At 39.0% G+C, this 288,358-nt stretch overlaps 4 protein-coding genes and 1 pseudogene across 6 annotated transcripts; 4 read left to right on the top strand and 1 right to left on the bottom strand.

Moving 5' to 3' along the window:
* LOC108714965 overlaps positions 1-39,222 on the top strand; it is a 41,117-nt pseudogene extending 1,895 nt beyond the window's left edge.
* A 10,793-nt stretch (positions 39,223-50,015) lies between these two features.
* LOC108708941 lies at positions 50,016-55,107 on the bottom strand. The gene is made up of 2 exons (XM_041561130.1): positions 54,109-55,107; positions 50,016-51,205 (listed from the first exon to the last, which is right to left on the bottom strand). The coding sequence occupies exons 1-2, from the start codon at positions 54,113-54,115 to the stop codon at positions 50,610-50,612; spliced, it is 603 nt and encodes a 200-aa protein (XP_041417064.1). The 5' UTR covers positions 54,116-55,107; the 3' UTR covers positions 50,016-50,609.
* A 447-nt stretch (positions 55,108-55,554) lies between these two features.
* On the top strand, positions 55,555-95,710 carry gan.S (gigaxonin S homeolog). Its single transcript, XM_018260464.2, has 11 exons — positions 55,555-55,965; positions 65,957-66,071; positions 68,330-68,680; positions 71,894-72,111; positions 73,711-73,832; positions 75,352-75,464; positions 79,655-79,804; positions 80,278-80,414; positions 80,528-80,659; positions 91,684-91,793; positions 94,189-95,710. Exons 1-11 carry the CDS (start codon positions 55,781-55,783, stop codon positions 94,368-94,370), a joined length of 1,815 nt encoding a protein of 604 aa, XP_018115953.1. The 5' UTR covers positions 55,555-55,780; the 3' UTR covers positions 94,371-95,710.
* A 20,809-nt stretch (positions 95,711-116,519) lies between these two features.
* On the top strand, positions 116,520-238,396 carry cmip.S (c-Maf inducing protein S homeolog). Of its 3 annotated transcripts, XR_005960862.1 has the most exons (22): positions 116,520-117,301; positions 160,407-160,532; positions 166,192-166,242; positions 185,330-185,491; positions 186,042-186,083; positions 189,492-189,554; positions 190,095-190,175; positions 192,754-192,857; positions 196,048-196,152; positions 200,451-200,804; positions 210,801-210,866; positions 212,951-212,977; positions 213,594-213,642; positions 218,515-218,640; positions 225,169-225,285; positions 226,468-226,608; positions 227,972-228,019; positions 228,197-228,343; positions 229,837-229,942; positions 230,948-231,018; positions 237,594-237,766; positions 237,801-238,396. XR_005960862.1 is itself a non-coding variant. In XM_018260462.2 (21 exons), exons 1-21 carry the CDS (start codon positions 117,005-117,007, stop codon positions 237,645-237,647), a joined length of 2,337 nt encoding a protein of 778 aa, XP_018115951.1. In that variant the 5' UTR covers positions 116,521-117,004; the 3' UTR covers positions 237,648-238,396. The 3 variants fall into 3 exon arrangements, 2 of the variants coding, with proteins under 2 accessions (XP_018115951.1, XP_018115952.1); XM_018260462.2 differs by having other exon boundaries at positions 116,521-117,301; positions 237,594-238,396; XM_018260463.2 differs by having other exon boundaries at positions 116,522-117,301; positions 218,515-218,622; positions 237,594-238,396.
* A 20,957-nt stretch (positions 238,397-259,353) lies between these two features.
* LOC108715076 (carbohydrate sulfotransferase 6) lies at positions 259,354-265,417 on the top strand. The gene is made up of 2 exons (XM_018259920.2): positions 259,354-259,624; positions 263,174-265,417. The coding sequence occupies exon 2, from the start codon at positions 263,192-263,194 to the stop codon at positions 264,317-264,319; it is 1,128 nt and encodes a 375-aa protein (XP_018115409.1). The 5' UTR covers positions 259,354-259,624; positions 263,174-263,191; the 3' UTR covers positions 264,320-265,417.
* Positions 265,418-288,358: the final 22,941 nt, after the last annotated feature.

Here is a 288,358-nt window from a genome sequence, read left to right as displayed (position 1 = left end):
ACTGGAAAACCAAACCCGCCCAATTTTCATGTATGGCCACCTTAAGCTAGGTGTGTGGGCAACCTGGGATGTCCATCCTTCAGTCCATTTCCTATTGAATGAATGCACAAATAAATAGTTCAGCAACAACTTGCATATACTTCATGGCTGAAGCACCAGTATAAGTACACTACACTCAGGGCCGCCATCAGGGGGGGACAGGGGGCACTGTTGTCTCGGGCCCGGATGGTTTGGGGAGCTAAGGGGGGGGGACCTGGCCATGCTGCACTTACTTGCATAGCCGGGCCCCTGCCATCAGTGAGCTGCAGATTTCGGAATAGAGGGCTGGGTGGAGCTCCGATGACTGCTTCTTGCTTCATTTGCTCTAATTTGCCATGAAGTGTAAGTCCCGGTAAAGGATTGGATGTGTGAAGTTTGAACCTCCCCTCTACATTATCCAATCGCCATGTGGCTTTACCGGGACTTACATTGCACTGGCGAATCAGAGCACAGGAAACTGAAGATGCCGGAATCTGATCTGACCTAACTTGTTGGGACCCTGGCCAATAGTTTTTCTTAAATAACTTGTTGGGGCCCTGGCCAAATTTTTTTCTTAACTTGTAGGGGTCCTGGCCAAATGTTTTTTCTTAACTTGTAGGGGGCACTGGCCAAATGTTTTTTTTTTTTTAATAACTTGTAGGGGCCCTGGCCAAATGTTTTTTCTAATAACTTGTAGGGGCCTTGGCCAAATGTTTTTTAATAACTTGTAGGGGCCCTGGCCACTAATGCTTTTTTAAAATAACTTGTAAGGGGTCCTTGGCCACCAATTTTTTTTCTTTACCTTGTAGGGGGGCCTGACCACCAAAACTTGTAGGGGGGCCCTAAATGTTTTAACGCTTGTGTCTTGTGTGGCCCTTTTTTGTGCAGGGCCCCGTGATTTCTGATGGCAGCCCTGGCTACATTACCCTGACAACATTGGTGGTGATGTGTGTCCATGAATAAGTGATTGGTGCACCTGTGCTTGGGTTTGTGCATGCACCGGAGGAAGTCAGTTGGTGCAGTAAGTATCCTTACATGTAGTGGAATTGTAGGGACCCATAGGTATTGCATGTCCCTATGGCTTTAAGGCCCTACCCTTTTCCCTAGTTATTAGGCAAAAGCCTATGTAATTAGTTTTTCTACTGTACGATGAGTTGTCAAATGGGAACATGGGACCCATAGGTTAAAGGAAATTAAAAAAAAACATACCCATGTTATTCAGCTTCTTGCCAACTTCTGGAAGACTACAATACACTACATCACCTAAAGAATCCTGAAATTACAAAATGCACAGTGTATATAATCAGTGCGATATGAGCAATTGATCTGTATGAATCCCTTTCCTCAAAGTGAAGGTATATACTAATAAAGAAAATGTAATTAATGTAAAAACCTTGAGCTAATTTTTCATGTTTGTATAGAAAGCAAAATATGTATGTACATTGGAAGTAAAAAACATATAAACTGTTATACTTTTACCTCTACATATCAATGCAAAGAGACAAGATGTACTGCTATGTATTAGTTATCTGACAGACATGCTCCTTGCTTTATTCATAACCATATCAGAAAATACACCTAACACATGCCCATGACAACAGTAATTTGGACACCCACGTATGTGAGCTGAATACTAATTCAAGAGATGGGAAAAAAGAAACACAGGGCAAAGTCATATAGTAAGTAATAATAGCCACTATATTGCCCAGGGATGCTGAAGAATTCATTATCTTATTAAGTGGATTCTGCAGCATCACTGGACTGTTTACAAGTCTCAAAGATCATGGCCAGTCCCTATCCAAACAGATCAATACCTGGGCTAACTTGCTGATTCCCAATGTTTCAATTCCATTGTCAACTGATATCCATTTGTGTTTATTTGTAAATTTCAAGGCTACAACAAAATACACATTTGCAGGTTATATAAAAGAAAGAATGAAAAGCTCAACCACAACATAAGTTTCAGGGAGGGGCAAATATGTTGGGCACATCTGCCAAGTTCAATTTTTCTTTCAAAGTTTTTTCGCTGGCAGCAGGACTGGGGGAAATAGTGCTGCATTGCCATATTACTTACCTTTCCCAGGCATCCTTAGGGCACATGTAGATTTACATACACAGTACAGCAAAAGCCAAAAATGGCACTTTACTATGCTGTGTGAGTATAAAGGTGGCCATAAAGGTGGGAGACAAGCCGACAGATATCGGCAGAAGACTTGGATATCAGTTGGCTCGTCGATCGGCCCAGGGGAAAATTTTTGATTGGGAGCCTTTGAAGGCACCAGAACATCTACCACTGTTAGTGCTGAATCGTCAGATACAGTCATAATTCTATTGTTTCTACTTGCATACTGTATCTGACAATTCAGCTCTTTCTTGGAAAGAGCTTTTCCGAGAAAGATCATAATTGTAACATCTATGACCACCTTTAGTCTATCAATGGGCCACTGGGAAAGTTAAGATTGTAGCAAGCTGCTATTTTTTTCCCATGATTAGAAAGGAAAGATAAAAGTTAAGATTGTAGCAAGCTGCTATTTTTTTCCATAATTAGAAAGGAAATAGGAAAGAACTGACCCATATTGTTGCACCCTCGCATCCCTTACATCTGAAGACTCATGTATGAAGGATAACTAAAACATAACTTTTAATAAATAATTAATTAATACGAATGGTCTAATGTGCGTCAATTTAAATTTGGCTACTAGCAGGGTTGGTTAAATAAATATGCGGTTATATTGTGTCCAAATTACCAGACTGGGTAATACATATAGACCTAATGGAGTCACCTAATGTATCCCACTTCAGGCACTAATCCCCTTCACCCACACAAAGTCCCAGTGAGGCAATTAGGTAGTTGCACTGATATACAGTAAGACGGTGAGATTCTGCAAAAATCTAGGCTGCCTGACTCACAACTAATCCTGAGCCTCAGGCACGAGCCGGCAGTTAGAAGTACAGCTTAAAGGACCATAACCATCGGATATGATTGCCAACCCCTTCACCCACATCGAGTACCCTCCCGATTCGTGTAGGAATAACTGCCCAATGTTATTATCCGGTGCCCTGCATAACCATCAGCTAAAATTGCGCCTGACGCGCGTTTCACCCACCACTTGCAGAGAGAGCCGGGTGCTCACTCCTATTAATAGCCGCGGGGCTAACGGTAATTAGCTCCTATTAGCTAGCAAAGGGAGAGTGTCCCCGAAACGTTGCACCATGCATTGAATAAAATTGCAAGTGCTTGCCCTGCTGAATGATATCTTTGTGTGCCGGTGACCTTCTTCAATTAGCATTATCAATGCTAGAAATATTTTCCAATAGTATTTTTTTAAACACACGGTTAGTTTTACCAATATAGATCTTGTCACAAGGGCAAACGAGCATGTAAATAATATTGGTAGTAGTGCATGTGAAGCTGTGCCTGATTTGGCTTCTTCTACTGAACCTATCAGTGACATAGTTCTGAATGTACATGTATTTGCAGGCTTTGCATTTATCACATGCCGAGGTACCAATTCTTGTAGATTTCAAATTTAGCAAGGTGACTTTTCACCAGTCGGTCTCTCAAATTGGGTGCTCGTCGACAACATGTAAGTCCTTCCTGACTCCATGATGGCAATCAGACTAATCCCTGAATCAACTTGTACTATGAGCTATCTTCCATAACTCTGAATTCCCTCACTTGCTAAAAAGCCATCCAACCCCTTCTTAAAGCTACCTAATGTATCAGCCTGTACAACTGATTCAGGGAGAGAATTCAAAATCTTCAAAGCTCTCATTATAAAGGTATGGAGGTTGAAATTACAGAAAGACCCCTTATCTGCAAAGCCCCTGGTCCCTAGCACTCTGGTTATCAGGTCCCATACCTGTATCAGCTTTTGACTCTTTTCAAAATATGAGGGTTTTAGGAGTGCACCCTCAAAGGGTTTAGTTCAGAATTTGGTTAATCCAAATCCTTAAAATGATGTGATTTTTTCCACCTTTCCTTAACCTTAATTGAATAAGCAAATTAGGCTTTGGATTCAGTTCAAGATCAGCCAAGTCCACAAAAGATTTGGGATTTGGCTGAATCAGAAAACAGTGTATCTGGTGCATCTAGTATGTTTGTTTTATCCTATTTTTCCATGTCAGTCATTGATGTCTGGTGCAATCACACCAAACCTGATTTTAAAAATTGCTTGCACACACAAATCATTATTTATACTATAAGGGGCCTATTTATGAAGCCTTGAATGTTCCTGGTCAAGTTTAAAGGGTCAAATATCCAAATTTTTAGAGGAAAATAAAAACTTGAATTGTTCAAGATCTATTATAGCTGCTTAAAATTTGAATCTGAAAATACTCCAGCTAAAACCTGTCAAAGTCATGTAAAAGTCAATGGCAGATTGACAATTTAACAATTGGAACATGTTTTTGTCTTTGTGATTGTCGAAACTTTCAAGCTGTTTGACGCTGGTTTTTGTTTGATAATCCGATAAATTTGAGTTTTCAGTTCAATAACCCGAATAGTTTGAGTTTTTTCAAACGACAACTGACAATTTTCGATTTGAATTGTTAGTACATTAGGCCTGATCGTGTTGGGAGTTTGGTTGAATTTTTATTATTGAAATTATTGGGAAAAATTGAGTTTTAAAAATAGCCCCCTAAATTATGAAATAATTGGCTCTTGAGTAGATATTGTTAAATGTATTTGCATTATTTTTTTCATGCATTTGCCCAAGGAGTTTTTAAGTCCAGTATGAATGATAGATTTATCAAGAACATATCAAACGTCATTTATATTCATAAGCCAATAGAATTAGAACTGTCTGTACCTGGTGATGTTTCTGTTCTTCACTGAATGCAACAGGGATGATTGAAATTAACAGATTCAATACAACAAATGTCATAAATATGATACATGATCCAACTAGAAACGAGCCCAATATTGGATTGTAGTCCAATACCTAAACAAGAAGAAAGCCAATATGAGTATATAGTACTTTGTTTTCTGTGTCATGCTCTATATTTTTTAATTGCTTTACCCTAAGATCACTCAGAAATCTTACATTCTATTAGATGTTAGATATACAGGTATAGGATCTGTTATCCAGAAACCCATTATCCAGAAAGCTCCAAATTACAGAAAGACTGTCTCTCATAGACTTCATTATAATTATATAATCGAAATTTTAAAAATGATTTCCTTTTTCTCTGTAATATTAAAACAGTACCTTGTTCTTGATCCAAACTAAGATATAATTAATCCTTACTGGAAGCAAAACAAGCCTATTGGGTTTATTTAATATTTACATTTTCTAGTAGGCAATCCAATTTACAGAAATATCCATTATCCAGAAAACCCCAGGTCCCGAGCATCCTGGATAACAGGTCCCATACCTGTATTTTATTTGGCAGCTTAAGATCCTTATCTATCCCCTCCGCCTATATGGCAATATATAGTTAAAGATTCTCTGGATGTTTTTATAAACCCTTTAGCAGTAATGCTTTTTACTAATACTGTATTATAGGCAGTTGCCATACTGATGGTTTATGCAAGCACTGACAACAGTGGATTAAATGTGGGGTGTGACCATATATTATTGTCTTATTTAGTGCAACTAATAAGGTAAAAAACAATTTTATAACAACTTTTTACACACACATTTTAATTAGGTGAAAGAATTTGTTTTGGAGAGAAAAATAGATAACTAAATATATAACCCCTATACATTTCTCTAAAATTTGTACAACATACATGTTATATAAAGATCCAAAAAATATTAATACTGTACCTCTTCATAGTTAAATATACCCTGCCGACCATTGTCTGCTGAAGCAAAAACTGTTTTATAAGAATTAAGCTTCAAACCAAATATCAGCTTACACTGTAATGAAAAAAATATTATAATAATTATTATTATAATGCATTTATATATCACATATTCTGTACTGCTTTTAGATTATAAATTAGAAATCATTCTCTGACCCACTCTAAGGTGCCTATCACATTTACACACACCATGGCCAATTTTATCAGGAGCCAGTTAACCTGCCTGTATGTTTTTGGACTGTGGAAGGAAATACCACATATTTATTGTGAGAACATACAAACTCCTTACAGATAGTGGCTGAAATCAAGCCTAGGATTCCAGTTCTGCAAGGTGCTAATTGAGCTAACCACTGCACCATTTTTCAATGAAAAGATTGCAGTCAGTTAGTCAGTCCTATGGACATGAGCCTAATGAAGAATAATGAAATGGATCACTAAAAGGATATGGTCAAAACTATGTGGCCGCCTTTCTAATTATTGGAACTGGTTATTTAAAGTGCTATGAGGGAGACCCGGTAACCCAATATCAGTGCAAACATCTTATGGAATGTAAGAAGCAAACCTTATGAGCAATGTTCTAAAATTTACTGGCAAGCATTCCCAGAATAATAAAGGCTGTTTTAGCAGCACAGAGATGAATAACAACATTTTTATTAATCATGGTTTTTAAATTAGATTTTAGTGAAACAGTTGTCTGAATACTCTAGGTCAGTGCTGTCCAATTTATATGGTACAGAGGGCCGGAATTTTTTCTAATCTACATGGTGGAGGGCCAATAACGGAAGCCAGTGTTAGCCACTCCCTGTTTTTAGACCACACCCACTTTAAACTACACCCATGTTACCGCAAGACCATGCCCACATTTATAGCACACCAAGAAACCAAATGGTTGGTGCTCACTGCAGGGATCAGGGCCGGAACTTGTGGTAGACAGAGTAGGCGGCTGTCTAGGACGCCATCATTGAGGGGGCACTTTTAATGGGTTTTTTTCTCTCTTTTTTTCAAGCGTTTATTTAATAATTTGTTTCAGTTATCATGGTCACTCAGTCGGGTGGAATCCCCCTCCTTCACCTTCTCTTCTTGCCAGCAAATAATAGCGTCAATGACGTCACTGATGCAGTTGGGTGGCAGAGAGAGGCAGAGAGCTGGCAGCCTGCTTGGTGTGGCTCACGCTTGCTGCTCTCAGTCTTGCACAGTTGCACTGAACTTAAGACATTCTTTATATTACTGTGAAAGTGCAGGGGTGCTTCGCCAATGAGGCAAGTTGAGGCTGTTGCCTCAGGCGGCACCGCACCACTAGGTACCAGGGGGCAGCAAAAATGCTGCTCCTGTACTTTAAGAGCGAATTTCCGGGGGGGGGGGGGGTAGCAGCAACTGCTGCCTCAGGAGGCGGAGGGGCTAGGATCGCCCCTGTGAAAGTGTGAAGCTTCCTGCTGGCACAAACAATTCTTCGATTCAGTGCTTCTAATAAAATTTACGCAGTCAATCAATTACAAGGCACAGGGATTTTAACTCTCTCAGGGAACTTGTAACCACCCTTGGCGTCGCTCACGCTCACCATTTAAGGCTAGTGGCCCGGGTGCTAATAGCCCCGGACCCTGCACTGAAGTTCTACAAAAACGTACGTCCCATCGGGCTCCCCATCAAAAAACATCAAGTTACTAGTAGGTGAAGTATATTTGCAGAGTCTTACCCTGTCCACGTGGTGACCTGGGTGCAGCCGCCCCGAGTCCGTCACAGAGGAGACGTTTTCACAGCACACTAGGTTTTGTGGCAGCGCACACCGGCATCAGAAGGAATCGCCCACATGAGGTTATGGTTAAAAAGGTATAACTTTATTTTCACATCCGATCAAACATCTAGCGTCTGAGGTCTGACGCGTTTCGTGGCTACGCACTTCCTCAGAGACCTCCATTCTCATTAGCATGTTTGTCTTTTATACACATCTCCTTCATTAACATATTAACTATTTACATACATTTAAGAGAATTTATTCATCAATTCATTTAAAACCAATTTGATTGATCAGACTTCATATACATATAAATACAATTCCATATAAGTTTCAATATAATAAATACACAAATTTCATGCTCCATGAGTTCATATAAAACGAATTATAATTATTCATTATTCCATGACCTTCTATGTCTATATTGCTATATCATTTATTGTTACATCCTGCTCAATGGCATTTATGAAACTATGTTGCGATCTCATTATTAGTTTGGTGTATGTAATTTAAAAGTAGCAACTTATGTCAAATCTTGAATTTAATCCTTTCGGTTGTCTAGTATGTAATTTAAATATCCACTTAACTTCCGCTCTCAACAGTTTAGCCTGCAGATCCCCTACTACTACATTCATTAAAGTGTCTCGAGACAGGAGTATTTTTATTATCCGATTTAATGGCATTAAGATGCTCCCTTATTCTATTTTTAAGACCCCTAATGGTACATCCCACATATTGCTTGTGGCATTTCAAACAGGTTATAAAATAGACCACAGCCTTGGTGTTACAATTTATATAATTCCTAATCTGAAATGTCTCATGCGTCCTACTACATGTAAAGGTTTCTGCTTCTACAGCCAGGTACAGATTGGGCTGGGCGCTGGCACAGGTACATAAATACTTGGGGGCAATATGATGTGATCAGATTTTTGGCTGCTGCTGGCACAGGTAAAGATTGGGGGCAATATGATGGCTGCTGGAGGGCTGTATGATGGATGGCTGCTGGGCTTGCTGGTACAGGTATGGAGGGGCAGTAATAAAAATGAAAAAGTGTTGTACATTTTCTTGCTTTCTTTATTTAAAAACCATTATGGTAAGGCGGGAAATGGTAATGCAGGACAGGGGGCGCTGATTGAAGCTCTTGCCTAGGGTGCCAAACTACCTTGGCCCAGCACTGGCAGGGATGTTACTCATATGTGAAAAGTTGTCATTTTAAGACATACCCTTAAATACATATGCCTCCTCCTCCCCTGTGTATAATACAGTACCCCAGCATATGATTAAACACCTTAGGGGCCCCTAACAATAATTTTCAAATGCTAACAAACCCCCAGAACAAATACAAGACTTAAGTTCCATAGGGATCATAGGTCAGGCAGAGTATGACACACTCAGGGAGCATAGGGAAGGCAGAGCAGGAGACAGGAATCAGGACCAGTCTAAGATGTTATACATACAGTGACACAGTGCTGGTGCCCTATTAGCATTTTGTATAAAGTGTGAACAGGTGAACAATGGGCAGTTTCAGTCTGGGTTTTAGGTGTGAACAGTACAGGGCTTTAGGATATAAACAATAGAGGTGTCACAAGTGTGAACAATGCAGGAGGATCACAGGTGTGAAAAATACAGGGGATTAGTCTGAATTTGAGGTTTAAACAATGCAGGGGCCAGTTACTCTCTGTAGTGATACCTTTTAAAGCTTACATATGGTAAACAGACACAGCAGGCAGACTTTGATATGAAGGGGGTCAGTTGAACAGCCCTGCTCTAGGTCATAAAGTGTGAATATTACAATGACAATATACAATCACATTCCAGGAATTGTTTGCCACAAATGGATCTTTGTAATTTACTTGGATATATTAAGCATAGTATTTGTGCATTGCCCACAGGTATTTCTAGGTGGCCACCAACTTACATTTTAATTAAATAATTTTGCAGCTGTCACCTTAATAATACCAACTTTGCCGCAGAGACTGGATAACAGTCAGCACCAGACAGCTCCAGGTAAATAATAGGGCACTAGAATATTTACAGTTATAGAATAGGCCAAGAACATGATGACAATGAAGGTAATGAATCCAGATATGTCTCCCCAGGCCCTGCGTAGAGTTGCTGTAATCATGTTGAGTTTTGGGTTCAGTCTCAAGAGATGGCACAACTTAATGGTTGATAACAGCACTAAAAAGGCAATCAGAAAGCCCACGGCAGCATTTGCAGCTGTTGTTTCATTGAAACTTATAAACCTAACTACAAAAAAACATACTTTACTGCAAACCAAAAAATAAAAATATTTTTTGTGTGACCAAAGTTTCTGAAATATCCCCTTATTTTCCGACCCGACAGTCCTCGTTTCTCCTCGAGTGAAACAACAGCAGTCCAAATTTCAAATAGGTCAGCGCTAATCAGAGCTCAGGGGAAAATATGAAGAAAAAGAGAAAAAAAGTGTAATATAGGGCAGTACTTAGTTAGAGAGTTGTAGTTCCACAACACCATATGGTTTTACTTAACCTTTAGTGCAATTAACTCTTTATACTCCACCACGTGCAAATTATTTTGTGCTTATCAGACTTTGTAGGTTGCAAAAATTTTTGTTGATCCTTCTTGCTAGGGGAAGTTTTAAAAAGCGCAGATAGTGTAAAAAACGTCTTTATTTTTTCTTGAAACTAGATGGCGCAGTTCTGGGTAAACAAGGATGTCCGCAGACTTGTCTGTGCTTGGCGTCCTCAATGGATTACAAAAAAACAAAGGTTAAATTTTTAATTTATAACAATGTACCCGTCACTGCAGAAACATGCAGAAACAATATTTAATTTTTTTGCTTGAACAAAATCTGTAAGAAGATATATATTCATTAAATCAGTTCTTAATTGCAAATGTGAGTGTCAGATTGGGGAGCTGTCCCCTCTATGGGAGGAACTTTTGTTCTAAAAGTTGGCAACCCTAACCCCAAAACATACTGCATTTCTACTTTGTTAAAATTTAGTTCTCGGGATGTGTTGTAAGATGACTCAAGAATGAGTAATGGTCATGTCGGTTTTAAAAACTCTTATATTTATCAGCTACATTTTGTATTAATAGATGCCCAGTGTTCTATAAGAAGATTATTAATAAAAATTCACATTGGCATATTTAATATCATGGGCATATGTTCCTGACATTTGCTTTGATTAGTCGAACTTTTGTAGAAAATAGTGGTGATTGGATTGATGCCAAAAAAAGTCAGATATCTCTTGACTTTGCCTCTCCCTTGTACTTGTAGTCTAGTTGTTCAAAAGATCACATTGTAAAATGTTTAAAACAACTAAGATATTCCAAAACCCACAGCTGATACAATCTAGAGCACTTCAGGTACATCCTGGGCCATTAGATAAGAAAACACTTATATATACACATACAGTGATATAACATTATGGAATACATTGCTCATTACAATCTATAGGTGGTACTTCATTGAGAAAATTCTCAAAAGTTATTGTCGATATGACCTCAAGTTAAAGGGCCGAGGCCAGGTTCTGTCAGCTACTAACTCATTTCAAGCTCAGATGTCCTTTTTGTTCACACAGTCTATTATCATGCATTGTTAAACTTGCTTGCTTCAAAGCCATGTAAAGTCTTTTCTCTTCAACCAATTACATTTTTTAAATGCATCTCTTAAAACCTAGATGTTCTAGGAGGAGTTCTGTCATTTTTTGGTAGTAATGCATGTCACATAATGATCCCTGAAGGAAACCAGAGCAGGATACCACTTCAGTGGAAAACATAGATGCACCTACTATGTATTAGAAGGATTATGAAACTTCCTACTTTATCAATGTTCAGAAAAACAGACTGATTTCCCTCCCTGTGACTTAGTTCCCACCATGCTTCAAAGCTTAATCATATGTTGAAAAATGTTGGGTGGCTGAGGGCCAGCAACATCTGGCTAACAACCCAATTCTAGCATCAATCATATGGAAGCCGCCAAACAGCATTGTTGAATTATTTTTATCAGCAATAAAATGTAACAGATACTTGTGTAGCAATGGAAAAGTTTGCTATTTTTGCCTATATGTGTGTGTGATGCAATTACTAGCACTCTTAATAAATGTATACAAATTATATATATGTATAATAAATGTATACAAACAAAAATATTTTACATGCAGTGTGGTTGCCCAGTAGGAAGTGTTTCTGCCTTGGAGCCCTGGGGTTCTGGACACTATCTGCAAGGTGTTTGTATGTTCTCCCTGTGTCTGCCAGGGTTTACTCTCACGCCAAAAACATACAGCCAGGTTTATCTGAACTTCTTACATCCATTGAAGTATGCCCAAGTACCTTACCCTAACCTACGGTATATAATTTACCTGTCACTCTGTTTCCATTTTTTGTTACACTTGATAAAGAGCGTGAGTGGCCGAAACATGTTGTGTTTGTAGTTGCAAATAAATCACACTGTAGCAGGTATTCTGCTGTTTGGATTGCTCTCCTCATTCATCTGATTGAACCATTTATGTTGAAGACGTGCTGTGAAGTCTTTTGAGGAAAGAAGCACCAATCTATTTTAAAGTTTGGCAGTGCGCTGAAGTAATTCACAAATATGCTATATAATTTACCATCCCATCACAATAACCTGAGTATTTCACAAAGTGTTCCATAGCTATGACTTTAGGAATTTATCATCTAGGTGGAGACCTCAAGGTCTAACATTATGGACTGTATTTGTTATATTAAGCAAGTTATAGTTACTTGAAATCACATCACATTATGCAGCCCAAAGATGCACTAGTAGCAATAATCTTACCCAATGCATTTGTTTAGAACATAAGAATGATAATGCAAAAGAGATTCATTTAACAGTGAATTCTACAAAGACAGCTCAGGAATGAGAGTCCAGCCAGATATTGCTGAATAATGCATGCAGAACCCTGTAAAGATGTAAACAAGTTGTACTTAAAGTGAGTGAAGTATTTATACTTTTTGGTGCAATCCACAAATGTTCTATTATTCATTGAACTACTATTTGTTTTTTTTATTCACAGTTATTTTTTGTAGCCCTGTTTGTCCTTTTACAGTTATATCTCAGATGTTTAACTGTCTCATCCATGTACAAAGAGCCCACAAACTTTTATTGCTAGCACTTTCCCCGTAGCATCCTCCCACCCCTTTTAATTGTCCGATTGATGCAGTGCCAGGCTTTCAGGTGCCACATGGGGACTTGTCAGCCATGGACTAAAATCTCAGCCCATACAATGTGGTCTCTAACATTCTGTCAATGTTGCTTGGTATATGAACAAACCCAATGAAAGATTGATCAGGTAAGCAATCAGGTAAGCAAAAATTTGCCCATCCCTAATCCCGAGAAAGAATGGGAGCAGAACCATTTTTTTAAAGATATGTCCTATCCAGTTTCCTTCACCTGCAAGGCACAAATATCTTTTATGTTCCTCTTGTAGTTAAATTGATTGATCCCATTCAGCTTTGACATTTTATGCACATTACCTGCAGCATTAAACGCTTTATATTGTGCTCATGTTTGGACACTTGCCACCGTGACCACCATATGGGCAACAAGTTCAGAGTGACTTAGTCTGTTGTACTGGCACTTTAGGTGGTCACGTTATTAGGGATGGGCACATTTTTCCTCCTTGTTTTGCCGCGGAAATGACGCCCATAGACTTGCATTGCTCCGTGCGTCAAAAAAAAAAGACGCGTGGCAAAAAAAATTTCGCTATACGTCAACATTTTTTTGACGCCCGTAGACTTTAATGGGCGTCAGCGACATTTCGCCTACTCGAGATTAAAAAGAAATCTACAGTGAAACCTCAATTTCAAGTACCCTGATTTTAAGTTTTCCCGCATTTTACATTTTTTATTTGTGGTCCCACCAATTTTTAATGCATTTCATTGGGTGAATTTCCCTGATTTTAAGTAATGTTTTCCCAGATTTTACATTAACATTTTGTCATGATGTACCCAAAAACTGCTTTTTTCCTCTATGAATGTTATTATTTGTGAAATAAAGAGGTTTACAATACTAACCAGATGTATATTTTGCCATGGTTCTGCCTGTAAATGGTCAATTACAATTAATCTGCCCCTTATACAGTCCTGCACCAATCACTTATTGCTTTAGGTTGTGTATGTGACTGATAGTGAGGCCTTGCACATGCCCCCCATAGTGTAACATTAATGCTGTAATGCTTAACCCTTGTTATTAACACAGTAAATATTGTATCTCAAAGTAAAATTAACTCCTGTGCTTATATCTTTTCAGTACTTGAAGAAAAGGTGATACATCTCCCTGATTTTACATTTTCACAGATTTTACATAATTTTTTCCTGGTCACCTGAAAAACATAAAATGGGGGTTCTACTGTATAAGCACAAACGTGACTGATTTGCTTTATATATTTGTAGGTTTTCTGAAATTACCTGTGTGCCTGTTTCCAGTTATTTCCTAAATCTGCTACATCTCCACCTCTTCGGTATGTAGCCAGTTTTCCCCATGTTGGGTGGCCCCAAAGTTTGGAATGGTTTTGATAATACAATGTCAAGTTTACATCTGTTGGAGCTACTGGACAAGAATCCTTCTTGACCTTGAACTGATGCATTCTTGTGCCACCAACAATCTTAGAATTGCCATCAGTTACAAATATACTATATAAATTGAATATTTTATTGAGGTAATAAGTATTTGGGTTCCTCTGTCCATAGGCCACTAGCAAGAGCATCCATAGGCACTCCAAAATGTTAGGCCAAACAGGCAAGATCATCCGTCAGCTGAAAAATGGACCGTGTGCCATAAGCGAGCACAGGAGAGATCTTTGCACCAAAAACTAAGTTTCCTCCCACCAACTCCAAGGCACGTGGAAAGGAAAGCTGAAGAGCATAGGCCTCCATAGGAATAGCCTTCCTTACTTAAATAGTATAAGGTTATTTTTCTGAAAATCTTATCTTATCTAATAGCTCAATAAGCAACTATCAGACAACAATCCTCTGTGTCCACAGAATTGTTCCAACAGGCACATATCACAAATTACTTTACTTAGCCAAAAATGTCCTTATCTCAGTCTGAATCCAATATGTTTCATTACCACCAGATGGTGCTATATCCATATTTAATTTCAAGAGCAGCGTAGGGTTTGCCTATGTATTAAGCTTTCTTTCTAGAAAGGATTTTGTGATATTTGTAGGCAGAAATCAACTTAAAGAGGCTGTCTAAACAAATGCTGTATTTTCTTTTGCATAATAAACTAAATGTGTTGTCCTAAGGAACTGGGTACTAAGAGCACACATTGAGGGTCCATTATCCCTATTATCTGAAAACCTGTTATGCAGAAAATTCTTAAAAAAACAGAAAGCCATTTCCCATACAATACATTTTAAGCAAACATCTTAATTTAATTTAAAGGGTGTTTTGTATTTTAGAATTACCACTTTAGCTTTCCACTTAATAAAATGGACTTTGTAAAATTGGATTGCATAATTTTTAAGGGTCAGGGCACACAGGCAGATTCGGGGAGATTAATCACCCGGCTAAAATGTAAATCGCCAGTGTGATGGCACTCATTGCCATTCGTTTTCTGAAATCGCCTGAAGTTGTCTCAAGAGGAAACTTAGTGCAATGAATCATGCCGAGTGCCATCCCGCCGGCGTTTTATATTTTAGCCGACGGGAAGGCAGGGGAGACATTTCGGGGAGATTAGTCGCCCCAGAGAAGAGGAGATTTAACGCCGGGTGACTAATCTCCCGAATCTGCCTGTGTGCCCTGACCCTTACAAGTGAGTTCTTAACTACATGCATTTCAAAGTGAAGATACACAGACCTACTAGAAGCATCTATTTGTCATGGCTACAAAATAGACCATCGTAATAATCGGCTTTGCTAAGACACTACGTGTGTTTTAGCAGAGGCAATTCTCAAAATGGTCTATGGCATTTTTTTTGCAATAGTTTCAGTGAAGGAGAAGCTGCAATATATCATTTTAAAATACATATAACAAGAAAGTATCCATAAAAAATGAAGTAGAAGCCTTAGGGGATAAAGACAGTAGTGACAGCATCTTATTATTGGATAAAGACACATTTACCCCATTTTACATTTACATGTATAGTAGAACCCAGTGAACACAATTTCAAGTGATTTTGCCAGTTTGACCCAAGTAACATCTTTTACCTGTGATGATCCATAGCTTCTGCAAGTGGAAGGCATTGTCAGGGTACTTGCACAGTACTACAGATTAAAGGGATTCTATCATGGTTTTTATGGTGTAGTTTTTATTTCTAAATTACACTATTTACACTGCAAATAATTCACTCTACTGTGTAAAAAACAGGTTTTCCCTTGACATTATCCCTTTAATCACAGCTAACAAATTTCCTTGTGTGCCAGCACCCTACTCAAACAAAGGAGCAAAAAACAGCCACTCAGGTAGCCAAGCACAGGCTTCTGGAAAGTTAGCATGGACACTGCAATCAATGAATAAATTAAGATAACGACAGGGTGGTGTTGTAATTCGCACTTCCACCTGGCAGAGCGAGGATCCTGGGTTTAATTTCATGGATTGTCTATATGCTTCTGGATGCTTTGGTTTCAAATTCATGCAGGAGGTCATATATTTATCCCAGGAACGCAAGTGTAGTTTGTGTTAGTGTGTGTGTGTGTTTGCACTATACAGTATATGCTTAGCTTTCTATGCTAACTCCGGTATGCTAAGATGAGAAATTCCTTGCTACCTACCAATACCAAACAGGATGTTCTTACTTGTATTTCTGCCCCTCAGTGGAGGCCAGGCAGTTAATATTTGTTATCTATGCATGCTTGAGTATCAGGGCAAACACTGCAACACACTGTATCACTGCTCCCTCTACAATAAATAGCAGACAAAATATATTGCACCCAACAAACATGCAGGCAAATTTGACCCATACATAGGTAGTTATTTATCATGAGATTTGCATTGAGAAGCACTCACACGGGCTGCAGTTTGTTAAGTAAAATAATTGTAATCTTTGCAAATGTATTAAGATGACAAGACCTGCAACAAACTTTGCACCTTTTATAACCAACCATTTATAATAAAAGGCACAAAGCTTTCACATGTGCAGTAACCCATAGCAACCAATAAGATGTTTGCCTTTGAACAGGTGACTAGTAAATGCTATCAGCGGATGTGTTGCTATTGGCTACACCACCTGTTGTAAATGATTTACTACAACTTGTATGTGCTCAGGTATGGAATATAAAAAAAATGAAATGGTTCCTGAAGTGATAATGTTTTTGGTGAAATATTAGGGATAAGCTTATAAACAAAATGTGTTCACAGTGTTAGGAAAAAGCATCATCCATGATACAAACTCATCCAAAGTAGTTCTTTTTGAACAAACAGCTAGGCAGGAGTAATGATAATGTTTTATTATTAACATGTATTTATAGAGCGCCAACATATTGCACAGCGCTGGTTTTACAGTAAATTATTTATTTCAGCTTTGTCGTACATGTGGCTTGTTTTGGGGTGCATTATAATATTACTGCACAAGGACATTTTTTTAATGTGTCCATCAGGGTCTCTCACTCCGCTCTAACTACACTACCCACTCAACACTTTATAGGGCTCATTTATGACTGTAATCAGGCGCTCTTCTCTTTGGCTTTTTTTGCTTACGTTCACTTGTGATGGATCTTTTATGTGTTCCACCATAGGAAATGCAGGAATAAATGTAGCCCAACTATTCAGTTAGTTTGTACTTACTAGGGTGCAGGCAATTGCTGAATGCAGCAGGTGGGTTGCAACTTGATTAGATAGAGGCCTGCATTTTTTCCTGTCAAATCCCTTGTCTAACTATTAATCCACATAATAAGACTAAAGATGCACACACACAATAATTTACAAGTGTATCTAAGACACTTCTGCTGAATTAAGCAATTGTGTGGAAATGAGAAAAAGTGCAATTCAAAACAAAGATGCACACAGACACACCATCATAGATCTACAACTATTATTCACTCTTTAGGTTCCAAACTAGTTTTTATTAGTGAAATAGCATTACACTCCATTATAAATACAAATTTGATTTAATTCACAAAAACATCACCCTTAACATAATCTGTCTGCAAATTATAGGGGGTTCCCAAAGCACAGAGTATTGTAATAACCAGTTGTACTAGAAGTGGTAGGCAGGTAGGTTTCTATTGGAGCTATGGCACACTGGGCACTTTATCTGTCAGTGATCCGCAACAAATTAATTGTCACTATTACTATGCCTGATAATACACACATGGAACATGGAAAGTTGGACCTCCACCTGTCACTGTTCCAAGTTCATGAGCTATGGTGCTTTTTCATTTGATATTATCAGAACCTATGAAAGGTAGATAGGGGCATAATTCCTGACAGCGGATAGCCTATCATAATTTACATGGAACAGAGTTCTCCACCAACATGTGCTATTACAGAGATGCTATTGGTTTTAGGAGGGTTATGATATTACTCCAACTTGCAGGGTTGCAGTTATAGAGACAGAAGCCTATTAGCACCAGTGGTGTGAATATAGAGGAATTAGTAGACCCTAGGTTCTGGGTGGGGGGTCGGGGAACAAAACCAATTTAGGGTTTTCCCCAATATGAAGTCTCATGTGTGCTGATGCATTTCCTATTTATGTATATATTTTTTTAAGCTCAAATAAACTATGAACTATGTATCCATATTCATATATTATCCTTATTGGATAATTAAGTAGGAATAAAGATACAATACTGCAATGATCCTTTATTGCTACCACGGAGTTTCTGTGCTCTCTTTTAAAATACCACAGTAAAATCTTATTTCCATGACAGCAGGGTGCAATATGGTTTCGAAAAGTAAGTATGTTCATGTGAACTCCTCAATCATGTGTGTTTGCTAAACCATACTGGAAGAAAAGGCATGTAAACAAATATAATAGCAGAGGCAATTTGAAGGGAAATTCTCTCTAATGCTTTATTTACCAGTAGGCCTTTCCAGCTGATGTGAGGTCACTCATTCTAATTAGAAGAAAGGAGGTTCTGTCTAAATATTCGGAAGGACGTATTTACAGTGAGAGCTGTGAAGATGTGGAATTCTCTCCCTGAATACTGATACATCAGATAGCTTTAAGAAGGGGTTGGATGACTTTTTAGCAAGTGAGGGAATACATGGTTAAGGAAGATAGCTCATAGTACAAGTTGATCCAGGGACTAGTCCGAATGCCATTTTGGAGTCAGGAAGGAATTTATCAACCTCTGTGGTAAATTGGTAAAAATGAGGCCTCAAATTGTCTTCCTCTGTATCAACTAGCAGTTAGGCAGGTTAAAAATATTTGAAAGGTTGAACTTGATGGATGCGTATCTTTTTTCAACCTAACTTACTACGTTACTATGTAGAGTGGCCTACAACAGTGGCATAACTAGATGTTTTTAGCATATCCAGAGGTTACCCTGTTTTACCAATATATGTTGAAACTGCATTTAAGACCTTATGGGGCCTCCTATACCTCCTGTGGCCCCTTGCAGTCACAGGGTCTGCACAGGGTTACGCCCCTGAGCCCAAATATGTTGTCTCATCATACGGTTAAGTAAATATTATGTACAGTACAAATACATTTCTATGTCTTCCCTTTTCTATGTGTTTGCAGATGTTGCTGCCTGTGTGGTAACCATTTACCTAAGTGCTGGGAGGAGGCACTAATGAGACAGAGAGGTAACCAGTTCAATTTATCCTGGCAGTGCTATTGAAGACAGAAGGGAATTACACACCACCCTGTCAATTTTCTATTTTCCCATCACACAATAAAATAGAGCAGAGAGAATCTCCTAGGTTCAACACTCGCCAGAGCTGCACTTTGACCAAGACATCTCTATAAATAACCGAGAGGAGAACACTGGAAGGGAGGAAGCCAGTCAGCTCCAGTAGCAGCCATAGCCATTCAGAACATCAATACAGTGACGTCTGTGCTAGATGTTCTCATCTCCTCTAACCGCAAGGACTGCCCTGAGCCCATCAAGGCTGAGGTGAGAGGTAAGAAAAAGAATATGTGTTGCACTGCCCCTAGTGCTCTGGGCTACTGAAGGGTTTTCGGCAACATTTACATAGTGGTCCAGGAGATGACAGGGTGTGAATTGGGGTTCTGCCAACCAGATGTATTTGTATAATACTTGGGGGGGTGTTGCTGAGTGAGCCATTCTGACACAGAGCCCATACCTTACTCACATAGCTGTAGACAAACATATACAGGGAATCAATCCATTCTGTGGTGTTTGTGTTGTAAATAGATTCACTTTATTTAACACCCCATTTAAAAATAAAAAAGCACCTCGCTGCAAAACTAAGATGTATTTATGTAACACTTTGCACCTCACGGGAGAAACCACTACATAGTTGCATGAAATGAGTGTCCACCACCAGCTTCAAGTACAAATTTACATTTTTTTTGGCCAAAAGAGATTTCTTACAGTGTGAAGAAAATGTGTGAAACTTGTTATTTGGATTGTATCTGTACTTGTGTCTGTGGATAATGAATAAGTTGGAAACATACATTTGGACCAGAAGAGATTGATTCATTGACAGTAGCAGAAAAATGAGCTGACAGAGTAAGTAAGGAAATAATAGAGTACTGTACAGAACATAGAAGTCTTAGATCACTGCTACAAGAACATGTGTCATAGAAGCCATGGGAAGCCAGCTACTCAGCACACTGATATGTCAATGGATAGAATTGCACACTAACGCTGTACAGTATATAAGAATGAGATCTGTTATCTGAAAATTCATAATCCAGGAGCTCTCAAATACAGGAATGCAATGTTTCATAACGTTTCAGCACAGAATTATTATATCCCAACTGATTTCCTTATTTTGTCTAATAATAAAGCAGTATCTTGTTAACTAAGCTAATATGGGGCAAATTTACTAAAGGGCGAAGTGACTAATTACGGTACTTCTCCGATTTACTAATGGGCGCAGGCATAACTTTGCTAGTGAAAGAGACTAACACTGGTGCTCATTCGCACTCAATCACCAGGTGTAGTTGCGCACTGGTGAAGGGACGTAACTGCGCAAAGTCATGCATCAGACTGGCCTTCGCCACCTCAGACCAGGCAAAGTGCAATAGAGTAGATAGAAAAAAAGTCCCAGTCTTTTCCTTTTTTTCAGGGTGATAGACTGCAAAAGAGCATACATTTTATTTGGGGTAACCGGCTTCCCCCCTACATTTCCAACATATGGCACATAAACTATACACTGGGCTCATGTGTAGGGCATTATAACAACTCTATTGTATTTTATTAAGGTTCCCTGGGCTTGTGTAATGTAGTGTATTTGCTGCAACATATACGTCCATTCAACTTTTACTTCCCACCGTATTCAAATTAGCCAACGATAGTGCAACTTCACTCTGCTTGCCGAATAACGCTTTGCATGTTAGAGAATTAGTGTTGCCTAAGCGAACTTTCACCTGAGGAAGTGTTGAACTGCCTGTGAAGCCGTCGCTGGCGAATTTTTGCCGCTTAGTAAATTTGCCCCTATAAATCCATACTGGAAGCAAAGCAATCCTATTGGGTTGTTTTATGTTTCGGTGTTTTTGTGCTCCAAATTACAGAAACTCCATATAATAGATACATGCAGCTTTACCACAAGATACTGCACGTGCATTAGTGATGTGTGGGTCGACTCGATACCTGCAGGTGGGTTCGAGTCAACCTCTGTGCAGGCTTCCGAATTCCAGTTTTATAGGTACACCTGCTCTGGCCCACCCCTTTTGTGACATCATCGGCAGGGCAGAATGGTGCTGGTCTATAAATGGAGGACAGAAGTCAGGCCCAGGTTGGGTCGGGTTCATCTCGAATTTTTCTCGACCCGCACCTATGCATCTAGATTGCATTATCATGTGGGGCCAGATTAGGGCTTCATACCTTCTGTACAAACCACTGGTTTGATGGACTCGCTTTATTGCACAGCTTCACCTTTCACAATGGTAAGTGTTTATATGGGATGTTTCAGAGCAAATGACAATGGAAAATCATTCCACCAAGTTTTTGAAGACACTGTGTACTAATTAAATGCAAATCAAGCTTCTATAATAACAAAACTGCAACAATTCAGCTGTGCAGATAATTTCCTGATGATTGATTTGCATGAATAATTATATGTATTAGAACAACAAATTAGCCAGTTTGACCAGTTTCTGAAATGGACAATACCTACTAGTGTGTTTGTGTTCAAACTGAACTTTTAACAATTATAGAATAGGCGACCTATAGGTATATATCGATCCTTCATTAGTTTAGTTGCATGCCCTATAGTAGTAGTATTATTTCAGTTTTTTTAGAGAACACTTTTAAGCCATTGTAAGGCATATTTAAGTATGGTAAATGTGATAAGGCACATGTGAACGCTTCAGAGGCTACATACACGGGCACATTAGTGTTCATTCAGCAAATACTTCTTAAATTGGTCTGACTGATTTCTGCACCCCACACTGAGATACATGATGCACAAGCTAAGGGATGGGGACATCCACATACTTTCACCTAGCCCTGATAAATATGACATTGCTCAATGCAAGCTGTTTTGTATTCAAGGGTGTAGCAGCAGGTCTCTGTGCTTCAAAACAGAGTGCAGAGTCCTGTTGCAATTGTACACAAGAGGAATGCAGTTTACACTTCATGTTTTTTTGCACTTTAGATGCTAACTTAAAAGTTGTACACGACCCATAGAATATTTCCTAGTATATGTAGGAAATGATATGCACCATATTCTGCATTTGTTGTTTTTGAAAGGTTTGTTTATATGTAATTGCACTAGTTTATTATTAGTAGTATTAATCTGTTCTTTCTATTCTCTGCAATGCTGGTTGAGACATTTGAGAAAAATTAGAAGAAGCCAGCTGATTAACAGACCTGGAGGAGTACAGTCTTCTATATGTTTCAGCAGAACTGAAAAGGAATAAATGAAAACTCAGATTTTGATAACAGTTCCATTTATATTTAACTGTAAAACCACTGAAAGTGCAAGATAATTTTATATGTAATGTAATGTTATATGATATATGTAAACACAAATTATATTTTTCAGGTGAAGTTTACTACAGGAGTAAATACCTCAAGAGCGACACATACAACGCCAATATGGAGGCCAATCGAATAGTAGTATCAGAATTTGGGACAATGGCATATCCAGATTCATGCAAGAATATCTTCTCCAAGTAAGTTGTCTTTCTTAAAGGGGAACTTCGGCTTCCAAACCAAAATTTGATAAAGAGGCCCACATAACACAGAAACCCCTAATATATCTATCACAGTTACCTGTTTCTTCAAATATAAATGAATAAATGCCATTTTGTATACTGCAATCCGGCTGTTTAACAGTTCTTCTCTTTCTGCATCATTTGAAATCCTGGCAGGGAAGGAGGGACAAAACACTGATGTTACAAATTGTAACAACTTCTCCACAGCTTACATGCAACATACAGGAACTACATAACACACAATGCATTGCACTGTGATGTTTGTTTGCTTATTGAAATCACTTGTGCAGGGAATTGTGGGGTTTGGAGGAGGCAGGCTAACTGCTGGAGACAGCTGGCTGCTGATACAAAGTAACAGTAGTCAGCCAGCTCAGCAAAGTAGTCAGAAAGATCAGCAGAAGAGCAGGGGGCTAGGCTTAGGGAACTGTAAGAAACCATTAAAAATCATGACGTCTACATATTTTTTAATTGATATAATTTGCAAAGTTGGTTGAAATTATGTTTACTTTTCAAAAAGCTTAAATTATGTTTTTGTGGAGTTCCCCTTTAATCTCCTGAATGCTTATTTTTTCCGATTTAGTATACTTTCCTATATATTTACCAGTTTAAACATTGGTAATATATTTTGCAACTACTGCAGCATTAAGTTAATGTCACAAGAGGCTGTTGCAGGGCCGAGCAAAGCCAACAGGCTGCCCTAGGTCGACTACCCTCGCCCCAGTGTCCGTTTGTGCGCAAGCGTGCGCGTGTCCACATGCCTACAAGTGCGCAATAATAGAAGAGGAGAGAGAGGAGAGCAAAGAAGGGGAATGGCAGTGGAGGGAGGAAGGTAGGGGCAAGTGACAGAGGGAGGGAAGTGTGATAGAGAGGAGGGGAGAAGGGAGATGAGAAAAGTTAGGGAGAGAAATCAGACAAGGGGTAAGCAGAAGACCTTTGAAAAGGTACCTGTCCAGCGCCCCCACATCATTGCACCCTAGGCAGGTGCTTCTTCGGCCTACCCCTAGTTCCGGCCCTGGGCTGTGGTACAGATAATTTTTGTTTTTTTTTTATCCAGCAGCCACCTAAACCTACACCAGTGCTGTCCAACTGGCAGCCTGCACAATCACCCCCTTGTGTGGCCCCCCACATGAAAGTCTGCCTGATGTGTCTGCTTACCATGTGTAAACTTTAAAAAATATCACTACATTGTTTAAACCTCAAATCCAGACAGTTATCCCCTGTATTGTTCACACATGTAATCCTCCCTGCATTTTTCACACTTGTAACACCTCTATTGTTCACACCCTAAGGCTATGGACACACAGGCTGTTTTCAGCGGCTGATCAGTGGCTGTTTTCAGCCTGAGTAATTTTGCAGGCTGAGAGAAGCAGATCTGCTCAGTGCCCCTGCTCCACTGATTTGAATCTGGTCAGCCTGCGGTCACACACAGGCTATCAGCCCAAATACACAGGCTGAAAACAGCCTGTACTGTTCACACCTGAGACCCAGACTGAAACTGCCCACATAGTTCACCTGTTCACACCTCATACAAACTGCTGAAGGGGCACCAGCACTGTGTCTCAGTGGTACTGTCAGGACTTACCCTGGTGGTCTAGTGGGCAGCGGGGTCCACCGCCGCTCCTTCGGCGTGGACACCCGCTGCGCAGCTCCCTCTTCCTCCTATGCCGGTTCCTCTAGGTCGCGCGTGCATTATTTAAAGGCGCAGTCGCACTGGCATGATGACGCCAGCGCAATTGGCGCAAATTTCAAATGTATTTAAGGGGAATTTAGGTTTCAGCAAGTTGCCCGTTGTTAGGTTCAATTAGTTTGTTCCTGGGTGTTTGTTTTGTGTAATTCCTGTTTGATCTACTGTGTCTTGACCCTTGCTTGCCTGCTGACTACTCTGACCTCTCCAATCCTGACCTTTGCCTGCCTGAAACTACGTTGTTCTCTCCAATCCTGACCTTGCCTGCTTTCCGACTATTCTACGATCTCTAATCCTGATTCTGGCCTGTCTGACTATTCTAACTGCTCGTGCTGGCCCGGCCTGCCTGTTCCTGGTGGCTTCCTATCTTCCAGCATCCTTGTAAAACAGTCGTGCCCCATTGCCTGCCAGAACTTATGCCTTGCATCTCTCGTTAAGTCCAGGTGGCATCTGACTACGCAGAGAGCTCCTCCCGAGGCCAAAGGCGGTCACTTAACTGGTGAAGTCGAGCCGAGACCAGGGTGCTTGGCATCTGTTCTGGTGTAGGGTGCCAACCGTGACAGGTACATCTTAGAGTGGTCTTGATAGGTTTCCCTGTCTCCAGCTCTGTTCTCCCTTCCCTATGCTCCTTTTGTGTGTGCCATATTCTGTCTGTTCTATACTCTCTGTGTGTCCTGTACTCTGCCTGCCATATGCTCCCTGTGTGTCCCCTATGCTGCCTGCCCTATGCTCCCTGTGTGTGCTATACTCTGTCTTCCCTATGCTCCATATGTGTCCCATACTCTGTCTTCTCTATGCTCCCTGTGTGTGTGCCATACTCTGCCTTGCCTATGCTCCACGTGTGTGCCTATGCTCCCTGTGTGTGCTATACTCTGTCTGCCCCATGCTCCCTGTGTGTCCGGTACTCTGCCTTCCCTATGCTCCCTGTGTGTGCCATACTCTGCCTGTGGAACATAAGCCTGGTAGGGGTTTTTTCTGGGGGTTTGTTAGGATTTGAAATATGTCATTAGAGGCCCCTAATGTGTTTAATCATGTATTGGGGGGTGCTGTGTTATTCACAGAGGAGGATGAGGCATATGGATTTAAGGGTATGTCTTAATATGACAACTGAGTGATAAGTGATATCCCTGCAGTGGTTCATCATTTCATCATTTGGTTTTTTGGTGTTCTACCACAATTAATGTGGACATGGTCTTGTGGTAACATGGGTGTGGTTTAAAAACAGGTAGTAGTCAACTCTGGCTTTGATTATTGGCCCTCTGCTATGTAGGCCAGAAAAATTCTGTCTCTCTGTACCACAGAAGTAAGACAGCATTGACCTACACTATCAGTAGAAATGACATATATTTTTTGAGTTTTCCAGCCTTGTTAAATGAAGCCATCAGCCAAAAAACAACATTAATGGCATCTGCTTGTCGGTGCTCTCTATAGTAATCTATAGGGGATAAGGTACACAAAGCACACATAGCAGTGATGAGGGAATTTGCATGTACTGTATTGTAACTGTGTGTGCGTCAGTTACCTTATTTCCAATAGATTACTATAAAAAGCGGCGATAGGCGGATACAGATGTTTTGACTTCTGTATTCTGTCAGATTATGGCTGTGGACAAAGTGCACATGTTAAATCTGCCATAGCCTTATTGTTTGGTTCTTTACAGGTAATAATGTACTGTAAATGAACAACAGCAGGAAAGAGTATCTCACTCCCTGCATGTTACATAGACATTTCCATTGCAAGAAGATAAACTATTTTTACTAGAAGATGTGATCTCTTTTCTACAGAGGGCGACCTTCATATGCTGGAGGCTACTTATGTCCAGCCCAAACTGACAAAGTATAACTTATCTATACAGACTTGGTTGATAAACAAAAACCTGACCAAAGATGCATAATAGATTTCCCTAAATGGTATCTGAGAGTGATCCTATTAAGGGTATGGAAATACAAATCTTAAATCATTTATTTTATATGTGACAACTCAGTGACTGACCAGGGCTTAAACTAGGGGTAGAGGTTGCTGCCTTATCTGCTAACCTCAGCAAGTATGGGGGTGCATTGTTCCCATACTGGCTTACTAGAAAAGCATTCTTGTTTTATTTTTCTATTCACATTTACAAATATCGACAGGTACAAGAAACGTAAGGTTGAAACTAATGGACAGACGTTTTTATTACAGAGCATTTACCTACCTGTCACATGTGGTGCCCGAGTTCACAGATAACTGTCTAATCAATATCATAAAGCTTGGTGATCATTTTTATGCATCTACTGAAACCAACTTCATCAGGAAAATAGATCCACAGAGTTTGGAAACTTTGGAAAAAGTAAGTTACCTTCTACAAGAACAGCTGGTGACATAGAAAATCATATTATTTCCAAGGACTGTTTCTAACTATAATATCTATTGACTACTACTGAAATTGGTCACAATTGATAACACCATGTCTAGGTCTAAAAGGATGGCTGCCTAACTGATATCTTTCAGAACTTGAACAGATAATGATTGGGCAGCCTGGAACAAGAGCCATGGTATTGTTCTGTGGCTAGTGGGATTTGTCAGCCAAATGGAACCCTATGTGATCTATTATGTAGCCAAAGCCTAAACAAATGGATCAGCCTGATATTGCCAACAATTGTGGCACAAGTCCTAGTCATTTGAATTAAACATCCCCTCGAAATGCTAGACCCTTTGTTTTAATCAGCTGGAGTAGCACTACCACATGCTATTTTCACTTACTTTTTTAGAAAATCGAACCTCACCCCCAACTTATTCCCATTGAACACGCAGAGACTTGCAGGCAAGGTAACTTTAATATGTTCTTGGTGCTAGAAAACAAACACACAATGCACAGAATGGATGAATGCAATAAAATGCTTTTTATTGTTAAGGGTTCAATTGGTTAATTGGGGGGGGTCCAGTAATAATATCAAATGTTCTTTAAAAAAATACTGATTCAGAAAGTAAGATTAAGTATATCTGTTATCCAGAATGCTCATGACCTGGAGGTTTTTGGATAATGGATCTTTCCATAATTTGGATCCTTATAGATTAAGTCTACTAGAAAATCATGTAAACATTAATAGGCTGGTTTTGCTTTCAATAAGGATTAATTATATCTTGGTTTGAATGAAGTACAAGGTACTGTTTTACTACTACTACATGTGCAGTGTAACGAAATAGGAGACTTTTTAGTTAAAGTTCAGCTTTTCGTTCTACTGCACTTGCGCAACCGCGCGAAGAAAGAGGAAGCAGGAAGAAGATCTCTCTGTAGTGCTCACCGGTATAATCCTGGGCCAGTGTAGTTTTCTACTGATAGAAGCACCGGCAGGTAAGTCAATACAATCACTTGGGGGTGCCTAACATTTGGCACCCGCAAGTGCAAACAGACTTTCCTTCTCTTTTAATAGGCTGCAGCATCCACTTAATCACTTAGGACTTCTTCTCCTCCTGTAACCCATTCAGGAATTTGCTTTAGCTGTTGGTTACTAGTGATGTGCAGGCTGACCCAAAGCCTTCAGGACCAGTGGGTTTGGGGCCAACTTCCGAACAAGGTTGCAGGCTGTGGGTGGGCGCAGGCTAATTTTTAATCTGCATCCACCCCACCCATTACCTTCTAGTTCTAGATAAATTCCTTTTTATATATTCACACCGTTGTGCCCTGCCATCTTCCGTGACATCATAGTGGGCGGGTTGGGCATGGGTTTATAAATAGGAGTGGGCAGCTGGTTGGGGTCGGGTGCAGGTTCTCTAGGATCGGGTTGGGGTTGAATTTTTCTTAACCCGCACATCACTATTGGCAACTGAGCATGCTCAGTTCTTCTCAACTGAAATTACTAAACATATTCTCCAGTCTAGTACACAATGAAGAGATGGCATTACTGGTTACCATAGAAACTCTGCTCTAGCCATCCACACCAATTTTCTTCTTCTAACCTCCTCTCCTGAGGTTAGCTTAGCCATTGCTCAGTCCAAGCAGCACTCATTATAAGAGTAAGTTTTTGTGTAAGTCTGGAAGCATGATTGCATAAACTTTACAGCACATATTGTTTGCTCATGTATACAGGGATGATCCTGGCCCTTCCGCTGCCTGAGGCAGCAGCAGTTGCTGCTGCCCCCCTCCCCTGGAAATTCACTCTTAAAGTACCAGGAGCAGCCCTTGGTACCCAGTATGGTGCTGCTGCCTGAGGCGACAGCCTCAACTTGCCTCATTGGCGGAGCACCCCTGAATGTATATGTCACTGATGATGTGTCAGAGGGAAAATGGCCATTGAGTGAAGGCTGCTACTTGATTTAGGAAAATGTGATGGCATTGGCAAATGGAGGGGGTATATGCTGTACAAATAATGCAACTTGGGAGGGATGTGCCTAATTTTTACACATGGTAGGAAAATTTAGGGTTTAGATGTCCTTTAAATTGGTTGTTCACTTTTAAATTAACTTTAAGTATGATGTAGAGATTGATATTCTAAAACAATTTGTTATTGCTTCACATCTTTATTATTCGTGTTTTCGAGTTATTTAGCCTTTTATTCAGCTGCTCTCCAGTTTGCAATTTCAGCAATCCAGTTGCTAGGGTCCAAATAACCCTAGCAGCCATGAACTGATTTGAATAAGAGACTGCCTAAATATCTTTCACGTCACTTCCCGACCTTCTACCGCAGCTCAGGCCCGGATAAGACTAAGGGAGTCCTAATAGCTATACGGAAAAATTTACCACTGACAATCACCCAACAAATACTTGATGACCAAGGCCGTTTTATTATCTTAACAGGGGAGATATTTGACAGCCCAATAACTCTGGTCACCTACTACACCCCAAACACTCATCAGGAAGCCTTTCTAGACCACTTACTCAGTAAAATCTTGCACCATTACTCGGGTCCCATCATCATGGCAGGAGACACAAATGTCCCCTTCGACTCACTCTGGGATAAATCGCACCCTAACACCAACCCCTCGACATCCTATTCCCCAGCCCGGATAAAATCATTGTTTAACCGTATGACTTTAATTGATACCTGGAGGGAACTACACCCGCACACTAAGGACTTCACCTTCTATTCCAACCCGCACGGTACATATTCTAGGATAGACCACATATTAGTTTCTCAAACATTAATTCCTAACGCATGTCAGGCTCGAATTCTGACTACCCCCTGGTCTGACCATTCACCCACCACTCTTACATTGACGGGTCTGTGGCAGAGACCATCCAAATTCAATTGGAGACTTAACGACTCCCTACTAAAAAATTCTACAACATTCACGCCACTTAAGCTATCGGTCGAAAATTATTTTAAGGAGAACCTCAGCTCAGTCTCCTCTCCTATCACTTTATGGGAAGCCCACAAGGCAGTTATCAGGGGCGAGATAATTAAATTAGCTTCCGTCACGAAAAAGCAAACCCAACGGAAAATCACGGAGTTAGAACTAAAATTACATCAATTAGTCCAACAAGATCAATCCTCTCCATCATACACCCTTAAAGCATCTATACGTCAGGCTCGGACTGACCTAGATGTTTTTTTATCCCACATTACAGAAAAAAAACTACAATGGACCAGACAAAGGTTCTATGCCCATAGTAATAAGATTGGGACGATGTTGGCCAGGAAACTTAATCAACCCACTATCCACAAATCGCCGCCCACCACGATACGTACTAAAACGGGAACTTTAACTAGTAATCCCCATAAAATATTGCAGGAATTCTCCGCCTGCTATTCTAAGATATATGCAAAACCGGCAACCTTCCCATCTGCATTAGCTAATAGACTCATTACTTCTCTACATCTTCCCAAATTAACAACAACCCAATCTGACCATATTGATTCACCCATCATGAATGAAGAGGTTTCGAAAGCCATCAAAAATTTAAAGATAGCTAAATCCCCCGGACCAGATGGCTTCACTGGCCTATACTATAAGAAACTGACAACCTTACTAAGTCCACACCTCACCGAAATGTTCAATTCGATCAGATCAGGGGAATCCTGTAACGAAGAGTCGCTGAAAGCTCAGCTTTCATTTATCCCCAAACCAAGAAAGGATCATTTAGATTGCTCAAATTACCGACCCATTTCGGTTATGAATATCGACATCAAACTCCTTACAAAAATTCTAGCAGACAGGCTTAACCGGCTCCTCCCTGATCTGATCGAACAAGATCAAACGGGTTTTACCCCTAACAGACAAGCCACAGACAACATTAGGAAAACCCTACAGCTCATAGATATATTACATAAAACTAACCAACAGGGGATGCTACTATCTATAGACATACATAAGGCCTTCGACTCTATTTCGTGGGACTATTTGTATTTTATACTAAATAAATGGGGCATCGGACCCTACTTCATTAGGATTATACAGACTCTGTACCATTCCCCCAAGGCAATCTCCAAGTGGGGGTCGTACACAGCTGAACCCATTCACATCGAGCGAGGGACGAGACAGGGGTGCCCTCTATCCCCTATACTATTAATTTTGGCCATAGAGCCCTTGGCGGAACTCATCCGACAAGACAAAAATATCTCAGGGATCTCTCAACAAGATCATACTCATAAATTGGGTCTATATGCCGACGACATTCTAATGACCATAACAAGACCTCTTACTTCCTTACCCAACTTAATCCATTTATTAGACACATTTGGGAAGATTTCCGGACTCACAATAAACCATACTAAATCAGAGGCCCTTAATATCTCATTACCCCATCATACAGTTAAGTTACTACAGCTTAACTTCGATTTCAAATGGCAAGACGTAGCCATCCATTACCTAGGAGTAGATATCCCTCGAGACACCAGCAGGTTGTACAGCCAGAACTACCCTAGATTATGGACAATGACAGAGGAAACCTTACAAAGATGGTCGAAAATGGACCTCTCATGGTTCGGTCGGATCCAGGCATTTAAAATGACACTTTTACCTAAAATTCTCTACTACTTTAGGGCACTACCCGTTCCCGTACCAGAAAATGTCCTTCGAACTATACAAAAGAAGTTTTTCCAATTTATCTGGGCAGACAAACACCCCAGGATTCCTCGACGAACCATGTACAGCCCCAAAACTCAAGGAGGCCTAAATGTCCCCAATCTGCGCTATTATTATGCAGCCGCTCAACTGGTGCCACTCATCCATATGCATGCTACCATACCACCCAAATGGGCTACAATGTTGAAACATCAATTAAACCCGGTCACCCCACAGGCGTTGGTATGGTGTCCCCCTGTATTACGTCCTGACGCCATTGACCCTTCCTTGGCCCACTCCCTCAAAGTTTGGGATAGATATAAACATCCAGCTAAACTTATTTCATCTACACTCCCAGCAGCCCCTATATTGGGGAATCCATCCTTCCCCCCTGGCTTATCGGCTAAACCATTCCACAGGTGGTCATCCAACGGCTTCCGATATATATATCATTTCTATTCCATCTCGGGACTCAAAAGTTGGTCCTCTATACAAGAATCTTTCCATTTCCCATTGTCTGAACAGTTCAGATACCAGCAGATATGCCATTTTCTCCATTCGCACAACAAAGAAAAAATATCCTTGACTACTACCTACTTTGAAAATGCCTGTATTAAATATCCATACTCACGAGGATTAATTTCCTATCTATATCGTCTCCTGCTAGATATGGACTCCCAGGTCCCCTTGTCATATACGACGGCTTGGGATAAAGATCTCAATGTTACCATTGACAAGGAAACCTGGGACAAGATATGGGAAACTACAGCCCACTGTTCCAGAAATGTCTCGTTACTAGAAACTGCCTATAAAGTCCTTACTCGATGGTACATGGTCCCAACTCGTTTACATAAAATTAATCCTCAACTTAGCCAGGATTGTTTTAGGGGCTGTGGACAGAGTGGGACCGTCATGCATATTTGGTGGACCTGTCCACATGTTCATAGATTCTGGATTCGGATCTATACTATTATATATTCAGTGACACGGGTTAATCTTAAGAAAGATCCGATTCAGGCTTTATTGAACCAGAAGATCTCCAATGTTCATAGTAATACAAAGTCCCTAATTACTTTTATGTTCCTTGCTGCGAAAATTACAATAGCCAAACATTGGAAATCGTCTCAGATCCCAATACTGCATTTTAAAGAGAAACTAAATTGGATCATGGTCAATGAAAGGTTAACTAGCATACTTGTGGACAAATATCAAAAATTCAAGGAAATCTGGGAACCATGGTACAGATATTCCTTTCCATTGGCAGACACCCCTTCTATTCTCTGGTAATCCCCTCTGAATGTATCGTGTTTATAATCATTGGACAGTACCTGGTGTGACCTGAGGTAATGGGCACTTGATACTATTGTTTGGATAAGCATTGGTTATTTTCCTGAGCCGTGAGCCAACGAAAATGAATCCATCTCATCGAGATATTCTACATAGTCAAGGGACCCCGCTGAAGTCGCCAACATCTCTGCTTCACATATACAGTTAAACATACGTCAACTGTACCATGTCATCTAAAGTTAGTACTATCATTGTTGTAGCTCGTCTCTCTCCCACTTCTGACAGAGTGTCTGGAGGGGGGGAGGATGAGCTTGTTTCATTATCTTTCTCTCTTCTCTGTTTTCCTCTGTTTGAAAATACCTGACGACACTGCTTGATTGTAAAACCTTTTTCTTTTCTTGGAAAATCAATAAAAAACTATTGAAAGAATAAGAGACTGCAATATGAGTAGGAAGGGACCTGAATAGCAAAATGAGTAACTCAAAGTAGCAATAACTTTAAATTTGTAGCCTTAGAGAGCATTTGTTTTTAGATGGGGGTCGGTGAGCCCCATTTGAAAGCTGGAAAGAGCCAGTCTGGCAGTTTAGTAATCCAAGTGCAGATTCTGAACTGTTACAATTTGCTACATTTAGCTGATACAATTATTTCATGTAAAATTCGCTGGCGAAAATGCGCCGGCCACCAATAAAACGGGTGCTGGATTCGCGAATTTGCACCTGCCAAATAAATTCGCCCATCACTAGCTATTGTCACCCTTAGGGAGCCATGCAAAAAAGGGTGTAAAGTTTGGTACTATTTAGTAACCCATAGCAAATAATGAGAAAGTAGTATTGACTGGTCAGCTGTTGAACACAAAAATCTCAAAGACTTACAAAACCATGACCAGCACCCTTTTTTGCACCCCAATAACACTTTTCCCATAAACTGTAATATCAAAACTGACATTGGTACATAATCTGTATGATTTGTACATTTCTTCTATTGAGTGTTCTGTAGAACAGTAGTATTGTTAGTTAATTTATTAACATAAATTATGTTGCCAGTAGTATCCAATCAGCAATTCGTATTCAACACAGTGAAGTAACTATAGGACGCAGGGCCCCCAGGCAAAAATTATTGGAGGGGCCTGGGCAAACCTGTATGCCTACCTGCCGCACTCCCCCCACCTGCTGACACCCCTACTTTCAGCCCGGCCACTCGAGAGGAGGAAGGGAAGGTAGATTTCTCTACTGGCACAGAAGAAGCGGACCCTGATTCCCTTTTTACTGGGCCCCCCTGTGAACGCAGGGCCTGCTTCATCCAAAGTTACGCCAAGACTACAGTATAAAAAAGGAAAGTAAAGGTCTGATTGGTAACTGCACTGGTGCAATTTAGCACCTGTATAAGTAAATCGGGCCTAGATTGTTAATGTTGCTGTAAGTGTTCCTGTAATATAGAGCATAGTGGCATCCTTTAAGATGTTATAACCCTTTTTGTCCTTTGTTTTTAAGAATGCGGGAGTTAATTTAGTAAGAATTCCAATGACTACGGCAAAAGCAAGGAAGGATGACAATGGTGATATATACTGTCAGCCAGAGACCATGTGTGAAGGTAACAATCTGACGCTAATTTCATGATATTATCATTCAGAAAATGTTAGTTATTATAGACTGTGGGCCTGATTTAGAAACGCCTGTTTCTAAATTTCAATTTCTGATAGCACCTAAAAAGCTCTGAACAGACTTCTACGAGTTATTTAATGAAAGGAAAGATCTATTTTGAATTTGAAATTAACTCTTATTGGTAGAAAATATTCAGCTAATTGGCTTATTGACAACCTTCTAGACCTTTCAGGTATCCAGATGATGCTATTTTAGTACAGTGTCATTTATTATTGTTACTAAGTAGCTCTATGAAAACTTTCTTTATCTGTAGTTTAAAAACATAATGGACTGTGGCTAATATAAAGATTTTTCTCCCAGGAGTTAAAGGGGTTGTACACCTTCCAACACTTTTTTCAGTTGGTTTCAGATAGTTCTCCAGAAATAAAGACTTTTTCCAAGTACTTTCTATTTGTGAGTTTTTAATATTAAATATTAAAGTGTAAAGTTTCATTTTTCAACTTCTAAAGCAACTCTGGAAGGGGGGTTGTCGACTAAATTGATATATTTAGTTGATACATTTCTTATATTTGTCCCTGCTGAGCAGAATCCCTGAGTTTCATTAAAGGCAGCTGTTATAATTGATACAATACTTGCTAATATTCTACAGATGTTGCTGAGAAATGTATTAACTAATGCAGCACATAGTTCAGAGTCTGCGCCTGGATCACTGAGCTGCCAGACTGAAACACCAGACAGGAACATTAAACTTTAAACTTATTATTATTATTTGGGAAAAAATAAATATGGAAAAAAATTGGAAAAAGTCTTTATTTCTGGTGAACAATCTGAAAACAACTGAACTGAAAAAGTGTTTGGAAGGTGAACATTGCTTTAAAATTGGCATAGCATTACCCCCATCATGTTGCCAACAGCTGTAGTACATGTGCCTTTGTGTGCTGTGTGCTTTCTTTGTGCTGTGTGCTAAAATTGCCTGTTACACCCTCTTTTGGTTTACAAACACAGTGCAGCATGCTGAGACAAATAGCAGCATTGTCACTTATACCTTCACTAATAAAGCAATAAATACTGGTCTCACTTCATGATGCTTCAGAACACCTACATTGCCATCAATGTAAATCTCATTTACAAAACATTCAACTTTTCTGCAAGGACTGATACATCAGAGCAAGTAACACAGGACACACACTTTGCTGTACTTGTGATTAAGCTGGGTAAGAATGTAGCAGTGTAGGAAAAACATGGTTTGATACCATTCATTTAGTAAATGGGCCTTAGAGTCTTTGAAATAATCATAATTAACAATAATTCGTTATGGGCCGTTTAAGGCCAAGTGTACATAATGGTTTTAAATCAATGTGACAGATGAAAGGTTTAAGTGGAATTTTATGCTCCCAGGCATTGAACTTCCACGGATTAACTATGATTATAATGGCAAAAAGTACAGATATGTACATGTATATGTATATGCAACTTATGTGGAATGGCGACCAATTCCCACCAAGGTAATGCCTTTTTAACCTACTGTATTCCATAATGATGCTTACCACTGTAACCTTTTGTTATTCTGGGTTGTAAAGAAGTCATATAGGAAAGTTTATTAACAAATCTGACATTTGAGCAAGGGCCTTTCATATGTTTGTAACATCTTGAATGTGGATCTCAGTATTACAAACATAATTCCCCTATCTCTTGTGATTCATTTCTCACCTGTTCAGCTGGGGAACAAGGTCTCTGTTGATTCTAAGATGTGAGCCTTACAATATACTACTACATCTCAAATCCTTTGTTGACATCGTACATATAATGAGGCTGGTTGTGCAAATTATAAGTGTACTATTACATAGCTGTATTTTACTTTTATTTGGAGCAATTTACTGTCCACAGGAATGCCTTGCCTTAGGGCTCTTACGACGAGCATTTTTAACTGCTCTCCCCTGTGTTCCGGTTTCATGCGTTCAGCCGCAGAGAGTGCGCAGGAGTAGACACACTGAATTCTTTTCAATGGGGCTGTACTCACACAGACGCATGGACTTTTTAAAAGTTTTATTGGGTTTTACAAAAACAAGCAAGATATAACATTGGTCCATTGAAGGACTATAACACAAACTTATACAGCTTATAGAGTGCAGAGAGTTAGGTGTCCTAGAAGAATTTGATGATGGAGAATACACCTAAGCTGTCATTAGAGCTAAGTAAGAAAACTAAAGTAAAACAAAACATATTAATGTAATAATGCTCAGCTAATCTTGAAAGTAGAATAAGAAAGATATTATGAAGGCTATGCCGGAATAAATAAACATTTTGAAATGAGTTACAAACTGCAATTATAAATGTAGCAGTCCAAGTGAACGGAGTTTGTTAGTAGAGTCAAAAAAATCCCAATATAATGACCAATTGTTAATGAAATCTTGTTTAAGGTGAGGATCATCAGTCTTAATCCTTATCGCTAGCATAAGTGATTTAAGAGGGACAAGATATCCTTTATTAAAGGTGTAGATACAGATATCCAGTTTAAGAATAACAATTTCTTTGTAGCTGCTGTCAACAATGTGCATGTAAGCGCCAAACGCAGGAAAAATGCAACATGCTTACATGCATCTATGTGAGTACAGCCCCATTGAAAAGAATTCAGTGTGTCTACTCCTGCGCTCCCCTGCGGCTGAATGCATGAAACCGGAACGCAGTGGAGCGCAGCTAAAAACGCTTGTCTGTAAGAGCCCTAAGGCAATGTAATTAAATCTCACCTCATGGCAGGATCACTGCAGAAGTACTGTAGCAACTCAAGCGTAGACAATCTGTAATCAGGTGTAGTATAGAGTTTGTGATAAGACGCAGACAACTTTGCTTTAATGTATAATAACTTTTTTAACAACTGACATCTGGGTTTCTGCCAATGGTAAAGAACACCTTATTAAAACAAAGAATATTTATTTATCTTATAAAATGATTGTAACAGAATAAGCTTTACATTTTTTTGTTTGATGGACAGTGAAAATTTATTTTTTTAATGTTCCAGATAGTGAAGTTCGACATTGTCACAAAACATATGCTGTCTTGGACTGAAGAAATGTCCTCGCCTGCAGAACCTATGTTCATTCCACATCCAGAAGCTAAAGAAGAGGATGAAGGTAACTAATTAAAATATAAGGACGTATAGATGATATATATTTGACAATCTGATAAAGACAGCATAGTTAATGTCAGGCATAGGCTGCATTATCTAGCTATTGCTAACAAAGGTTTCACTTTTGAGCTGTGGACATACTTCAGAAACTTGGGGTGGTGAGTTTGTGTGTCCAGATTAGATGTTGAGACTTCAGCATGACAACAGTAAATGGCATGAGATAGGGGCATGGAGGGTTGTCTTATGCTCTAATTATGTAAAATGTTTGGGGTTATTGGTGTAAAGTGTTCATGTGCACATTTATCATGGAACAAAAAGCATTTAATTCGATTTCTGTACATAAAAATGTTGTCCCGAGTGTACAAATGGATTATGCTGATCCTGTGCCGTGTTGGGCTATTTACAATATATTCAGTACTTTCTCTCTCTATGTGCTTGTTGTATTGTCAGAGGGCTTAGAGCTATTTGGCCAGTGGCATAACTAGAAATCACTGAAACCAAAATAATTTAGTGCCCTCCCTTAAACTTTGTCTGTATGTACGTATATACATATATATTCATATACTTACACAGACAGGGTCGGACTGGGCCAGATCCAATCCCTGCGTGAAGCCGCTAGTGAGGCTTTCAAACTCCATCCTTTGTCCTCCACGTGCCTGCAAGAAAGAGATGTTAGATATGGTGTTGCCAGAAGGGGTTACAGCTAGGGCAGCAAAAGATCTAGTTCTGTTGAGCTTTAAGATATTGTACCACACAAATATGTAAAAACCATTATGCAAAATACCCTAGGTCCCAAGCATTTTTATATAAGCAGATTGCTAATATTTACCTAATAATAGCAGGTCCTCTGCTCATAAATTTTGTTGCACAATAAAAGAAATGTGTCATCTATTATGTTCCAATATGGATAATTAAATTGTTCAGAGGTTTTAAAATTATTAGTAAATGTAATTGCATACAAATGCAGTGTTTGTTCATCTATTTCACAACATATTTGAAGGTGAATGTTGTTGATTGTATAATTTTGTAGTATTGCTTATGCAACAATCCTTTTAATACTGAGAGGAAATGTAAAAAAAGCAGCACCAGTCATTTACCCACACTGATATAGAGTAGAAGAGAAAGTCTATATTTATGATGGCAAATCTTGAACACCAGCTTGTGCCTAAGTGCAAGTGAGAAATGCATAGTTCACTGGTACACAACCTTTGCTACTATAGTTGTTATAGAACCACAATTTTCAGGAGAGCTGAAAAATTGTTGCAAAAGCTACAATGCTCTTCTGATTGTCCAACCCTGGTCACAGTATCTTTACCTCACACTTATTCTGTTTTCTTACAGGGGTCATACTGTCCTCTGTTGTGTCTTCAGATCCTAATTAAGCTCCATTTCTGCTTATACTGGATGCAAAAACATTTCAAGAGCTGGGACGGGCCAGTATCAATGCAGACCTCCATTTGGACCTGCAAGGAATCTTCATACCAGAGAAGAATTAACAAAATGACCTAATGATATATTTGTCAAGCTGACATACATCAGGGCATTTGGTTAGCTCTTTTCACTGGGATAATCGGTATCAGGATACATGCAAAATGTGGTCAATAAAGCCATAACGTCTCATGTCACATCACAAGGACACTGCTGTGCTGCTATGGGTTACTGCAAACGCGGTGAAAACCTAGTCTCTTTTATTACATAATCCCATAAAAGTGTTACTGTAATCTGAAGCCAATGTTCATATTATATATATATATATATATATATATATATATATATATATATATATATATATATATATATATATATATATAATATTTTTTTTTTAAATAAGTAATGTTTTCTTTTCTTTCCTCTACCAATATACAGTTACCCTGTTTGGCCCTTAGAGATGGGCACCGTGCTAGGCCTAGCTATATTATGATCTCATAAAACCAGTGGTAATAAAGAAATCTCTCTTTGTTATAGAACTTTATATTTAGTCACAGTTTATACCCTAGAAAAACAGGGACAGTGAATTGGTAACACAATGGGGTATATTTATCAAAGAGTGAAGTTAGAGATCACCACAGTGCGCTAGCGTGAATTACCACCTCTCTCCATTCATTTCTATGGGATTTTTAAAGGCGTATTTATCTAAGGGTGAACTTTTTCTTTCACCCATTGATAAAAACAAAATAAAAATCCCATAGAAATTCACTGTAGAGAGGCAGTATTTCACACTAGTGGACTGTGGTGATCTCTAACTTCACTCTTTGATAATTATACCCCAAAATATCTGTTTTTGATCTGGCTCTAAGCAGACGGCATCTGTTTGAGGATTTTTTGGAGCGGAATATCAGGAGCAGGTAGGCATGCCACACCACTTCTGCCATCACTGCTTTTCAAGAGGTTTCAGCAAGATTTATTGCCCTTTTGCATGAGAGGTGGCTAAGGATAAGCTTTGTATTTCCTGCCAAGATCTGTCTCTAGCAGTAATAGCTGCAGTGTAAAAGAGACCTGTATCCCATTTATTTGTGATGCATGCTCCTCCCCAGATATCTCAGCAGTTAGAATGTAGATCATGCAAACTTCATATATTATGGTGAAGAGAGAAAACTAATAAAATAAGCCTGTCAGTGAGTAATATTAACCCTGTAAACTAGTTGTTATGTACAACAGCCAGAACAATGTGTTCTGCTACTGCTTTGAACTAGAACTTGCAGCTTATCATTCATTAAATGCAAAGTGTAAAGTGCAAAATACCATGTTTTTTGCACTGGTTCATGCCGCCCTCTATTTTGGACAACAGATGCAGATCGATGCAGAGCTGAATTATAAGGAGCAGGTAGAGGCATGCAGTGCTTTCTGAATCAGCATTATGGGCAGCTTTTGTACTCCTTAGTGCACTTGCGTCCTGGGTACTGAATGCAGCATGTTCTTACTTCTCAACATAAAAAAGCATGCTTGTTTTATACAGTAACGATAAAAAGGACCACTATACATATTGAAATGATGCCTCATTTAAAACAAACCGTTATTAAAGCGACAATATACCAACTTTTTTAACATTGGTTTAATGAATAAGTATTGTGCTTAGCATACTGTAAATATTTCCCAACAGACAAAACAATAGACACAAATTATGTTCAGCACAAGCCCCATTCATTGAACTAATTGATAAAAGGGATATAGTGGCCCATTAAAATAAATTTTACCTTGGAAACGTATACCTCAGTGCATCTTTTGTATATATTTTTGAAGCAGAATGGTGTCAAACACAGAATATAATTTTTATATAGATAAAAACTGTAGCTGCTCCTCTCAAAGTGAATTATGATTTGTTCTTGTTGTGTCATTGTAATTTAAAAAATGTAAACACTATGGAACCAAATACTAACTGTGATGGTCACTAACTACAGAGAATCTCGAGGCCAGTCAGATACTGATTATTTGTACAGTGAGCTAATGTTTGTCATTTTTATGTCAATAAGTGAGTTTCTATTGGTTTTAAATTAGATAAATTAACAAATTGTATATGTTCATTTTCCTGTTGTGAAATACCTGTGTTCTTACATCAATGGCTGGTTAAGCATGCTAGCGCATATTAGCATACTAATGATATATGACACTGCCTTCTACACCTGTACTTATAAGATCATAGTTCATATCAGTGCACACACTTTTAGAAGAGATCAAAATGTAAACATTTTATACACATCAAACTTAGTTTGATCTTCATTATGCAGATCACGCAGAAAAACCTCACTTAAACAAGAGCAAGAGCTATTTTTGTAATTAATTCTCATCTCCTTTTCTGTCACATGATGTATTAGGAAGATAGCTACATCTAATATACTCACTACATAAAAAAATTTAAATAACAGAGTGACATATGCAATATAGATAGGCTTATCAATAATGTAACAAAATTTTATCACAGTGTCCATGTAAGCAAGTATTTTTAGCAAACCAGTCCAATAGGAATACTGGGTTATCTCATACAGACATACATCGGCATTTGGCTCCAATGCTAATTCTTTAGAAATATGCAATTGATCAAGTGGGGAGATGCTCAGGAGGGAGGGGGAATGGTGGTACTTTTTGCGTAACACAGGTAATGTCGGACAGATCCTTATGGAATGAAAATCACACTAAATACAGACTAGGGGGCAGATTTATCAAGGGTCGAATTTCGAAGTGAAAAAACGAATGAAAGGAACGATTTAATCGATCGATCTTCAAAAAAAAAAACTTTGACTTCTAAAAACGTAGCCAAATGTTCGGCAGGTTTAAAGTGGCGAAGTGGCGAAGTCGACGTTTTTTAAAGAGACAGTACTTAGATTTTCGAATGGTGGAATATTCGAAGTATTTTCAATTCGAATCGAAGTCTAAGTCGAATTTGGCCTATTCGATGGTCGAAGTACCCAAAAATTATTTTGAAATTCGAAAATTCACTTCTAATTCATTTCGACCCTTAGTAAATGTGCCCCTAGATGTATGGGCACTTGCTTATGCGGCAGAACAAGTGATAGGGAATAGGCCACTTCACATTTAGGACAGAGTGGTAGATAACCAATTGTTTGCACACCGTATTGGACTTAATGTCTGTAATGATGTTTCACTAAAGGAAATGTTACCATATCAGCGGTCTGTCCACCGTTCCCATTCAGGCTATCAATCACCATATACACTACTCCGCATGCATATTCTCCTGATCCCCACAGCATATGTTACAACTATTTAGAGGGCACATATGTCTGATGTAAGATCTAAGTGGAACCAGCATATGTAAGAAACATATATGCTGTAATCCCTGAAACTTTGATGCCAGATCGATACACATTTTTTTTTTAAATGGTTTAAATTTATGAACTCCCCTCAAATTTTTAATGGAGCTATTAAATGTTATGTTTAAATTGGGTTTTCCTGATATATTAGTGGATTGTGAACTGCTTATGACACATTTGGCACTTAATGCACTACTAGCACTTATGAATTATTAATTTATTTCTCTATAATCACACTGAATATTGGTTTTTCACAAAATGAACTTAGTTCATTTAGTGGTGGTAGGTAGGTGAAGGTGAGGAAAACACACAATTTATAGAATATCTCATACATATATCCTCTTGTCAAAAAGCAGGGGGCCTATGTAGTAGTAGTTATAACCTGTATGTCATGTTTTAGTTCTATGCCAGTGATGCCCAAACAGTGGCTTGTGAGCATCAGGTTGCTCCCCAACCCCTTGGATGTTACTCCCAGTGGCCCAAAGCAGGTGCTTATTTTTGGGTGATAAAAACCAGATGTACTACCATACAGAGTCTTCCGTAGGTTGTCCTCATAGGGACTAACAAACTGCCAATCACAGCACTTATTTGGCACCCCTATTACGTTTTTTATGCTTGTGTTGCTCCCCAACTCTTTTAACATTTAGAGGAACATTTATGAAAGGTCGAATTTCGAATTCATGTGAGTTTTTAAAAACTCCCCTAAACTTCCATAAATTTGAAATTTGACCAATCTGAATTTATTAAAATAATCTTATTTTTTAAACTCTGATGAATTAAATCAACATGAACCCTCAAATCGAATTCAATTTGAGTTTAAAAAACTTGATTCAAGTTTTTTCTCCAAAAAAAACTTGAATGTCGGAAAGGCTGCAAACAACAACAAATTGATCCCTGAATGTCTCTCATAGACTTAAACAGCAATTCTGCAGGTTTTAGGATGAATTTGAGTTCTTAAAGGGCCAGAGTATGATAAACCTCGATAATCAAATTAAAATCAATTTATTTCAGAAAAAAAGTAAATGGCATTTCTCAAATACATAATGTCACTTAGTCCAGCATTGGGGTCCGGCTGGAGGTTAAGACAGTCAACTGGAGTCTCTCTCTCTGTTCCTACCTGGTTCTTCCTCTGTCAATGTCACACTCAGACAATAATGGAGCCATCCATAACAGGCTTTTAATATCCTGCATTATCATACTGCATGAGGTTAGTTAACTTGGTGATTGTGCTTCAAATCAAAACACAATTGCAGTAAAAAAAAACATGATATTCGTCCTACTATTCCAAATGCAACAACAGCTGTTCAGAATGCATGAGCCTGACCCACCAGCAGAGGCCAAACGCACAGGCAGAAAACATTTTTTTTTAGCAATCATATTCAAACAAGCAAGATACATTGTAAATGATATGATAAATACATGCCTTTGCTTAAACATCACAATAAAGTATTTCAGCCTTACATGTTTTATGTGTTGAACACACTTTTGTAAAAGCATTACATCTGCTACACCACCCCCTACTGGGTATTTAAGAAAATGACACCTACTAAATTTGGTTTTATTGCAGAATACTTTTTGCATTATTTACATCACACCAATATATTTTATGATATGACTAATACCAACAAAGGACAATAAGATCCTTGTTTTGTGCATTTAGAAAGTGTTCTGGTACAACGGGGGCCTTTTATCAATATTGGCAAAATCTGCACCTGGGCAGTAACCCATGGGAACTTTAAATAAAAAAGGAATAAAACAAGATTTTACTATTCTACCTGCAGCTGGCTGAAAAAAAGAATATCTATTTGTTGCTATGGGTTACTGCCTAGGTGCAAATTTGCCCACTGCTGCCACACTATGTTTCAAAACACATTATTTTCAAATGCAGTATATCCTGAATCACACAAAGAAATTACAAACACTAGACATTATCTTTCTTTTGCAGTTGATGGGTTGTTTAATGGTATATTCCTTTCCCATATGGTTAAATTAAAAGTTGAAATAAATAAATTGGTATTGCACACTATATAGCCGATACAATTTGAAAATTCAACTGACTAGCCATGACCTGACTTTAAGCTTTCAATTTAACAAGGCACTTGATATTGCCTAAAATATTTGGTCCTACTGTTAACTATAGTCTACCTGCACAATAGACTTTTGCTTATCTGTACACAATCTAATTTGGTTACCTTACAAGGACCAAACATGGAGGAAGCTTCAGTAGGTTCCTGTTTGCCTTGTTTAGCTCAAGGAATAAAAAAAAAAAACACAGATTTTTCAAGATCAAAACAATAGACAAAATGTATTACAAAGGCAGTATACTAACCTTTAAGTCAGTTATTATAATGCCATTTTGTATGGGGGATGAAACCATTGGTATTCATGGGTTAGATGTACACCTTTATCGCCATAGAATAAACAAACTGAATAAACTGTTAGATCCAAAAAAATCTTCTTCATTGCTATAAAGGAGATGAGTGTAATATTCCATTTGTTATTATTTCCATCTACTTTTCGCTAGTAAATGTTTAGGAGCAGAGAAAGAGGAAAAGAATAGTGCAGTCCTCCCTAACTAGTGATACTTAGGTACACAGTGGGAGCCTAGGTGCTCTATGCATGGCTCAAGTCTTGGTGTAGGAATGAAACGTTTGGGTTCCTAGAGTACTGGGCTGATTTTTCCTTGGGGTACAACCTATTTAGTAGCGAGGGCTTGAGCCTCAATGGAAGGAGGGGGTGGGCCAAAGAATTATGGGGAAGCTAGGGTAAAAATTTAAATATAATTGGTATCACTAAGACCTGGTGGGATAAAACATGAGACTGGGCTGTGAATTTAAATGGTTACACCCTTTTTAGGAGGGACAGAGGGATAAAAAAGGGTGGAGGAGTATTTATGTATGTAAAGCCTAAATTGAAGCCATGCAATAAAGAAATATCCATTGATGGCACCAGTGTCGGACTGGGACACCAGGGGCCCACCGAAAGACTTAGACCAGGGGCCCATTCTCAGTACTATTATTCTTCCTCTCCTCATTCAACCTCTATTCTCCTATTCTCTTTTCTTTACATATTATAATCTATTAATCCATCTATTTATCCTCTTTATTCTCATAGAAATAGGCAATGACCATGAAATAGGCCAAATGTTTAGAGGCAGGAGAGCCCACTGACACCTTGGCCCACCGGGAATCCCTATGGATAGAGATATCAACTGGGCAAAAGGTTACAAAGAAAATGATCATTGGTGTATGCTACAAACCACCTTGTATAAGTGATGAGAATGAAGCCCAGCTTCTTTTACAAATAGAACAAGGTCAAGTTATTATTATGGGTGACTTTAATTGTCCAGACATTTACTGGGGTAATGGGGTTGCCAAGTCACAAAAAGCAAGCATTTGTAAATATGCTGAATGACAACTTTTTATTCCAGCTCGTTCAAGAACCAACAGTGTCTTTTGGATCTTGTAATAACTAATAATAGCGAATTTATCTCTACCATTTGTGTGGGTGAGCACTTAGGGAGATTCTGTTGCAGAGGCAATTCTAAAACACAAAATTTTAGACAGTACAAGGGCATCTCTGCAACATATTAAGTGAGAAATACTTTTCAGAGTGTTAAACGCAGAACAAAAATGGGACGTTTTTAAAATGATGCTTAGTAAGTATACAGTACATGCCAGTATATACCTTGTAAGCAAGGAACAAGACCGTTGTGGTTCAGTAGAAGTGTTGGTGTTGAGGTGGGTAAGAAAATGTGTTCTTATAAGGCTTTCAAGTTAGCTGGGACAGCTGAAACTTTATCAGGTACAAGGAAGCCAATAAATAATGCAAAAAAGCTAAAGACAAGCTAAAATCGATATGGAAAATGGTATTGCAGCAAGCAGTAAAAATAATCCAAAATTATTTTTTAAATATGTAAATAAATAAAGCAGGAAGGGGTGGGACCCTTAATATCAGAGGAAGGTCAGCTGGTTGAGGAGAACAGAAAAAAGCAGAGATTCTGAAATGTAATTTTTCATCTATCTACACAAATGAGGAACCAGTTAATCTAGGTCTCCTTCTTAATAGTCCCAATCCTAGTAATACAACTAATGATGCATGGTTCACACATGAAGAAATTCAAAAGAGACTAGAACATGTTAAGATAAACCAAGGTCTAGGATTCATTGAGGTCTGGCACGTGCCGAGAGACTGGCATATTGCTAATGTGGTGCCACTATTCAAAAAGGGATCCCATTCTCAGCCTCAAAACTATAGGCCAGTTAGTCTGACATCAGTGGTAGGAAAGCTTTTCAAAGGGGTATTAAATTATAAGATACTGGACTTCATTGCAAATCATAACACTATGAGTTTCTGCCAGCATGGTTTTATGTGTAATAGATCTTGCCAGACTAATATAATTTTCATTTATGAGAAGGTGTGCAGGGACCTTGATTCTGGAATGGCAGTGGATGTTATCTACTTAGACTTTGCTAAAGCATTTGATAGTGCCGCAAAAAAGGTTACTGGTTATATTAAGGAATGTTGGCCTGAAACATAGTATGTGGTAAATGGAACATTCTTTAATTAGACCAGTGTTGTTAATGGAGTACCACAGGGCTCTATAAATGCAAAAATGAGGTTTTGTCCAAACGATCTCCACCTGTGTAGCTCACTTTCCTACTCAGGCCACACCAGCCAGGCCAAACTTGTACTCATGCAACAATTGTAGGATAGGAAGGAGCATTACAATCCGCAGACTTGGCTGCAAAATTCCTTTATTGTCACCACATGTTTCGGATCATCATGGATCCTTTTTCACTTGAAAAAGGATCCATGATGATCCGAAACATGTGGTGACAATAAAGGAATTTTGCTTGAAAAAGGATCCATGATGATCCGAAACATGTGGTGACAATAAAGGAATTTTGCAGCCAAGTCTGCGGATTGTAATGCTCCTTCCTATCCTACAATTGTTGCATGACCACAGGGCTCTGTACTTGGTCCTTTGCTTTTCAACTGCAGTTATTAATGACCTGGAGGTGGGCATTGAAAGCACTTTTTCTATTTTTGCTGATGATACCAAATTGTGCTTAATATAGGTTTCCATTCAGGATGCTGACACTTTGCAGAGTGATTTGACTAAATTGGAAAACTGGGCAGCAAACTGGAAAATTAGGTTTTGCACTTTGGCAAAAATAATATAAATACAAGTTATACACTAAATGGCAGTGTGTAGGGAGTTTACTTAACTTAGAAGGATCTACGTTTTTTTTTGTGGATAACAAGTTGTCTAATTCTGGGCAGTGTCATTATGTGGCCACTAAAGCAAACAAAGAACTGTCTTGCATACGAAAGGACATAAACTCAAGGGATGAAAACATAATTTTGCCTCTTTATAGGTCACTTGTAAAGCCTCACCTGGAGTATGTGGTGCAGTTTTGGGCTCCAATCCTTAAGAGTGATATAAATGAGCTGGAGAGAGTGCAGAGATGTGCAACTAAACTGGTTCAGAGGGATGGAAGAATTAAATTATGAGGGTAGACTGTCAAGGTTGGGATTGTTTTCTCTGGAAAAAAAGATGCTTGAGAGGGGACATGATTACACTTTACAATGCATTAGAGAGCATTATAGACAAATATCAGGGGACCTTTTTATCCATAAAGAGGATCACCGCACCAGAGGCCACCCATTCAGACTAGAGTTAAAGAACTTTCATTTTAAGCAATGTAGGAGGTTCTTCACAGTGAGGACAGTGAGGTTGTGGAATGCACTGCTGGATGATGTTGTGATGGCTGTTTCTGTTAATGCCTTTAAGAGTGGCTTGGATGATTTCTTGGACAAGCATAATATCCAATGCTATTGTGATACTAAAATCTACAGTTAGGGGCAGATTTACATATGGTAGAATATCGAGGGTTAATTCGAAGGATTTTAATCCATCGATCAAACAATTTTTCTTCAACCAAAAAAAGCTAAGAAAGCCTATGGGGACCTTTCCCATAGGTTAACATTGAGGTTCGGTAGGTTTTAGGTGGCGAAGTAGGGGGTCTAAGTTTTTTTTAAAGAGACAGTACTTCGACTATCGAATGGTCGAATAGTCAAACGATTTTTAGTTCGAATCGTTCGATTCAAAGTTGAAGTCGTAGTCGAAGGTCGAAGTAGCCAATTCGATGGTCGAAGTAGCCAAAAAAAACATTCGGAATTCGAAGTTTTTTTTATTCTATTTCTTCGCTCGAGCTAAGTAAATGTGCCCCTTAGTGTATGAGTATATATAGTTTTTGTGAGTGTATGGAGGGGTCAGTGTGTGTGTGTGTGTGTGTATGGATGCTGAGTTTCATTTGGAGGGGTTGAACTTGATGGACTTTGGTCTTTTTTCAACCCGATCTAACTGTAACTATATGTTTTCCATCAATTTCAGGAATGTGTCGATACAACAGTACATTTGGCAATTACTCGAGGAGCTATTGGCCTGCTATTGCATTCTTAGTTGTGGTCCAAAGGGAAGTCATGAGTTTCTCCCTGTAGAATTTAAACATCCTGTGCACCAAGGGATAAGATGATCACACTAATTACTTTATTGTTTAGTTTTTTTTAACTTGCAGGCAGCACAACAACATATAATCCAAAACTTGATTCCTTACTTATCTGGCTAACACAAAGCCTGCCTTGCCTTCCTTTGTACTAGACTACCGCCCAACATTTTGTAAATAAAAAGAGGGACAAAAAAGATATTTTGACCACACCCATTTTTGTGACCACACCCCCTAATCACTATGTTCATTTTACAAAATTTGGCAGGTTATGAAAGTTTGAACACATTTCTGTGTTTTCTTTATCAGTCATTACAGTTTTGCTAATGAAGGTGAATTGCCCTTTAGGGCAAGGCCAGACTTGGCGTTTTTAAAAAAGCTCCGCCAGGCGTAAATACGTATAAACTGCACTACCACTGAAACTAATGGAAAACACACTATGGCAATTCACACAGGGCGCTTGCAAACCGAAATCCGCCACAGGACGCCAGTATTGGCGTTTTTCAGCAGAAACGCCAATACGTCAAGAAACTACCAAATCAATAGAGTCTATGGGATCTGCATGTTTGAAACCACACTTTGCGTAAATAAGCAGCGTATTTTAAATATGGTGTCCAAATTCTCAATGAGAATGAGAAGTGCATGTTGGAAAAAGAAACCTACGTGCTGAAAAATGCATGAAAAAACGCATATTGACGTCACGTGCGGTTTCTTTTTTAAAAATGCAACGTAAAATGCCACGTCTGGCTTTGCCTTTAAGCTGTGAGTCACAGTTTCCCCAAGAGACCCGTTTAACCCGGGCAGCGTTAAGGCCGTCGTCTTACCTGTATCCCATTTGACCACTCCCACACCCCCCTTTATCATAAAGATCCCAATAAAGACACTTGAGGCTCAGGATGGAATTCATAGGCCGCAGCTTTTATTAAACTTTAATATATATGTATGTATTAATGACACATAACTGTAACATAACAGTAATTCCCACGGGAATGCTTGCCTAACTGGTTACTCCATAGAGTGACCGGGCCACTGCCATGCCGGCCACCCGGGCGCTGCCCTGGATGGGCAAGTAGTAGCAGATGGCCTCACTCGACTTTACCTCCCGGGGCCCTTACCCGGAGAGGCACCAACACACGCCACAAATAGGGGACTACAGCCCCATTACCCACACTGGCAAGCATTCCCCCGCCTGCCATAACTAAATACATGCAAATACAATTCCTTCTAAACATAAGGGATGGGAGGGCGGGATGCTGCTTACACCTCACTGCTAGCTGTAAGATGGATGCCACTGCTTTCCTGCTGGATTCTACTCTGCCTGGTAACCCCACCTTTACTCTCTCCCACCAATCATAACCTTTCTAAGACTAAGGCCTGCCTAACCCAGTCAAAGCTTCCCTCCTTCCACTGTGTTTATCTGGGAAGCCCTATGACCCGGGCAGCGTTAAGGCCGCCGTCTTACCTGTATCCCATTTGACCACTCCCACACCCCCCTTTATCATAAAGATCCCAATAAAGACACTTGAGGCTCAGGATGGAATTCATAGGCCGCAGCTTTTATTAAACTTTAATATATATGTATGTATTAATCACACATAACTGTAACATAACAGTAATTCCCACGGGAATGCTTGCCTAACTGGTTACTCCATAGAGTGACCGGGCCACTGCCATGCCGGCCACCCGGGCGCTGCCCTGGATGGGCAAGTAGTAGCAGATGGCCTCACTCGACTTTACCTCCCGGGGCCCTTACCCGGAGAGGCACCAACACACGCCACAAATAGGGGACTACAGCCCCATTACCCACACTGGCAAGCATTCCCCCGCCACGGCTCGGGCCGCTTGACCCCTTAAGCTGGCCGGGCTCCACCCACACACTCGCCCAGCGCCCTTTCAATTCCATCCTGCAACCCCAGCACAAAAATGTCCAAACCCACCTGGCTTAAGTGCACCCCATCCTTCAAGTAATACCCCGGGTCCCCCGTTACCACGTACTTGTGTCGTACAATAAAGCCGCCCATCTTCCTAACGATACCGGCCGACTGTTTATTAATCACCTTGCGACTCCTCTCAATAGCTTCCCATGTGTTGACAAACCTCCAGTGGATCCTACTCACCATTTCTGAAAAAACTATCTTTACATTGGGCGCTAACTGCATGATCCTCTCTAAATCACACCGCATAACCCGTATAAGTTCCCTTTGGGATACCCTGCCCAGGTCATTACCCCCACAGTGCACCACCAGTATGTCTGGTGGCATAGCAATTCTCATTTGTGCTGCAAACTTTAGCAATACCTGCTCCCATCGCATGCCCCCAACTCCAAACCATTGAATCACTACTTGAGTTGGAAGGAAGCTTAAAAGTGTTCCTGGTGGATATATTTGCAACCGCTGATGTGCCCGGGCAATGCATGAGTCACCCACAATCCAAATCACCGATGAACCTGAAAGAAATAATAACAAGAAAGAACCACACGAAAGGGAGGGAGGGGTGGTAGTTAAAGGTACACACTCACAGCTTATTCAACCGAACATAGGATCGAAAACTAGCTGACTCCCATCTACCTATGCGCTTGATGGAACTACTGGACAAGCCTAATCGCGCCGCTTCCGTGGCTGCCCCTATACGAAAGGAGTGAGTGCCAAATTCTTCAGGGTTGACCCCCAACTCTCTCAGGGCTTTGCGCAACACAAAGGCAAACTGATAGCGTGTAAGCAGGGTGCCGTTCCCATGCTGGAAAAAGGGGCCAGGAGACACCCCCCGTATCCTTATGAATTGTCGTGTGAGCTGCACTGGGCAGAGCTCCCCCCCACTGCCTCCAAGGGCACCAGCACCCCTTTTCCCTCCTGATCCGTTTTTGATCTCCTCAACCAGATCTCAACCCTATTCTCAAACGTATGTACATCACTTAACATGAGGCCCCCCTGGCGTGCCTTGCTGGCACTAACCAGTTCCCCAACCCGAAAGGCCCCAAAAAACGCCAGCGCAAATGCAACTCTAAATAGGAGTACCTCGTCCCCTGATGAACAAACCTTGTCAAGTCTTTTCGAAACCTGACTTAATAACTCGAAGGACAATGGCCTGCGCCCCTCTTTTTCACCTTTTTTTTTCTGCGAATGCCCCTGTTAACCAACTGAACCACAAAGTGTTTAGTCACATCACGAACACCCTGAAATTTAAACAGGAATGATAAAGCAGATAGGTCCCTGCCTATTGTTGCCCCAGAACATCCCTGGTGAGCCCTCCTGCAAAGGAACCACAACAGCACCTCCAATCGCGACTCGTCATGGACCAATGGGCCTGAGTTCCCGCACAACTGCTCCCAGTCTTTCCACACCTTACGGTAAGCCACCCAAGTTGTCGGGGCAAGGGACCTGGAAATCACCGCCCCCAGTATTTCTGGCCAATGGTCCAGAGCCAACCCGGGCAAGGGCTGCCGACATCCTCTGCTGTGGGGGCCACTGTTCGAAACCGGTCCCACTGAAAACGAGACAAAGAGTCCGCTATCACATTCCTGCAACCCTCTACGTGTGCCGCTCTAAAGCATATGTTAAGTTCTAAGCAGCGCCGTACCAGCCAGCGCAGCAGCGCCAAGACTGGCAACGAGGAGGCAGACAGATTGTCGATAGCGGACACCACTGCCATGTTGTCTGAATTAAAACGAACTTTCCGATTGGCAAATTCTTTACCCCACAACTCCACCGACACCAATATTGGGAACAATTCCAGGAATGCCACATTCCTTACCAGCCGGATTCCACCCAGCTGTAGGGCCACTCCTCCGCGCACCACTTTCCAGCCCAATATGCGCCGAAGCCTGTACTGCCCGCCGCGTCCGTGAACAATTGTAAGGAGTCCGCCGGTACTTCCTTCTCCTGAATAAATTGGCGCCCATTAAATGAGTCCAGTAACTGGCCCCACACTTTCAAATCCTCCCGCATCCCGCCAGTTACCCGTATGTGGTGATAAGGCTTTGTCACCCCCGACGAGCTCAGGGAAAGGCGCCTGCTGAAGGCCCTTCCCATCGGGAGAATCCTACATGCGAAATTTAATTTCCCCAAAAGTGACTGCAACTCCTTTGGGGATATACGAAGGTTCTGCAAGGACAACGCCTCAAAGGGCCCCAGTGACACCTCTTTGCCAATTTTTTCCCTGACCACAACGGGGTATTCATTCACCGACCGCAAGTTTTTGCCACAATCCACCCCAGGTGCATCCTGAAAAGGAATCCAGAACCCACGTGTAAAACCTTCCCTTAACAGGATGGCATCCCTTTGACAACTATAACTGCTTAGCCACCGCTCCATCCCTTCTATCCTCACGGGGGTACTCCCCTTTTCCCCCCGCATCCCCAGGCTTGTTGCCTTGTTTGCCTTTCTTGAAGCATTTTGAGAAAGGGTGCCCCCCACCGCAACCGGAGCATTCATGCCAGAATCTGCAGGTATTACACTGTCCCTCATTGAACTGAAAGAAAACTGGCTTCCCGCTGCTTGCCAGCGAGCCGGACTGTTGCTGCCCGCTGGCGCCCCCCTGAAAGGGCGACCCTTTTTGAGGACTCATCAATTTTAGCCATAAATTGATATCCTTATAATCCCAGCGCATATTGGGGTGCGCTGCTTTGCTCGTCATATTTCCACCACGCTTAAACCCCCAAAGTCTCTGCTTGCCGACCAAATTTCATCAACATAACAAAAGAGGGATGAACATAGCTGTGGTTGTTTTTCCCCCAACACACTAGCATATATGCAAAAGGCCCTCAGCCACGTGCCAAATGATTTAGGAATTTTCCTATATCGCCTTTTTTCCTCCTCCTCACGCTTTTTTGCTTTTTCCTTATCTTTTTCCTCATCCACATCTACAAAGTCCTCTCTGGGAAGTAGCGAGAACAGCTCCAAAAATTCCCCCTTCCATATCTTTTTCCTTTATTTCAGGTTTCAGATGCACCCCCAAGGGGCCAGCACAACAAAAGTATGACCCCCCTAAGGCCGTGTCTGCCACCTGTACTCCAACACCCGCAGTGCCCCCAGCCACCACCAAAGTGGCCTGCTGAGCTGGAGGCTCCGCCGTCTAAACCCCCGTGCTGGGCTGACTAGTCCCCGCGACAGGAGGAGGAGTGGGGTTCGCTACCGGGCTATGCCTCTCTGCCCCCAATGACCCCAATGCCCCTTGTACCGGTGCCCCCATCCCCTGTTTCCCAGGATGATACCATATCCCTAAGCCCCGTCAGCAAGCCTAACAGTGACCCATGTACCCCCCCAGGTCTCGCCTGCGCCAAAACCACCTGCTGCAACTGCATTATTGGTAAAGCATGCTGCGACTGCATTATTGGTAAAGCATGGTACTCACCACCCATAACGACTTGAGGAGTCCTGAATTTCCTGGCACCGCCGTGCGTTCGGCCTCCCCTGATACACCACTGCTTCTGACCTCGCCTTGGTCCGCATTAGTGGTAGGTCGTGAGTGACGCCAGCTGCGGCGAGTGGTCCGGTCCTGAGATCCATCTGACTCCGAGCCATGGGGGCTGTAAGACCGGTCCCTGTTCTGATTGCGCAGGGGGGGTATCCCCCCCGGGCTGTCTGGTCCTGCCTCTGGTCTGGAAGCCCTGGTAGGGGCTGTGCCTCTCCTGTGCTGCCCTTCTCCATCTGAAGAACTGCCCTGCTCCCTTTCAGAAGCCCTGTCCTGGGCTGTTACAGTCCCGCGACTCCAAGCTGCAGCTGCTGGACTGTTGTAAGCAGCCTCCCCTGGGCTGTGAGACGAAGTTGCTGTACCCCTACTCTGCCTGTGTAGGCTTGGAGGGGTATTACTGCTGCTGACAGGTACAGTGGGAGTGTCTCTGGTGCCTCTCTGCTTGGCTGCGCCTCCGCGTGCACCCTTTCTACTCCCCTGTGTGTCTGGCGTGTGCAGGGGGGAAGACGCGCCATTCTGCCTGTCTCCCCGCGCTGAGCTGCGGCTCGCGCGTAAGCTCCACCCACTTCTTTGCCCTGATGTCGGCTGCAGCGCCAAGCATCCTCCGGATCTCCCATGCTCATTATTCCCTCCTCAAGGCACTGCGGGAGTGCTGGTCCTGCTACTCCTGGGACCCCTAGTAACCCCCGGACTCGGACTGACCGCCCGCCTTCTCTTTCCCCCAAGTTCTGGGCTGAGGCGCGCTGGGGGCCTGCTCCTCCATTGGGGCCTACTGGGGGGGGGTACTATCGCCACCTGGGGGGGCCATTAATCCTATCCAGCTGGTCCTGTAACCATGAAGGACCGTGGCTCTGAGCCTGCTGTCTCAAAGATTCCAGCATAGCTGTGATATCCCGACTCACCATGACACTGATGCTGCTAATGCTGCTTACACCTCACTGCTAGCTGTAAGATGGATGCCACTGCTTTCCTGCTGGATTCTACTCTGCCTGGTAACCCCACCTTTACTCTCTCCCACCAATCATAACCTTTCTAAGACTAAGGCCTGCCTAACCCGGTCAAAGCTTCCCTCCTTCCACTGTGTTTATCTGGGAAGCCCTAACCTTATATTGTTACAATTACTTATTTAAAAACTGGACTTTCCAGTACAAATGAGGGACTGCAGGTTGTGCTGTCAAAAGAGGGACTGTCCATCTAAAAACAGTTGGGAGGTATTGCTAGTGACCGTGGGTGGGCAGATTATTGCTTGTCACTGTTCTGTAACAATCAGCCACACTCCCAGTCCCGCTGCTTATCACACGTGTGCATGGGGAGGGGGAATGTTTTGACATGAGGGCTGGCGCGCTGTGATGACGTCACGCTGGAATGCAAGGCAGAGAGAGGTGGAAGCCACTGGGCGTGTTTTAGCTGAGCTTGTGCAGAGCTGCCTGATGTCTGCGAGTCTCTGACACTTCCTGAATTTCTTAGGCACAGATTTCCCTGAAGAGTCTTTCCCTGTTGCCGGTTTTCTGTGGTCCCTATACATGGCTATGCACCCCTCACCTTCTGTGTGACACAGTTCTGTCTCCTTTATTTACCTGTCTTTGTACATAAACACAGTCGCATCAGCTACATGTCTGAATCCGAGCCCCAGTGCACAATGACCGAGGTCTGCGACCCACAACATGCTGCAAAGCTACTCCGGGCTCTCGGTTCGTTCAGGGGGGAGTCCGGCTTCTGCGATGCACTTCTGGTTCTGGAGGGGCAGGAGATCCCCGCACAAAGGAATATACTGGCAGCAGCCAGTCCGTACATTCGGTGAGTAGCTTTAAATTTCCACTGATTTGTAATGCCTGCCATTGTATTATTCTTCATCTAAAACAAACGAGCTGCGAGTTGTAGCCTAAAGCACAAGGGCGTCAGTCTTTGCAAAGCTTTCTGCATAAATATCTTTGTAAATTCAATCTGCGTATCAATGTAATGAAGGGCCTTTTAAAATATACTATTGATGCTAGTGATTATTTTCTTTGAGTGCTCCCACTTTGTAACCCAAGTATTTGCATTAGAGAGTAGGAACTAGAATGTCTCTGTGTGACTCTATATGTAAGCTATAAAGCAGGGGTGTCCAACCTTTTGGCTTCTCTGGGCCACTTTGGAAAAAGTAAAATGGTCTGGGGCCACACATGAAATACACACTCACTTTTGATTTGTAAAAGTAAAGAAAATACACAGAAAAGAACTACAATACCAGCTGGATAACCAGACGGAGCTATACACTGGAATATGGGACACCTGGATATTAAATAGACTTCTTATAATTACTAACTGGGCAATGGGCAGAGTCCCCCCTACTCCATACGTCACCACATTATTACAACCTGGCATACTAAGCCTGTTCCTAACAAGATGACAGACTGAGGGGGTTAATTGTGTCCGGACTTAGAGAGCACAAAGTTTTATTTCACTATTTTTTTCTCCTATTTCCATACCTTTAGGGCTATTCCACACGGGGAGATAGCCTTGCGTTTGCGGTCGCGGCGACAAAGCGCCGCGCCAGTCGCCGCGACCGGCGCAGGCGACAGTTTTGTATGGGCGCCTATGTAAAAACGCCTGTGCTAACCACACGAGGCGATGCGCTTTTCAACAGTCGCCTGAAAATGCCTCGCCAGGCTTTTTCAGGCGACTGTTGAAAAGCGCATCGCCTCGTGTGGTTAGCACAGGCGTTTTTACATAGGCGCCCATACAAAACTGTCGCCTGCGCCGGTCGCGGCGACTGGCGCGGCGCTTTGTCGCCGCAAACGCAGGGCTATCTCCCCGTGTGGACTAGCCCTTATTTCTTCTTTTTTTCCCACTTCTCTTCCTTCACTGGAACCCCCCCCCCACGATTGGATCAAAGTCTACCAAAAGGCCCCAGATCCGCTCACCACACTACCCCCCCCCCCCTGTTTGTTTTTTTACCAAAGTTGTAGCAGGCAGGCAGATCTAATGTTGTGTGCTAAAGTGTTGCAGAGATGAGAACGTGCAGCAGTTTAGGGGGAATACAGTGCTCCAACTGGGTGAAGCACTTAGCACAAGTAGCCAGAAACCACACTGATTTTGCTTCACAGCCTCTCCCTTCACCAACACGCCTCTCTCTGATTCTCCTGCACAAGTCAGACACAACAGGAGCGTAGTAGGAACAACAAGCTGAATTGCCAATGCCAGGTACCAAGTAGTGGCAGCAGGTGGGCCCATTAGGTCCAGGGGGGGGCATATTTTTTGCGACATGATGTTTCCTCGGGAAGCGAGTGTTTCAAGCTGGGCCACATTCATATCCATCCTGGGCCGCATGCAGCCCTGAGGCCACAGGTTGGACACCCCTGCTATAAAGTGTCTGTAAATGGATATTATATGTAGCTTTTGGTGCCCACACAAAGACACTATACTGCAGGCATTAAATAGGTAATATGGAACTCCAATGTGACTCACAAATTTATTATATTTAACCAAATTGCAGCAATGCTGGGGAATGTGTTACCTTCCCTTTATAATTTTGTTTAGTTATTAAGTGTCTGGTCTTTTCCAATCCCCTCCCCTACTATAGTCTTTCCCCTAATAACATAGTAGAAGAGATTGAAAAAAAGACACCTGCCCATCAAGTTCAACCTGTGAAACCCACCTAACTACTTGCCGATTCATAGAAATGCAAAAAAAAAAAAACTGTGTTCCGTAATTATATTAACATACTCTGCTAGCAGTGTTGTGCTTTTATGTACCCAAATGTTTCCATTACAGAGTAGGAAGTCCGTGTTTATGTGGCTATATATTGGGCGGGGGGGGCACACTTAAGGTATTAGCAACACAATAAAGGTGGCCATGGACATTATTATTTTTCTTTCCATGACAACCAATTTTAGTGTGATCTGACATCTGTCATATTATCGTGAGGTTAGTGCGCCACGAATGAACGATTTTTCGTCCTATTGATCGTCAGGTTAGAAAATTTTCATTGTTCACAGTGAAATTTATCCATTGTCCATTAGTTTGCAGGGCCAAGCAGGCAGCTACCCACAGTTTTCCTGCGCTCAACTAGATGGTATCGCGTGAAATGGTCCTTTTAGTTGATGTACAAATCATACATTTCAACGATTGTTTCAGGATAAGCTTGGCCCTACGATGAAAAGATCTTTTAAAATTTTAACGTCTATGGCCATTTTAAGGGACATGTACACAATGTTTCCAACTGAACTTTGTCTGTGTTAATTTGTTAACGTAGCAGTTTAGACAAGAAATTAAAGTATATACATGTCAATGAGGTAAATAAGTAACAGTTTGCTAAAATGAACTGTCCTTTTCACAGACCCTCAACCTCACTTGGGGGAAATTAATCCTACACATCAACGAAATATCTGATTGTTTGCCGAGGTGGCTGGTTTGGTGACGTCGCCAAATGAGCGGATCTTATAGTGTATGGCCGCCTTTAGCCTGAGGAAATCTATTCCCAAAGAGGTGACAAGTAAATGCAACATACACGTACAGCCGTTTGCAGAATTCCTGTGCTCTCTCAGTAGCAGCAGCAGCACTTCACCCCCCAAGTATTTACCGCAGCTTATAGTTGCCTGTCCTTGCTACAATGGAATTCACCTCTTTGGGAATAGATTTCCTCAGGCTAAAGGCGGCCATACACTATAAGATCCGCTCATTTGGCGAGGTCGCCAAACCAGCCACCTTGGCAAACAATCAGATATTTCGTTGATATGCCCACCAAAGGCAGGGAGATATCCGGCTAATCCAAATCCGATATTTCGGCCATATATACTAGGGATCCTCAATGAATTAAATTGCATATATTGCCTAGGCCAGCTTTCCTCTTCAGAAAAAAGAAACTGGTCTATGCAGTTCTAAAACAGGACCACCCCCACAATTTTACCTGTACAGGAATGGGAACCCGTAATCCGGAAACCGAAAGGCTGTCTCCCATAAACTCCATTTTATCCAAATAATCCACATTTTAAAAAATGTCCTTTTTCTCTGTAATATGGAAACGGTACCTTGCACTTGATCCAAACTAAGATATAATTAATCCTTATTGGAAGAAAAAAACGCATATTGGGTTTATTTAATGTTTACATGATTTTCTAGCAGACTCAAGATATGAAGATCTAAATTACGGAAAGATCCATTTTTCAGAATGCCCCGGGTCCTGAGCATTCTGGATAACAGGTCCTATACTTGTACTTCCAAGGCATCTGCCACACAGAAGTTAGAACTGGATGTGTACAGCATTTAGATTTAAATTTTTTTGTATAAAGTGCATTTAGAAATATAAATGAAGCAAGAACTACAGGTAAGATGTCTGGGAACTACAGGTAACATGGTAGGTCATGTACATTATTTTCGCACAGAGTGTCGCTAGCAAAAGTAAGCAACTAAATTCACTGGGAGCTTGCCAGACATATTCGTGTTCCCCTCCCCCAGTAAATTCAGCTTTCTTTGCCCATTAAGCTCTAAATTGTGCCTGGTAATTAAGATCACTTAAGGTCACTGTTCTGAAGTCCTAGATCTAATTAACAGACTGAATAAATGGCACCTTATTGATTTTTGATCCAAATCATTTTGCATCACAGGAAATATACTACAGTACTTTCCAAGATATGGTTTACAAAGCTTGATTAACCAACAATATACGGTTATGTTAGTAACATAGGAAAGCCATGCTGTGTAGTCATGATGCTGTAGATCTGCAGCCTGTATTGCAGAACATAGAATCAATGATGCAGAGAGATACTGAGACCACAGTGTCTAATGCTAAAATATCCTATGACTCAGGAGTGAATGACTTTTTTTTTCCTTGACTCATTGTACAGCCCATAGACTGCACACTCTTGTCAGAAGTGAAAAGTAACAAATATGCAGACCCTTCCTTGCTGGGAAGGTTGCACATCATCTTCTGTAATTTCAACCTGTCTGTAACCTAATTTGGTTTGGTTATTTGGTTTATGAGCTATAATTTATCAATGCAGAGGATATGCAGTGCCCACTATGAACAGATACTTCTGATCAGAGAGATGTCTAAAAAATATATATATATTTTTTGCACTTTAACAGATTTACTTTAAAGGGGCAGTGTAGTGTGCCCTATTGCTCAACATAAGATTAAATTATTGGGACCACAGACCTGGGCCTTGTATGACAAAATTTTCAGGGCCCCGTCTGCCTCAAGCTGGCCCCAAACCCCACCCACAGTAATAAGGCCAAGACAACACTTTTGTTAACTGATTGTTAAGTCAGCTGCTTCTCCAATTTGTCTGCATTTCTAATGTACAAATGAAAGCCACTTCGTTTCGGTCAAAAAAAAAAAACACTGGTTGGCCAGACCCCTCCCCTAAGATAAAACATACATTTTGGTGGCCAGCCCCCCCCCCCCACACACACAAGTTAAAAAAAATTAAACTTCCAGCCCCCCCCCCCAAGTTATAAAAATGTGGTGGCCAGCCCCACAAGTTAAAAAAAACCCATTGGTGGCCACAACCCCCCAAGTTATAAAAGTTTGGTGGCCAGCCCCCAAGTAAAAAAAAATAAAACATTGGTGGCCAGCCCCACACCCCACAAGTTATAAATAGCTATTGGTGGCCACCCAGGGTCCCCCATAAAAGTTTTAAAAAAACATTGGTGGCCAGGGTTATAAAAAAGACCATTGGTGTTCAGTGGAACTTACCTTTAAAGTCCTTATTCTTCTCTTCTTCAGTTTTTCAATCGGCAGATTTCAGCTCCATTCAGTAGCTTTTTCCTCCTTGCGGTGGCTTTCAGCTCCTTTCGTGAATTTCAGCACCGCTGGGCCACCCTTAAAGATAAAAAAACAATGGGCTTGTTCTAAACATTCTTCACATCTTCTTGTGTTTTTTCCAAGCAGTTGTGAGTGGATGAGAAGTTAGTGAATCTAATTACAATGATTTGGGATTCGGGTGAATCCTAAAGTAGTGGATTCTATGCATCCCTATCTGAAGCAACTTTGTGTGGCTGCAGCAATAGCTAAAGAGGCCCCGGGGGTCACATCTTTTTGCAACATATCTGACTAAAAGGACGAGCAAAGGGGTCTGCAGCAAAGAAATTGATTGTTATATATGTGGGTAATTGAATTTATACTTGACAACCTGATTAGTGTTTCATATATCCAAATTGCAGATTGAACTGGTCACTCTAGAAAGCATACTAGAAGGTTTTCTCCTGCCTGCTTTCTCTTCCCTTGGCAGGTTTGAACTCGAGCAATAGCTTGTCATTTGTACAGCTTACTGTGAATTCAAGCAAATTCAATTTATTGGATTAGTGCCTATTTCCCAAGAATCGAAGAGGCACTTCTGGTTTATACAGAGGTTTTCTATGCACCTACTAATTTATTTAATAAAAGTTCTAGCTGACTTTTTTTATTATAGGAGTTTAGCACAGAAAGCGTCCTAATGCTCCAACAAGATTCCACAGGCAGGGCGTGCCTACATCTCGTACATTGCAATATGTCCTGAGGCACACAGTAATCTTAATACAATTATAATGTGCAATCAGAATGCTACTTGCACATAATGTACTTTTATTACCCTTTAGTTTCCATGTGGAACAGGTATTGCATTAGAAAAATGCTTAGTGTGCCAATGTGTTGGGATCATACCTTGCTATACTATTTATTTGTTTCCCAGTCAGCACTTTTTTAACATCAATAAAAGTTGCCCTGTCAAAACAGGTTGTACAGAAAGTTGTACAAAAACAGGTTGAACTACAGTATTTATTTCTATTGCCCATGTTCCTTGATGTGTTAGTATTATTATCCTTTATTTATATTGTGCCAATATATTCTGCAGTACTTTCCCAAGATTATACATCATTCACATCAATCCCTTCCCCAGTGGAGTCTACAAACTAAGAACTTTTCACATTCACTGTTCCGGATTTCAAATCAAAGCGCCACTAAGCTGGCCTGCAATCGCTCCCCTAGGCTAGCCTGCGATCTTGCCCCCCCATACACGCACATGCTCTAGGAGTGCAAAGGATAAGTGGTCACTAGAGAAAAGCGTAATTGTCGCCAGGTTTGACAGCGAAAAATATGCCCATAGACCGGGTGAAAAAAATGCAATTGGTGACTGTTTTCTTGTTTCGAGAATTTTTGGTAAAGCGAAATGGATCAGATTCGCCCATCACCAGTGCCCACCTCTTACACCCATCAACCTGCCCATGTGCCTTATTGCCCTCTACCCAAGGAAATAGGAGCCGCATACAGGAAATTCTAAAGCTGGCAAAGTCCCCAGTGCAGTTCTATCAATGTGGCAACTGGCCAATTTTATCAGGAGCCAGTTAACCTTCTTGTATATTTTTGAAGTTGCGGATGGAAACTGTAGTCCCTGGAGGAGTAGCCATGTTGCTGAGCTGAGATTGTATTAGAGAGGGTGCAGAGAAGGGCAACTAAGCTGGTAAAAGGTATGGAAAATCTTAGCTATGAGGAAAGACTGGCCAAATTGGGGATGTTCATGCTGGAGAAGAGGCACTGAAGGGGTGCTTTAATAACTATGTATAAATATGTAAGTGGATCATATAATCTCTCTAATGCTTTATTTACCAGTAGGTCTTTCCAGCTGACACAAGGTCACTCATTCTGATTAGAAGAAAGGAGGTTCCACCTAAATATTCGGAAGGGTTTTTTTACAGTGAGAGCTGTGAGGATGCGGAATTCTCTCCCTGAACCAGTTGTACAGGCTGATACAATAGCTCTAAGAAGGGGTTGGATGGTGTTTAGCAAGTGAGGGAATACAGGGTTATGGAAGACAGCTCATAGTACAAGTTGATCCAGGGACTAGTCTGATTGCCTTTGTGGAGTCCGGAAGGAATTTTTTCCTCCTCTGAGGCAAATAGAAGAAGCTTCAGATGGGTTTCAACTGGCACATAGGCAGGTTAAAAAAAGTAAAAAGGTTGAACTTGATGGACGTGTCTTTTTTCAACCTAACTTACTATGTTACTATGTAGATACATCTGGACTTAAGTCACACACAGTCTGCTAGGATCTCAGCAGTTTTCTCCAATGGTCAGTCCTAGGATATACGTATCAGAGTTACAGCTGTAGCCAAGAGCTAGTCATCAGGAAATAAAATGGGCAGTTGCAATCCAATACGAATACGAATGATATATTAGATAATGCATCACCCCACACATACAAATACTGTGTATATTTTGTAATATTTTAACATTTCCCCTCAAAGCTTTACTAAATATGCAATGTTTATAATTGGGTTTAGAAACAAGTAAACCAGTTTTTTCTGCCTTGAACTGCCATAATGTATAATTTGTTTGCTGCTCTTGGGGTACTTGACTAGAGAGCAGGATTAACATCTTTATATCTAATAGTGATATTATTTTTTAGACGCTAACAGTGATATAAACCCATTTGGTTATGTGGATTCGGTCTCATGAGTTTCTTTTGTACTGTACTTTGTGTCTCAATTGTTAAGTCATATTTGTTATATATATATTTGTTATCTTAAAACATGTTATCCAGAAAACTCTTGAATTACGGATCACATGGACTCCACTCTAATTCTAATTTTTTTCTCTGTAATAATAAAACAGTACCGTGTACTTGATCCCAACTTAGATATAATTAATCCCCTTTGAAGTAAAAACAATCCTATTGGCTTTATTTATTATTATTTTTAGTGGACTTACAGTAGGGTGATCCAAATTATGGAAAGATCACTTACCCAGAAAATGCCAGGTCCTAAACATTCTGGAAAACAGGTCACACATTTCATTCCATTTATCATCTACTATTTGTGACCTCAGCTGGGTTGGCAGGGTTAATACAAATACAGCACTGTTTGTCTTTCCAAACCACCTTTACAACAAAACTGTATTAATATAAAAGTTATTTTCTGCTGTACATCAATAGCCCTATAGATGGCCCTTTATAATGTACATCCTTCCTGCTTTATGCATGTGATATCGATTTTAAATGTTAGACTAAAGCAAATCATTGCTTGTGTGTGTGTAACGCATTTTATATAAACAAGCCAGTAGCATCTCTTTACAGGGAAATCAAGGTCCATATTTTAAGAAACATGCACCATGTAACAATTTGCTTAACCTTTGCATCCATTCTTATCCATCATTAGTTAGTTTCTGACTGGCTGAGATTCCTTCTACAATACAGGTATGGGACCTGTTATCCAGAATGCCCAGGACCTGGGCTTTTCCAGATAATCTTTCCATAATTTAGTTATTCATACCTTAAGTCTACTAGAAAACTATTTAAACATTACATTAACCCAATAGGATGGGTTTGCTTTCAATAAGGACTAATTATATCTTAGTTGGGATCAAGTACAAGGTACTCTTTTATTACAGTGAAAAAGAAAATAATTTCTAAAAATTTGGATAAAATGGAGTCTATGGGAGATTGCCTTTCTGTAATTTGGAGCTTTCTGGATAACGGGTTTCTGGATAACGGATCCCATACCTGTATTCTGTTATAAAGCTGTGTATAAAAGAGCAGTGCAGAAATACATTTGTGCTATTTGAAATATATGAAATAAGCTATGTAATGAGATGACAATGACACAAGTACAAACTTGCTCAAACAGGTGTGCAACTGTAAAACTTTCTTAGAAGCCAGGGTTGTTCTCTGATTTTTATGTAAAAGAATTTTCTGTAAAATTGCTATAAATTGTTTTTAATAGACTTTACCAGATCCAGAGTGGTTGTAAGGTGACAGGCCAAAACTCACTTGTTATATGGCATTCCCTCAGTATGGAATGCAAAATATATGCACAGTGTAAACTTTTTTTCAATACCAGCTCTTGTACTCTGATAATTGTGCATTAGCTCTTAAAGTGATTTAGATCATAGAACCCACATTCTGGAATAAAGATCAAAGCGCCAATGGTCGTAGGTACTATAAGCTGTAGCACTTCCAGGTCAAAGAGCAGAGTGCTGCATTTTAAAGCTGCTCCTTTGCTCCCCACAGTTTCCCTTGCCCCAGGGAAATAGCAGATGTGGGGAATAAAGCCATTTGTCTGCTGTATGTAGTCCATGTGTCTGCTGTAGTCCATGGTTCCACAGCCCTGCAACTGGGGCATTTATTCTAGCCCTGTTTGAGGGTTGCAAGTGCCACTCCCTGCGTCTTCCTGTGGTTGTCTATTCCTCCATTCTATCAGCAGTCCTGTAACCATGTAAATTACACCTTATTTTTACTAACCAGCTTTTTCGAGTAGGTTGTGGGTATTTTGCAGATGTCAGAAATAACACCCAATTTAATAAGTGCACATGAATATGCATTTTTAACTTATTTTTCCTCTTTTTGAGAGATTTTTTCCCTAAGAAATTGTTTTAGTGCACTAACATGAGCAAGTCAAATGATAGCCATTCAGTTGAAAGGGAAGGGTCTGTTAATGACCATGCCATTTTGATAACTGCTGTTTTCTTTGAGAGGATTGCAGTGAGTAATGGCAGTCATATGCCATTAAGGTGATGTCAGACAGAGTTTGTTGCCTGCTAAAAAAAATCTATTCCCAAAATACATTTCAACTGTGGATGAATATTTTTTTCCATTGTAAAATGAAGATACTTTACTGGCTCTTGCTGAAACAATGTAATTGTGGGAAAAGTATCAAAGTGGTAATAGGTGGAGAGATTGAGGTATATATTTTTTTATACTGAAGGCTCTGCAGGCCCTATGTATAGAAGAATGCTGTAGTCAAGTTGCTTCTTCTGTGGTTAATTGCAGGCTAAGTGGTACCACTGATTTTTACTTTGCATAATAAGCCAAGGAAAATGAAAGATATTTTTTTTCTAGCGCAAAGCTCAACTACAACCCCCCAAAGAATGATGGCTCCATTTATCGGATTGAATTGGAAGGCATATCTGTGGACATTATGAAAGAAATCCTGGACTATCTCTTCAGTGGGCAGGTTGTGTGACAAACCTTTTTTTTTTCTTTGCAAAATATGTTTCATACATATATTCTCATATACACTTACATGGAACTAGGATGTAGTATACAGGGGATTTACAATTTGTGGCAGAATGTGCACCTGAGACAAGTCCAAGCAGTACATTTATGGAAAATGCAATGGTTCTAATGACTTTATTTATTCTCCATTAAAGGATTTTCTATTTCCTCTTAGGCTATGAGCACATATGGGTTGTTTTCCACCGCTGCTGCACTCAACCCTCTCCTGTGTCTGCACTTACATGCACTGTCAGCCTGGGTGCAGAAGCATGGGGAAGATTTTAGGGGTGAAAACGCAAGTATGCATTTTGGCACCAAAATCCAACAAACAGGCCTCTGTGCTCATAGTTTTAGTATGTGTTTCTGTTCTTAAGAACAGATATTATTTCAAGTTCTGCGTTGGTCACAACACTTCATAACCCCGCCTCAATGACCATAGTATCTGCAGGGTTAAGCTGAACGCACACAGACTGCTGGCTCCACTTCTCTCAGCCTGCATTTTTTTGGTATCTGAGTAATAGACCAATGTTTATACAATTTAAATATGGTTGGAAAATATATTTAGCATTTTCTCAGCTACTTAAAAGCACTGTATCTCTCTACTGTGGGAGTACCCAACCTTTTTTTATCCGTGAGCCATATTCATATGTGAATATGTGAGTAGGGGAGCAACACAAGCATGAAAATAGTTCCAAGGGGTGCCAAATAAGGGCTGTGATTGGCTATTTGTTAGCCACTATGTGGACTGGCATCTTAAAGGAGGATGTACTTGACAGTACACCTAGTTTTTGTGCAATTAAAACTTGCCATCAAGCCTGGAATTAAAAAAATAAGCACCTGCTTTGAGGCAACTGGCAGCAACATCCAAGGGGTTGTTGAGCAACATGTTGCTCACGAGCCCGTGGTTGGAGATCACTGCTCTAGTGTATGGGTTAGTGTATTGGTTTAAATCACAAAGAGGTATCCACACATGGAAATCATAAACAGATGAAAAGTAAAAGTATAAAAACACTTTCCCCAAATGTAATAAAAAAAAAAAAAAATTGCCCAGAAGCAGTAACCCATAGCAACCAATAAAATGCTTGCTTTTAAACAGGTGACAGTAAATGCTTCCTGCTCCTGGGCAAATGTAGGGCCTTTTATTACATAATCCCCTTTATTTCTTAACAGAACATTCCCGATACAGCCTGGTGTGTTTTGTGTTTAATGCACCCTGATACAAAAAACCCCCAAAAACTACCAGAATTGAACTAAGATATTGACAAGGGCATTAAAGCCATATCACATAGCATAAGAGAATTAACACAACTAATTTAATTGCGCTCCACAGAAATCATAACCAATGAAAAAGACCCCAAAGAACATGCAGGTGCAACTATATCATTTGTATGGCATTAATAAAAGCACAGGATTTAACTTGCATTTTACAAAGTGCTGTTCCAGATATACTGTAATATTCATGACAGATGTACCATAAAACTTGAATTTTACAGGCAAGCTCAGACACCTCCTTTACTACTGTAATCTAATTCTTCAGTAGTAAAATGCATTGCAGTGATTTTGTAATTTGTTGGTGAATTTACCTGCTGGTGATAAATCAAACCTGAAAACCCCCTATTTCAGTGGTTTAACCATAGTCAGCCAACCCAATGTGTTGCAACCAATACAATGACTTTCAGTATGCCTGTGACCTATGGAGTTCAAAAGAGTTTGCAAGAATTATATGCTTCTTTTGATTTCAGTTGATGTTTTTTTTTTTCAATTCTGTTTATTGAAATGTACAGAGAGAACAAGTATTATTATCAGTTGATATTAGTGGTTATCAAAAGGTGAGCTCTCACTTTCACCCACTGATAAATGTTCTCCTAAAAGCCCATATAAATCAATTTAGAAGGGAGGAATGTCACTTTTGTGAACTGCTAAGCTAAATAGATACTGACTCTTCTAGAAAAAAAAAGGGAGCATTCCATGAAATGAAGCCTTTGTTTTGACAATATGTTTTCTCACCACAAGCAAAAGACTTTCTTTCCGCAGCTCTTTCTCTAATATACATAACTAAGTGATTATGAGGAGATCAGAGAGAACACCTCTTTTTCACAAACATTAATTAATGAATGAGTGTGCTGTGAAAAGTTGTTGAAAGTTGCATCAATTGACCATATGCTATGAACATGTGCTTGAAGCCATAATGACTAATATAATGTTCTCTTTCTTCAGATCAGGCTAAGTGAAGAGACTATCCAAGATGTGGTTCAGGCAGCAGATCTCTTACTTCTTACTGACCTCAAAACTTTGTGCTGTGAGTTTCTGGAGGGCTGTATCACTGCTGAGAACTGCATTGGCATCCGTGACTTTGCTCTGCATTACTGCCTGAACCATGTGCATTATGTGGCTACAGAATTTCTGGAGACACACTTCAGAGATGTCAGCGGCACAGAGGAGTTTCTGGAGCTGGGTCCAACAAAAGTCAAGGAAGTGCTGTCTTTAGAAAAACTCAATGTGGGAAATGAAAAATATGTCTTTGAAGCCGTACTTCGATGGCTATCCCATGATTTGGAAGCAAGAAAAGTATGGTATTCTGTCATATGTGCTATTTTACTTTAGCCGTTTGTGTCAAAAATGTTTCCATAGTTTGGCATTAATTGTTAACATATAAAGACCACAGGGAGAAAATTGCCGTTCATTTATTCTGATTGTAAATGGAAACTATACCACCAGAAAAAATGCTAAACCAACTGATTTATATCATAATAAGTGACCTATGAAGGAAACCTACAAAATTGGCATATGTACTTAATGAATATTGCCCTTTTATAACGTTTACCTTAGGTCATCGTTTTGTAATATTCTGAGAGCAAACAGAGAAGCCACCATGAGTTTAAAGATGTGGTACCTTAATTTTAGGTCATTGAAACCAGGTCTCTGCTCCTACAACATTCATGGTCATTACAGCATTCATGGAAGTTTTGATTATTCCACTACTAGGGATGCTTAAAGCCCCCCCCCCCCATTATTCATAGGAGACAGATTGGTTTTATTTATGTCAATGTGTTTAATGAGACCAGCACATCCAAGCTGAGGAGTTTATTCAGAAAAGGGAAAACAAAACTGTATGATTTACAAATGCAGTGTGCAAAGTGCAATTTCTGATGTAAGTTGCCATGCACAATGCAGCATTTTTTCCACAATTCCTGGCTAATTATGTCACGAGGTGATGATGTGTTAAAATGCATGTGGTTACATGTGAATGTGAATCGGGTGCAATTGAATGCTGTAATTTCCAGTGATCAGCCTGCATCTGCTTTCTTTATAGGCAAGGTCGTTGTGTCTCCTGTGTGAATAGGTGCTCTTGTGTACAATTTTTGTAATGAGTGCGCAACTATGTGAAAGTGCATGGATCAGATTTTTGATGCAAGTACCTTTAACGAATGGCACTGATTTGTGCAACAACCTCACCTAAAGTTGCCCAACTGCAACTGTACTTGCTGGGCATAAACAATCACTTATACCTGTATTGTGTAATATGTGTTTACAACAACACAAATATCCCCCTATATTATTTATAATTTTTTATAACTATTTCTTTGTGATACCAATGTCTGTTTAACAACCACCACAAAGTGACTTTCAAAAATGTGAAGAATAGCTATTTCTTCACTATAAAGTTAAAATAGGGTAGCTTTCATAGTGTATAATATCATTTGTTTAGTGAGAAGTAAATTAACTTTGAATACATTGTTTATAATAAATATGCAGATTAACAATATTAAGATTCACTAGATAGCAGATATTTATTTTTTCTCCTCTTTGTTATTCCTATACCTACCCACTACATAAATAGTCTCTTACAATTTGTTATTACATAGCTGTGTAGAAGAGAGAGTACTTTTTTATATCGCCATTCCAGATTCTACACCAGCTATTAGAACTCTTTCTTTTGCAAACACACGTTCAGGTTTTCACTACTGCATAACATATAATTATTAATCAGGTAATAGCAGTTGGAATAATTATATGCAGACACCCCAAAGTGTTATTATGTGTTACTGTAATACTTATCATATGAATGTATTCAAAACTGTGTGTGAACTTAGTTTCAGGGTGGAATGGCTTAACCATCACATTCACATCAAAAGAATGAGAAAAATAAATTCTACTTATGTGGTAGTTTAGGAATTCAGGCCCCAAGGTGAGTTTATTCTCAAAGCTTGGAGGATTTCTGTGGGGCCTTTTTCGAATATCATTTATTTTCTTGATCGTTGTTATTCTACCACTGTGAGTTTGCAAGTCTGATAAATGACTTGATAGATTTAATTCTATTTCTATTATTAAGGTAGGGGGATGGTGGAATGCATGCATTTGACAGATATATCTTACAGTTTACAAGCATTTAAACACTTTTGCAGCCTAGTTCCGTGCCCCTTCTCAGACTCATCACTACTGGCCACCATAATTATGACAGCAGATGTGAGTTAAGGAGACTTGGCAGCTGTATCCAAGTGTTATAGAGTCTTATGCCACATGTGGAAGATTTCAAAAATGTTTTACCTGCCGTAATTTTGGCACACTATAATTAGCCCTTGCTGCATCCTGAATGTGCCGGTAGTGTGAGGTGGCAGTAAGTTTAATAATTGAGATGGCAACGTACCTGAACATCTAAAATCTGCTTCATATACCATTGGCCTTGGCTTATTATTACGTGTTTGTGGTCTTACTTACCAAATGCTACAAAGAACAAATACACTACTGGAATAGACAGTTTGCTGGTTTGACACCCAATGATTGCTCATATGTAGACAGCAAAGCACCTGCAAATACTTCTCCATTGTCTAACGTTTTTTGGTCTGTTCCTGGCAATGTTATCGACTATCTATTGTAATGCAACCATGAGGATCTCTTAACAATAACACAATTACACAAGCATTGCCAGACTAACTGCAAAATCAACCTATAAAGGGGTATGTGTGGCCCTTTGTCATTGTTTTTAAGGCGTGGTGTGTACCATCCCTTCACCCTTCTTTCTGGAAAAAAATTCTATGTCAATTTGAGATTGATTTTACTCGATAAAACGAGGCCTGGTATTTGTAATGAAGATCTAACTTTTAATCAATCGGGGTGTATTGAATATGCTTCCCTAACATGTGGCTCTTTAGGGAGCATTTGGGGGAAAGGGAAGAGTCTGATGAGTCATGCTCACTGTAACATTTACTGGCAAATATAGCTGGTCTAACCCAGTATTCAGGGAAGCCAGGAGATTTATGGTAAAGCACCTCTTTGTTGCAAAAGTGAAAAGTTGTGTTTATTCAGTCAGAAAAAACAGGCAACGTTTTGGGCTAAATCTCGCCCTTTCTCAAGTTTATTCTGTCAGAAAAAACAGGCAACGTTTTGGGCTAAATCTCGCCCTTTCCCAAGCGCTTGCAAAGCAAAGAGTTTCTACTAGGATTTTAACCAGTGTCTCCAGCTTTTTATAAATAATAAAAGGTAAAGAAAAAATATTTATACATTTAACTTTTAATATATTGATTATACACATCAAATGTTAATAAGAAGGAATAGTGATTATCTGAAAAATTGTATTATGTAAAAAATTGCTTCCTATCATTGTTATGTCACTCTGTTGAGTGACGTCTTTATTCTACTATTAGTTATGATATTCACTCAGAGAATTAAATATTATAAATAGCTTTTTAAGATTAATTTGTATTTACTGTTGTTTAGCAGAGTTTTTGACAGGTCCATTTATAATAAAAAATGTAAAACCAGTTTATTTTGCTTACACAGGTTCACATGAAAGATGTGAGCTCTGCTTTATGGGTCTCTGGTCTGGACTCCTGTTATCTGCGAGAGAAAATGCTTATTGAGCCTTTGGTCCGAGAGATGGTCAGAGAGTGTAGCAACATCCCTCTTAGCCAGCCTCAGCAAGGAGAGGCAGTTCTGGCTTCCTTTAAACCGAGGGGCTACTCTGAGTGCATTGTCACAGTTGGTGGCGAGGAGCGAACGTAAGTGACAGATCATTATTTAAAAATTATTGCATCATGTTTTATTTTAATAGCGATATTTGTAAAGCTTGTGATTCAATGTATTACAATGTAGCTAGGTCATTTTGACAATAAAGTGTCATTGGTGTGCCTTTCTCTCACTGTGCACATTAGTTATACACATCACACACAGTAATTTCTCCCAATTTAGGACACCATGACAAACATTGAGAGGCCTCTGACTTCTTCAGTTGAACTGTGTGGTAGGGATTTCCTCTCAAATAGATAAAAGGCTGTCAAATCAATATTTCTGTGCTTCTCAACAGGTTGCAGTCCCCATGTCTGAGTGCGTAAAATTCCCTACAAATATAAGTAGTACCCGGAGAGCACTCTGTCTCTTTAAAATGTCACGTCTTTATTGCAGAAAATTGTGTAAAAATATTTTTATTGTAGGTGAAAAACTAATTTTCACCTACAATAAATGTACTTTTACACTTTAAGTCTTGAGAGTGCAGCTACATGAGCGAATAAACACCCATCATTATGTGGAACTGCACCCAGGCAACAATGACTGCTTTTTCGTGAGTGCCAGCATCTACTTCACATATATATATATATATATATATATATATATATATAAACATAAAGCACGAGTAGGCAGCACTCACAGTTTGCAGAAAAAGTGTATTAGTTGAAAAAATATGCTGTATATGTTTTGAAAAAGCCAGAGAAAAGCATAGAGAGAAATAACTATTTTTTCCTTTAGAATATAGGTAACATGTATAGACTACAACGTGGATAGAGATATGCATAGGTTATAACCATTGAATGAAAATCTTTTGTGAAGTCACTTCCTGTGAATCCCTTTCAGAAGTGTATGCCCTTGTGTATGTTTATGTATTACTATTTTTGGTTTGATAAAGGGCACGTTGCATGCCCGAAACTTGCCTGTTTTTAATGTGAATTTTTTCACCTAATACACTTTTTCTGCGAACTGTGAATGCTGCCTACTCATGCTTTTTGTTTATGTAGGAGGTGGCGAGTCTTGGCAAGTCCTCAACAAGTTACTTGTGTAGGGTCACAGTTTCCACAGGGAATTGACCCATGGTATCTAGTATGATATCCCACATCAAAGGCTGATCACATAATCTCAAAGCCAACTCCTCAGGGACAACCAGAGGTCCAGTGGCATGGGCCAAAATACAACTATAACTGTAGTGCAACTGCATGCATGCACACAGTTTTATCAATTAACCTGCCTATATGCTATTAGAATTTGGGAGTAAACCTATACAGACTCTGACTAAAGTATTTTTTTGTTTCAGGAAATATAGTGATTAACTGAATGAGGCCTAATCCCTCCAAACATCATTTAGGTTGGTCAATGAGGACTTGCCCCTAATTAAACTTACGTTATACTATAGTATGCCCCAAAACATTTAAAAGAATATGGCACTTTTGCTTTAATAGATCTTAATTGTGGTTGACAGTTGAGTCTCCAGGTGATGGTTAGGGAGCTGAAACTCCTTTCCAAATTGTCAGTATTTCTTTAGTTTTACCATTGTATAACTGCCATTTTGCACACATTGATTTGATTTATTTGATTGTGTTTATTTCCAGAACCCGTAAGCCACTAGCTGCAGTGCGATGTATGTGTCCTCTTTATGATCCTAATCGACAGCTATGGATTGAACTAGCACCACTTAGCACACCAAGAATAAACCATGGCGTTCTTTCTGCAGGTATGCTGGTAACTTCTAAAATTTGCAGCAAACAAACCTGGTTTAAAGAAGGAGTAAGAGTTATATGTATTTTGTAACCATTCCGTTTATATGCATTTGTTAGCAGGGTTGATTTGGACCCCTAAGCCGCCCTGAGGTGGGTCCTGTGATGCTGCCCCTCCTCCCCACCGCTCTTCTTTCCATCTTCTGTTGGAGCGGGGGGGCACACAATTATGCTCTCATGCACTAGAAGAGTCGAATTTCCAGTTTAAGGAGCGGCTAACTTGTGGGGGAAATGCAGCCTAAGGCAAGGTTTTTACCTTGCCTCATGGCTGGTGCACCCCTGTTTGTTAGTATATGCAGCAGTAGAGGAATGTACCGTACTTGAACAAGAGGAAAGGCGGCACTCCGGTTAAAAAAAAAAGGTGGTTTATTGCAACAGGTCACCGACCAAAAAACGTGTGACGCGTTTCGGGAGCACCGCCCTTAATCATAGGATTTATTGTTAGCTTAGTACAAGGCAGTATCTAATAAATACTCCGACAAAGCAAATCCATAATAAAGTATTGTTTGTGAGATGTGGCAATGCCACATTTTGGAGCTTTCTGGATAATCTATGGTATCTGCATATTAGATCCCATAACTGAAATTTCTAAACAAATGTTAATCACGGTTCTACTTTACTAGCTACCCTCCCCTCTTACCAACTGCAGCAAATAAACCACCCCAAGACAGCCCTTCTCTCCATACCAGTTTTGAAACTACAGTTGTGCAGCGGGGATTGACTACTGCAATAACGGATCATTTATTTCCTGTTCCCCTGCCTTCTGGTGGCCTATCATGGTGGCCAACAACCCTGTTGCTCAAGGTTGCATTTTCAAGATCTGTATGAGGAGTAGGGTCGTCTTCTGTGGTTGATTTACTTGTATTTGGCTTCTAGTTCTAACATTTTTCGTCTACCCCAACTCTGAGTTTTTGTTTACATTGCAAGTACAGATTTTAAGTAACCTGATAAGTTTTCCCTAATTTTAATTTTTTTATGTGTTCCCGCCAATTTATTATGCATTTCCCTGATTTTAAGTAATTTTTTCCCAGATTTTACATCAAAATGGTGTCCTTATGTACCCAAAAACTGCCCTTTTCCCTCTATGAATGTTAATTGTGAAATAAAGAGTTTTAAAATACTAACCAGGTGTATATTTTGCCATGGTTCTGCCTGTAAATGGTCAATTCCAATTAGTCTGCCCCTTAAACCAATCACTTATTACTTTAGGTTGTGTATGTGACTGACAGAGTCTTGCAGATGCCCCCCATATTTTAACATTAACGCCGCAATGCTTAACCTTTAATATTGTATCTCAAAGTAGAACAGACTCCTGTGCTTATATCCTTTCAGTACTTTAGTTACCTTACTTTAAAGTTACTTTAATACATTTCCCTGATTTTACATTTTTCAGGATTTTACATATTGTCATTGTTTTTCTGGTACCCCTGAAAAACGTAAAATGGGGGTTCTACTGTATTTTTCTTTATTTTGCAGAGGGATTCCTGTTTGTACTTGGAGGTCAAAATGAAGACAATGAAACATTGGACACTGGAGAACAATATGATCCTGATGCCAATGCTTGGAGTACACTACCTCCAATGCTTGAGGTAATGACCGCAATAGTTCCAAAAGTGGACCTTTTCTAAATTAGCAGCAAGTTGCCAAATACTGTACTTGCCTGTATGTGACATTGTCCAAGCCATCTTGTGTTGTTGACGTTTGGGGGGGGGGGTCTGCCAGGAACTTAAGCACATACCTCTCCCGCCTTCTCTAACTGCAGCCCTGAGCATAAGTGACAGCAAATGTAGAGAAGGGAGGATAGGAGCGATGATGATTGTCAAGAAGTGGGGGGGGTTAGAAGAGTGGTAGAAAGCAGAGGCTGTGATCTTCAAGGGAGGGACATGGAGGATGGTGGCAGGGGGCATAGAAGATCAAAGAGATAGAGAAGTTGTCGAGGGGAAGTTGGATTAGGTTAGGGGCTTGCCTTAAGTACACATTGTGCTGGTCCGGTACTGGTTGAAAGCAGTATTTGTTTATGCATTTCTGTTCTCTGGTTCTGACCTCCCATGCAGCAGAAGAGAGGACTGTCTTCTGCTACACTGTTTCAAGATCCAGAAACACATAAACTCCACTGTGTGGGAGGTATGCAGCACATGAGCAACAAAAACCTGTTTGTGTATATGTAGCATTATGTTACTGTAATGAAGTCTCTTATTTCAACATTGAATGTTGAAACAAAAGATGGAATTACATCCAACTTGGTGCAAGTATAAAGAATTTCCTTGAGGCACCTGCATAATGGGATCCATTATTTTATTCTCTCAAAACCTTACAAGAAACAATCCTAATAGTCTAGTAACTGATATATTTTGCAGTGACTTAATTTAAATAAATAGAAATACGTTTTCTAACAGTACTACGTATTTTGGGGAAATTATGGAAATCAATGATTTTTGGGAACATTTTATTGATATTCTTTGTATGAAAAGTTGCCTTTTAGGGTGGTTTAGAGCGCTTTGGCACCCAGGGGTTTGGTAGCCCCAAAAGCGGGGGTATTAATACCATTGGCACTTATTCGGAAATCATTTAAAAGTGCCTGGTGCAGTTTTGTGCCAGCAATTATCACTTATTATTAAACAAGCTATTGTTTGGGTGGAAATTGCCTGCTGCAGTTTCATGCAACAAATTGAAAGGGCAGTGGGATGATTTTAATTGTTTTCTCGCACACCAATTTAAAGAGTGCTGTGGTAAAAAAACTCTTCAAATTATCCCGGATGACATTGCCCTTAGCTTTGCAAATGTGCATTTGTCTGCTCTAAATAGAAACTGTTGCTGGCAAATGAGTGTATCTGTAAGTATACTGTTTCTAACTCTTCCCTGGAACACCAGAAAGAATAGGGCACCATATGTGCTATGTGCTCTTTTGCCTTGGGCTTCTCCTGTGACTAAGGGAAGGCAGGATAGGGTGTGTGCAGTCTAGTTTTTCAGCTACTTCTAACCATAGTAATTAACATAGTAACATAGTAAGTTAGGTTGAATGAAGACACAAGTCCATCAAGTTCAACCTCTTAACTCTATTTTAACCTGCCTAACTGCTAGTTGATCCAGAGGAAGGCAAAAAAAAAACAAAAAAAACATTTGAAGCGTCTCCAATTTGCCTCAGAGGGGGAAAAATTCCTTCCTGAATCCAAAATGGCAATCGGACTAGTCCCTGGATCAACTTGTACTATGAGCTATCTTCCATAACCCTGTATTTCCTCACTTGCTAAAAAGCCATCCAACCCCTTCTTAAAGCTTTCTAATGTATCAGCCTTTACAACTGATTCAGGGAGAGAATTTCACATCTTCACAGCTCTCACTATAAAAATCCCCTTCTGAATATTTAGACGGAACCTCCTTTCTTCTAATTGGAATGGGTGACCTTGTGTCAGCTGGAAAGACCTACTGGTAAATAAAGCATTAGAGAGATTATTATATGATCCCCTTATATATTTAAACATAGTTATCATATCACCCCATTAGTGCCTCTTCTTCAGTGTGAACAACCCCAATTTGGCCAGTCTTTCCTCATAGCTAAGATTTTCCATACATTTTACCAGTTTAGTTGGCCTTCTCTGGACCCTTTCTAATTCAATGTCCTGTTTGAGCACTGGAGACCAAAACTGTATGGCATATTCTAGATGGGGCCTTACCAGTGCTCTATACAGTGGAGGAATGAGCCCTTCCTACAATGAAACAATGCCCCTTTTAATACAGCTCAACATCTTATTTGCTCTTGATGCTGCTGACTGGCATTACTTACTACAGCCAAGTTTATTATCTACAAGGACTCCAAGGTCCTTTTCCATAATGGATTTGCCTAGTGCAGTCCCATTTAGGGTATAAGTGGCTTGGATATTTTTACATCTCAGGTGCATGACTTTACATTTATCAACATTGAATCTCATTTGCCACTTAGCTGCCCAGATTGCCAGTTCCTGTTGCAAGGATGCTGCATCCTGGATGCATTAATTGGGCTGAATAGTTTTGTGTGCAAACACTGATACATTATTACAATACCCTCCCCATAGTCATTAATGAACAAGTTAAATAAAAGTGGACTCGCTACTGAACCCTGATGGACCCCACTAAGAACCTTACTCCAAGTAGAGAATGTACCTTTAACAACCACCCTCTGTACCCGATCCTGTAGCCAGTTTCCTATCCATGTGCAAATGACTTCATTAAGCCCAACAGACCTTAGCTTAGAAGGCAGTTGTTTGTGGGGCACATTATAAAATGCTCTGGCAAAATCCAAATAGATCACATCTACTGCTCTCCCGCTGTCCAGCATCTTACTTACCTCGTCTTAAAAGAATCCAATTTGTCTGACATGATCTATCCTTCATAAAGCCATGCTGATTGCTGCTCATAATGCCATTCACTAGGACAAAATTTTGAATGTGATCCCTTCAAGCCTTCAAATAATTTGCCCACCACAGATGTCAAACTTGCTGGTCTAGAATTGTCAGAATTGTCAGGCTGAGTTCGTAATCCCTTTTTAAATATTGGAATCACATCAGCTTTTCTCCAATACAGATGAAAGCAAATCTGATAAAATCAGAAATAGGGGCCGGTCTAAAACTGAGCTAAAATCTCTTAGAACCCGGGGGTGTTTGCCATCTGGCCCTGGCGTCTTGTTTACATTCATTTTTATTAACGCTTTATGAATCATATCCTGAGTCAGCCACTGACTAGATTGGGCTGAGTGCAGCTATGAAGTGAGCATGGGAACTTTGACTTCTCTATTGTATACACTGAAAAAAGAACTGATTTAGCACATTTGCCATTTCTGTATCTGTTACAATCATACTGGCACCATTATTTAAAGGAGCAACACTCTCAACCTGCATCTTTTTACTATAAAAACTTTTTTTGGTTAGTCTTAGCCTCAGCCGCAATGCGCTCCTCACTGGATTGTTTTACAACATTTATTATTGTTTTTATTTCCTATTAACTTCTTTACATCTATATTAAGCCACATAGGGTGATTCTTAGTGCTTCTACATTTACTTCTTAAGGGAATAAATTGAGAACAGTAACGATTTAATATCATTTTAAATGACAACCATTTCTGTTTTGTGTTTTTAGCTGAAAACATAATGCCCCAATCTATGCTCTGAAATTAGCACTAAAGGCACTAAAATTAGCTTTTCTGAAATTCATGTAAAGTGAAATAGACCAACCAGCATAACGAGTCTGTTGTAACTTTTTCAGAGACATTTTGCTGGGGGTTGGACTGAAAAGGAATTCTAATGTCTTCAGAATAATATGACTGCATTTTCCAGAACGGTGGTAGCAAAGCATTCAGCAACAAAAGGGTTAAATGAGTTCCATATTTATATTTGCTAACATATGAACAGCTCTGTACTGCATTGTTCACCACATTGTACATTCTTCCAGCCATGTTAGTGCTGCAATGAGAGGGAAGGGCTGGATGAAAAAGCAAAGTCTGGTCAGCTTCCAGTGTTTACCTGTGGCTAACCGTGGAAGTACTGGCTTATCAAGCAAAATAAACAAGCTACAGTCATTGGGAATCCCTGAACACATTTAAACATTGCCAAAAAACAAACCCTTTCACCTTATAACACTTGGACAAGTACTTAGGGAATCTATAGGTTATAGCTAACTTCTCCATAGTTTTTAGTGTTTTTAGCCAACATACCGTACTCTAAGGTGTTTTACAATAAAGGGAAACGTAATTAAGCTTAAAGTACAACATATAAATATGTTAAATGTAGGTTCTTGTGTTCTCTAGGATAGGCATAGTTTTGGCGTGGTGGAGATAGACGGTGTAATCTATGTACTTGGAGGAGAAAATGGGGACTGTGAGCTACTCTCTATGGAATCATATGATACATGCACAAAATCATGGAGTATGCAGAAAAACATGACCATGGTTAGAAAGGTAAGGCCCCTGGTTTTGTTTACTGGTGATATATCTAATATTAGCAATGATTATACATGTACAGGTATGGGACCTGTTATCCAGAATGCTCGTAATTTGAGTAATTTGAGATACAGAAATTCATTTAAACATTAAATAAACCCAATAGGCTGGTTTTACTTGATCCCAACTAAGATTGATTATATCTTAGTTGGGATCAAGTACAAGCTTAATTTGGTGTTTTTGTCTCCAGTCATGCCAGAACGATAATTTAGCCTGTACTCTTTATGGCATTTCATTATGGGTGCCCATATTGAACCTTGAAAATTATGTACATTAAAGGTATTAAGTCTTCACTTTACTCAATTTGTAATTTCATAAGTGATCAGCTCTTGCCCCCTTTCTCCACCTTTGAATGTAGCTCAAACAAATCCATATTTTATTTGTAGCTAGCACTCTTGTTGACTTTCCTGGGCTTAATGGATTAATTACAGATCGGCTGCTATGCAGCAATGAAAAAGAAAATATATGCAATGGGAGGCGGCTCCTATGGAAAACTCTTTGAATCAGTTGAATGCTATGACCCCAAAACTCAGCAGTGGACTGCAATATGCCCCTTGAAAGAAAGGAGGTGAGTATTAAGTCAGGAGCATAATTTTTTAAAGATCATCTGTCTTAATGATTAAATGTTTGCATTTCTTTACAGTTTTACATTCTTTGCATTTCACCTTTTGTGCTTTGCAGGTTTGGCGCTGTCGCATGTGGTGTTGGCATGGAGCTGTATGTCTTTGGTGGGGTTAGGAGTCGGGAAAATGAAACTCAGAACAGTGACATGGTGGCTTGCAAATCTGAATTCTATCATGATGACTTTAAACGGTAAAAAAAAAAAAAATTGGTTATTCAGTGTTCATACATTCCTCAGTAGCTAGAAATATTTCATATTTAGCTGTAATACATGAGAAGTATACATCAGACTTCTGCAAAACAGTAAGCACACTATAGACCATAGTGTGTGAATGTGATAGAGAGTTGGATTGTAAGATCCTCTGGGGCAGGGACTGATATGAATAATATGTAATCCTTGGAAAAGTGCCAGAGCTCTACGGGGAAACGTTAATTGCTTATAAAATATAGCAGCTTCCCACTCAATCTAAATGTTTATCTTTTAGGCCCTCTTTAAAATGGCAATCCATAACTTAATCCAGTAGCATTGTTGTCCTTTTTCATATATACAGTCATATGAAAAATTTTGGGAACCCTTCTTAATTCTTTGGAGTTTTGTTTATTATTGTCTGAGCTTTCAAAGTAGCAACTTCCTTTTCATATTTAACATGCCTTATGGAAACAGTAGTATTTCAGCAGTGATAAAGTTTATTGGATTAACATAAAATATGCAAATGCATCGTAACAAAATTAGGCAGGTGCATACATTTGGGCACCCCAACAGAGACATTACATCAATACTTAGTTGAGCCTCCTTTTGCAAATATAACAGCCTCTACCCTCTTGATGCTTCCTATAGCCTTTGATGAGTGTCTGGATTCTGGATGGCAGTATTTTTGACCATTCGTCCATAAAAAAATCTCTCCAGTTCAGTTAAATTTGATGGCTGCCGAGCATGGATAACCTGCTTCAAATCATCCCGTAGATTTTGGATGATATTCAAGTCGGGGAAATGTGACTGCTATTCCAGAATATTTTACTTCTCCCTCTGCATAAATGCATTTGAAGTGTGTTAAGGGTCATTGTCTTGTTGGAATATCCAACCCCTGTAGCTTCAGCTTTGTGACTACCCAGAAGAATTTGTTGATATTGGGTTGAATTCATCCAACCCTCGCCTTTAACAAGGGCCCCAGTCCCTGAACTAGCCATACAGCCCCACAGCATGATGGAACCTCCACCAAATTTGACAGAAAGTAACAGGTGTTTTTCTTGGAATGTGGTGTTCTTCTTCCACCATGCAAAGTGCTTTTCGTTATGACCAAATAACGAAATTTTTGTCTCATCAGTCCAAAGCACTTTGTTCCAAAATGACTGTGGCTTTTCTAAATGAGCTTTTGCATACAACAAACAACTCTGTTTGTGGCGTGAGTGCAGAAGGGGCTTCTTTCTCATCACTCTGTCATACAGATGTTCTTTATGCAAATTGTGCTGAATTGTAGAACAATGTGCTGGATACACCATCTGCAACAAGATCTTCTTGCAGGTCTTCTTTGGGTTGTCTGTAACCATTCTCATTCTCACAATCCTCCGCATATGGCGCTCCTTTATTTTGCTTAGCTTGCCAGACCTGGGTTTTACAGAAACTGTGCCTGTGGCCTTCCATTCCCTGATTCCATTCCTTACAGTTGAAACTGACAGTTTAAACCTCTGAGAGAGCTTTTTGTATCCTTCCCCCTAAACCATGATAGTGAACACTTTGTTTTCAGATGTTTTGAGAGTTGCTTTGAATATCCCATGCTGTCACTCTTCAAAGGAGAGTCAAACAGAAGCACGACTTGCAATTGGCCATCTTAAATACCTTTTCTCATGATTGGACACACCTGCCTATGGAGTTCTATGGAGTTCAAGCCTTAACAAACTAATCCAACAAATTTGGTGTTGCCAGTAATCTGAATTGAGCAGTTACATGCATTCAGATTAGCAAAAATGTTTGCACAGATAGTTTTTTACATTTGATTTAATCTCATACAACTGAATACTGGTTAACTAAAAATCGTTGTTCAGAAAACACCCCAGTACTCAGATGTTCCTGGTAAATGAAAGACACACTGTTATCTTTTTTTATTGAAAGTGGAGTCAATTATTATGCAGGCTGAGAGGGGTTCCCAAACTCATAACTGTGTGGATTGACACAATGTAATGGCAAACAGATTTTTTTTTTTTTTGCCTTGCCCAAGATTATTACAGGTATGGGATCTGTTATCCGGAAATTCATTTTCGTAGAAAGCTCCATCTCCCATAGACCACTTTAATAAAATAATTAGAATTTTCTAAAAGTATTTCCTTTTTATCTGTAATAATAAAACAGTACTTTGTACTTGATCCAAACTAAGATATAATTAATCCTTATTGGAGGCAAAACAATGCTAATAGGTTTATTTAATATTTTAGTGATGCTTAGCAGACTTATGGTATGATGATCTAAATTACAGAAAGATACCTGTATTAAGAATATAATTTATTCCATTCTTCTTTAACAAATGAATGTGTTGGATTTGATTGCACCTTGAATTTTAAATGGTGAATGTTAATCTTTGCTGTATTTGAAGTACAATTGCTGCTGATTACAAGTTCTGCAGTGTTGGAGAAAGTTGCTGTATTCCTGGGCTGGGACAGTAATTTATTAATAGAATTGTGATAACTCACTGCTGTGCACATCCCTTTCCCTTTTAGCCTTGTTATTGTTTCAATTGTTTTATTTGGAACAACTGTTCACAAACTCAACTGTATTGATATAATGTGGAAGTGCTGTGGTTTCACTTCATTTGAATTGCAGCAGGATTTGTTTGGGAAATGTCCTGGTTTTGATAGTTTTCCTAGTGAACCAGAAATTCTATGATTGGTTTACCCAGTTAATTTTAGTTTCAGTTGTGAAGTTAAATCCTGTGAATTATTAGGTTTGCAACACAATTTTAGGGTGTATTACATACAATAGAATGTCATTTTTTTAAACTGATCTACAAGTTTTAGTTGGCAAGGTATGTGATACTTACTCCAGTGGGCTGAAAGATAAGGATGGTTTTAAGTAGGCTTGATGAATCTCACATATCATGTTTTTATTATTATATTATATTATAAAGCACCATAATCTACAGTCTGGTCCTTTCCCTATGGGACCAGACTGTAAATTATATCCTTATAAACGGCGCGTTCTGACGTCAGAACGCGCCGTTTCTTTGAGTCAGCACTTCCGTCTCCCTGCAGCTCTTCCTCCGCTCTTTCCCCCCTCCCATCTGACTGCCAGGATTAAATGTTACTTACGCAGCACACGCAGCACGGAGCGCTCCTCCTTTCACGAGAGCCAAACCTCTAAGCCCAGCCAGGGGAGCAGCACTGTCAGCCGGAGACATCTAAGGAGGTGCGGTTTTGACCTAATATGGCGTTAATCACCCTCCCCCCTCCTGTTAGGAGCAGCGCTGCTTGTTTAGTGCTGAGTGACTGCTGCAGCCTAACACAGTGCTCGGGCTGCCAAGTAGCCCTGCTGCTGTTGTTGCTGTTTCTAATGCATGGAGGGGGATATACTGTATATATATATATCAGCAGCCAATGGACTTTGCATTCAGCCAAATAAATCTAATAGGAAACAAATGGCAACGCAGGCAGGGAAGGGAAGCAGCAGCAGAAAGGCTTGTGCTCCAAAAGACAAGTAAGCGTGGGAATGATCAGCGCTGAGGTTATTCCTGGGCACAGGAGGGATAGGCTGGGATTGAGGGGGTCTCACAGAAGCGAACAAAACTCAGCCCTCTATCCCCTAAGAATGGAAACTTTCTCACTCCTCGGATACTGCCCCTTATTGCTTCGGTCTCATTTCTCGTTCCCCCCTGCACATCCATGTCTGCTCCCTCATCCTATGATGCCTTACTGCTCTCCCTTTCCTCTTCATATTATCTCTCTCACACCCCCGTCTCAAGTTTCACTACCTGCCTCTCCATTTTTCACTTTGTCTAGGAACCCTCTCCGATCTCCCTCCCCTCACATGGTCTCTCTCTGTTCTTGCCCCCCCTTCTTTCCACCGACCCTCCCAGTTTTTGCATAACCTCTCTCTCTCCCACCTTCAATCTCCCTCCCTCCCTGGCCTTTCTCCTATGGTGTTACCCATGGCAGGCAAGAAGGCAAGGGTAGAACAAAACTAGGAATTCAACTACAGGCAGGCCCGGACTGGCAATCTGTGGGTTCTGGCAAATGCCAGAGGGGCTGCTATAAGGTCCCATAGAAAGTCAGTATTTAGTGGGCTGGTGGGGGCTGTTTGGGCCTCTATGTGGGCTGATTGGGCCTCTATATACCTGAAATGCCAGGGCCTATTTTAATTCTCAGTCCGGACCTGACTACAGGTACTGTAGAACAGCAAATGGGACAGAAGCAAAACAGGCTAATTTTGTAGTTCATAAAGCAAAGCCAGACATCTTTAGGAATCAAGACACTGCACCTAGAAAATGTAGATTATAATACATAATGTACCCCCTGCTATAATTTATAAAGATATTAGAAGTCACCTCGGAGTTATGTGACCTGTATAAAAGCACTCGGCCTTCGGCCTCGTGCTTTTATATGGTCACATAACTCCTCGGTAACATAATATCTTTATAAATTACAGTAGGGGGTACATTATCCACTATATATTTATTTCATCGGTTTCTGACACAGTGGAGCATACAGTCTTAGAGTCCCTATAACATTTCTCTAAGGCACACATAGTATGAAGTCCTTTTAACCGGTTGCTGGATTAGGACTGATCCCAGGACTACAAAATTAGCACTGTTCTGTATAAATTGTTATATGATAAAACATTCTTGTATGTTGGGACTATATTTATCATTTTCATTTTGTTCTTGCTGCGTTTCAAAAAATTAATTAATTAATTTAAAAAAAAATATATATACATTTTCTGGGTAGCACTAAATGTTAGTACAAAATGCCCCTGCACATTTGCAGCTTATATCAATTCTTATTCAATTATATATTTTGAATCTTTATAGCGATACTGGTTAATATAGATTATTGGAAATGTGCCTGTATAAATAAAGCAAATGCTGCATTTTTTTTTCTTATTCTTTCAGTCCTGCCGCTCTTTTGCACTTAATAATATAGATCCTTGAGTACTGCAAAATCCCACTGGCTTTGTACAATGTAATCCTTCAATATGAGTCAGAGCTGTTTTGCCGACTTCGTTTATGGTACCTCCAACTCCTCTGTTTTCAAAGGAATAGTAACACCACAAACTGAAAGTGTATCAAAGTAATTAAAATGTAATATACTGTTGTTTATATCAGTGTTGTACTACTTCTGTGGTACTGAGGGAAGGAATTTTCTGCCTAGGTGGTGGAGGGCTGATAATGGAAGCCAGTGTTAATCCACAGATATATAAACCACACCCACGCAATCTCAAGATCTTTTAAGACTATGTCCACATTAATGGTGTTAACACACCAAAAACAAATGGTTGATGCTCACTGCAGGGATATCACTCATCATTCATATGTGAAAAATGTAAGTCTTACCCTTAAATATACCATAAATATACCCTTAAATCCATATGTGCTTCCTCCCCTGTGGAGAACACAGCACCCCCCTCTCCAGCACATGATTAAACAACTTAGAGGCCCCTCAACATTTGCTAATTCCCCCAGAACAAACACCTACCAGGCTCACGTCCCACAGGGTACAGTGTAGGGCAGGCAGAGTATAGCACACACAGGGAGCATAGGGCAGGCAGATGGCACACACAGGGATCATAGGGCAGGCAGATGGCACACACAGGGATCATAGGGCAGGCAGATGGCACACACAGGGATCATAGGGCAGGCAGAGTATGGCACACACAGGGATCATAGGGCAGGCAGATGGCACACACAGGGATCATAGGGCAGGCAGAGTATGGCACATCCAGGGAGCATAGGGCAGGCAGAGTATGGCACACCTAGGGGTCATAGGGCAAGCAGAGTATGGCACACCCAGGGAGCATGGGGCAAGCAGAGTATGACACACCCAGGGGGTCTAGGGCAAGCAGAATATGGCACACACAGGACACACATCAGATCCTACCATCTAACACAGGAGTGCCCATACTTTACTAATGCGAGGTCTACGTTTAGTAATCGTGTCCCAATTATGATCTACAGCCATAAAAGCATTGTTGGCATTCTGTTCCATGGAAACTATTACTTAATTATATTGATTTGAGAGAATTTATATTGCTATGTTTAACAAACCACTATTTCTATGTAACCTTAACATAATAAATATGTGAATGAAAAGCATGAAATAGGAGGGTGATATAGAAAGCTGTTTGCTGACAGTGTCTTGAGATCTACTGATCCCCAGCTAAGGGTCTACTGGTAGATCCCGATCTACCTCTTGGGCACCCCTGATCTAACAGTTCATACTGTGCTACATACAGTGACACAGTGCTGGTGCCCCTTCAGCAGTTTGTCTACAGTATGAACAATGTGGGCAGTTTCAGTCTGGGTCTAAAATGTGAACAGTACAGGGCTTTAGGGGTGTGAACAATAGAGGTGTTACATGTGTGAACAGGGGGGATTACAGATGTGAACAATGTCTGAATTTGAGGTGTAAACAATGTAGTTCGGTATTTGGCTGAATCCCAAAATGGTGGATTTTCTGATGGCAGTATCCCTTTAAATACAAATACAGTCAGTTTGGGCCTGACAGTAGTTTTTAAATTAAGAAATAAGCAACCAGCACCAGAGTGTTCATGAGTCAGTGTTAACATTTCATTGCTTCATTTCTTTGTTATTTTCATGATTAAACTGCATTCTGGTTGCCAGGTTCAGTGATTCAAGCAACTAGCTAGCATTTTACATTTTACCGTGGGAAATTGAATACTTCAGAAATTAAAAAAACATAGAAACATAAGAGTAGAGTATTTAGCAGCAGCCACAGCATGCTAATTCCATATCAGAAGTACCAATTTTTTTTAATCAAGTTTAAAGGAAAACTATACCCCCAAAATGAATACTTAAGCAACAGTTAGTTTATATCATATTAAGTGGCATATTAAAGAATCTTATCAAACTTAAATATATATTTAAGTAAATATTGCCCTTTTACATCTCTTGCCTTGAACCACCATTTTGTGATGGTCTGTGTGCTGCCTCAGAGATCACCTGACCAGAAATACTACAACTCTAACGCTAACAGGAAGTGCTGATGCAAAATACACAACTTTGTCTGTTAATTGGCTCGTGTGACCTAAGAAGTATAGTTTGGTTTTGTTTGTGTGCACAGTGAATCTTACGATCCCAGGGAGCTGCCCTTATTTTTTAAAATGTTAATTTTCTATTTATGATTACCCAATGGCATATACTACTAGAAAAGTGTATTATTGTGAAAATGGTTTGTTTACATGAAGCAGGGTTTTACATATGAGTTGTTTTATGCAATATCTTTTTTAGAGACATACATTGTTAGGGGGGTATAGTTTTCCTTTAAGGAATCCATTTAGATAAGGTAAACAGGGTTATAAATGTGGGACATAATTAGAGGTTTGTTTCCTTTTATGGTTCATGTTCATTGTTTTTACTTGCTTTTATTTTTCATCCTTCTCACTCCTTGCTCAATTGTATTGATACAATTGCTATACAACACTATGTTAAGCAATAGAAAATCAAGTAAAGTCTCATTGAGTGCTGCTGAGATATTGATTAGGCTGCTGTTTTCCATCACAGATGGAAATGGCTAAAGGCCACCTGTTCAATTGGAATGGAAGGGGTTGTTCACCTTCCTTCTTTTTTCAGTTCAATTCTTTTCAGATTGTTCTCCACAAAATAAAGACTTTTTTCCAATTGCTTTGTAATTTCTAATTGTTATCATTTTTCTAATATCGAAGTTTAATTAAATAATTTTTCACCCTCTTGTGTCTTGTAATATGGAATTAGCAGCTCTGGGAAGGGGGGTCACAAACTCTGCATCTATTCTAAATTGATATATTAATTGATACAGTCGTTATCTTTGGCCCTGCTGAGCAGAATCTCTTAGTTTCACTAATGGCAGCTATTAGAATTGATACAATAGTTGCTAATATTCCAAAGATACTACTAAGAAATCAACTAATTATATCAACTAAATGTAGCAAATTGTAACAGTTCAGAATCAGCACCTGGATCACTGAGCTGGCAGACTAAAACACCAGAAACAGGAAGACTAAACTTTAACCTTCAATTTTGGAAAAACCTTTCAAAAACATGGAAACTACCTGAAAAGAAAAAAAATCTCCATTTCTGGTGAACAATTTGAAAACAACAGAACTGAAAAGACTGTTTGGCAGGTGACCAACCCCTTTAAGTGCTGCTTAACTTGCCACTGCTTTGCCTTGTTAAACACATCAGTAGGTGTATATAATCATTCTTTCTTTTGCTGCAAGGGTGTATAAAAGTAAGGGATCTACCAAATACACTTTTTTTTCAGGATTTGGTTAAATTGTAAAATTTTTGCAAACTGAATCCAAAGCGTTTTTTTAAAGCTCTGGACAACTGAACACAATATTTGTTCGAGCAGAGTAACAAATCAGCTATTACATTTCAACAGTTACTAACGAAAAGCAAAAATCTGATTGGTTGCTATGAGCAAGACCACCAGTTATGTTTCACTCCACTGTGAATACTAAATAGACCCCCAAGGGGCAGATTTTATATGTAGTGTAAAAAAAACTGTGACAAAACTCACCACACATTGCCATGCTTTTCTGTGTAAAAAATGTGTAATTATTTGACGTGTTTTTTCTTAGAGTGACTTCCACCTGAACTTACAAAGGTATAAAATAATAGCTGCAAATCTGATGTCCATGTGGCGTAAAATAAAACACACCTTGATAAATTAGACATTTATTTTATACAACTTTTTCCACCTTTCTTTAGACAAATTTTGTTTTACAAAACAATAGTTCTTTCCTTATGAATTTAAATTCCAGTCTGAAAACTGGAAAATCAGCTCTTACTAAGGGCGACTCTGGTAATGTGCTGCCCTAGGCAAGGGTCTCACCTTCACTCGACACTTGTATCGGTTATATTTAATTTTCATTGTATATGTTCAGCTGCAGAAAATAAAGACCAGTAATATTTTGTTCCGTTTTTTTTTTTTTTGTTTTTTTTTGCTGTAGAGGAGATGAACTCATAGATTTGCATAAAACCTCAACATTCACAGTTTCCTGTACTTGTTTGCTGTGTAATTTTGGTACCAACACTAGGTGGAATTTATAGAGCTCAGTAACTACAGTATGTTATATTATGCAAGAATTTAAAAATCTAACCAAGACAATAATATTCATTATTAACATGACTGTAATGTCCTAAAATATTTATAAATAAACAAATATTTGATTGTTGAAAACAGTTAAACAGTTTAACAGTTAAATAAAGCCCCAGTCCAGAGTGTTTAATTTATGTATCCCATTGGTATTTAAAGGAAAACTATACCCCCAAAATGAATACTTAAGCAGCAGATAGTTTATATCAAATTGAATGACATATTAAAGAATCTTACCAAACTGGAATATATATTTACATAAATATTGCCCTTTTACATCTCTTGCCTTGAGCCACCATTTCATGACTCTTATCTGTGCTGCCTCAGAGATCACCTGACCAGAAATACTACAACACTAACTGTAACAGGAAGAAGTGAGGAAGCAAAAGGCAGAACTCTGTCTGTTAATTGGCTCATGTGACCTTACATGTGGTTTGTATGTGTACACAGTGAATCGTACGATCCCAGGGGGCGGCCCTTATTTTTTAAAATGGCAATTTTCTTTTTATGATTACCCAATGGCACATACTACTAAAAAAGTATATTATTATGATAATGGTTAATTTACATGAAGCAGGGTTTTACACATGAGCTGTTTTACTCAGTATCTTTTAATAGAGACCTACATTGTTTGGGGGGTATAGTTTTCCTTTAATTGTAGAGTCTAAATTCCTGGTAAACCTGATTCAGGAATGAGTGAAAGTGTTTAACCAGTCTGGGGATTGAAAGTTGTTAGGCCACTGGCCACTTAATTGTTAGAAGAAATAAATCGTGTTTTTTTGTACAATGATGTTAAAGAGAAGCGGTGACAGTGACGGGATTTACTAGTCATCTCTGCCTTTGCTTTCATGTTTCAGTCCCACTTACACAATGTGAGCAAGATGTGACATTTAAGATGCCTCTGTCTTTTGAATTCAATAAATTTTGCTGTCGACGATAACAGCTTCAAACAGTCTCCATGCCTTTCTGAATCATAAGTCTGACCAGGTCTACTTGCAGCAAAATACAGGATCTCTGGACTACACAGTGATGCTAGCTGCTATCGACAATACCTTTCTAGGATTCCCAATTTAACCTCTGCATCTTTGGTCATAAATTTTCATATATAGATATAAAGTTAAGAATTATGGAATGTGCATCTCCCATAGACTCCATTATAATCAAATAATCCAGATTTTAAAAAATGATTCCCTTTTTCACTGTACTTGATCCCAACTAAGATATAATTCATCCTTATTGGAAGCAGAACCGCCTATTTGGTTTATTTAATGTTTACATCATTATCTGGCAAATTTATGGCATACCGATCCAAATTACGGAAATATCCATTATCTGGAAAATCCCCGATCCCAAGCATTCTGGATAACAGGTCCCACACCTGTATTTGGGTTCATGCTCGATTTACTTTTTATGGCATTTCCAATACAGCTATAGGATCTATTATCCAGAATGTTTGGCACCTGGGGTTTTCAGTATAAGGAAACTAATAATCTGTAATTTGGATCACCATACCTTAAATCTGCCTAAATCTTTTAAACATTGAATGATTTTAAAACATTAAATAAACCAAATAGGATTGTTTTTCCACCGATATGGATTTATTCAACTTTGCTAGGGTCAAGTACAAGGAACTATTTTATTACTACAGAGAAAAGGAAAATCATTTTTAAGTCTTAGAATTGTTTGCTCTATGAGAGATGGCCTTCCTGTAATTTCTGTATAATGGGTGTCAGGATAAGTGACCCCATGCCCTGTATTCTGGTTAATACCTTTAATGGGTGACCATAAAAGAGCTGCTTAATGTTCAATGGTATATTGATCAAGGTGGAAGCTTTCGATCCACTTTAACACATATGATACAGGTTACAACAACTAGCAACTGGAAGTAACCTTTTTTCCTTTTTCATTTTCCACAGGTGGATATACCTGAATGATCAGAATTTATGTATCCCAACAAGTTCGTCATTCGTGTATGGGGCAGTGCCGATTGGAGCCAGTATTTATGTTATAGGCGATCTTGATACAGGTTTGATTTACTTGTTTCATTCTCACTGTATCTTCCTCTTTCTCATGTATATTTATACCTTTTGTTTATTCACTGGCATAATTAGAATGTACAAGTTCCTTGTAAATGCACCCTTTTTTAGAACATTTTATGTTAAAATGGAGACATCAATAATTTAATATTTATTGGAGCATACATTTTCTCCCCCTTTTTTGAAACCGACAGTCAAACTTAAGTTTAGTGGCTTTTATACACTTAGGGAGGAATGCAATAAAATTCACAAAGAGGACAATTATTCAAATAAAAAAATTTGCATGTCGCAATGTGATATTCTTCACTTTTGCATTGCAAATTATAATTGTGCATTGCATGTCTTAAAAGTTAGCTTGAAGGTGGTGTAAACTTTTGGAGCAAACATAACTTTTTCATTAAGAAGTTTTATTACATACACTGCGCACTATAGCAATCGATATCCTACTGTCGCATAAGGGGCAAAGGGTTCTCAAAATGTTCACAAAGGCAAAATTGTTTGTAATGGGAATATTTGTTTGCATTGAGAACACATTGCGATAGATTTTTCTGTTAGTGAACCATATTACATTCCCTCATTGTTGCAGTAATTCCTTGTATTCTACCTCATCCATTCTTCCTTCTAGTTTTCTACATACCTAATACCTGCTGAGGAGTTTTTTAAGGTATAGGCAGTGTTATATTTTGACTCTGATATTCCTTTAAACATTGGCTAAAAGCTATATTTTGGTCTCATCTGACCACAAAACATTTTCAGTTTGGTCACACTCATTCTTTTTGGGAAACAATAGATGTGCTTTCATGTGATTACTGTGAGTAATGGCTTTGCTTGCACTACTCTTCTATACAGCCCAGCATTATGCAGAGCAATTGATATGGTTGACCCATATTTACAGTGAACTATGGTGATTGCAGCACCTAACTTTTGGGCTACTTTTCATTAGAAGAAGAGAGTGTTTTAAGTCCTACAGTGCTTTAGCATCTTGAATGGCAGTCCTGATAGCTATATAGAAGCTTATATACATCAACTATATCAAAACATCTAGAGCAGGGATCCCCAAACTTCAGAACCGTCAGCAACATTCAGAAGTAAAAGAAGTTGGGGAGCAACACTAGCATGAAAAATGTTCCTGGGGAGCCAAATAAGGGCTGTGATTGGCCATTTTGTAGTCCCTATGGAAGTCTCCAAGCCTGAAATTCAAAAATAAGCAACTGCTTTTAGGCCACTGGGAGCAACATCCAAGAGGTTGGTGAGCAAAATGTTGCTCACAAGCTACTGGTTGGGGATCACTGATCTAGAGGAATTACACATTTAAAGGAATTGTTCAGTGTAAAAATAAAAACTGTGTAAATAGATAGGCTGTGCAAAATAAAAAATGTTTCTAATATAGTTAGTTAGCCCAAAATGTAATGTATAAAGTCTGGAGTGATTTGATGTATATTATGTCAGTCAGATCACTACTTCCTGCTTTTCAGCTCTCTTAGTTTACACTGACTGGTTACCCTGGCTACCAGGCAGTAACCAATCAGGGACTTGAAGGGGGGCCACATGGGTCATATCTGTTGCTTTTGAATCTGAGCTGAATGCTGAGGATCAATTGCAAACTCACTGAACAGAAATGTACCATGTGGCCCCCCTTCAAGTCGCTGACTAACTCAGAGTTATAGAGCTGAAAAGCAGGAAGTTGGATTCTGGCTGCTTTATTAGACATCCAGTCACTCCAGCCTTTATATATTACATTTTTGGCTAACTAACTATATTAGAAACATTTTTTATTTTGCACAGCCTATGTATTTATCCAGTTTTTATTTTCACACTGAACTATTCCTTTAACCACTACAGGGTAACATTACTATACATGTATACAAACCACTTTTGTATTTATTTTAATAAGAGATGGAAGAATGGATAGTCCAAAGACAGGGAAACATTACAAGAGAACTTACTGTGTTTAAATAAAAAACAGAACATTAAAAAATTTAATTTTGTTATCCAATGCTTTGAAATAAAGAAAACATTTGTTTAGGATTTATTATTTAGTATAATAAGAGCATTTTCCAAAATTTGCCCATCCTTCATCCTAATGCTAGCAGAGAGATGTGGCAGGGGCTCCCATCAGGAAAAGATGCAGCAAGGGACTCAAAAACATCCCTGGGTAGTAAATTGCTTTGGACATTGCATTACAGTTCTGCATTAGACTCTATTCTTTACTCCAAACAGACTGTTTAACACTTGGATATCACTCATATGTACTGAAGTATACACAGCAGAGTGCCATAAGCAGTGTGACTGTATGAGCATGCTGATAGTTGAACAACTGCAGAAGAACCATTTTCTTGTGTTTCTGAAACAATGTAGTATGTGATTTTTTTTTGTATCCCCTAGGTACAAGTTATGACTATGTAAGAGAATTTAAGAGGAGCACTGGTACCTGGAACCATGTAAAGCCATTATTTCCTTCAGATCTCCGCCGCACAGGCTGCGCAGCACTGCGCATAGCAAACTGCCGTCTCTTCCGACTGCAGCTACAGCAAGGACTGTTCCGCATCCGTGTCCCTACTTCCTGAGTCCTTGATTTAGCTGAAGGCTTCAAGTAACACGTGAAAAGCAAAACACTCCACTTTGTACAATAGAACTGAGGCATCTGTCCTGTTGCAGCCAAACTGCAGCTGGTACACAGAGCTTGGGTAGGAAACTCTATTTACATTCAAATGTTGCAAATTCAGCTAAGGGGAAAATTATATAGTAATTAAATACACATGCAAAGATGGATTAAAGTGTCAGTTGGTGAAAAAAACAAAAATATATTCAATTGCTTTGTGCTTAATGGGACCTGGTTTTTAGTACTTGAGCATGGTGCAATGCACTTACCTGGCTAGCTTTAATATGCAAAACAAACAAACAAAATGTTCTTTAAAATAAGCGACAATCTTGTTGCATAACGAAAATGTATCTAAGATTACCTCATTGCTAAGAGTAGCATCTTCATCTTTGCTAAACACTAATCTGTCCATTCCTTAAAGGACATTATGTTCGGATAATACCATGTATTTATTTTGTGCCTTCAAACCTTGCACAGGATAGTTTACAATTTTTTTTCTGTTGGTATGGTTATTTTTAATAGTTTTTAAAGTTTTTATGTTGGTACAGTTATTTTTAATAGTAACTAACATTTTGGGGATTTTAGTCTCGATATTGGGATGGGAAAATATTTTCAAACTGCATAACGTAAAAAGCTGCCATAAAAAACGTATACCATCCACTGTATAGGTATTATTGAGAGCTTTCATGTATAGCATGAGGTTGAAAAGGTGTTGGGAGCAATTTAGACTTTTACTAAGGTATCAAAAATACATTAGAAACACAAATGTTTTCACATATGTTTTTCACATATGTTTTTCACATCAAACCAGAAAAATGGTAATTGGCAACTTTGGACAAGGCCTCCCAGGAACCAACAATTACAGTGAGACAGTGCCAAATGATATAGATCGTATATAGGCCTAAAGGGAGCTTTCCTAGAATGGGGCCCACTAGGAGGTCCTCTAGTACTATGTGAGATCAGTCCGACCCGGTTTCTAATCACTTCTTATACATTCCACTGTGATAGGAAAGTTTTTTAAGCAACCATAAAATGATTAATTTGATCATTAGGGGAAAATAAATCAGAAAAGATCATATATAGTCTAACACTACAGGAACTCAGTCAGGGAACCAGAATATTATCATCACCTTATCAGTCATTCATTTTATACTGTTAAATGTGGACGTCATATCAAAATATTACAAATTAAAATAACTATTTTCTAGCAGTTTGCTGAATTAAAATGAACAAGTAGGTCTTTCTTGAGATCATATCTTCTATAATTCAGTTTTGCCAGTTTTTTGATTTTTTTTGCTTAATATGCACAGGCAGGGCAAGAATGCCTTTTCAGTGGACAAAGAGCTGAAATAAAATGTATAACCTTTTTCTTAGGGGACCCAGATGTTTTTGGAAGTAAGCTTTGTGACCCTAGAATTGGTTTGTAATTAGTTTTGTGTCTTACATTAATTACCATTATCTTTTTTACGAAGATATTTTACTGTTAAAGGGGACTCGTCACCTAAAAAAAATATTCATAATCAGTCAAGCAAAATGAACTTTAATTACACTATATAAATTATTTGAATCTTGTTTCCTGCAGTCTGGGAATTCATAATTACAGCAAGCAGGCAGGAGCCATTTTGTGGAGACTGTTAAGACAAGCCTTGCATCATCTCAGAATCTTGTTTGTGCACCAGAATGGGGGACCTGATGTCCATCCCCATGCCCTGGCTACACAATTAAAGGGTGAAGAGAACAGGGGGCTGTGGGAAGAACAGCGATTGCTAGGAAGTGCTGAATGGAAAGTGAAAGTAATTGTCTGCCCCGCCTCTATGCCCAGGGCATAGAGGAGGGGCAGACAATATTTGATTGACAGCTAAGATGTTTAGATGAGCTTACAACAGCTATGAATGCTTTAATAAAAAATAAAAAAATGTTTTAATTTGAAAAGGACTTTTATTATACAGCTTTTTGTGTCTGGGTGGCAGGCCCACTTTAAATAGTGAAATGAAAACTATATATATATATATATATATATATATATATATATATATATATATATATATATATATATATATATATTTATATATATATAAAACAAACAAGGGAAAGTTGTGCTCACAACTATTTTTTAAAACCATTAGGCGGGGGTGCAATGAGGCTGTGACCACAAAATACATATAGTCAAATACAAGAGTGCCTCTGCACTCAACTCTGGGTTGAGTGCAGAGGACTCTTGTATTTGACTAGATATATATATATATATATATATATATATATATATATATATATATATATATATATATATATATATATATATATTATACTGTTACCCAGCACAGAAGTACTACTATAGTTCTATATAAATCAAGCTGCTGTGTAGCTGCATAGAATACATTATTTTTTTTCGCCTAGGGTTCAGGGAGTATGATTAAGGTTTATGGCCAGTAAATGTTTTCACATATGTTTTTCACATATGTTTTTCACATCAAACCAGAAAAATGGTAATTGGCAACTTTGGACAAGGCCTCCCAGGAACCAACAATTACAGTGAGACAGTGCAAAATGATATAGATCGTATATAGGCCTAAAGGGAGCTTTCCTAGAATGGGGCCCACTAGGAGGTCCTCTAGTACTATGTGAGATCAGTCCGACCCGGTTTCTAATCACTTCTTATACATTCCACTGTGATAGGAAAGTTTTTTAAGCAACCATAAAATGATTAATTTGATCATTAGGGGAAAATAAATCAGAAAAGATCATATATAGTCTAACACTACAGGAACTCAGTCAGGGAACCAGAATATTATCATCACCTTATCAGTCATTCATTTTATACTGTTAAATGTGGACGTCATATCAAAATATTACAAATTAAAATAACTATTTTCTAGCAGTTTGCTGAATTAAAATGAACAAGTAGGTCTTTCTTGAGATCATATCTTCTATAATTCAGTTTTGCCAGTTTTTTGATTTTTTTTGCTTAATATGCACAGGCAGGGCAAGAATGCCTTTTCAGTGGACAAAGAGCTGAAATAAAATGTATAACCTTTTTCTTAGGGGACCCAGATGTTTTTGGAAGTAAGCTTTGTGACCCTAGAATTGGTTTGTAATTAGTTTTGTGTCTTACATTAATTACCATTATCTTTTTTACGAAGATATTTTACTGTTAAAGGGGACTCGTCACCTAAAAAAAATATTCATAATCAGTCAAGCAAAATGAACTTTAATTACACTATATAAATTATTTGAATCTTGTTTCCTGCAGTCTGGGAATTCATAATTACAGCAAGCAGGCAGGAGCCATTTTGTGGAGACTGTTAAGACAAGCCTTGCATCATCTCAGAATCTTGTTTGTGCACCAGAATGGGGGACCTGATGTCCATCCCCATGCCCTGGCTACACAATTAAAGGGTGAAGAGAACAGGGGGCTGTGGGAAGAACAGCGATTGCTAGGAAGTGCTGAATGGAAAGTGAAAGTAATTGTCTGAAAACCTAACATAAGGGGTACTACTATGGATAACTTTATTTCATTACTTTTTTCTAGTAAAGTTAATGTTAGTAAGCTACCTAAATACATTTCTGCTTTGCTCCCAGAAGGACCACAATGCCTTGCAAATGCTGCCTGTAAATAAATATGTGCCTTTTCTTGGTTACATGCGCCACTAAACATACAATGCAAAATACCTTTTGTTGCCTGGCTTAACAACAAGACACAGACATTGCTAAATAACACTTACAATAGGCACTAACTACAGTGTTGGGTTCAGTCATTTATCCAATGCTATTATACACTTGGGAGTGCTTAGCATGACTATTACACAGTTGCTCTGCACATTATAACTTTGCTTACATAACACGACCACATTAATCGTGGCAATGAAATCAAGTCTTGCTGGGAATTGGATTATCATAGGAAAGTCATTATCTTGAAAGTTTTGTCTACTATTGCCTCCATTTTAATCAAATAGTTCACATTTTTAAAAATGATTTTCCTTTTCTCCGTAATTGTACGTGATCCCAACTAAGATATACAGTACTTAATGCCTATTTGAGGTAAGCAATCAAATAAAAAATTGCCCCATACCAATGCTAGGACACTCGCACCAGGAGCTCCCTCCCATGTCAGTGCATGCACAGAACGCTCTTCTGAAGTTACATGCATGCGCATAATGAGCAAGTTGCATCATTTGCTCATTATATGCATGTGTGTGCCCCAACATGGCTGCTCGAATCAGGAGCTCTCTCCCACTATGGATGGCCCAGTGCTGGCAGGGGTCATTTTTTAAAAATATTTTTTTTAAAAAAAGACGATTGTTACCCCCAACCAGAGTGCAGGCTCTATAAGCCCGCACCGTTGGTTTGGGATAATATATTTTACCAACAGGTACCCTTTAAGGTATGGAGATGCAAATTATGGAAAGATCCCACGGAAAACCCAATTCTGGAAACAGTTATATAGCAGCTTAGAAAAAGGTCGTCTCTTATAACACTACCTTGTACTTGATCCAAACTAAGATATAATTATTCCTTATTGGAAGCAAAACCAGCCTACTGGGTTTATTTAATGTTTACATGATTTTCTGGTAGACTTATATACAGATTCAAATTACAGAAAGATCCCATTCTGGATATCGGGTCCTATACCTGTATAAGAAAGAGGCTCTTCCACAGCCATGTCTTACTTAGATGGTACAGAATGTTACCTTTTTCTGTATAACGTCACACAATAAACAGAAGGGTTTTATGCAATAATGCAAAGGATATTATGCATCACCATCTCTGAAAAATATGGATTGTATAGATTTCAATTTTTAATATGAATTTGAAAATATTCCAATAACACATTTGTGAATCATAAATTATTCCATTTACTGCTGTCAGAACTGTGCATAATTGTTAACTTTTTTCTTTCTTTTTGGGGGTATGTGGAAATATGTTTACAAATTTAAGAATAAAAACACAGCACTCATTTTTGTTTATGGTGTCATTAGATTGATCTGTTTTGTGCTTCATTTCAAAGTCTGATCAGCAAAAGTGTTAAGGTATTTTGAGAGTTTGCACAGGTTAAATTTTCTAAATGCAGGTATATGAAATGGGTCTAACAATTGTTTATGGAATTGTATTGTCACTTTGTATATTGGCACTTGGTTTGAAATTCACACTTTATATTAATTAAAAAAAAGTCTGTAATAATATCTGTTTGTGTCCTTTAATAAAAGCTTATTCATTTAAGATACATGCAAACTTATTGTAACACCGTAACCTGTAGCCATTATTATTTTATCAGTACATTACAAAAAATGAATTGTTGCATATGACAGAACAGGACCATACAGAGACACAGCTAGGGGCAAATTCACTAACCTCAGAAAATTCGCCAGTGACAGCTTCGCTCACATCGCAACACTTCGCCAGGCATAGATTCGCCAGGACAGCGCTAATTCTCTAAAATCCAAAGTTTCATTCAGGGCTCCGAACGCTGTCGAAGTAGCGCTAGTGTTACCGCGGCAAGTGATGCGAAGTTGCGAAAGCGTTAAAGTTCAATGGACGTATATGTTGCAGCAAATACATTACATTACACAAGCCCTTAATACAATAAAATAGAGTTGTTATATTGCCCTACACATGAGCACAAGGTATAGTTTATGTGCCATATGGTAGGAAATGTAGGGGGAGAACCCCAGAATAAATTTACTATCTTTTGCAGCCTATCACCCTGAAAAAAAAAAAAAGTCGCCAGCGTTTTTTGGGACTTAGAAAAATGTTCAACTATTTTCTGAGGAACTCCTATCTACTCTATTGCACTTCGCCTGGTCTAAGGTGGCGAAGGCAAGTCTGGTGCAAGAGGTAACATTCAGTAAAATCTTAGTGAATTTGCGTACAAGAAAATACTTCAGCAGCACTCCGATTATGGTGAAAAATTTTTTGCTTTATTCGTGCCTCAAGCTAAGCGACGTTTCGAGCTTTTCCAGCCCTTCATCAAGCATCTTAGTGAATTTGCGTAGTTACGTCCATTTCCCAGAGCGCAACTTTGCCAGGTGTAAGGGAGAGAATTACCGCTAGATCTCCTTCGCTAGCGAAGTTACGCCAGCGCCCTTTAGTAAATCTACCCCCTTGTCTACAGTTGTTTCACCTTTATCCAGTATAAAATCTGAATTACTGATATACTACTTTCAAGGGATATAAGAAAAGTAAATAAATATTTGACACCGAGTATAACACTACAGGCCACATTTACTTAGCTCGAGTGAAGGAATAGAATAAAAAATACTTCGAATTTCGAAGTATCTCTTTTTGGCTACTTCGACCTTCGACTACGACTTAGAATCGAACTATTCTAACTAAAAATCGTTCGACTATTCGACCATTCGATAGTCTAAGTACTGTCTAAAACTTCGACCACCTACTTCGCCGCCTAAAACCTCCCGAGCATCAATGTTAGCCTATGGGGAAGGTCCCCATAGGCTTTCCTAGCTTTTTTTGATCGAAGGTAAATCGTTCGATCGATGGATTAAAATCCTTTGAATAGTTCGATTTGAATGATTTAATCGTTCGATCGAACGATTTTTCCTTAGATCGTATGAACGAAGGAATTGCGGTAAGTACTTTGATATTCAAAGTCGAATGATTTTACTTCGACGGTCGAATATCGAGGGTTAAGTAGATGTGCCCCTAACTGGCTTTCACAACTCCAAAGTACACATGCCATTGCAAAATACGGGTTGGTTTTGTGACATCATTGCGCATGCACAGAAGTCATTCTGAAGCCAAACGATGCTCGCTGTGTATTCACACAGGCCCTTCAGTGTCACTAATTTGCTAACTGTGAATTTTTGCATCAAAATCTTTCACTGAAACTAAAAAAGCCCCAGGAATTGAGCAAATGATGGGAGACCAGGGGAAGGGATCTAAAACTGTAACTCCCAGGAAACCTATGGAGTTCTGCCTTCAGGGTTGGCCCTCCATCCACTGCTTATTGAACACCAAATTTTAGGAACCACTGATTTAATGACCACTGAATTGGCCTGTGACTGGATTGTACATTAAAATACCTGTTTTTTCTACTTCTCACTGAAAATGCAAATCATGGCACATTAGATTGACTTTGGACCTCCAAATATTGACCAAGGCCAGTCCCTGCACTCGATTGCCCCACCTTTTAACCTCCCATTCTAGCATCACCTTCTGCCATTCCTTCAGCCACTGCTTAGTTATAGAAGAGCCTGAACCAAACAAGGGGTAGGTTGAAAGAGTTCTGTGCCTGGCACATATGCCTACTCCTAGTATGTGGCCTGTAGGGACCCCAAAATGAAAATTGTGTGAATGACTTGTCTTGCTTGCCAAACACAACACCATCACAACCCCAGCATATTTCATATTACCTCTCATTACGAAGTATATATTATTCTCTTGCCATTCCTCAATCTGCTACTGTACTATAACTTCATTTACTCTTTTTTTTTTTTTGATTCCCCTATTTTCTTCTTATATCCTGTTCTATAAAACCCTCCATCTTCTTCATCTGTAACACTTCTCCATCTCTTCTACACTTCAATCCCAGCAATCTTTTCTTTCATTTTATATTCTATATGCTTTGATAACGTGTGCTTTTTCACTTCTCCATTTTTTTAATACATTCAAATACATTTTATTGTTTTAACAACAGAAACAAATCAACCCAAAACGAAAAATATTAGCATTTGTAACTTCTCCATTTTAATCACAAAAGTGAGGTGGAGCAAAAGAAACCTCCAGTATTACAATAAAAAAAAAGGATTCAAAACTCTTGCATCCCTCCTTAGAGCATGCTATTTCACAGAAATAAAGAAGTGGGGGGAAGGCATTCCTCCGCAATTCCAGCACTGGCCTGAGCAGCAGCAAGTTGATGAGCCAGGACTAGGCCACAGTACCAGCAGTGTGCAAGGCAGGTTCCGTGGGTTGAACATCTGCAAATGTGTGTTATGTAAAGATAATTTATCCTTACAGAGTCTGGCAAGAAAACATTTAAATAACATTTAGAATAAGTGACGGTTCAGTGCTAGACAGCAGTTGTATTATGTTTTGCGTTAAAAAGGGAATGTAGAGATAACATATGAAATTATTTATTCTTGTAAATATATTTCTAAATGTTACTCTGCTAAAAAGAGTTAAGAAAGGGATGAAAAACAAAGAATTAGTAATATGATAATTACCGTACTTAAGCAGTCCATTAATTATATTAAAATTACGACTGCATAAATACTAGACAAAGACTGTACAATTCCTGCCCTCATTTAAAAAACGTTATATCTGAAATTTTGCTTAGATCAGTTTATGTTGCCACAATTAGTCACTAATAAACAATATAACTACTTAATACATTAAGTACTTAATACATTCATAGGGATCATAAAAAGAGGAGAAAAAAAAAATCATGTATTTATTTTATCCCCCTTGTTGGATGGAGTTTATTCCAAAAACTCAAAAGCTTCTTTTTGTTGTCATTAGCTAATTACATCACTATTCAATATAACATAAAGCATCTTTTCAAATCCATACAGTTTCAAACCCATTATCCATGTGAAACTATGTATAGTGTGAAACCATAAGACCGGTCTTTGGTTTCTTGTGAACAACATGTTACCGAAAGGTTTAATTGCCCTTCTAGTCTGGGCTAATTATAAAAGCCACAACCTACCTCAATGGCCTGTACTCCCTAGGTCAGGGGAGTCCAACTGGAGGCCCATGGGCCGGATTTAAACCTCCAAATAAATTTTATGATCTCCAGTCTGCTCAAACTCTCCACAGACCACACTGTATAACTTTTTTTATTGGACAGCACTAGGTCAGTCAATGTACTGCCCAAATGAGAGTGTCAGACATGGGAATGCAAATTATTCTTGTAGTCTCTATAATTTCTTTAAGATCTGAATTTCATAAATCTTTACAGACATCCTTATAATAAAAATTCCAGTGCTTTCAGGGAGTTTGGCTTTGTGGAATGTGTTGCATAATAAACATAAGTATGGGATCTTTTATGCAGAAAATCCCAATTTTCAAAAGAATTTCTAGTTTATTTGATTAGTTTGTGTTAAACCTCTCATAATTTCTACAATTTTGTAGAAGCCTAATATATTCGCTACTCATGATATACCGTTAGGCCCATAAATCTTTGGACAGAGAATTTTTTTTCTAATTTTGGTTCTGTACATTACCACAATGAATTTTAAATGAAACAACTCAGATGAAGTTCAACTGCAGACTTTCAGCTTTAATTCAGTGGGTTGAACAAAAAGATGTGTGGAACTAAAGCCTTTTTTAACACAATCACTTCATTTCAGGGGCTCAAAGGTAATTAGACAAATTGAAAAACTGAAAAGAAAATGTTAATTTCTAATACTTGGTTGAAAACCCTTTGCTGGCAATGACAACCTGAAGTCTTAAACTCATGGACATCACAAGAATCTGGGTTTCCTTTTTTTTTAATACTTTGCCAGGCCTTTACTGCAGCAGCTTTTAGTTGCTGTTTGTTTGTGGCCCTTTCTGTCTGAAGTTTTGTCTTTAGTCAACATGTGACATGCATGCTCAATTGGGTTCAGATCAGGTGACTGACTTGGCCATTCAAGAATTTTCCACTTCTTTGCTTTAATAAACTCCTGGGTTGCTTTGGCTGTATGTTTTGGGTCATTATGACCCACCTCCCAATCAATTTTACTGCATTTAGCTGGATTTGTGCAGACCATATGTCTCTGAACACCTCAGAAGTAATTTGGCTGCTTCTGTCCTGTGTCACATCATGGATAAACACTAGTGTCCCAGTGCCACTGGCAGCCATGCACGCCCAAGCCATCACACTGCTTCCGCCATGTTTTACAGATGATGTGGTATACTTTGGATCATGAGCCATTCCTCGCCTTCTCCATACTTTTTGTCATCATTCTGGTAGAGGTTGATCTTGGTTTCATTTGTCCAAAGAATGTTTTTCCAGAACTGTGCTGGCTTTTTTAGATGTTTTTTTTAGCAAAATCCAATCTAGCTTTTCTATTCTTGATGCCTCTGTATTTAATTTCATGCAGTCTTCTCTTTATGGTAGACTTGGATATCGATATGCCTACCTCCTGGAGAGTGTTGTTCACTTGTTTTGCTGTAGTGAAAGGGTTTCTCTTCACAATGGAAATGATTCTGTGATCATCCACCACTGTTGTCTTCCGTGGACGTCCATGTCCAGGCGTTGCTGTGTTCACCAGTGCTTTCTTTCTTTCTCAGGTTGTACCAAACTGTAGATTTTGCCACTCCTAATATTGTAGCAATTTCTTGGATTTTTTTTTTTCTTTTGCAGCTTAAGGATGGCTTGTTTCACCTGCATGGAGAGCTCCTTTGACCGCATGTTGTCTATTCACAGCAAAATCATCCACACAAAAGAACCCCCCCCCTTGAATCATTCCAGAGCTTTCATCTGCTTCATTGATAATGACATAACGAAGGAATTGCCCACTCCTGCCCATGAAATAGCCTTTGAGTCAATTGTCCAATTACTTTTGAGCCCCTGAAATGAAGTGATTGTGTTAAAAAAAAGGCTTTAGTTCCTCACATTTTTATGCAAATCTTTTTGAATTAAAGCTGAAAGTCTGCAGTTCAACTGCATCTGAGTTGTTTCATTTAAAATTCATTGTGGTAATGTACAGAACCAAAATTAGAAAAAAGTTGTCTCTTTACAAAGATCTAGGGGCCGAACTGTAAGCCCAAATTCCCATTAAAAATGTCTAAAAGTTTTCTGATTTTCTAAAAGTCCTATCATAAATCTAAAACTTAAATCTATGTTGACCACTGATGGTAAATTTTAAGTCCAATGTACTGGAATTAATAAAGTTAAAAAAACATTTCCTTTTCTAAAGGGTAATAATATGGTCTACTAAATGCTTGTAGACCGCCAGCTTTGTCCTCCAGGTTTTATTGCACCAGAGAGATGACTCCTCTCAATAACCATAGAAAGACGTATAGTTGAGACACACCTGGTGCCCTTGACGCATCTTCAGATCTTTCCTCAAAAGTCAAATAACTATTTTCTCCAATAAAAATTGCTCTCCAATAAAAAGTGTTATTGGCCCTGTGGCACCTACAAATGCCCTTTTTACAATATGTGATTGCTCAAAGGCATAACTACTTGATAGTAGACAGGGATTGGATATCCACATAATAATAATAAAATAAACAGTCATATTACCTAGATCAACTAAAAGTAGACATACTATATGCCTGGGATATTTGCTTCTGTATCAGAAATACTAAAGATTGTGAATCACATTATTATTCATACATACAGCGCATGAGAGAGAGAACCCCATACAATATTCTGATACCTTGCACAGCACCCAACACATGGAGGTTTTTTTGAAAACACATCAATCTCATACAAATATTCAAATATATACTTATAATATATGTACTTAGATTGTGGGGAAACAGGTTGGTTCTTTTGACAGTCTCATGAAATGATCTTTGGAATTGGTTTGATCTTCTCTCTCGCCTGAAAAACCTCATTAAACAAATGAAGCAAAAATTATTATATTTGGTCATGCTGAAAAAAGAAAGATCCAATAACATATCTGCGTGTGACATAAGTAAGTAAATCAGTATTCATTTACTTTCGCTCAGTATTTGGTGTGACCCCCCTTGTGGAGCAATAACGTCTTTTGAGATTCAGAAATCATTGTTCCATCAGTGATGGCAAGCAATCCAGGCCCAGATGCAGCAAAACTGGCCCAAACCAGATCAGTCCCACCACCGTGTTTCACAGACGGGAATAGATTCTTATGCTGGAATCCAGTATTTTTTCTCTACTATTGTTTTGTATTTGGGATCAAATACAAGCTACTGATTTATTATTATAGAGAAAAATAAATCATTTAAAAAACTAAAAAACATTATTTGAATAAAATGGAGTCTATGGCAACTTCACTTTATCTGCAGACATAAAGTTTGTGAACCGGATATTGGAATAATTAAGAAAATCCCAACCTGGTCCAGCAATTCCTGTAGTATGGAGTCTATGGGAGACAGCCTTTCCGTAATTCAGAGCTTTCTGGATAATGGGTTTCTGGATAATGGATTCCATAGCTGTACTCATGCTGGGGGAGCTATAAAGAAAATGTGTATACTTTCAAAATTTATAATCAGTCAGTACAGTCTTTGTCACTTTAAGTAGAAAAAAAACCTTTTGAATAACCGCATCTTTTTCGGAATATGTTTTTGTCTTTTTTCCAGATCTCATGATGTGGATGACTGAGGCCACAAAGGATATGTTGAAATATATTTTGGCAGCCTCAGCTACCTTATGTTTCAACCAACTGATGGCATGACAGTAACCAATTGCTGTTTATTTATTCTCCCCTTATGTACCTAGATACAGTTGTATATTTCTGCAGTTCCACAAACATGAACCATTGTGTCCCAGCTGGCATACACATTTGCCTTATAAAAACCTCTTTTCAGTGCTTGTTGTTTGTGAAGATTTTTTTTAGATTCAAGCTTGATAAATAAGAATTGTTGCTGAAGCCATGCGATCAGATATGCATGCGTGAAGGTGGCAATACTGTACGTTATTGCACAGTTTTGTCCTCAACATTGTATTTAAAGGGGTAATATAACTCTTGTTTAACATGAGTTCAGTGGAAAGAGCATGTGCTAATTTGTCTATTGTTTTACTCACAAAAAAAGTATTTGTTATTTTTTGAGCTAAACAGAGAAACTGAATCTGCTCCATGTTTGATCCTTGCAAGGCAGATAGAACTCCTGCTTATCTGTGCAATTTTTCCATATTAAAAGAAATAGCAAAAAGCATATATTCATCATTTATTAAAAAATCAAAAAGTGCAATCCTTATTCATAGCACTCACGTTGAACAAGGTGATATACTGCTCCTATAAAGTTGTTGTAAGCCTCAAAAATTTATGTTTAAATAATAAAGATAATAGTATTCAAATTTGAAATTGAAATGTGTGTTTTAATTTTTGTGGCTTTGTAAATTTTATTTTCGTGCGATTTACTAGTCTGGAATTTCGCATAGCTTTTGTCCCACTTACCCAGAATTTAGGCAGTAAGTAATAGTCAGGATAGTCATCTTCCGCCTCATTCTCAGCAATCTTCTGTGGCAGGTCAGACTTGTCATATGCGCAACCCAAAAGTTTACAGTTTGTTTCTGCACATGTGCCAAGTCTGACATGCTACAGAGGATTGCTGGAAACAATTGGGAAGTTGGTGGCCAACTTCCCTACCATGAAATATTCACTGATTGGTTACTATGGGTTATTGCCCAGATGCAAATTAACTCAGTGTTTATAAATGAGCATGAGTAGGGGGTGCCTAATATAAATGTGGTAGAAACCTTAGCTCAGCTGGGGCAGGGACTGTGAATGATGTGTAATCTCTGCATTGTGGAATATGTTATTGCAATATAAATAAATGATAATAACATAAAAAATGAAACCGAAATTAAAGTGACATTCTAATTCTGATTCTTTAGAGCAAAATCAAAACAAAACAACTTGCCACTAAGCAGCTCTCTTTTATAATGAGCCTCTCCTTATCACACAGCCTAAGGTAATTTGTCACCCATGGGAAAATTGCCCACCCCAAGAGTGGTAAAATGCCATAAAATGCCCTTAAAAAAACACAATATTATACAGTCCTTTATGTAATGCTCGTTGTTTCAATGGAATGAATTTTTATGGATCGTGGTCCATGTATATTGCGATTTCTCCACGACATGACTACAATGGAATAGAAAACAGTTGTATAACTATTGAGGAGGCAGACCCTGTGGCTGCAGGGGTGGGGGTGTTGCATGATCCGCATGCAACCTATAGCATACATGGTTGACCCACACTTTAAAATGGGGTGGGGCAGCAGGTATGGAGAATTTGATACCCCCAAACATTGTGTGTAAGGAAATCAATAAATATATGATTTATATTAGCACAGTTTCTGAATCCGAGTGGCATTTGTAGCAAACTTCTTATATAATTGTTTATGGACTCTTGAGCAATGGAGTAAACAAATTGAGCACAAGTAGTAAGCTTAACATAATGAGCACAAAATTGGTTATATTTTTCCAATAAAGGTACGCCACTGGGAAATATAGCAGAAAATCAACAGGGAGCTCTTAATGCTTTGCATTTGTTCATTGGTGCAAATACTGTAGGTTAGTACTTATAGATACAGTGTTACATTACAGTATAGATACAGTTACATTAAACATTGTAAATGATAGATGCAGCAAAGGAAAGAGTACTCCTAAAATGCAAGGTAGCAGATTAGGCTCAAAGATAATAAAGACAGTGAACAGCAAAGCGTCAAACTAATTCTAGAAAGGACAAAAAAGGGCAAAAAGGTAAATTCAAGACCAGCGCAATTATCTGACATCATTTTTTGTTCTGTGTTTCAAAAAAGATAGAACACCGTGAGTCAAGTACATTGTAGAAATGAAACAGCTAGTCTTTTACGTGCACATGGATGTCAAGTATTTCAGATGTAGGGATGCCTTATCATTTGTTTTGTTTCTTAAAAGACAACAGTAATCTCCCACACCACTTCAGCCAGCAGAATGAAATTGTTGCAGATGGTTGTGAAAGTGCTTATGTCATGTGTCTTCTATTACCCAAGAGGTCAATAGGCTTTGTTCTGTTCTCGCATCTGACGTGATAATACTGTCCTTCTGCTGTGTGTGTGCGAAGAACTGAAACTAAAACACTTTCTCCATACTCAGTACATCACAGAATGCTGCTGTCTTGCTCCTTTTCCTGTACTTTTCAAAAGGAACTCCATGTTCTTTAAACCTGATCTGTTCACATGATGTAACCCATTTCCCTTTTATGGGTAGAGCAACTGCAATTTTCTCTAAGATTTTGATTTATAGTTTACTTCCAGTTTACTTATGAAGGATTTGCAGATTCACATTTGTTGCTAATTTAGTGTATCCTAAATATACCATAGATGTCTTGTGCATCAACAGCAGGGAGAGTAAAATATAGAGAACAATGTATGTGTCCAGTTTTAATCACTTAATTGAATAAAATGTAGGGGCAGATTTATCAGATATTGAACTGGGAGATGCCAGCTGTTCGATATTGTCTCCATTTATGTTGTATTAAAACATTCCTATTGGCAACATTTTCCTGACCCTGAACCATTTTTGACATATTAAAACATTTATCAAAGAATATACCTGTTTCAATTCGTACTTGTTTGATACAACCCCATTTTGTTCAGTGAGTTGGTATGCATCCTAATCATAACTAACAGCTGCAAACCACATGCAGTGGGAAATGTCTTTTTGATAAACCTATATATACAGGTATGGGATCCATTATCTGTAAACCCATTATCCAGAAAGCTCCGAATTCTGGAATGGTCGTCTCCCAAAGACTACATTATAATGAAATATTCAAAATTTTTAAAAATTATTTCCTTGTTTCTCTGTAATTATAAAACAGTACCTTGTACTTTATCTAAACTAAGATATAATTAATACTTTTTGGAAGCAAAACCAGCCTTTTGGGTTTATTTAATGTTAACATGATTTAAGGTATGAAATGGTAAGATCCGAATTACAGAAAGATCCGTTATCTGGAAAACCCCAGTTCCCAAGCATTCTGGACAACAGGTCCCATACCTGTACTGTATATAATTCCTGTAGCATGAAGTGCAATTATGGATAACAGCAGATAACCTCACTAATCTATGGGCCTTAGTCTTGGATTGCACAGAGACAAATTATACACCAGGCTCCCTAAACTTGTGGCATAGGCTACTTTAGTCCTGGGGGCCAGATAATAATAAAATACACAGTTATAGCACAAGAAGGAGCAGCAGTGTGGTTTATTGTGTTTTTGCTTTGTAGCAGCTGTATTGGTTGTGCAGCAATAAGGCAGTATATACTTTATGTCTCTGCAGTAGCAGTGGGAGGAAAGGCCTTAAATCCCTCACTTACCTAGTCCCCTGTTTGAAACTTTATATGTTCCTGTAATGAATTTATGACTCCCAATATACTTAAAGGACAATGAAATCCAAATTTACTGGGCATGTGCTAACTTTAATCACTAATTTAGAACTCTAGGCCAGAGCCCCTTTCTCTAAAAAATATACCGGCTCTGAGTACTTCTATATTATTTATGTGCTGCTTTGGATCAGCAGATGTGCAAAAAAGATGCAAAGTAACTCACTTCTTTCAGACACTGGTGAGAAGGCAGGGGTCAGGAGTGGCTGACATGAGTTATGCAGATGAGGGGGGAAGACACTGCCTTGTGGTATGTTATGCCTTCTGATTTTCTCATTTTTTAATATTACTTGCTGTGGTGATTTGGCGCAAATAAATGTCTGAAGTGTGTTACTTTGCATGTTTCTTTGATTATTTGCAGTGTGCTATTGGACCCTTGCATAGTACTCACTTATAGATGTCATATATCCATAGTATAAAGTTTATGATGCGCAGGTTGGGATCAGGTTAGCAATTAGTCACTAGAGGGCTCCTTACACACTGGCATTTAAATTGAGACCCTAAAACACTGAGAATCTGACACAAGTTTATCTCAGTACTTTTGCCATAATTTTTTTTAACAGTTTACTTTCTAGTTTTGCCTTAGTTCAATAAGCCTATACAGTAATGCTATGTGATAACAAAAATTGGACTCAAAGCCAAGGCACATGTAACATATCTCGGCCTAATGTACCCAGTTCACCCAAGCTATTCTGCCAACACCCCAGGCCTTGTGAATGATTTACTTATGCCTCGTGCCTGATTTGTCCAGCCATTCATCCAATCCAGGCAAGCCAAATACCTGACATACCCAAGCCAAGCCCTGTTTTTGTTAGACAGGACTGTGTTTATTATAAATATGTGAACATGTTCTGCAGCAATATGGCACATTTGGGAGATATGTGTTAGCATAATGAATGTATACTGTAAGCCAAAAAACCCCATAGAACTCTAACAATATGCAAATTAATGTTTTATACAAAAAAAAGACCCTTGTGTTATAGTAACATCCAAATCAACCACTTATTGATAAATATAGAGATAATAAATATTTCTCCATATCTTTTGGAGATTCATGTTGCACATAAATGGCATCAGCTTACGTCCCTTAGAAACCCTAGTTCTATGCCAATATAATCAGGATGTAAACATGGAACTCCTAGCTAAACAGCACAGGAAAGCATTTCATCCAAGGCCCAAAAGTAATATACCAATTTGTTAGTAAAAAAAAATCACCACTGTACTACTTTTTTCCCCATGCACCCTCCAAAAATGTTACTCTTCTGCACATGTGCAGAAGATCCGCTCGTTTCGTCTTTCCCCTGATATGCCTACCTAAGGCGGTACTGGGCTTAATTTCGATCATTGGCCTTAAGGTTCTCAATCCCAAAGGAAAATCAAACCTGTACTATATTAAAACCTGGCGATTTTTGGCCAGATGTTGGTTGGGTGGGTCTGTCAGAAGGCCACATACACAGGCAGATAAAGTGCCAGATTGGTCTAATGGAACTGAATTGACAGTTTAAATCGGCCTCGGTAGGGCCACATTAAGTCTGCCATGGGACAACTAGGAAAGGTAATAGATGAGGGAGCACTACTTTTTTTTACCAAGTGGATCTGTTTTTTTCTCAAAAGGAGCCCATAAACTTAGGTATAAAACTGAATCTGGTCCATTACTGGATAGTGTTAATGAGTATCTAAGTGTGCACTATTGGATGTTTTTGCTCGTTTCAAAGAATCAAAAACCAGGAAGAAGCTAAAGCCTGAGATGGATAAAGTGGCTAAGTCAGGATATCCAGGGACAGGCCAAGGGTTAAATCTGGCAGCACTTCTTTTGTGCTGCCAGATTTAACCCTTGGCCTGTCCCTGGATATCCTACTTAGCCACTTTATCCATCTCAGGCTTTATCCTCCTTCTGGTTTATAGCAAAACTTAAGGCAGGTTGCAGACAAGGATAGGCAGTAGTATTACATTGAGAATAGAAATGACAAAACTGGGCCAGGTCACTTTAGCTTCCCTTAAATGCTATACTACAGTCTAGTCGTTCCTTTATCTCTTTTAGACATGGAAGATACCAAGAATGTTTCTTGTTCTTTCTAGAAGCTTTACAAGGCCCTTTCATACTGTTTAATCGCTTAATGTTTTGCATTTTTTACACTCAAAGGTGTAATGGTTATATTTCTTTATACTGTTTAAAGATACTTTTGTTCAGAACTTTATTTTAATATTAAGATATTCTAAAATTGACCACTAGGTGGAGCATACTAACAGAATTGATTAAAATTCTTGAGAAAATCCTTAGAAAATAGCACTGCTGCAAAGCCTTCACACAAGTTGGAAATGAGCCCTCTTGGGATTCTTGCCACTCCTACCAGAGAATGAAGATCTCTCCTTTTTGACATGAGTTAATTCAGTTGGGAGTATATAAACATACTATCTGATCTGCCAAACAAACATACCTAATTCCACAGGTGGAATGGAAAGCATTAGCTGGCTTGTGCTGCGGGAACCTTCCTGCCACCCCTCCTTAGGCTCACAGTGTAATACAACACCTCCCTCACCTGGTTCTCTTGTAAAGTAATGGCTTTTGAGATTTTCATAGTGGGTAGTGCACATATTCTCTACTTGGAAATGTTTTTTTATGTGTAACACTGTTTTCTTTTAATCTGTGGCATCAGGTATAGCTGTGTTAAACAATACATATTTATTAATGGAAGTTCAGATCATGTTTATGCATATTTACATAAAATTAATGAGCTCAGAACAGGGGCAGGTATATTTTCCATATAAGGTCCAAATTACAGTAAACCCCCGTGCATTTAAGATAAAAGATTCCATGCCTGCATATATTGTTATAAAGAAAGGTTTAAATGGAAAACCCTTAAATAAAACATTGTGTATCAAAAATTGCATTGTATCATTGTCTATATATACTTTATATTACTACAGTGTTATTTCTGTGTGAAATGTATTGGGATGGTATTATTATATTTGAGAAGCCACAATAGTCATTAATTTGTAAAATGACAGTATGTAATGTTTTTAGTTATAGTAGCACAGTTTATCTGCCAAGTACAGCTGTATTGAAAGGGGCATAGATTCACAGGAGGAGGGGGTTATTCATCCACTGTATAGAGCACTGGTAAGGCCCCATCTTAAATATGCGTACAGTTGTTGTCTCCATCGCTCAAACAGGACATTATTGAATTAGAGAGGGTACAGTGAAGGGCAACTAAGCTCGTAAAAGATATGGAAAATCTTAGCTATGAGGAAAGACTGGCCAAGTTGGGGTTGTTCACACTGGAAAAGAGGCGCTTAAGGGGTGATATGATAACTATGTATAAATATATAATGGGATCATATAATAGACCAGTAGGTCTTTCCAGCTGACACAAGGTCACCCATTCCGATTAGAAGGAGGTTTTGTCTAAATATTCGGAAAGGGGCTTTTTACAGTGAGAGCTGTGAAGATGTGGAAGTCTCTCCCTGGACTGGTTGTACAGACTGATACCTTAGATAGCTTTATGAAGGGGGTTAGATGGCTTTTTTAGCAAGGGAGGGAATACAGGGTTATGGTAGATAGCTTATAGTACAAGTTGTTCCAGGGACTGATTTGATTGCCATCTTGGAGAGGCTTCAAATTGGGGTTTTTTTGCCTTCCTCTTGATCAACTAGCAGTTAGGCAGGTTTAAATAGAGTTAAAAGGTTGACCGTGTCTTGTTTCATCCTAACTTACTATGTTACTATGTAAGTAAACCTATAGCTTCAACTTGAATGACTGCTTCTATAGCATGAAGCCAACACACAGTTTTTATGAGTGTAGGGTAAAATTAGATTGAACAAAACCCTTTAAATTGTTGTTGTTACCGGTCTTTTAAGACAGTGTACTGTGTGTGACAAATATTTCTATACTCTCCCTCAGCATAAAATGTCAATGTATATGCTTGCTTTCAATAAACACATGGATATATTCTTAGGTAGCCCCCACTTGCATATCCCAAACAATGAAACTGGTAAGGTGTGAATGTGGTGGGTACCAAAAGGGATATCAGTGTGTTTATTTATGGAGAGCAAACACATTAACATTTTCTGCCGAGGGTGAGTGTAGTGAATTGTTAACACATAGCTACTTGTAGTTTTTATTGTAGTCATATGCTGATTACGGACCATTGTGTTATTGCTGTCACAGTTCCCCTCCTAGACAGAATTACACACATTTTGGAGAAAATGATTGCGTTCTTGCCAAAATAAGCTATACAAAACCTTAGTAGAGGTTTGAACCTTTATTGTTGTCAGGTCTGGACTGAGATTCGAAATAGGCCCTAGCATTTCAGGTACACAGAGGCCCAAACAGGCCACACAGCAGCCCAAACAGCTCCCCACCAGCCCAATATATAGTGATTGTCTATGACAACTTAAAGCAGCCCCTCTGGCAGTTGCCAGAACCCACAGATTGCCAGTCCAGGCCTGATTGTGGTCCCCATCCATCCCCGTTTCTTACCTCCCAACATTTTGGAAATAAAAAGAGTGACGAAAAAGTTGCCGCGAATAGCACAGCAAATTTTTTGACCATGCCCATTTTTGTGGCCACACCTAATTACCATGTTCATTTTACAAAATTTTGCAGGTTATGAAAGTTTGAACATATTTCTGTTTTTTTTTCAATTACAGTTTTGCTAATGAAGGTGAATTGCCCTTTAAGCTGTTTTCTTATATTGTTACAATTACTTATTTGCTTATCTCCAAATTGTTACAAACCTATATTATAAGCTGCTGAGGCTGGTCTGGGCTCTCTGCCAAAAGCCAATTAAGTTATAAACTTTGTTTCTTTTTCTGGCTGTTCAGTGCAGAGAAAGATGGGACTTTCCAGTACAAATGAGGGACTGCAGGTTGAGCCGTTAAATGAGGGACTGTCCCTCTAAAAACGGGACAGTTGGGAGGTATGTTGTTTTTATGTAAATTAGAATTTATACAAGCAATTCATTTTACAGTAAGGCCACACTGGGCATTTTGGGGAGCATTGGTCTCCTTGCCTTGTCTTTGCAGCGACCAATCTCCCCAAACGCCTTCCATCACTCTGCGCTGGTTAAAATTTAAAAACGCGCTAATCACACACGGCAAATCGTTTTCCGAAGTCGTCTGAAGTTTCCTTGTGAGGCAACTTTGGGTGACTTTGGAAAACGAATCGCCGCGTGTGATTAGCGCCGGCGTTTTTTCATTTTAGCCGGCGTAGAGTGAGGGAAGACGTTTAGGGAGATAGGTCGCCTCAAAGACGAGGCGATTAGTCGCCAGGTGACCAAATCTCCCCAAAACGCCCAGTGTGGCCTTACCCTAAAAGGGCGGGTATTTTTATTTCCCTCTTCCTTTGTATGATAACAGAAGCACACATTTCTATAAGAAAATCTTGAAAATTACTGAAATGCCCACTTTTTAGGCAAGACACCTGCAAGTAAAGGAAGTGAGGGTTCAGCAGGCAGCACAGGCCCGTGTTATGATCCTGCAGTGAGTGACAGGGCACATCCGGGTGCCAGTGCCGGACCCGCCCTGAGTATTTCTGGCCCTGCAATGTCCACATGCCATTCATTCCCCCCTTGCACAGGTCACCCACCCGGAAACGCGGGGATCACGTGGATGTGTATCTATTTCTAAGCCTCTTTTTAGTTAAGAGACAAGTGTTACCACAACAAACGTCGCATTCCTCGAGCCTCATGTGTGTCGATGGTGGGGGGACAGTGACCAAACACGTCGCATTAGCTGACACAGAGCTTTACAGAGAAGCGGTTTAATCAACGATGTCTAAGAACATTAAAGCAGGTCTATTCAAATCCTCACTAATTCCTAATCAATCAACTCACCCTGTGTATTCTCCCCCTCACCCCATTATTTGCTTGTAACGAGATTGAGAGGGAAATAGGAAATAAAAGGATTAAAACTATTTGTACTGTGTTAATACACTCAGGTGTTGTTTTTTTTTTTTAAATGTCGGCCAGGATGTGCCCTACTCCTGTCCCCAACTCCCCCACCTATTTATGACACCCTCCCCTCCCCTGCAGCAAACACAGAATGTGCATCCTGATCTGCTCGTTTCTGCCATTGACGTCATTGGCTAACCACATGACGCAGCGAGAGCCAATCAGAGGAAAGCAGCTCCTGCAATCTTTTAGCAATTGCCTCTCAGTGGCACACACACACATACATCCACACACTCACACTCATACACACACACCATAAGTACAAATGAACACACACTGACACAGGCAACACATAGATACATGCAGGGAAAAAAAAGGAAGCAGAGCTCTGATCACACACAAAGGGGACCCAAGGCAGGCTTCCCCTCACTGCTAAACTCTGGATCTTGTTGCTTCATCACACCTCGGATAAAATATGGATTTAATTAAGTAGGACACTGGAATTCCCCAGCACCAGCTTCCTGGGGGGGAACTGCTGAGATTTGAAGGTTTTTATTTTCTTTTTATTGGTGGATTTTTTTAGGGGATCCGTTGTCTTCAGGCGTTTGGATTTTCTCCCCTTCCTCTCCGCACTCTTTGTTTTTGGGATTTAATAAAAGAAGGAATATATATCCGGGCTCAGTGGCTGCCATGGATTTTACTGGCAGCTCATGTGGAGGCAGTGATCACAGGCAGATAGAGGAGAACAAGCCACTGCTGGGGGAGATGGCTGCTACAGGGGGCAGTAAGATGGGAGCTGTACCATGTAGGAGATCCCTCCTGCACTTCAGTGGCATGAGGTACAAACTGCTGCAAGAAGGGGACATTCAGGTCTGTGCTATAAGGCACCCCAGGACCTTTCTCAGCAAGATCCTCACCTCTAAATTCTTAAGGAGGTGGGAACCCCATCACCTAACCCTGGCAGATAACAGCCTGACCTCAGCTACGGTAAGTCTATTTGACTGTTAGTCTGTCACATACCAGGGATGTCCAGTCAGCAGCTGAACTACAGCAGCCAGCATCCACAGTCTAGGGCAGGATAATGGTGTGAGTTGTAGTTCAGCAGCCGGAGTTCTGCATGCAGGCAATCCCACTAAAGTGGCAATGATCAGAGATCTTGTGTGATCATTCTTTTGTGTGGTTGTTTTTGATCTCTCTCTAAAATGCAGCAGTAAGAATTGTCATTCTGTAATCCGCAACCGTTGATTAAGATAGCATTTACATGTTTGCTTGGAAATTAAGATATATTAATCTATGTGAGTGGTAGAACACCTCCTGTTTTATATAGGAACCTTCTAAAGCTTCCCTTTACTGTGTTCTAAGATCAGTAAAAGGGCTTTGTATTATCCAGCCGTGTACACTGCTGTACATACAGAATGCAGGTGCACCAGCCATGCTATAGGGTAGGTGTGCATTTCTGCATCATTGTACTTTTGCAAGGCAACACTTGCTTTATTCCCCTTTGTAATTACTGTTAGTTGTATTGTTTGAATAATTGAAATCCAAAAATAAAAGGTACAAATATACTCTTTTAAAGGGATTAGCTGTTTTTACGCCAAGAATAGTATTTCAGTTGACTGGTATAATCTTTTCCTGTCACGTTTATTTGACTCCTAAAGAAGATGTAGCATCGAAACAGTGTTGTTCATTTGTACGGTTTTTCTATCATTCCCGTTTATTGTTTTCAAGCTATATCTATATATGCCTACATTTATATTTTTTGTGTGTGTTTTTTGCTTCTATCATCTATTTTGTCATATGCAATTGACTAATTTAGGCAGGGGGTGGGTGTATAGTTATGGCAAGCTGCCCAGTAACAGTGCCAATGAATCTCTGTACAGCATGAACAAGGGATGCAGTGCAGCACAATACAATAGTGACATCCATCAGGCATACAGTATATGGTATGGTCCGAAACAAACATATTTCATGCACCTGTAAACACCTCCTGGATTGATATATATAAGATTATTGTTTATGTATATACACAACTCAGGGGCCTTCATAACTCTTTCATCCAAGGGACATGTTGAATGCAAAACTGAGGATTCTCCGTTGCAGAACACTTGCTTTAGTTATAGTAAATGTTGTCCTTATTTTAGTGAATTCATGATGAAATGTTGCTTACTTTTGTTCTGGGTACTTCTTGTGTATCTACATGCCATTATACTGCAGTGTCAACATAGATTAAAAATGTGCACTTTCTGTGCTTTAGCCAAAATATAAAGATATGATCATTTAAGTATGCCAGTGAATAAGTATTGAAGTTATAAAAAATTATATATTTCTGATAAATTGTACACAATCACACAACTGATTGTGGCTGCAGCAGCTCTCCTTTGTAGATAGAAGCAGGGATCTCCATTTTACTTCATAGCCATCAGCAGATTAGAACACAGAAGCAGAAATGGCTTAGAAAAGTATATCATTTGTCCAGTGTAGTTATAGATGGACAAATCTTTTTCTTACACCGCATTGGCTGTCTTTACAACTTATTCATGTGGTGGGTCAGTGATTTGTCATTCTATATATTTTAATGTCAGATATATGAAAATGATGATGTCTTAGAACAATGTTTGTTGAGCAGACTAGACTTTTCTTTGAACAGCCCTGTACATTTTGATTGCTGCAAGCTTGCATCTGGTACATTCTTTTATTTTATATTTTAAAAGATATACTTTTTTTAACACAGACATACCAGTTTCCACAGACTGAAAGAAAACTATGTCTGTCTCTGCATTCACTGGGACAGCCCTCCCCATCCCCTCAGGCTCACAATGTAATACATCCACTCCCTCACCTTGTTCCATTGTGAAGTGATGAATTCTGGAACTTGAAGTCTCTCTACTTTCAGAGAATTTGTGGTCCACCTACTATACAAGGTACTGATCTTCAAGTCTCAGAATCCATCACTTCATAGTGGAGCAAGATGAGGGAAGGATTGCATAAGGGCAGGACTCCACAGACGATTCCGCCGCAATCCAACGCGATACGCAAAAATGCAGGCGTCACGTCAGATGCGACGGAAATAAAGTAAGTATTTCTATTGTCGTATTGTGTCGCGCCAACTCTGCGACACGATCCGACAATAGCATTACTTAGCTTCACGCTACGTCTGCATCCGTCAGTGGTGTCACGTTGCATCAACAATTCGACACAATCTGACAATAGCATTACTAACCTTATTTCTGTCAGCAGAATCGTCCATGGAGTCCTGCCCTTACACTGTAAACTTAACAGGTGTAGTATATAATGTAGTGTTGTCCTGTACTGGTAAAAAATGTATTTGCTTCAGAAACTCTACAATAGTTTATATAAACAAGCTGCATTGTTGTCATGGTGGCAGCCATCCAAAGCTTAAAATGGAGAAAAAGCTCACGACACAACAGATAACAGATAAGCACTATATTAGTACAATAGGATTCTTCAGAACTTATCTGTTATCTACAGTGTATCCTGTGCTTGAATGGCTGCCCCCATGGCTACACAGCAGCTTGTTTATATAAACTATAGTAGTGTTTCTGAAGCAAACACACCAGCTGTAACAGTGCAGGGCAAATATTAAATTGCCATTGCTTTGAAACACTTACATTTTTTGGTGTTACTTTAAACTAGGTAACTTGTGCTGCCTTGTCTTACTTGAAGACATTTTAAGTTCTCAAACTGAACACCACTTTTGAAATCATGTACATCATTTACTGAGTGAAAGTTGCCTTAGTACAGTTTTTATGAGTGGATGGAGTTGGCTTCAGACGGCAGTTAGCTTGTAGCCTTACAAAGGTGACAAGTTTTGTTATTATTGTTTCAGTAATGCACCTGTGTGGTTAAATTGACTTCATTGCTGTCTTTAGAATATGCCTTGGGCAGACATGCAGGAATAGCAACATTACTGGCAGTTTATCACAGCAAGAATTTGTTTCTGGAAGCACTAATTAGTTATGTGAGTTGCCAGTTTTATGTTTTCCAAGTTATGATAAAAAATCTTCTCTTTGTCTGTCTGACAACTATTCATTTGATGTTGACACTCCATTTCTTCAGTTTTTTTTTTATCTGACAGATTGTGACTAAATATGGTAATCCTATCATAATGAAAATTGAAAAACTCAGCCCTGATCCAAACTAAATAGGTGTTTTACTTAGAGGGGAACTCCAGACAAACATTTACTTGAAAAGTAAACATCATTTCAAGCAACTTTGCAATATACAGTTAAAAAATATGCAGACTTTTCATGATTTTTAATGGTTTGTAACAGTTCCCTAAGCTTGGCCCCTGCTCTCCTGATGTACGAAACGTGTAGGATCAAATTACCATTATGTAAGTGTTTTTGATGTAATAAAATTGAATTTTTTACAAATGAGTGTGCAATCGCAATATTTTGTATTTTTTATCATTGGACCAGGAGACTCAATTCGGCCTCCATGTGATTGGCACCTCCGTATTGATTTTAATTATTCCCCTTTTTTTAGGGTGTGCGCTCTCTAAATTATAGTTGCTCCTGCTGATCTGTCTGACTATTTTGCTGAGCTGGCTGACTACTGTTATTAGTAGAAATACACTGGCACACACGGCAATTCAAACAGGGAAATCCCTTGTGTCTTTATTTGCAGAGAAGCAACGTTTCGGGGTGGTACCCCTTTGCCACCCCGAAACGTTGCTTCTCTGCAAATAAAGACACAAGGGATTTCCCTGTTTGAATTGCCGTGTGTGCCAGTGTATTTCTACTATTTGACCTTGGGGAGGGTGCCGATCCCTCCAGCATTGAGCACCTGGCTATCCTGACTGAAGGCCTGGGTGTGCGAGCCGACATTTCTATCTTGACTACTGTTATTAGCCTGCATCCTCCAAACCCCACAACTCCCTGTACACGTGATTTCAATAAGGAACGGAACATCACAGTGCAATGCATTGTGGGTTATGTAGTTCCTGCATGTTGCCTGTAAGCTGTGGAGAAGTTCCTGCCAGGATTTCAAATGATGCAGAATGAGAAGAACTGTTGAACAGCTAGATTTCAGCATAGAAAATGGCATTTATCAATACTTTTTGAAGAAACCGATAACTGTGATGGGTATATTGGGGGTTTCTGTGTTATGTGGGCCTCTTTATCAAATTTTGGTTTAGAAGGTGGAGTTCCACTTTAAGCTGATAGTGTCTCTATGGGTATATTGCTATGCAATATTAAGAAAACAAATAAAAACAAACAATGGCAGGTGTCAAATTGGTAATTATTTAATTTCACTGAGCAAATTTGTGCTTAGTAACAAATTAGATTATTTGGGTGGGGTATGTGTAAAGAGGTGTTTGGTTGAAAAAGTAGGAAAAGATTCATGTCTATATCGCTTTGCCACATTATGTAAGCATAAAAATGTCCTTATTTAAAGGGGTTGTTCACCTTCAAACAACTATTTGGTTTCAGATAGATCACCAGAAATAACGACTTTTTCCAATGACTTTCTATTTTCTATGTGTGACGGTTTTTCTAATATTGAAGTGTAAAGTGTCATTTCTCGAAGCAGCTCTGGGAGGGGGGGTCGCAGATCGTGTAAACTGTTCTAAATTGATACATTTAGTTGATACATTTCTTATCTTTGTCCCTGCTGAGCAGAATCTCTGGGTTCCATTTCAGGCAGTTGTTAGACTTGATACAATTGATACAATTGTTGCTGATACTCCAGAGATGCTGCTGAGAAATGTATCAACTAAATGTTGCAAAATTGTAACAGTTCAGAGTTTGCGCCTTAATTACTGAACTGCCAGACTCAAACACGAACATTCACCTTTAAACTTACGGTAGATTTTGGAAAAAACGTAAAAAATAAATAATGGAAAGTAATTGAAAAAAGTCTTTATTTCTGGGGAACAATCTAAAAACAACTGAATTGAAAAAAGTGTTTGGAAGGTGAACAACCCCTTTAAGCAAAAATAAATGAAGGGAATGAAGGAGGGTTCATCTGATCATGTCATGTATTATCTTTCAGTGCTGCATTGGGCTTTCTCTGTTAATGTATATGTAAGAGGGGTAAAAGTTGCAAGCGTCATTTAAAATGGAGCCTTTGCAAATGTTTAGCACTGATGCTGATCAGTCTGATTAGTTGCTGGCTAATATTACATTGTGCAATTTCACTAAGCAAAGGTATAGCTTTATCACCTGCTCTTGAGTTTCGATAAAAATGTTGTCACTTAAAAGTCCTTGCAAATGTTCCCAAAAGCCATTTTGTTCGCAAACTTTGTGGTGATGAGGTTGTCGAGGACTTTAATCCGTCAAAAAGGACGCAAAAATGGTTGCTTATATTCGCAAGTTTTTTGCGCTAGCAAAACATATTACATTCCCCCCATAGTGTGTTAATATAAAAGCTTTCAAATGAAGAAAGTTTTTAAACTTTAGGTAGAATGAGAGTGCCCCAGCCACCGCAAACCTGCGTTCATCCGACCCTCCGACACTGCTAAATGATCTTCTGAACTGTTTCAGTGAGGCTGGGTTGGGGGTGGCGCGATCCTTCCATAGGTTGATTACGAATGAAAACAGGAATGCAGCCTATGGAAGGATCTCTCCGCCCCCAGCCCAGCGTCAATGAAGCAATATGGAAGATCTGTTAGTAGTGTCAGCCTGTCTGCTGCACCCAGGTTTGCGGGGATGGGGGCAGCTTTGCGGGGAACTATTCCAGGTGCAGCATTTACTTGATACTGACCCATTCCTATGATTTTTATAGGAACATGTCAGTATCACTTTTTGCTCAAGTTTGCTTTTTTCCTAGAGCCACAATTTTTCATGGAACGGTCCTGTGACATCACAACACTACAGCTTCCCATGGTTGTATAGGAAAATTACCATTCATAGACAATGGCTCACTTTTTTTGAATGTGCTATGATGTTCCAAGCAGTTTGTGTATGTGAATTGCAGTAAGCCCGCCAGAGCATAAGATTGTAATACTCTAGGCTTGTGGCTTAAACTGGAGTTACTCTAGTTACCACAGCAAAACTTTTTAGGACTCCAGATCCCCATAAATTATAGATAATTCTTGGACCAAATCAGGGTCTGTTGGGCCATTCTATGCCTATACCACCCAATGTGGACAGGGCAGTTTAATGTGAAACTACACCAGTCAGTGACTGTCCTGTGTGAGTATCTTTTGTGTGATGCTGATATGTAATGAGGTTGTCAGCCATCAAAATTTCTCTTCTTAGAGATTTAATCTTTTTTGAATGGTGTGCATTACGGACCCAAAAGAGCCCTTGCTGAGTCCCAACAAACAAAATTGGATTGATGGCGCTATGTTTGCATATTTGTTCATGACAATATATTTTTGTTAGGTAATTTAAGTAAAGGCCTTTAATCATTTTTGCAAAGATTAAGCTGTAAAAAGAGATAGGGAGCTGCAAGCTGGAGAGGTTGGTGCAGCACCTACAGTAACCATGGAGACACTATAGTTCGATTTGGGCCTTCTTTTTCTTTCTGAGGCTTTGCTGAGAACCAAATAGAATACATGCATGCTAGCATTTGCTTATAAGATGTCATGTACTTGTTAAATCATCTATTGCCATCTGCCAGGATATACTCTGAACACCAGAAAAAGAATACATTTGAAATCAGGCACACAAGGGGTTTAAGATAACGCCAAGCCCACAGACCCGATCACATCCTGTTTTCATTATCGTAGCTGTTATACAGAGTCTTCTGTTTTCCACTTGCAGAAAACACAAGCCTTCTCACTTCTCTTTCAGGACTAGTGTCCCAGCAGTGCATTTGTAGTATTCATATACTTCATTTGCCACATAACTGCTCCCTGGGGACTAACCTGATCTACCCCCTGAGGGAGAATAGGATGTTTGTTATGTAAACATGTTGAAAGCTCTAAAGCAGTTAAGTACAGTATAGCCAGTGCATCAAAATTTGTTTAATCATTGTGTATCTATATATTTTGCAGTACTGCCAGATCAACATTGTTTATGCAAATGAACACAAAAAAACCCAGCAGAAAACATTTTTGGTAGAAACATTGTTTATAGTTTCTCAAATGACTTCATTAGTCAAACAACCCAGAGAATGTTCCATACGTAATTATTTACAAAGTGAGAGATATTGTATTTTTGCATGTTACTACCCTAGAAAAGACGAATCTCTTAAAGCAATAGCATAAAGCTGGCCATAGACGCAAAGATCTCATCGTATGAATCGAGGATTCGTATGATTTTCGGAACTTGTGTGGAGAGTCCCGACATTTTTCGTCCGGCGGAGATCGGTCGTTTGGTCGTTCGGACAGGTTAGAACATTTCTGTCGGCTGTCGATAATATCTCTGCGTGTATTGCCGATTGTACGATTTTTAGTGGGAGACTGTCACTAGCTTTGTCTATCGTACGATTGCTGTCAGGGGCAGAACATCGGCTGATCTGTTTTTTACTACTTTATTTGGTCGGAATGGTAAGACTTTGATCTGAATGGTTAGTGGCAGGTTGGGAGATGCGCATGCTCAGCCACAAGAAAAAAGAAGAAGCCAGAAGAAATTGCTCGGGGGTGCTCGCTGGAAGAATTCCGGGCAGTTTTCTGCTGATAGGAGCACAGTGAAGTGAAGTACAGACGATCACTTGGGGGTGCCTAATGTTTGGCTCCCCCCCCAGTTTAAAAGACCGTTCCTTCTCCTTTAAAGAAGCCTTGTTGGAACATTTCATACCCTAAGAGGCTCTGCATATTCACAATGTTTTTTATGGGGAGATATTGTAACAATATTGTGTTTATAACACTACAACCTCCATATGTCTAGGTACTATAGACACTTATTGCTATGAGTAATCACTCCATTCTAATTTCCGATAGCCAAGTCAAATGGTCAATAATTACATTATATATATAATAAACGCTGTTATAAGAATTTTGAGCTTTATTCACATTTTTAAACACATCCAGCTTATTAATATGTCTTTCTAAACAGCATTGCAAAATATGCTTTGTGTTGCAATTGCAGCTATAGTCCTGCGTGGAACCAATTTCTAAAACCCAAACCCGCAGCCCGCGACCTGAACTGCAGCCCGCATATTTGCCCACTTTGATCCGCTACCCAACCCGCAACTGCCTTATCCACAACCAACCCGCCGAACACCATCAAACAGTAAGTGATGGTGCTGCAAACCCGGAAGTGATGACATTAAAAGTTGGCGGGACAGAAACAAGTTTTGTAAAACTTTAAAATGAGTAAAATATAGACAATATTGCATAAGATAAGAAATTTAGATGAGCCGCAGACCCGCGGCTATAGCCGCACCTGAAAATTCTCCCCTTATTCCGCAGGGACCCGCAGCAGGACTTTAATTGCAGCAGCCCAGCATATCTTGCTGTATCTTGTGTTACCCTAACATTATCTATAAGCTCTGAATTACCTAAAGGCCGTCTCCCATAGACTCCATTTTATCCAAATAATACAAATTTTAAAAAAATATATATATTTTTTTCTATAATAATAAAACAGTACCTTGTACTGAGAGAACAAAGATATAATTAACCCTTATTGAAAGCAAAACATTTAATTTCTAGTAGAGTTAAGATATAAAGATCCAAATTACAGAAAGATCCCGTATCAGGAAAATCTTAGGTCCCAAGCATTTTGGATAACAGACCCCATACCTGTACTGCTTATCATGTTGCAGGAGGCCACAAATTTTATTTCAGTTATTCTATAATTTTTGGTAATTTCATTAAAATATGTTTTCACACAAACTGAATTTGTAGATCATAATAGTAGTGCCTTAAGAGTTTTCCTTCACAGAGAACAATTGCATGCTTGAGAAATATGTTTATCTTCTCCAAGAGTAAGTTTCATAAAACCATATTTCTCAAACTTTGGTATTAGGTCAATGTGCCCTTTGGGACTCATTTGCAGCTCTTGTTTCTCATGAATAATATCAAAACACAGCTAGGTTTGGCAACTGTTAGGGTAGAGGAATTCAGGCATTTTTTGTTTATTTCTTATACTGGGTCAGCTCCTCCACCATTAGCTCATACCAATGTTACAGACACATGAAATATTACTGCATCAGTATTTCAGCCATAGTTAAATATCTAGAACAGCAAACGATTGAAAAAATATCTTACAGAAACTTCAATGGTAGCTGAGTAAATATGGCATGCTGCGCAAATAACTAGCCTTCCCTCAACACGCCCTAGCCATTGTTTTGGAGCCATTGCTTTCTCGAAAAGCCTCACCCTAAAAGCATACCATTTGAGGGCATGTCTTTTTTTGGAAGTCAAATCCCACTTTGGAAACCCAAAAGGGTTAGAATGTTTAGCTGACATGCCCAGTCAGGAGAAATGCTTACTCATTTCAGTCAAAAATGCTGGAATTTACTTTCCATTCTGCGAGTGGCAAGCTTAATAAGGATTTTAGAAGTAAGGGTTTTATTTTTGTAATCATTATTTTTCCTAAATGCTGGTCACCATAGATATAGATACAGTATAGGCAGGTTTTTTTTAGTGATTAGTTATGTTTAACACCTGTCTTAAAAGAATTGATATAATCCATTATGGATACCAGATTTATGCACTGAAAGACTAAATAGAATGTAAACGTGAACCCAAAATCCTTTTATTTTTGTATATGGCTGAACAAAGCAACTAGTAATCTCTGCGAAGGCATATCATTTTGGAAAGAAATGGGTGGTGCTGCATGTTGCAAACTCCCCCGAAAATAGAAGTAAATATTTCATACTGACTTTGAACTAGGGATTTCTTAAAGGATTCTGCCGAATCCCAAACCAAATCCAAACTTACGTACGTGCCCAAAACCCTCTTTTAACTATTGAAAGATTTCACAGCAGAATTATATGGCATGCTGTACTTTCACTGAGAGTTCACTGAGTATTGTAAAAGATATAACTGGCTTATTTATCTCATAGGAAAACTGAGTTGGTGGCTTATTCACCTGTGTATGGTGCCAACCGACGGGCTTTCTTAACTAATAACTGGCTTAAAATTGGGCAGGTTTGATTGACATATTTTGCATCCATATGGCCCAAGGGCCAAACAATTGGTGTCAAGATGGGCATATTGGTGACTGGTTTGGTGAGCACATATGGCCAGCTTTAGGCAATCACTGGTGTATACAGATGTTAAATTGCCTGATTGATATCTGCCTGATTTTTGACAAGTAGGCTAGTTGTGGGAATCACATGGGCAGACTGAGATGACAGCTTTATCTGTGTGTGTTTGTGTGTGTGTGTGTGTGTGTGTATGTATGGCCACCTTTAGTTTTTTTTAAAATGTTTCTTTGTTTACTTTGTTTGTACTTTCCAGTTGGGTAGGGGCCTGGTAATGCCTGGGAGCAGTGTAAAGAAGACGTATAGCTTTATTGAGGATGCAGTACCTCTTGTCTGTCAAAGCCAACTGGTTGAAACCGAAAAAGCAGTTGTCTTGAAATGTCTTCATAAAAATATTTCCCCCTAACATATATTTGCATTTAATCTTACATTCAAAAAATGGGATCTAAACCCAAACAGAAATGTTATTTCACTCATAGTGCTTCTAAAACCTCAAGTATTCCTCAAGTATAACCTCTAGTATTAGTAGGCTAAAACTGTTAATATCTCAGAAACCAAGAAAACAAAAAATAGAAAATATATAAACTGTAAAAGTGCCCAGAGGTACTCTGAGTAATTGTATTTAAACATATTTATAGTCTCCATTCACTTATTTTTATAGATTTAAACTAAAATTGTATGGGCTATTAATTGAATCTAATAATGGAGCAGTCTTTTTTAACAAAGGCATTGATATGAGAGGAAGTGTGCTATGAAATACTTGTTTTACTGCGTCAGTTTATATCTCTTATGTTTAGCATATCAATTGTTAGGCCTTAGTCTGTCTTTATTTTTTCCTTTTTAATTTCCTTTATGGAACATTTGCATTTTCCCTTTTTTGTGGCCTTGTGACAGTTAATTACTGCTTATGTATGAATGTGGCATACTTTGGCCTATAAAGATACTAGTTAAGGTACAATTTATAGAAGTTTTATAAAGAAAAGTATAGAAGTGTAATATGCCAATTCTATACAGTGAAAACGAACAAATACGCTTCATGTGTGCAATTTTTTTAATAGTATATAGGAAGGTTAATTGGCACCTGATAGAATTGACCATAGTGTGCATGAATGTGATTGAGACCTCCTTTGGGACAAAAACTCATGACAGGTATTATTATAAGGAAGTCCTTTATCCAGAAAGCTCTGAATTATGCGAGGGGCATCTCCCATAGACTCAATTTTAATCAAACAATTCAAATTTTTAACAATGATTTCCTTTTTCTCTGTAATAATAAAACAGTACCTTGTACTTGATCCCATACAATATAAAATTAATCCTTATTGGAAGTAAAACAATTCTAGACTCCTTCTCTAGAAAACTCCAGGCCCTGAACATTCTGATTAACAGGTCCCATATCTGTACTTTATAAATATGTACCTTAAATAGGTTGAAAAAAACCCAACCAGTCTTTGTGTGGTCAGCTCGATAAACAATCATACCCATTTTACTATGATTCTAAACTCCATTTCTGGTACTTATAGTATATTTCTAAATGTGTGGCTGATTTTTTGTGTGATTTTTGTAGGGGACAGACAACCTAGCCAATTATAAGTGATCAGTAATATGCTGGAGTTTTGGCCAGACTGTGGATTGGCAGGATTTAACCTATTTGTACAAACGTTTGTCTATAGACATAAGTCTGTGAAATAGTTTTAGAGCCATAAAACAACTAAAGGCAAACACAGAATTGTAAATAGAACATTATTAACAGATGTAGCTTTTTTGGCTCGGTGCTTTTGCTTTTATCTACGGTATTTCATAAATCTATTATTGTAGCATTTTGCTGTTGCTTTGATGTGTCTAAAGGGCTAATGCTAGTGCTTTGCCATGTCTTTAGCACAACTGAACATTTGTGGTGATGCCACACAGGAGGTGGCAGTGGGTCATTTGTGGTGCTGAAAAATGCAGGTGAGCAGGGTCGGACTGGAGCCTTGGGGGCCCACCAGGGTTGCAAAATGAAGGGCCCTCCTGGCAGTCCCGAGGACCCCCTCCCGACCTCCAAACTCTTGCCCCTGCCCCATAAAAGGCAAAAGATGTGCCGCGCGGCACTACAGCCTGTCTTTATGGGCCAGCCTGGGGAGTAGGTCTGGGCCGGCAGTTGGCCCACCATGGTTTTTTTTCCGTTGTCCCAGTCTGACCCTGAAGGTGAGACTCTCCCCTTCCCATCATGATAACATCACACCCAGAACTTTTCAGAAAGTTGGGGACCATTATATCTCTGGAAGGACCGCCAGTACTGCTCAATAAGATGAGGATTAGCAATGAAGACCATCTTTAGGCCATTTACTTCATGCTGACACTAAGATAGCAGGACTATAAATCATTTCAGAGAAGCATTGCCAATTACCTGTTTTATGATCACTAAATACGTTTTTTTTAAGATACAAAACAATAACATTTCAGCCTGCAGGTGTCTGCTGGCAGTAACAATATCATACACTTTGCTGATTGTTGAGTTGTACCCATTTGTAATAATCTGCATAGGATGACTCCTTATGTATAGTCTGTCAATAATTTACTTTCATAGACTTTGCACTAAAGTTATTTCATCTCCACTTTTCTACATGCTAATAAATGCACATAACTAATATTTTTAGGATTAGAATATCTGCTATAGGTGCTCATTAGGGAAATAAAGAAACAGGAGGTCAGGATGCTGGCAGTTGCAGCTATTATTATGTGGCAAAGTATAATTGGCTGATGGATTCTGTGAGAAACAGACATAAAATATGACAATACTGTGCACTGTCAATGGACTTGGGTCAGCAATCTCAGATACCCGACAGTCCAGAGCCATGCAGATCATTTTAGGACCAAGCCTAATCATTTTTATTTGTTACACCCTGCCAACTAAAGTAATCATGAAAGCTACTCCAAGGGAACAACACAAGGCAACCCCATTGACATGTACTTGTTGTGAGAATTTGCTAGTTGTTTAGAGATTAAGTTTAATTCTCTTACTCCAATGTGGAAATGAAGGCCCTCTAAAGGTAAAATCTACAGATGCAGTGAAACGGGAGAGATTGATGTTTATGATTGTGCTGCTCTTGATCTCTTCTTTTGGAGATAGATATTTCCCCCAAAGGATACTTGAGCTAGAGGACTGTTCACTTTAGATATAAAAGTCTAGCAATGGCTTTGTTTATCTAACCATGTAACACAATCCAGATGTCCCTCATCACTGGCATAATTTCAAAATATTTTTTTTTTTGCAGCTAGATGTTTTTGTTTGAACTTTTCTAGTGTCAAGTCTAGAAATAATGCAAGCTTTTTGAGTTGTTTTGGGTAATTCATCTTATCTCAAGACCATGTGCAACATCTTTGCCTTATTTTCAGCACCTTGTGTGGCGTTCATTTGACATCTATTTGTGGTGTAATAAAAATCTTTAATGGTTTAACAAATTGTCCCTCTCCTTGATTAGGACATAAGAAAACACAATAAGCACATTTAACCTCAGGCTTGGCACAACACAGTGAAGCAGAGGGCAGGGTTATCTATTTTCTTTATTTTAAAACCCCTTTTGAGGCCCAACATTTAGCCAGGATCCCCTTTGGCTCCTAACAAGGCTGTAAACATGTGAAAGCAGTGCTAATTCAGCCACAGTTCCAAAATGCTGTACAATAAATGTGTATATACATTGAACATACAGATTTATGTACAAACAGTATCTAAGACTTTAAATAAGTGTTTACCTCAAATAGTGCTTTAACTGACCTACAAGATGGTCACCTGTTGCTGCACTCTGGTTGGTGATAATTTTTTTAATTGCACGGTCAGAGCGCATGTGCATAATGTGCTTCTGACATCACAAGCATGCACATATCGAGAAAATTGTGGCATTTACTCATTATACACATGCGTGTGCCCCAACATAGCCGCTCAAACCAGCAGCTCCCTCTTGGTGTGAGTAGCCTAGAGCTGGGGGGCAATTTAAGAAGAAGAAAATACTGTTACCCCCAGCTGGAGTGTAGACACTATTTAGCACCGTTGGTTGTGGATAATATTATTTGGCAACAGTTTCCCTTTAAGGAGTATTTAGTATTCTGAATTTGTCTCTAACTAGCTTTCACACTGGGCCACCACTGTCTTTATATTTCTGGACCCCCTGTATCATTATATTTTCTGACCAGCAAGATCATGCAGCCCCTGCTCTGTGCATTTGATCTCAATTATACTTTTCACCATTTCCTTTATTAAAGGAAAATACAGCTGAAAATATTTAAGCTTTTTGAAAACAAGATGAAATGAGAAGGGAAGGTATAATTACTGGCGTATGCCAATTTGTTAAACACCACACAGTGCGCCTGTTCCTAAACAAACAGAGAGTTTATAGAGCTTTTTACTCAGGTATGGTAAAACATTCTACAAAATAAATATAGCATTCTAGCTTGCACTATTGCAGCTAATCTATTGGCAATAAAATGCCTCTGTAGCTTTCCTTCTCCTTTAAAAAACAGGTGTACTGCCAAACAGAAAAAATTGGCACCACCCAGGGACATTTTCCGTGCTTGTGTTGCTCCCCAACTCTTTTTAAATCTGAATGCTGCTTATGGGTGAAAAAGGTTGGGGACCCCTGAGTTAGAGTAACAGTAGCAAGGGTGCCTTATTCCTTTATATCCAAGATTTGTACCCTGGCCTTTAAGCTGTTGCAGTTCTGCATGGGTTGTTTGGTAATGCTGACAGCCGTTGGGTCAGCTCTGATGCTGATGGTTTACCCTGCTACGGGGGATTCATAGTGAGGGTTATTTGCTGTGCCAATGGTTTAATCTAAAGTGGTTTGTTTGTTATATTGGTAGACCTGATATTCTCAGCCAGATATTGATCACACAGGTTCACAAATCATGGCATCAGCTTTTTATTGCTCTGATGGCCTGTATCTCCATTGTTGTGATCTGATCGTTGGGTGCGCATATTGGTGAAAGATTTGCTCTTTTAGGTCTTTAATGTATAGAAACGGCATCCCATCTGACTTTTTCATCTGACTGCAGCCAAAAAAGTTCTTGGCTTCATGTCTTGTGAACCTTGTGTTGTTGCACACCTTGCAAGCACTCTGAGCTACTCTCATTGGAAATTAAATTTGAATAAACCTTTAACCAGTAGTCACACCCACTGACCAACTGATGTAATAATGTCTGAGACTGGATCTGATTCAAGTCAGATGTAACCAGATACAAGGAAATTGCTTTCAGCTTTAGTACACATAGGGGTGAAAAGTCAGATTATACTTTCTATATGACCAGATTGAAAAACCTAAATGTTATGGAAATTTCAGTGTGCAGGAACCAAGAGTTTGCTATTACAGCAGCTTAAGTGGCATACATATATAGGCATGTAAAATATTGTACGCAAAACAGTGTAAAATTGGTGAAAACGTATCTTTTAAGATTTTTTTTGGCCCCATGTGTGAATTACAGCAAGTATTATGATTATGGAACACGTACTGTATACCGTAGTTAAAGGCATGATTGTTTTTTGTTTTATGCCATAACTCCAAAAAGCTGTGCTAGATATCACTGTAGAGCTGATCCAACCAGTTGAAATGAATGGGACAGTTGGACAATTTTTAATTGTGTAAAATGCTTTGTTTAAAGCATAGATACAGGTATCGGACCTGTTATCCAGAATGTTTGGGACCTGGGGATATCCAGATAACAGATCTTTCTGTAATTTAGATCATCATGCCTAAAAGATCATCTAAACATTAAATAAACCAGTAGGCCTTTTTTGCCTCCAATATGGATTAATTATATCTTAGTTTGGATCAAGTACAAAGAACTGTTTTATTACTACTGAAAAAAAGAAATAATTTTTGATAATTTGGATTATTTGGATAAAATGCAGCCTATGGGAGACGTCATGACGTCATTCTGTAATTTGGAACTTTCTGGATAACAGGTTTCCCGGATAACGGATCCCATACCTGTACTTTTTAGGCTATCACCTATTTTGTACTCCACATTTACATAAAATGATTATACAGCTTTATATAACAGGCATTAAACTAACTGCACAGTTTAGAACTATGGGGCAGATTTACTAAAGGGGCGAAGTGACTAACGCTGGCGATGATTCACCAATGTTACCACTTTCAGGCACTTTGCCGATTTACTAATAGGCGCGGGTGTAACTTTGCTAGCAAAAGAGACAGCGGTCATTTGCACTCTATTGCCAGGCGAATTTTCGCTCTGGCAAATGGATGTTACTCTGCAAATTCACTAAGATGTGGATTTTACTGAACGTTACCTCTTTCGCCAGACTTGCCTTCTCCAGCTCAGACCAGGAGAAGTGCACTGGAGTGCATAGATCTTCTGTTACTTACATAATATTTTTAGTGGAAAAAGTTTGAGTCCCAAAAGACGCTGTTGTCTTTTTCAGAGTGATAGCCAAAAGTTCTTAACATTTTTTTTGGGTAACCGGGTTCCCCCATAACATATGGAACATAAACTATACAGTGGGCAGATGTGTAGGGCATTATAACAACTCTATTTTCTTTATTAAGGTTCCCTGGACTTGTGTAATGTATTTGCTGCAACATATACGTCCATTCAACTTTATAATTTCCCGCCGTATGCAAATTAGCCTGAGCGAAGAACTCTAACGAAGTTGCGCTAGGCATAATTGAACGCTATCGCATGTTCGCTTTGATTGCCAAAGTAACAGTAGTGAAAATTCATTAGCGTTTGGCGCCCTGGATGCAACTTTGCATGTTAGTAAATTAACGTTGTGTGAGTGAACTTTCGCCTAGCGAAGAGTTGCGATGGCTGCGAAGCCGCCACTTAGTACATTTACCCTTAAGTCCCTTAGTGTACCTTGTATTTAATGCATGCTATCTAATTGGGATTGATTATTATACTTTCATTTTCTTATATGCATTAATTATAGTTTACTGGATGAGGGAAGGCACAGAAAATAGTTTTCTGAACCTCTGGAAACAACCTCCATTTTTAACGGAGTGCCAAATGTTCCACATTTATTAACATCACTTTAATAAATTATCTAGCAAAAACTGTATGTGCCTCCCTGCTTCCCTGTAGACTTCAGTTACAGATCTGTTCTGCATCCTCTTCTAACAATGTCTCAGACACTGACGTCAGGCTTGAGAGGGGCACATCCCGATAAACTGGGCCATTGTTTACATTTGTCCTAAGCATAGTGGGGCTTTGGCCCACCCTGAAAGTGTTGTGTCAACTGCTGAGACATTGTTTTTTTTTGTAAACTTTACAAAAATATATTAATGTGACAATCTGACAATAGTCATTTGGCTGTAACCTGGTGTTCTTCACAAAGGCTCTTGTGAAAAGTGACTGCAGATTTAAAGGGGCAATATGATATGAAAAAAAAGTTTGCATTTATGTCTATTATTTAAGTACACAAATTGTGGATAGGCTATACAGATAAGGAAGCTATTATATGGAATGGATGGAACCTTGGGTGCTTGGGTTGCACTTTAAAAACATTAAAATGGAATCCTGCTTCAATGGTACCTTAAGTCTTAGGTCTCTATCACATTCACTCACAGTGGTCAGTTTTATCAGGAGACTCAAACGCCTGTATGTTTTTTTGGGAAAGCAGAGCACACAAGGAAATCCACGCAGGCAAGAGAGAAAATACAAACTCCTTCACAGTGCGCCCTGGTTAGAATTGACTCAAGGGCACTAGTTCTGCAATGCTAAGGGGTCTTTGCTTTGATTGTGAACACAATAAAAACATTTAAACATTTTAAAAATACATCTTGTTGCCAATAGCCTAGATATATGCTAGCTAAATTAAAAACAAACTTCATCTTCTTGTTATTATACAGAAAAAGACAGATCAGTCAGATATGAAAAATCTTAGAAATGGGAAAGTGTTTTTAGAAGCTTCTGGGTAATGAGTTTCCAGATAAAAGATCCCATAGTCAGCAAACTTATTTTTGATTGTACAGGTATGTTATCCAGAAAACCCATTATCAAGAAAGCTTGGAATTATCGAAAGACTCCCATAATCCAAATAATCCAAATATTTAAAAATACTTCCCCTATACTCTGTAATCATAAAACAGTACTTTGATCCAAACTAAGATATAATGAATCCTTTTGGCAAAACCAGCCTATTGGGTTTATTTGATGTTTAAATGATTTTCTAGTAGATTTAAGAAATGAAGATCCAGATTACAGAGAGACACATTCTTTGGAAAACCCTAGAACCCAAGCATTCTGCATAACAGGTCCCATACCTGTATAGGATAGTATTATCAAAATTGTAGTTTCTCTCACAAAGAAAAAAAAAGAAAACATGTAATATTCCTGTCATCCTCCTTTGGGATTCCCAAGAAAAAAGTTAATTCTGTGGAATGTCTAAGAAACTGGTTGTGTAGCACAGACATGATATGGTGTGGCTTTAAAAGGATTTCTGTGGCATATTTCCCCCATTAGGCCCACAATTACAGCATGTCTTTTTAGATGATTACTAGAAAATAAGATGAGCTTTTCTACATTGTTTCCATGGATGCAATGTAGAATGCAGTTTCCATGGAAACAGATTGCACTGGAAGACCAGAGAATATTTAATTGTTATTTATCTACATCTGCAGCTCATAACCTTATACCGTATATACTCGTGTATAAGCCGACCCGTGTATAAGCCGAGGTACCTAATTTACCTAAGAAAACTGGAAAAATGTATTGACTCGTGTATAAGCCTAGGGGCCCCATGTCAGATTTCAAAATGTGAATGTGACCCGGCCGCAACAATTGGGGGACACTGGGCAGGTACCTGTTAAAGGGTCCTCTGTCTACCCCTATTTCATGTTTGCTTCCCTCTGCCACTTCCCCCCCCTGCCCTCCCCATCTGTCGCTCTCCCCACCCCGGCCCTCACGTCTGCTGCTCTTCCCTCTGTCACAGTAAAACGTGACCCGGCCCCAGCAGGACTGTCTGTGACTGACTGTGTCGCCGCCCGGAGCAGGTCCACGAGCTCCGGGCGGCGCGTCCTTCCCTGCCGGCGTTCGCTCCCAAAATGGCGGCGCCCATGGCCGCCACGTGGGTAGCGGCCGGCGCCGCTACCCACGTGGCGGCCATGGGCGCCGCTACCCACGTGGCGGCCATGGGCGCCGCCATTTTGGGAGCGAACGCCGGCAGGGAAGGACGCGCCGCCCGGAGCTCGTGGACCTGCTCCGGGCGGCGACACAGTCAGTCACAGACAGTCCTGCTGGGGCCGCGGAAGGAGGTATGACCCGCGTATAAGCCGAGTTTGAGTTTTTCAGCACATTTTGGGTGCTGAAAAACTCGGCTTATACGCGAGTATATACGGTAACCATTTTTATAAACTGGCATTGATAAGGGTAAAAGGTGGGAGCAACATCAGACAAACAAATATGGCACCGTTCAACGTGAAGCCCATGTTATGGAAAACTGACTATATAACAGTTTTATTATATTTTTCCGATAAGACCTTCACAATAAATCAGTCTGATTTCACAGCATGTTATAATGTTATAAAGTGATAAAAGTAGTGACTATAATCTACATACTGTATTCACATTACCTGTTTACCTTTCCTAAGCCTTCTGGCCAATTAGTTTAATATCCATAAATGGCACTGTGTGCAGATTTACTTCGGTTTAGGGGTGGGAAAATACTTTTTCTTCGCCATATTTACGTTCACTGTATCCCCTCAACTGACAACATCGTTTTTAAAGGGATGGTTCACTTTTAAGTTGACTTATAAGTACATTATAGAGTGGCCAATTCTAAGCAACTTTTCAATTGGTCTTCATTATTTTTTTTAAAGTTTTTTTAATTATTTGCCTTTTTCTTCTGACTCTTTTCAGCTTTCAAATGGGGGTCACTTACCCCATCTTAAAACATGCTCTGTAAGGCTACAAATCCATTGTTACTTCTACTTTTTATTACTCATCTTTCTATTCAGGCCCTCTCCCTATTCATATTCCAGTATCTTATTCAAATCAGTGCATAGATGCTAGAGTAATTTGTGGACCCTAGCAACCCAACTGCTGAAATTGCAAACTCGAGCGCTGCTGAATAAAAAGATAATTCACTCAAAAACCACAAATAATAAAAAATAAAAAACAATTGCAAATTGTCTCAGAATATCACTCTCTACATCATAAAAACTCAAAGGTGAATGTCAACTTTAAAGGGGAACCGTCACCCAAAAAAAGTATTCCAAATCCTAATTTATCATTTTAGTCAAGCAAAATGAACTTTAATTACACTATATAAATTATTTGAATCTTTTTTTCTTCAGTCTGGGAAATCATCATTGAGATACAAATATTGACACAGACATGATAATAGGACTGTTCAGCTGAAAGCCTGGAACCAGATAAGACACTGCAAACACTACCACAGTCTTTCATTCTACTGTATTTTAAACTAAAATGCTATCTAGATAAGACAACTAATCTATGTGAATCTATCTTTCATATCACAGGTATGGGATCAGTTATTCAGATACCAGTTATCCAGGAAGCTCCGAATTAAGGGAAGGCCATCTCCCTTAAACTCCATTTTGATCAAATAATTTAAAAAAATTATTTCCTTTTTCTCTGTAATAATACTTGATCCTAACTAAGATATAATAAATCCTTACTGGAGGTAAAACAATCCTTTTGGGTTTAATTTTAGTTTTTTAGTAGACTTAAGGTATGAAGATCCAATCTACTAAAAGATCTCACTTCAAGAACACCACAGGTCCCAAGCATTCTGGATAACTGGTCCCATACCTGTACTAATTAGGGCTTAGAATTTCATGATGCAGAAATATACCATGTACTGTCTGCTTTAGATTTATATTTTTTTATAAAACACACTGGACTATTTTGTTATGCTCTGAGATCCTTATTACTCTGAATATCTAAATTTATAAATATTTGTTCACGCTGCCATATTGGCCTTTCCAATTATGTAAATAAAATGACAATACAAAATTACATATATTTTAAAAACAGTGCCCTTATTGGCTAGATTAGCCATAAAGGGATAGTAAACCCTTCTGCATTGCACTGTTTAACCAAGCTTTACTCGGTTGTGATGCTGGACTAAAGATACCAGAAAAATCAAACATATAATGGTTGAGGCATACAGGGGGCAGTAGGCAGGCAACAGCAGGGTTGTATTCTTAAAACAATATTGCACAATAAAACTTTTCCAAAACTGTTCCCCCTAATCTCCACAGCCATCAGAAAATCCTCCAATGGGAATCCCAGCTGATGTGTGTAAATCTGACTCCTTGTTTTTTGTTAATGCAACTGGAGTTTTCCCAGTACTGAACAATTCTATCCTATCCCTATGTCTGATTCCAGTGTCATATAATAAAGAAAAAAATATTACATAATTATCTCTGTATGGAAGATAACAGCAAGATGCCTGACATGGTGCTGGGAATCTGCATTCTCATTGGTCAGTTCTTTAGCATTCATAATGAAGTTTTTGATCTGTATAATTCTATTTGGTGAATTTTCTCGCATCTATAATTACAGTTAGGTTTAAAACCCTTTAAAAAATTGTGGAAGCACCCTTCTATTAGGCCATGCGTCTAATGGTATGTCCCTCTGACTGCAGTTGAATGAGCAAGGACAGACTGAAACATGTTGCAGTGGCTGAAGCAGTGAAGCCTTGTATAAGCTATACCGAATAGTGCTATGTCCAGTGATTTGGCATTGGTTACGTTTCTGGCCACAGTTCAAATGCATGTAAAACTCTGTTTTCAAAATGACCTTTCTGTCAGTTATGCAGTTCAATTTACAGTTTTTAAGTGTGATTTTTGTTCTGGAGTACTCCACCCACTTTAATAATCTGGAATAGCTGTATCTACAATATGTAATGCTCGCAGCTTTTTATTTTTTGGATTTCCTCTGCAACTTCCTTATCGTGTTTCTTATTTCCCAGGCTCGATATCTGGTCATAATGAAGGTCAGTTTACCTAATCTGATCAGTTCTTTCCTTCAGTTCATGGCTTCCCTTGCATTGTAGGAAAAAATATGACTTTTTAGCTGTGTGCTAATGCTTTCCATACTTAACCATTATGTGCCCAGATTTGCTGTCCTTTTGTTATTTGGTATTCTGCATTTCCTAAATATAAGCCTTTCAATGGGGCATCTTTAATTGGAGCCAGACTTTTGGATTTGTTACATTTCAAACTCCCCCCCCCAAATAGTCTTGAATGTGGCTTGTTTATTGCAGACTTTGAAGACCTTTTAATTTTGTTTGAATATAGTAATTTAACAAATTTCTATTCCATGTGGGATTGCATAAATGTTTCTCAATGATGATGCGTTTACTATACCCAAGAGGTTAGAATACACGGCATGTCTGTGTTTTATATATATTTGTTGTGATCTCATTGAACATCATGGTTTTTCGTTTTTTAATAGACTGTACATTCGTGGTCCTTGCCACATCCAGTGTTCATTGAATGGAAAGTGATAATATGGAAATGATGTTTTGACCACGGTGCTTTTCACCTCTGCAGCCAAATCGCCTCGTATGCCCAATGCAAAAAAAGAAGTCTGGCGGTTATGACCCACAAGCCTTTTTTGTTGATGATGTGGCCCATGGTAACTATGTCATCAGAATTATTATTATTGGGCGTATAATTCTAAATAGACCCTGTCGGCAGAATCTTCTTGTGTCATGTGTTAAGATGTGTCTCCTAAGTAGACTCTACGTTGGTGGACAGAGCCAGCTATAATCATTCATTCAAGATGACCAAAACATTTCTGTTGAGGTCTTCCCAGCCTTCTTAAAATATTTGTCTTTTTAAAACGGACACGTATTGGTATAAATTTGGAGGAAAATCAAAGGTCAAAGGATCATGGCTGACAGCCAACATCACATCTGAGGTCCAGCCAAAAGTCAGGGCAGGCAGCTATTGTAGGAGTCTAAGATCAAGGATGAAGGGTAGAGCATGCCTGTATTTTGTATTATTTTGACTTGGAGGAGACCTGTTACTATTTAATATTGAAACCTTGTGAAATGTGTTGATTGACTGTTTATGTTTTATTGATTGATTATATATGTCGTATGTGTGTTATGTGAGGCAAGTTTCTGTAAAACTAAATATGCAATTTGGCTTTCAACCGTATGTATAAATGGTTTGCTACTGGCAGACCACTCTGCAATTTAGAGGAACACTGGTCCAAACTAATATTGTTTTAGACAAGATTCAGCAATTGATTATTTGAAAAATATCTCCTTTATATGTACTAGAGAAAAGGTGCATTATACTGACATTTTATATAAAAAAATACACACGCACACTATGGATTAAAAGAAAAGATGTTCTATGATATTAAAGAACTGGGCATTAACCCAATGTGTTTTAATGCAATGCAGGAAGACTGGCCCCATTTGCGGGGTGTGTGTGTGGGGGGGTGTTTGAGTTTTTATTTGGATAAGTCTACTAAATTTAGTTAATCATTAAATAAACCCCATAGGAGTATTGTGTCACCAATGTGGATTCATGCAACTTAGTTAATAGTAGGATCAAAGGCAAGGTACTTTTTTACTCTTACAGGAAAAAAATGATTTGCTTAAAACCGATGCTATGGGCCATTGCTTTCTGTAATTCAGAGCTGAATATCACGCTTCTGAATAATAGATCCCATTACATGCATAATCACTCCTTTTAACTATCATTTACTTTTTCTCTACAATAGGTTTCTCTGACCCTTTGTGTCTCACCTAGAAATGACTCTGGTTATTGCAAGTATTCTGATGTAACAAATCTAATTTACACTGAAATGTTGAATTTACAATAAGGGGTCATTTTGCTTACTAGTTGCTGTATTGAAAGTGCTGTGGCTGTGGTCCTGCGCCTGAGGTTAGCATCATTTGATTCAAAATAGTGATGCAGATTTTTTTCCAGCATCTTTATTTTCCTTTATTCACCCTGCATCACTCCCAACCTCCCAGGTATATGAATGAAGTTGTGAAACATGCCTTTCCTAATACTAGGAGTGTACACAAAACTGCAAGTGGCGCTTAAGACTGCCAAGACTCATGTTACAAGCTGCACATGTTCAGGGAATAAGCCACTGTGAAATAATAAGTCTTCTTCCGAACAGACGTACTTGAAGGTTGACATTTCCCTTTAAATAAAAATAGCCGATTGAAGTGGTGGCTAGGTTTTTTTTCCCTTTTGCATGATTCCTGAATGAGTTACATTATTACTAACACAGCTCTTGAGATGTACTGTAAGGATGTTATGTAATAAAACATGCAAAGTTTGCTATATAGTAAGTCTAGAGCCTATAGCAAACAATCAGCAGTTATTAGTTGTAGGTACAGCAAATACCTCATGGAATACTGCACCTGGGCAAACGTGCCTTTTACTACTTATGGGGGTAAGTGGACTATAAAAGCACTCAAAAATCCAAATGGAGGTATGTAAAAACATTATATCTGAGTCATTAATGCTATAAGCTCTATATGGATGTGGAACCAGTGTATACCACTCTGTACAAACAAATAACAAAATCATATGTGTTTAATTTAAGATTGTTGTGCTGATGGCATAATAAATACACAAATGATTTGGAAGTGTTAGTGCCTGACTTACAGCTGCAAACTGCTGAATAAATTGTAACATCTTTAGGCAGAAATCAGCCTGCTGAAATCTGCAGTCTGATTTAAGCCCCCAACTTCTAGCGGAATCTTGTTGTCTGTTCACATCCCGAACCTTGTGTCGGCTTTGATGCGAACACACTTGGCGGATTTCTGCTCAAAATGCATAGTCTTGCATTTATTTGTTGAAATCTGTTGAGTGTGCTCGCACCAGAGCCGACACAAGGCTTCCAGATGTCTTATTTCTGCCCTGTCTGGCCGGAAGGGGGATAATCTCCTTACTGAGGGGCCATCTTGTATGGTTTATGGGCCCTTGTATGGGCCAGTGATCATCCAGATAGATTTTGTACAGGTTTGAAAATGCAATGGGGCACAAACTGCTTTGGGCTATTGATATGGTGGCACCCATTATGAACGGATTGTTGGATGCATTTGTTTGGCAACCTCACAGAATGAGCAGGTTTAGTAGTATAGTAAGTTTTACTTGCCTGGAAAAGCCAATAATAGGCATCTTTTGTTTAAAAAACAAAACAAAAATAATGAGTTATATATAGCCTGTCCCTTTTTGAAGTGTCCAACTGAGCAACTGAGCTGCTTCAGTTAATGGCAATTTTATTTTTGCAATAAGGGCAGATTATGGGGTGTCCTGCACATCCAGGTCTGTTTATAGGTGACTAATCATTTTCAATATTGGATGCCCTTCACCAAGGCTAGCAGCACATACTTAATTACCTAAGACATCAATTAATTGACGTAACCAAAGCTGAATAACGGATTCAAGCTGGAGAAAATTACAACATTGTAGTTGCTGTGTTGCTTCCTACTTTGTTCTGCAATGTCTGTAATTAAAGTATCCTATAAATTATACTTGTGTCTGCTTACACAGATGTGAAAGAAACCGTAAATTACAAAAACACTCTGCACAGCTACATCCAGGCTTTGTTTAATCCACAACTGTGATGTGTTTTTTTTAGGCCTGCTTTGATTGTTAAGTTGTCCTAAGTATTGGTTTACATTTGCTGGACATTGTGATTAACAAGACACTGCAGACATTGAAAATATAATATGTAACCCTATTTTTGCTGATGACTGGGGCTAACCATACTTTACTAGATGGACCCAAAGATAACTTTTATGTAGACTTTATCCTATTTCAGGGAGAAATAATTCAGGTACTGTACGGGACCTGTTCTCCAGAATGCTCGGGACCTGGGATTTTCTGGATAACGGATCTTTCTGTTATTTGGATCTTCGTACCTTAAGTCTACTAGAAAATCATGCAAACATTAAATAAACCCAATAGGCTGGTTTTGCTACCAATAAGGATTAATTATATCTTAGTTTGAATCAAGTACAAGGTATTTTTTATTTTTGAATCAAGTACAAGGTATTTTTTATTATTACAGAGAATAATTAAATCATTTTGAAAGATTTGGATTATTTGGATTAAAAGAAGTCTATGGGAGTCCTCCTTTCTGTAATTCGGATCTTTTGGGGGTAACTGGTTTCCAGATAACTGATACCATACCTGTACTTGCCTAACTATTTCATAAGTAAACTCTCTTATTGCAAATCAGCAGCTGCCCATAGCTGAAGAGCTTCTATTGGTGGTACAGGTATAGGCTCTAATATCTGGAATGCTTGGGACCTGGAGGAATCTTTCTGTGATTTGGATTACTATACTTTAAATTTGCTATAAATAATTTAAACATGAAATAAACCCAGTTGGATTATTTTGCATCCAGTATGGATTCATGGAGCTTAATTGGGTCAAAAACAATGTACTGTTTTATTATTACAGAGGGAAAAAAAGAAATCATATTTAAATATTTTTAATTGGCTGCTTAAAATGGACCCTATAGGAGATGGCCTTCTCGTAATTTGAATCTTACTGGATTACAGGTTTCTGAATAAGGGCTCTTAAACATGAGCGTTTTTACCTGCGTTCCGTTTTTCGGCGTTCAGCCGCAGGGGAGCGCAGGAATAGACGCATTTAATTATTTCAAATGGGGCTGTACTCACACAGGCGCATGTAAGCACCGAACGCAGGAAAAATGCAGCATGTTGCGTCTCAACCTGCGTTCGGCGCCTACATGCGCCTGTGTGAGTACAGCCCCATTTGAAATAATTAAATGCGTATATTCCTGCGCTCCCCTGTGGCTGAACGCCGAAAAACGGAACACGGGGGAGCGCAGGTAAAAACGCTCATGTGTAAGAGCCCTAAGAATCTCATACTAGTTAAGGAACGAGACAGACTAGGTGCAATCCATTATAAAGAGACATAATAAAAGTCATTAATAATAAAGGAAACTATAGTCCCAAAATGATAGTCTACATCATATTACATGGCAGAATCTAGCCAATCTACAATAAATATAAGTAAATATTGCCCTTTTACATCTTTTCCCTTGAGCCCCCAATTTATTATATTCTCTGTGCTGCCTCAGAGATCACCTGATTAGAAATACAGCTGCTGTAATTTTAACAGGAGTGTAGGAGACTTTGTATGTTAATTGGCTCGTGTGAACTAACATGTTTGGTATTTTTGTGTGCATTTAGGATTACCCAGTGGCACATACTACTAAAGAAAAGTCGGTTATGAAAATGGTTGATTTACCTAATACATTTTTTTACATACACATACATACACAAGCTGCTTTAAGCAACATATTTTTAAAGAGACCTACATTGTTCATGGGTATAGTTTTCTTTCAAAGGAATTGTTCAGTGTAAAAATAAAAACTGGATAAATAAAGGCTGTGCAAAATGAAAAATGTTTCTAATACAGTTAATTAGTCAAAAATGTAATGTATAAAGTCTGGAGTGACTGGATGTCCAACATTATAGCCAGAACTATTTACACAGTTTTTATTTTCACACTGAACTGTTCCTTTAACAATAACTGTTCAGATTATTGAGACTCATATTTTGATCTGTAGTATTGTTTGTTTGGGATTTTTAACTACACAATAATATTTTTTTAAAGATCATAAAAAAATTAGACAAAATTCCCAAACCCAAATGCCCTTAAATTACAAATAAATCCATAATAAAAAAGCACGTGTGGGAAAAAGTTGTGACAAAATCGTGATTCAAACTGAATTATGCATTTTTTTCCCATTTGATAGTCAAAAAACCTGACTTTTTCAGATTATCAAACAAAAACCAGCCTGAAACCCTCAAAGATCATGAAGGCAAGAAGCAAGCTCAAGAAAGTTGGAGTTGTTTCCAGATAACGGATAAAAGATAACACCCTTGCACTCCTTCAACCCCCGATATTCGACTGGCGAATTAAAATCCTTCGACTTCGAATATCGAAGTCGAAGGATTTTGCGCAACCCATTCGATTGAACGATTCGAAGGATTTTAATCCATCGATCGAAGGATTATGCTTTGATCAGAAAAAACTTGGAAAGCCTATGGGGACCTTCCCCATAGGCTAACATTGACTTCGGTAGCTTTTAGGTGGCGAACTAGGGGGTCGAAGTTTTTTCTTAAAGAGACAGTACTTCGACTATCGAATGGTCGAATAGTCGAACGATTTTTAGTTCAAATCGTCGTGGTCAAAGTAGCCAATTCGATGGTCGAAGTAGCCAAAAAAACACTTTCCTTCACTCGAACTAAAATCTAAAGTTATAAGATGTCACACGTGACTTCATGAGCTTCAAGAATTTGGTCTACAGCGTCATGTCTTTATATGTTCATGGACTACCTCCATGTCTTCTAAGAGCCTTACATTTTTTAACAGAGGATTGATATTTTTTTCAGAGCTTCATAATTAGAAGGGCTTGTAAACAAATCCCTTCAGTAATCCTAATCTGTAAATCACATGCAGTTGTAATTAATTATAGACTGCTGTTGATCTTGTACAAGGTAACTAAATTGTTTTAACACTACTCTGAACCAACAAAAACCAACCTGTTGCCCTTGGGCTGTTGCTTAATTGCATCTTTTAGAACCTGAAGCTGTAGTTCAGTAGTCAGACGTTCTGTATATTTCTTTAAAAGCAGTGCAGAAATTATCTGTAAAAAAAATCTTAGTTGTTTTAACTTCTTGCTTACCCCCCCCCACCTCAGATCCAGCAGTATGGCAGTATAAAAGATCTGCACTTCGTTTAAGGTTGTATTTTATAGTAAGATCTTGCTGTTTAAAGTATGTGATATTTAAAAAAACAAAAATAATTCTTGTAAAATCACAAGCACAAATGCACAAGCTACTATATTGAAAGATGAACTAGCCATAACTGTCAGGATTCAGAATCCATGACTGTGTTCCAAAATTATACCCATATCTTGACCAGGCTTCTTTCCCAGTATGTTCAAATGGTAATTTGAACATAAAAAATCTATTTATGTAAGCAAGTAAAGAGAAACAGGTAAAAAAAAATGTACATTTCTGCAATCTTTGTATTGAGTCAACAGTAGTGATGGGCGAATTTCCAGCAAATTCGCGAAATGCCGAAAAGTTCTCTAAACTACGCCGGCGTCTCGTTTTTGATGCCGGTGTTCGGTTTTTTTTTTATGCCGGAAGTATGGAAGTATGGAAAGGTGTTGTCAATTTCATGCATTGGCTGATAAGGGTATTGTAGTTCAGTAACAGGTAGAGTGATGCAAGTTACATAAAAAATAATTGGGCTTTTACCACACCACACAGGACTAAGGGGAAACCTTGTTTAATAAAATCCAACAGGCAGGCTAAATGTATAAATACAAAAAGTAAAACAGCCTTACGCGTTTTGTGCCTTAAAGGCACTTAGTCAAGGGTAGCCTTAAGGAACAAAACGTGGAAGGCTGTTGTATGGACATGCACATTTAAATAGACACTTTGTATTTTTATACTTATGGTCTGCTTGTTGAATTTTTTTGGCATGCCAGTCCAAATGTTGCTATTGATGGTATTCTGCTCCTCTTGGCTGAAGATATGGGGTTTGGCACCCTGACCTGCTTAGCATAATAGGTTCACCTGCTTTAGAAACCTAGGTCAAACCCTTTGCTCTATCTCAAAAATAGAGTACATAGTCTGGAGGCTTCCCTGAGTACATAGCAGCTATAAAGGGGGGGGGGGAGAAAACGGAACAAATAGCATGTCAAACATATTGTTATAGATAAAGAGGCTGTGTAAACAGACAGTAAATGGACTTTGAGGTTCTACAGAAGAACAAGCTCTGTGAATGATTCCTGTGTCTCTCAGCAACTGTTCCATGTCAACGGACCATTCCAAGAAGTGCATTTCATTAGTAGGAAATTAAAATGCCACCCTTTATTAGTTAACCGTACATAGTCACATAGTTACATAGTTAAAAAGTTCAACCCCTCCAAATGAAAACCCATCATCCATACACACACCCCTCCATACCTTCACATAAATTCTATATACACATATCTATATTAACTATAGAGTTTAGTATCACAATAGGCTTTGATATTATGTCTGTCCAAAAAAAATCATCCAAGCCACTCTAAAAGCATTAACAGAATCAGCCATCACAACATCACCTGGCAGTGCATTCCACAACCTCACTGTCCTGACTGTGAAGAACCCCCTACGTTGCTTCAAATGAAAGTTCTTTTCTTCTAGTCTGGAGGGGTGGCCTCTGGTACAGTGATCATCTTTATGGGTAAAAAGGTCCCCTGCTATTTGTCTATAATGTCCTCTAATGTACTTGTAAAGTGTAATCATGTCCCCTTGTAAGCGCCTTTTTTCTAGAAGACAGATTACCCTCATGCAAAAGTTTTGGTACTAAATTCTCTAAACGTGTGTGTTTAACTATAGGTGGAGTGAAGGCTCTGTTTATGATTATTTAGATCAGTGCTGTCCAACTTCCATGGTACAGAGGGCCGGAAATTTTCTAATCTACATGGTGGAGGGCCGATAACGGAAGCCAGTGTTAGCCACTCCCTGTTTTTAGACCACACCCACTTTAAACCACACTCATGTTACCGCAAGACCATGTCCACATTAATAGCACACCAAAAAACCAGATGGTTGGTACTCACTGCGGGAATCAGGGCCAGAACTAGGGGAAGGCAGAGTAGGCGCCTGTCTTGGGCGCCATCATTGAGGGGTGCACTTTTTTCAAGCGTTTATTTAATAATTTGTTTCAGTAATCATGGTCACCCAGTTGGGTGGAATCCATCTCCTTCCCCTTTTCCCTCTTGCCGGCAAGTAATAGCTCCTTTTCACACACGCGTCAATGACGTCACTGATGTGTTGGATGACAGAGAGAGGCAGAGAGCTGGCGGCCTGCTTGGTGTGGCTCTCGCTGCTCTCAGCCTTGCACAGTTGCACTGAACTGAAGACATTCTTTCTATTACTGTAAAGTGTGAAGTTTCCTGCTGATACAGATTTGGGGGCCATATGTTTGCTGCTGGGCGCTGGCAAAGGTACATAAATACTTGGGAGCAATATGATTTGATCAGATTTATTTTTGGCTGCTGCTGGCACAGGTAAAGATTGGGGGCAATATGATGGCTGCTGGATGGCTGTATGATGAATGACTGCTGGGCTTGCTTGCACAGGTACAGGGGGCAGTAATGTAAATGAAAAGGTGTACACTTTCTTGCTCTCTTTATTTAAAAACCATCATGGTAAGGAGGGAAATGGTAATGCAGGACAGGGGGGCACTGATTGAAGCTCTTGCCTAGGGTGCCGAACTACCTTGTGCCTGCCCTGGCAAGGATGCCACTCATATGTGAAAAAAGCTAAGTCATATTAAGACATACCCTTAAATCCATATGCCTCCTCCTCTCCTGTGTTTAATACAGTACCCCAGCATATGATTAAACACCTTAGGGGCCACTAACAATAATTTTCAAATGCTGACAAACCCCCAGAACAAATACCAAAGTATGACACACACAGGCAGCATATGGAAGACAGAATAGAGCAGGAGACAGGAATCAGGACCAGTCTAAAATGTACTACATACAGTAACACAGTGCTGGTGCCCCATTAGCATTTTGTATAAGGTGTGAACAGGTGAACAATTTGGGCAGTTTCAGACTGGGTCTCAGGTGTGAACAGTACAGGGCTTTAGGGTAGGGACACACTGGGCGATTTGGGGAGATTTAGTCGCCTGGCGACTAATCGCAGCGACTTTTCTCCCCGAATGCCTCCCCTCACTCTGCGCCTGGATAAAATGAAAAGTCGCCGGCGCTAATCACACACGGCGATTCGTTTTCCGAAATCGCCCGAAGTTGCCTCACGAGGAAACTTCGGGCGACTTCGGAAAACAAATCGCCGCGTGTGATTAGCGCAGGCGATTTTTCATTTTATCCAGGCGCAGAGTGAGGGGAGGCATTCGGGGAAGATTGGTCGTGGAAAGTCGCGGCGATTAGTCGCCAGGCGACTAAATCTCCCCAAATCGCCCAGTGTGTCCCTACCCTTAGGGGAGTGAACAATAGAGGTGTCACAAGTGGGAACAATGCAGGGGGATCACAGGTGTGAATATAGGAGTTTCGTCTGAATTTGAGGTTTAGACAATGCAAGGGCCAGTTAATCTCTGTAGTGATACCTTTTAAAATTTACATATGGTAAACAGACACAGCAGGCAGATTTGATGTGGAGGCCCGCGAGCCGCCAGTTGGACAGCCCTGATTTAGATGAAAGAATCCCATTCTGTTCTATGCTACTGAAAATAAATTTTAATTAGTTACTTACATGAAAGACATGAACTTGGTTGTTAATTACTCTGGGTTGTGTGCTATATACCAACAAGAAATTGAGAAGAAATTTTAAACAAATGTAGGACACACCATAACCGTATGCGTTTCCTTGTTTTTATAAAGATATTTTCTCAGCCATAATTGCTGAGGGGGAGTAAAACGACTGAAGGATCTCTCTCCCTGTACAAAACAATATGAGCACAAACTGTTAGATGCTGCAATAAAGCTGCTACAGAACATTAGTCTGTATGTGCTGAGGGTGGGGTATCCTGTTCTCAACCTGTTCTGTGATCCAGCGTCTTCCTCACATTGCATTGCTTATGGGGTCTGTCATTGTTTCTATGATTTACCTATAGATCTACCCAACTTGTTTTTACTGTATTGCAGTTATTAAGTATCAGCATGCATCTTTTATGATAGTAATAGTAATAGTCAGCCTCATTATTACCTCATTATTTGAATTATTGGTGTGTAAATACTTCCGCATTTTGTTAATTCTAGCATGCCTATTATTTCTCTAGGGTTGGCTGATAAAATTTCGAGGCCTTTCATCACACAGGGAAGTTAAGATAGATTTTAACGGCATTGCAGCACAGTTCCCTTTCACCCCTCTTTTCCCTAATTTGCATATGCAAATTAGTATTCAGTTTAGTATTCAGCATTCTGGATTTTGCTGAATCCTCAAAAAGTGGGTTTGGTGCATCCCTAGTAAAAGAATTAATGCTGATGTTAATTGAGAAGAAAGATTTATGTATGTATAATGTCTCATTATGTAGTGTGCCTTCACAGTAAACAGTGGAATGAGGTGTAAAGAAGTCATTTTTTCACAGCGGGAATTCTTTTGTTCTTGAAGTTCTTCTCATACTCTCTGTATAGGTACTTTGGGGCATTATGTAGAGACAATTCACAACAAAATTCCCTAGCAAAAAATGTAATTGATTGTTTAAGGAAAACCATCTAACCAGTGGCCTGATTTAGTATGTGTATTGGAGTTGGATCTACTGGTTGGCTTTAATAAAAAAAGGCCTGTATTTTCGTCAGCTGAATTGGCATAATTTGCTTATTCAACATGTATTGCTCAGTTGTACATTATCCAGTACATTACAGTGTACAAGGCCTTCTTAAGTATCATTTTCTATTTAAAAAAAGTGTATATGTTTATTGAGGTTCTGTAAAAGAGGTGCAGAAACAACATGCTGTAGCAGTACAGTATTCAAGAGCAATATTTTAAATTGCCCCAGTACTCTCATAAGATATTTACCCAGCCTCCCTTTTGTAGAGCAGAAGTAAAACACCAATGACACTATTGATGCAGTTAAACCAGTAAGGCTTGACAAAGGTCCCTGTATAGGCCCAAAACATTGCTGGTTTTTTAATGAGCTAATAAACAAGCTACACTTGTTCAGCTGCTGTTCAACTGTTTTTGGGCCCTTGGCAGTTTTTAGGCCATACACTTCGCTGCACCTGATACCTTAACAGGTATATAGTAGTAGCACTCCATTCTGTTCTGTCGCTTTTGTAGAGAGACATGCTGCCATTGTCACCAATATCATATTATAGGCCTCCAAGCCTATGAAAGCTGAGACTCACCACTGATTGGAAACAATTACAGACTACTGTAAGAACCTGCCATCAAACCCAAAACCACATTTTTTATTTCAGAGATGATTAGAGGGTCTGCATTTCTTCTACTGTCTTTCACATCTGAAAATTTTACCCATATTTATCAGCTTCCCCTAGCACATAATTTTCTTGTTTTCTCCATGGCAAAGGATTTTGTTTGTTCAATTGGAGAGGCCGCTGTACAAAGGTTTGTGCACAGTGTATTTCTCGTGACTTCATCTGACATCTTTTCTAGCCTAGAGCTTGTAGGGGTCCAGTCAATGCTGAAAGGGATCGAAATATAGCTGAAGGTATGCTACCTATGAAGAATTCTTATCATTTGCTTTAGACTTATAACAGAATCAGGTTTTACATGCAAATAGGGGGATAAAAGCAACAGAGGTTTTAACAGAAGTCAACTTGTTTCATTACCCAGATATGACTGGAGAAACAGTACCGCCAGGACCGTTAATGGGAGCAAGTTAATAAACTTGTTGCATGACAATTTTAGGGCACAAGTTTTTGAGGAGCCAACCAGAAAAAATGCTAAACTAGATCTGGTTATCTCCAATGACCCACAACGTATAGCAAATGTGCAAGTAATTGAACCCCTGGGTACTAGTGCCCATTTTGTGATCTTATTTAATGCCTGGTGCAAAAAACAAATATACACTTGGTCAACAGTGTTTTTGAATTTCAGAAAAGCACATTTTAGTGCCTCAAGGGCTGCCCTTCAGAGCACTGATTAGGGCATTGTGTTTTCTGCTAAAAACACAGAACAGCGATGGTTGTATGGGAAATATCAAGACTAAATGACAGGTGTAAGTAAAATGTATCCTGCATCGTGATACCTGTCACATCGTTTGGATACGAAAAGATTTACAATAACAGATATATAGAATATCTCATGACAATGGGACCTAACACTCCTTTGTTCTGTGGGTTCAGAATGTTTTTAGAACATCATTAGGACACATAATGAAACAAAGGAACAATGACTCCCCATATGAGCACATTGTGTCCAACCAAATGTTTTAATTACTATTTTACAGCAGTGATTTTAAGTTGATGTTGTCTGCTCTGTATGCTGAATATAGAATAAAGGAAGTGGGTTTTACATTGACAGAAGTGTATGTTGCTGTTCTTTCATAGTTTAAAAATAAGGAAGCGAGTTTCTAATAAACATCATAAAATGTGAGGAAACCCACATTCTGTTATTAACCATCTGCTTTATAAACAGTGCAGTATGGGCAAGGTGTGACCCTCCAGATTTTGTTGCTGATGAATCCATGAAATGGCTTTGTTGCTTACAGCCATTGCGATCTGTAAAATTATGTTCTCTAGGTTTTCACCTTGCAAGAGGGGTCTTTTTATACACCTTGCAAGAGTGGTCCTTTTCAGGTTAGTTATTTTCAGATAGTTCACCAGAAATAAACACTTTTTTGAATTTTCTATTTGCAACCATGTTCTAATAATGAAGTTTAGTTTCATTTTCACCTTCTTTCTGAAGCAGTTTGGGGTGTCACTGACTCTGTAAACTGTTCTAAATTATACATTACTTGATACATTTCTTATCCTTGACCCGGCTGAGCAGAATCCCTTATTAAAGGCAGCTGTGTAAATTGATACAATATTGTTGCTAATAATCCACAGATGCTGCTGGGAAATGTATCAACTAACGTAGCAATTTGTAACAATTCAGAATCTGCATCTGAGTTACTGAGTTGAAATACTAGAGACATTAAAGGGGTTGTTCACCTTTCAGTTAACTTTTAGTATGATGTAGAGAGGGATATTCTGAGACAGGTTGCAGTTGGGTTTCATTTTTTATTATTTGGGGTTTTTGAGTTATTTAGCTTTTTATCCAGTTTCATTTCATCTGTTTGGTTGCTAGGGTCCTGCACTGATTTGAATACGAGACTGGAATATGAATAGGAGAGACCTGAATAAAAAGATGAGTAATAAAAAGTAGCAACAACAATACATTTATAGCTGGACAGAGCATTTGTTATTTTTTTAGATGGGGTCAATGACCCCTATTTGAAAGCTGGAATGTGTCAGAAGAGAAAGGCAAATAATTCATAAACTATAAAAAAATAAATAATGAATTGAAAGTTGCTTAGAATTAGCCATTCAATAACATACTAAAATATCTTAAAGGTGAACCACCCCTTTAAACTTTAAAGGTGATATTTTGTATAATACTCATTTTCTACTATAATATTTGTCATTGTTTACAGCATGAAATGATGCTGACATCTGGAAAGTATCATTATATCAGAGCTGCAGAGGGATGCTTCTACTGAATTGAGGCTGAAATGAGGAATGGGAGTGTCTATTCATTCTTTACACAAAGTGGTCATAGCTTTTACTAATAGCTATGAACTCTGCATTAGCTGGGAAACCCCTTCCCACCTTCCTCCCTGCGTGTCCCATACCCAACTTGCCAATACCCCTGCAATTAACACTTTATTTATTTTTATTCAATCAAAGCAAATGTATTTTCTGTGCAACTCCCTGCATCTTTTATTATTAAGCCAAAACATATGATCTAACTGGATAGATCAATTAATAATGTGCAGAAACTGTTTATCTCATACTGTTTTTAAACTGTGCTGTTTATTGTATGTAGGATATTTGTTTGCCAATTGCGCACAAAGTACAATCAATTTATTTCCAGATTGTATGATAAGCTTATTGCACACCCAAACCCCAGATTACAATTGGGTGCAGCCAGTAGAGCGTTTATCAGAGCGGGTGGGATTTACCCACTTAACATGCAGGATAGGAGGGAGTTGAGAGAAATCCGAACACTGCTGCACGCTGCGTCTGTATCCGACATTCGTGTCGCGTTGGATCAACGCTGTGACTTCATCCAACATTTCTATCTCTTACCTTATTTCTGTTGCATGCGACTTGTTGCAGGCGTTTTGTCGCATCGCGTTGGGTCGTGCCAAAAACGTCCATGTAGTCCTACCCTTATAGCAGCCCCTTTGGCATTTGCCAGTCTATTTGCGCAATAAAAAAAATGATGGTATATGTTCCCATTAAACTTTGGACTCATAGCTCATAGCTGTATGTGTCCAGGTGCCCATATGTTTTATTGGAAATTGGTAAAATTGAGGTACTAAAATAGTTTTGGCAAAAAATGTATAGAAAGACAAAACGCAAATCTTTTCATGTAAATTGAGCTAAGAGGGAGCTCACTACCTTTGATAAATGAGCCCTTAAAAACCCTATCGGCTCAGGGTACTTTTTTCAATAGTGCCATGCTGCCATCTTGCTTCCAATTACCTATATCTCCTGCGCCCACTGGACAGGTGCATATTGGGTATGTTTACGGCCCATGTGCCTGCCAAGCAAGGTACAGGGGATACAGGTGTCATTGCAAGCCGATGGCTGTATGGGGGGTTTCAAGAAAGTACTGGGGTTGCTCATCACTTCATCTCCTTGTGTGGTAAGCTGTTTAAGTACTGTACCTGTATATTTTTCATTATATCACCTTACATACGCATGCTGTGTATATACATTACAGGAAATGCCATATTATTTAAAATGCCTGTAACCGTCTGACAGAGTATTGTAAAATAAATCTTGTATTTATAGAAAGTACAACACAATATTAAACATCTACTGTATTTCCAAAATAGCTATACTTGTAGAGTTCAGGGCTGTTGTTGAAAAACTGATAATCCAGTGATGATTATTGCAAGTTGTTATGACTTTGTGTGCTTGGGGATGGCTGCTGACTTGCCGATAAGAGTCACATTAATGAGGGCAAGATGACTCAAAATGAACTGATTAGGCAAAATTTGTGTTTTGCAAAGACACGTCACATGCTCACTTTCTCACAAAATGATGTTCAGCTTAATTATCCAGTAACACCTGCTTCTGCAGAACCTCTTGCAGATCATTCTGGTGCAGCTTAACATTAGGTGCAGCTTAACATATCTGATTTGTCTTAAGAAATGTTTTTTTACCTAGGAATAGTGCTCTGCCATTGTTGCAATAAGGTACTTTTGATAGCAAAATAGCATTGGCGTTTATAGTAATATAGAAAGCAGGGACTTTCTACAGCACACAATAGCTTTTCTGTTGTGGAAAATCTGTATTTGGAAACACCATTGTGCTCTTGTGCACACAAATATACATCTTTCCGTTTGGCAGCTGCTGTGTGGCAGCATAGTGCAATGCAACCAACCCAAACACAGGAGGATTTCTAGTACCTGGCATACTTGCTATTCTTGTACAATATATCATCCATACAGAAACATAGCAACCAATCGGAGAGTATAATTTTTTTTTTTCAAAGAAGCATTTATTATGGTTGCTGTGGCAAATGTTTGCATGTTACTAAACTGAACCACACTAATCAAAGTAGTTTTGTGCTTCTCAGGTGCAAAGTAAGCAATTTCTTTTCTTTTTTTTTTTACATTACAGCAAAGTGCCATATGGAAATCTAGGAATATGCTTGCATTTTTGGGGACAATTTATTAAAAAGGCACAAAATTTGTTCCACACCTAGACTATCTGCTATATTTGCTATGGGAACGAGAACTGGCACAGATTTCCCCACTGTTATTTTATAACTTCTTATGTGTCAACAGTCTTTCCCTGCCCTAAATTTAACATTAAGTTTGAGCTGACATTCCACACCTTCACAAGGCCATTGAGCAAGTGTAACATGTCTGAACAACGTTTTTGCAGCAATCTTAACTTCATATAAATGTGGTGTTTGGCAGCTTGGCCCGGCAAACAGTGCTAGCTGGTATTTGCTGTTTTGTTCTCAGAGAGACATTTTACAGACATACACATTTTTGAGCAGAGGTCCATCTGCCACCACTCTGCGTGTTTCACTCATGGCTCTTCTGATTCATTAACATTAGTGGCAGGGACAGAGAAGGGATTTAGGCTGTAGTGTTTTGACTTTCCCTCTCTCCAGAGGGTAACAAAAATGCCCATGTGCCATAACGCTTAATATTTTTTCACTACTTTGTGTGTTGGACTGATATATGTAATTGCCCTCTTACTTGCTACAGTGAAGCACTGGGCCTCTTATTCTTGCTCCGTTAATAAATAATTATATGTCAACAAAAGTGTATTTAGATGCTTATAGGCACCATTGGGAAATCTGTGCTTTGGACACACTGCTTCGTGGCTCTATGCTGTCACTACTTACTTCATCTTAACCCCTTTATCCAGCCAGTGCTCAGCCCATATGTTGGATTCCATACGGGCCTTGTTGGAAAAAACAATGTTAACATATGACCTGAAAGAGCTGTGTAAAAGACGGTTAAGGTGGCCATAGATGTTAAGGTTTTCAAAAGATCTTTTTGTTATCGTAAGACCAAGGTTATCTTGAAATTATAGTTTAAATGAACGATTTGCCCATCAACTAAAAAGACCATTTCAAGCGATATCTAGTTGAAGCCAGGATAACTGTGGGTAGCTGCCTGCTTGGCCCTGCAAACAAATGGACAATGGGTAGATTTCAATGTGAAAGACAAAAATCGTTAGAAACACAATCAAGACCTCAAGATAATTTGACGGATCTGTTTTTATTTAATTAATATATATTTATTGATAGAACCTCTCTACTAGAATGTAAAAATGGGTACGTTTTTGAGTGCCTATGGCGTTCCTTCTTTGCATTTTAGCTGCTATATGATTGATGATAACATCAATAGAAACGCACTACCATATGATATAATTTGCTTTTCTGTAAATGTTGGGAATGACTTCATTCAAGTAGATTGTTCATGCCCTCTTCCTTATACTTTTGTTTAACTGCATTGGTAATTTATTCTACTTGTCAGTTTATTAATTCAGCATTGTGGATACATTTTCTTCCTCCTCTTTCCTTTCATTAAAGATGGCAGACAGGGTAACCTAGTGTGAGATCACTTCCTGTGTCACCCAAGCTCCCTCACTGAAAAGGTCATTTGAAGCCCTTTCAGTGACTGTGAGATTACTTCCTGTGTTATACAAGCTCTTGTGCTGCATGGCATTGTCTTCCTTCCAGAATTTTTAATAATAAAAAGTTTCTTCCTTATCAGTCCTGTATGGTAGACTTCAATAGGTCTCCATAGGCCTCAATGGATAATGGTCAGCCCGACTAGGCCCAGCATGTGGATGGCCAAATCAGGCCCAAATCTACTTGTCAGGTGACCTCACGTAATGAGCAGATCTGGCTGTAGATAAGCATCACTGGCCAAAAAAGATCAGGGAGCATTTGATAAAAGGCTGTATAATACTCTATAAAATGCAGTAGCAATTGTGAACACTTTTATTGTCCACTAGCGCTGTCCAGTTGGTAATTTATTAACTAGTGGCAACTGGGCCGGAACAAAGGGTCGGCAGAAGAGGCACCTGTCTAGGGCACAACAAAGGGGGGTGCTGGGCAGGTAACTTTTGAAGAGTCTTCTGCCTACCCCTTTCTGGGTTCACTCTGCTCTGCAACAAAACCACCCTTCCGCGCAACGTCTCCGCTCATGCTTGGCCTACCCTTGAGGGGCACTTTAAATTTTTATGGCCTCCTGCCTATAATATAAACATTTCAATAAAATTAAGACATTTGCTATAAATTTACAAATTGAAATGGTCAAAAGGAATGCACATTACAGACTTTATGGACACATTTGTATGTGAATGCATTCAGACTGATCTTCTGGCTCTTCTGATTGAATGATACAAAAGTTGCCAGTATGTAGGGAGCCTACATCAAAAATAAGAAAAGATCAGACACAAGCTAGAAATGCCTGAATCTTTCTCTGCCAAGATCTGTTAATCTATCAAGTGCAAGGCTCCATATAATAAAAAATAAACTTTCTGTTGCTGGTAGAAAAAGCACAGCTGATCAGAAATAATGTAACCTAAAAGTATGAGGTTATACTTGGTAATTTGCCTGTTAATTTATGTCCAGAAAGGTCACCTTAGCAAAATGATAGAAATCACCATTAATCGCTCCTCATTATAATTATAGGAAAACACTACCACTTTTAACTGCCCAACCTAGAACAGATGTTGTTCCAACCTCGAAAAGGGAAGACCCATCTAAGCACATCTCACCAGTAGTGGATTATTTTGCTCTAATACTATATTATATTGCAGTTTGTGCATATTAGTATAAATAACGTACCAGTAATGATTCATGCCACCGATAAGATATGGCATTGATTTCAGAAGATTCCTTTGCTCGATACTAACACGTTTTAAGGTGTTTCATAAAGTTTATATCAGAAGCCAAGAATGAGGTGTTCCACATTAGTGGCTGAAACCTAAGTTACCATACACAGCTGTTGCACCCTTTTCTTTTTTATCCTGAGAGTTCATTTAGCCTTGTGTGTGCCAAGCTCTGGATTAGAGTGGACACAGATTCAGCGTAAGTGCCGATTAAGTTACAACTTTGTAACAGAAGTATAGAGTAGCCTTGGTTTAGTTGTTATGAACTGTTATCCACGTTGCACACATGGATATGGGATGGCATATTTGAGGTGTTCCTTTACCTTAAAGAAACAAATCATGCGTTACAAACTTTTTTACACACATGTTTTTATAGCCTCTTGAACTATTAGAATCATCTGATTCATTCTACTCTACTAGGGTTCTGTTATGATGGTCCTGGTTACTAGACTAAAATTGACTTTGCTGTTTCTGTCTTTACGTACTGCTTAAACCAGTACAGAGTGGTCTTCAACAAAAATATATCAGGATCAAGCAATTTGATAAGTAGTGACAAAAACACCTTAGTTCCTCTTTTAGTTTGCCTGATTGTGTCTGCAGAGATGCAAATACGGGGAGTCTCTGAAGCTTGTGGAGCAGAGGTATCACGACTGTGGAAGCTGCAAAGGGCTTATGAGTGATTGACAACTCTCTAAGGGATGTGTCTCTCTTTCCTAGCAGTTAGATGTCTGGTGATTTTAATAGAGTGAGCTCTAATACCTCTTTTACGAAAAAGGAGCCCCCCTAAAAGATATATTGGATTTAACTGTCATTCAAAATCAGACTCCCAATTCTTGCATGAAAAGAGAGTGAAGAGAAACAGATGCTGAGAGAGGAATAGTGGAGTAACTTGAATGTTTCAGAAATTGTTCAGAATTTTTAATTGATTTTGATTTTTTTAATGATTATATTTAGAAAACTTCTTATTTCAGTATGATGAAGCTTATATTAGATTCATGTTTGCGAAAGTTCCCCTTTAAGCAAAGTGCCTATGCTGTAAAAAACTTGATTTTGTAACTTCCATCCTGCAGCCATTTTTCCACTCACATAACTCCCAAAAAAGTTGATATAGGCAAAAAACTAATTATAAATAGGGCTGCCAAATTCGGAGATATGCTTTAAATGCCTTACCTGTACCTAAGGCATATACTTCCAGGGTTCTTATTTTATTCAATGTCAATTTTTATTCAATGTCAGTTTATGTCAATGTATGGTAAATGGTTATTTAGAGCAATACCCATATGTTTACATTACAGATACACATGAAAGAGCTAATCTTCAAGTGAACGTTATAAAATGTGGGAAGAAATTGTGCAGATGTTATATTATATTAAGTCTATCACTTAAAGGGCACCTGTTGGGTAAAAATGTTATCCCCAACCAACAGTAGTTTTTTTTAATTTTTTTTAACCGCCACACTGGGAGGGAGCTCCCGGTGCGAGCAGCCATGTCCGGTCACTCGCATTCACAAAGTCACAGGAAATGGCTGCTCTATCAGCCTGCACCTTTGGTTTGGGATAACATTTTTTCCCAACAGGTGCCCTTTAAGAAGTATTAGTAGATTATGTATATCAGGTCATGTAAACCGGCACTGGATTCCATTGAAGTTGCTTTGGGCTTTCACCAGCTCAGAGCTGGAAAGTGCCTTGTGCCCCACTGTGTAGCAGTTGGCATTGGTAGGGAGGAAGCAACTTGCTGTCTTTTTTTTCTGCTGCTTGAAATGTCCATGAACAGAACTGGGTGTGGTATCACCCGAGATGTTAGTTATAGCTTAACCTCTTAACTAAACTGACTGTATTTTTATCTGGCTTTCAAATGAACAAACACTGCCATTTATATGTTTGTATTTGTACAATGTGTTTATTATGTTTCTACAAAGAGTGCACTAATAGAGTCTTAAACACAAGCTGATTCTCTTCTTTTCTTTTTGCAGCCTACCGGATACATGGAAAATAGCATTTCATACAGCGCTATTGAGGATGTCCAGCTGCTATCCTGGGAAAATGCCCCTAAATACTGTTTACAGCTTACAATTCCTGGCGGCACTGTCTTACTTCAGGTACTGTAAACAATAATTGTCTTTCTATGAATTACAGTTTAGGGTAAGAGCGTGAAATTTGCACCCCCAATAAGACACTTCTTTCTGAGACTTGTTTGTTTACAGCGGCCTGTAGATGTAAGTTAGACAACTTAATGGTGTATGCAGTAACTGGGTATTTAACCTCTTTTTTTCTTTGGCAATTGAAAACAACAGGATCAAATTACACGTGTACAATATAATAGGTATATCGGTTTTTCCTGTAAATGATGTAATTTGAGATGATTTGTAAGGGCACATTATAATTGACATTAGAACTAATAAACTGGGTAAATATGCAGGTTTTTATCTTTGTATTAGGCTATAGCTACTCTATATTGACATCTTTGTTCTGGAGAATGTCTGCTATTAGTTTCTACAATCAGGTAAATAGAATCCACAGCATGTGCATCTGGGCTCAAACCAACTATACATCAGGGACGTAACTATAGAGGAAGCAGACCCTACAGCTGCAGGGGAGCCCAGGAGGAATAGGGGCCCCACGAGGCCCTAATTCATATATAGTTTCAATAAATATTGGTAAAACAAGTCAACCTCTAAACATTTTGGGGGTCTGAAAAATAATTTGCTGTAGGACCCAATTATATCTAGCTATGCCACTGCTATACATGTTTCAAACCTACGATATAGCAATGGAATACCAGATGCTCTTGTCAGGATCTTCAGGCTGAAAGGTGCCTGCACTGGTGCTGTCCAATGATTCCCATTTTATGGAAGGTGGCATGGGTGGTTTTGGTTGTTGTCAGTCTTGTAGCTTTTTGTGCTTTCCTGGGGCATTATAGCAAAACAGTTAAATCTTCTTTATTTATTTCTATTTCTCCTCCCTACCTGATATAGGAAACCTTGTCAATATTGCATTTATCTGAAATAAAAACTCTCGCTGATTCAATAAGGGGTGCCTTGGTACAGTTGTTCCGTACCTGCTGAATCTTGGCTAAATCTTACACTGTCCCAATTGCACACACTACCCTAAATGTACTCTATTTGCATGGTCCTGTATAGGGTCACTGACATGCACTGTACATGTAGCCTGCAAATTTTTTTTAGAGACAGGCAAATTACATGTAACTTAAACATGGCACATTTGGAAGCTTCTCCACTAGGGTTGTATTCTGGTCAGTATTTCACCAGCCTAATCGGCCTATATTACCAGCAATTTGCTTGCAGTATATTTGTAATAATTTGTCAATCATCCCCTGGCCCATCTCTGATCTGGCCCATAGCTCCAACAGGCTCGCTAAATCATCTCACGATTCAGATTTTGACATCACAACTCTGCCTCTGTAATATCAAGCCAATCCATTTACATCACCTCCTTGTATATCTGCCTCCCTTCCAGTTTCTTCTCTGTTAAAAAGTGGCAGCCCTCTTCGCCACCAGCTGAAAAATGCAGGTGGAGAATACACCCTACGTGTCAAGGGCCTAAGACCTTAATTAACTTGATTAAGACCAAACCCATTATTGGTTGTCTGACTGCACCATTCTGCAAGGTTTACTGGTCCCCTTCTGATGCCTACACTGGTTGCAATGACTTGTATTCTTATCAGGGTTGTTAAATTTGGACCTAATCCCTTATATGACAACCTTAAATGACATGTTATCGTGAATATTACTGCACATTATCAGAAGACCAGAATTCTTTCCTTAAATAGTATATACATAAGTAATTGTGTATAAGTGCATACAGTAATAGATGGAGGGTGATTTAAGGTTACAGGTGAAAAATTGCATCAGTGCAATTGCCTACAGCAAACAATCTGATCTGTTCTTTAATGTTGTAACTTGTAAAAGACTCATCAAAACAAATCTCTAATTGGTTGCTATGGGTAACTGAACTGGTGCAAATTAGTATTTGTGGAAGTAAATCAGCCTCATAATGTAATAGCTGAGTGTGAAATAGGTACCGGTAAGCTCCTGGTGAACTGACATTATTACCCCCCCCCACCAGGTATTTATGCCATTGTCATTTTAAGGGTCTTGACTCTTGAGGGTGCCTGTGTTATATGTATTTGAAACCGATTGAATCTGAAACACATGGATATGTGATATTGTGAGGGGTTAAACAAACCTTTATAGAGGAGTTATTATTGCTGTGCTTGTTTTCCCTTGTGTAAATGTTTTGCACACACACGTGGTGCCTTTTTCTGTTCTTAATAATCAGAGGTAACCAGATGGAAAAACAAACACAGGAGAAACCCTTGTTAAACACAATGAAAATACAGAAGCTGGTGCTGCACTTTGACTCTCCAGCTACTACTAAATTAATGGTGTTTACTCTGAGCTTTCAGACCTAAAAGTGTAATAAAAATTCTTTTTTACTCCGTATTCTTCCAGGGGGTTACCTATTTTAGGAGTTGTGGGGTTGCCATCTTTGTTGGGAAAAAATGCAGACCTTCCTATATTTTTATCTTTTTTTTCCCCCTATAAGTAAAACTGGTATCAAGCATACTTTTTATTGGCCAGGGCGCAATCCAAGGAATTGCTACTCTTGTGTCAGTCAGCTGGAACCTCCTGTGCTCAAGGGGCATGGTTACCACTGAAAAAGCAATTGCATACTACCATTGATTAGCTAGTGAGATTGCTTGCAGAGGATAGAAGTTCTAGTGCAATAGTAGCTGGAGATTAGCAGGTTGCCGACTTCTGTCAAAAGTGGAGACCCAGTTTCGAGTTTAGAGTAGCAATGTGTAGGTTAATAACTTTTGAACACCGTATAACCAATAATTTATTATTAGGCTGATACTGCCTCACTCTGTAAGCATTTTTGTATATCTTCCAAACACCATGCCAAAGGAAATATATGGATCCCTGTGAATTTTACACATAGCTTCCATTGTTTCCTTGGTTAAAAAAAGTATGCTTGCTATCAATTGTACTTGATATTTTGTCTTGTTTTAGACAGTAAGACCAACATTTAGTCAGCTATAATACTTTTATACAAACACGGGTGCTGCTGCCATGACGCAAGCTGAGAATCTTGCTTCAGGCAGCAACCCGCCCACAGGTTACCTTGGGTGGCAATAAGCTACTCCTGGCGACTTTAAAGGGGTTGTTCACCTTAGAGTTAACTTTTAGTATGCTGTAGAGAGTGATATTCTGAGGCAATTTTCAATTGGTTTCCATTTTTAATTATTTGTGGTTTTTGAGTTATTTAGCTTTTTATTTAGCAGCTCTCCAGTTCGCATTTTAAACAATCGGTTACTAGTGTCCAAATTACCCTATCAACCATGCACTGATTTCAATAAGAGACTGGAATATGAAAAGCAGAGGTTCTGGGTTTTTTTGGATAATGGATCTTTCCATAATTCTAATCTTCATGTCTTAAGTCTACTTGAAAATTATGTAAACATTTAAATAGGACGGCTTAGTGTCCAATAAGGATTATTTATATATTTGTTGTTGGATCAAGGTACTGTTTTTCAAATTTCTTTTTTTATTGCTTTTCAAACAAACATACATCCACATCACAAGTGCATCAGATTTTACAACGTCCATTCGTTATCTAGTATGCAAATATGACAAAGAATAGCTAGTTCAACGCATATGTCAGAAATATACCATGGACACAAATTGAATCATACGCCTTTGCATAGAATGGAAAACGTCAGAATACCTGGATGTCAACTATCCTACAAACAAATAAAAGAACGTAATACCCATCAGCATTGTTGAAGATATTATTCCACCATTACTTCCCTGGCTAACTTGGGGGGGGGGGGTAAATCAAGGGGAAAGGGGGTTGTGGGTTCCCTGGGGATTAGTTAAATGACAGTCTAGAGCAGGCAGGTGCTCAGAGATCCAGGGTGACCAGATTTTCTTAAATTTGTTTGGGCAACCTCTCTGCAAATATAATAGTTGGTACGGAGGGACAGCATCATTGACCATCTGTATCCAATGGAGTTTTTGAGGGGGGAGAGCCGATTTCCACCTCATAGCAATGAGTCGTTTTGCCTGTATAAACAGGAAATTAAGGAGAGTCTGCTCTGCAGTGGCAGGGGTAGTGTCCTCAACTTGGTTTAACAGAACCGTTTCAGGGTTGAAAGGGACAATAAGCGCTAGGACAAGACCTATTTCCTCTATCACTTTTCCCCAAAATCTCCTTATTTTTGGGCAAAGCCACACCATATGTATGAAATTCGCCGGGGAGTGAGAGCATTTAGGACAAACGTCTGGTACATTAGGGTGTATGACATGGAGCCTATGGGGCGTCAAATAGGACCTATGAAGGAACCGAAACTGAATCATTTTATCTTTAGAGCTAACAAGTTTTGAACTATGCGATTCCAGAATAGTTTTCCACATATCAGTGGTGAGCTGCAGAACATCCTGTAGCCATTTGTGGTATAAGTTACTTAGTATAGGGTCCTTAGGGGTATTCAAAAGAGCATAAAATTGGGAGACTGGCTTGGCAAGATCTGGAGTAAATGCCAGGACCTCCAGTTTTTGGGGTGAAGTGTCTGGGCGGACTGGTCCGAACTGTGTAGTAATGGCCTGGCGCAGTTGCAAAAAACGGAAAAACATCTTATTAGGCATACTGAAAGTAAGTTTCAACTCGTCAAAAGTAAGCAATTCGCCCTGTGCCATGACTTGCCCTAGGTATTTTATGTTATACCGGGCCCAGATTGTAGGGTCCGGTATAGTCCGTAATTGTGGGAGTTGGGGGTTAAACCAAAGAGGCTGGTTAGGTGAGAATTGATTTTCATGCTTCGGACAAAGTTGTAAGGCAATTTTCCAAGTTCTGACCGTGGCTGTCATTAGTGGAGTGGGAGACTCGTAGTCTTTGGTGCCCCGGTGGATCAAGGTACTGTTTAATTATTGCAGAGAAAAAGGAAATCATTTGTAAAAATTTGGATTTATTTTATAAAATGCAGTCTATGGGAGATGGCCGTTCCATAATTCAGAGCTTTCTGGATAACGGGTTTCCGGATAATGGGTCCCATAATGGTTGCCTTAAGAATATTTCTGCAGGTGTTATTATCCTATGCGTCGTTTTAGAATTTGATCTCTTCCATGTCTTCGCTTATTTTATGAACCTCTGGTGCTGTTTTCTCCATCAATTGTTCTGGCAGAAAAAAGGGAGCATTGTTCATTTTCAATAACAGACTCAGCTGCCCTGATTAAATGTATACCCAGTTTAGAGCAAATATTTACATACACTGCAGGAAGCAGATACTGAAAGATCATTGTTAATTGTACACCACACCAGCCCTGCTTGAAGGCCACTGAAGTGTCCAGAAAAGGAAGATAAGATATTTGCTTAAGAGGATATTCCAGGAAGTATGTTCAGTATTTTTGGTTATAAAGGTGGGCTCTGTCTGCTTGATACAGGATTGTAAAACCAATGTACCTTCTGGATACTCCAAATGTATATGGGTATATATGGGGTAATGCTTGGTGCACAATGCATTAGCAGTGCATTAGCCTTTCATTTAATTTTACCAATGGCTAAGGCATTATAAAATGGGACTTGCAACAGCAATAACCGTAGGAATGAAATATTTTCACAAAAAAATGGGACTTTGGGTAAGCTGCAAGTCAAGTATACATAAAATTCATCTTTCTCAATTTATATGAGTGGGAACATTATGACAGACCTAATATCACCTTCTTTTATTTGTTGCAGGCTGCAAACAGCTATTTGAGAGATCAGTGGTTTCATTCTTTGCAGTGGAAGGTGAGTAAGGCTAATACATACAAGTTCAGTGATTATTTTAAACCTTTAATGTAACCTTTAATGGAAAAATTTGAAAAAAACATTTTAACGTCCTTGGTTTGTGACAACAAGTCACGTGATTTCCCTTGCCACCCCTAATTTGCATATGTAAATTCGGATTCAAGACACATGAATTAGGCCTGAAAAAGGTTGAATCCCGAACCGATTCCTGGATTCGGTGCATCCCTAGTATTTTTAAAGTTTTCACATGATAAACTGACACAAGATTTTCTGAATTGAATTGCATCACAAATTAAATCTCGTTCATAACTTTTCACGTGATAAACCTTTTTCTCACTGAATTTAATCTGGCCCACAGTGTGGTACAGGTATGGGACCTGTTATGCAGGATGCTCGGGACCTGGGGTTTTCCGGATAACGGATCTTTCTGTAATTTGGCTCTTCATACCTTAAAGAGATACTGACACCAGAAATTAAACTCTCTTTTACATCTATCATAATATTGCTTTTGGAAGCTACTTATAAGTTGCATAAAGTATTTGCTGGATGCTTTTACATTACCTGTCTGATGCCCCATGTTCCTCTATGAGGAGGCTGCCATATTTGTACAGCAGTAGTCCGTTAGCATTAGAAACTCTAACAGGCTGAGATGGGACAGTCAGGTTGGCAAAACAATCAGGTTTAGAAACTTCACGTAATAATTACTTACAAAAGCAGAACTATCTGCAAAAAATGATCAACGTCACCTATATGTAACTTTTAATGTAGATTAATATTTTGAAAAGAAAATTTTTAGTGTAAGTATCACTTTAACATCACTAATGTGCACTATGAGAGAGAGGCACACCAATGACACCTTATTGTCAAAATGAATGAGATCTAGCTACAGCGTAATACATTGCATCAAAAGCATCTGTACTTTACAAATATTACTATTAAAATAAAACGTGGTTTTAAATAATGATCTGTCTAAGGTACTTATGATCGCTCCTCGCCACCAACTGTAACAATGCTTTCAGAGTAGCCCCCCAGAACTGCCTTTCCTTGCTGAGGCTGGCTAAGAAGGATGTTGCTACACTCTCTGACCATCTCTCGGACCAAAGGCTCAATAAGCATTTTCTCTCGCAGATAACAGAAGTCCAGGCCAGTAGTGATGTGCGGGTCAGGGTTTCCCTGACCCACACTCGACCCTAACCCACCCTGCTACGACCTGCGCCCGCCCGCACCCGCTTCCGGGGGTCCTTTTATAGACCCGCGCCACCGATGACGTCACAATGATGTCATAAAACCTGAACCCGGAAGTCGAATGCCGGCATTTGAAGGTGAGAGCAGGAGAAGAGCTCAACCCGCACCCGCGAGGAGCACTGCGAGGTCGACCTGAACCTACCCGACCCGCGGGTCCCATGGGTATCGGGTCGGCCTGCACATCACTACAGGCCAGATACCCATAAAGCAGAGCTCACATCTTTCATGTGAACCTGTGTAAGCAACAGAAACTTTTATTACAAATGGACCTGTCAAACAAACTCTGCTAAACAACAGTAAATACAAATTAATCTTAAAAAGCTAAAAAATATTTATATTTAATTGTCTGAGTGAATATCATAACTAATAGTAGAACAAAGACGTCACTCTATTATGATAGGAAGCAATTTTTCAGATAATCACTATTCCTTCTTATTAAAATTTGATGTGTATAAGCAATATATTAAAAGTTATAAGTATTTTTTCTTTACCTTTTATTATTTATAAAAAGCTGGAGACACTGGTTAAAATCCTAGTAGAAACTCTTAGCAAGATTGGACAAGTGACTTACCAAAAATCTCCTAGTAATACAAGTAGTGTGTGCTTCAACCGCCTTTCAAAAAGCCTTGCGGACAGGGTGCAACACAATCTATAAGCCCTTGCCAGGGGCAAAACATGCACTAGAAAGAATATTGCTGCAGCACCTCTTTGTTGCAAAAGTGAAAAGTAAAAAGGTGCTTAGAATAGGACATTCAATAAGAAGTTAATAAAGATAAATGTAATAAGTTAATAAAGGTAAACTACCAAGTTAATTAATAACAAATAATATACATAAAAATGTAGCATAGCAAGTACAGGTATGGGACCTGTTATCTAAAATGATCGGGACTTTCTGTAATTTGTTTCGTCATACCTTAAGTCTACTAGAAAATCTTGTAAGCATCAAATTAACACAATAAACTGGTTTTGCTTCCAATAAGGATTAATTATATCTTAATTTGGATCAAGTACAAGGCAATTTTTTATTATTACAGATAAAAAGAAAATACATTTTAAAAATCTGGATTATTTGATTATAATGGAGTCTGTGGGAGGTAGCCTTTCTGTAATTTGGAGCTTTCTGGATAGTGGGTTTCCGGATAATGGATGCCATACCTGTAGTAGTAGTAACCTTTTAAAGTTATACATGTCAACATGTTAATATGTTTGTTGTTGAATAGATAATTTTATCATGCCATTAAATGTGCATGCTTCTATTTATTTATCTGCCATTTTATTTACCTTTATTTCTTGGGAGGAAATGTAATTTTTTAAATGCTGTCATTTTAATCTGCATGCACTCTTGCAGCATATATAGGTATAAAGAAGGGCTTTCCTATTTGTGACTAAAATCAGATTTTCAAACTGGCATTTTGGAGTCCAAATTATATCTAGGGACGGCGTCAGACTGGGGGGCTCGGGGCCCACCAGAGCGGCTGCCTTGTGGCCCACCACACCCACCTTGCCCCAGCCACAAAGCCTGTGCGACACAACCGCCTCAGGCACCCCCGCGCCTGCCTTCTGCTTCTTGCAGGTCCACAGTGGGCCAGGGAGGGATATTGGAAGCCACACTAGCAGCTTCGTACAGGGCCCAATTTGTTTTTTCGCGATGTCCTGGTGGCCCAGTCCTATCCTGTCTAGGGTTGGGTGAGTCCAAACAATATAATTTCTATCAATATGTGAAGACAAGACTGAAGTGGCTTTTATCATAACTGGACAGCGTCAATAAGGGATACAAATTATCCTTTTTGAATAGACTAATACAGTTACCCAGAGATATTTTGGTAACTGTATTCCATATGCTTAAGTTTTCCAGCAAACCTTGACAGTTCTTTGCAATCATTAGACCATTTTTAATAAATGAAAGCTCTGGCTTTACATAACACATATTAAGGAATTCAAATAATACTTTTTTTTTCAGAGGCAAGCTGTAAGAGCATGCTATTGTATATGTAGAGACCAATTTGGCTTCAGGGCTGTAGCTATTTATACAAATTCATTGCAAGTATTCCAGCTGAGCAAGTTGAGTAAGATTCAAGACCTTAAAGTTAAATGGATACTGTGATGGGAATACGTTTTTTTCAAAACACATCAGTTTATAGTGTTGCTCCAGCAGAATTCTGCACTGAAATCCATTTTTCAAAACAGATTTTTTTATACTCAATTTTGAAATCTGACATGGGGCTAGACATGTCAGTTTCCAAGCTGCCCCCAGTCATATGACTTGTGCTCTGATAAACTTCAGTCACTCTTTATTGCTGTACTGCAAGTTGGAGTGATATCACCCCTCCCTTTCCCCCCCAGCAGCCTAACAAAAGAACAAAGGGAAGGAACCAGATAGCAGCTCCCTAACACAAGATAACAGCTGCCTGGTAGATCTAAGAACAACACTCAATAGTAAAAGCCAAGTCCCACTGAGACTGATTCAGTTACATTAAGTAGGAGAAATAACAGCCTGCCAGAAAGTAGTTCCATCCTAAAGTGCAGGCACAAGTCACATGACTGGGGCAGCTGGGAAATTGACAAAATATCTAGCCCCATGTCAGATTTCAAAATAGAATATAAAAAAATCTGTTTGCTTTTTTGAGAATTGGATTTCAGTGAAGAATTCTGCTGGAGCAGCACGTTTAACTGATGTGTTTTGAAAAAAACAGGTTTTCCCATGACAATATCCCTTTAATGATTCCAGTCCTTATTATGTCATTGGTACTTGAGCTGAAGTGATGACTCAAAGACCTTTAGATATAGAAGTGTGATATAAAACAGAGATACAAATCACTAAAATACTGTAATCTGTGCCCTGAATAGAAAACTTTTACAGTAGAACCCCCATTTTACATTTTTCAGGGGACCAGGAAAAAATTTTGTAAAATCCGGAAAAAATGTAAAATCAGGGAAATGTGTTAAAAGTAACTTTTTATTCAAGTACTGAAAGGATATAAGCACAGGAGTCTGTTTTACTTTGAGATTCAATATTTACTGTTAATAATGGGTTAAGCATTACAGTGTTAATGTCACACTATTGGGGGCATGTGCAAGGCCTCTCTGTCAGTCACATACACAACCTAAAGCAATAAGTGATTGGTGCAGGACTGTATAAGGGGGCCAGACTAATTGGAATTGACCACTAACAGGCAGAACCATGGCAAAATATACAATACAATACATATACAATAATTGGTATTTTAAACCTCTTTATTTCACAAATAAAGTATAAAATTTATAGAGGAAACAAAACAGCTTTTGGGAACATCAGGACAACATTTTGATGTTAGATCCAGGAAAAAAACTACTTAAAGGGATCCTGTCAAAATAAAATGAAAACCTTTTAAAACAAAAAGGTGTGCTCTCCGGCTGTTTTTCTATTTACTTGGTAGATCTAAGAACAACACTCAATAGTAAAAACCCATGTCTCACTGAGACACATTTAGTTACATTGAGAAGGAAAAACAGCAGCCTGCCAGAAAGCATTTCTCTTCTAAAGTGCAGGCACAAGTCACATGACTTGGGGCAGCTGGGAAATTGACAATATGTCTAGCCCCATGTTAGATTTCAAAACTGAATATAAAAAAAATCTGTTTGCTCTTTTGAGAAATGGATTTCTGCTGGAGCAGCACTATTAACTGATTCATTTTGGAATTTTTTTTTTCCCATGACAGTATCCCTTTAAAATCAGGGAAATGCACCCATTGGAATGCATTATAAATTGGTGGGACCACAAATAAAAAATGTAAAATGTGGAAAAATTTTAAATCAGGGTACTTAAAACCAAGTTTTCACTGTAGTTTATAGCTACCTTATATGCATATTGGCAACTACATGCACAAAAAGATAAATAAACTGGAGAAGTCTCTATTTACAACAACAGTGTATGGGATCTGTTTTACACAAACCTGTTAATCCATAAAGCACAGGAAAGCCATTTCCCATGGGCTTTTATTTCAACAAATAATTCAAACTCATATTCTATGTGTTAATTATGTGGGACCTTGTACTTGATGTAACCAGGCTTGAATTTTTGGGAAGGCCATAAAGACCTAGGACAAGAAGTTGTTAGGGGTAGCTGGCTAGCCAACCCGCAGGTACATTTCATGGATCGTACATATGGCTAGTATTGGTAACCAGGTAGCCACCCTGGGGACTGGGCAAAAAAATCAAACAGCTGTAAAAATGTCCTACCGCCCAGTTCCCAGTGGATCTGTTGTTAATGCTGGCAATATGAGTATTGTGAGTAGGTGGGTGATTGAGGAGTGGAGGAGTTAGACTACAGCTGTCCACTGTAATATTTAACCCTGTATTTTTGGGGGTCTCCTGTTAAAACAGGTATCTTTATCATTGTAGGTTCCTCTAAGTTTGCTGTTATCACACAATGGGAAGCTAACATGTGACTTTAAAACTGACTCTCTTGTTTTGCAACTTGACCTCGAAACCAAAATTGCAACTGATTAGTCAGTACTTCTCAGGAAACCCACTCGCTTATGCACATCATCGCTTTGGATGAATGTGGAACGGCTTTATTAACCTTTCTCAGAAGCTCTGCCACTGATTCCAGTAAGTCACATAGATGGGTGGTATCTGTTGCTGCATCTGTAGCAGAGAGGCAGGGTTTCCTGTTCACTTGTTTAATGGGAGAAATTAATATTCTAGACTTTCCCCTTTCTACGTATAGGAAGGATTTCCGTTTCGCTCAGCAAGAAATGCAGCTTCCATTCTAAGGTTTCCAGTCTGTGTTTTTCAGAGTCCTTTGTGCCTTCCCTAAGCAGATCACCCAAGGACATCTCTTAATTCAGTTTGTTTAAATAAAAAAAATTGTATTTTTAGGAATAATTTTATGGAATTGTTGCAACCAACATGTAGCTCTCCAGCTGTTTCTTAATAGCAATTAATTATCTCATACAATAACATTGCTTAAACATTAGCTAAAGTGCAGAGCAGCAGCAATAGATAGGAGGAGCATGGGAAATTCAAATAAAAGCTCATATGTTTATGTCGTAGCTCTACAAGCAGCAAAGAAAGACATTTGTTAGGTCCAGGCATGGATATCTACACTCTCTACGCCAGGGGTCCCCAACCTTTTTTACCCGTGAGCAACATTCAGATTTAAAAGGAATTAGGGAGCAACACAAGAATGAAAAATGTTCCTGGAGTGCTGAATAAGGGCTGTGATTGGCCATTTGGTAGCCCCTATATGTACTGGCAGTATATAGGAGGCTCATTTTGGTATAACAGCTGTTTTGTATGCAAACAAAAACCAAGACAATAATTAAAATATAAGCTCCTGTTTTTAGGCCAAGGGGAGCAACATTCAAGGGGTTGGAGAGCAACATGTTGCTCACGAGCCACTGGTTGGGGACCACTGCTCTACGCTATGGTGCCTCTGTTTTTACCCCATTAGTTGTTGTTGAAGTTGATCTCCCAGTATCCACTGATAACCAAAGGCTCTTGGGTTGTGTGTGTGTGTGTGTGTGTGTGTGTGTGTGTGTGTGTGTGTGTGTGTGTGTGTGTGTGTGTGTGTGTGTGTGTGTGTGATTTGCATAGTTTCAACATAGATAGGTTGCTACTAAGGTAATGGGGTCCCTCCTGCCACATCAGCACCCTAACAATCATTGAAAAGTATATAGCTGAATACATAATGAACTATCAGACTTATTTATTTTCTCCTTAAAGGGGTGGTTTACCTTTAAGTTAAGGTTTAGTATGCTGTAGAATGACCATTTCTAAGCAACTTTCCAATTGCTCTTCATTATTTATTTTTTATAGTTGCTTATTTGCCTTTTTCTTCTGACTCTTTCCAGCTTTGAATGGGGGCCACTGACTCCATCTAAAGAACAAAATGCTACGATGTATTGCTTTTGCTACTTTGTATTACTCATCTTTCTATTCATGCTCTCTCTTATTCATATCCCAGTTTTGTATTTAAAGGAGCGCTTGATCATTAGGGTAATAGGACCATTGCAACCAGACATCTGAAATTGCAGCTGGAGAGCTGCTGAATAAAAAGCTAAATATCTCAAAAACCACAGATAATAACAAAAGAAAACCATTTGCAAATTGACTCAGAAAATCACTCTCTACATCATATATCAAAGGTGAACAAATCACAAATCCACAAATCACTGAGCTCATGTAGAACTTTCAGAGACCGGGATTATTATTTTATGCTACAATTATCAATCACCTATGTACCCTAAAATGATCCCTCATATCTGATGTTGAGCTGGTAATAAGATTCCAAAAAAGCCCTGGCAGATAGGACTTTTTGTTGCCTCTGCAGTAACACACTCAAAGTGTTTGGCCTTTTCACTTTCTACTGTTAAAACAGCATTTTATTTAAGGATGTTAGCTGCACCCTGGATAGCTAAAATATCAGACAATGTTTTCAAATGCTAAAGAAACTGGAGAGATTATTTAAATGTGTCTGTATTATTAATCTCTGTGGGCCATATTTGTTTTGTTACTATATTAAAAAAAATGATGTGCCATCATTTGACCTATTGTCTTTTTATAAATGGATTTTAGTAAATAATTTTCCTAGTGCATTGTTGTTAATTACCATCATCTCCAACACAATGCAAGCATTTAGAATATCCTCCTAGTCAAATCAATATGTGGTTTAATCATTCTGGTACCTGTGAAGGCATGTGCTGGCACTTGCAGTGTAGCAGCCCCAGCAGAATACTTATGCTGGCCACCCTTGTCTTAGCATGTTTACTGTCCTGGCCCCTTATCTGAAACACCCCAGCTCCTGGGCATTCTGGATAACAGGTTCTGCAGAACTGTGTTCCTTGTAACAGAATGCAATGGAATTGTAAATGGAATTTTGACCATAGTCACAGTTTTCCAAGTTGGCCTTAATCTTAAAAATATGATTCTTATGTTTTACAGTGGTTAGTACAATGCAAATACAATGCACCACTGTATAGTGATGGATTTCTGGAAACTACACATTTTTCAAAGCAGGTTTTAAACAAACAGGAAACTGTGTAGCCCATAAGGAGGCAGAGGAGTTACGAAAGCAAAGTATAATTTAGCAATGTAATTATATACCGTAATTATACAAATTTCTTTTCAAATGGGTGTTCTCAACAGTCTAATGAACTTTTGCACCTCTATGCTGCTATTACGTGTAATATGTGTATTTTGAAGCCAGGCGCAGACGTCACATGCTTTTAAAAACACATTCTAAAATTGTCTGCTCATTCTCTTGCAGCTACTGTATGTATCTTTATGTTTGGGGACAGAGTGGCAATGCACCGACCATTGCAATATAGAAGCAGGGCTGGATTAGGGGCCTGTATATTAGAATTTGTCTATGCTTCAGAAGGTTTAAAAAAAAAAAAACAACAAAAAAAACGGCTATATACATTAATACATAAGGTAATCTGTAGTGCAAGGATAGAGTTATTCAGAAACATAAACAATCTGCACGGAAGCATAATTTATATACATTTATACACTGTATGGGTACCTTGTGTTCAAACCTGCTTGCTCACTAGAAAATAAGATTTATGTCAAAACATCAGTATAAAAACAAAACATTTATATAATGTAGAGTTGTTTCCTTACTTGCTATTTTTAGAGTCTATGATGGGACTATATTTGTAGGAGCCTGTTGCTCCATGTACCCACCTGTTAATTCAGCTTTGTGTATAGAAGACAAAGGCTGGTTTCATGCCATTAACGCAATGGCATATTTTTTTAAGATTGTTTTAGTAAGATTTGTTTTCACATATTGAGTGCTTTACCCTCTAGCCGAATGTCTTGGAGCTTTGTCAAATGAAGGGTTAATCCCTAGAAGAATAATACTTCCTTTCTCTCTAGCTATAAACACTGCACCGTTATAATGCAAATAAAGCAGTAGCTATGCACTTTGACCATTTTAGTACCAAATTAATGCTGCGTAACCCTTCTGCAGATATACAACTGACGTCAGTCTGCATAGTTTATGGAGATAAACTGATGTACGTACATATTAATAAAAAAAAAAGGCTTATATGGCTAATTTGCTGATTTGAAGTAGGTATTTGTTGCATATTTTGGTGAGGGGATAAAGTAAGGGAACAGTGGGCACAGTTTACTTCAAATCAAATATGATGTAGGCAGTGATTTTAAAGAAAGGTTCTGCAATAAGTTACCTATTCTTACATAACCAGAGTATGCCTTTTTATGTTTATCTCTATATTCAACATTTTATCTGTGCTCTCCAGCTGTCCTTCTACTTTTCTTTTTCTAATTTTTCTTCTAACCTTCTAACTTTTTTTCTTGATTTTCTGCTTATATTTCCTATTTTTTGTCTCTTTTTAGGTGTAGCAAATTGAGCATGCTCACGCCCAGGGCAAGGAGGTTTAATCTTAAGGCAGGAAGTCTGATACAGAAGCCCATGTATACACAATAGAAGGAATGAAATGCAGTGTTTCTTTTGACAGAGGACTCAGAGCAGCACTACTTTGAGGGTTTATTGGTATATTTAGGTGGACATTTCTGATCAGGCTTACTTAGTTTTAACCTTTCCTTCTTCTTTAAGTAGCTCAAAAATGTACCACCATACCACCCAAAGCCACCCCCTGTTGGGAGGTACGTGGAAGTGCTTGTCAGGTGATAGTTACATGGAAACATTGTTTTATTGCAAATCTATGGGGATAGGAGGCTTCTACTTCACTGTCACCTTTCCTACACATCTCGTGCACATCAAAATTGGTGCTCAAAGTTCCAGAAATAGATCATTGTAGCATTGCCCACTGCTCAGGGACGGAAACGATCCTTCACTTAGGCCCAATTTCACTAGGTTGTTGTGAGCCCCTGTTATAATCAGTATTTCATCGATGGTTGCAGCTTTAAAGTGGATATGCTAGAAACTTGAAGAAAAACAACAAAAAGTGCACAAACACCTCATTGCCATTGCTATGTAACAAAAATGTAAAGTTTATACATAAGAATTTTTTATTACTTACTCCATCCTAATTTTATTTTCTTACTGTGAATAATCCAATACATTACTTCATATTTCTAGTATCGGCCAGTTAGACCGGTCTGTCAGGTACTCACAGCAAGAGTGTATTAGTTGCAAGGAGGGAATAAGTTAGGCTTAGCAATTCACAAAAGGTTAACTATAAACAAGGCTGTCAGGCTGGTTAATAAAGATTACTTTTTTTTATTTTCACATCATCTACAGTTTACTGATTTTCAAATTATTTTAATAGTCCCTGTTTAAGTGATGCTGTCTGCTCCCATCTGATGCAGAAACAGAAGTCTCAAAATTTGACAATTGGAAATCTGAAATAACTTTTTCTCAGAAAATCAAGCTGTCTTTTCCAGTTTTTATTTCTTTCCTATTAATAATAATGGTTTAATTATAGTTTTTTTCTTATTAGCAGAGGCAGTAAAATACTGGTGGTAACTCCACCTGTCCTAATAATTTTCTCTCCCTCCCCAGTCTACTTCTTCATCTTATCTAGAGACCTCTAAATGACTCTTAACTGAAAAATAAACCCTGTCTCTAGTTTCTATGGTAACTCCAATGCGCTCTAAATTCTCTTCAGATCAGTATTCGCATTGCCTGTATGCTGTTTTTCACATAAAAAAGGAAACTCCTCCATGCTTTCCTAGTCTGTTGTCTCTGAGCAGCCTGCATGATTGTTGTGTCAAATATTATTAGATATAGCTAATGTTCATTGCACCACAAACGCAGAGATGCAAAATATTGGCAGCAGTTCTATAAATTTACAAATTAATGGTTCTCTAACTTATCGTATTGCTTAATGACAGTGAGAGATCATGGGCTGTTCTAGAGTGCTGTCAATGGTTTATAATATTGTAAATCAGCAAAGGAAAGTAAGCTAAAGATAGGGTTACGATAGGGCTGTCACCTTCCTCCCAGCTAACTCTGGGGGAGAGGCCAGGCCATTAGTGATTCTCGACCTGCACCAGACCCTAACACGCCCGCACCGACCCAGGCCCGCTGCTCCCCTTTATTTATAGACCCGCACCCGCCCCACAGTGACGTCACAAAAGGGGCGAGGCACTGCAGGCCATGATGTGGCGGGCATTGTGTAGCAGTGAGTGGTAGCATAGAGGTGGTGTTGAGGGGCAGGACTATGCCCGGTTTTCCTAATTTGAAAATTAGTTTGTCACTGTGAACTGGAAGTGATGTCACACTGAATGGACAAATATTGTGCAAGTTGACCATCCATGCTTATGGCCTGATAGCAGTTTATTTGTCCAGTGGCCTGCTCAATCAGATTTGAAAGGAAATTATAAAAAACTGTTAATCAGCAGATGAAATTTGCAGTCTGGACAGACTGACTGTTGCAGTTGACTCTTGAGGTCACATACATGCCACGGAGAGTGGGCAGTATTGTAGACTGAAACGACATGACCATATCTACACATTTATGGCTTCCCTGTAAAATTTGTATTTGGTCCCAGTATCTGTCACTCTTTTAAATAGCTCCGATTTCTTGTTGAGTTTCACATGTATTTCATGTGTATCACTTAATGTTCCACAATTTCCAGTAGACAGGACTAATTATGATCATAACTAATTTGAGCATGTAATGTGCAACTGTAATCACACTTGGACCTGGTATGTGTTGTCTGCAGTTGTTGAATACAGGTTTAGTTACACTGATTAAGGCCTGGTCTGGCGCCTTGTTCTGGATAGTACAGGCAGCTGCAAGTGATTTATACTTTTAAAAAGACTTTAAAGCTGACGTTTCACAGCAGTAGAATCCCATCTTATCATTCCAGTGAATGTTTTATGATGATTTAGCAAACCATCATGAATAAGAAGCTATGTGGCTACAGCAGGGATTCACTGTATTCCTACAGTATGGCTTGAATCTTGCTATCACACATATGATTGTGTCCCACTTTTAATTATTGGCTCAAGGTTGGGAAACACTGAGAAAGGGAGAACAGGTAAGCTGTGTACAGCCTCTCATAGGGTGCTAACTATAGCTTGGTGTACAGAAGAGATGTCCTTAAAGGAGAAGGAAAGGCTAAAACGAAGTAAGCTTTATAAGAAAGGTCTATATAAAAACACGATTAAACCCTCAAAGTAATGCTGCTCTGAGTCCTCTGTCAAAAGAAACACAGCATTTCTTTCCTTCTATTGTGTATACATGGGCTTCTGTATCAGACTTCCTGTTTTCAGCTTAAACCTTCCGTGCTAGGGCTTGAGTATGCTCAGTTTGCTCCTCTCTCCTTTCCCCCTCCCTCCTCCCCTCTCTGCTGTAATCTGAGCCCAGAGCTATGAGTGAGCAGGGAAAGACTCAGGCAGGAAGTGATGTCACAACAAGCTAATATGGAAGCTGCTATCCTAAATAAGCAGAGAGTTACTAGAGCCGTTTACTCAGTTATGGTAAAGCATTCTGCAGAATAAATATAGCTTAATCTATTGGTAATAAACTGCTTCGGTAGCTTTCCTTCTCCTTTAAGTAGCTGCAGTTGTATTACAACTTTTGTATTCCTTTACCCATAGTATGACGGAAAATTTGTTGACATAGAATAAGTGCATCTGAAACAAGCTAGGGTTTCTTACGGGAAGTTGTGTAAAATCCAGTTTAAGGGAGGAGTTTCAATCTTTTTTATTCCTTTGGTGTCCAAGGAGGAGTAGAGAAGGGGAATGTGTTGCTAGGATTACTTTGTTTGGGCTAGATCCAATATGATAGTTCATTTAGAAGAAAAGGATAATCAAGGTAGTGGGTGAACGGATCTTAAGCTCCACTAAAGTGTGTCAGTTATATTTGAGCTCAGTGTGAATGCACTGTGGAATAGGTCATTATATGTTACAGAAAGCTCCTGAAGTTGCCTGTCTTTGCCTGGGGGTTACTGGTACTGATAGATCCTTATGTGGCTCACAGAATCCATAACGTAATATTAAAAGATTTCACCTCAAAATTGATATATCAATATGCTTATTTTTGCTGCTATGATACATACCACATGCTATCAAGTGTTTTATTTGGTAACTGTCTCATAACCTGTTGTGGCACACTGCTTCAAAAACAAATAGTATTTGTTATTAAAAACCTCTGCAGTGTACTCTACAAATTCTTTAGTGTTCAAAGTGTAGCCAAATGTGGACAAGCAAGTATGTTGTACAGCAAAAAAGAGCAATCCTGAGCAGCCAATGAATGAAAATATTTTGCAGGCTTTTTTAGTCTGATGGAATACAGGAAAATAAATAAGCCTGGTATGTCAGTTATGGTCTTTTGTTTATTGCAAACTGCAGTCTCCACACCAGTTCATGATTGCTGATTGACTTGAACTCGGCTTTGTAAGTAAAACTGAAAAACTGCATGGAAATTAAAGTCATGAATGGCAATATATCAGGGCAGGTCAACTGTAACCCCTGTTTAACTCCTCTGCACTATCCAAACTGGGAATATGCTGTGTCTGCAAAATATTTTTTTCTGTTCATGCTGGGGTTATCCATCAGCTGAACTGATTTGCTTTAGCGCTCATTGTTGGGGGGGGGGGAGTAAAGGAGCTATCGGGGGCCTCGGCGACACATATTATGGAAATAGCAGTCATTCTTCTGGGATCTCTACTGCACAGTTTGCTTTACTGAAAATTCCTTTAAAGCTCATATATTCTTTGATTCCCTAGTGGAAGCATAATCCTAATTTTCCTTTAGTTTAAGGGCCTTTTGTGTTCACTACGGTGCCTGGTTTTCATCATGGGAGTTTTTAAAGTAGACTTATTCATGTAATAGCTTTTCTTCATGAACCCCCTGATCATTGACAATGGTGAACACTTGCAAGTTGTCCATCTACTCATTAGCAGTTACTATATGTGTGCCTTACTCACTGCAAGGCAGATTTTGTGCTCTCTGTATGCAGCACCATGAGAAACTACCAGCACTGGATAACAAGAAACTCATGTGCCGTTATGACACCAGTACACAAAAGAGGTAAAGCACTTTATATGGTCTGTTTTTTATGTTATTAAAAGGGACACTACAATGTATGTATGTATAACTTTATTAGCTCTGTTAAGGAGCTGCAGCACTATACTGTGCTGTCTTAGTTAACATGAGTTTTATGAATGGTACTTGTGCTGAACATACTTCTTAGGCCAGGCAGATAAGGCACTTTCTTCTCCGCTGTATCTGTGTCATGGAAAAAAGGCTGATCCTCATCCTTCTGCCTCAACTCTTCTGTCCACTGACAGGCATGTGCACAGACTGGCAGATTATATGGCGTGTAAAGCATACTTCCATGTTTCTGTGGGTACATCTACCATATCTGTGCATTAACATGCTGATGCCATGCCTGTCAGTGCACACTGATGTTAAGGCGAAGAAAGCATACATACATAGTAACATAGTAAGTTAGATTGAAAAAAGACACACGGATAGTTGACCCAGAGGAAGCCCCTCCAATTTGCCTCAGAGTGGGAAAAATTCCTTCCTGACTCCAAAATGGCAATCAGTCTAGTCCCTGGATCAACTTGTACCATAAGCTATCTTCCCAACCCCTGTATTAACTCACTTGCTAAAAAGCCTTCCAACCACTTCTTAAAGCTATCTAATGTATCAGCCTGTAAGATTGATTCAGGGAGAGAATTCCACATCTTCACAGCTCTGTAAAAAAACCCTTACGAATATTAAGACGGAACCTCCTTTTTTCTAATCGGAATGGATGACCTTGCGCCAGCTGGAAAGATCTACTGGTAAATAAAGTATTAGAGAGATTATTATATGATCCCATTATATATTTATACATAGTTATCATATCACCCCTTAAGCGCTTCTTCTCCAGCGTGAACATCCCCAATTTGGCCAGTCTTTCCTCATAGCTAAGATTTTCCATAACTTTTACTAGCTTATTTGCCCTTCTCTGTACCCTCTCTAATACAATAATGTCCGTTTTGAACAGTGAATCGCCAGTTTTTTTTCCAGCCTATATATGCCAGTGCAGACTTCTTTGGGAGCCTCACATTGCACTTTGCATCACTGTATATGGCACTTTCTTACTAATTGTTGTAAATTCAATTTCTACCCGGCACATGTATTCATTATATAATTCAGTATTCTTGCAGCATAGCAACAAATGCTGTACACATTTCATTAAATTACCTCTCCCACTCTCCTTGGAATATCTGTGTGCACACGTGCATGAAATCAGGGCGGCTCTAAGCCTTGCACTCCTCTTGTCTTTTTGTTTAGAATGAGGGGAAAATGTTGTAATTATCTTTCCCTAGTGAAGGTGAACTGTCCCCTGCCAAATACTTAGTGATGCATATCAAAGAGCCGCTCCAACAAACTGTTTCAGTAACAACTATCAGTAGTTGTTATAAGTAAATATTATTTATAACATAGTTCTAAAGAATACAGGAGGCCAGTGCATTATCAATTGCTGGAGATTTGGATAGTAACAGGATAGTATATAATGAACTTGCTAGGGCTGGATTGTATGAATACCAAAAATAAAAAGAGGCTTTCATGAAATGTGTATCTTTTACACAACTCGAACGCGCGACTTCGGAAAACGAATTGCCGCGTGTGATTAGTGCCGGCGTTTTTTCATTTTAGCCGGCGGAGAGTGAGGGAAGAGATTGGTGTAAATCTCCCCAAAACGCCCAGTGTGGCCTGACCCTAACACTTATCCTTTTCACACACCTCCCCAATTTTATGCTGATTTTTTATTTTGTTTTGTGTTGTTACTTACTGTTTGTGATTTTCTTGTTGCCTTTATTTTGCTTTCTCACACAATGCCCTGGTTTTGTGGATTAACATACTAAACAAAGCATGATTGATTTTGAGATGATTATAATATTTAGATGGATCAAAATATGGTTATAATTAGAATGTCAGAAGAATATCTTAATTTTATTAATTTTCTTTATATTTTATAATAGTCTAGCAATTTTAATTTACATTTAGGGGTCTAGAACCCCATGGAGGGTAGAGCAGCCCCAAATCAGATGCTTGCTTTCAAACATAGCAGCATAGCAAAGCAGCAAATACTGCCTTATGATTTGTAGGTATTGGTTAATAGATGTGGAGCAAACTTTGTCCCATTGACCCACACTCAACCCAATTACCCCTATCGCAACACTCACCTGCTTACCCGCATGTGGCCCTTCGTGTGAAAACTTGACCCCAGTGCTGGCATTGTGAACCCAAAAGTGACACCACAAAATCATTCATTTCCCTGTAGAGTAAAGTGTAGTAAAGCAGATTTTACAGTTTGTTCCCTCCCCAAATACCTGCCTACAGTACACCTACCTGTAACAAATAGGTGCCTGTGGGTTGCTTCATGGTTGAGATATTAATGATTGTCCAACCGAGTCCTGACCGCATTGTGGATGTTCCTTAGGTGCCCAACCCGCTGAAAGACTCTAACCTGTAGTTTTATTGCTTTTTTCCTTAAAGTGGACCTGTCACCCAGGCATAAAAAGCTGTATAATAAATGTCCTTTTCAAATTAAACATGAAACCCAAATTCTTTTTTATTTAAGCATTCATAGCTGTTGTAAACTCATTTAAAAATCTCAGCTGTTAGTCAAATATTGTCTGCCACTCCTCTATGCCTTAGGCATAGAGGCGCAGAAGGCAATTCATTTCACTTTCCATTCAGCACTTACTAGATGTTACTGCACTCCCCACATTCCCTGTCTCTCTTTACCATTTAATTGTGTAACCAGTGCATGGGGATGGACATCAGAAACAAGTTTTTGAGATGATGCAAGGTTTGCCTTAATAAAAGTGTCCACAAAATGGCTCCTACCTGCTTGTATATTTATGAATTCCCAGACCGAAGGAAAACCAGATTCAGATCATTTTACAGTGTAATTAAAGTTCATTTTGCTTGACTAACATGATAAAATAGTATTTGGAATGATTTTTTTTGGGTGACGGGTCCCCTTTAACAAGGAATATACAGTATACTTGTTTTGCAAAGGTAATGCATTTAAATCTGATGTGTTTCAAACATTTTGATAAGATAGTTTGCATGGGTAATGTAAGGTATTCCCATGGACACACTACTGAATTCTTAGGCAGCTAAGGTAACAAGGTTACTTGTTAAATTATGCTTAGACATCTAAGATGAGAGCGGTTATGAGTGTAGTTGTTTACCCTCAATATCCACATGTAGTGGAATATACTGAATAAACTGGAGTGTCCACAAGATTTTCCATTTTGGTTACATGTGAATGCATGATATACCTGTGAAAATCTTTTGATCATTTGGTATTGGGAAATAGCAAAATACAAATATGTAGTTATGTTACTTTCAATAATCAGCTACTGCCATACTTTAACCAAGAAGTTCAGGGCCATTGGCTGAAGTCAAGATCTCTGGAACCATCAAGGAAGGGTTAAGGTAACCACAGACGTTAAGATTTGTGAAAGATCTTTTCGTTATCACGAACGTTAAATATGTGATTTGTCCATCAACAAAAATGTCCATTTCAAGCTATATACCTGTAGCCTAGTTGAAGCTAGGGAAACTGTGGGTAGCTGCCTGTTTGGCCTTGCCATAGATTTCACTGTGAACAATAAAAATCAATTTTCTGACAGATGATGGATGAAAAAATCGTTAGATGCACGATCGTTCGGTGCCCACTAACCTCATGATGATTTGTCGGATAGTACTAAAATTGGTCGTAACATTAATGCCCAACTTTAGGGAGTGGAGTAAGTATAAAGAAAAGAGGCGTAGATATGAAACATTCTGCCCCAAAGGTAGAAATTCAAGTCCTAAGAAAACTTGTCTTGGTGCCTTCCCCCAGGCATTTATTGAGTAATATATACACTGGTTGTTGCCTGGAGTGCACACACATCTACAAAGGCTGCTGCATTCTGTAGCGCATTGACGTAAGTCAATGTCACTTGATCCAGCATCTTCAATTACTCTGTTTTTTGTCTTGAGGCAAATTTTGCTTTGATAATTTATGTACCTGTATATGATTTATTACATGGGTAATTTTTTTTTTATCTTGAGGGCTAAAATCTTGAGGTCATTCAATCAACAAAAACATTAGGAAAGGAAAGATATTTTTTGAACATCTAAAATGTTGTTTTATCGGTGGTTATTGACAGATGACTTTTTTGTGCAGTCAAAAAAAAAGCAATGTGGTATTTTTAGCATTGATAATTCTTTGATTATGTCAATAAGATTTTTGGCATAGTTGTCAGGGAAAAATGCTATGAAATTAAAGTATTCAGTGTGTATTTTCATAATGCCATCCCATAACATTAATGGCAGATTAATAACACTTTGTTAACACACAGGGGCTTATTTAACATGCAGTGTAAAACTTCAATGGTCATAGCAACCAATCAGATCTTTGCTTTTGTTTTCTAACTTGTAATTTACTGTTGAAATCTAATTGCTGATTGGTTGCTACGGGCTGCATCACCAGTGATGTTTTACACAGCATGATAAAAATGCCCCTTAAATTATGTTTCCTCAGTTGCCTCATTTCTAAAAGCAGATCAATGTGTACATTTTTCAGATCCTGTTTCACTCACTGGTCATATGAATCCAACTTATATGAGAACAATTCCCAAAGTTTGGGCTTGGTCCCCAGCCTTTGGCAAAGGATAGGCACCCAAATTAAACATAGATTTTGTTCTCAAATAAATCACTTATTGGATTCATAAGTCCTGTGTGTGCAGATTTCTAACATGGTGTTTGTTTATATACAAGCATGTGGAATGCACCCGGTTTTAATCTTTTGCGGACTTATATATTTACTTGTGTATATCTATATAAAACAGTGTGTAAGTGCCTACACTCTTAGGTGGTTGCATGGACATAAATAAAATTCACCGAATAATTCTTCTCTTTCAGAAAAAGATTTATAAGTACAAAAAAGTGCTGAGCAACCCAAATCGCTGGGAAGTGGTGCTAAAAGAGATAAGGACCCTGGTGGATATGGCACTTAGTTCGCCACTTCAGGATGACTCAATTCATCAGGCTCCACTAGAAATTATCTCTAAATTACTCTCAGAGGTGAGCAGTAGTTCCTTGTAAAATACCTTTGTGGATTAGGTGACAGTTAGCACTAGTGCCACCATTAGTTTGAGATAAAACGCTAGAGCTCCTTGAAGGCCCAGCCTGTGATCTGTAGACTCTGGTTCTATTCACTCTTTATTCTGTCAGGTCCATTCAGACTCTTTTGTGCTGCACCCTTAGACCAAGCATGTCAGCTGAACAAAAAATGTCATCCTTATATATGTCTCTGGAGTTAAATGAAAAGATTCTGTGATCTTGTATGGATGCCATTGTTATTGAAATCATTTTAAAATATTTCTTTGCCAATAAGATCCACCACTAATCTGTTTAAACACAGACATGTCAGCATTCTTATGGTTATGAGCTTTACACCAGAAATCAGAATGGGAGAGTTAATCAGTGTAGACTTTCTAATTGTGTAGCAGAGCAGATGTTAGTGCAGTTGCGGTACTGTTTTTTTTATCTTTTGTTTTTGTTTTTTTATAAATAATGTTTTGTTGCTATGTCCACACAATTGGAGATAATGGGTTATGATTTATTCTTGCAGAACATTAATCTAACCACTCAGGAGCATGAAAGCATTATCGTGGTAAGTGAAAGCCTTTGATATTACCATAATAGCCCTTTCATTTAACTTGTATATTGCTTGGTTGCTAATAAATTGCAAGTCTGTTATATTGGGTAAGTGCCAATAAGTCAATTGCAGTTGTGCAAAAGCTCATGAAGTTCATGTACTGAAATGTACCGATGTATAGTGTTTAAAAATCTTTCCACACCTTGCAGGGACTTTTACAAGATGGCTGTTTCCCATAGGGTAGATTTATGGATCTGTGTTAAACTGCATCAGTGTAGTATACTATATCAATCAGATACTTGCTTTCATTTTTTTGTAGACTGTTTAAAGCTGCACCTACTGACCAGTTACCTGTGTTGTATAAAGCACAACAGGATAGGACAGTATAAAAATAAATCATGCTATATAACTGAAATTCTAAATTATGACAATCCAGGAAGATACACTGTAGCGTTCATTTACAAAAATGCACATATTAGTGAAATAGATTCTCAGGTTAACACTGGATTCTTTTTGTTCTTGTTAAACACCAGTAATTATGTTTCGTATTCATTTTAAAGTGACCCAAACTGACACAGATTCATATTTTGTTTTACAGTAGAATATATATTCTAGGTTTAGTTTTATAGCATCTCAGTAAACAGAAGATCGGTGGGATAGTCTTTCAACTTATATTCATTGGGATAGTCTAATTCAATCCTCCATAGAAATATTCCTTTCTTAAAGGCAGGGTCGGATTGGCCTGCCAGAGTACCATAGGATCTCCCCATGGGCCACAGGCAAAAACAATTCCCATGGGCCTCTTCTTATTTTCACCATAGTAGTCCTATGTGACACCTGTTACATATAAATGTTTTAAGCGTGGGCCTTTATTGTCAGACTCAGTCCATCACTGCATAGGGGTTGTATTGATAACCTTTGCCCCATGAGAGGCGAGCAAGAATGAGTAAGGAATCTATTTTCTGGTAAGGTAGGGTTTCTCTGCACTTAATATATATTTTTGATTCCATGAAGCATTTTTTTGGCCTCTCTTAACACAACATAATAAATTAAAATTTGCCCCAGTATAGGAAGTTGGCTTGGTTAAAAATAATAGAATTCACTGAAATCTCCAAACTCACTTCTATTTACAATATACAAAGGCTATAGGAATTTATGATGAAATCATGTGTTATGTTTTCCCATCAAGCCTTAAAGCATTCTTTTTAAGTTTATCCAATGGAATGTGTTAAATGTTCCTGGGTCGATATTGGCACAAGACAAAAGATAAAGCACATTAATGGGATGGAAATGCTGGCTAGTATGCAAGCAAATGTGAAGTTGTTTATGCAAATATACATAAAGATACTGTTATATGGAATTTTACTTGTAAAGTGGCCAATTAAAAGACAAAAAAAACAACACCACAAAGTAATTTATTATACAAAATATAAAAGCAGGCGAACAAAGAAGCTGGCAGAAACTTGATCTTTTATGTACCCTTATGCTTACAGCATATACAAAGCAAGTTTGCTTTAATGAGGGTCTAAAGGGGGTAACAAATTGGTTTGATGACCTTGAATTGAAACACATGGCAGTGAGTTCAATAACATGATGCAACATTTTGAGGTCCCAGTTCTTTCACTACATAAATTAAGTCTTTATTACGTCTTTAAATCAATAAATATTGTAATTGAAAAATCTTCACTGTAAGGTCCTCTTCAGGACCAGATTTGCCACAAAGGCCCAGGCCTAGGGCAGCAATAAACATATTGATGGGAAAAGAAGTTTGGCTCCCAGGTCTCTTAACCTGCCTCCATGTGAAGGTATAGAGGCATTATGTGAAGGTATAGCGACATGCAAAACTCCCTATATAACTACTATATAGCAAACATCTTGCTGGGCAATTAGCCCTTATCACAGTTCCATTTAAAAACGAATATATAAAAGTACATTCTACAGGTTAACTATTTTCCGTGTCTATGCTTGATTTATAAGTAAATGTGTTCAGTATATCCAGTAAAATGCAGTTTAGATATCTGCAAATTAATCCACATACTCAGTTTAAACATAAACCAGCTGATACCACCTTTTGGTAAAAAAAGGAAATAATACATTCTCTTGAATTTAAGAAATGTTTTTCACTCCTTACTTGTAAAATCCCCTACTACAAGTCTCCCTAACCTCCCTAAAAACAAATAGGCAGCTAGTTGGCTTTCCAACCCCTGACACCTTGTCTGATGTTAGTGAAACTGCCAACGAATCGTTAATGTGCATCAGAGACAAAATGATGGAATTTAGGTAGCTCCACAGAACATACTTGATCCCCCACTGACTTCATACGCTTAACCTTAACAAGACTTATACTGTACCAGATTTGCATTCAAATTGATTTGGCTGTGCTAAACAGTGTGAAATAATGAATAGAGGCTTTACGTGCCTATAGGTATGTGGGACCTTGGAACTCATAATATTGTTGCATTTTTCAATTAAAAAGTACAGAATCTCTTATAACACAAAGGTTTTAATGAATTGTATGACTGAAGGGACCTCACTATTTATAAGGGTATTTTGTGAATTATAATTGTCACAGTCTAACATTCTAGAACTTTAAACATTTGCAGTTTTACATTTAAAAGCGTAATACTAAGAACGCTTCTTCAGTCTTTCTGCAGCTTCGCAATTGAAGAATTTATTGCTTCTTCTAGTCATCTACAGCATGATAATGAAACCAGCAAAATCAATTCTTATTTTTTGTAAAAGAATAGTCAGTTGTTGCTCTAGCACTAATTAAAAAAATCTTCAAGCTTTGCAAACATACAAAAAAGACCTGTAGTTATGATAGGCTGTAACCTCCCTTCAAACCAATGAAGGACTAGGCTCCCTCCTCTTAATCAATCCCAGTTTTTCATTTTATTTAACACAAAGCCTGTCTTTATCTGTGTGTAATTTGGTTGTAACAAATATGTATAAGATAAATTATACGATAATAATGATTTGACTATACACATTTGAGATAAATACAAATGTTAATAGTTTATACAAAAATAACTGTTTTCAGTTATCCAGAGATTTAAAGTCACATGACTTTCAAATCTTACTGGTAAACCTAATCCAAATCCTAACATTTTTGGCTGGATTAGTATACTTCAGAAATTGTTGGGATTTGGATGAATCCTGGATTTTAATTCCCACCAAAGAAATTTTACCAAATAAGTCTAAAAAGTCACTGTTATTTGATAAAAAAGGCCCTTTCTACATTGCATTTGATCCCCTTATTTACATCAGAGGATAGAAATGACTTACTGGGGAGTTTAAAGTGCAAACATTCCACATTATGTCTATATTATGGATAATAATCACTATTGATAATGTCAAATGTCCACACTGTCATGAAATCGTAGATGCCGTATGGTTATTGGATATATATCTTTTGCTTTTCAGGCAATTGCTCCTCTTCTTGAAAACAATCATCCTCCCCCTGACCTGTGTGAATTCTTCTGCAAGGTAAAAGGGATTTTTTCAAGTTTCTTTAAGTTTTACTTAAAACGAACCTTATTTAAAAGTACTTATTTAAAATTATGTAGATTTACAAATCAGTAATTGTTCAACCATGTCCTTCTACATCAGACCCAAAGGAAGGACGGCACTCAGATCAAGCAGAAAGCTGGTTTATTGCATTGAATCCCGAAACGCGCAAGGCGTGATATCTCTGCAGAACAATGCAAAAAAACAGCTTTCTGCTTGATCGGAGTGCCGTCCTTCCTTTGGGTCTGATGTATTTCAGCAGTGGAGATGCTACGGACTCAGCACCCAAAGAGGAATAAAGAAACAGTTTTGGGGTTGGTTGCTTAGAGCGGTCCCTTCGCTTGGATTGAGGTGTTTGGCATGCCCTTCTACACACACCTTTCCATGCCTGTACTTCTATTACCATTCAGTTCATGTTACATTTTACAAAAGCACTTGTGGACATTTATTTACCTGTCCATAAAATAACCAAATTCTATTATTATGACTTGCATGTTCACGTATATTCTTTCATTTCAGCACTGTAGAGAACGCCCTCGTTCTATGGTGGTTATTGAGGTGTTTACCCCAGTCGTACAAAGAATTCTCAAACACAATATGGTTAGTCATTCTTTTTTCCTTGTAGAATGGGTTTGGTTTATTTCAGGTTTATTGTTATATGTTCCAACTGGAAGGAAGCTGCCAGCAGAGGCTGCAGACCTAATGGCATGCAAAATGATTATTTCTTTGTCGTGCAACTTTGTTGCATTTAATATTAAACTTAAATCCATTCTTATGCTATCTGCCATGTTGTCCTTCGTGAATATGCAAACAAAAATAGTCAGCACAACCTTATTAAATCTTCTTACTTTTCTTTGGATGGGTGCAGGTTCTCCAGTGGCCACTTTCCACCAGCAAATGCAGTCAAAGTACGATATGAACAGCACCACAATTGTAATTGAAGTTAAAATGCCTTTATTGCTCAAGTGACGGGCATTACCGCAACGTTTCAGGCCTCATTTGGCCCTTTTTCAAGACACAATGTTTTTCTTTGCATCTGCTTACTTTCCTAAAATATTCCAGTTCCTTACATATTGATTGAAAGAGACTTGTACATGCACAGTTAACAGGTGTGAGTTCACGACAGCCATCTTCCGGCTCTTCGGTAATCGTCGGGATGAGATCGGCACTTTGGCAATTTCAGTGACTTTCGGCACATGCGCAGTTGTCGCGAAACAGAAAATTGTTCCAACTGCACATGTGCCGATATGGCACTTGCTTCCCGAAGATTACCTAAGAGAAGAAGATGGCTGCCATGAATTTCGCTGTACAAAATCTGCACTGAGGGGTAAGGGGCATTTGCCTGGAGTAGCAGCTAGGCTTGGGGGGGAGGAGGGAGGGGGTCTATATAGGGTAGGGGGTAGGGGTTTTTTACGGTTGAATTCTCCTTTAAAGCAAATATATTCTGTCAATGTTTGTCTTCCCTCCTTTCCAAGAGAATTGCAATCGGAGAAACCTTCACAATTCTATCATTAGATGTAAGATAAAAGAAAATGAAACACAAATCTGAATATGTTCTGTTAATTAAGGGAAATTGCAGCTGGAGAACCTTTATCTCCCAACATCTATTTTCTGTTCATCATTATGGTTTCTATAGTGTTTATTCTTTTTAAATTTTTTTTTTACTTGTCAAGTTTATGCAGAACAAATATAGCAAGAGTCCTGACAAGAAGGCCACAAACTTGGCTCTTGGCTGTTTCCTTAGACATGTAAACACGTTGCACAATTTATTTTTTGTTGTCAACAAAAATATCCAAGTCTACAGATCTTACCAAAATCATGTGCTGCTGCACTGCTAAAAAGCTTATTAAACCTTGATCTCATCAAATTTTAGCAACCATAATTTTTGATATAAATGTATTAAAGATACAGAACCAGATGTGAATGGTAGAATTCCTTAGGGTTGTGATAGCAGCTGTATTTGATCAATATCCATTATTTATGTAAATACATATATGTATATGTAGTATATGTGCTTTTTGCACTTTGAACTAGTGATGTGCGGGTACCAGGCCAACCTTGGCACACCAATTGTGGGTGTGTTCGGGTTGAGCCCTTCTGCCTGCTCTCTCCAACCACGACCTTAAACTGCAGGCTTTTGCCTTCCTCTTTATAGGCTCGTGCCCGTCTCTTTTGTGACGTCATTGTAGGGACAGGTCGGCGTGTCTTTAAATTAGGCAGAAGGCGGGTGTGGGTAGTATTTTTCTTGACCCACACATCACTACTTTGCACTAGCTGGGCCCATGTGCCTCTCCCTTTGCAATCAGCTATGAAGCCAACTCTTGTAAAAAGAGCCACGTGATACTTCAGATAGACTACTGGGTAACAGGCCAGCTGCATTTACTGCAGTAAACCACTGCTGTAGGCACAGAAATAAATATATATATATATATATATACCTATTTCCCCAACTCAAATTTTTCAGGCATATCAAATTAATTGCAAATATACATGATCTCTTTTAGCAGCTTGGATACTTCCTTCTACTTGCTGGGGGGAGGTTGGGAAGTAACATCATTTAAAGACCACCATTTAAATGTAAAAAAAATATATATTTTTTCATTGTCTACTGTCTACAGTCATTTTAGCCTATATTGTAACATAGAGATAGAGTAAATAAAAAGACTGAATTAGAAACCAGTGACATCTTTTCATCCAGTCTAAATCATGAGTGTATACGTTAAATCAAAGAGGGTATCAATGCATTGTAAAGTATCACAATTTAGGAAGTTATTAACTCAAAATGTTTCCGCAGCGTCCACGTTGACTCTCAAATACCGAAAAAGTTGCAGTAAAAAAAAGACTTTTTCACAAAAAGAATTTTTCCCAATTTATTATGCCCCAAAGCTGTCCCAAGTCCGAATCCGAAAATACAACATCTAAAACCTTCTGAATTCATATCAAGGCAATGGCAGATGTCCCCTTAACCATTGGAAGGTTAATTGAGTTGCTGCTACTTACAAATTCAATGCAATTTTACTTGGAATCCAGTTTTTAATTCTTATTTTTATAATACACTCCTGTCTATAACTGGGATGTTGTGCTTTATGTTTCTAATTATTTGGGGGAAATGGGGAGGAAGAAAATGACTGTGTGTTTAGGCAGCAGCAAGTTTTCCAAACCTCTGTTCTTTGTACAGGATTTTGGGAAGTGTCCTCGGTTAAGGCTGTTTACTCAGGAGTACATTCTGGCTTTGAATGAACTGAATGCAGGAATGGAAGTGGTGAAGAAATTTATATACAGGTCAGTGGCTGGTCATGATTATTTGATTGTTCTGTTTCAGCTTATCTTTCCCACAGCTGTAACCTTACATTTTAAAGCTGCTCTCACCCATTCTTGGCAAAGAAGCAGCTCATTGTGAAATAATATGCATGTTTTTATTGTTGGCATTCCTTTAGGAATCCTAACTGCATGGTGTATGTTTACTATTAAAAATATTAAGATTGCCTATATGTGAAGCAAATTTTCCTCTGTCATGCTGTGTTGAATAACAGATACATCCCTGAAACTGCTAAAAAGCTACATGCACATCGTCATCATACATTCTTAAAACTTGTTTTTTTACCAAAGAATTTCCTTACTACTTTAAACATATTAAATTTTCGTGCATTGTCATACATTTGCCTATTGCTGTCATGTCATATTTTTTCGTTTATTGGGTCCCTTTTATCTTAGCACATGGGATCTGCAACACAGTTTAGAGTAGACATATTTAAAGGAACAGTAACACCAAAAATGTGGTTTAAAAGAACATTTCAGTGTAAAACTGGGTAAATAGATAGGCTGTGCAAAATAAAAAATATTTCTAATATATTTAGTTGGCCAAAAATGTAATGTATAAAACGCTGGAGTGACTGGATGTCTAACATAATAGCCAGAACACCACTTCTTGCTTTTCAGCTCTCTAACTCTTAGGGACTTTAAGGGAGGCCTCATCGGACATAACTGTACAGTGAGTTTGCAATTAATCCTTAGCATGCAGCTCAGATTCAAACAAAACAGTTGTGGCCCATATGGCCCCCCTCAAATCACTGATTGGTTACTGCCCGGTAACCAATCCATGGAAACCAAGGGAGCTGCAAAGCAGGAAGTAGTGTATTCTATTAGACATCCAGTCACTTCAGCCTTTATAAATTACATTTTTTGCTAACTAACTATATTAGAAACATTTTTCATTTTGCACAGGCTATCTATTTACCCAGTTTTTATTTTTATACTGAACAATTCCTATAAAACAATGAAAATATAATGTACTGTTGTCCTGCACTGGTAAAACTGGTGTGTTTGCTTCAGAAACACTACTATAGTTTGTATAAACAATCTGTTGTGTAGCTATGGGCGCAGCCATTCAAGATGGAAAAAAGGCACAGGTTACACAGCAGATAACAGCTAAAACACTGTTGCATCGGACAGGGCTTATCTGTTATGTGCTATGTAACCTGTGCCTTTTTTCCTTTTTGCCAGCAATGAATGGCTGCCCCCATGCTACACAGCAGTTTTTGTTTATATAAACTATAGTTGTGTTTCTGAAGCAAACACACAGCTTTTACCAGTACATGCTAACAGTATAGTATATGTTAATTACTTTAAAACACATTCATTTATTGGTGTTACTGTTCTTTTAACTTTCAGTTCTCATCAACCATCACAAGGCCGAACCCATATTCAAAGTTCACTCTCCAGTCACATACTCTTTAAGGGATAGTTCACCTTTTTAAGCTACTTTTTTTAATGTTATTGAATATGCCATTCTTAGCTGCTTTTCATTTGGTCGTTATTTTTAATTGTTTACAGTTTTTTTTAAAATGATTTATCTTACTCTTTTGCCTTTTTTCAGCTTTCATAAGACTGTTCCTTTGTGAGGCTCCAATTTTATTGTAATTGTTACAATAGTGTTTGTTTAGTTTTTAATGGATCCCAGTGGATATAATTGTCATTGTTGCTGATAGGGTCAGCAATGCAGCATAGTGCTGGCTGACATCAGTTCGTAGTGACATTATCAGTTATAATCGGTGCTTAGTGATGAACAGGGCCGATTTAAAACTCCTGCACCCCTATACACTTTGACGGCTCACTCCAACCTCCATGTCTGCACCTCCATCAGCTTGCACCTCCCTCACATACTCCTGCTACTCCTCCCATTGCCAGCACTGGGGACTGCGCGGTCGGTATATTCAAACTGTCCGTAGTTCAGATGCAGCCGGCGGGTGGCATGCTGCTCCCTGATCTTTGCTGCCCTAGGCATGAGCCTTTGTGGGCCTGCCAAGAAAAATCTGTGCCCGGAAATTTGTATACTATAACAAGTAATGCACCTTCTGTACAATATGAAGATATTAGAGGTCGACTTGGAGTTTCATGACCTGTACAAAATCACTTGCCCTTCAGCCTCATGCCTCAAGTCATGGGACTACTCGTGACTTCTTACATTTTTACAAAATTTGTACATTTTACAAAAGGATGTACATTAGTCTCTTTCTAGAGACTCTCTCTCTCTCTCTCTCTCTCTCTCTCTCTCTCTCTCTCTCTCTCTCTCTCTCTCTCTCTCTCTCTCTCTCTCTCTCTCTCTCTCTCTCTCTCTCTCTCTCTCTCTCTCTCTCTCTCTCTCTCTCTCTCTCTCTCTCTCTCTCTATATATATATATATATGTGTGTGTGTGTGTGTTCGTTTTCATTAGAACAATCTTGTATTCAGTTAATTTCTCCACCCCCTTTTCCTGAAAACAACTTAAATCCTAAAACAGTGTGATTGATCCAGAGTAATGGTATGCGCTTGGGGAAATAATCCTCTACTGAGGTTTCAACAATTGTTGTTATGGGCGCAAGTTCACATTCTTTTATTTAACTATAGGGTACTGCCAGGTGGGTTTGATTCTCAGCCTGCGTTTTTACACCATACCACTGGCCTCTGCTCCCTTCTGTGTCTGCACCAAGAGTTGCTACATCCGTGGGCAGCCAGTTTGGACAACACTGACCTAAATGAACTTTGTAGAAATATATATTAAATGTTAATCATGTCGGTTATCCCCAGTATTTGGCAGAAAAAATACCCGCTTTTTCTGACCCTGAGTTGAGAAGGTCTCCACAACCACAACATTACTCCATCATATAGACAGAGTATACTGTAGTTGTAGGGACTGGGTCTCAATTATGTGCCACCATTTTCTTTAAAATGTAGGAAAAAAACAGTGTCATTTAAGTATTTTATTAAATGCCAAAGAGATGGTTTAGCTTCCATAGAAGGCACTTTTTATTGGGCTGCAATATATCTTTGAATTAAGACCAATTTAACTGCTGTAGTTTCAAGAATTACACAAGACATTTGCAGTGAATGGACATCTACACTAATTAATTTTTTGAGGATTATTGAGGAAAGTTGAAGGATAGTTATTTACAGATGACATAATCCAAATTTAATCTTTTTTTGTTTATTCACAGCATGCATGGTCCAACAGCGAACTGCCCTCATCCCAGGGTCCTGCCAAATGTGGTTGCCGTTTGTTTAGCTGCCATTTATTCATGCTATGAAGAGTTTATCAACAGGTGAGTGAAGTGTGCTACCAGATGTTATATTGAAAAGCAATATAATAACATACTCTCTAGTTCCGCCCTCCCATTCCCTTCTTTCTATTCTTTTTATTGTGTTTTGAAGGGGTTACCAAGTCAATGGTAAAGACAGAAAAGGTAAAGACAGAAATGCATTCACATAAAATTACTGAACACCCTTCAAGTCTTCAAATTGAAGGAGTGTGTTGGGTGTGGGAGTCTGTATAAGGAGAAGGGAAGAGCTAGGATTTACTGCTTTAGTCCCCATTAAAATTCTTTTGCGTACTCTTTGTCTCTGAAGTCTGTTTTTTAGGGTGTACAGCTTCAATGACTAGATGTATTGAGTTATATAGTAAAACTAGGGATGCGCCGAATCCAGGATTCGGTTCAGAATTCGGCCATTTTCCTTAAAATCATGTGACTTTTCGTCACAAAACAAGGAAGTAAAAAATGTTTTAGCCGCGCACTCTTTTTCCCTCCCCCTCACTGATTTGCATATGCAAATTAGGGTTCGAATTCAGTTTGATATTCAGCCGAATCTTTCACAAAGGATTCGGGGTTCGGCCGAATCCAAAAAAGTGTATTCGGTGCATTCCTAAGTAAAACTGGCAAAATTTGCCTTCACTGGTGTAACTATAGAGGAAGCAGACACCACTTTGATTCGGAGAACAGGGGAACCTTCCTCTATAGCCTTCTACTGACTTAACTTTTGTACGTCTGCTGCAATATATTTGCGCCAGGCACCTCAGTAGAATTTGTGTGCAGGGGGGGGCTAAAAGCTAAATTATAATGTAATGTTTGAAAAACTTGTTATCCAGAATGCAGTCAGATTAACTATATTGTTCTATTGAAGCAAACAATCCTTCCTTTTTTACTAACTTGTTTTTCCTTTGTACTTACAGTATGCTACAAACATGTTAATGGCAAAACATTCCCCTTCGAGTTTTTAATGTTTCAATAGATTTTAGTGGCCTTAAGGAATGATACCCTAAATGACCGCATGATCCCATTTCCAGAAAAAAAAACTTAGGCTTCAAGCATTCTGGGTGAATGATTCCATAACTTTGAAGGGAAATGTACTTTTAGTATGATATAGAGATTTATATTCTGAGACAATTTGCAATTGGTTTTAATTTTTTATTATTTGTGGTTTATGAGTTACTTAGCTATTTATTTAGCAACTCTCCAGTTTGCGGTTTTGAGAGTCTTGTTGCTAGGGTCAAAATTAACCTAGCAACCATACATTCTAATAAATAAGAGACAGGAGTATGAATAGGAGAGGCCTGAATTAAAAGATAAGTAATAAAAAGCAGCAATAACAATAAATGTGTACCCTTACAGAGCATTTGCTTTTTCAAAGAAGTGAAATAATTCAAAAACTATGAAAAAATTAAGGCCTAATGAAACATTTCTTAGAATTAGCCATTCTATAACATACTTAAAATAACCACCCCTTTAATAAACAAATGTTCCCAGCACTACCTAATATCTATTCAGAATTATATCAAAAACAAGGGTTAAATGTTATCATGACTATATCCCTTTAGTATCCATAAATAAGTTTATTGCTGGAGAATTTTCTTAGCATGAGATAAATCTAGGTCAAAATCAGATTTGTCCAGTTTAGGCTAGAAGAATTGTATGTGTATTTACTGTCTTGCTTGATATTTAACATGCTGGTCTATTATTAGTGGTGCTTGCGAAGCAAAGCATCACTACTGTTATCTTGCAAACTTATTAGTGGTGCTTGCGAAGCAAAGCATCACTACTGTTATCTTGCAAACTTATTTTTATTCTTCTTCCGTATGAAAGTTTGGCGCGTAACTAGTCCCGCACCGTTTGTCCTAGACCCATGAATGAGGTGTCAAATCGTGCGGCTTAATCGGGAATGGGGTGGTATGACTTTTCTAAGGGGTGGGTGGTTAATTGCCCCTTGCGGGGGCAATTAACCACCCCGAAAAGTCCCATAGATTAACATTGAGGCCAACTTTTGACGGATTCTAGCGCAGAGAGGGAATCTTGTAGAAACGTTAAATTTACCACATTTGAAGAGGTTTGCGACCTGTGTCAGATGATACCCCACACGAGGGTATAAGTTTTACCCCCGGGGCAGGAGAGGTCCCCAAATTTGCCCCATTGACTTATAATGGGGAATTTATCGAATAATTAGTTTGTCGCAGACCCATGAATGAGGTGTCAAACCGTTCAGCTTATTCGGGAATGGGGTGTTGTGACTTTTCTGTCCTATTTTGGGGACCCAAAAAAGTGAGCGCAGCCGCAAACAACCAATCAGATTTTCCCTATTGACTTCAATGAGAAAATGTAAACAGCTGTAATTCTCACAGTAATAAAGCCAGAGCTCCCAAACTTGGCACCGTGGGTCACTGGGTGACTGCAGCCAAAATTTACAAAAAGTGGGCGGAGTCTACAACAGCCAATCAAATTTCAGCCATTCAATTAAATAGGAAAATTTTAAACTGCTGCCGCTCTTAGACGGTTAATGCCAGGGTCCTCAAACTTGGCACAGTTGGTCACTGGGGGACTGGGATTAAAATTAAGAAAAGTGGGTGGAGCCAAAACCAACCAATCAGATTTCTTTGATTGGTTTTAATGGGAAAAATTAAGAAGGCTGCCATTCTCTCAGTATTGATGTCAGGGACCTTGAATATCACAAATGTGGTCGCTGGGGGTTTCCACTTCAAGTTTAGAAAAAGTGGGCGGAGCCACCAACAACCAATCAAATTTCATTCATTGATTTTCAATAGAAAAAAATAGAAATGCTGCCATTTTTACACATTAAATGACAGCATTCCCAAACTTTGGTATGTTAGTCACTGAGTGACTGTGGTTCACAATTAGGAAAAAAAGGGGCGGGGCAACAACAGCCAATCAGATTTGGGCCTGAGTTTTGCCACGGCAAGCACCACTCACATTTTCTTCAGGAAATGTAACTCTCTAGTTAGAATTATTGTTGTTATTACTGTTCAGACGTCCTTTAAAACTAATTGTTTACTTTCGCTCTACATTCAATTAAATTGTGTTGCAACATCCTTCATAAAAGTTGTTTCTATGAAATCATAGCTTGCTTATTAAATTAGTCATAAGCCTAAGACTTGCCTGTTGCTGACTTTATACCAACAGTGCTCTCAGTATCACTCTGAGTATCACATACCTAATCTGGTTTGAACTGACCAGTAACCAATTACAGCCTTTCCACTGACTTCTGACAAAATAAGTAATTCATATACTGTAAGTTGCTGTTAAAATTATATGGGCTGAATTTGTTGGCCTTTTAATATTGATTACTGTGCCTGGTATGATATTTTGGGCTACATACGGTATCCTGAAACTCATTATTCAGAAAGCTTCAAATTATGGAAAGGCTGTCCCCCATAGACTCCATTTTATCCAAATAATCCACATTTTTAAAATTGATTTCCTTTTTCTCTGTAATAATAAAACAGTACCTTGTACTTGATCCCAACAAAGATGTAATTGGTCCTTATTGGAAGCAGAACCAGCCTATTGGGTTTATTTCATGTTAACATGATTTTCTAGTAGACTTAAGGTATGAAGATCCAAATTACAGAAAGATCCATTATCTGGAAGTCCCAATCATTTTGGATAACAGGCCCCATACCTGTACTTGCCATGCTATATTTTATGTATATTATTTGTTATTAATTACCATAACTTGGTAGTTTATCTTTAAGTTTATCTTCATTAACTTCTTATTGAATGTCCTATTCTTAGCACCTTATTTAATTAGTCGTTATTTATTATTATTAATATCAATTCACCCTACGAATTATAGTATGCACAGAAACATTTAAGTAAAATACCTTATTTTGTACATTTCCCTGTTTTTACAAAATGCTGAGTAAAAAGTTAAATGACTAAAATATACATAAAATGTTTTAAAAAAAAAACAATAAAAAATATTGAAATATAAAAAAGATATAAAATGTAGACCAATTGGAAATTGCGTCAGAATATCACTATACTGGATCTGCGGCATATGAAAATAGATTCTCTCCTGTTAATCTTCCAGCCTGGTTGTTAGGGAAAGTGACCCCAGCAACTGTATATGCGTTTAATTCCCACACATCTCTAGCACTTGCACCCCTGCTCATAGTTTGAAATTGTGATATTATAAAAGTAAAAATGATACGTACAAGGAGAGTTTATATACATTTTTTCCTTAACAAATGAATGCATTTCTTGTAAGAGATGTTTGTTTTTCTGCCAATTATAATTAAAATGTTGTCTTGTGTTTCTATTTGTTTTTTCCGAAGCCGTGACAATTCACCAAGCCTGAAGGAAATTCGGAATGGCTGTCAGCAGCAATGTGACCGTAAGCCCAATATACCCTTGCGGCTTCTCCACACCAATCCTGACCTTGTATCTCAAGAGGTGACATCGAATGAATCCCGGCACAAATCAGTCATTGTTACATCGAATGAGATCCACGTAGAGGTGCAACGTAACAACACAGTAAACCAGAAGTTGAAAGCAAATACTGGCAACGACAGTGAACCCAACCTGATCGACTGCCTACTCATTTGCCCAGCCTGCAGCACCATAAGCATCGAGCTGAGTCCCCAAGCAGAGCGTGTGCTGGCGTGCTATGTGGAGATATTAAAGATGCTGTAAGTAGTCTGTACCAATGTCCTACTGTGCTAGTGAGAAGGGATTTAAATGAAGCTTTGAAGAGGTTGAGGACCAAATTTTTTAAAGGGAATGTCAACCCCAAAATATTTTTTTTGCCTAATAAAAGAAAACATAATTCTAAGCAACTTTACAATATATATCCATTACATTTTTACAATGGTTTACAAAGTTATTTGTGTATGTGTTTGTCTGTCCCTGTCTATTCTCTGCCCTGATGGCTGAGACTTTGGAAACAATATAAGGCAAGGCAGACCTGTCTTTGCTGGGGAACTTATACTTTTGCAACACTGTTTAAAAATAATGCTTTCAATAGCAATTATTTTACAGATACATTTAAAAGCACTGAACATTTTAAATAAATGTATATTGTAGGGATGCATCGAATCCACTATTTTGGGTTCGGCCGAACCCCCGATTCCTTCGTGAAAGATTCGACCGAATACCGAACCGAATCCTAATTAGGGGTGGGAAGGGAAAACAGTTTTTCCTTCCTTGCTTTGTGACAAAGTCACATGATTTCCCTCCCCGCCCCTAATTTGCATATGCAAATCCAGATCCGGGCAGAAGGATTTGGCCAAATACGAATCCTGCTGAAAAAGGCAGAATCCTGGATTCAGTGCATCCCTAGTATATTGGAAAGTGGCTTAGAATGATGATTAGGGAATTTTTTTATGTTGGGGTTGACTTCAATGACATGCACTTTAAATGTAAAGTACATGCACTAGTGCTTCTATAACCTGGAGGTAGTGGATGATGGATGATTTCTAGGAGGTGCTTATTTTTAGTCATATGACTATATCATGGTTTTATTTTGGATCAACACAGACTCCTTTTGCAATATACAACAAATCCTAAATTCAAATTGTCAGTGTCTTAAAATGTATTTGGAAATGTAACTGAGAACCGTTTTTGTGTGCCCCTTTAAAGGGGTTGTTCACATTTGAGTTAACTTTTAATATAATGTAGAGCAGTGCTGTCCAACTTCTGTTGCATTTGTTTTTAGATGGGGTCAGTGATGCCCATTTGAAAGCTGGAAAGTGTCAGAAGAAGAATACAATGATTTAAAATAACTATAAAAAATGAAGACCAATTGAAAAGTTGCCTAGAACTGGCCATTCTATATCATACTAAGCATACTAACTTAGAGGTAAAAGGTGAACCACCTTTTTAAGCACTGTTTAAAAGACTCTTAATTCATACAATGCATTGCATTCTCCTTCACAAGAAGGAGAGTTAGAAGTCAGCAGTGCAGAAAATGTAAAGAGCTAGACCTACCTAAGCAGTATTTACAAATAATGGCTCAACCACTAAAATTTGTATTTAAGGTGGATTAGAAGCTTTAGCTCTGTTATGAAATCTTTTATAATTTCTGCTCTCCCAGCATGAAAGCAGGAGACCAGGCCAAAATATGTTCCTGTGAGAATAAGTGCATAACACTTTACAGGTTTTTTTTCTGTCCAGTCTTTGGTATAGAGATGGGTAGTCAAAAAAGGCTGAAATATAAATATAATAATGATTACACTAGACACACTAGATTACACTAGACTGTTTCATTTCCAAGGGTTTGTGTAATTAAAAATAAAAAAGTCAGTTTGACTAATCATATAAAAACACAGGCGATATTTCAGAATGATGAATGTCTTTCATAAATACATATTTTGATGCAGTTCTTCATTTACATAGTAGAAAAACAAAAATAGAGACTGCTCAAGCTCACCGCTTTTTCCTCCCCCTGCCAGGTGCTCAGTATTCAGTGACCCCACTGTATCACATGACAAACTTGCCATGGACAGCACTTCTGGACAGGATTTATTGCAGCAGGTTGCTGGACAAAAAGGCCTTACGCGTTTTGGGATAAGATCTATGATTAAGGGATCTTATTAAGGGGCCTTCTCTAGGCCTTTTTGTCCAGCAACCTGCTACAATAAATCCTGTCCAGAAGTGCCGTCTATGGCAAGTTTGTCGTCTTCAATTACATATAGGCAGCTACATGAGATTGATGTATTCTGATAAAATGCCATGTAAAAGTTATTCCTCTTGATCACTGATTTATAGTTTACACCTTTTTACAGCCCTCACTGGCTGGCCAAAACTCATTTGGTGATTTTGCTATATCAGTGGAGCTCTTTCTGATTGGGCTGCATCTGGCTGATCATACTGTAGGAGTATGGGGACCAGTTGGATGAGTATTGGCTCAACATGCTGATGTGGTCCTTTACCCAACAGGACTGTCAAACCCACCTGATAGAAATCTGGTTGATTTTCAGCCAGATAGGTGGCAGTCATAACCATTCTTGAGTGCATCCTATTTGCTGATTCGGTCTGGAGGGGCCCAGTCTACAGCTTTTATTGGCCCACTTATGCATTTTTTGACATCCCAAAAAATGTTCATACCCTAGTAGGCTATGAAGATCCAAATTACGGAAAGATCTGTTATTTGGAAACCCCAGGTCCAGAGCATTCTGGATAACAGGTCCCAAATCTCACATGAATCAGCCTTCAGTTTGATTACACAGCTCTTCTGACTCATATTTGAATGAATTTGGCTGACGTGACTGGAGTCAGAGGTAGGGCAGACTGCATTTAACACTCCCACTGACACCAACTATCTCTTATTGAGAAACAATTGTCATCACTCCTGACGTTCTTCCTTCATTTTATAGGAATGATGATACCTTCTTATTAGCCTAATTGGTACTTTTATCTTCTTAGGGCAGCTACTCCGCCCAGTTAATAATGTCAGTTCATTGGTTTGTAAGTGAAATTCCAAATGGAGTGGTTGAACTTGACCCAATTTAACTATGAACTATGATTTGCAGACCTCCGTAACATAAGTAGACGACAAGCAGGGGCGATTCTTGGGTTGCTGCCGCCTGAGGCAGCAACCCCGATGCCACCAGCCCCCTCTCCTGCTTCGCGCTTAAAAGTTCAGCGTCGGGGCGGGTCAAAAAGGGGTTGCATAGATAGCGCAACAAGCAGGTACTGCGCTTTCTGCACTAGCAGAGCCGAATTTCCGGTTTAAATAACGTAGATTTGGCTCTTAAAGTTACAGGAGGTGGCTTTTCGTAACTGGCCTTCACTGCGCCTGAGGCAAGGTGCTCACCTTGCCTCATGGCAGGAACGGCCCTGATGACAACGAAAATAAATCGTGGCTAATGTATTACAAAAATCATTCTGAGGTTGAAAGGATGGGCACACCGTATGTGCTCAAGTTTACAAAGACCAATGTCATATCTGGAGGTTTCTTCCCAAAACCGCCCATACTGCATGTCCTTGAGTCACAGTCACGCTGATTGGTTTCGGCTATTGTTTCTTATTATGCCCATCACTGTGGAAAGGATTGTAGCTCTGTAAGCTTTAATAACAATCATATTAAGTACTGGTGTTTGCTAAAATGCCATCACACAAACTGGATTAGGAAATCTTCATCCTATTAGGTAAATGCGGGGCTTCACGTTCTCATGTCGATTCCTTCTCTGTGTTTGGAAACTGTAAATAGCATTTCTTTCCTGTTATGAAAGTGCAGTGTGTCATTAGCAGTCTTATATCTGTACTGCTGGGAAGTCTACTACCTAAGGGTCTGTTTGACAAAAATAATTTTCAGATGATATTCTGTGCGTGTATGGCAGGAGACGAGCCGACCTATATCGGCAGAAAACTTGAATATCGGTCGGCTCCACGAGGAATCTTTGTTAGGGTGCCTTCAAAGGCGCCCGATCAAAATTTTCCTCCTGGATATTAAAGTCTTCTGCCGATATAGGTCGGCTCGTCTCCTGCCATACATGCACAGAATATCATATGAAAATTAGTTTTGTATGATAATATCTGTGCATCTGTGGACACCTGTGCGTCTATGGCCACCAATCATTCTGTAAATCGTGGGCAATCATTGACCCTCCAGGTGCTTAAACAACAACTCCTTACATTCAATGATAGCCTTTGCCATTTGTAAAAAAACATTCCTGTGTATAAGAGGAATTATATACTCAGCACTGCTTGTAACGATTATTCTCATCCTCCCCATTGCTTATTTAGTTACGATATCTGTAAGAGCTATGTCACAAGCAGTGTTTTGATCACGGCCACGTGACGGATATTAAAATGCCATGATCTGGAGGATCGACTCTGAGTCACCCTGCCCAAGGCTAACCCTATACAAGTGAATGAGAAGTAATCTACTTTGGGTCGAGGAATGTTGTTTTTCAGCACAAGTAATAGTGATCAAAATGTGTTCCACAGCTGTTATTCCATGGTACCAAAGCTGCTTTATATATCAGTATGATTTTAAAGGGATCTAAAGTCCCTAATAAACCCTGATAAATTACTTTAAGTACTTCTCTGAGCACTTTTGCAATTCACATTAATTTTCTATTTTTAATGGCCTTTAAGATATTGGAAGTTTTAGACAATTGTATACTGCTAGGCAGGCTTCATCCCACCAGCCATACCAAAGTCCAAGAGTGGCAGCTCCAGATTAATTGGGAGAAATCAAGCATATTCCCCATTGACACCAACATTAATCCCAATGCGTTTCCTCCCACTCCTCTGGCTTGGGTAGATTCATTCAAATACCTTGGCATCATGATCCACAGAAACCTAGATGCTTTCATACCATCTTACCTTGAGCCAATACTCAATTATATGAAAGATAAATCGAAAGTGTGGGCCAATCTACCTATTTCATTCTGGGGCAGGATTAATCTCCTAAAAATGATCTTCCTCCCTAAGTTTCACTTTATCTTCCACAATTCCCCAGTCCCCATTCCCTATACCTTCTTCCCCTCCATTGATACTGCCCAAGCGACCTTCCTCTGGACAAACAAGCCCCCCAGATTTGCTAGGGCAGAACTAAGGGCACCAGTTGGTGAGGGGGGATTGGGCCTCCTTCATTGGTACCTGTATTCACTGGCAGCCCAGATCTATTATATCCACTGGTGGCTCAACCCAGACCCATATAACCCAAACTTCCAACTTCAGGCTACGTTAGCAAGCTCAACAGAATCACTCACATACATCCCATTTCGCAAACTTCCCGATTTACACACAAATCACCCAACTATAATCACCCCGTACAAAGCATGGGCAGCAGCACTTAAAGTCGGCAACATTGCACAGCCTCTCCTTTCACCAAATCTACCCCTATGGGGAAACTCTTTCCTCCCACACCTGCAATACATAGCAGAATACAGAATCTGGCCACAGTGGGGTCACGAACACTTTGGGACCTGCTCAAAGATGGAAGGATACGCCCCAGGAATGAAATCAAACATGAACAAACCCAGCAAGTTCTCCCCTGGTTCTCCTATTTCCAGCTGAGAGAGGCCACTAATACCCAATTTTAAAGGGAACACCCCAAACCTTACAGTCACTAAGATAGAATCTGCCCTTAGAGCCACTTCCACTACCACTAGGAGGCTCATCACCACACTATACTTGCTCCTCCTAGCCACTGTTAAACCTCCTTTTTTAACCAGAGAAATGCTTTATTGAATATCACAGAGAGCGATATTAAACCTCCTTTTAATGCAGTGGGTATGGCCTTAGGAAACAACTTCTCTAAATCAGAAAACCTCTTATAGGAAATTGCAAATAGCATATTATGCTATTTGCCAAAAGTCTTTGGCGTGTAGCAAAAAAAATAATGTCCTTTAAGAAAAAGGAAATGTGTCAGGGATGAGGAGGCTCGTTTTCAACTTTCCACCCATAAACATCTATGCTAAGCTAAGGCTGTTTTTTAGTATAGTAATGCAGTGCTAAAATGCTGTAGGTTATGATGTTTTATGTGAAAAAGAGGATTCCATTATTTTGATTTGTGTTGTCCAGTATTGTTTGTATGCAACAAACAAGCTGCATATATTTATAATAATTTACACGGATAATCCACCTTAAAATAAACTTTTAGTATTATGTACACACAGTGGTATTATATGACAGTTATTTATTGGTATTAGATTTTATGTTCTTGTAGTGGTTGAACAATTTCTATGTTCCATCTCTCAAATGCTATCTAGTTGCTAGGGTCCTAGATACATAAAAAACAGGCAGCAGATGAGAAGTGATAATTGAAAATGAACAGGATGTCATTATGCAATACCAAGTAGTAATAATAATAATCTTGTGGATATAGAGAGTGGTTGCTGGGGTCAGTGACCTGGGAAGCATAACATCATTTTAAACTGCACGCTGAAAAAAAGCTGAATAGAAAGGGAAACAAAAATATATATAAAAAAAAAACAAATTGAAAAGTTGCATCGAATGGGACTTGCATTATAATCTGACAGACAAGTTTTGGGTTTGTTCAGGGCTGTGTTTCTATCCATCCCCTAGGTTCCACTGCTGGATTTAGCAGCAGCAGCAAGTGTTTTCAATATATATATATATATATATATATATATATGTATGTATGTATGTATGTATATATATATATATATATATATATATATATATATATATATATATATATTTGCAAAATAAATATTTGTAAGCACTCATGGCAAATAGAATACTTGGTTTATTGGGTTATCAAAGACTTTGATGTGTTTCGGACCGTCGTCGGGATGTCCCAATGAACCGAGTATTCTATTTGCCTTGAGTGCTTACGAAGATTTTTTTTCTTCTAAATACTGTGGTTAGCACCTGGCCGTTACTATTATTACTGGTGATCGCCAGTTCAAATGACATAATATTCATATATACATATATATATATATATATATATATATATATATATATATATATATATATATATATATATATATATATATATATATCTCTTTATACTATACGTCTACCAGAAAATCACTGACATATTAAATAAACCCAATAGGCTGGTTTTGCCTCCAATAAGGATTAATTATATCTAAAGCTGGCCATAGACACAAAGTTCTGATCATACGAATCGAGGATTCGTACGATTTTCGGACCGTGTGTGTAAAGTCCCGACATTTTTCGTCCGGCGGAGATCGGTTGTTTAGTCGACCAGACAGGTTAAAAGTTTTCTGTCGGCTGCGGGTAATATCTCTGCATGTATTGCCGATCAGAAGGAGGCTGTCACTAGCTTTGGTCGGACATAACTATCGTACGATTGCTGTCAGGGGCAAACATCAGCTGATCTGTTCTTTTCTACTTTATTTGATCGGAATGGTTAGTGGTAGGTCGGGAGATGGGGAAGTCCGATCGTACGTTGATTCGTACGATCGGATCTTTGCGTCTGTGGCCAGCTTTAGTTTGGATCAACTACAAGGTACTGTTTTATTACTACAGAGAAAAAGGAAATCATTTTTTAAAAATTTTCATTATTTTGATAAAGTGGAGTCTATGAGAGACGGTCTCTCTGTAATTTGTAGCTTTCTGGATAATGGGTTTCAGGATAATGGATTCCATATCTGTATATAAATATGGCCCTGGCTCTGTTACAAAATCCTAGTCTATGTTTGCGTGAAGTAGCTTCAGGTGTCGTGATGGGGCATTTTCAGCCCCCCATGTCCTTGGACAGATTTAACAACTAAGAATGCCGAAGTACACAACATGAATTTAACATCTTTCCTTTCCTTTTTTGAGTCCTTTTTTTGTGCTGGCAGGCTGCAATGAGAGTGAAATCAAAGAGGCTGCCAGGCCTTAAATGATATTACCTGTCTATATCAGCAGGAACATGTGCCTAAAGATTTGTTCTGGCCCTGTTCCTTGAATTCAAGGCAGTGAAAGCAGCTGATATCCAGGGTTATCTGATATATCAGCTGGTCCTGCTGTTCTGTTTGGCTGCTAAGAGGTTACCTTACTGATGCAGAAAGTGTCTCCTTGTGCTTCTCTGCTCAATTCTGTTGCTCACTGCGACAGAGAGTTGAGGAAAAAAGCTGCAGGAAATGATTGTTGTATCAGTAACTTAAGCTTCTGGCAACCATCCATCTGGCCAGTCCACAACATTATAGTGTTTAGGTGGATCCAATCCATCATTGCAATCTACCACTAAATAGCCCCCAACCTCACCTGTCTATTCATGCAACTTTTTACATTTCTTTCTAAATATTTATCATCAGCTTTGGTATCAATGAAATATTTGTCATTGACAACTAAAGATTATTACCCTTAAACAGGGTTCCCCTGTTTTTTACCCATGAGCCACATTCGAATGTTGAGTGGGTTATTTATGAAAGTTCAATTTTCCTTTTTCTAGTCGGAGTTTTAAAGGGGAAAACTAAATTTTTTCAGAGGAAAAAAAACCCTGAATTTTTCGGGTTTTTTTGAGTTTTCGGGCATTAAATCTGACAATTTTAAAATTCAGATTTTCTGATTTATCTGTTCTGCGTCTCCATTTATAGATCGAATCAGGTAATAGAGATTAGCATTGCTACCTTGCAGCAATTGGTTCCCAGATTCAACTCTAGCCAGGGTACAATTATAAAAATCAAAGTAATTTTTTTTTCTACCATACAATCCTGCCTGCTAGTGCCAAACATTTAGGGTAAGGCCAGACGAGGAGATTCGGGGAGATTTTGTCGCGGCGATGCGTTTTCAATAGTCAGTGAGGCAACTTTGGGTGACTATTGAAAACGCATCGCCGCGTGTGCATTAGCGCAGGCGATTTTGCGCTGTAGCCTATGGGGAAAAAACGCTGAGGCAGTTCGGCGAGATAGTCGTGCAAAAGACGTGGCGATAAGTTGCCAGGCGACAAAATCTCCCCGAATCTCCTCGTCTGGCCTTACCCTTAGGGCTAGTCCACACGAGGAGATTCGGGGAGGTTTTGACGCCTGGTGACTAATCGCCTCGTCTTTTGAGCAACTTTCTCCCCGAACTGCCTCAGCGTTTTTCCCCATAGGCTACAATGAAAAGTCGCCTGCGCTAATGCCCACGCGGCGATGCGTTTTCAATAGTCGCCCAAAGTTGCCTCAGGCAACTTCGGCAACTATAGAAAACGCATCGCCGCGTTCTCTGTGTCCTCTAGGTATTATGAAGTGGTTTTACGAAGAGCTTTACGGACTTACCATAAGTGTAGTGAATGCATATTTCTTATCTGTTCTGTGGTCACGTATTTACAAAAATAGTTCGTCTTTTCTGTCGTACAATATATCTCTTTATTATTTAAATACAGTAATGTGTTCACAGTGGTGAGCATCATAAAGAATTATATAAATAGTATATGATCTGTAAGATCTGTGCAATTTGCAATCTTGTTGGTCGGGTCTCTTATTATTTACTGTAACCTTTTTTAGCTGCTAAACAAGAAGAGAGGCTTTTATAGGAGGTAAGGTCTTCTTGTGCATCTGCAGCCATGGAACAGCATTCTGGGAATTGCAAACAAAAAGAAATATGATAGTCGGCAGCACTGTGACTGAGAATGGGAGGAATTGCAGCACAGCACATGGCAAGAAATAGAGGATATTTATAAATGAAGATGGCTGACAATGGATAGTGGGAGTTATAGTTCTGCTTGAGTTTAAAGTGATATTGACATCACATTAATACCCCATTTTATTTTTATTCAATTTATTAGACAATCTTTAATTATTTTATTTTATTTTCTGTTACACTACTGGTTCAGCATTCATATATTTATATGCTTCATTGCATAGGGGTATGCTTCTTATCCCTTTCACAGCCTTTCAGATAAATAGAATGTGATCCTGCTTTGTTGGGGCAGTTGGTCTGATCCTGAGAGACCCCGTTATTGAGAAATTAAGGGTTTATGATGTTAAATAGAAAGGAATTAAAAATAGTCACAGAAATAACAGGAAATGGATTCCTCCATGAAAGCATATTAATTGCTTGTAAATCTTTTTCCCAAAACCAACGTTTTACTTTACTCAATATTACTCACTGTTTTCTGGCATACATAAATAATTTATATTCTAATGACATTATCCCTTTTGCTTCTTTGCAGTACAGTGTGTTCTTTGTAATATAATTTTGGCGTATTGGATTAAGAAATCTACGTGGATAACATGCTCAAAAATGCCTGTATTGCTTTTTTTTTATAGGTCAGATTACGATGATTGGAGGCCAGCCTTGGCCATTCTCTTGCAGCCCATCCCGTTCCCCAAAGAGTAAGTTGAACTTTTTAAATCAAGCACCAATCCAATGGCAGTAGGTGATATGTTTGTATGACTGCTCACCCCTTGTACGGATATCAATGCAGCTTCCGTCACACTCAAAAAGTGTTTTACTAAATATTTCCATGTAAACAAATGATGTCAAGCAACATAGAAGTTAATTATAATTCATATTGGGAAAGTTCACACACTGACTTCTGGCCTCACACTTTTTAGAGGCTATAGTTGTTTAAGGTAATCTCAGTTGTCTCTGACATTTAGGACCCATATTCAGTCTTATTTAGTATCTTACTGATTTGTTGGGCAGTAATGTATATAAAGTGGAGCGGGATATACCTGTAGCTGGAAACACAGATATGTTGCGCATATTGAGAATAGCACAAAAGAGGCTCTTTGTGTTTAAGTCCTTAGTTTTATTTTTAAGAAAAAAAAGAAACCAGCTTTATTTATGATTGCAGATCAACTAAGATGCCATATTGTGATATAAAGATCATGCTTTCTTCATGGGTTTTATTTGCAGCAAAATGCCATGTTAAGGTAATGGAGCCAAAACAGTTGAAGTGTCCCATGTTTTGATGACCTCAAGGCTGATTTGTCCCCTTTGAAACTGCAAGGCTGCTCGAATGATTTAGGAATGAGCTCTTGTGTTTAAGAAAACATGCCTCAGAGATTAGAGATTACCGTCTTTAATTGTCCCATTTATCAGCGTGCCATCCCCGTGATGCCTTCTTCCTTCTCACACAAATCAGTTTATGAGAAAACTGTTCAGGTGCTCCAGCTGCAGTCAGTAAAAACATGTTGGCGTCACTTAGCCAAATCAGGCTTTTTAGCAACTCACCAGGGGCCATTTTCTTCCACTTTCGTGATGCAACATACCTTGCAAAGTCACCTGTAATTATTCTTCTACTCATTAGTAAAGCTTTGTCCGCATCTTAATGAAGTCACTTGGGTTCTTTGACAAAACAAAATGAGTCCATAGAGTAACATTTATACAGTATATTCTCAGTAGTCTGCCACAGAAAGGCAACATTAATTGTTAACTTATGCCAAAGTGCGTCCTACATGCAACAACTGTGAGCCACTGAGCTCTAACAATAACTTGTGTGCAGGAAGTAGTGTTCTGGCTATTATGTTACACATCCAGTCACTCCAGACTTTATACATTACATTTTTGGCTAACTAACTATATTAGAAACATGTTTTATTTTGCACAGACTATTTATGTACCTGTAAAATTGTACCTGGTCTCTCTCATTGTGCTTGGCACATTGGCTAGATAGAACAGCAAAAGTGCCTCGTGGGGCTTCTCCACTTAGTTCTATTGCTTCTCTGCATGGGTATTAGCTGAAAGTGGATATATAGCCTTCCATTTAACATGTACCCACAGCAGAAGCTTAATTTACTAATGCAAGAAGCATCTCTTGATACATCGCTGATCATTTATATTGCTTATTGTTTTAGAAGCAATAGAACTAAGTGGAGAAGCCCCACGAGGCACTTTTGCTGTTCTATCTAGCCAATGTGCCAAGCACAATGAGAGAGAGCAGGTACAATTTCAGTAAACCGTTATTATCATACAATCTTTAAAAAAAGTATGCGAATTGCAAACGTGCTTATAAGAGCAGAAATGTTACATTGTTGTAGGGGTCTACTTTATTCAGCATTTGACCATGTAGTGAGTGACCTTAAAATTTGTTCCCTATACCTCTGTACTCTGAACTTATATAACTGGAACTGAAGACGACAATTTCCTGCTTACAACCATAGAAACTTAGACATAATCTCCACTTTTCCATTTGATATACTTAGCTGTGTCTAGGTGCATAACAACTGAGTTGGGAGATATGTATATATATAACAGATCATGCTCCCAAAGGACTGGAGGATCAGATGGAAGGGGAATTCAGTTGTAGTCATGCAACTGGCTGTTCCTTATAATTGCTTTGAATGGTTTGGGGGTGTGTTGCCTGCCATGGGCAATCTCACATGTTATAGCAAGCCAGCTCAGCTTCATTGTACAAATGCCTTTGGCCTTTTTTGGGACTTAATGCATATTTATGCTCTTTTTCTTGTTACAGAGCTCTTGCACATGAAACATTCACAAAGTAAGTATTACAGTAAGATCAGATGAAAAGAATGAAATATGCATTATTTAGATAGCGCTCTTGACACCTGAAGTCAGTTGGGGCCTTCTTATATAGTGGTTTCTAATTTTACACAGTGTTGGTCACAGCTTTCTTGCCCCCTACAGCTTTGAATATGTGTCCTCCTTCAGATACTTGGAGAACTTGGGGTTTATTCAGGGCACAGAAAATGAGCCTAAATGCTATAACCATGTGTGTGCCCCAGTGAACACATGGAGTACGTACTAGAAGAAAGTAAAGCATCAATGGACTAGTAACAATAATTAATAAAAATGTTACATTTGGCATTATGGATTTAAAAATAGGTGCAGGATTTGATTTGTGTCAAGTAAACAATAGCAACAAAGCAGCAGGTTTTCTGCTGTTTGAAAACAAACATCTCATTGGTTGATGTGGGGTAATAGAGGTGTAGCTCCCTTTATCACTTTAATTCCCTTTCAAGTACAGTATAACTTATATAAAAACAGCTCTTCGCATATGTCCTGCATATTGTAATATGCACCAATACTGTAAAATTCAATTTTCTTTTGCTCCTTCTCAACTGTAAGTAACCAGTGTATTCTCCTTTTCTTTGTAGGGAATTGAAACACGTCATACAAAGATTTGCAGAGGACCCCAGGCAAGAGGTAAAACTTATCTATAGGTGGTTATGTAGAGAAAAGATGGTTCAAAGGTTGATTGAAGTACCTTAGGCTGTCCTTACACATGAAAATACAGGCCTTTTAACCTTTTTTTTACAATTTGAAAATCGTCTTTTAATTTTGAAATTCTCTTATTACAAGTATGTCAGGACTGAAAGTCTACCATTGCTTCCTATGTACATTTGTTGGAGACCTTCAGCACAATTGTACCTCCCACCTTCTTCTAATGTAGCCTGATGTCTTGAAACAAATCTGAATCGCCACTTGTAACACAGTGGGGAAACAAAATGTCCTTTGTGTATGAGGAAATCATGCTCGCTGTGAGTGACCAAGCATCTAAAAATACCTTTCATTTAGTCGCAATTAGAGTTACTAAAATCCTGTAATCATGAGAAAATGAAATGCAGAAAACCCCAATTTCCTACAATTGCAGCTTCCACATTTGCTTTTTAGGTTAATAAAAGTATATTGTTGGGCACTTGCCAGCGTAGGGGAGTGTGATTTCTCCATGGGTGACAAATCACCCCAAGTAGGGTTGCCACCTGACTGGTATTTTACCGGGCAGGCCGGTAAAAATGATGGCTGATCCCAATGTTATTAATAGGGAAAAAAGATAAATATATAGGAAGGCTGGTATTTTTTTCCAGAAAAGGTGGCAACCCTAAACCCAAGTGCAATTTCCCTTAGAGAATTGTATTTTGCCAATTCACATCTGTGGCAAATTTTGATCCAGTCACTAAGCTTATTGGCTAATTAGTTAGATTACTTAGGAATCCGCTATACTCAGACCCTTTGCTCTAACAGCTGTGCAAAGAACAAGGGGATTAATGACCATATTTGTTGCCATGGAGGGCATATAAATTGCTGTAGGTGCAGTGACTTGCAGGATGGAGGCTCCATTAATTGCTTGGCTTTATAGCAATCTGTATATTTTTCTCTCTCTGTGGGATGTTACTACAGATTGGACTTAAAGTGGTTAGATCATTTCCCACGCCCTAAAACAAAGCTTTGCCAAAATGCATTTATTTCTACTAGCATTCCAAAGCTGCCCAGAAAGGGATTAAGCTGACTGATATTGATATGACCACAGATATGAATGGGCATGTTGTTGTTGTTGTTGTTGTGACTTCTGGCTCCTTTATATCTGGGTTTTCCAGTTACACCAGTTAAGTTCTTCCAATGGTTTTCTTCCACCTTACAAAACATGTGGGCAGGTTAAAGAGGTTGTTCGCCTTTGATTTTACTTTTATTATGACGTAGGCAGTGATGTTCTGAGACAGTTTGCAGTAGGCCTTCATGTTTTATCGCTTGTGGTTTTTGAATTTAGCATTTTGTTAAGAACCTGGTTGATAGGTCTCAATTTACTCTAGCAACCAGACAGTGGTTTGTATGAGAGGAAGATGAATAAGAGGGCTGGAATATGAAAATAAATAATAAAAAGTAACAATAAAAATTGTAGCCATCGAGCAATCGTTGAAGGATGATAATGTAATTAAGTTAACGTAAAGGTTAACTACCCTTTAAGGTGGGAAATGACTGAATGAAAAGAATATTTGTTTTGTGTGTGGCTACCTTTATATACCTGTCACCCATCTGGCACTGGCGCTAATGTTGCCAACTGGCTGCTGTTTTACAGGCACAGCCGGTACAACTAAGACTAGTTAATTATTAATGAGAAGGAAGACAAAAGCTAGGATAGATTGTTTGTTATGAAGTAGAATTGGTTACCCACACTGAATTCGAGCATCCTAGACATTTCAGTTCTAATATACTGAAAAGAAATTGAAGTGCCGTGCTTTATGTGGAACTCACATTATTATTATTTTGAGAAGCATTTGGGGACATCTGCAGTAACCCCTTATTTCTATTCTTATTCCTCCTGGAAAAATTGCAGGTTCCCAGATTTTAGCGTGTTAAGGCAGTTGGTAGTACAATGGAGACAGAAGAGAGACAGAGCAGAGCGTAAGCAAACAGACAGGTGTGGGAAAATACTAATGCACCCAAAGAAATATCTGAAAGGGTGTTTGTAATGATCAGTGGAAAGCTGAAGTACTGCAGTCTGGGAATGAGAATGGTCTACACTCGGCTTGCTCTGTGACTAGTGCTTGGCAGCTGTCACATTATTTATCTAGCAAAACACACGGTTTGGGATGAGGTCAGACAGTTACCTCACTACTAAACGTCTGTAACCCAAGCTCTGGGCCTCCTGTCTCTTGTTCTGGGAGCAATATATTTTTGCAGATCAGAATCAGATCAAGGATCACTCAGCAGGTATTAAATATTGTTTACTAGTGGTGTATATTGTTTCCACTTTTTAATATATTTGTGTTAAATGGATAAGCCAAATATAGATGGATTGTAACATGTGCTATTGCAAATGTTTTGAACTTCAAGTACCTACACCCCAACAACTAAAACCCACCAGCCGGTGGGGGGACCTGTAGTAAAACAACAGCTGGAGGGTTTCAAGTTGAAGACTCCATGCTCCTCATGAAGCTTCTCAGAGACTATTTGAATGAGTAACACAGCCTTCTGTGAACAAGTCAGATAAAGACCATGATTGGCGTCACAGTTTGCATCTTAAAGCTTTGGCTTTCATTTTTAGTTGGATGAACCGTCTGTATTTACTTTGCTCCCCCTTAAAATCATCTTACATTTTCCAGAAATGGAAACTTGTTATTTTTAATCTACACACTTCTGTGTTTGGGAAACAGCAATTTTCTGCTCATTTTCTGCCAGTGTTTTTAACTCTTAAATACCTGCACAAAAATCTATAACTTAAGTTGAACTGCAGACTTTTACAAGTGGTATTCCATCAACAGCTCTTAACAGTTCTCCCATGTGTACATAAGGTTATAAACACCTGTAGATTTTTTAGGCAATAATGTACCCTATTCTAAAAGAACACCATGACCATATAAAGGCATGAGACCAGAGTGCTTTCATGCAGGTGACTTATAATATTCTTCATATTTTAAGATAAGGGGTGCATTTTATTTATTTATTTTAAATACACAAATATGAGTCATGTTATAAAAGTGATATCACTAAGCACAAATTATAAGTATATATTTTACAGGCTATTTTTGGCTCTGGTGTATCTTATAGGTGTCTTGCACAGTAAAAGATAATTATTTCACTAGTATATCCATGGCAACCATGTTGGAAGTACAGCATTTAAAACACTGAGTAGTTTTTAGTCCTTCACCCCCTGGGATAGGGATGCAAATTAAAAATATCAAATGCAGCATTCTAATTGTTTCCTTTAATGAGTAAATACTGTACAGCTACTTGTTTATGGACGTAAGTTGAACTTGATATTGATCCAATGTACATCCCATGACTGATGCAAGCACTCCCATCAATCAATTGCCTTGTATGTTTTGGATGAGCAACATTCCTGCACAGCATGTTTGAGAGAAACCCAGAAAACTATTCCTTATATTGTTTTCCCTAACATAGACACAATTTTTTATTGGCATCACAGAGAATAAGGGTTAGATCCATGATATGACTCCAGAGGAAGTCGCATAAAACCCAGTAGAACAGCTGCCATCTGAGACTCCTGGAAACTAAATCTGATACAATTTCTTAATGAAATTTAAGAATTAATAATATTATACCCTGTGAGGCCAGAGATTCTCTGTCTTTGTGGGTGATGTACAATTCCCTTTAGGGTTTGTTTCATCAGAGGCCTGCTATAAATGACAATTTAGGGTAAGCATTAAATGCAAGCTGCCCTGCCTTAAAGGAAAACTATACCCCCAAAATAAACACTTAAGCAACAGATAGTTCATATCATATTAAGTGACATATTAAAGAATCTTACCAAACTGGAATATATATTTAAGTAAATATTGCCCTTTTAGATCTCTTGCCTTGAGCCACCATTTCGTGATGGTCTCTGTGCTGTCTCAGAGATCACCTGACCAGAAATACTACAACTCTAACTGTAACAGGAAGAAGTGTGGAAGCAAAAGACACAACTCTGTCTGTTAATTGGCATGTGACCTAACATGTATGGTTTGTTGGTATGTTTGTGAGTACAGTGAATCCTACAATCCCAGGGGGCGGCCCTTATTTTTTAAAATGGCAATTTTCTATTTATGATTACCCAATGGCACATACTACTAGAAAAGTATATTATTATGAAAATGGTTTATTTACATGAAGCAGGATTTTACATATGAGCTGTTTTATGCAATATCTTTTTATAGAGACCTACATTGTTTGGGGGGTATAGTTTTCCTTTAAGACTGTGAACTCTGCACCTTGTTGATTTTTAATCTGATTTTTAATCTGAGAAGATTTTTAACTTCTTCTTCCCAGAGGCTGCAAATCAGTTTATCGCAGAGGTCTTCTAATTTTATGCCTCATATAGCCATATTCAAATGCAAAAAGAGTTGCGGAGCAACATAAGCCTGAAAAGAGTTCTTATGCTAAATAAGTGCTGTGATTGGTAGCCCCTATGTGGGTTGGCAGCACATAGGAACCAGTTTTTTTTATATGCAACCAAAACTTGCCACCAAGCCAGGAAATCAAAAATAAGCACCTGCTTTGATGCCACTGGGAGCAACATCCAAGGGGTTGGGGAGTAACAAGTTGCTCATGAGCCACTGGTTTAGTGTATGGTTTATAAGCGGTAGGATACATGAGTCTTAAAGACTTTTTTTTCTTTATATGTATTTCCCCTTGTTATAGTGAAACGATAAATTGTTTGTTAGTTTGTTAAAACCAAGGTAATGTATTCTCATTACAGTAGATGACCTTTTTCTTATAAAAAATATGTGTTGAGAACTGTCACCCTATACAGTATGAAACTTCAAAGCTTTAATTATTGTGCTTTGTGCCCCACAGGTCCACTCATGCCTCCTGAGTGTCAGAGCAGGGAAAGATGGCTGGTTCCAGTTGTACAGCCCGGGAGGAGTGGCCTGCGATGATGATGGTGAACTCTTTGCCAGTATGGTACGTGTCTGCAATAATGTGAGTTAATTTTATGGCTGTTTAATGTATTATGCCTTGAAACCACCCATTTTTGAGATGGCAATAATCATGTTCACCTTGCTTAGTTACACTGCCAAAGGAATATGCTGCAGTTTCCTTTGGCAATGGAAATATTTCTTTCTTTCAGAAATATGTGCATTTATTGGGGTTTTTTTTTTATAGCTCCTTGAACTTTAAAAAGAAATTAAGAAAATGTAGGCTAAAGGCCTCTGTGCATAAAGTAACAGTGTTCAAAGTTAGTCCATGCCTTCCAGAAATGTTCACAATTGAATTTCTAAGCCGGCAGTTATTCCTGTGGCTGGAGTATTCCTTGAGAATGCTGGGGCCTTACCAAGTGTTTATGATGCAGGTTATTACATTGAGCCGAGCTAAGATGTCAGCAGTGACTTCTCTGGACTTCACCTCTCAGCATACCCTCAGCTCACCCCAGGCAGCTGTTCTATTGTAGCTTAGTCTTTATCAGTAAGTTATGTAATTAAAGGATAAAAATTCTTTGTCTTAGTAAGGTTAACCTTACGTTTTTTTAGAGAAATGTTCAGTAAAATATGATGCTGTTGAGTAATCAACCCTTATATTGTAATATATATATTTATCTGTATATCTGTGCCTTTAACTGTGTGTGAGAAGTGTTAAACTGCTTGCTGAGCTGACATTAAGTGAAATATTGTCAATAAACTTCACTGAAACAGTCCACCAGAGCCCAAATCATGCTGAATAAAGTAGAACATATGGTTGGCAGCATTTAACCTTAGGTTGGATCTTATGTTACTGAGTAAGAAATGGCAGAGAAAATATGTATTTGTTTGATAAAATCAACCAGTACACTATTCCTTTACTAGTAAACGAGTGCATTGGGGTTAAGAGCCTCAAGCTGTGGGGCCCTAGGCTGTGCCATACCTTTGTTATACCATTAATAATTACAAAATAATTTACCTGTACATTTACATTGTCACTCCTTTCTTGTTTTTTGTACTTCCTTCCCTGAATTTAAAAAAATAAATCTTTAAAGGGGTTGTTCACTTTTGAATTAATTTTAGTATGATGTAGAGAGTGATATTCTGAGACAATTTGCAATTGGTTTTCATTCTTTATTATTTGTGATTTTTTTTTTGCTATTTAGCTTTGTATTCTGCGGCTCTCCAGTTAGCAATTTGAGCTGGTTGCTAGAGTTCAAATTACCCTAGCAACCATGCAACGATTTGAATAAGAGACTTAGATATGAATAGGAGGGACTGACATAGAAAGATGAGTAATAAAAGGTGGAAACAATAAATTTGTATCTTTATAGAGTATTTGTTTTTAAGATGGGGTCACTGACCCCCATTTGAACACTGGAAAGTGTTAGAAGAAAAAGGCAAATATAAATAATGAAGACCGGGGGAAAAGTTACTTCGATTTAGCCATTCTATTACATACTAAAAGTTAACCTAAAGGAATTGATACACCCCTTTTAAATCATTGGTTCAATATTGAAAACAGAATGAAGAAAGATTGCCATTGCACAGTTTGCCTTTAAAAATAATAATTACAAAAAATGAGGTGGAAAAAGCATGGAGCTTTTAAGTCCCAGCCAATTAAAAAGACACCTATGTGCATATGTTATGTGTATGTTAATGGGCTGGGGCTTAAAAGCTCCCTGCTTCCTCACTAGAGCTCCTGCGTGAAGGGTAAGTGCACAATGGTCTTACTACTCAGTCACATTGGTTGCTGGGAGACTTGATCTTAAATGCACTACAAACATAGAATGCTCATAAATAGTGTAGGACTCATGTTCAATGAGGAGCCTTGACGTGGCATGTAAGCTTACATATTTTGGCCATAGTGTGATACTAACGCCTCATTTTTTGTAATAATTATTTTAAAGGCAAACCGTGAGCTGCCAATTTTTCTCTTTGTGTTTAAATATTGTCTTTTTATCTTTTATTGCAGCTGGTCAACTGCAGAATGTGGTTTAGACCGAGCTCTGACACAAGGGTGTTTATAGCAGCTGGTCAACACCACAGTGTGGGTTAGGCCGAGCGATGACGATTTTATTTTCTGTGTTTTGTGATTGAAAAATAAATAGTTCACCCAAAAATCCTATTACTTCTGTTTTTTTAATGCATCTTGGTATTTTGCTGCAATTTTCCAAGCAAGCTAATATGATATTATCATATGATATAAGCTAAAACCATCTGTAGATACTCATTTTCAGCCAGGGACATGTAATCCTGGATTCACCTGAACACAGAATAAAATGCAATTATCCCAAAATTTTACATTCAACTCATTTTATTTCGGAGATTTGACTAAATCAATTTTACGTCTGTAGATATCCATAAAGTTTCCTTGCGCAAAGCATTTCTCATGGTGCTCCCGGGATTTCTTGGCATTTGTTTGTAGGAGGAAGCAAGGCCGCCCTGGCATAATGATCCCTGGATTTAGAAGGAATGTTGATAAATGTTTGAGCCAGAATTTATGGGCTATTACTGTGTACCATATGTCCCAGCTTCCAAAGCAGAACCTAAAACACTCACAAAAGTTTCCATCTCAAATACTGAAGGGGGGGAGAAATTCTGCAAATCCTATATAATGTTGGGAATTTTAATATTCACTCAGGGGTATGCAAAGTTTGTCCTAATCCATAGATACCAATTTTTATTTTTTTTAACTCAGGTGAGATTTTTATTTGGTGATACAAAAAAATTACACACACAGGTATATCGAACGTATCAAGTACCATACAATTGTTGACAGGTTACAAAGGGGTAATATTAACAAGTCACATAAAAAGCAATTTCACCATTTCTCTTTAGGTACATGTAAGCATAAGTAGTTATACATTCTCCAGAATCCACAACTGCCATATTTTGATACATTGGTCAGAGTTATTGTTTCGTCTAGCAATTAGTTGTTCCATGTTACACATGCATTGCACCGACTTTTCCAAGTCTGCATATAGAGGGGGGAGTTGAGATTTCCATAGTTGGGCTATAAGTCTAAGTGCTTGAAATAATATTTTGTGTAGTATTTTTTTAGCAGGACGAGTCAGCTGATTAGGTGGGTCCATACCCAGAATATACCATTTGGAGTGGGAGCTCAAAGCCTAGGATAGTGGTAATTCGCTTTTGTATGTTAGCCCAGTATTCATTTAGCACAGGGCAGGACCAGAACGTATGAATTAAAGTTCCCTCCGCTGGATTACACCGCACACAGGTATCTGGAATATCAGGGTTGATTTTGTGCAGCCGAGATCTTGTATAATACGCCCTGTGAATCAAATACAATTGCAATATTCTATATTTATATATATATATTTATATATGGGGGAAATAGTCAGTGGGGTCAGTAACACCTGGGTCCACTGGTCATCAGTTATAAAGTCAATGGAGTGTTCCCATTGTGCCCTTGCCTTTATTGAGTTTTTCCGTAAAATCAAGTTTTGTAGCTCTTTGTAAAAGTGGGTTATAGAGTGCCTGTAGTTCTCTGATATCAATAATTCCATTATTGAGGAGGTACCAAACTGCTGGTGCTTGGACTTATTCAGTCTATAAAGCGCAGCTCTCACTTTATGGTATATTAGCCACTGGGAGTTGGGTAATGAATAGGTTTGTCTTAATTTGTTAAAGGGTACCATGCCCTTATCAGACCAAACCTGGCCTATAGACCACACCCTGGCTTGTATCTACTCTTTTGGAGTAGGTAGTTTATCTAGAGGTGCCAGTTTACTGTTAGACCATAAGGGGGTTTGCAGTTCCAATATTGCGGGTTGAACCAATTGGAGAGACCATTGTAAACTGCGTTTTTGAGATTCCACCAGTAGGGAATTACTTATCATCTGCTTTTTTCTAGACAGGTTCAGGGCCAGAATAGCATAGAATGGGGGGAGATCAGTTTTTAATATACACTGCCAAAGTTGATATAGAGCGACCAATTGTTTATTTTACTATAAATGACAACTACTGATTGGTTGATATGACAAGCTCTCATTTTGTTTTGGGGACTATTGTAACATAACTTCTCTGTAAAATGGACAGATCACAAAGAGATTTAGAAAACAATAAAATACCATGTCATTGTGGCACATACATAATTACTTGCTGAATCCAAGAATATCTGGGCTGAAATGTTATCTTGTCTTTAATGTCACATTTCCCGATTGTTATTTATTTAATTATTGCAGTCCGATATGGACTTGTGAGGTAGATTAGATCTCATAAGGTCGAGACCCATTTGGTGGACCCTTATCTTGTCTTTTCACTGTTTTGGTCTATTTCCCACTTTTAAAAACTCACCCTACTCTTTCTTGTTACAGTATGTATAAATGTCTTCCAGTACAGTTTAATACAATGTAACATCTTTAAGCCTGAAGGAGATACTATTATACTATTATCTCGAAAGTGCATTTTTTACTTTCTCAATTAGCCAATAAAAAATATCACCTAACCTCACATTTCTGCAATTTTTCAATGGCTAATACGGTATAACACCTTACTACATGTTAAATCCAACTACGTATTGTACCATTTGCCCACTGGAAAACACCTTTTATTATTAGTATTTATAGGTAAGATATTTAAATGAAAATAAATAGAATTATAGATTTGCCATTGCTAGCAAATCTATAAAGGTTCTCTAAGTCCCAGTACCGTATATACTCGCGTATAAGCCGAGTTTTTCAGCACCCAAAATGTGCTGAAAAACTCTACCTCGGCTTATACGCGGGTCAGACACCTAAACCTATTCATCCTGACAGACAGGCACGCTAATGGGCTGCTATTGGGGGTCCTTGTTCAGTGCTGAAACTACAGTGGTATATATATAAAGTTGCCGGGAGCGGGAATCAGTTCAGCGCCGCCCCCTGCTCATAAACGAGATCTCCTGTACCTCTGAGCCTGCTCTCCGATTCCAGGGCATCCATTCTGAGCTACCAGTAGTGCCTGTGTCCCGGCTGAACAGGCAGTGACGACGGAAGCGCTAAGCGAAAATGAGTCACGCGTTCAGGAAATAGTTTGTGAAGTGAGTCATTGCGACTATTTCAATGTTGCGCATTTCTTCCATTGCCGTAAGTGTTCGATACTTCCCATCCTCTGCGCCATTAAAAGCTGAAGTCTTCGGCTATTTCCGGCTGCTTTCCCTTGTTAGATGAGATAGTGATGCTCCGACACCTTTGCAGAGTGCCCATGGCTCTCTCGGAAAATCTGCTGTTGCAGGGGTGATTTGAATGCAGGTTTGTGGTGATTAATATACCAAAGTGGTGCATCACTTGCAACTGTACATGACGCATTGTGCTTTGGGTAGACCGCCTGTGAGCTCTATGTATAGGGCTGCTAGCAGAGAGTAGGGCCACATATAAGTACCGTAATAATGGTAATATCTGTTCAGGGCTGCTGGGGTAGGGCTGTGTGAACCCAACAGGGCAAAGCAGGTGTCTGTAAGAGGCGGCAATGGAAGCCGCATGGTGATCCATGCTTCTGGGAAAGTGCATTGTCAACAAGCAACAGGTGTCTGCTATTGGAAGGCAATGTATTGTAAATACAATAGTATGTAAACTCGAGTGGGGTACAGCTGAGATTCTAGCTATTTGTATAACAGAGCATTCTGTCCCAGTGGCTGCACAGGTCCTATCTGATCCCCATTGTAAGCAGCAGTCCTGTCCTGCTTTATGGCAGCTGAGATTCTAGCTATCTGTTATTTAGAGAAATTTTGGGAAACTTACCAGTAGCTGCTGCATTTCTCACCCTAGGCTTATACGCGAGTCAATAAGTTTTCCCAGTTTTTGTAGGTAAAATTAGGTACCTCGGCTTATACTCGGGTCGGCTTATACACGAGTATATACGGTATCTCTTATTTCACAATAGATCATGCAAGAGGCTAAAGCTCCCCATAGAAGCGACGATTCTTCTTGCCAAACAACCGATTTTAGGGAAGTCCGACCAATCCTTAGAAATGATCGTGCGGTTAGTGTGATTCGAACGATCGTATATCGTATATCTTACGATATCTGTCAGGACATTGATCGGCCAGGTCAAAAAATCTTTGTCGGTCCCAGTGCAATATATCTATGTTTGCAGTGCCAAGCAAGCAGCTCCCCTTTGTTTTCCTGGCAAATTGTTCTTTTTAGTTGATGGTGAATTCGTACGATTGTACGATCGTTCCGAGAAAATCGTGGTCTCACGATGAGGATCGGATCTTTTAAAAATCTCAACATCTATGGCCAGCTTTAGGTTGGGTTTGGGAAATGGTTTGGGAAATATGTTAGAAAGGTGTGTATAGCTTCCCTTTATGGTGAAAAGGTTGATTTGTGTTGCTATGTTTCTGTTTATCTGAGTATTCATGTAGGTCAGTGTAAAAAAAAATATATATATATTTATTTGGCAGTAGTATTTTTTTCCTAAGCCCTACTGTTTGAACTTATCAAAAAGGGGTGAGGTTATTTTTTCTCAGAAATTTCATTGTGAAATACAGTATGTTAAATTTCCATATTTTAGAAGAGACTAATAAAAATCATTTTATTTTATCATATAGGTTCACATTTTGATGGGTTCCTGCTACAAAACTAAAAAATTTCTGCTCTCTCTGGCTGAAAACAAGCTGGGGCCTTGCATGTTGCTTGCCTTGCGAGGCAACCAAACGATGGTGGAGGTAAGGGAACGCCTTCTAATATTCATGTGCACTTTTCCTTCTAGCATCTAATGTATGAGTCATGCACAGGCACAACCTGCTGTATCTTGTGAATCACTGCTAGTGAAACACATATGGCTCTACAGCTTTATTTCACCTTGTTCTATGATGTCAGATTTTGGAACATACCGTGCTAATTAAAGGAGTCTGGTGTCTGCATTCCTCCATGCAGAGTGGCTTCATGCACAAGGATGTTCTATGTATTCCCAAGAATGTTAGCATTCCGCATAAATCTACATGTGGAGGTTGAATAAAAGTTAAAATAACAAAGGACCTGCCTGTAGGAAAAAGAAGGGAGACAGTTCTATAGAATATACAAACTAAATGTATGAATAACAGGCACAAAGTAACAAAATGTATGTGTACCAGTACAGGTATGGGACCTGTTATCCAGAATGCTTGGGACCTGCGGCTTTCAGGATAATGTATATTTTCGTAATATACCTCTTCATACCTTTCAAATCATTGAACCATTAAATAACCCCAGTTAGCATTACGTATGGCTTAGTTTGGATCATGTACAAGGTACTGTTTTATCATTAATTTTTACAAATATGGATTATTTGGATAAATCTGGAGCTTTCCAGAAAACGGGGGCCCACCAGGGCTGCAAAGCAAAGGGCCCTCCTGACAGTTACTGGGGGCCCCCCTTCAAACTCCCACCATGCGAAAGGAGCGCCACTTGCATGCGCGAACGACAATGGGCCACCTGATTGGGAGCAGGTCTGAGTCGGCTGGGGCCCATGAGGCCCGGGTTTCACAGGGTTTTTTTCTGGTTTCCCACCAGCCCATTCTACCCTGGGTGGGGGACTAATATTTGAGAACAAAAAGTCCCTGTAGCTTCTGTTATTAATAATATGTGGTACTATGAAATGACACTGCACCCTTGTAAATAAGAGGACCTCATATTTAATGTATCCTTTAAATAAGAGGATGCAATAAAAGTATTATTTTTAAGCAGGGTCTTTTGAATGTCTTATTGGCCTTTTCATTTCTGATACGTGCAATACAGTGTAGCTGCATTATAAACTTCTGAATCAAATATTCAACTATAGAATTTTACTTTTTCACAAAGTGGTTCAGATTTTCTATGCTTGCTCTCAGAATAATATTTTTCTAATTTTTTCTTATTTGTATTTTCAGATTCTTTGTCTTATGCTGGAATACAACATCATAGAAAACAATGACACCCAGTTGCAGATTATCTCTACTCTGGAAAGCACAGATGTAGGGAAGAGAATGTACGAGCAGCTGTGTGACAGACAGCGGGAGTTAAAGGAGCTGGTGGGTTCTAAATTTATTTTGCACATAGGACCATGAAAGTGGTCTGGAGAGAGAAATTAAAAAATACGGTGAACAGGTGCCATTGATACATGGTCTACCATCACAGTTTGTCTTAAAGACGAATATTTAAGGTTATAGCAGCATCAGGAGACAGTTTGCTAAATATTATGTTAGCCTTTGCTGTAGTGAAGCAGGTTCCTTTAACAACAGGTTAAAATTAGCAATAAGGCAATATTCTAGTTTGCTGAAAAACAAGTGAACCAAATTATAATCTGCCTCCAAGTTTTAGATGGAAATTCTGCTCAAAGGCATGTGCATTTTACTGTTGCTCTTTAGAGCTCTGGTGCAAATTAGAAACTTCAACCTGTTTCTTCACATAAGCAACTGTCAGCAACTGTACAGTGCAGGAGGCATTTCCACGTTAAAGGATTTGTTCAGTGTAAAAATAAAAACGAGGTAAATAGATAGGCTGTGCAAAATAAAACATGTTTCTAATTCAGTTAGTTAGCCAAAAATGTCATGTATAAAGGCTGGAGTGACTGGATGTCTAACATAATAGCCAGAACGTTACTTCCTGCTTATCAGCTCTCTTGGTTCCACTACCAGGCATTAGCCAATCAGTGACTTGAGGGAGGGGCACATGGGTCAAAACTGTTTGCATTTGAATCTGAGCTGCAAGCTAAGGATCAATTGCAAACTCACTGAACAGTTACAGTATGTCCCATGTGGCCCCCTTCAAGTCATTGACTAACTCAGAGATAGAGAGTTGAAAAGCAGGAAGTAGGATTCTGGCTATTATATTAGACATCCAGTCACTTCAGCTTTTATAGATTAAATTTTTATCTATTTACACCGTTTTTATTACTTTGTAACTTACTTTGGTTGGTGCATTAATTTAAGGATTAGCTGTATTTTCATACAAATGGGCATTAAAATCATATGGGAGAAAAACATTGTATAAGCCACTCATTATACTGAATACGCTTTTCCCAGTGGTGACAAATATTTACACAAATGACTTTTTGAACTGACATCAGTTTAAAGAATGTCAGGTTTGTCAGAATGAAGAAGTTGCTGTGTAACAAATTCAAAGAGGGTGTTGTAATCAACCTGCAAGTGCTGCAATATCCACTCCCGCACTGCCAATAATATATGCTTAGTTTGAAATATGTGTGACCTTATAATTCATTCACAGGCACAGTAAACTAATGACATTGAGTTATCAGAACCTTCTCGTTAAGCTGTATAGATTCAGCTCAAACCGCCAATGATTATTAAAGAAAAGTTGCTGGGGATACATTTAGATTTTGGTGGCAGTTGCCGATGATTTGTTTTCTGATTCTGTTTTTGGCTTTGATTGCAGCAAAGAAAAGGAGGACCCACTCGCCTGACACTGCCATCCAAGTCTACAGTAAGTATCTCCTGACCAAATGCAAACTGGCAAGCCACCCCATCCAATAATAATGTTGCCTTTTCTAATTTAATCTCTTAATTAGATTCTCTAATCAGGATTTAATTTAATTTCTGGCCCGTGCATCTGACAAATTAAGAATTTATGGGTCTAATATGTACCTTCCTTGTTATTCAGGATGCTGACCTTGCCAGGTTACTGAGCTCTGGCTCTTTTGGAAACCTAGAAAACCTTAGCCTGGCCTTCACCAATGTAACGAGTGCCTGCGCAGAACAGCTCATTAAACTGCCTTCACTCAAGCAACTAAACCTGTGGTCAACCCAGGTAGGAGTCAACCAGAGGTGTTCCCAGTTAAAACTTGAAACTTGATTCTGAGGTGCAATATAAATGTGGTTTCCAGGTGATAGTAGTATATGAAGTATAAGTCTTTTTGAAACCTTGAGCACTTCACAGGACAACTTGAGGGGCAAATGCTTATCATTTTGGAAACCCTAGACTTTGTATATGTTAGTGTTTTCCCCACAGTGTCTTGGGGCAGATTTATTATCATGTGAATTGCAAATTGTGTGAAACTCGTTTAAATTTTTTTTAAAAATTTGTCTATGATCATATTTATGAATAAGGTCGAATTGGGTCAATTCCATCGAGCAGGTTTTATTGCGCATTGCTTGGAGGATGTTTTCGATTTTCCGGTTGCCTCATATTTTAACAACTTTTTTTCTGCCATAAATTCAACACAAGAAGTCCTCCAGTCACAATTTTTGGTGGGTTTTCGTGCTGTTTCATTACTTGCTATTTGTATAGCAGGAAGGGGCATATTGCTCCTGGTGCTGCTGCTGCTCCTCCTCTAGCGGTTGCTGCCTTTCCTGCCCATCAATAATTGTTATGGCAAACAAAGGTGGCAGATTATAATTTCTTGCCCAAGCCACTTTATCTCCAAACACTCTCTTTCAAACTAAAATAGCATCAGGTTAGGGGTTTTATTGGTAACCCAGTGTTTCCCAGCATTCCATGCAACCTTTAGCCATTTTCTGAACCAAAAGGATAGATCGAGATTTCTCATTTTTAAAATTTGAATTATAGTAGTCTCTCATGGAACCCGGCAGGTCAAAACAGGTGAAAAATGGGTTGCTAAAAAAAATCATTAGAAATTTCATTAATCTTGAATTCAAATTAAAATTTAGAATTTCAAAATTCTAATTACTAAATTTAATAAATTTTGAAAATACGAATGACAACTCAAGCATCTTTAAAAAAAAACTTGAAATCAAATAAATCTGCCCCTTAATGTCTAAGAGATGCTTATTTCTATTGTTTTGTCTTCGTAAAATGAAACACTCGTTCTAGAGTTGACAGTGAAGTCAACGAGGGACTGTAGCCTGTGATTTCAACTTTTCAAATTTCGACTTTATAGAAGATGCAATGTAATGGGTTATGTACATACATTGAATAAATGTACAGAAGAACACTCCCCCCCCATTTTACATTTTATAGGGGACCAGAAAAAAATGGTCTGAAATCTTGGAAAATTTATGTGTTTTGCAGTACCAAATAAGAACCATTAAATTCATGTGACGTTTAAGCTCTGAGCGACTAAATATAGCAACTTTTTGTTCACAATTGTTGCACATCTATTTTTCTCAAATTCTAATATGAGAATTAGAGTTCAAATTCCGTATTTGTTTGAATTTTTTTAGAGGGTATGGTAAAATCCAATTCAGTGCATTGCTGTATAAAACACTTGCCCGCACTGGGCTGATTCTTATAAATGCAAACCATAAATACAATGATAAAATGCTGTTTTTGTTTTCCTTCAGTTTGGAGATGCTGGGCTGCGGGTTTTGTCTGAGCACCTCACTGCTCTGCAAGTTCTCAACCTGTGTGAGACGCCAGTGACAGATGCTGGACTCCTGGCACTTAGCTGTAAGGATTTCACATTTTCTCAATCATTTTCTGCCCCATACCCTTTGTCAGGCTGAACAGCTTTACTAAAGATTATTGGAAACAGCAGTAGCTCAGTGATTGATCAAAGAACTGCAGTTAAGACTACAATTATTATTATTGTTAACATGTATTTATATAGCGCCAACATATTGCGTAGCACTGTAATAATCCTGTATCTTGTTTAGTTCAGTACATACATTTAGAAATATCAGGATTGTGCCATATTATGATACCTAAACATACTGCAAGGTTTAAAGGATAAGTAAACCTTAAAAATAAGTGAATGTAAAATTGATGAGGGTGCTATTCTAAGCACTTTTGCAATGTACATTCATTATTTGTTTATTTCAAGATATTAAAGGATACATGTACTGTTAACATGAATTCATTTTGTTACAGCAGCACCACCTGCTGGTCATTTTCTGACCAGTCTGACTACCAAGTAGTCAAAGAAGTTGTCAGGAGAAAGAAAGAGGCTGCTCTGATATTTTTCTGGTTAGGAAAAAAAATAGAAACCTTTCTCAAATCTTTCCTAACCAGAAAAACATCAGAGCAGCCTCTTTCTTTCTCCTGACAACACCCATGACTACTTGGTGGTCAGACTGGGCAGAAAATGACCAGCAGGTGGCGCTGCTTTAACAAAATTTATTGATATTAACAGTACATGTATCCTTTAATACCTTGAAATTAAAAATAAATTAATAATGAATGTACATTGCAAAAGTGTTTAGAATAGGACCCTCGTCAATTTTACATTCATTTATTTTTAATGTTTACTTATCCTTTAAGTGGATTTTTCTACTTCTCCCAGTATGCATTTAGTGTAATGTTTTACCCTCTGGAATGTACAGTGTAAATAATAAGCCCCAATTGTTCCACATTCTTCTCAATTCCTCTTTCTCTCCTCCCTTGTTGCCCTTTTATAAACTACTGTATATTGTAACACATTTAAAGAAATAAACCCCATTCTGGTTTTCCATGTAGCTATGAAGAGCCTGTGTAACTTAAATATGAACAGCACCAAACTGTCAGCAGACACCTATGAGGATCTCAAGGTAAGATATATACTATACTAGTTGCTGATCTATAACGTCTTTCATCAGTTGAGGTAAATTATTTCTCTTACAAGAAATAATTTAACTGTTTGTTCAGCAGCTCTCCATTTTTATATTTCAGAAGCTATCTGGTTGGGAAGGTCTGATTTTTCTTAGCAACCAGCCATTGGTTTGAATGGCAGATGAATAAGAAAGGGCCTGAAAAGCAAAATAACTATTAACAATAAAATTGTAATCTTGTAAAGAATTACATTTTTTGATTTGGATGTTTTCGTCAGTGATCCCCATTTGAAACCCGGGGAGAGGTAGAAAAGAACACCACACTGCTGAGTACTGGCCAGTGGTTTAACTAGAGCAGTGATACCCATCCAGTAGCTCATGAACAACATGTTGCTCTCCAACCCCTTGGATGCTGCTCCCAGTGACCTCTAAGCAGGAGTTTATTTTTGAATTCAGGGCTTGGAGGAAAGTTTTGGTTGTATAAAAACTAGGTGCACTGCCAAACAGAGCCTCAATGTAGGTTGACAATCCACATAGGGGCTACAAAATGGCAAATCACAGCATTTATTTGGCACCCCAAGTATATTTTGCATGCACAATTTAGTATGAAAGGAGCTCACCACATACTTAGATCAGACCTGTCCACGGGTATCCTGTGTCCGATTACCCAAATCAATATGTAGAACTGTAGTGTAGATGTGGAACAGATCCAAGGCGGCAGTCAAACTGCAAAAAATCCGTTTATAAACGGATTTTTTGCAGTTTGACTGCCGCCTTGGATCTGTTCCACATCTACACTACAGTTCTGTATATTTTGCATGCTAGTGTTGCTCCCCAACTCCTTTTACTTTTGAATTTTGCTCACAGGTTGAAAAGGTTGGGGATCCCTGAACTAGAGGTTGCTGTGTTGATGTATTTGGGGCAGATATATTAAGTAGATTGATTGTGAAGGTCTCCACCAGCCTGAGGTGCTACTGGGTCTACCAACCCACACATAATTTTCTAATGCTCAAAAGTCATGTGGCTTATAAACAGAACTCAGTGTCCCAACATAACCCAAGTAATTTACTGAAAGCAGAATCTGCACCATTATCCGATTTATTATGTGCAGCTTTCAATACTGTTGAATTTACTTTCATTTTCAACTGTCCAGCTATGTTATGACGTATATTCTTCTGTTTTGACTACTGCATTCTTATATTTTATATACGTAATTTTGTTTAATGTTCTGCTCTTTTACCACTATGCTAAATATATCCATAAGGTCCTTATCAGTATAATTGGATCTACCTTCCTTAGCTACTGAGTAATTGCGTTAAATGTAGAATTAACTGCTATAAACAGTCACTGGATTTTTCTGCTTTGTTCATGCCAGAGTAAGCAGATGCTGGCCACATGATTACTTTTAATTAGGTTTTCAAATCCACCCTTTAACAATCGGCAACAAAAATAGGAAGGTCAAACTCCTGGCCTTTTAACTATTGTAAGAACAATTCCCAGCATCCTCAGCTTTGCTGCTAGCAAAGGTAACTACAAGTAATATACTGTAGTATACAGAAAATTTTGCAATATTGGATATCTATTGCTAAATGTGTCTGCTGTGTACTACAGCAGTATCTATCTATACAGATTGTGTGGATGTATTTGATAAAGTTGTATTTAGGGTCACGCTGAGCCGAAGGGACACAAAAACCTGGTGAGCTCTGGCCTTCATGGGCCCTGCCAACCCAAGTCCATACTCCATGGCACTGCATATGCTTCCCTGCCGCTTCCTTTTGCCCGATCCAAGCCATAAGTGACTTGAGAAACGTTTTAATACTCATGCCATGCATCAGTGAGGGTGATGGTAGTGGCCTTGGGAGAGGGGGCCCTTGATGTTTCAATGGGGGGGGGCATGTGGTTACAGCTGCAGTGGGACAGCCCAGTCCAGCATTGGATGTTATTTATAGATTTGTTCCTGTTACAATCCTCTGTTTGAATATATCTGAAAAAGTTTGATCTCTGCATCACTCCTGGTCTACTTCTGGAGTATCAGTCTCTGTAAAACTAGTGCACATGGGACTGAACAGCTGATCTGCTGGCCTCTCACTCACTCCTGTGTTTGCATTCATAAATTGTGTTGCCTGGGTGCAGACACACAGCATGGAATTTCAGCATGGAAGTGCACGAGCATGCACCATGTGTCATGTGTCTGCATTAGGCCCATGCAGTGCCCATGCAGTGCCTGTGAGTCCAGACACAGGAGGGGGCAGAGGTGAGCAGATTGGCTGATTCTTGGTTTGCATTTATAGCAATCAGTCCTGTGTGGCACTAGAGTAATACTCTATGGCAGGGATGGCAAACCTAAATGACATAGAGAGCTGAACTGAAAGGCTCGGTAAGGGTCACAGCTATCCAAAGAGGATACACACACACACAGTAGAGAAGAGCAATGAGCTAAATTCTTTACTGTATTCTTGCTTTCATTTTTAAAGAAGAAGGAAAGCTCCAAGACAGTTTATTGCCAACAGATTAGCCACAATAGTGCAAGCTAGATCGCTATATTTATTCTGCAGAATGCTTTACCATACCTGAGTAAACAGCTCTAGATACTGTCTCTGTTTGTTTAGGATAGCAGCTGCCATATAAGCTTGGTGTGACATCACTTCCTGCCTGAGGCTCTCCCTGCTCACTTACAGCTCTGAGCTCAGATTACAGCAGGGATGGCAGGAGGGAGGGAGAGAGGAGCAAACTGAGCATGCTCAAGCCCTGTCCTGGAGGTTTATGCTGAAAACAGGAAGTCTGATACAGAAGCCCATGTGTACACAATAAAAGGAAAGAAATGCTGTGTTTCTTTTGACAGAGGACTCAGAGCAGCATTACTTTGAGGGTTTACTAGTGTATTTATATGACCTTTCTGATAAAGCGTATTTAATTTTAGCCTTTCCTTCTCCTTTAACTAAATAAAAAAATAAGTAAACCTTTTTTATATCCACCAAAAACAAAGACACACACTCTGCATTCAGTCTAACTTGCTTCCCAACACAGAAACGCAGACCATCAACTTCCTGTTCCAGCATGCAGCTCCGCCCCCTCAAGTTTACAGTGCTCTGCTTCATTACCTATGAGTCAGAGAAGTCTTTACTACACACAGTTGACAAAACCTGCTGTCTGAGCGGCTCCCAGAGTGAATGTGTGGCAGCACACGCTTGTTAGTCTTCCTCATGACTTCACAAACAGGGAGGAGATTACAGCTAACAGATTAAACTTCATTGTGGCCACTCTGTCATGGAAACAGTGGAGGGAGAGAAGCTGTGGAGTTTAAAGCGGTTGTTCACATTACAAACACTTTTTTCAGTTGATTTCAGATTGTTCTCCAGAAATAAAATACTTTTTTTTAATTGCTTTCCATCATTTATTTATCGTTTTTTTTTTCAAAATGAAAGTTGTATCTGTCTCTGGTGTTTCAGTCTGGCAGCTCAGTGATCCATGAGCAGATTCTGAACTGTTAAAATGTGCTACATTTATTGGCTACAATAGTTGATACATTTCTTAGCCGTATCTGTGGAACATTAGCAACAATTGTATCCATTCTAACAGCTGCCTTTAATGAAACTCAGGGATTCTGCTCAGCAGGGCCAAAGATAAGAAATGTTACAACTAAATGTATCAATTTAGAACATAAAAAGATTTGGTGACCCCCCTCCTCCCAGAGCTGATTTAGAAGGTGAAAAATTAAACTTTACATTTCAATATTACGGTCACAAATAGAAAATAATCGCAAAATGTCTTTATTTTAGGCAAACTATCTGAAACCAACTGAACTGAAAAATGTGTTTGAAGGTGAACTACCCCTTTAAGCAAGTCTAATACATAGAATATTAGGTGTACATGTTTATCAGAAGGGAGTAAGAACCACAAATAATAGTCTGTAGGGCTGCATGTGTCCAACAAAGCGTAACGTAATAGCTTGAAGGACTATTTTGTGTTCTATACACCCATTTCATGCTCTAGGGATTTGATAATGACCCTACATATATTGATGCTGCTATTCTTCCAAGTCCCATATATTTAGCACAGTCAGTGTCGGACTTGCAAACCAAGGGCCCACCAAAAACCCTTAGACCAGGGGCCCACCTAAAAACCTTTAGACTAGAGGCCCACTCTAAATATTATTTCTTCCTCTCCTCACTCAACCTCTATTCTCCTATTCTCTTTTCTTTACATACTATAACCTATTCTTCCATCTATTTAGCCTCTTTATTCTCATAGAAATAGGCAATGACCGTGAAATAGGCCAAATGTTTAGAAGAAGGAGGGCCCACTGACACCTGGGCCCACCGGGAGTTTTCCTGATATCATGGTGGGCCAGTCTGACACTGAGCACAGTGGCTGGCATTTATGCTACATTTTCATATTGAATGGGTATTCATGCCAGACTGCCAGTGTCTAATAATGAGAGAGTCAAATATATATATATATATATATATATATATATATATATATATATATATATATATATATATATATATATATATATATATATATATATATATATATATGATTTTAATTAGGCCAGGGGTGCACATTGTATTAGCACTATATGCTGATTACACAGCCAAACCCATAGTTTGCCATAGATTTTAAACACACCCTAAGAAATGAGTCGCCTGTTCATTTTGCTGAGTAGTAACATTCTGTAGTGTACTTGGCACCTCCTGGGTGTTTATTATTTTAATTCAGCATCATGTCAAGTTATAAAAATACAAGTTCTCACACCCTGAAATGCCATATCAAACCATAGTATCCAGCTATGTACATGATAAATATTCTTATTTTAAATCTGTATGACTGTACACCCAAACTGAATTTTAATTTCCTGCTTGTAATAGGTTTATCTAACTACCAAAATAGTCCTGGGTGAGACATCTGCTTTCTTGCAGGACCATTGCAGTAATTTAATCAAGCAGAACTATCTATTTTAAGGATACAATTAGGCTTGTGGCTTTTCTTTTCTTTTTTTTAATTCATTACAATCTCTGGAGTCACATTGTATGAGTGGCCGCACAATATGCTTCATTCCAGTGTAAAGTGGGGCAAGGAGGGATGCAAGAGTAGAAATCAAAATTGGGCATGGTTGGTTGTAGGGTATGTCCTCCTGTGCAATAGCCTAGGATTTCCAGCATGACAAGAGGACATGCCATATTATATGTAACAATGATTAGAAATGTTAAAGGACATGTAAAGCCTACATTTTCCTACCATGTATGTAAGTTGGGCATATCTTCCCCACCCAAGCCACATTATTTGTACTGCATATACCCCCTCCATTTGCCATCACATTTTCCTAAAACAAATAGCAGCTTTCGCCTGGCTGCTATTTTCCCTCTGTCACCTCATCAGTGACATTGACATCTGCAAACAGGACATGTATGCTGTAATGTTCATGCAATGCAGAATGTAGCTTTACACAGGCACAACATATTTTGATGGGGTTGAGCGCTGTACTGGTTAAGCTGAGCTCAGGAGAGGTTGTTGGGAGAAGAAAATAGGATCAGACAACTAGAGCAGAGTGTATGGGAACCAACAATGCTATTTATTCATTGGCTGTTAGCAGGGCCGGGCCAGGCCAGGTAGGCGCCCTAGGCAACCCGGCCTGGCAACCCCTCGCGCGCGTGCTTTTGTGTCCAGGTGTGACTGAGAGAGTTGAGAGCAATCAGAGAGCAGGGAGGGAGCAGGCCGGCCTGACCCCAAGATAAAGGGAGGGAACTGAGAGCAGAGAGAGAGCCAGCCGGCCTGACTGACAGAAGAGGGAAGGAACTAAGAGGAGGGAGGGAGCCGGCCGGCGTGACTCAGAGATGAGGGGAGGGAACAGAGAGGAAGGAGGGAGTAGGCCAGTATGACTGACAGAGGAGAGAGCGAGATCAGGGAGGGAGCCGGCAAGCGTGACTCAGAGGGGCGAGAGAGAAGAGAGGGGAAGGGGTGAGCGAGGGAGGGAACAGCGATGGAGAGGAGGTTCACAGGAGGGAAGGAAGACTGAGGAGTGCGGACTAGGGGTAGGCAAAGGACAATTTATAGAGGTAGCTGCCCAGCGCCCCCCTATCACTGCGCCCTAGGCAGCTGCCTCTTCTGCCTACCCCTATTTCCAGCCCTGGCTGTTAGACTGGGTGTGTATAGTAATCTGAGCTGAGAACAACTGAGCATGCTCATGAGCCAACAGTCAAAGTATATTCCTGAGGGAGGGGGCAGAGTGGGTTAGAGGAGGAGAAGGATTTCTAAGTGATTAATCGAACGTGCAGCCTTACTGTTAACCTTTTAACAACCAGGTGGCAGTTATCTGAAGATTTCAAAGATGCTGTTAACTGATTGAATGTTGTGTCCTTTACGTAAATCCATCAGAGTGCCCAACCTGTGGCCCTCCCACTTGGCAGCAGGGGAGGGGGGTGGCATATGGAAGTTGTAACTAGAATGCCACATGTTGGGCATTCCTGAAATACAGTGCTGAATACTTCAAACCAAAATTCCCATTGTTATGTCATGTTCCAAATGTGTTGGTCTTTGGTCAAAGCATAATATGAGATGTGTTTTTTTAACAGGCCAAGCTGCCAAACCTTAAAGAGGTGGATGTTCGTTACACTGAAGCCTGGTGACTTTAACTTAGCTCTGAAGAAGGCTGCCCTTCAGTGCCCTTTTTGGCTTATCATCAAACTGTAGAGGAAAATGCTTCTTGGACTACAAAATGTGGTTTTGAGTTAGAGGTCATTTTTACATAGGGAGGATGGACGTATTCAACCAATATTTACAGCTTCAGAAATTCAAACTTTAATCTAATTTAATTCTCAAAAAAAAGGAAAAACAAAGCAAACAAAAAAATGGACTTTGTAGATGCAAGAAGATAATACTGAAGAAATAAACCCTTGTGAATTATTTTTTATTTGCCTACGCGTTCATGCTGTGTTGGGAAAAAATTAAGAATGCATATATTTCTGTATTTTTTTTTTTATTATTATTATTTGATTTTAACGGATGGACTGATTTTAAGAAGTTCCTGCTTTGTCCTTTTGCTGCAAAGAAATGCAAGTTCATAACCATAAAAAGACACATTCTTTGCACCTTCTTCTCCTGCCCTGAAACTGTTCTGCAGAATTCATATTGTTGTACATAAGATTTACATAATTCACCTATTTAAGAAAATGGTTCACGTTCAGCAGGTCTGGGACCTGCATTTTTATTTATAAATTGTTAATTCTTTTTTTTCTCCTTCCTTTTTTTGCAGATAGAACTGTACAAAGTACTTTGTTGCTGTCTTGTTGTTTGTAATATTATTAACGTTTGTGTATTGTTTTGCTTTTGGTTTCAGAACAGAAAGCCCTATTGAATAAATACCATGGTAAATGTGTGGTGTATCTCCCCTGAACTGCAAAAGGAATAAATGGTTGGAATAAGGAAAAAAAAAATATTCACTATAGCCCAAAAAATGCTTTTAGCAAACACTATGAGGTATATTTATCAAAGAGTGAAGTTAATAGTGAAGTTCCGCCACTAGAGTGAAATTCCGCCACTCTCCATTCATTTCTATGGGATTTTTATAGGCGTATTTATCAAAGGGTGAACTTTCACTTTCACCCATTGATAAATACGCCTTTCAAAATCCCATAGAAATGGATTGAGAGCTGCGGAATTTCACTCTAGTGGCTGAACTTCACTCTTTGATAAATTTACCCCTATGTCACCCACAGCGAGCGGAATCTCCCTGTGTGGGTGACCCTTTTGAGACTCGAAAAAGCTAATAGAGAGAGTCCCAACTCTCTCATTATTCACATTTGTGCAATGTCACGCACATCAGCATAAAGAGCAAGCGAGAGACTCGCTCCTTTTGTGTGTGACCAAACATGGCTTGCCACACCACCTGTGGGATAAACAAATTTCCTATGATAGGTGCCTTTAAGTGCCACAAATATTAGATAAAGGGAAGGTCTGTAACACTTCTGTATCGTGGATTGGAGGACTAGTTTTAAAGCTGCTGTTTTGCTCCTTGCTCTTGCAACAAGCAGAATGGGGGAACAAGTGGCCTATGGGTGCCAAAAAAAAAATGAATGTGGAAACGACATTTGCTGTCATCTCTGCTTCCTGAATTCGCTTGCCATCTGAAACATCATGACGGCCCTCCAGTCCTGCATCTATAGCGTGAGTATCTGAGTACAGTGAATGCATATTATACTGCAGTTTATATTTATAGATTTTATTGCATTTTCAGTTTAACCTTGCTGTTGTAGTGCTTGTTTAAAACTGTAAAATGTTTAAAGCACATTGAGAATTTGTCAGAAAGTTTACTTTCCAAAAATATATGGTTCATTGGTGGTTCAGTTTACGAATAAGGGCTTGTACAGTATGTAACAAATTGCAAGCAGTGTGCTGGAGTGTGCCGTAGAACTTTATATGTTCAAAGCTTGAAATCATGGAAGAGTTCTTTATTCAGCGCACATTCAGAGTAGTGTGTATTAGCATATTATTCGACAATATTGATGTCACAGCATCACATTTATGACCAGTTATCTTTAAATGTTTTTGTTTTTCATATTGAACAAGCAGGATTTCAAACAAAGATCAAATAACAAAGCTATAAAATGAGGCACACCTATACAACTTGTTGTGGCTAAATGCACAGAAAGAAAAATAAAATATAGTTTTTAATTGGTGATGCCACCTAAACAATTACATTACAAACAAGTAAATTAAAGCAAAACCAACAACCTAATTATGCTCAGTGAATTAATGTAAGATTCTTAACTGTTACAAGGAATAAAAACTACTTTTTATGAACACATCAGATTAACCACTATAAGAAAATGATACCTGTAACAAGCCCAGAATAAGTGGGTTAAAGCTAGAATCAATTTGGTCCCAGAATATTGATGACCAGTTATCATAGGTTCTGGCATTGGATTGCTAATACATGGAGTAAAACTTATTCAGTACTCATCAAACTCGATGCATGACACTTGTCAGACCATCTACTTGCCTTAGCAGCTTATACAGCAATATAACATTTTAACTCTTGATCAGCTGTTTTTATTTTGGGGTCTCTACATGCCATACATGTTTTTTCTTCAGAGGTTGCTCTCCATGCATCTGGAGAAAAACGAGGTGTGTAGTGTTCGGTCCACTATGTTGTATATATTCCAGTAGTATTATTAAGTGCTACCCTCTTTCTAGCTGCCAAGCAGAAGTATACTGTAAAAAATAAATTGTAAACTTAAAAGATAGCCCCCAAAAGTGTAACTTTCCCAAACAAGTTTATGCCCTGTCACCCTTGCCAAATGCCCCTTTTCACAGAACCACTTACTTTTATTAGAGCAAGCCTGATGAAAATGACACTATATTTGATGGTTGCAGCTGCCATATTGGTTCTGCTGATGTCACTGATCATTTCTGTATGTTCACCCTGCACATGCACCTATCCCAAGATTTGAATTCTGCAAATGTGTTTGCAAAAGTCTGTCTCCCAGAGTGCTCCAGGCCCTGATTTGTGGAGAGGCCACCCAGGCCAAGGGGCGGCCGGATTTTAAGGGGTGGCATGATGCCCAACCACACCCACATTGGTTCAGAATCACTTGGGAGGTGCCAGAGATACGATAGTTTTTAATATTTCCTGTACGCCAATCCCAATTGCTCTGGTCTCAGTGATAAATGAAAATTTGATTGAATAAAAGGAAGGGGATGGGGCGACAAACGACAGTGGGTCTAGGGGCGCCTGCTATGTAAATCCGGCCCTGGAGTGCTCACATTAGCCCAGCTAACATCATCCAACCATAAGAAAGCTGCTGGATTGGACAATGCTAAGGGAATGAAGCATATTTGGAATGATTTGTTATGTGCATTCAACCTTTTAATGTGACCTAACATATGGCTCTTTTTCACGTTTCCTTGTCCTATTAATTGTTGTCTTTGTTTTTACTTTTGTTTACTGATGCCTGCTGGGAAATGTATCGTTCAGTTTCTGTCAGTAATATTGCTCCCAAGAGCAGAGATTGCATAGGCACTATACCTCTGAACTGTTCCGATTTTGACAATACAATTGTGACAATTTAAGATAAGCAACTTGGGAACTGAGGCCAATTTCACCTATATTAGCAAAACCGTTAACCGTTGAACAATTTGTATATATATATATATATATGTATTTTTTTATCCCTCTTTCCATTTTTCAAATATTGTGAGGTATGACAACAACACTGTTACTATGACCTAAAATGCCTGGATTTCTAGCTTAACCATTTCACTAACAGAAGGCTAGAATGCTATTATTACATTTAAAAATTGCACCTTGTTTTTCAGCCATGTTCATCTATAAGGCATACTGTTTGTCCTACATAGAGATTTGTTATTTAAGTACAGAATTAAATTACCTGCTCCATATCAATGGTTGTAGGCTTTCTAGAATACCAGTCTCTCATTTTGGCTCTAAGTTAAAGATTATTCACTAGAATGCTAAACTCTGAGAATTTATTTTATTATTCCTTAAAATAAAATACTATGGGGGGTATTTATCAAAGGTCAAATTTCGAGGTTATTTATGGAAAAACTTGAACGTCTAATACTCGACCGAATAGTCCCGACCTGAAAATTCAAATTGAATTTGAATCGAGTTTTCCTCCAAAAAATAAGTAGAATGTCAGGAAGGCAATTAACATTTTCAAGTAGTCTAACAGACATCTGCCACTGACCTTTAAATGAACTCAGCAGGTTTAAGGTGGTGAATATTCGAATTACAACCTATTCCATGGTCGGGTGTTATAAATCTCACATTCAAATTTACATTCGAGTTGGTGCTTTTAAATTTTAATTTCTGAGTTTTGACACAAAATGTACCCCTATGTCTAAATGCTTCTGACATGGTCCAGCAGGAGAGTCTATTGGAAAGGTGTAGTAGTGACCCACTATAATTGTGCCACTAAATTATGCTTACCATTGAAACCAATATGTGGCTATGTCTTTTTCCTGCAATGTCAGCTCCATGTATCTCAATGTGTGAATTTATATCAGTATACAAATTGCCTAGAATTTTTTTGCTTTTTATAGTGGACAGTGAGTGCCATAGCTTCTGTAGTCCAGTCATTAGGCAGGGTGGTATATCTGCTGCCTCCCCACGACTGTTTCTTGTAATTGACACACTAGGAAAGACAGTAAATCCTTCAGACAGCATTTGGCATCAAAATATCTTAAGATGTACATAAACGAATGACTGTTCCTGATGCTTATGTAACTTAGTTGATAGATTGTTGTTGAGAAATAGAGTTCCAGGAAAATAGCTGTAAACGATATTACATGAGCCCAGATTACATGAGCCCATTTCATTCTATATTGGCAAAGACGTCTCAAGAAATACTAGAAACCTAATGTTTGTGATCTATAGTTACTGTTTTAAGAGACAAAAATACTAGTTTGAATGGATCCTGAACAAACCATAAATGCTTCATGCTGTGTTAAGAATAATAGCAGTGTGAAATAATAGCTTGTATTTCCATACACACAGATGCATTGAGAACACTGCAAATTCTATTCCAAATCAAAACACGAAGAAAAATGTATTCCTATACAGAAAATGAAGAAAAGGGAATATTAGGCTGTTCAAAAATAGCAATGTATGTATTGTTCTTTACAAACTCAAACATGCACTGTATAAACTGAAAAATGTTTCAAGATTGTGCTTTCCTTTGAATCACCGAACTAATATTTAGTTGTGTAAGCAATGCGCAAATGCCCCTGCAGTGGCATTCGTTTAGTTTTTTTTATGGGCAGCCAATCATGGAGCGGGTCTGGGCTGGCTGGGCCCACAGTTTTTTTTCCCAGTGTCTCGCCAGCCTAGTCCAACCCTGTCTGTGTTGCATGGAGTCCACCAACTTCTGGCACCTGTTATATTAGACAATTCTACATTTCTTGGTTTTGCCTCAGAAACAACATTTTTTATGTCATGCCACAAGTTTTCTATTGAATTAAGGTCTGGGTATTGGGCTGGTCACTCCATAACATTAATCTTGTTGGTCTGGAACCAAAATGTTGCTCATTTATTGGTGTGTTTGGGATTGTCTTGTTGAAACTCCCCATTTCAAGGGCATTTCCTCTTTGGCATAAGGCAACATGACTACTTCAAGTATTTTGATGTATTGAAACTGATCCGTGATAAATAGGCCCAACACCATAGTATAAGAAACATCCCGTATCATGATGTGTGTGCCCATGGCCAGAACTATGGGTGGGCAGAAGAGGCACCTCCTTAAAGGAAAACTATACCCCCCAAACAATGTAAGTCTCTATAAAAAGATATTGCATAAAACAACTCATATGTAAAATCCTGTTTCATGTAAATAAACCATTTTCATAATAATATACTTTTCTAGTAGTATTTGCCATTGGGTAATCATAAATAGAAAATTACCATTTTAAAAAATAAGGGCCGCCCCCTGGGATCGTAGAATTCAGTGTACTCACAAACAAACCATATATGTTAGGTCACATGAGCCAATTAACAGACAGAGTTGTGTCTTTTGCTTCCACACTTGTTGTAGTATTTCTGGTCAGGTGATCTTTGAGGCAGCACACAGACCATCACGAAATGGTGGCTCAAGGCAAGAGATGTAAAAGGGCAATATTTACTTAAATATATATTCCAGTTTGGTAAGATTCTTTAATATGCCACTTAATATGATATGAACTATCTTTTGCTTAAGTGTTAATTTTGGGGGTATAGTTTTCCTTTAAGGTACAGCAATGAGGGGGTACTGGGCAGGTGCCTGTTGAAGGATCCTCTGCCTACCTGTAGTCCGGGCTAGTGTACATTCTGGTGTCCAGGTTGACCAGTCTGTCCTTTATTCTGCTCTGCTCCCCTCCTCATGCGTTACATCACTGTGCAAAAAATGGAGGGGATCAAGGTGGCGGGCAGGTTGCCTAGGGTGCCCAATCGGCTTGGCCTGCCGCTGCTTATGCTGCCATACTTCACATTGCTTTCATCAGTCCACAAAATGTTATGCCATTTCTCTTTAGGCCAGTCAATGTATTCTTTGGCAAATTGTAACTTTTCAGCATTTGTCTTTTTTCACCAATGGGACTTTGCGGGAGCTTCTTACCAATAGCTTGGCTTCACATAGGCGTCTTCTAATTGTAACAGTACTCACAGGTATCTTTAGACTTTCTTTGATCTTCTTGGAGCTGATCATGGGCTTCGTTTTTGCCATTTTGGCTATTCTTTTATCCATTCAAATGGTAGTTTTCTGTTTTCTTCCATGTCAGTCAGGTTTTGGTTGCCATTTTAAAGCATTTGAGATCATTTGCTGAGCAGCCTATAATTTTCTGCACTTCTTTTTATGTTTTCCTCTCTCCAATCAACTTTTTAATCATTACGCTGTTCTGAACAATGTCTGGAACGACCCATTTTACTCCGATTTTCAGAGAGAAATGCACTATAACCAGAATGAACAATATTAACTGCTTTTCTTCCCTAAATAAGGGCCACAATTGACACCTTTATTATTTTAAACAAGCCTCGAATACTGATTCAATTACACAGAATCAGCAGCATGCATGTGACGACTGTTAGGTCTTTTGCCTTTATATTATTGTACTATAACTATTAGTAAATTATTTGCCATGTTGAAATATAATTCATACAAAAAAAATCAGGTCAATGATGTCAGACTGCTATTATTTAGAACGTGTGTGTGTGTGTGTGTGTGTGTGTGTGTGTGTGTGTGTGTGTGTGTGTGTGTGTGTGTGTGTGTGTGTGTGTGTGTGTGTGTGTGTGTGTGTGTGTGTGTGTGTGTGTGTGTGTGTGTGTGTGTGTGTGTGTGTGTGTGTGTGTGTGTGTGTGTATATATATATATACACATACATACAGTTCAGGCTGTGGTGCACTCCAATCCAGCAGAGTTTTACTGCCTGGGTGCTGTCATATATAGTGCAGATAGTCGTGTTCCAAGGAATGACGCACTCCAGGATTTCATAATGAGATCAAGCAAAGTGAAGTTTATTTGTCCAGTCTGGACCTTTCTCAAGACATATATATACTGTCCGAGATACAGGGTTTGCATGGAGAGACAAAAAGGTAAAAAAAATGCAAAACAACTTTATTAAGCCGACGTTTCGGTTCCGCACAGGAACCTTTCTCAAGGACAAACGGTTTGTCCTTGAGAAAGGTTCCTGTGCGGAACCGCAACGTCGGCTTAATAAACCTGTTTTTTTTTTTTAATTTTTTTTATATATATATATCTGATCCCATACCTGTGTGTGTGTGTGTGTGTATATATATATATATGTGTGTGTGTGTGTGTGTGTATATATATATATATATATATATATATATATATATATATATATATATATGTGGCAAATTGGACAGTGAGAATATCCGTACAATAAGGTCCCTGTCCAGGAGAACTTACAATCTATTAACAACATAGCTGGGACACTTACTGTGGATGTGATTAACTACATAACTATTGCTACACTGTGATGTGCAGACCTAGTTATGTGTTGAGATATTATGCATTTGGAGAAAAATGTCAAACTTGCAAAAGTCTTTTGAAATATTAACTGTGCAATAAAGTGAGTGACTAATATTTGAGAGACAATTTATTAAACCACCTTCTTTGCACAAAGACTGCCTAACACAAAACTGATGTAGTCTCTCCAACATAACCAAACCTGAATCAAGATATCACAGGTGAAGATGGAATATACTGGATTAGCAGTGAACTGGTGTCCCATACGCAGCCCTTGAACTGTTCACACTCTCCACAGATCTAACACTGGGTTGAGGCTAGAGGTAGACTAGGGAGGAAATACAAATGCAATGCAAAAACCACATGACACATAGAGCTATGGCACATAAAGGTCCAAGATTGTCCCTCTATATACAAATTTAAAAATAGAGTGAAGAATATCACTTTAGTATTCACTGTCTGATGTCATAAAAAGCTATATACAGTGTATACATCAGAGCAATTCTGTACCTATTTATAGACGGGGAATAGTCCAAGGTGATTCTGATATCCTAATGTTATGCAGCAGGTAATAAGTTATCCAATTTCACATAAAGGAAAGTAAAGGTATAAGGAGTACTTGGGTTGCTTCCTTTACATGAGGTATACACTAATCTCCTTATCAGGGATAATACAAAGTCCTTCAACTTAGCTGCTGAACTGTTTATTAGTAAAAAAAAGGGGCCATTTGTTTGGGCCCATGTGTTATACCATTCATTTACTTTGCCTTGTGATTTTCAGACACTTTATGTACTGAGCGCTGTATAGCAGAAACTATTGCATGTTTGCTTTGTCCACAAAACAGAGGAAAGTTCAGGTGCTCTCTGCAGGCAGCAGCTCATCTATTTGGAGAGGGAGAAAGAAATATGTGTGAGCTTTATATAATACACAAATGCACCTAATATAATGGGAACAACCTGTGAAAGCAGACAAGGACACATATAACCTGTTCCATTTCCTTTCATGTGTGGTGGCTTGGAAAAAATGTATTTTTCTTGCAAATGCACGTAAATGTGGTAGGTCTGTCATGTGGTTTTATTGCCCGTTTGTATTTCCACCCTAGTCTACCAAGTGCTTTGCACCAACCCTGGCCTCAGCCCAGTGTAAAAGACATGGCCACAATGGGATCTGGTGTGAGGGGCATGAAGCTACACTAGAGGGAGGGAAATTTAGGATTTTTTTGCAGGGTTTTAAGGCTTATACTAACATTATTATGGATCTGGAACATGCCTCTCCCAGCATGCAAGGAGTTAAATTATGCCAAAGCTAAGGAATTCCAGCAGGCTCATGCAATGTGGAATTATCCGCTCAATTCCTTTTGCCCCTATTAGAAAATTTCTGTTGAAACTGGGGATGGAAATTTACCCCATAACATGAAAATCAGCCCCTACATACAGTATTTGGCTTTCTATCATGAAACAAGTAACAGAATGAACCACTCAAAATAATTGAGCTGAAGAGTTAAAGGCTTTTAGTCTTGGCATCACATGGGTTTGGCTTCTCTGACTACTTTTGAAGTCAACCAGATGTTTGACAGGAACTCCTGCAAATAAACTGCTCTATATCATGGGTTTTAATGATTTTCTTGACAGTTATAAATACCTTCTATTTAACCAACTTTCTGGCTGTGCCATGATATCTGGTTTTTATGTTATTTGAAGTATTTATTTGTTCTTTACGGTTTAAACAAAAATATACAATAGTATAATAACATTTTTACATAATGGCAGGAAATATAATTTAATGCCACTTTAACTGTGGCACTTTCACACTTAAGCTTTATTTACTGCCAGGACAACCTGTTCTTTCAAAATCTGCCTCAAGTTCTGAAATCTAAAAGATCCTGAAATCTAAATGCTAAAGCATTTTTCTTTTCATTCATTTTTTCATAATATACAGATATGTGATCTCTTATCCGGAAACTGGATCTGAATTTCAGGAAAGCTGTTTCTGAAATCCATATGAATCAAATAATTAAAATTTTAAAAATGATTTTCTTCTCAGTAATACTGAAACAGTACTTTTTACGCCATCCCAACTAAAATATAATTAATCCTTATTCACTAAGATAAATAATCCTTATTGGAGGCAAAACAATTCTGTTGGGTTTAATTCATGTTTAGATGATCCTTAATAGACTTGTAGGTATGGAGATCTAAATTGAAGAAAGATATCTGGAAAAACCCCAGGTCCTGAGCATTGTGGTTCCCAGTTTCCATACTTGTATAGGTTGAAAGCCCCTAGCAGTAAACTAATACATATTCAAAGCACCACCCCAGAAATTGCCCATCTATGCTTTAATACCAACAGAAGACATCCTTATAGGGATACTGTCATGGGAAAACATTTTTTTTTTCTAAACGCACCAGTTAATAGTGCTGCTCCAGCAGACTTTTGCACTGAAATCCATTTCTCAAAAGAGCAAACATATTTTTTTATATTTAACTTTGAAATCTGACATGGGGCTAGACATATTGTCCGTTTCCCAGCTGCCCCCAGTCATGTGACTTGTGCTCTGATAAACTTCAGTCACTGTTTACTGCTGTACTGCAAGTTGGAGTGATATCACCCCCTCCCCCCCCCCAGCAACCTTACAACATTACAATGGGAAGGTGACCAGATAGCAGCTCCCTGACACAAGATCTCCCTGGTAGATCTAAGAACAGCACTCAAAAGTAAAATCCAGGTCCCACTGCAACACATTTAGTTACATTGAGTATGAGAAACAACAGCCTGCCAGAAAGCAGTTCCACCCTAAAGTCCTGGCTCTTTCTGAAAGCACATGACCAGGCAAAATGACCTGAGATGGCTGCCTACACACCAATATTATAACTAATAAAAATAAACTTGCTGGTTGGGGGAGGGGGGAATGGACGATGCCAGGGGTGCCCAAAAGGTAGATCAGGATCTAGCGCTGCGCAATATGTTGACACTATATAAATACATGTTAACAATAATAAATAACAGAAGACCTGATGATCAGTAGATCTCAAGACACTTTCAAAAAACAGTTTGTCTAAATCCCTCTCCTGTCATGCTTTTCATTCAGATATTTATTATGTTAAGGTTACATAAGAAATAGTTGTTTATTAAATACCAGTAAACCCCCGATTCTCTAAAGAATCGTTAATGAAAGAATGGTAACAACAGTGAGGCAGCAAAATGCGATGGGTGCTGATTCACTCGGCATCCCCAGGCAGCAACTGGCGACGCTAATTTGTGGGGATGTAGAGTGAATCTGTGCCTATTGCTTGTTATTACCTATCTGCTATTAGAATTCTTAAATTTTGAGTTTATTGGTAGTAAAGTGTTACTGAAAAATTTCTTTATAAACAACATTTTTTGTGAAAATGTTCTCCTGTCCTTGAATGAGTTCTCCCTGGTGAGCTGTACTTAAAATCTTGACTTTAACATCAGATGAACGCTGCACTCTTGAAAATGCAACATAAAGTTGACCATGACCAAACACAGGCTCAGATAGGTAAATGCCGACTTTATCCAATGTTTGTCCTTGTGATTTGTTGATTGTCATGGCAAATGCAGCCTTAATGGGGAATTGTCGTCGTTTAAGTTTAAAAGGTAATTCCTGGTCAGAACTGGTAAGGTCAATTCTGGGAATCAAAACAGTATCACCGCTATGGGATCCTGTAAGCACTTCTGCCTTGATAACATTTTGTCTCATGCTCTTCACAACCAACCGTGTACCGTTACATAAACCTTGCTTAGTGTTAGGGTAGGGGCACACGGCGCGATTTCGCCGCGATTCTGCGCTGGGCGAGTTGTCGCTGCGTTTTTTAAGCCGAAATAGCTTTGCTAACTTTGGCGCTGGCGTCAATGCAAATCGCGGCGAAATCGCTGCGCTAATTCACACGCGGCGATTCTTTTTCTACTGTCGCCCGGAAACGCTCAGCGAGGCAACTTCGGACGACAATAGAAAACGAATCGCCGCGTGTGAATTAGCGCAGCGATTTCGCCGCGATTTGCATTGACGCCAGCGCCAAAGTTAGCAAAGCTATTTCGGCTTAAAAAACGCAGCGACAAATCGCTTAGCGCAGAATCGCGGCGAAATCGCGCCGTGTGCCCCTACCCTTAAGGTTTCTTAACAGCATGACTATTGTTCCTACTTTGAGTATAAGATTGTGTTGTGGTAATCCAGCATTGTTGATAGTGTTTAAATATTCTAATGGGAAGTTAAGTTTCTCACTTTCGTCTTCAGAATCAATACAGTCAGTACTCAGAAAGACACAGCTTTGTCCAGGAAGTAATGCAATCACTTGGTTGTTTATCATGTCAACATCAATATTTTTTGGAGATAATATAGCCCGTTTTGCTAAAAATGGCCACCCACGCAGGTACGCAACCGGTTCCCCTCCTAGAGTGACGCTAGCGCCGCCATTAGACAAACTTGCAAAGGAGTAGCAAGATGGCCGACGCTTATACAGACTTTAGTGGGCGGATGACAAACTCGCAGAGGAGTAGCAAGATGGCCGACGCTTATACAGACTTTAGTGGGCGGATTTGGCAGTGGGCGGATGACAAAGTCGCAGAGGAGTAGCAAGATGGCCGACGCTTATACAGACTTTCGTGCAGGTACGCAACCGGTTCCCCTCCTAGAGTGACGCTAGCGCCGCCATTAGACAAACTTGCAAAGGAGTAGCAAGATGGCCGATGCTTATACAGACTTTAGTGGGCGGATGACAAACTCGCAGAGGAGTAGCAAGATGGCCGACGCTTATACAGACTTTAGTGGGCGGATTTGGCAGTGGGCGGATGACAAAGTCGCAGAGGAGTAGCAAGATGGCCGACGCTTATACAGACTTTCGTGCAGGTACGCAACCGGTTCCCCTAGTGTGACGGTGAGCGCATCTGCCTCCCTAGATCCTAACCTTCCAGCGGTCGCCGCCTGAGTGAGCAGGAAAGAAGAGGCGGCGGGAGGCAGAAGGAGACGGTGAGCGCATCTGCCTCCCTAGATCCTAACCTTCCAGCGCATCTGCCTCCCCGATCCTAACCTGTTCTGATCCTAACCTTCCAGCACATCTGCTAATCGAAGGCCGCATCTATGTCTTTCGGCTGAAGTTGCGCGCGCATCTCATAGATCCTAACCGAAGTTGCGTGCGCATCTGCCTCCCCTCCACTCGGGACATAGATAGGCCTTCGGTTAGTATATAGGATAGCAATATACATTTTCCCATAAATCAATAGTTAAGTAATATTTCACATGGAATAGAATGCTAACAATGTTTTTATGGATATAGATCATAATTGGACGACATCACTAAAAGTAGGCCTCGCATTAGTAAAGTATGGGCACGCCTGAGCTATGCACTGGAGCTAAAACTGAAGAATTGATAGACGGTTGTAGTCCCCCATTAACAGGAGACAGCAACTATTGGATATAGCCCATGTAGTGCTGCATTCATCAGCTGAGATATATTAACAAACGTTTTAGGTGGTAAAGCATTTGTTCCCCAAATTGGCCTTTAAAAGAGGTAGGGGATCTCTTCTCTAAAAGGCACAATCATAGTACAAGGCACAGGTGCAGCTGAGAGTCACCGGATGGCTGGTTTAGGACAGGTTTAGGAGCTAACGACAAGAGCTAACGACAAATTCTGTAAAATGTTGTACGGTTTGTGAAACAAACAAATTTATCTGCACTTATTTTCTCTAAAAATCATCACTTTTGTTAATTCCCCCTAAACGTTGCTAAGTACAATATGAACTATTGATCTACGGAGTAGTTGTTCTGCCCCAGGGATATGACACATCATGTACCGGATATGTAAGGAATTGAAGTCATCTTGACCTGGTTTTCTGTTCATTCATACGTCATTGGAAATACGAGTTAGCACCTTTGAAGGAAAAGCGCTTCATTTATCTAAACATTAAAACATGAGATTGCAAATAATGTTAAGATCGACTGGTAGATATCAGGTGCTGATACAGTTAATATTTACAAAATTGTTGGCTCATACATGGGACTAAAACCAACAAGTTCCCAATGGATATCACATCAGGACAGGTAATAGAAAAAAAGAAGGTAATAGACAAAAAGAAACAATAAATATGAGGTGCTTATTAATATATCAACCTTTTTTTGGAACTTGCGTGTTGCTTACATTTTGGCTCAGTGACAACACCTTAGCAGGAAGGAGAAGGCTGAGTAGGCTGAGCCACATTTCTTCATGATAATGGTCCAGTGAAAAACTGCCAATGTATACTCAGCATGCTATGCTATGAGTTGTAATCTATATGCAATTTAAAAAATAGTGAGCAGCAACCGTGATAAAAGAAAATTCACTTAATTTACATAATGTGCCTAAGACCAAGGGGCAAATTTACTAAAGGGTTAAGTACTATATGCATCAAGTATTATATGCTGACTGATTAATAATGGCAAAATTAAGAATTAGATTCCTAATCGTAGTGGTGCAGGTTTTTTTTTTTTTTTGCAGATCAATTACTAAAAAGTTTATGCTTAATTTGCTAACAGATGATATATAGGGGGTGATTTTGGGTGTTCTATGTATTTGGGCTACTAAATTTAATGTGAGCGAATTGCCTTACAATAAGAATTGTCCTTAAGAAAACCTGGAAATAGTTACTGAAAAGATTTTCCCCAGAACGAAACATCATTTAGTTAATTAACCTGAAGTTGCTGTGTTTTTTTTTTTATGGATACAGAATTTTAGGGGTACTACCTACAACAAGAATTTACATTGCACAGAAACCCATCCGTCACAGCAAGGACCTTGAATAGTCCAGAATTCATAGCACAGACCACCCAGACACTAACAGAGGAAAGCACTAAGGATCACTTAACTGCTAATCATGGCTGTGGCTGGGATTTCTGCAAACCACTACGTTTTCCTCTTGACATGAGCAGCTTGGCATTCCTGGGCAGAGCAGCCTCACAGCTTGTTTGGTGGTTAGAATAAAAAAGTAGAAACAGACCAATAGATGTTGAGCGCTACAAGCTTAAAGAATATCCCTAACACTTCACATTCTCGCTAACACAAATGGCATATGTTGTGGATTAAAATACGGTAAATACGGTACACGTATAGAAACTGTTATCTAGAATGCTCAGGACTTGGTGTTTTCCAGATAAGGGATCTTTCTGTAATTTAGACCATAAGTCTGCTTAAATTCATTTAAACATTAAATAAACCCAATGATATTGCCACCAATATGGATTCATGTATTATGGATACAAGGTACTATTTTATTATTACACAGAAAAAAATAAATTATTTAAAAAAAAAAATCGGAATTATTATGGACTCTATCGGAGATGATGTTCCTGTAATTTAGAGCTTTCTGGGTGAAAGGTTTCTGGATAAGAGATCCTTCAAATGCACATACTAAAAAAACCAACAGTACCATTGTATACATAAATACAAGGGGCCACCTCTTTAAGTCAGATCAGGGGTATGCAACCGGCGGCTCTGCATACTGCTTGCTGTCACGTGGTCTATACCAGGGCCGGAACTAGGGGGAGGCAGAGTAGGGCACTTACCCTACCCCTAGTCCAGCTGAGTGAGTGCCGCTCACAACTAGATAGGTGCACTTAGAGTACTAATAAATGCCTAGGTGCTGGAACATGGAGTCATAATCACAAAAAAACTCTGCACTCATAGGTCTTGTGATGCAAAAAATGGTGTATATTTATTCAGCTCTTAAACGCGAGCCGTCATCAGGAGGTGCAGGCCAAACACAAACATATCTATTTATACACATTAAAATTAGGAAAAGAGCGCCAAAACACACAAATGGCGCTAATAGTGGGCGTGACCAGGTACCTGATCACGCTGAGCAGTGATTTCAAGTAACGTGTTATATGAGTGATATGTTTGTGTTTGGACTGCACCTCCTGATGACGACTCATGTTTAAGAGCCGAAACGTTGAATAAATATATACCTTTTTTGCATCACAAGACCTATGAGTGCAGACTTATATATATATATATATACCATTAGGAGCCATTTGCTTTTCTTGTCTTTTTTCTTATTTCCAGGAGGTGGCACTGCTGGAAGGGATCTTGCCTCTGTCTGTAATGGTTCCTGCTTCCCAACTCTTCTGCTCCATTAACTTGCTGTGACATGAAGTTAGCTTTAACTGCAACTATTACAGTTATTGGCAGGCACTTTAAACTACTGCTGCTTCTGTATTAAACCATTGTGGCTTAAATACTTAGGGACAAATTCCCTAACCAATGAAAATTTGACATCGATGGCTTTGCAGTCATCGCAACACTTTGCCAGGTGTAAATTCGATAGGGCAATGCTAATTCACTAAAGTGCGAAGTTGTGTCCAGGGCGCCGAACAATGGTGAATTTTCGCTAACGTCACTTCAGCAATCATAGCAAAGATGCGCTAGTGTTTCCTAATTTGCATACGGCGGGAAATGATAAAGTTACATGGACGTATATGTTGCAACAAAAACATTGCATTACACAAGCCCAGGGAACCTTAATAAATAAAATAGAGTTGTTATAATGCCCTACACATGAGCCCACTGTAAAGTTTATGTTCCATTTCTTAGAAAATGGAGGGGGGAACCCGATTACCCAAAAAAAATTTACGGCCCTTTGCATGCGATCACTCAGAATTTTTGGGAAAAATTTTGCACTACAAATTGAGGAAGTCCTGTGCACTCCATTGCACTTATCCTGGTCTGAGCTGGCGAAGGCAAGTCTGGTGAATGAGCTAACGTTTAGTAATATTTGCATCTTAGTGAATTTGCAGAGTTACGTCCATTCGCCGGAGCTAAAATTTGCCTGGCGTTAAGAGTGTGAAGCAATGCTAGCGTCTATCTCCTTCGCTAGCGAATCTGCCCCTAAATTCCAACACCTTCCCTTGTTTTATTATAAAGGGTAGCATCATGGCACTCTGGGATAACTAACAATTAAACTAAAAAGGCTAAGAATATCTTGTGTTTCTAAGATAAAAAGTGACCATGATTACATCCTTGCAGACAATGACTTCATAAATATCCACAATATGTAGGTGTGGCTGTCTATATGTTTCCCCCCCTTGAAAGGTTCACAAGAGAGAATAGGGGTACAGACACCTAAGCAATAGAAGACAACAATCACTTAGTGATATTACTGCTGAAGGAAATACTGACTACAGTAATCAGTGTACTGGGCTTTGGTTTGCACTTACGAATTCAAACAAGTAAACCATAAATAACAGAAATGTATGGCAAATGTTGGTGAATGAACATACAGGAGAAATTATGTTTGTCCTTTAATAGGGGCAATCAAAGATATTTGTGAACCAGAGAGTGATATAATTAATTTATATACAGTACATATAAATGCTGTCAGCACAGTACAGGTCAATGTATCCATTTCCTAGGAACTTATTTACTTTCATATCTTCTAGATGACAAGGGCCCGTGTGACTGAAGGAAATAAGGTTAGGTGTGTATTAACTGTCTGCCTTCAAACCCTTCCTACTGTTCTATAGGAATGCTCCAATGACACCTGCTGGTATCTGCAAGCAACTGCTGCCCAGCATATCTCCCCAAGTGTATACAAAAAGAAGAGAAGTGACAGAATCCAACACTTCAACCTAGGGCAGTTCTACCTGAAGTGTGAGTGCCTGTGTCATTCAAGGAAATTCTTAGATACATGTGACATGGCCCCCTCGGAATTCTAATATCCTTGGCTTGACTTTCGGCCCTGTCTGTAAGTATGTAGACTAATGATGTTGATGTAAACATCAGCTTCTGGCATGAGAAATGTTGTACACTTTTGCACCAAATTTATCATTTTGTCTTATCTGCATTTTTTATCTTAATATCCATGAACTACAGTTTAGTCAATCAATTAAATATATTATAGTCTGTGCTCAACACAAGTGTTGTAGGTCCGATAAAAGGAACATCAGTAGTGATGGGCAAATTTATTCGTCAGGCGCGAATCTGCGTGATTCGCCGCTGGCGAATAAAATCGCGAAACGGCTGCGAAAATTTTAAAAAAACAGACACCGGCGTCAGAAACGAGACGCCGTTTTTCGGTGAAGCACAAATTCTCCCATCACTAAACATCAGTCAAAGGAAGGAACTACAGACAGGGACAGAGACAGACCAGCAGGTGGTAGAAGAGAAGTTGACCAGAGACGGGTGGAAGTAAAGCGAGTGGAGACGGGAAGGAATGAGAGAGAGTGGTAAATTGAAGTGAAAGGGAATGAAGATGAGTAGTGAAGAGGAGGGCAACAAATAGCAAACGAATGGAAAGTAAATGGCGGTACGGACTTAACCCTAGATATCAGGGGGCTCACAAAAACCCACACCCACAGTTCCCCCGTAGACACTGTTTCCCCACAATCCATACCAGCAGGGCAGGCCACCATGCTAGCAGGGAGGCAGGAACAGCCTATATGTTATGTGGGTTGTGGGTTCCAATGAGGCCCCTTTCTGTCTGTGGGCTCTGGAGTCACTATAGATACACCAAGTTACAGAGGGAGGGGTTCGGGATTTTGCAGGACATTTTTGATTCATTGTTCATAGAGGAGTTATGTTACCTGTATAAAAGCACTTGGTCTTTGGCGTCGTTCTTTTATATGGCCTCTGTGACTTAAACTGTCTTTATAAATTACAGTAATGAGGAACATGTTCCACTGCTATAGAAGTCCAATACTAAGGGGGTTATTTATCAAAGTCCGAATTCATCTCAATATTTTCTGCTACAAACTCCGATCCAAACAGCTCGGGCTTTTTACGCTTATTTATTATTACATTTTCCCGAAAACTTGCTTTGAGGGAAAAAATCTGATTTTCAGACTTTTGCATCCGATTTTCAAGATTTTTTCGTAACTTTCACCTGAAAACTTCGGGGTACTGCCCAAACCCAGCGCACACCAAAAAATCATTGGGACTTCTCCCATTGACTTATATGCAACCTCGACAGGTTTGAGATGCCAGATTTCAAGAGTTAGACTTTTCTATTCTTGGGGTTTAGTTAATTCTGAAAAATTCCGAAAAATTTGTGATTTTTTTTTTTAAAAAAAAACACAAATTTTTCGGAATTTTTGCATTCAAATATATGCAAAAATAACCCCCATAATGTACAACATTTCTGCCCAATTTCTGTAGTTTTAGTTCTCATTTAACAATGGCATAACTATAGTGTGCATAACTCGTAACTCCCAAGGTAGCCCGACACACTCCAATCCCCATCCTCCCACCCACTTCCCATCCTGCTTCCGTCTGACTCCACCCACTCAGTGCCGATTTGCTTCCCCCTTCCTCGCCGCAGGTAAGAGAATGGAATTTGGAAAACTGCCCACATAAGGGAGGTAGGCAGAAATGCACCTTGGTACAAACAGGGCATATAGGGTTGCCACCTTTTACTGAAAAAATCATTGGCCTTTTCCCCTATTAATAGTATTGGGAGCAAACACCAATTTTACCGGGCAGATGCTAACCTAAGGGGCAAAGTACACATTTTGCACTGGTGCCTGTACTTATGCCATGTACATGTATGTTAAAATATTTGGCACAGTTTTGAACAAGTTTCCCCTTTGCATTGATCTGGTACATGTAAGGGATCTTTTATCTGGAAACCATTAGCCAGAATGCTCCCAATTACAGGAAGGCCATCTCCCATAGAGTTCATTTTAGGCAAATTATATTTTTCTAATGCACTTTTCTAATGCAGTTTGTATGGTTTCACAGCTTCCAATAATGGCAAAAATGCTCTAATTAAATGCATATAAGTATTAAAAGGTGCCCACCAAGAAACATTTCTATTACAAGCTATATTATTGCACAAGCTAATGTGCATCTAGATTGAAGCCTAAAACAAAGAAAAAAGGACCGCTCCAAACTCCCATAGCCAGGTGCTCCATCCTAAACGTCCCCACTGTGCCCATATACAAAAAAAAAAGCATTTGGACGACACTGCAGATGGGTACAACCTAACGTGTTTTGGGAACAACTCCCTTAATCATAGGCCTATGATTAAGGGAGTTGTTCCCGAAATGTGTTAAGTTGTACCCATCTACAGCCTGCTGCAATAAATATTTTTACCAGAGTGCCATCCAATTGCTTTTTTTTTTTGGTAGATTGAAGTCTGACTACTTAATGCATAATTAAACTTTCTATAGAACCTTCTTCCTCTTGCAGAAGCCTGAAAGAAACCAGAAAGAAGGGGGGTCACATATTTCCGATGGTTTTGTTTCCTTCAATAGAAAGGCAGTCCATGGGGCAAATTAGTAACCAATAGTAACCAAAACCAATTAGTAACCAATAGCAAACATGCAAGTATTTGAGTAGTTGCAACAGATTACTGCCTAGGTGCAAATTTACCCAGTGAGTATAAATAACTAAGACTGTAAGGTGGCACCTTAGATGTAGCATTCATATAGACTGTTCATCACATTTTGGTCAGTTGACCTTCAAGTATATTGCTACCTGAGCCTAGTCATTCTACACTCAGCTGGCATTCGTGACACTGCTCTCTCATAGTTATTTTATCTTTCTGATCGTTACTTAAGTTGTTTTTTCCAACTCTATTTCCTCAAGCGACTTCTAGGCTCTCTGCTGTTTTCACTCTATACTACTTCGCTAGGAAAGCTTTTTTTGTCGTTTGGACTTCAGTACTACCTTTATCCTGATGCTATTCAGCCCTACTTATCTAGTTTTGACCTCTCTCCTTCTGTCCTTTCCCAAGTCACAGACTGCCTTTCTGCTGTCTCCTACTGGATATCACAGCATCACCTGAAACTGAATCTAAAAAAAAGAACTCATTATATTTCCCCCAAGATCTTCCCTTGTCCCCCGGATCTCACTTACATTTAACAACATCACCTTTCAATAAACCACACATGCATGCTGGCTAGGAGTTATCTCAGACACATATCTGTCTTTTCATAACACATCCAAACACTTGCCAAATCTTGTATTCTGCTGCACAACATTGCCTGAATACGACTGTATTCATGTGTTCAGATACAAACTAAACTTTAATCCAGTCTCTTATTATTTCCCGCCTTGACTACTGCAACTTACGCCTTACTAGTTTTCCAACAAGTCACATTTCACAACTGAAATCTGTTCTACATGCTGCTGCTAGACTAATTCACTGCTCAACTTCAGCTGCTCCAGTATGCATATCCCTTCACTGGCTCCCAATCTCCTCTAGAATAAAACTAAAATTAGTAACACTTACATTCAAGGCCCTTAAAAATGAAGCCCCTCCATATATTTCAGTCTAATCTCAAAATACATGTCTTCATGTAACCTTTGCTCTGCTTCTTACATTAGCCTTTCTTCTCAGCACCTCAGCCCATTCCTGTCTTCAAGACTTCTCTCGGCTTCTTCTTTCCTCTGGAACTTTCTGCCTTGAGCTGTCAGACTTTCTTCTTCCTTCTAAACACTCCCTAAAGACCCACCTGTTCCAGGGACCTTATTCAATGTATCCTAATTATACAGATATAAATCATATATTTGTTTCTATAACCCTTATGTCTCAATTGTACCCTAACCCTTTAGTTTGTAAGCTCTTGCGAGTAGGGCCCTCTAATCTGTTATTTGTTGTTTGTTCCCTGTTTGTTATAAACAAACAGGGAACAAACACTGTGTAATTTGTTGGCACTATATAAATCAATGCTGATGATTCTATATAGTATATATTAATTTCTAACTTGAGATGTGTAAGTATGCTGGCCAGACACATTAACTATTGGTAAAAATTGCTAATAAATTGTCATACCAGACAATAGCAGTAGACCTGTTTATTTCAGTGGTGGTTTTGAGATTTATCTTCCTTATCAGCATCATTGACACTATTCTGTGTGGATCACATATTGCTAGGCAATGTCCAATCCAACTTGTGGTCAGCAGGTAAAAGGTTAAAATTGAGTTTCTTAGCTATATTAGAAACCTAAGGCATAAATAAACTAAATGTGACAAAAGCCTGTCAGACCAGTATAATCTCATTTTTTTGTCTTTGTAATTTTCCACATTGTAAAAATATTTGAGGGAGCTTAAGAACAGATCAAATTTTGCTGTTTTTTCACTGTTCTGCTGAGCTCCATGTCGGCATTTCTTGAATTTCAGAAGGACATTACACTATTTCAGGTAAGTGTGCTGCAAATTATAATAGGCAATGGTAGAGAAAACAGGATTCTGAAAGCAAGAAAACAATATTGAGCAAATGGGAGCCCAATGTGAAATTATCAGGCATGTCCAAAGTGTGAACCTTGGAATCTAACAGCTGCTGTTTTCTTGATTATCAAGAACATCTGACCAAGGGACCAGGTCCGGATTGAGAATTAAAATAGGCCCTGGCATTTCAAGTACACAGAGGCCCAAACAGCCCCCACCAGCCCACTAAATACTGACTTTCTATGGCACCTTATAGCAGCCCCTCTGGCAGTTGCCAGAGCCCACAGATTGCCAGTCCGGGCCTGCAAGGGACCAACACTGAGGCTGGACCAACTGTTGTTAAATCTGATGGTTAAAGTAGGTAATATTTTTAGTGCCATTTTATTGCAAATTGTGAACAGTAGTGTCCTTTAAGTTAGTAGCAGTGTAGGTTTAATTGTAAAAGAATCCCATACATGTATGAGTGTGAGTAACAAAACAATCATTGCTCAGAGTGCTATCATGTCTTAATACAGTATATCTTTATACGTGAAAATAATATACTGTGCTTGGTTAATATGCAAAATTCAAAACATGTTGCCCTGCTGGGACCTTATTATATGCAATATTTTCTGAAATGGATACTGTTGTCCAGGGCCATATTTAATTTCCAGCAGGGAGGAAGCACACCAATACACTCGGCAATGCCTTTAGAACATTTATTCAGCAGAATGTGGCACAAGCTTTTGGGGATCACCCCCTTCCTCCGGTGCAATACGGGTGAGGAGGTAGCCTGAGGAGTTGAATGCACCCGAATAAAGTAAGTGGTAAGCCGAAGAATTGTATATTGATATACCAGGGCCATATTTACCATAATGCACCATTTGTAATTGGCAACCTTTTACTCACAATAACAGAAAAAGCTACCAAAATGTGACCAATGGGGACAAGAGCCTTAAATTCTTCATTCTTCTCTATCATGTCTTTCTCTGCAATTAAAAGACATAATAGATTTTAACTAACCAACCTAATATCATTGTTTATGGGGTGGTGTATTCAGTTGTATGAAAAACAAAAAACAAAAATGTTATCCCTAAAAAAAACCACTTTATAAGGTACAAATCCTCTCATGCCGGCTATAATTATGTTTCTCATTCCCCACATATTATTTACTGCATACGCACTTTTTGAGTGTCAAATTCGTTTTTTATAGGCCTCCTTAAAGGACAACTAAATGTAAAATCACTGGGGGTGCCAAAATGTTAGGCACCCTAAGTGATTATAATAGCTTACCTGATACCCTGGTGCTCCAGTTCTTCCAGCTCCAGTTGTTCAGATATACTGTTTATACTCCCTTTGCTTAGACAATTTATTTGAGCCAACAGTCAGTTGAGCTAGTAGTGCCTAAATATAAACAGACTGCAGAGAGGAGTATAGTAAAGAGTAACTTCAGGAATGGTACAGACTTTTTCATTTAAAGGTAAAGTGTATTTGTTTTTAACAATAAACAAAAACATAACATAAAAGTTTGTACAATTTGTTAGGTTAACTGGTCATAGTTAAGTAAAGTGACAGCAGTTACAAAGGAATATCAGTGGATATAGGTCACTGACAGTAGTATGGAACTAAAAAATCTGAAATATATACAATAGATAAAATTAGGACAATTATTAGAGAGAGGGTACCAATTAAAACCAGGGTCCCATATTTTATGTAACTTTGTCATTATTCATCTGGTTTTTGCAGACAGTTTATCAGGGGTACGGCTTTGTTGATCAAATAAATCTAGGTTTGTATGGTGGGAAGGGACTACTGTACAGTGCTATGTTCTTTTTTTTGCATAGAATAGTATTGCTCTAAACCCATTCCTAGCTTATCTTGATGGGGTGAGATCATCTTCCTAGAATGTATACCTGTGGAGTAATTATCTGTGGGAAATAAGGATTATCTACTAGAAATCGTAACACCCTAGACCAGTGCTGTTCAACTGGTGGCCTGTGGGCCACATCCAGCCTGCAACCCCCCTTGTGTATGCCATACTCTGGCTGCCCTATGTTGCCTGTATATGTCATACTTTGCCTGCCCTATGCTTCCTGTGTGTGCCATACTCTGCCTGCCCTATTCTCCATGTGTGTGCCATACTCTGCCTGCCCTATGCTCCCTGTGTGTGCCATACTCTTTCTTCCCTATGCTCCCTGTGTGTGTGCCATACTTTGTCTTCCCTATGCTCCCTGTGTATGCCATACTCTGCCTGCCCTATTCTCCCTGTGTGTGCCATACTCTGCCTTCCCTATGCTCTGTTTGTGCCATACTCTGCCTGCCTTATGCTCCCGGTGTGTGTGTCATGCTCTGTCTTCCCTATGCTCCCTGTGTGTGCGCCATACTCTGCCTGCCCTATGCCCACGTGTGTGCCATACTCTGTCTTCCCTATGCTCCCTGTGTGTGCCATACTCTGCCTGCCCTCTGCTCCCTGTGTGTGCCATACTCTACCTGCCCTTTGCTCCCTGTGTGTGCCATACTCTGTCTTCCCTATGCTCCGTGTGTGTGTGTGATACTCTGCCTGGCCTATGCTCCCTGTGTGTGCCATACTCTGCCTTCCCTATGCTCTGGGTGTGCCATACTCTGCCTTCCCTATGCTCCACGTGTGTGCCATACTCTGTCTTCCCTATGCTCCCTGTGTGCCATTCTCTGCCTGCCCTCTGCTCCCTCTGTGTGCCATACTCTACCTGCCATATGCTCCCTGTGTATGCCATACTCTGTCTTTCCTATGCTCCCTTTGTGTGCCATACTCTGCCTGCCCTATGCTCCCTGTGTGTGCCATACTCTGTCTTCCCTATGCTCCATGTGTGTGTGTGATACTCTGCCTGCCCTATGCTCCCTGTGTGTGCCATACTCTACCTGCCCTATGCTCCCTGTGTGTGCCTGGCCAACTAGACAACTAAAGCCGCCCTATGTTAGTGAGTTAATGGAGAAGGAAAGGCAGCAATCACTGAGGGGGTGCCAAAAGTAAGGCATCCCCCCCCCCCAGTGAATATATTCACTTAACTGATAACCCAGGCTGTGCTTCCATGGAGTGATTATCTTCCTGCTATTTCTTTCTTCACACAAGTGCACATTCGCGGTAGAGTGAAAATCTGAACTTTAAGAAAAAAGCCATCCTTTTCACTCTACTGTTCATATGTTGGCCCTGGGATTTTGAAGAAGGAGAGAGTCAAAGAAGAAAATCCCTTAATGGTGCTTTCCTTCTCCTTTAAGAAAGTAAAAGAACAGACCAAAAAATGAATGTTTTAAACTTGCAGGTAGACCAACACTCTTGTTTGTTTTGGACACAACTTTCTCTCTGTATTTAAGTATGAACAGGAATCACCCCAGAGGTTTCATGTTAACACATTTATCTCTACACTTTATGACCACTAATGATGATACTCAATATATCTCCATCCCCACGGAAATTTCATATAAAATGTATATGATATTATTGTACTGATCTTTCTATTAAAATTAAATATATATTCTTAATAAATAAAAATCTGCTTCCTCTAGAGCTGAGATTCAGAAATCATGGCCCGGATGTCAACTGCTATTACAGTGTTGGTTGCTGCACAAACATTCTTGCTATTGTTGCACTTCAGGAGAAATAATTTGCCATCAAACAAAGAGGAAAAAACTCACATACTTATACTTTCTTCATGGAGGTCAGGATCTTCAATAGTTGGCCATATGTTCAGTCAGCACCCTGACGTCTTCTTCTTGAATGAACCAGGCTGGCATGTGTGGGTATCCATGTTTCAGAATGATGCTGATATGCTGCAGATGCCAGTAAGAGATGTGCTCCGATCAGTCTTTCGTTGTGAGTTTTCTGTTTTTGATGCATATATTAAAGTAACTAGCAAATTGTCAAACTTGTTTCTGTGGGCAACAAGCAGAGCCCTGTGCTCACTTCCAGCATGTGATGCCTTTCCACGCAATGAAATTACAAATGAAACTATTTGTAAAAGACTTTGTGCAAAATATCCATTTGGTCGGATTGAAGAAACATGCAAATTGTACAACCATTTGGTCGTAAAAGAATTCCGTCTCTTTGACATCAAAGCCCTCTATTCTCTTCTGACTGATTACTCACTGAATTTGAAAATTATTCACTTGGTCCGTGATCCTAGAGCCATTGGTAAATCCCGTGAGCGAGCTGAATGGTATTTAGCTCGTGACAATAACATTGTACTCAGAAGCACTGGACCAGATGTCAATGACAGCTTCTATTCCATTATGTCAAAAATCTGTCAAAACCATGCCCAAATGTATAAAACAGTAGCTTTTAGTTCTTCTACTTTCCTTAAAAATCGTTATATGTTGGTAAGGTATGAAGATGTAGTTAGACAACCTGTAAAAGAAATGAGACGAATGTATGAATTTGCAAATCTGAAACCTAATACTAATCTTGAGCAGTGGATATACAAAATAACACATGGGGTGACAACAGGTAAAAATAAGGAACAATTTGAATTTACCCCCAGGGATGCAGTCAAAGTGTCCCAGGCTTGGAGGCATATTCTTGCTTTCAAGAAACTCAAGGTGATACAGGATGCATGTGGGGATGCCATGGCTACATTTGGTTACAGATTCATACATTCAATAGAACAGCAGAGGGACCACTCAATGGATTTTGTTTTACCAAAGCCACAGTTCTAGAAGTATGTTATAAAAAGACAACATTTGTATTTGTGTTCCTTAGTTATACTATGTAAAGAACTGAACAGTTGTCTCACTAATTATTTTACTTTGGCCAAACTAAACTTTTTTCCTGGAGTTTTGACCAACGGGGGAACTTGTTTTTTCATACAAAGAGTGTGCTGTTAAGGCAATGGCACACGTTAAGATTTGTTGAATCTGTGGTACTGTGGACGGCAAATCTCCTGAAAATGCCATCCCCTTCACTAACATTAGAACTACTAATCAGGAGATTTGTCCATCCCACTAGTGCAGATTTAGCCATGGGTGACAAATCTTGCCATGTGCCATTGGCCTCAGTTATCACGAGATATTGTTTCCATGTTAGGGTATTATTGCCAATCTCTTTCAAACCTACTATCAATAACACAGCTCAAAAGTACTTGAAACAGCACCCCATCGATTTACACACTGAAATAACCTGACAACCCCTGTGTCAGCCAATATTTGCCTGGACATGTGACATGTATACTTTTTCTAGGCAGCTATCACCAGAAAAGTCCAAAGGGGCTCTGTTTAGTCAGTATGACACTGAATTTTTATCTACTTCACTATAGTCCCCTATATAAAAACCAATAGCAACCAATAAGATGTTTTTAAGCAGTAAATGCTCCCTGCTGATTAGTTGCTATAGGTGTGTTAACCTATAACAAATTTTGCAACTTTTATTACATGTCTTTAAAATGACTAATGCTGAGTATGTTTTTGGAGGACTGGATATGAGAAGTAATTGTAATCCAGCAAAATAAAAAATAAAAATATCTGTGCTTAAAATAAATAGGAATAATACGAGTAAGAAATATGAGTAACTAATAGCTTATGCAAAATAAAATAGCATTTACAGAAACCTGATACTGAATCTTAAACATGATTTTGAAGAAATGGAAGCATTTGGAAATAGTATTAAAAATAGTACTCCCTGTCCTACTTTATTTCTGACTTTCCCAACCGAGAGCTTCAGGCGACAGCCTCTCTTTTGTTATTCTGCTTTCTTCAAATACATATCAAATTGTAAATTTTAAAGTGAAATTTTAAATTGTGATGAACTTTCTGTTTTTTATGTCTACGTACCATTTTGTTGCTGACTTTTGAGATCTCCAGAAAACAATACTTTAGGTATCTGTTGACTAAAGGTCTGTGCTCAGGGCAGGTATAGCTCTTTCTTTCACCTGTGAGTGCTGCTCTCTGTGTCATATGAGCCATTAAAAGCCCTATCAGCGCAAGGGTGTAGTTGCTTTGCACTAGATACAAGGGTATTACACCCTGCTACATACATTTTGTGCCCATGCGTGCACTAGGTATTGGTAAATGAGCCCTCAGGGCTGAGAGATGGTTCAAACATGTCAACCATTAGTTTTGTTTGTCTATAGCACAAGTAATTTACTGGCCAGGCAGGGGGTGTGTCTGTGACATCAGGGGGTGGGCTTGTGATGCAATTAGGGATGGAGTCATGTCTTAAGGTGGCCATAGACATGCAGATTTACCTTCATATTGGATGAACGATCGTTCAGTGCCATCTCCCGACCTGCCACTAACCATTCAGATCAAATAAGGAATAAAAGAACAGATCAGAACAGAACAATTTTCTGCCCCAGACAGCAATCGTGTTATGTCCAACAAAAGCTGGCGACAGTCTCCCACTGATATCGTCAGATTGGCAAAACATGCAGAGATTTTATCGGTAGCCGACAGAAATGTTCTAACCTGTCCGATCTTGTGAACGACCGATCGACATGGCACGAAAAATGTCAGGACACTCGACACACGGCCCAAAAACAGAAATTTTTACGATCAAATCTTTGCGTCTATGGCCAGCTTTACAGAGGCTACACTGCAGAAAACAGTGGGTTTTGCGGATTAGAGGGGAAGCAGTGGAGCTGAGAGAGGGAATGTGAGTCAGGCAGGAGGCAGATGAGAGGGGTGTCAGGGGTGGAGAACTAGTTTTTACAGATTTGCTGGTGTTGAGAATTACACTTTCAGCCTGGATCTTTAGTCAGAATTAAGAAACCAGGAATACTGAAACAAGGACAATCTAAATTTACTACACCACTTGAAGTGAGATGCCAGTGAGGACCATACACATATGAACTGTCTGATGGACGCATATTGAATGCAAGTCGTCTTGCTCCTGTTAGATATGACTTTGGAGAAGCTCCATTTGATGAAGGACATTTTCCTACTCCTGATGTTAACTGCAATAGGCCTGAAGAAAGTGAACCTATAAGGCACACTGAAAGAATCAGAAAACTACCTGCATGGACCCAGGACTATGTGATGTGAATAATCTATATTATTGCTCTAGATGCATTGTTGTTGTTTATTACATTTGCCCAAATGTTTTCCTACTATAGGGGGAATATGTGGTGTTCATGCAAATGGCCTGTAGATGTCACTGTGCTCATACTTATACTGTGCATACTTCCTGGTAGCTTAAAAGTGAAAGTGAAAGTTGCTGTTGTGTAATGCCTGCATGACTCTGTTAATAAAGTACTGTTATACTGTACTCATCCTCGGCTAACCAAAATATAACAGCTGGCACATACATTGCAGGTAAATTTGTAATCCCAACCCTGGTCTTGGCTGGTATTTTAACAACTAGGGTTGGCAACCCTAGTTGTACTGCAGCCTATGAAGAGTATTTGCCTCCTGGTAAAATGAGTAGAGTTTGTGAGCTGCAAATAACTGGAAGCTATCAATAATATCTGCAGGAACATTTTGAATGAAGCAAAGACCCCACCAATTCTTGAGATGCAAGACGACTGGTCCTAGGACAGAACATACTGTAAGAACTCTATTTAATTGTCCTTTTCTCTGGCTTTATTTTTTTTACCACAGCTTGTATCTACTTTTCATACAGTTACAGTATATATAGGTTATTGCTTCCTGAAATGTAGCCTTAACCCTTACATTTTTAATATCACAGATGAAATAAACTTTCTAGAGATTATTTATTACCTGTACCCCTTCAATCTATCCTGTTCACCTCAGGGGAAAAATAAAGCATATTTTGTACTATATTGCTTGTAATATGCTTGCCCTGTTGTGATGTTCAGTAAATTGAAAATATCAAGAGACCACCTGCCATTACAGTATATAAGCAATGTAGCTAATGTCAGAACATTCTGGATTGGAAATTAGAACATGTCCATATTGCCAAAGCATAAACAATTTTCATTTAATTCAGCTTAATCACAAACTAAAATAGAATCCACTTTGTCAGTTGTGTGAGAAAAGGAGGATGATTATACAAAACCAACAAGCATAAAACCATCAAGAAGTGGTAACTACATGTCTAGGCTCATTATGCAACAGGTACCATTATATAAGGAATATTTTCAACAATGCTGTTTATGGTAGGTCTTCATGATAATGGTTTCTTTTGTAGTAAAAAAAAGATTTTAAAACAAGGTGTATAATTATTCATAAACCAAGATGTGAATCTGATTAAATCTTTCACTTAGCTTAGGTCCCTTGAGAACAAGTAAGAGGGATGTGTGTGTCCACCAGTAACTTATTTATTTAGCACAAAGTAATGCATAAGAAGTTAAAAGTTCCTCCAGACAGCGCACCTTATAACAAAAATTGGCAGGTCTGGATTTGTGGGAAGGTCACAAAGGCCAACAAGCATAAAACCATCAAGAAGTGGTAACTACATGTCTAGGCTCATTATGCAACAGGTACCATTATATAAGGAATATTTTCAACAATGCTGTTTATGGTAGGTCTTCATGATAATGGTTTCTTTTGTAGTAAAAAAAAGATTTTAAAACAAGGTGTATAATTATTCATAAACCAAGATGTGAATCTGATTAAATCTTTCACTTAGCTTAGGTCCCTTGAGAACAAGTAAGAGGGATGTGTGTGTCCACCAGTAACTTATTTATTTAGCACAAAGTAATGCATAAGAAGTTAAAAGTTCCTCCAGACAGCGCACCTTATAACAAAAATTGGCAGGTCTGGATTTGTGGGAAGGTCACAAAGGCACGGGCCTACGGCAGCAAAGGTTTAGGGGCTGCAAGCTGCTCCTCTACCTACTGATTGTGAAAAAAGGGGTAGGGGACAGGGGAAACTCTCACTCACATTAGGCAACTCCGTTCTCCCTTTGCTGTGCACGGAGCAGCGGGGGACAGGTTTATGGAGTAGCAGGAGGAGTGATACCTGCGAGCGTAAAATGGGGGTGCATACAGTCACAAACTGGGGTTGGGGGGCACCTTTCTTTACTGGCCTAGGGGCACATCATTTTAAAAAATGGCCCTGAAAATGGGACATATGTATTGTAAATGGGCGCATCATACATTCAGTGGATAGTTCACTGAGCATGTAGTGTATGCACAGTAGTATTTTTACTGGTGTGGTCTGATTAGTCAAATAAGGCTGTTAACACTGTCTTCTACAGTTGACAGCGCCGGACTACTTTGCCGGCAGCCCCTAGGCCGCGCGGTCCAACCAGGCTTTTTTTTTTTAGCTTTTTAGTTTATTCCAGGAAAGTGCATCTTGTATCATGTACTGTATTTGGCTATTCCTAGTATGGTGTCTGTTTATGCTGTCTCTGCTACACCTATGAATGTACTTGGAGATGTACTGTGGCTACCTCATGTGTGAGTATGATAACCCTGTGGCGCTTTATGCCTGAATAAAGCCTGTTCTACTGTTTTGCAAAGAACCCCTGTCGTCCAACTCTGTTCTTTTGTACTTGAGTTGTAGTCAAGCCCATCCTGGAGAAAGAGGGTAGTGTGTAACCCATGCTATACCTCTCTAGGTGGTATTTGTCTAATTCAGCCAAATAAGGGTTACAGACATTAAAGCATTTTGTGCATAGAGCTACCAAAAATGCCCTCCCTTTTGTTTACTGTCTTTATGAATGTCATAGACACAACCTTGTTGCACCCTAGTGTCGATACAAGACACACCAGCACAACATGGATAATTCTAGCAGGATTTGACCTTGCTCGTTTATTTGCGGATGCATCCGCAAATAAACGAGCAAGGTCAAATCCTGCTAGAATTATCCATGTTGTACTGGTGTGTCTTGTATCTATACTGCTTTCGAGGTTGTCCAATTCCTCTAAACATCTAGCACCTGGAACTCGTGTGACTTCGGACGGCCAGGGTGTGTGAGTGTAAGTTTTTCTTTTTTGCACCCTAGTGTCGCCACCTGTCCATTTTTAACAGCCCCTTTGGTTTTCAAATGTGCTGTTCAGTTTGAAACCTCCTGCCCAGTTGTGAGGCAAATGTTCTAAAACCAGGTGAATTCACTGCATCCTGTTGTGTGTGATGTCATAAACATGCCCCCCAACATAACTGGCCTGCCCCTAACCATCACTGGCTTTGATGTCAAGACTCTCCCACTGAGGTTCCATGCCTAGGGTGGCAGCCCTATATATCTAAAAAAAAATTCACCCGAGTCCACCAGCAGACTCTTGCATTTAAATCTGGTGGCAGAGCTGTGGGAGAAGGGTGTACATAGGGTTAACACATTTGACCTCAGCAAAAACTGAACAAGAGGGTGGTTTGATGACATTGAGGGCAGATCAGTGACATATGGGGGTTAGGTCATGGACAGGACATAGCCAAATTATTGTTTGGATCTCACATGGCTAAAATCCGGACAATTGTGACACAGTCCTAAGAGAAAGTACTGTTTGGGTCAAAACTGAACAGCAAACTTAAGAGTACAGTGAGAGGTCTGATGCCTGGGGTACCGGAGACACACACATCTCTGCCCCAGCTAAATAATTTAAAATCGTTTAGTAGTGAAGTAGTAAGCACAATTTTTCCTTTTAAGGGTAGGACCACACAAACGTTTTTGGTGCGATCTGACACGCTGCGCCAAACAGTCGTGTAACGTCGGATCAACGATGCGACTTCATCCGACATTTCTAAATCTTACCTTATTTCCGCGTTTGGCACAGTGCATCGGATTGTACCGAAAACATCCGTGTAGTCCTACCCTAAGACTGACACTTGGATTTCTTAATGCTGCTTTTAAGAACATCCCATACAATTGGAAGTTTGCTGGCATTACAGTAGCTGTGACACTGTTCTTCAGTTATCACATTTTAAAGGACATTAATCATATCAAAGCACGAATAAGCTGGTAAGTATTCCACCTCTATCTATACACCTGTCAGTCCAGCCGTCTGTCCATCTGCTTATCTTTCTTTCATAATGTATTATTACCCATGCCGCAAAAGTCTAATTTGTTTTGTACCGGAATGATGCTTCCTTCAAACGCGCGTTATCGTGTGCTTATCCTGTCGCTCTCATTTTGTACGACTGCAATTGCAATAAAAATATAAACCCTTAGGTCCTTGGTATATGTTGATTTGCCTCAAAGTTAATCCAATATAATAAAGTTGAAGTGTCTCTGCGTCCAGTCCCTGTGTCTGTGGGAATGCGCTACTGCGCATGTGCAACATGGTTCACGGATATGTTCTAGCGCCCGTTAATTTAACAGGCTTAATGTCTAGTGCACATATAAATGACTAACCAACATGCACAAACAAAAACTTATGAAAAATTAATGAGCATACATTGGTCAAAATATTTCCTAATTTAACAAGACTTTCATAGAGTAATTAACACTTACAACACTCCACTATATAGCCTTGCTGATTAAGAAATAGCACATGAATCAATTAGCCACAATGAATGCATCTAGTCTGAGCATGGATAAAAACTTTTGAGAAGCTAAGCTTAGGGGTCGTTGCAAATTATCAAACAGAAAATTAGGTTGTCCTATAATATAAGTTGATGCTACAAGGGCTGTTTATGAAATTCTGATGCTAGTTGCACTGGTTTCTGTACTGCCATATATTAATTATTTGTATTAATTACTAATCAGCCTTATATTGTGACATTTATATTCTTTGTACTGTATATTTTGAGTGGGTCCCTAAGCTCAGTAACTGACAGCAGCACAGAGCATGTGCAGTGAATCAGCAGAAAAGAAGATGGGGAGCTACTGGGGCATCTTTGGAGGCACAGATCTTCCCTGCTAAAGGGCTGTGGTTGCCTTGGGCTGGTACAGAAGCCCAAAACATAATGTACAACATTTCTAGCCTACTTCTTTAGTTAAGCTTTAGTTCTCCTTTAAAAGCATTAACAGAATCAGCCATCACAACCTCAACTGGCAGTGCATTCCAACCACACTGTTGAGGTTTATGGAAAACCCTATAGGCTTCTAAAGCACAACCAAGGCATCTGTCCATCATAATCCAACAACAGACCTGCTTCACCTTTATTGGGGTTCACTAGTATAGTGAAGGGTTTTTGGATAAGAGTATGTTATTTATTATATTTTTCTAGACTGAAATAAACCACAGGTGACATCCCAGGTGGGAAAAAGAAAATGCCAATGTACAAATGAAAAATATTTGATAAATATGGAACTTGGTGGGGGTTAGATAAAGAGTCTTTCCAAATGGAGAATTTGTTTTTTTTTCCATAATCCCAATAAATGAATTTGACATGGATTTTATGTTAGCTTTGTTAGAATAAAAGACAAGATACTGCCCCATTATTACCAAAAAAGGCAAATCTTTCAATGATGAGTAGGTGTTTGTTTAAAAAAATAAAACACGAAAATATTAACATCTTATTTTTGAGCATTTCGGTCAGCTAACAACAGCTACAACATGTCCAGTTTCTATACAAAAGAGGCATTTGAAAACATTTCAGTAGTTTTTGTTTTGCAGATCTACACTATGACATATTGTCTTCATAGGCAGACAACTTTCAAGTTTACTTCTATATCCCTTTCACTCTTCTATGTCAAAATGTTAAACATGATTAGTAAGCAAATGCAGAATAAAAACATGCTGTATTTCATATGACCACTAGATGAAGTCATGATCGTTTTACAGTTTTACAAATACTTTATTAAAAATACACGGTATTTAATCAGATTCCAGCAAATAAAAAAATGGAGAACAATTTGAACACTAATTATGCTAACTAATTTCCAACAATAAAAATACTGTTTATTTTATATTATTAAAAATACTGAGTTTTCTAAAAGTCATATAATTAAAGGGGTTGTTCACCTTTAAATTAACTTTTTTAGTATGATGTAAACAGTGATATTCAGAGACAATTTGCAATTGGTTTTAATTTTTTTTCATTATTTATGAGTTTTCAGTTACTTGGCTTTTTATTCAGCAGCAGTCCAGTTTGTAGCTTCAGCGATCTGGTTGCTGGGGTCCAAGTTTTTCTAGCAACCATGCATTGATTTGAATAAGAGACTGGAACATGAATAAGAGAGGAACTGAAAACAAAGATGAGTATTTAAAAATAACAGCCTTACAGAGGATTTGTATTTTAGATTTGGTCAGTGACCCTGATTTGAAAGCTGGAAAGAGTCAGAAGAAGAAGGTAAATAATTCAAAAACTATAAAAATAAATAAATTGAAGGCCAATTGAAAAGTTGCTTAGAATTAGCCATTCTATAACCTACTAAAAAGTTAACTGAAAGGTGAAGCACCCCTTTAATCACCTCCCCCTTGACTTTTGTTTTGTTAACAATGCGTTTCACACATAATTAAAATAAAAGCAAAGAAGTACCTTCTTTCTTCATTCCAGATCTGAAACATTTTTTTAGACGACAATATCTGCACTGGTTTCTTTTGTCTTTGTCGACGATGCACTGCCAACTAAACCTAGTAAATGCAAGGCAAATAATTATTTTGAGATTATTCTGCATTATTCAGATTTATTCAGCATTCAAGCTCATAGGCTTGGTAAACTCATAAAAATCATGTGCAAAAACAAGAGTGTTTGCATAGTGATATTGGGGCTGTGAGAAATGTTGAAATGCAAAACATGCATTATACCCGCACATTGTTTTGCATTCAGACACACATATTTGCATTCTGTGTATATGTTGGTTTAATGAGTCACCAATCTGACTATAACCCAGGGTCTAGCAACCATTTTTTCACCCAGGTCGCGTATGTCTATTATAGTCAGCAACCTTCACCCATTACATTATAATCTGTTTAAATATATATGTTGTTGCTTCAGAAATGTAGTAACCAAAACAAATGTAAGGTATTTAGACTCCACTGTTCTAGTTGACCTTACAATATCTGACAAGAGCAATTCCTGTGTCTGTAGGCCCAGCTTTGCTAATATTCATGACATGATTTTGCTTTATATAAGCTACTGTTGGTATCCACCTACTGGCTGTACACAATCCTGCAACTGCCCATATAAGCCAGCACAGTGTGGGTGCCTGGGGCCCACCAGGAAACCTCATCCAAAGGGCCTGCACCCTGCCCATAATTCCCACAAATAAATATCAAAATTAACATTTTTAGTTTGAAAAAAAATTAGAATGGCATAACAATATTAAATAAAAATATTATCATAAATACAAAAGCATAATAAAATCCCTTGTAAGGAAAGCTTTTTATCACACTTTTGTTCATACATAAACCATATTAAGATATTTGCAATTGGTCTTCATTTTTTATTATTTAGCATCTTATTCAGCTGTCCAGTTTGGAATTTCAGCACCTTAATGAAAATCCGTCCATGGGGCCATCCTGCACAGGGCAGCTGAACTACACTGGGGAGTGGATGCGGCAGTCACTTCACCTTAATTCCAGCGGCCGGCTCCATGCTCAGCTTCCCAAAGAACAATGAGAGCCTACTTCAACCCTCACACACAGACACCCTGCTCGATATCCCGAGTGTGCAGAAAGGGGCGCAGCGTCCAATAGCACAGCACTCCCAAAGCCGGTAGCCTATAGTATCAGGAAGTGCAATGTAGCACTGCCTCCAATCATGGTAAACTGCCTGGGAAACTTGCTGACTGCACTTTACATTGTCGCGGGCCCCATCGGGGTAGTTACGCCACTGGGCCAAGGGACCCCTGCCACCGAGTTGCACCCCCGCCATCGCACAAATGCGTGTGTGCATGTGCATACCTTGTATTCTGCCGGGTCCCCCCTGCCGGTGCACAAGGGCATGCGCGTATGCTCACCTTGTATTTGCTGCGACTTGTGGCAAGAGGAGCAGCGCAGGGAAAAGGACTGGCCCAGCAAGGCCCAAAAAAGCTGGGGGCCCACTGGGTTTTTTACCAGTTCTCCGGCGGCCCAGTCCGACCCGGAGCCAGCATTTTCTTCCTTCCCTCTGTCCTTCATTATAAAACTGTTTACTGATGCCATCCTCGACCATTGTCCTGTTCACTGGACTCTGATCTTACCACTGTTCTGGTTAGTGGATTAAGGTTTTTTTCTGCTGCCTTCCTAAAGAAGTGGATGTAGGGACTCATAGAGTTAACACCCCCTATGGCTTTAAAGGAGAAGGAAGCCCTAAAAATTAATAGGACTAAAAATGCCATGTTTTATATACTGAACTGATTGCATCAGCCTAAAGTTTCAGCTTCTCAATAACAGCAATGATCCAGGACTTCAAACTTGTCACAGGGGGTCACCATCTTGGAAAGTGTCTGGACAACTCACAAGCTCACTGGACTCTGAGCAGCTGTTGAGAAGCTAAATTTGGGGGTCGTCACAAATTATCAAGCAGAAAATGAGGTTTGTCTGTAATATAAGCTGATGCTACAGGGCTGATTATTAAATTTGGATGCTAATTGCACTGGTTTCCAGCTGCCATGTAGTAAATATCTGTATTAATTACTAATCAGCCTTATATTGTGACATTTATATTCTATGTGTACTGTATATTTTGAATCGGTCCCTAAGCTCAGTAAGTGACAGCAGCACAGAGTATGTGCAGTGAATCAGCAGAAAAGAAGATGGGGAGCTACTGGGGCATCTTTGGAGACACAGATCTTTACTGCTTAAGGACCGTGGTTGCCTGGGGTTGGTACAGAAGCCCAAAACACGATGTACAACATTTCTAGCTTACTTCTTTAGTTTAACTTTCCTTGTCCTTTAAATGCATACACTTCCTTGTTCTCTGGTTTCTGGGCGAAAACCCATGTATCTACTTTAGCTTATTAGCATAATGTATACAGTGTATCATTGGCCCATAGACTGGTGACACGTTCCTGCCACACTTCAGTATAGTGCTGGGCAGAGGGTGGGGCTTTTTACTTTTCCCTGCCACTTCAGGAGAGAGTGGATGATAATGGGAGCCTGGAGCAGGTCCAGGCTGAGAATTAAAATAGGCCCTGCCATTTCAGGCACACAGAGGCCCAAACAGCCTCCACCAGCCCATTTAATACTGACTTTCTATGGCATCTAGCAGCCCCTCTGGCATTTGCCAGAACCCACAGATTGTCAGTCCGTGCCTGGCCTGGAGCTTAGGCCCCAGTAAAGGGAAGGCTTTGGTGAAGTCGGGGATACGGGGGCTCTGTGAGTTTAGCAAGGAGGATCCAGATCACGGTACAGAGATCCTGAGGGTTTATCTATCCATCCATCTGCACAAGGGTGTCACAAGGTGCTGGCTCTGAAATGCGGTGTCGTTACCTGACGTGTGTGATAAACCTCAGATGATTGTGAGTATCTAAACCCTGATTTTCACTTTAAGAGAATAAAGCCTGTTGCTGTTTGTTTTGTTCAATAACCTTTAAGTGACCAATTCTTTTATTTAGTCACACAGCAAAAGTGAAGTGTAGTTGTACAACACCATTCCTTAACCCTTTCATGTAGCAAAGGCCCATCCTGTAGAGAGATGGTCATATGTATCGGTGCTCTGCCTGTTTTCTAGCCAGACACGGTCTAGCCTAGCCTTGATGGGGTTACACCAATATAATGTGCAATAATAAATCCCGAGCCTCATCTTATAGGCACTCTATGTCGTTTCTTAATGAGGCATGCTTATGTCTATAGCATTGTTTATAGTTTAGAACAGGGTTTTTCTAACTAAAAGAGAAGTGCATCAGGCCAGCAAGCAGAAATACCGTATTCACAGTCTGAATCTGGTTTTGCCAAAATCAGAAGCATGAAGCAAGTAAGAACAGTGTTTGTTTGTTGGCATTTGCACTGTGCCATGTGGCTGGAAATGCACAGGTTGTGGGTTATTGTTTGTTGTTAGCAAATCGTGCTGGCGGTTTAATTTGTCCCTGTCGACAAGTCATCTCTTATAAACCCCTCTTGTTTGTACTGTCTATATGGATATTCCCTGTAAAACCTCAGTAATGTAGGTGGTTTCATAAGAAATTACCTTAAACCTGTATTTTGTTTAAAGTAGAACCAAACTCTTAACATATTAAAGCAAATGGAAAGTTCTGTGTTAGTAAGACTTTTTTCCCCTGATACTTGGTAATTATACCGGTTTTTGCTTTTTTGTAGGCAGCTTATAAACCTTTTAAATGACACTTAAAGGAGTATTACATAATCTGATATCATGTCACATTAGAGTGCAACATATGATATGACAGCATTAGCATATACAGTTATGGGATCCGCTATCCCAAAACCCGTTATCTAGAAAGCTCCGAATTACCAGTGGCGGAACTACCCAGGGAGCAGGGGGTCCAATTGTACCAGGGCTCTCCCAGCAACTGGCACATGTGCACTAAAAAAATTGTTTCCGTTGGGCCTGGCTGCATGGTTTGCACCCGACACTACATAGTTACGTTATTGTGAATTACTGGAGTCCCATAGACTCCATTTTCAAATAATTCAAAATTTTAACAATTATTTCCTTTTTCTTTGTAATAATAAAAACATTCCTTATACTTGGTCCAAGATATCAATAGAAAAATGACTTTATCACACCTTCCACCTGTTGGATGTCTGTTAAAACTTAATTTTATTAATCCATCTAAAACAAAATGCCTATGTTTTATAGGCACAGAACAGAATTATAGTAGTTGCAGCCACAATACTATAATACATGATATAATTTAAAGGGGTTGTTCACCTTTAAATTAACTTTTAGTATGATATAGAGAGTGATATTCTGAGACAATTTTCATTTTATTAATATGTGTGGTTTTTGAGTTATTTAGCTTGCAATTTCAGCAATCTGGTTGCTAGGGTCTAAATTACCCTAGCAACCACAACTTGATTTGAATTAGAGATAGGATTATGACTAGGAAATGGCCTGAATAAAAAGATGAGTAATAAAATGTAGTAATAATACATTTGTAGCCTTACAGAGCATTCGTCTTTTAGATCGGGTCAGTGACCCCCATTTGAAAGCTAGAAAGAAGTCAAAAGAAAAGCAAAGTATTCAAAAACTATAAAAAAAGGAAAAATGAAAGGCCAATTGAAATGTTGCTTATAATTTGCCATTCTATAATGTTAGCTTAAAGGTGACCCACCACTTTATAATGCAAAATTAATCTTTATAGAGAAGTTTTTATGTCCGCAAGGGGACACGTCTGGGTCTTTTAGTTTAGTTTAGTTGCAGAATTATTTATGCACCTGATAATAATTTCTATTACCTGTCTATTTAATAAAGTAGGATCATGCAGCCCCTTTGTACCATATTTTTCCCTTGTTCTTTGTTATTTTTCCACTACTCTCTAATAAACCCCTAGAAGACCCTCATTTATGTCAATCATTTCTTCTCTAGCTTTAAATATTCTTTGCATCAAATTCAGCACTCATTAATCTGCCCTTATTACCAACTAGTAAAGTAGGCCTCTTTGTGAACAGCATTGCCAGTACAGGTATAAGATCCCTTATCTGGAAACCCGATATCCAGAAAGCTCCAAATTACAGAATGGCTCCCATAGACTCCATTTTATCCAAATAATCCATATTTTTAAAATGATTTCCATTTTCTCTGTAATATTAAAACAGTACCTTGTACTTTATCCCAACTAAAGGTGGCCATACACGGACCGATAAAAGCTGCCGACAGACCGAGTCGGCAGCTTATTGGCCCGTGTATGGGGGCCCCCGACGGGCTTCCCCGATCGAGATCTGGCCGAAAGTCGGCCAGATCTCGATCGGATGGGATTAAAAATCCCGACCGTCCGTTTGCGTTCGCTAGGATCCGATCGTTGGGCCCTAGGGCCCACGATCAGATCAGCCCGATATTACCCACCTCAAGGTGGGCATATAGGAGGGAGATCCGCTCGTTTGGCGACATCGCCAAACGAGCAGATCTCTCCATGTATGGGCACCTTAAGATATAATTAATCCTTATTGGAAGCAAACCCAGCCTATTGGGTTTATTTAATGTTTAAATTAATTTCTAGTAGACATAAGGCATGTAGACCCATATTATTGAAAGATCCGTTATCCGGAAAACCCCAGGTCCCGAGCATTCTGGATAACAGGTCCCATACCTGTATTACATTGCTGAAATCTGCCTTTTTCATTCAAAGTGAATGTCCCCTATGTAGTCCTGAATAATACCCTTTTCAGGGAAATAACCACACTACTATTTTACCAAAAGCTAATTTTAAGGCTAATCTTGAGTATTTGGAGTACAGAAGGAGCTTCGTGCCCTTTCTTTCTTTCAACCAAGTAATCAAAGACAATGTTCAAAGCTGTACAATATTCTACTGGGCAGAGGACACTGTAGTGTTGGTCTTATTTCATATTTACTCATCAGCATACATGGTTTAAATATATTAGCTACATTTAGTTGTTTAGTCGAAAAAGGAAGATTCAGTGTTCCTATAGCAAAATGGCACCTTTTTTTTTTGTCATATAGCATATACCGTAAAAAGTATGTGATTTTTTTAAAATGATGTAACTATTTAAAAATCTGCAGATCACCAACCTTGGGGACTCCATTTATTGCAGAACAATTCACTGCATTCCCCCTACCCAGGCTCCATCTAATTTAAATTAGGGTGCTGCAATTAATCTCTATGCAAAACTCAAGTGTTGGAGGTACCCCATTGTTTAGTTACAAAACTGAAAACTGCACCTGCCCAGGGAACTATTGTAGGAGCCCCATGTCGCCATCTTGTTCTTTTTTCTGAATTTCCTCCACATTCTGGTCAGTGCACACATACAGTAGAACGTAAATCCAAATTTAGAGGCTCTACAGGGGTTATTTATCAAAATTCGAAAATATCTCATTATTTTACTGAAATATACTCTAACCAAATCCACATGGGTTAATTCCCCTTATTTATCAATACATTTCCCCAGTGCGGGAAAAAACTCTGCCCAAAAACTTTGAAAATACCGAATGCGTGCTCCTACACAATTCTGGTGCATCTTTTAGGGAACAGTACACCGGTCTCTGGTAAGCATTTGTATTCATTGGGGGCCTTTCCTTCTCCTTTAAAGTGTACAGTATACCAAGAGGACTCCTTTACCATGTAATCAAAGGGGTTGTTCTCCTTTGAATTAACGTTTAATATGATGTAGAGAGTGATATTTTCATTTTATTATTATTTGTGGTTTTTTGAGTTATTTAGCTTATTATTCAACAACTCTCCAGTTTGCAATTTCAGCAATCTGGTTGCTAGGGTCCAAGTTTCAACCATGCATCAATTTGAATAAGAGATTGGAATATGAATGGGAATAGAAAGATGAGTAATAAAAAGTCTCGGTGACAATAAATTTGTAGACTGGAAATTTACTTTTAAATGGGTCGGTGACCCCTATTTGAAAGCTGGAAAGAGTCAGAAAAAGAAGGCCAATCATTTAAAAAGTATAACTAAATAAATAATGAAGGCCAATTGAAAAATTGCTTAATAATCTATAACACACTAACAGTTTTAAATGGGTCGGTGACCCCTATTTGAAAGCTGGAAAGAGTCAGAAGAAGAAGGCAAATCATTTCAAAAGTATAAATAAATAAATAATGAAGACCAATTGAAAAATTGCTTAATAATCTATAACACACTAACAGTAACAGAATTAACGTTTAATATGATGTAGAGAGTGATATTTTCATTTTATTATTATTTGTGGTTTTTTGAGTTATTTAGCTTATTATTCAACAACTCTCCAGTTTGCAATTTCAGCAATCTGGTTGCTAGGGTCCAAATTTCAACCATTCATCAATTTGAATAAGAGATTGGAATATGAATGGGAATAGAAAGATGAGTAATAAAAACTCTCGGTGACAATAAATTTGTAGCCTTACAGGAAATTTACTTTTAAATGGGTCGGTGACCCCTATTTGAAAGCTGGAAAGAGTCAGAAGAAGAAGGCAAATCATTTCAAAAGTATAAATAAATAAATAATGAAGACCAATTGAAAAATTCCTTAATAATCTATAACACACTAACAGTTAACTTAAAGGTGAACCACCCCTTTAATAATGGAAGGGCAATGTTCAGGTGCAAACCACCATGTTTTGGGTTTTTTTAGCTTCACAATATGTTTTTCGTATGTTTTTCAGTCCAATCCTAATCAAATGAAAAGTACATCCACAGAAGTTCGCAGGCACTGCACCTATACGTATACAAAGTTGTTTTGGAAAATCATGCTCACGTTACAGTATACAACAACACTACCCTGTATTTAGGTTGAAATGGCATCACTTTTGGTGTTCCGCTTTAATGTTAATATTAACATTCAGTTCAGTTAGCACAAGTCATTTGTAGATACTGACACACACCAGTAAGGGAACCCTGCCATTCCAGCAACATCTAGTCAGGCGGAAGTTTCAGGTTACCCTAGGGGTTAATCAAGCATTTGTTATTTATCACAGCAGTCTGGATGGGTGGATTGGGGCTCGCTGAAAGCAGCTGCAAGTTGATGTTCAGGCCTGGATTTGAGGTAATGTCAAAAAGTTCCTGGTCTAGGACGGCAATGTTTTAGGGGTGGAGTGTCACCCACTTGCTTCATTGTTAGGGAGCTGCAGTGGCAGGCCTAATGATGGTGGTGGCCCAGGAAAGCCCTTTAAAAGAGAACTAATGCTTAACTAAAGAAGTAGCTAGACATGTTGTACATTATGTTTTGTGCTTCTGTACCAGCCCAAGGCAACCACAGCCCTTTAGCAGTAAAGATCTGTGTCTCCAAAGATGCCCCAGTAGCTCCACATCTTCATTTCTGCTGATTCACTGCACATGCTCTGTGCTGCTGTCACTAACTGAGCTTATGGAACCACTCACAATATACAGTACACATAGAATAGAAATGTCACACTATAAGGCTGATTAGTAATGAACACAGATAATTACTACATGGCAGCACAGAAACCTGTGTAATTAGCATCAGAATTTAATAATCAGCCCCATAGCATCGCCTTATATTACAGACCAACCTCATTTTCTGCTGGATAATTTGCGACAACCCCTAAACTTAGCTTCTCAATAGTCCACGGAGCATGTGAGTGTCGCAGACACTTTCCAAGATGGTGACCCCCTGTAACATTTTTGAAGTCATGGATCATTTTTGCTGTCGAGAAGCTGAAACTTTAGGCTGGTGCAATAAGTTCAGTTTATAAAATATGGCATTTTTAGCCATATTCATTTTTAGTGTTTCGTTCTCCTTTAATTGACTGTGCCCCCTCCAGGTGAAAGGCAGTGACACTGTAGCTCTTGGAACACTTGCAAGAACTCTGCTGCTCCCTAAGCCAACAGCCTCTGTAAGTACTGGAAATAGAAGTAAGGATAAATAGACAGAAGAGGTACTTACCCTGAGCCCTGCACTGTTGCACCATAGGCAAGTGCTTCTTCTGTCTAATCCTAGCTCCTTACCCCAGATTTCAAATCTCGTCCCCAGTGCAGCAAGGTAGAAACCAACACATGAGTTGAGGGGTGGGCACAGCTTCGGACTGGTTCTCACACTCATGCACATTGGGAAGGGGAATGGGTTAATATGTGATCACAGGCCAGCCTAAGGGAGCATACATTTGGAATCAAGCAAAATAACCCTTAGTAAACAGCCTTTATGAACATTTGTACTTTGTGCCAATCCCTGATTGTAGAACAAATGCTGCACTGTCTGTGCTCAGCTGTGCTGTATTCACATGGGGCAGGCAAGGGTTAACACATAGGTATCCACATACCTAACATGCACGTCATTTGGACACTCACACAGGGGGGTTAATTACTAAAATCAGATTTTATCTCATTGTTTCCATAAAAAAAAGCTAAAAAAAACTGCCATCCCAGATTTTGCCTTATTTATCATTAAAATAATTCTAATAAATCGGATCGGGAAAAAAACTAAAATCGAGCAAAAACTCTAATCTTTTTATTTTTTTCGGGCTTTGCACGAAAACCCCTGATTATCAGGCTTAAACCCCTATGCAAACCACAATATCTTCAAATTGGGATAGAGACATCTCCCATTAATTTATACATGACCTCTACAGGTCTGAGATCTGGGTATTTTGCAACTTCGGGGAATAAAAAAAAAAAAGTTTTTTTTAAACAAAAAGTATTTGCCCCAAAAAGCCTACCAGAAAAATTTGAGGTTTTTAAATAACCCACTAGATGTTTTAAGTGAGGCACAGTGCAGAGCACAGCCAGCTCTAAGGTGCAAGCTTTTGCACCCCTAAGTGATCTTGCACTTGCGTTCATGTTGTCTGTAAATCACCCCTAATATGTTTCACATGAATCAAACTCTGTTACAAAACCAGTGAAGATTTAAAGCTCTTCCAATCAAAAATGTATTCCCTCTGATTTTGATGTAAATAAAGGAATTCTGTTATTTTAAATGGTTATGAACAAATCTCCCATACCTAACCATTATACGGAACTAAAGCAGAATGAGCATGGGCCAGTGTACAGGTATGTTACCTGTTATACAGAATGCACGGGACCTGGGGTATTCCACATAAGGGATATTTCCGTAATTTGGATCTTCATACCTTAAGTCTACTAGAAAATAATTGAAACATTAAATAAGCCCCATAGGGTGGTTTTGCCTCAAATTAGGATTAATTATAATACAAGTGCAAGCTGCTGTTTTATTATTACAGAGAAAAAGGAAATAATTTTAAAATTTTGGATTATTTGAATAAAATAGAGTTTATCGGGCAATTTCACTAACATGCGGAAATTCGCCAGCGACGGCTTCGCTCACATCGCCACACTTCGCCAGGCGAAAATTCGCCAGGACAACGCTAATTCACTAAAATGTGAAGTTGCGTCCAGGGCACCGAACAATGGCGTTAATTCGACAAGCAAAGCGAAGTTTCGACAGCGTTGGCTAATTTGCATACGGCGGGAAGTTAAATTTCAATGGACGTATATGTTGCAGCAAATATATTACACTACACAAAAACGGGAAACCTTAATAAATTAAAATAAAGTTTTTATAATGCCCTACACATGAGCCCAGTGTATAGTTTATGTGCCTTATGTTAGGAAATGTAGGGGGAAGCCGGGTACCCTAAAAAAAATTTATGATCTTTTGTAGCCTATCACCCTGAAAAACTAAAAAGTCGCCAGCATTTTTTGGGACTTAGGAGCTCCTATCTACTCTACTGCACTTCTCCTGGTCTGAGGTGGCGAAGGCAAGTCTGGCGCAAGAGGTAACGTTAGAGTGGCGTTAGAGTGTGAAGTAGTGCTACAGTCTATCTCCTTCGCTAGCGAATTTACTCCAGCGCCCGTTAGTAAATCGGTGAAGTCCCGAAATGATGTCACGCTGGCGAATTTTCGCCAGCATTAGTCACTTCGCCCTTTTTGCCCCTATGGGAGACAGCCTTTCTGTAATTTGGGGCTTTCTGGATAATGGGTTTCCGGATAACACATCCCACACCTGTATTATAGATTGTGTTAGAAAAAAAAAACTAAACTGTCCCCATGGCTTACTGCTCACTTCAATAAAAAAAGCCCAATAGCACCAGTACTGGTTCAGTTCAGCCCAAAAACAAGAACCATGTGGATGGTGTCAGGCATATCATCAGCCTAAATAGATCCTGCAGCATGTAAATGTGCCAAAAGTAAAATCTGTCAGATGCTATTTTATTGCATTAATAGAATCCAGACTAAACTCACTATTTGTTTCTACCTGCAAACACTAGTGTCAGTAGCCATATTGAATCTAGTTCATCTTATTTTTGGGTGCTACAAGCTCTCCCCTGTTTAAGCCCCGCCATGAATAAGCGCTATGGTTGTGCGGATGTTTAAGGAATACTGTGCTTAACCACTGCTTTAACATTAAAAAAATTTGCTCACGTGAATCATATTCTCTTCTGTATGAAAACACAGTGTAGAACGGGGACAGCACGGAACAAGCTTTTCTAGGAAGTATAATATAATACCAATAAAGACACAGTATAGAGTGTATTTTTCTCTGCATTAAAAAATCAGTCACCACGTTTCTCAAAGCAGCATAAGGCTTTTGATTAAGTAATGCAGGGAAAAAAAATCTGTGTTCCCATAGGAGGAAAGTACGGTGTGTTTTCAAGATGATATCTTACATGTTCTACTTCCAAAGTTTATTTAGCAATAGTTCCTGCTGCACCGGTGCAGAATACTGTATAAGTGATTCACTGAGCAAAAACACTTTCTGTTCCTCTGTATATTTTTGGTTATACAGGATGATATAGATAAGAATTATTTGTTATCTGTATTATATCAAAGATCCAACTCCACCAATACATTTTATTGGCTTAATTTGTTAATAAAACATGTTATTGTGATTAAGAAGGCTTTGCAAAAGGTGGGTTTTAAAGGAGTGGTTCAACTTTCAGTTAAGTATTAGTATGTTATATTTTTCTTTTTTATAGTTTTTGAATTATTTGCCTTCTATTTATTTGCTCATCTTTCTGCATGGGCCCTCTCCTATTCATATTTTAGTCTCTTATTTAAAATAATGAGTGGTTGCTAGGGTAATTTGGACTAATAGCTAATTCTAAGCAGCTTTTTAATTGGCCTTCTTTTTTAAAGTTTTTGAATTATTTCCCTTCTTCTGACTATTTCTAGCTTTAAAATGAGGGTCACATTCCCGATATAAAAAACAAATGCTCTGCAAAGCTAAAATGTATTTATTGCTACTTTTTATTACTCATCCGCCTATTTAGGCTAGAGTCCTGTGCGGGTCCATTTTTTGGAACCAGTACCCGCAACCTGCAATCCGCAACCCGGACCCACATTCTTACATGATTAGACCCGCTACCCGATCCGCGAGTACCTTATCCTTATCCTCAACCCAGACCCACAACCTGCTGACCATCAAGGAACAGGAAGTACTGTAATTGTAAACCGGAAGTGACATCATCAGAAGTAGCTGTGATCATAAAAAAAGGAGTAAAACAGGAAGTGCTGTCATTGAAAATCTGAAGTGACATCATTGGAAGTAGACATGTTCAGAAAAAAAAGAGTAAAAATCACTATTGAGAAGACCCGCGTCTGTACCCACACCCGGAACTTCTACCCGTACTACAGGTTTTTGCGGGTAACCCGCTGCAGGACTCTAATTTAGGCCCTCTTCTATTCATATTCAGTCTCTTATTGACATCAATGCATGGTTGCTAATCAGATTTGGATCCTGGCAACCTGCTGAAATTGCGAACTGGAAAGCTGCTGAATAAAAAGCGAAATAACTAAAAAAAACACAAATAATATCAAATGAAAACCAACTGCAGATTGTCTCAGAATATCACTTTCTGCATCATACTAAAAGTTAGCATACCTCCCAACATTTCTGAAACAAAAAGAGGGACAAAAAAGTTGCCGTACACAGCACGGCGAAAATGTTCTGACCACACCCCCTAATTACCATGTTCATTTTACAGAGTTTGGCAGGTTATGAAAGTTTGAACATATTTCTGTGATTTTTTTCAGTTATTACAGTTTTGCTAATGAAGGTGAATTGCCCTTTAAGCTGTGAGTCTAACGTTTCCCAAGGGACCTGTTGTATTGTTACTTATTTGCGTATCTCGAAATTATTATCTGTTGCTGTGGCTGTTCTGGGCTCTCTGCCAAAAGCCAATTAAGTTAGAAACTTTGTTTCTTTTTCTGGCTGTTCAGTGCAGAGAAAAACTGGACTTTACAGTACAAATAAGGGACTGTGGGTTGAGCTGTCAAAAGAGGGACTGACCCTCTAAAAACGGGACAGTTTGGAGGTATTCTAAAAGTTAATTTAAACCTCTTTAAGGGGAGGCAGGAAACATACTGAGAATTGGTCCTGGGGCTTCTGGAACATCCAATTGCAGCCCTCCAGCCGTCACTGAACTGCTGCCATCAGCTAAGGGCTGTAAGGGGATGTTGGGAGCTGTAGGCCAACAACTCAGGTTGGGTTGAGGGATCTCAGTTCTCTATCCTCAGTCAGTTTCATGCTAACATAGAAATAGTGCTTGGTTTTGGCCGAGCAGCTACAGGATCTGTTTTAGGATTAGCAGTGGAGAACATAAGCATTGGTTTCAATGCTACTCACCCCTTGCTTATGTGTTAGGAACTGTGCTATTTTATTAAAAATGACAATAGTTGTAGCCAATGTCATAGATACAGATTACAGGCATATTACAGTGAGGGGCAAGGTGCAGAAATCAGGTGCAACATAACAATGCCTTTAGGGGAACAGTGAAAAAAAGGGGATGCAATACTTTCCAACACCATAATGAGAATGCCCCTATGTTTCTTATTTGTTCAGACCCGGACTAAGTAGCATTTCTTTCAGGGCAATTCTACTTGATCCAGTGTCCTCACGCCCCAATATCTCCCGGTCCACACAATGCACCCCCTCTCCCACCAATAGGCCCTCATGGCCCCCTGTCTGCTCTTTTCAACTTGCTTCTTTCCCTGCTGCCCCACAATTGCACTGCCCCTAGTTCCAGTCCTGGTTTTGTTGCCTCAGAGTCTAAAGGTGTATTTTATATATGTCTTAAAGGAATTGTTCAGTGTAAAAATAAAAACTAGGTAAATAAAAAAATGTTTCTGATAAAGTTAGTAAGCCAAAAATGTAAGGTATAAAGGCTGGACTGACTGGATGTGTAACATAATTGCCAGAACACTACTTCCTGCTTTGCTGCTCTCTTGCTTTCCGCTGATTGTTTACCAGGCAGTAACCAGTGACTTGAGGGGGGGGTCATAACTGTTGCATTTGAATCTGAGCTGAATGCTGAGGATCAATTGCAAACTTACTGAACAGTTATGTCCCATGTGGCCCCCCTTCAAATTGAACCCTAACTCAGAGTTATAGAGCTATTCTGTTCTGTTATGTTACACATCTGCTCACTACAGATTTTATACTTAAAATTTTTGCCTAACTAACTATATTAGAAACATGTTTTATTTTGCACAGCCTGTCTATTTACCTATTTTTTATTTTTACAGTGAACTGTTCCCTTAACCCTTTAACCGCCAAGCACGTATGGCGTACGTGCTGGCAGTTCAGGGCTCAGGCTGCCAAGAACGTACACTATACGTTCTCCTGCAGCTGAGCCCTGCTCTCTGCTTTGGCGGCTTTTGCCGCCTCTGCAGAGAGTCAGGAGGGTAGATAGCCCCCTGGACAACGTGGCTGGGGGGCTGTCAAGTCGGATCTGCGACGCGATTGTGCAGATCCGACTTCAAAGTAGCAGAAGCGCAATGGAAGTGCTGCTGCTGCTTCCTTACCTGCTCTACGTCGCACAACCCGCCCACTCACTTCCTGCTGCGCAGTAACTCTGCTGACACGCTGCCTTGGAGTCCTCCTTCGGATCCAGCGATCCTCCTGCTACAAAAAACGGTAAGTGCACGTTTTTTTACACACTTACCTGCACTTACACATACTTACAGTACATTTATACACTTACACAAACATTTTAGTAAAGATTGGAATTTTTAATTTTTTTATTTTAGCACACTTGGTCCCTTTTGTACACTTATTTACATGTATTTGCACACTCAGACAACTTTTAGAAGTGCACAAATACATATGTATAACAAAAACTCACAAACTGGTGGTTTTTTTTTTTACTTATTGTACCGTTTGTTTTGCCTAAAAACATGTTATTTTGACAGCGAGACTATTGGATAATCGATTTCGGCCACTAATTATGCTGTCGGATCAATTATTTTGTTATTTAATTGATTTACACTATTTTTGTGGTTTTATTGCAATTTTATCCATGCATTATTGTTCCTTATGTATCTTTAGTATAGTTTTGCTGTTTGGTGCTTTGGTATAGAAAGATTTATTTTACTTAGTTTGATTCACTAGAATATATGCTTTCCAAAAATATATAGTTTTCTGGGGGTCTATTTACAGTTTTGGGGTCTTACGG

The sequence above is a fragment of the Xenopus laevis genome, chromosome 4S, assembly GCF_017654675.1.
Source record: "Xenopus laevis strain J_2021 chromosome 4S, Xenopus_laevis_v10.1, whole genome shotgun sequence".
Classification (NCBI taxonomy): Eukaryota; Metazoa; Chordata; class Amphibia; order Anura; family Pipidae; genus Xenopus; species Xenopus laevis.
The sequence above is the reverse complement of the archived record's forward strand: the minus strand, read 5'-3'. Positions and strand labels throughout refer to the sequence as shown.

Bases quoted from the DNA above. Each gene is read 5' to 3' on its own strand.
- gan.S (XM_018260464.2), top strand. From the start codon at position 55,781: ATGTCTGAATCCGAGCCCCAGTGCACAATGACCGAGGTCTGCGACCCA. The intron at 66,072-68,329 runs GTTGTGTGACAA...CTCTTTCTTCAG, and splicing joins ACTATCTCTTCAGTGGGCAG to ATCAGGCTAAGTGAAGAGAC. The intron at 80,660-91,683 runs GTAAAAAAAAAA...CATTTTCCACAG, and splicing joins TATCATGATGACTTTAAACG to GTGGATATACCTGAATGATC.
- cmip.S (XM_018260462.2), top strand. From the start codon at position 117,005: ATGGATTTTACTGGCAGCTCATGTGGAGGCAGTGATCACAGGCAGATA. The intron at 117,302-160,406 runs GTAAGTCTATTT...TTCTTTTTGCAG, and splicing joins ACAGCCTGACCTCAGCTACG to CCTACCGGATACATGGAAAA. The intron at 213,643-218,514 runs GTAAAACTTATC...TGTGCCCCACAG, and splicing joins CAGAGGACCCCAGGCAAGAG to GTCCACTCATGCCTCCTGAG.
- LOC108715076 (XM_018259920.2), top strand. From the start codon at position 263,192: ATGGCCCGGATGTCAACTGCTATTACAGTGTTGGTTGCTGCACAAACA.